The sequence below is a fragment of the Calliopsis andreniformis genome, unplaced genomic scaffold (genome assembly GCF_051401765.1).
Source record: "Calliopsis andreniformis isolate RMS-2024a unplaced genomic scaffold, iyCalAndr_principal scaffold0008, whole genome shotgun sequence".
Taxonomy (NCBI): Eukaryota; Metazoa; Arthropoda; class Insecta; order Hymenoptera; family Andrenidae; genus Calliopsis; species Calliopsis andreniformis.
Window position 1 is genome coordinate 16520200 of NW_027480426.1, and position 288358 is coordinate 16808557.

Consider the following 288358-nt stretch of genomic DNA (forward strand, 5'->3'; position numbering starts at 1 on the left):
CTAAGAAGTGATCGCCAGAAGCATAAAATACAATATAAATTCAACAGTTTTTCCATCGCATAAAACGAATAATTGCAACCACTATGAAACTTATTGTCATTTCTACTTTCCGGGCAACCTAGGCTTCACCCTAGGGCGTTGCTCCAACAGATTGAATAGTTAGGGCCTTAGAAGTCATGCCCGAAGCATAAAATGCAATAAAAATACAACAGTTTTTCCATTATATAACAGGAATAATTGCAACCAATTTGAAAGTGATGGTCATTTCTACGTACCGGGCAACCTAGGCTTCACTCGAGGGCGTTGCTCCACCAGATCGAATAGTTAGGGCCTTAGAAGTCAACGCCCGAAGCATAAAATACAGAATAAATAGAACACATTTCCATCGTATAAAACGAATAATTGCTACCAGTGTGAAAGTTATGGTCATTTCTACTTTCCGGGCAACCTAGGCTTCACCCTCGGGCGTTGCTCCAACAGATTGAATAGTTAGGGCCTTAGAAGTCAATGCCCGAAGCATAAAATACAATATAAATACAACAGTTTTTCCATCATATAAGAAGAATAATTGCAACCAGTATGAAAGTTATGGTCATTTCTACTTTCCGGGCAACCTAGGCTTCACCCTAGGGCGTTGCTCCACCAGATCAAACAGTTCGGGCCTTAAAAGCCAACGCCCGAAGCATTAAATACAAAATAAATAGAACAGTTTTTCCATCATATAAAACGAATAACTGCAACCAGTAAGAAAGTTATGGTCATTTCTACTTTCCGGGCAACCTAGGCTTCACGAGAGGGCGTTGCTCGACCAGATCGAATAGTTAGGGTCTTAGAATTCAACGCCCGAAGCATAAAATACAAAATAAAAAGAACAGTTTTTCCATCGTATAAAACGCATAATTGCTGCCAGTGTGAAAGTTATGGTCATTTCTACTTTCCGGGCAACCTAGGCTTCACCCTAGGGCGTTGCTCCACCAGATCAAACAGTTAGGGCATTAGAAGCCAACGCCCGAAGCATAAAATACAATATAAATATAACAGTTTTTCCATCGTATAAAACGAATAATAGCAACCAGTGTGAAATTTATGGTCATTTCTACGTCCCGGGCAACCTAGGTTTCACTCTAGGGCGTTGCTCCACCAGATCAAACAGTTCGGGGCTTAAAAGCCAACGCCCGAAGCATTAAATACAAAATAAATAGAACAGTTTTTCCATCATATAAATCGAATAACTGCAACTAGTATGAAAGTTATGGTCATTTCTACTTTCCGGGCAACCTAGGCTTCACCCTAGGGCGTTGCTCCAACAGATTGAATAGTTAGGGCCTTAGAAGTCAATGCCCGAAGCATAAAATGCAATAAAAATACAACAGTTTTTCCATCATATAACAGGAATAATTGCAACCAATTTGAAAGTGATGGTCATTTCTACGTACCGGGCAACCTAGGCTTCACTCGATTTCGTTGCTCCACCAGATCGACTAGTTAGGGCCTTAGAAGTCAACACCAGACGAATAAAATACAAAATAAATACAACAGCCTTTACACCGTATAAAACGAATAATTGCAACCTGTGTGAAGGTTATGGTCATTTCTACGTTCCGGGCAACCTAGGTTTCACTCTAGGGCGTTGCTCCACCAGATCAGACAGTTAGGGCCTTACAAGTCAACGCCCGAAGCATAAAATACAAAATAAATAGAACAGTTTTTCCATTGTATAAAACGAATAATTGCAACCAGTTTGAAAGTGATGGTCATTTCTACGTACCGGGCAACCTAGGCTTCACCCTAGGGCGTTCTTCCACCAGATCGAATAGTTCGGGCCTAAGAAGTGATCGCCAGAAGCATAAAATACAACATAAATACAACAGTTTTTCCATCGTATAAAACGAATAATTGCAACCACTATGAAACTTATGGTCATTTCTACGTTCCGGGCAACCTAGGCTTCACTCTATGGGGATCTTCCACCACATCGGACAGCTACGGCCTCAGAAGTCAACACCTGAAGTCTAAACTACAATAAAAATACAACAGTCTTTCCATCCTATAACAGGAATAATTGCAACCAGTTTGAAAGTGATGGTCATTTCTACGTTCCGGGCAACCTAGGCTTCGCTCTAGGGCATTGCTCCACCAGATCGAAATGTTAGGGCCTAAGAAGTCAACGCCCGAAGCATAAAATACGATATAAATACAACAGCTTTACCATCATATAACAGGAATAATTGCAACCAATTTGAAAGTGATGGTCATTTCTACGTACCGGGCAACCTAGGCTTCACTCGATGTCGTTGCTCCACCAGATCGACTAGTTAGGGCCTTAGAAGTCAACGCCCGAAGCATAAAAGAAAGAATAAATAGAACAGTTTTTCCATCGTATAAAACGAATAATTGCTACCAGTGTGAAAGTTATGGTCATTTCTACTTTCCGGGCAACCTAGGCTTCACCCTAGGGCGTTGCTCCAACAGATTGAATAGTTAGGGCCTTAGAAGTCAATGCCCGAAGCATAAAATACAATATAAATACAACAGTTTTTCCATCATATAAAACGAATAATTGCAACCAGTATGAAAGTTATGGTCATTTCTACTTTCCGGGCAACCTAGGCTTCACCCTAGGGCGTTGCTCCACCAGATCAAACAGTTCGGGCCTTAGAATTCAACCCCCGAAGCATAAAATACAAAATAAATAGAACAGTTTTTCCATCGTATAAAACGAATAATTGCTGCCAGTGTGAAAGTTATGGTCATTTCTACTTTCCGGGCAACCTAGGCTTCACCCTAGGGCGTTGCTCCACCAGATCAAACAGTTAGGGCATTAGAAGCCAACGCCCGAAGCATAAAATACAATATAAATATAACAGTTTTTCCATCGTATAAAACGAATAATAGCAACCAGTGTGAAAGTTATGGTCATTTCTACGTCCCGGGCAACCTAGGTTTCACTCTAGGGCGTTGCTCCACCAGATCAAACAGTTAGGGCCTTAAAAGCCAACGCCCGAAGCATTTAATACAAAATAAATAGAACAGTTTTTCCATCATATAAAACGAATAACTGCAACCAGTATGAAAGTTATGGTCATTTCTACTTTCCGGGCAACCTAGGCTTCACCCTAGGGCGTTGCTCCAACAGATTGAATAGTTAGGGCCTTAGAAGTCAATGCCCGAAGCATAAAATGCAATAAAAATACAACAGTTTTTCCATCATATAACAGGAATAATTGCAACCAGTTTGAAAGTGATGGTCATTTCTACGTACCGGGCAACCTAGGCTTCACTCGAGGGCGTTGCTCGACCAGATCAAATAGTTAGGGCCTTAGAAGTCAACGCCCGAAGCATAAAATACAAAATAAATAGAACAGTTTTTCCATCGTATAAAACGAATAATTGCTGCCAGTGTGAAAGTTATGGTCATTTCTACTTACCGGGCAACCTAGGCTTCACCCCAGGGCGTTGCTCCACCAGATCAAACAGTTAGGGCATTAGAAGCCAACGCCCGAAGCATTAAATACAAAATAAATAGAACAGTTTTTCCATTGTATAAAACGAGTAATTGCTACCAGTGTAAAAGTTATGGTCATTTCTACGTTCCGGGCAACCTAGGCTTCACCCTAGGCCGTTGTTCCACCAGGTCGAATAGTTAGGGCCTAAGAAGTGAACGCCAGAAGCATAAAATACAATATAAATACAACAGTTTTTCCATCATATAAAACGAATAATTACAACCAGTATGAAAGTTATGGTCATTTCTACTTTCCGGGCAACCTAGGCTTCACCCTGGGGCGTTGCTCCAACAGATTGAATAGCTAGGGCCTTAGAAGTCAAGGCCGAAGCATAAAATCCAATAAAAATACACCAGTTTTTCCATCGTATAACAGGATTAATTGCAACCAGTTTGAAAGTGATGGTCATTTCTACGTTCCGGGCAACCGAGGCTTCGCTCTAGGGTGTTGTTCCACCAGATCGGATAGTTAGGGCCTAAGAAGTCAACACCAGAAGAATAAAATACAAAATAAATACAACAGCCTTTACACCGTATAAAACGAATAATTGCAACCTGTGTGAAAGTTATGGTCATTTCTACGTTCCGGGCAACCTAGGTTTCACTCTAGGGCGTTGCTCCACCAGATCAGACAGTTAGGGCCTTAGAAGTCAACGCCCGAAGCATAAAATACTAAATAAATAGAACAGTTTTTCCATTGTATAAAACGAATAATTGCAACCAGTTTGAAAGTTATGGTCATTTCTACGTTCCGGGCAAGCTAGGTTTTACCCTAGGGCGTTGTTCCACCAGATCAAACAGTTAGGGCCTTAGAAGTCAACGCCCGAACCATAAAATACAAAAAAAATGCAACAGTTTTTCCATCATATAACAGGAATAATTGCAACCAGTTTGAAAGTGATGGTCATTTCTCCTTTCCGGGCAACCTAGGCTTCACTCTAGGGCGTTGCTCCACTAGATCGAATAGCTAGGGCCTTAGAAGTTAACGCCAGAAGCATAAAATACAATATAAATACAACAGCTTTTCCATCGTATAAAACGAATAATTGCAACCAGTGTGAAAGTAATGGTCATTTCTACGTTCCGAGCACCCTGGGCGTCACTCTAGGGCGTTGCTCCACCACATCTGATAGCTACGGCCTTAGAAGTCAACGCCAGAGGCATAAAATACAATATAAATACAACAGCTTTTCCATCGTATAAAACGAATAATTGCAACCAATGTGAAAGTTATGGTCATCTCTACATTCCGAGCAGCCTAGGCTTCACTCCAGGGCGTTGCTCCACCAGATCGAATAGTTAGGTCCCTAGAAGGCAACGCCAGAAGCATAAAATACGATATAAATACAACAGCTTTTCCATCGTATAAAAGGAATAATTGCAAACAGTGTGAAAGTCATGGTCATTTCTACGTTCCGGGCAACCTAGGCTTCACTCTACGGCGTTGTTCCACCAGATCGGATAGTTAGGGCCTAAGAAGTCAACACCAGAAGAATAAAATACAAAATAAATACAACAGCCTTTACACCGTATAAAACGAATAATTGCAACCTGTGTGAAGGTTATGGTCATATCTACGTTCCGGGCAACCTAGGCTTCACTGTAGGGCGTTGCTCCACCAGATCGAAATGTTAGGGCCTAAGAAGTCAACGCCCGAAGCATAAAATACGATATAAATACAACAGCCTTTCCATCGTATTAAATGAATAATTGCAAACAGTGTGAAAGTAGTGGTCATTTCTACGTTCCGAGCATCCTAGGCTTCACGCTAGGGCGCTGCTGCACCAGATCGAATAGTTAGGTCCTTAGATGTCAAAGCCAGAAGCATAAAATACGATATAAACACAACAGCTTTTCCATTGTATAAAAGGAGTAATTGCAAACAGTGTGAAAGTAATGGTCATTTCTACGTTCCGTGCAACCTAGGTTTCACTCTAGGGCGTTGCTCCACTAGATCAGACAGTTAGGGCCTTAGAAGTCAACGCCCGAAGCATAAAATACAAAATAAATAGAACAGTTTTTCCATTGTATAAAACGAATAATTGCAACCAGTTTGAAAGTGATGGTCATTTCTACGTACCGGGCAACCTAGGCTTCACTCTAGGGCGTTGCTCCACCAGATCAAACAGTTAGGGCCTTAGAAGTCAACGCCCGAAGCATAAAATACAAAATAAATGGAACAGATTTTCCATTGTATAAAACGTATAATTGCTACCAGTGTAAAAGTTATGGTCATTTCAACGTTCCGGGCAACCTAGGCTTCACTCTAGGGCGTTGTTCCACCAGATCGAATAGTTCGAGCCTAAGAAGTGATCGCCAGAAGCATAAAATACAATATAAATACAACAGTTCTTCCATCATATAAAACGAATAATTGCAACCAGTATGAAAGTTATGGTCATTTCTACTTTCCGGGCAACCTAGGCTTCACCCTAGGGCGTTGTTCCACCAGATCGAATAGTTCGGGCCTAAGAAGTGATCGCCAGAAGAATAAAATACAATATAAATGCGACAGTTTTTCCATCGTATAAAACGAATAATTGCAACCAGTGTGAAAGTAATGGTCATTTCTACGTTCCGAGCACCCTAGGCGTCACTCTAGGGCGTTGCTCCACCACATCTAATAGCTACGGCCTTAGAAGTCAACGCCAGAGGCATAAAATACAGTATAAATACAACAGCTGTTCCATCTTATAAAACGAATGATTGCAACCAGTGTGAAGGTAATGGTCATTTCTACATTCCGAGCAACCTAGGCTTCACGCTAGGGCGCTGCTGCACCAGATCGAATAGTTAGGTCCTTAGATGTCAAAGCCAGAAGCATAAAATACGATATAAATACAACAGCTTTTCCATTGTATAAAAGGAGTAATTGCAAACAGTGTGAAAGTAATGGTCATTTCTACGTTCCGGGCAACCTAGGTTTCACTCTAGGGCGATGCTCCACCAGATCAAACAGTTAGGGCATTAGAAGCCAACGCCCGAAGCATTAAATACAAAATAAATAGAACAGTTTTTCCATCATATAAAACGAATAACTGCAACCAGTATGAAAGTTATGGTCATTTCTACTTTCCGGGCAGCCTAGGCTTCACCCTAGGGCGTTGCTCCAACAGATTGAATAGTTAGGGCCTAAGAAGTGATCGCCAGAAGCATAAAATACAATATAAATACAACAGTTTTTCCATCGTATAAAACGAATAATTACAACCACTATGAAACTTATGGTCATTTCTACGTTCCGGGCAACCTAGGCTTCACTCTAGGGCGTTGTGCCACCAGATCGATTAGTTAGGGCCTAAGAAGACAACGCTTGAAGCATAAAATACAATATAAATATAACAGTTTTTCCATCGTATAAAACGAATAATAGCAACCAGTGTGAAAGTTATGGTCATTTCTACGTTCCGGGCAACCTAGGTTTCACTCTAGGGCGTTGCTCCACCAGATCAAACAGTTAGGGCCTTAGAAGTCAACGCTCGAAGCATAAAATACATAATAAATAGAACAGATTTTCCATTGTATAAAACGAATAATTGCTACCAGTGTAAAAGTTATGGACATTTCTACGTTCCGAGCACCCTAGGCGTCACTCTAGGGCGTTGCTCCACCACATCTAATAGCTACGGCCTTAGAAGTCAACGCCAGAGGCATAAAATACAGTATAAATACAACAGCTCTTCCATCGTATAAAACGAATGATTGCAACCAGTGTGAAGGTAATGGTCATTTCTACATTCCGAGCAACCTAGGCTTCACGCTAGGGCGCTGCTGCACCAGATCGAATAGTTAGGTCCTTAGATGTCAAAGCCAGAAGCATAAAATACGATATAAATACAACAGCTTTTCCATTGTATAAAAGGAGTAATTGCAAACAGTGTGAAAGTAATGGTCATTTCTACGTTCCGTGCAACCTAGGCTTCACTCTACGGTGTTGTTCCACCAGATCGAATAGTTAGGGCCTAAGAAGTGAACGCCAGAAGCATAAAATACAATATAAATATAACAGTTTTTCCATCGTATAAAACGAATAATAGCAACCAGTGTTAATGTTATGGTCATATCTACGTTCCGGGCAAGCTAGGCTTCACTCTAGGGCGTTGCTCCACCAGATCGAATAGTTAGGGCCTAAGAAGTGGACGCCAGAAGCATAAAATACAATATAAATACAACAGTTTTTCCATCGTATAAAACGAATAATAGCAACCAGTGTGAAAGTTATGGTCATTTCTACATTCCGAGTAACCTAGGCTTCACCATAGGCCGTTGTTCCACCAGATCGAATAGTGAGGGCCTAAGAAGTGAACGCCAGAAGCATAAAATACAATATAAATACAACAGTTTTTCCATCACATAAAACGAATAATTGCAACCAGTATGAAAGTTATGGTCATTTCTACTTTCCGGGCAACCTAGGCTTCACCCTAGGGCGTTGCTCCAACAGATTGAATAGTTAGGGCCTTAGAAGTCAATGCCAGAAGCATAAAATGCAATAAAAATACAACAGTTTTTCCATCCTATAACAGGAATAATTGCAACCAATTTGAAAGTGACGGTCATTTCTACGTACCGGACAACCTAGGCTTCACTCGAGGTCGTTGCTCCACCAGATCGAATAGTTAGGGCCTTAGAAGTCAACGCCCGAAGCATAAAATACAAAATAAATAGAACAGTTTTTCCATTGTATAAAACGAATAATTGCTACCAGTGTAAAAGTTATGGTCAATTCTACGTTCCGGGCTACCTAGGCTTCACCCTAGGGCGTTCTTCCACCAGATCGAATAGTTCGGGCCTAAGAAGTGAACGCCAGAAGAATAAAATACAATATAAATATAACAGTTTTTCCATCGTATACAACGAATAATAGAAACCAGTGTGAAAGTTATGGTCATTTTTACGTTCCGGGCAACTTAGGTTTCACTCTAGGGCGTTGCTCCACCAGATAAGACAGTTAGGGCCTTAGAAGCCAACGCCCGAAGCATTAAATACAAAATAAATAGAACAGTTTTTCCATTGTATAAAACGAATAATTGCTACCAGTGTAAAAGTTATGGTCATTTCTACGTTCCGGGCAACCTAGGCTTCACCCTAGGCCGTTGTTCCACCAGATCGAATAGTTACGGACTTAGAAGTCAACGCCCCAACCATAAAATGCAAAAAAAATACGACAGTGTTTCCATCATATAACAGGAATAATTGCCACCAGTTTGAAAGTGATGGCCAATTCTACGTTCCGGGCAACCTAGGTTTCACTCCAGGGCGTTGCTCCACCAGATCGAATAGTTACGGCCTAAGAAGTCAACGCCAGAAGCATAAAATACGATATAAATACAACAGCTTTTCCATCGTATAAAACGAATAATTGCAACCAGTGTGAAAGTAATGGTCATTTCGACGTTCCGAGCACCCTAGGCGTCACTCTAGGGCGTTGCTCCACCACATCTAATAGCTACGGCCGTAGAAGTCAACGCCAGAGGCATAAAATACAATATAAGTACAACAGCTTTTCCATCGTATAAAACGAATGATTGCAACCAGTGTGAAGGTAATGGTCATTTCTACATTCCGAGCAACCTAGGCTTCACGCTAGGGCGCTGCTGCACCAGATCGAATAGTTAGGTCCTTAGATGTCAAAGCCAGAAGCATAAAATACGATATAAATACAACAGCTTTTCCATTGTATAAAAGGAGTAATTGCAAACAGTGTGAAAGTAATGGTCATTTCTACGTTCCGGGCAACCTAGGTTTCACTCTAGGGCGATGCTCCACCAGATCAGACAGTTAGGGCCTTAGAAGTCAACGCCCGGAGCATAAAATACAAAATAAATTGAACAGTTTTTCCATTGTATAAAACGAATAATTGCAACCAGTTTGAAAGTGATGGTCATTTCTACGTATCGGGCAACCTAGGCTTCACTCTAGGGCGTTGCTCCACCAGATCAAACAGTTAGGGCCTTAGAAGTCAACGCCCGAAGCATAAAATACAAAATAAATAGAACAGATTTTCCATTGTATAAAACGAATAATTGCTACCAGAGTAATAGTTATGGTCATTTCAACGTTCCGGGCAACCTAGGCTTCACCCTAGGGCGTTGTTCCACCAGATCGTATAGTTCGGGCCTAAGAAGTGATCGCCAGAAGCATAAAATACAATATAAATACAACAGTTTTTCCATCATATAACAGGAATAATTGCAACCAGTTTGAAAGTGATGGTCATTTCTACGTACCGTGCAACGTAGGCTTCACCCTAGGGCGTCGCTCCAACGGATTGAATAGTTAGGGCCTTAGAAGTCAGTGCCCGAAGCATAAAATACAATATAAATACAACAGTTTTTCCATCATATAAAACGAATAATTGCAACCAGTATGAAAGTTATGGTCATTTCTACTTTCCGGGCAACCTAGGCATCACCCTAGGGCGTTGCTCAGACAGATTGAATAGTTAGGGCCTTAGAAGTCAATGCCCGAAGCATAAAATGCAATAAAAATACAACAGTTTTTCCATCATATAACAGGAATAATTGCAACCAGTTTGAAAGTGATGGTCATTTCTACGTACCGTGCAACGTAGGCTTCACTCGAGGGAGTTGCTCGACTAGATCGAATAGTTAGGGACTTAGAAGTCAACGCCCGAAGCATAAAATACAAAATAAATAGAACAGTTTTTCCATCGTATAAAACGAATAATTGCTGCCAGTGTGAAAGTTATGGTCATTTCTACTTTCCGGGCAACCTAGGCTTCACCCTAGGGCGTTGCTCCACCAGATCAAACAGTTAGGGCATTAGAAGCCGACGCCCGAAGCATTAAATACAAAATAAATAGAACAGTTTTTCCATCATATAAAACGAATAACTGCAACCAGTATGAAAGTTATGGTCATTTCTACTTTCCGGGCAGCCTAGGCTTCACCCTAGGGCGTTGCTCCAACAGATTGAATAGTTAGGGCCTAAGAAGTGATCGCCAGAAGCATAAAATACAATATAAATACAACAGTTTTTCCATCGTATAAAACGAATAATTACAACCACTATGAAACTTATGGTCATTTCTACGTTCCGGGCAACCTAGGCTTCACTCTAGGGCGTTGTGCCACCAGATCGATTAGTTAGGGCCTAAGAAGACAACGCTTGAAGCATAAAATACAATATAAATATAACAGTTTTTCCATCGTATAAAACGAATAATAGCAACCAGTGTGAAAGTTATGGTCATTTCTACGTTCCGGGCAACCTAGGTTTCACTCTAGGGCGTTGCTCCACCAGATCAAACAGTTAGGGCCTTAGAAGTCAACGCCCGAAGCATAAAATACATAATAAATAGAACAGATTTTCCATTGTATAAAACGAATAATTGCTACCAGTGTAAAAGTTATGGACATTTCTACGTTCCGAGCACCCTAGGCGTCACTCTAGGGCGTTGCTCCACCACATCTAATAGCTACGGCCTTAGAAGTCAACGCCAGAGGCATAAAATACAGTATAAATACAACAGCTCTTCCATCGTATAAAACGAATGATTGCAACCAGTGTGAAGGTAATGGTCATTTCTACATTCCGAGCAACCTAGGCTTCACGCTAGGGCGCTGCTGCACCAGATCGAATAGTTAGGTCCTTAGATGTCAAAGCCAGAAGCATAAAATACGATATAAATACAACAGCTTTTCCATTGTATAAAAGGAGTAATTGCAAACAGTGTGAAAGTAATGGTCATTTCTACGTTCCGTGCAACCTAGGCTTCACTCTACGGTGTTGTTCCACCAGATCGAATAGTTAGGGCCTAAGAAGTGAACGCCAGAAGCATAAAATACAATATAAATATAACAGTTTTTCCATCGTATAAAACGAATAATAGCAACCAGTGTTAATGTTATGGTCATATCTACGTTCCGGGCAAGCTAGGCTTCACTCTAGGGCGTTGCTCCACCAGATCGAATAGTTAGGGCCTAAGAAGTGGACGCCAGAAGCATAAAATACAATATAAATACAACAGTTTTTCCATCGTATAAAACGAATAATAGCAACCAGTGTGAAAGTTATGGTCATTTCTACATTCCGAGTAACCTAGGCTTCACCCTAGGCCGTTGTTCCACCAGATCGAATAGTGAGGGCCTAAGAAGTGAACGCCAGAAGCATAAAATACAATATAAATACAACAGTTTTTCCATCACATAAAACGAATAATTGCAACCAGTATGAAAGTTATGGTCATTTCTACTTTCCGGGCAACCTAGGCTTCACCCTAGGGCGTTGCTCCAACAGATTGAATAGTTAGGGCCTTAGAAGTCAATGCCAGAAGCATAAAATGCAATAAAAATACAACAGTTTTTCCATCCTATAACAGGAATAATTGCAACCAATTTGAAAGTGACGGTCATTTCTACGTACCGGACAACCTAGGCTTCACTCGAGGGCGTTGCTCCACCAGATCGAATAGTTAGGGCCTTAGAAGTCAACGCCCGAAGCATAAAATACAAAATAAATAGAACAGTTTTTCCATTGTATAAAACGAATAATTGCTACCAGTGTAAAAGTTATGGTCAATTCTACGTTCCGGGCTACCTAGGCTTCACCCTAGGGCGTTCTTCCACCAGATCGAATAGTTCGGGCCTAAGAAGTGAACGCCAGAAGAATAAAATACAATATAAATATAACAGTTTTTCCATCGTATACAACGAATAATAGAAACCAGTGTGAAAGTTATGGTCATTTTTACGTTCCGGGCAACTTAGGTTTCACTCTAGGGCGTTGCTCCACCAGATAAGACAGTTAGGGCCTTAGAAGCCAACGCCCGAAGCATTAAATACAAAATAAATAGAACAGTTTTTCCATTGTATAAAACGAATAATTGCTACCAGTGTAAAAGTTATGGTCATCTCTACGTTCCGGGCAACCTAGGCTTCACCCTAGGCCGTTGTTCCACCAGATCGAATAGTTAGGTCCTTAGATGTCAACGCCAGAAGCATAAAATACGATATAAATACAACAGCTTTTCCATCGTATAAAAGGAATAGTTGCAAACAGTGTGAAAGTAATGGTCATTTCTACGATCCGGGCAACCGAGGCTTCACTCTACGGCGTTGTTCCACCAGATCGATTAGTTAGGGCCTAAGAAGACAACGCTTGAAGCATAAAATACAATATAAATATAACAGTTTTTCCATCGTATAAAACGAATAATAGCAACCAGTGTGAAAGTTATGGTCATTTCTACGTTCCGGGCAACCTAGGTTTCACTCTAGGGCGTTGCTCCACCAGATCAAACAGTTAGGGCCTTAGAAGTCAACGCCCGAAGCATAAAATACATAATAAATAGAACAGATTTTCCATTGTATAAAACGAATAATTGCTACCAGTGTAAAAGTTATGGACATTTCTACGTTCCGAGCACCCTAGGCGTCACTCTAGGGCGTTGCTCCACCACATCTAATAGCTACGGCCTTAGAAGTCAACGCCAGAGGCATAAAATACAGTATAAATACAACAGCTCTTCCATCGTATAAAACGAATGATTGCAACCAGTGTGAAGGTAATGGTCATTTCTACATTCCGAGCAACCTAGGCTTCACGCTAGGGCGCTGCTGCACCAGATCGAATAGTTAGGTCCTTAGATGTCAAAGCCAGAAGCATAAAATACGATATAAATACAACAGCTTTTCCATTGTATAAAAGGAGTAATTGCAAACAGTGTGAAAGTAATGGTCATTTCTACGTTCCGTGCAACCTAGGCTTCACTCTACGGTGTTGTTCCACCAGATCGAATAGTTAGGGCCTAAGAAGTGAACGCCAGAAGCATAAAATACAATATAAATATAACAGTTTTTCCATCGTATAAAACGAATAATAGCAACCAGTGTTAATGTTATGGTCATATCTACGTTCCGGGCAAGCTAGGCTTCACTCTAGGGCGTTGCTCCACCAGATCGAATAGTTAGGGCCTAAGAAGTGGACGCCAGAAGCATAAAATACAATATAAATACAACAGTTTTTCCATCGTATAAAACGAATAATAGCAACCAGTGTGAAAGTTATGGTCATTTCTACATTCCGAGTAACCTAGGCTTCACCCTAGGCCGTTGTTCCACCAGATCGAATAGTGAGGGCCTAAGAAGTGAACGCCAGAAGCATAAAATACAATATAAATACAACAGTTTTTCCATCACATAAAACGAATAATTGCAACCAGTATGAAAGTTATGGTCATTTCTACTTTCCGGGCAACCTAGGCTTCACCCTAGGGCGTTGCTCCAACAGATTGAATAGTTAGGGCCTTAGAAGTCAATGCCAGAAGCATAAAATGCAATAAAAATACAACAGTTTTTCCATCCTATAACAGGAATAATTGCAACCAATTTGAAAGTGACGGTCATTTCTACGTACCGGACAACCTAGGCTTCACTCGAGGGCGTTGCTCCACCAGATCGAATAGTTAGGGCCTTAGAAGTCAACGCCCGAAGCATAAAATACAAAATAAATAGAACAGTTTTTCCATTGTATAAAACGAATAATTGCTACCAGTGTAAAAGTTATGGTCAATTCTACGTTCCGGGCTACCTAGGCTTCACCCTAGGGCGTTCTTCCACCAGATCGAATAGTTCGGGCCTAAGAAGTGAACGCCAGAAGAATAAAATACAATATAAATATAACAGTTTTTCCATCGTATACAACGAATAATAGAAACCAGTGTGAAAGTTATGGTCATTTTTACGTTCCGGGCAACTTAGGTTTCACTCTAGGGCGTTGCTCCACCAGATAAGACAGTTAGGGCCTTAGAAGCCAACGCCCGAAGCATTAAATACAAAATAAATAGAACAGTTTTTCCATTGTATAAAACGAATAATTGCTACCAGTGTAAAAGTTATGGTCATCTCTACGTTCCGGGCAACCTAGGCTTCACCCTAGGCCGTTGTTCCACCAGATCGAATAGTTAGGTCCTTAGATGTCAACGCCAGAAGCATAAAATACGATATAAATACAACAGCTTTTCCATCGTATAAAAGGAATAGTTGCAAACAGTGTGAAAGTAATGGTCATTTCTACGATCCGGGCAACCGAGGCTTCACTCTACGGCGTTGTTCCACCAGATTGAATAGTTAGCGCCTTAGAAGTCAACGCCCGAACCATAAAATGAAAAAAATATTCAATAGTGTTTCCATTATGTAACAGGAATAATAGCAACCAGTGTGAAAGTTATGGTCATTTCTACGTTCCGGGCAACCTAGGCTTCACTCTAGGGCGTTGCTCCACCAGATCAAACAGTTAGGGCCTTAGAAGTCAACGCCCGAAGCATAAAATACATAATAAATAGAACAGATTTTCCATTGTATAAAACGAATAATTGCTACCAGTGTAAAAGTTATGGACATTTCTACGTTCCGAGCACCCTAGGCGTCACTCTAGGGCGTTGCTCCACCACATCTAATAGCTACGGCCTTAGAAGTCAACGCCAGAGGCATAAAATACAGTATAAATACAACAGCTCTTCCATCGTATAAAACGAATGATTGCAACCAGTGTGAAGGTAATGGTCATTTCTACATTCCGAGCAACCTAGGCTTCACGCTAGGGCGCTGCTGCACCAGATCGAATAGTTAGGTCCTTAGATGTCAAAGCCAGAAGCATAAAATACGATATAAATACAACAGCTTTTCCATTGTATAAAAGGAGTAATTGCAAACAGTGTGAAAGTAATGGTCATTTCTACGTTCCGTGCAACCTAGGCTTCACTCTACGGTGTTGTTCCACCAGATCGAATAGTTAGGGCCTAAGAAGTGAACGCCAGAAGCATAAAATACAATATAAATATAACAGTTTTTCCATCGTATAAAACGAATAATAGCAACCAGTGTTAATGTTATGGTCATATCTACGTTCCGGGCAAGCTAGGCTTCACTCTAGGGCGTTGCTCCACCAGATCGAATAGTTAGGGCCTAAGAAGTGGACGCCAGAAGCATAAAATACAATATAAATACAACAGTTTTTCCATCGTATAAAACGAATAATAGCAACCAGTGTGAAAGTTATGGTCATTTCTACATTCCGAGTAACCTAGGCTTCACCCTAGGCCGTTGTTCCACCAGATCGAATAGTGAGGGCCTAAGAAGTGAACGCCAGAAGCATAAAATACAATATAAATACAACAGTTTTTCCATCACATAAAACGAATAATTGCAACCAGTATGAAAGTTATGGTCATTTCTACTTTCCGGGCAACCTAGGCTTCACCCTAGGGCGTTGCTCCAACAGATTGAATAGTTAGGGCCTTAGAAGTCAATGCCAGAAGCATAAAATGCAATAAAAATACAACAGTTTTTCCATCCTATAACAGGAATAATTGCAACCAATTTGAAAGTGACGGTCATTTCTACGTACCGGACAACCTAGGCTTCACTCGAGGGCGTTGCTCCACCAGATCGAATAGTTAGGGCCTTAGAAGTCAACGCCCGAAGCATAAAATACAAAATAAATAGAACAGTTTTTCCATTGTATAAAACGAATAATTGCTACCAGTGTAAAAGTTATGGTCAATTCTACGTTCCGGGCTACCTAGGCTTCACCCTAGGGCGTTCTTCCACCAGATCGAATAGTTCGGGCCTAAGAAGTGAACGCCAGAAGAATAAAATACAATATAAATATAACAGTTTTTCCATCGTATACAACGAATAATAGAAACCAGTGTGAAAGTTATGGTCATTTTTACGTTCCGGGCAACTTAGGTTTCACTCTAGGGCGTTGCTCCACCAGATAAGACAGTTAGGGCCTTAGAAGCCAACGCCCGAAGCATTAAATACAAAATAAATAGAACAGTTTTTCCATTGTATAAAACGAATAATTGCTACCAGTGTAAAAGTTATGGTCATCTCTACGTTCCGGGCAACCTAGGCTTCACCCTAGGCCGTTGTTCCACCAGATCGAATAGTTAGGTCCTTAGATGTCAACGCCAGAAGCATAAAATACGATATAAATACAACAGCTTTGCCATCGTATAAAAGGAATAGTTGCAAACAGTGTGAAAGTAATGGTCATTTCTACGATCCGGGCAACCGAGGCTTCACTCTACGGCGTTGTTCCACCAGATTGAATAGTTAGCGCCTTAGAAGTCAACGCCCGAACCATAAAATGAAAAAAATATTCAATAGTGTTTCCATTATGTAACAGGAATAATAGCAACCAGTGTGAAAGTTATGGTCATTTCTACGTTCCGGGCAACCTAGGCTTCACTCTAGGGCGTTGCTCCACCAGATCAAAGAGTTAGGGCTTTAGAAGTCAACGCCCGAAGCATAAAATACAAAATAAATAGAACAGTTTTTCCATTGTATAAAACGAATAATTGGTACCAGCGTAAAAGTTATGGTCATTTCTACGTTCCGAGCAACCTAGGCATCACCCCAGGGCGTTGCTCCAACAGATTGAATAGTTACGGACTTAGAAGTCAACGCCCCAACCATAAAATGCAAAAAAAATACGACAGTGTTTCCATCATATAACAGGAATAATTGCCACCAGTTTGAAAGTGATGGCCAATTCTACGTTCCGGGCAACCTAGGTTTCACTCCAGGGCGTTGCTCCACCAGATCGAATAGTTACGGCCTAAGAAGTCAACGCCAGAAGCATAAAATACGATATAAATACAACAGCTTTTCCATCGTATAAAACGAATAATTGCAACCAGTGTGAAAGTAATGGTCATTTCGACGTTCCGAGCACCCTAGGCGTCACTCTAGGGCGTTGCTCCACCACATCTAATAGCTACGGCCGTAGAAGTCAACGCCAGAGGCATAAAATACAATATAAGTACAACAGCTTTTCCATCGTATAAAACGAATGATTGCAACCAGTGTGAAAGTAATGGTCATTTCTACATTCCGAGCAACCTAGGCTTCACTCTAGGGCGCTGCTCCACCAGATCGAATGGTTAGGTCCTTAGATGTCAACGCCAGAGCATAAAATACGATATAAATACAACAGCTTTTCCATCGTATAAAAGGAATAATAGCAAGCAGTGTGAAAGTTATGGTCATTTCTACGTTCCGGGCAACCTAGGCATCACTCTAGGGCGTTGCTCCACTAGATCAAACGGTTAGGGCCTTAGAAGTCAACTCCCGAAGCATAAAATACAAAATAAATAGATCAGTTTTTCCATCGTATAGAACGAATAATAGCAACCAGTGTGAAAGTTATGGTCATTTCTACGTTCCGGCAACCTAGGCTTCGCTCCAGGCCGTTGTTCCACCAGATCGAATAGTTAGGGCCTTAGAAGTCAACGCCCGAAGCATAAAATACAAAATAAATAGAACAGTTTTTCTATCGTATAAAACGAGTAATAGCAACCAGTGTGATAGTTATGGTCATTTCTACGTTCCGGCAACCTAGGCTTCACCACAGGGCGTTGTTCCACCAGATCGAATAGTTAGGGCCTAAGAAGTGAACGCCAGCAGGATAAAATACAATATAAATACAACAGATCTTCCATCATATAAAACGAATAATTGCAACCAGTATGAAAGTTATGGTCATTTCTACGTTCCGGGCAACCTAGGCTTCACTCTATGGCGTTCTTCCACCACATCGAATAGCTGCTGCCTCAGAAGTCAACGCCTGAAGCATAAAATACAATAAAAATACAACAGTCTTAACGTCCTATAACAGGAATAATTGCAACCCGTGTGAAAGTGATGGTCATTTGTACGTTCCAGGCAACCTAGGCTTCACTCTAGGGCGTTGTTCCACCAGATCGAATTGTTAGGGCCTAAGAAGTCAACGCCAGAAGCATAAAATACAATAAAGATGCAACAGCTTTTCCATCGTATAAAGCGAATAATTGCACCCAGTGTGAAAGTTATTGTCATTTCTACTTTCCGCGCTACCTAGGCTTCACCCAAGGGCGTTGCTCCAACAGATTGAATAGCTAGGACCTTAGAAGTCAATGCCCGAAGCATAAAATGCAATAAAAATACAACAGTTTTTCCATCATATAACAGGAATAATTGCAACCAGTTTGAAAGTGATGGTCATTTCTACGTTCCGGGCAACCTAGGCTTCACTCTAGGGCGTTGCTCCAACAGATCGAATAGTTAGAGCCTTAGAAGTCAACGCCAGAAGCATAAAATACAATATAAATAAAACAGTTTTTCCATAGTATAAGACGAATAATTGCTACCAGTATGGAAGTGATGGTCATTTCTACGTTCCGGGCTACCTAGGCCTCACTCTAGGTCCTTGTTCCACCAGATCGAAATGTTAGGGCCTAAGAAGTCAACGCCAGAAGCATAAGGTACAATATAAATATAACAGTTTTTCCATCGTATAGAACGAATAATAGCAACCAGTGTGAAAGTTATGGTCATTTCTACTTTCCGCGCAACCTAGGCTTCACCGTAGGGCGCTGCTCCAACAGATTGAATAGCTAGGACCTTAGAAGTCAATGCCCGAAGCATAAAATGCAATAAAAATACAACAGTTTTTCCATCATATAACAGGAATAATTGCAACCAGTTTGAAAGTGATGGTCATTTCTACGTTCCGGGCAACCTAGGCTTCACTCTAGGGCGTTGCTCCAACAGATCGAATAGTTAGAGCCTTAGAAGTCAACGCCCGAAGCATAAAATACAAAATAAATAGAACAGTTTTTCCATTGTATAAAACGAATAATTGCTACCAGTATGGAAGTGATGGTCATTTCTACGTTCCGAGCTACCTAGGCCTCACTCTAGGTCGTTGTTCCACCAGATCGAATTGTTAGGGCCTAGCAAGTCAACGCCAGAAGCATAAGATACAATATAAATATAACAGCTTTTCCATCGTATAGAACGAATAATAGCAACCAGTGCGTAAGTTATGGTCATTTCTACGTTCCGGGCAACCTAGGCTTCACTCTAGGGCGTTGCTCCACCAGATCAAACAGCTAGGGCCTTAGAAGTAAACGCCCGAAGCATAAAATACAAAATAAATAGAACAGTTTTTCCATTGTATAAAACGAATAATTGCTACCAGTGTAAAAGTTATGGTCAGTTCTACGTTCCGGGCAACCTAGGCCTCACTCTAGGTCGTTTTTCCACCAGATCGAATTGTTAGGGCCTAAGAAGTCAACGCCAGAAGCATAAGATACAATATAAATATAACAGTTTTTCCATCGTATAGAACGAATAATACCAACCAGTGTGAAAGTTAACGTCATTTCTACTTTCCGGGCAACCTTGGCTTCACCCTCGGGCATTGCTCCAACAGATTGAATAGTTAGGGACTTAGAAGTCAACGCTCGATGCATAAAATACAAAATAAATAGAACAGTTTTTCCATCGTATAGAACGAATAATAGCATCCAGTGTGAAAGTTATGGACATTTCTACGTCCCGGCAACCTAGGCTTCACTCTAGGGCGTTGCTCCACCAGATCAAACAGCTAGGGCATAAGAAGTCAGCGCCAGAAGCATAAAATACAATATAAATGTAACAGTTTTTCCATCGTATAAAACGAATAATAGCAACCAGTGTAAAAGTTATGGTCATTCCTACGTTCCGGGCAACCTAGGCTTCACCCTAGGGCGTTGCTCCAACAGATTGAATAGTTAGGGCCTTAGAAGTCAACGCCGGAAGCATAAAATGCAATAAAAATACAACAGATTTTCCATCGTATAAAAGGATTAATTGCAACCAGTTTGAAAGTGATGGTCATTTCTACGTTCCGGGCAACCTAGGCATCACTCTAGGGCGTTGCTCCACCAGATCGAATAACTAGGGCCTTAGAAGTCAACGCCAGAAGCATAAAATACAATATAAATACAACAGTTTTTCCATCGTATAAAACAAATAATTGCAACCAGTATGAAAGTTACGGTCATTTCTACTTTCCGGGCTACCTAGGCTTCACTGCTGGGTGTTGCTCCACCAGATCGAATAGGTAGGGCCATAGAAGTCTACGCCCGAAGCATAAAATACAATAAATATACAAGAGTTTTTCCATCGTATATCAGGAATAATTGCAACCAGTGTGAAAGTGATGGTCATTTCTACGTTCCAGGCAACGTAGGCTTCACTCTAGGGCGTTGTTCCAACAGATCGAATAGTTAGTGCCTAAGAAGGCACCGCCAGAAGCATACAATACAATATAATTATAACAGTTTTTCCATCGGATAGAACGAATAATAGCAACCAGTGCGTAAGTTATGGTCATTTCTACGTTCCGGGCAACCTAGGCTTCACTCTAGGGCGTTGCTCCACCAGATCAAACAGCTAGGGCCTTAGAAGTAAACGCCCGAAGCATAAAATACAAAATAAATAGAACAGTTTTTCCATTGTATAAAACGAACAATTGCTACCAGTGTAAAAGTTATGGTCAGTTCTACGTTCCGGGCAACCTAGGCCTCACTCTAGGTCGTTTTTCCACCAGATCGAATTGTTAGGGCCTAAGAAGTCAACGCCAGAAGCATAAGATACAATATAAATATAACAGTTTTTCCATTGTATAGAACGAATAATACCAACCAGTGTGAAAGTTAACGTCATTTCTACTTTCCGGCAACCTAGGCTTCACCCTCGGGCGTTGCTCCAACAGATTGAATAGTTAGGGACTTAGAAGTCAACGCTCGATGCATAAAATACAAAATAAATAGAACAGTTTTTCCATCGTATAGAACGAATAATAGCATCCAGTGTGAAAGTTATGGACATTTCTACGTCCCGGCAACCTAGGCTTCACTCTAGAGCGTTGCTCCACCAGATCAAACAGCTAGGGTCTAAGAAGTCAGCGCCAGAAGCATAAAATACAATATAAATATAACAGTTTTTCCATCGTATAAAACGAATAATAGCAACCAGTGTAAAAGTTATGGTCATTCCTACGTTCCGGGCAACCTAGGCTTCACCCTAGGGCGTTGCTCCAACAGATTAAATAGTTAGGGCCTTAGAAGTCAACGCCAGAAGCATAAAATACAATATAAATACAACAGTTTTTCCATCGTATAAAAGGATTAATTGCAACCAGTTTGAAAGTGATGGTCATTTCTACGTTCCGGGCAACCTAGGGTTCACCCTAGGGCGTGGTTCCACCAGATGGAATAGTTAGGGCATAAGAAGTCAACGCCAGAAGCATAAAATACGGTATAAATACAACAGCTTTTCCATCGCATAAAACGAATAATTGCAACCAGTATGAAAGTTATGGTCATTTCTACTTACGGGCAACCTAGGCTACACCCTAGGGCGTTGCTCCAACAGATTGAATAGTTAGGGCCTTAGAAGTCAATGCCCGAAGCATAAAATGCAATAAAAATACAACAGTTTTTCCATCATATAACAGGAATAATTGCAACCAGTTTGAAAGTGATGGTCATTTCTACGTTCCGGGAAACCTCGGCTTCACTCTAGGGCGTTGCTCCGCCAGATCGAATAGTTAGTGCATTAGAAGTCAACGCCAGAAGCATAAAATACAATAAAGATGCAACAGCTTTTCCATCGTTTAAAACGAATAATTTCAACCAGTGTGAATGTTATGGTCATTTTTACATTCTGAGCAACCTAGGCTTCACGCTAGGGCGTTGCTCCAACAGATTGAATAGCTAGGACCTTAGAAGTCAATGCCCGAAGCATAAAATGCAATAAAAATACAACAGTTTTTCCATCATATAACAGGAATAATTGCAACCAGTTTGACAGTGATGGTCATTTCTACGTTCCGGGCAACCTAGGCTTCACTCTAGGGCGTTGCTCCACCAGATCAAACAGTTAGGGCCTTAGAAGTCAACGCCCGAACCATAAAATACAAAATAAACAGAACAGTTTTTCCATTGTATAAAACGAATAATTGGTACCAGTGTAAAAGTTATGGTCATTTCTACGTTCAGAGCAACCTAGTCTTCACCCTAGGTCGTTGTTCCACCAGGTCGAATAGTTAGGGCCTAAGAAGTGAACGCCAGAAGCATAAAATACAATATAAATACAACAGTTTTTCCATCATATAAAACGAGTAATTGCAACCAGTATGAAAGTTGTGGTCATTTCTACATTCCGGGCAACCTAGGCTTCACCCTAGGGCGTTGCTCCAAAGATTGAATCGTTAGGGCCTTAGAAGTCAACGCCGGAAGCATAAAATGCAATAAAAATACAACAGTTTTTCCATCGTATAAAAGGATTAATTGCAACCAGTTTGAAAGTGATGGTCATTTCTACGTTCCGGGCTACCTAGGCCTCACTCTAGGTCGTTGTTCCACCAGGTCGAATTGTTAGGGCCTAACAAGTCAACGCCAGAAGCATAAAATACAATATAAATACAACAGATTTTCCATCGTGTAAAACGTATAATTGCAACCAGTATGAAAGTTAACGTCATTTCTACTTTCCGGGCAATCTAGGCTTCACCCTAGGGCGCTGCTCCAACAGATTGAATAGTTAGGGCCTTAGAAGTCAACACCCGAAGCATAAAATACAAAATAAATAGAACAGCTTTTGCATCGTATAAAACGAATAATTGCTACCGGTGTGAAAGTTATGGTCATTTCTACGTTCCGGGCAACCTAGGCTTCACCATAGGGCGTTGTTCCACCAGATGGAATAGTTAGGGCATAAGAAAGTCAACGCCAGAAGCATAAAATACAATATAAATACAACAGTTTTTCAATCGTATAAAACGAGTAATTGCAACCAGTATGAAAGTTAACGTCATTTCTACTTTCCGGGCAACCTAGGCTTCACCCTAGGGCGTTGCTCCACCAGATCAAACAGTTAGGGCATTAGAAGCCAACGCCCGAAGCATAAAATACAATATATATATAACAGTTTTTCCATCGTATAAAACGAATAATAGCAACCAGTGTGAAAGTTATGGTCATTTTTACGTCCCGGGCAACCTAGGTTTCACTCTAGGGCGTTGCTCCACCAGATCAAACAGTTAGGGCCTTAAAAGCCAACGCCCGAAGCATTAAATACAAAATAAATAGAACAGTTTTTCCATCATATAAAACGAATAACTGCAACCAGTATGAAAGTTATGGTCATTTCTAGTTTCCGGGCAACCTAGGCTTCACCCTAGGGCGTTGCTCCAACAGATTGAATATTTAGGGCCTTAGAAGTCAATGCCCGAAGCATAAAATGCAATAAAAATACAACAGTTTTTCCATCATATAACAGGAATAATTGCAACCAGTTTGAAAGTGATGGTCATTTCTACGTACCGGGCAACCTAGGCTTCACTCGAGGGCGTTGCTCGACCAGATCGAATAGTTAGGGCCTAAGAAGTGAACGCCAGAAGCATAAAATACAATATAAATGCAACAGTTTTTCCATCGTATAAAACGAATAATAGCAACCAGTGTGAAAGTTATGGTCATTTCTACATTCCGAGCAACCTGGGCTCCACTCTAGGGCGCTGCTCCACCAGATCGCATAGTTAGGTCCTTAGATGTAAACGCCAGAGGCATAAAATACGATATAAATACAACAGCTTTTCCATCGTATAAAGGGAATAATTGCAAACAGTGTGAAAGTAATGGTCATTTCTACGATACGGGCAACCGAGGCTTCACTCTACGGCGTTGTTCCACCAGATCGAATAGTTAGGGCCTAAGAAGTGAACGCCAGACGCATAAAATACAATATAAATATAACAGTTTTTCCATCGTATAAAACGAATAATAGCAACCAGTGTGAAAGTTATGGTCATTTCTACGTTCCGGGCAACCTAGGCTTCACTCTAGGGCGTTGCTCCACCAGATCAGACAGTTAGGGCCTTAGAAGTCAACGCCCGAAGCATAAAATACAAAATAAATAGAACAGTTCTTCCATCGTATAAAACGAATAATTGGTGCCAGTGTGAAAGTTATGGGCATTTCTACTTTCCGTGCAACCTAGCCTTCACCCTAGGGCGTTGCTCCACCAGATCAAACAGTTAGGGCATTAGAAGCCAACGCCCGAAGCATTAAATACAAAATAAATAGAACAGTTTTTCCATTGTATAAAACGAACAATTGCTACCAGTGTAAAAGTTATGGTCATTTCTACGTTCCGGGCAACCTAGGCTTCACCCTAGGCCGTTGTTCCACCAGATCGAATAGTTAGGGCCTAAGAAGTGAACGCCAGAAGCATAAAATACAATATAAATACAACAGTTTTTCCATCATATAAAACGAATAATTGCAACCAGTATGAAAGTTATGGTCATTAACTACTTTCCGGGCAACCTAGGCTTCACCCTAGGGCGTTGCTCCAACAGATTGAATAGTTTGGGCCTTAGAAGTCAAGGCCCGAAGCATAAAATGCAATAAAAATACAACAGTTTTTCCATCGTATAACAGGATTAATTGCAACCAGTTTGAAAGTGATGGTCATTTCTACGTTCCGAGCACCCTAGGCGTCACTCTAGGGCGTTGCTCCACCACATCTAATAGCTACGGCCTTAGAAGTCAACGCCAGAGGCATAAAATACTATATAAATACAGCAGCTTCTCCATCGTATAAAACGAATGATTGCAACCAGTGTGAAAGTAATGGTCATTTCTACATTCCGAGAAACCTAGGCTTCACTCTAGGGCGCTGCTCCACCGGATCGAATAGTTAGGGCCTAAGAAGTGAACGCCAGAAGCATAAAATACAATATAAATATAACAGTTTTTCAATCGTATAAAACGAATAATAGAAACCAGTGTAAAAGTTATGGTCGTTTCTACGTTCCGGGCAAGCTAGGCTTCACTCTAGGGCGTTGCTCCACCAGATCAAACAGTTAGGGCCTTAGAAGTCAACGCCCGAACCATAAAATACAAAAAAAATGCAACAGTTTTTCCATCATATAACAGGAATAATTGCAACCAGTTTGAAAGTGATGGCCATTTCTCCTTTCCGGGCAACCTAGGCTTCACTCTAGGGCGTTGCTCCACTAGATCGAATAGCTAGGGCCTTAGAAGTTAACGCCAGAAGCATAAAATACAATATAAATACAACAGCTTTTCCATCGTATAAACTAATAATTGCAACCAGTGTGAAAGTAATGGTCATTTCTACGTTCCGAGCACCCTACGCGTCACTCTAGGGCGTTGCTCCACCACATCTAATAGCTACGGCCTTAGAAGTCAACGCCAGAGGCATAAAATACAATATAAATACAACAGCTTTTCCATCGTATAAAACGAATAATTGCAACCAATGTGAAGGTTATGGTCATTTCTACATTCCGAGCAGCCTAGGCTTCACTCCAGGGCGTTGCTCCACCAGATCGAATAGTTAGGTCCTTAGAAGGCAACGCCAGAAGCATAAAATACGATATAAATACAACAGCCTTTCCATCGTATTAAATGTATAATTGCAAACAGTGTGAAAGTAGTGGTTATTTCTACGTTCCGGGCAACCTAGGCTTCACTCTACGGCGTTGTTCCACCAGATCGGATAGCTAGGGCCTAAGAAGTCAACACCAGAAGAATAAAATACAAAATAAATACAACAGCCTTTACACCGTATAAAACGAGTAATTGCAACCTGTGTGAAGGTTATGGTCATATCTACGTTCCGGGCAACCTAGGCTTCACTGTAGGGCGTTGCTCCGCCAGATCGAAATGTTAGGGCCTAAGAAGTCAACGCCCGAAGCATAAAATACGATATAAATACAACAGCCTTTCCATCGTATTAAATGAATAATTGCAAACAGTGTGAAAGTAGTGGTCATTTCTACGTTCCGAGCATCCTAGGCTTCACTCTATGGCGGTGCTCCACCATATCGAATAGTTAGGGCCTCAGAAGTGAACGCCAGACGCATAAAATACAATATAAATATAACAGTTTTTCCATCGTATAAAACGAATAATAGCAACCAGTGTGAAAGTTATGGTCATTTCTACGTTCCGGGCAACCTAGGTTTCACTCTAGGGCGTTGCTCCACCAGATCAGACAGTTAGGGCCTTAGAAGTCAACGCCCGAAGCATAAAATACAAAATAAATAGAACAGTTTTTCCATTGTATAAAACGAATAATTGCAACCAGTTTGAAAGTGATGGTCATTTCTACGTTCCGGGCAAGCTAGGCTTCACTCTAGGGCGTTGCTCCACCAGATCAAACAGTTAGGGCCTTAGAAGTCAACGCCCGAACCATAAAATACAAAAAAAATGCAACAGTTTTTCCATCATATAACAGGAATAATTGCAACCAGTTTGAAAGTAATGGTCATTTCTCCTTTCCGGGCAACCTAGGCTTCACTCTAGGGCGTTGCTCCACTAGATCGAATAGCTAGGGCCTTAGAAGTTAACGCCAGAAGCATAAAATACAATATAAATACAACAGCTTTTCCATCGCATAAAACGAATAATTGCAACCAGTGTGAAAGTAATGGTCATTTCTACGTTCCGAGCACCCTAGGCGTCACTCTAGGGCGTTGCTCCACCACATCTAATAGCTACGGCCTTCGAAGTCAACGCCAGAGGCATAAAATACAATATAAATACAACAGCTTTTCCATCGTATAAAACGAATAATTGCAACCAATGTGAAAGTTATGGTCATTTCTACATTCCGAGCAGCCTAGGCTTCACTCCAGGGCGTTGCTCCACCAGATCGAATAGTTAGGTCCTTAGAAGGCAACGCCAGAAGCATAAAATACGATATAAATACGACAGCTTTTCCATCGTATAAAAGGAATAATTGCAAACAGTGTGAAAGTCGTGGTCATTTCTACGTTCCGGGCAACCTAGGCTTCACTCTACGGCGTTGTTCCACCAGATCGGATAGTTAGGGCCTAAGAAGTCAACACCAGAAGAATAAAATACAAAATAAATACAACAGCCTTTACAGCGTATAAAACGAATAATTGCAACCTGTGTGAAGGTTATGGTCATATCTACGTTCCGGGCAGCCTAGGCTTCACTGTAGGGCGTTGCTCCACCAGATCGAAATGTTAGGGCCTTAGAAGTCAACGCCCGAAGCATAAAATACGATGTAAATACAACAGCCTTTCCATCGTATTAAATGAATAATTGCAAACAGTGTGAAAGTAGTGGTCATTTCTACGTTCCGAGCATCCTAGGCTTCACTCTATGGCGGTGCTCCACCATATCGAATAGTTAGGGCCTAAGAAGTGAACGCCAGACGCATAAAATACAATATAAATATAACAATTTTTCCATCGTATAAAACGAATGATTGCAACCAGTGTGAAAGTAATGGTCATTTCTACATTCCGAGAAACCTAGGCTTCACTCTAGGGCGCTGCTCCACCGGATCGAATAGTTAGGGCCTAAGAAGTGAACGCCAGAAGCATAAAATACAATATAAATATAACAGTTTTTCAATCGTATAAAACGAATAATAGAAACCAGTGTAAAAGTTATGGTCGTTTCTACGTTCCGGGCAAGCTAGGCTTCACTCTAGGGCGTTGCTCCACCAGATCAAACAGTTAGGGCCTTAGAAGTCAACGCCCGAACCATAAAATACAAAAAAAATGCAACAGTTTTTCCATCATATAACAATAATAATTGCAACCAGTTTGAAAGTGATGGCCATTTCTCCTTTCCGGGCAACCTAGGCTTCACTCTAGGGCGTTGCTCCACTAGATCGAATAGCTAGGGCCTTAGAAGTTAACGCCAGAAGCATAAAATACAATATAAATACAACAGCTTTTCCATCGTATAAACTAATAATTGCAACCAGTGTGAAAGTAATGGTCATTTCTACGTTCCGAGCACCCTAGGCGTCACTCTAGGGCGTTGCTCCACCACATCTAATAGCTACGGCCTTAGAAGTCAACGCCAGAGGCATAAAATACAATATAAATACAACAGCTTTTCCATCGTATAAAACGAATAATTGCAACCAATGTGAAGGTTATGGTCATTTCTACATTCCGAGCAGCCTAGGCTTCACTCCAGGGCGTTGCTCCACCAGATCGAATAGTTAGGTCCTTAGAAGGCAACGCCAGAAGCATAAAATACGATATAAATACAACAGCCTTTCCATCGTATTAAATGAATAATTGCAAACAGTGTGAAAGTAGTGGTTATTTCTACGTTCCGGGCAACCTAGGCTTCACTCTACGGCGTTGTTCCACCAGATCGGATAGTTAGGGCCTAAGAAGTCAACACCAGAAGAATAAAATACAAAATAAATACAACAGCCTTTACACCGTATAAAACGAGTAATTGCAACCTGTGTGAAGGTTATGGTCATATCTACGTTCCGGGCAACCTAGGCTTCACTGTAGGGCGTTGCTCCGCCAGATCGAAATGTTAGGGCCTAAGAAGTCAACGCCCGAAGCATAAAATACGATATAAATACAACAGCCTTTCCATCGTATTAAATGAATAATTGCAAACAGTGTGAAAGTAGTGGTCATTTCTACGTTCCGAGCATCCTAGGCTTCACTCTATGGCGGTGCTCCACCATATCGAATAGTTAGGGCCTCAGAAGTGAACGCCAGACGCATAAAATACAATATAAATATAACAGTTTTTCCATCGTATAAAACGAATAATAGCAACCAGTGTGAAAGTTATGGTCATTTCTACGTTCCGGGCAACCTAGGTTTCACTCTAGGGCGTTGCTCCACCAGATCAGACAGTTAGGGCCTTAGAAGTCAACGCCCGAAGCATAAAATACAAAATAAATAGAACAGTTTTTCCATTGTATAAAACGAATAATTGCAACCAGTTTGAAAGTGATGGTCATTTCTACGTTCCGGGCAAGCTAGGCTTCACTCTAGGGCGTTGCTCCACCAGATCAAACAGTTAGGGCCTTAGAAGTCAACGCCCGAACCATAAAATACAAAAAAAATGCAACAGTTTTTCCATCATATAACAGGAATAATTGCAACCAGTTTGAAAGTGATGGTCATTTCTCCTTTCCGGGCAACCTAGGCTTCACTCTAGGGCGTTGCTCCACTAGATCGAATAGCTAGGGCCTTAGAAGTTAACGCCAGAAGCATAAAATACAATATAAATACAACAGCTTTTCCATCGCATAAAACGAATAATTGCAACCAGTGTGAAAGTAATGGTCATTTCTACGTTCCGAGCACCCTAGGCGTCACTCTAGGGCGTTGCTCCACCACATCTAATAGCTACGGCCTTCGAAGTCATCGCCAGAGGCATAAAATACAATATAAATACAACAGCTTTTCCATCGTATAAAACGAATAATTGCAACCAATGTGAAAGTTATGGTCATTTCTACATTCCGAGCAGCCTAGGCTTCACTCCAGGGCGTTGCTCCACCAGATCGAATAGTTAGGTCCTTAGAAGGCAACGCCAGAAGCATAAAATACGATATAAATACAACAGCTTTTCCATCGTATAAAAGGAATAATTGCAAACAGTGTGAAAGTCATGGTCATTTCTACGTTCCGGGCAACCTAGGCTTCACTCTACGGCGTTGTTCCACCAGATCGGATAGTTAGGGCCTAAGAAGTCAACACCAGAAGAATAAAATACAAAATAAATACAACAGCCTTTACAGCGTATAAAACGAATAATTGCAACCTGTGTGAAGGTTATGGTCATATCTACGTTCCGGGCAACCTAGGCTTCACTGTAGGGCGTTGCTCCACCAGATCGAAATGTTAGGGCCTAAGAAGTCAACGCCCGAAGCATAAAATACGATATAAATACAACAGCCTTTCCATCGTATTAAATGAATAATTGCAAACAGTGTGAAAGTAGTGGTCATTTCTACGTTCCGAGCATCCTAGGCTTCACTCTATGGCGGTGCTCCACCATATCGAATAGTTAGGGCCTAAGAAGTGAACGCCAGACGCATAAAATACAATATAAATATAACAATTTTTCCATCGTATAAAACGAATAATAGCAACCAGTGTGAAAGTTATGGTCATTTCTACGTTCCGGGCAACCTAGGTTTCACTCTAGGGCGTTGCTCCACCAGATCAAACAGCTAGGGCCTTAGAAGTAAACGCCCGAAGCATAAAATACGATATAAATACAACAGCCTTTCCATCGTATTAAATGAATAATTGCAAACAGTGTGAAAGTAGTGGTTATTTCTACGTTCCGGGCAACCTAGGCTTCACTCTACGGCGTTGTTCCACCAGATCGGATAGTTAGGGCCTAAGAAGTCAACACCAGAAGAATAAAATACAAAATAAATACAACAGCCTTTACACCGTATAAAACGAGTAATTGCAACCAGTTTGAAAGTGATGGTCATATCTACGTTCCGGGCAACCTAGGCTTCACTGTAGGGCGTTGCTCCGCCAGATCGAAATGTTAGGGCCTAAGAAGTCAACGCCCGAAGCATAAAATACGATATAAATACAACAGCCTTTCCATCGTATTAAATGAATAATTGCAAACAGTGTGAAAGTAGTGGTCATTTCTACGTTCCGAGCATCCTAGGCTTCACTCTATGGCGGTGCTCCACCATATCGAATAGTTAGGGCCTCAGAAGTGAACGCCAGACGCATAAAATACAATATAAATATAACAGTTTTTCCATCGTATAAAACGAATAATAGCAACCAGTGTGAAAGTTATGGTCATTTCTACGTTCCGGGCAACCTAGGTTTCACTCTAGGGCGTTGCTCCACCAGATCAGACAGTTAGGGCCTTAGAAGTCAACGCCCGAAGCATAAAATACAAAATAAATAGAACAGTTTTTCCATTGTATAAAACGAATAATTGCAACCAGTTTGAAAGTGATGGTCATTTCTACGTTCCGGGCAAGCTAGGCTTCACTCTAGGGCGTTGCTCCACCAGATCAAACAGTTAGGGCCTTAGAAGTCAACGCCCGAACCATAAAATACAAAAAAAATGCAACAGTTTTTCCATCATATAACAGGAATAATTGCAACCAGTTTGAAAGTGATGGCCATTTCTCCTTTCCGGGCAACCTAGGCTTCACTCTAGGGCGTTGCTCCACTAGATCGAATAGCTAGGGCCTTAGAAGTTAACGCCAGAAGCATAAAATACAATATAAATACAACAGCTTTTCCATCGCATAAAACGAATAATTGCAACCAGTGTGAAAGTAATGGTCATTTCTACGTTCCGAGCACCCTAGGCGTCACTCTAGGGCGTTGCTCCACCACATCTAATAGCTACGGCCTTCGAAGTCAACGCCAGAGGCATAAAATACAATATAAATACAACAGCTTTTCCATCGTATAAAACGAATAATTGCAACCAATGTGAAAGTTATGGTCATTTCTACATTCCGAGCAGCCTAGGCTTCACTCCAGGGCGTTGCTCCACCAGATCGAATAGTTAGGTCCTTAGAAGGCAACGCCAGAAGCATAAAATACGATATAAATACAACAGCTTTTCCATCGTATAAAAGGAATAATTGCAAACAGTGTGAAAGTCATGGTCATTTCTACGTTCCGGGCAACCTAGGCTTCACTCTACGGCGTTGTTCCACCAGATCGGATAGTTAGGGACTAAGAAGTCAACACCAGAAGAATAAAATACAAAATAAATACAACAGCCTTTACAGCGTATAAAACGAATAATTGCAACCTGTGTGAAGGTTATGGTCATATCTACGTTCCGGGCAACCTAGGCTTCACTGTAGGGCGTTGCTCCACCAGATCGAAATGTTAGGGCCTAAGAAGTCAACGCCCGAAGCATAAAATACGATATAAATACAACAGCCTTTCCATCGTATTAAATGAATAATTGCAAACAGTGTGAAAGTAGTGGTCATTTCTACGTTCCGAGCATCCTAGGCTTCACTCTATGGCGGTGCTCCACCATATCGAATAGTTAGGGCCTAAGAAGTGAACGCCAGACGCATAAAATACAATATAAATATAACAATTTTTCCATCGTATAAAACGAATAATAGCAACCAGTGTGAAAGTTATGGTCATTTCTACGTTCCGGGCAACCTAGGTTTCACTCTAGGGCGTTGCTCCACCAGATCAAACAGCTAGGGCCTTAGAAGTAAACGCCCGAAGCATAAAATACAAAATAAATAGAACAGTTTTTCCATTGTATAAAACGAATAATTGCAACCAATGTGAAGGTTATGGTCATTTCTACATTCCGAGCAGCCTAGGCTTCACTCGAGGGCGTTGCTCCACCAGATCGAATAGTTAGGTCCTTAGAAGGCAACGCCAGAAGCATAAAATACGATATAAATAGAACAGTTCTTCCATCGTATAAAACGAATAATTGGTGCCAGTGTGAAAGTTATGGGCATTTCTACTTTCCGTGCAACCTAGGCTTCACCCTAGGGCGTTGCTCCACCAGATCAAACAGTTAGGGCATTAGAAGCCAACGCCCGAAGCATTAAACACAAAATAAATAGAACAGTTTTTCCATTGTATAAAACGGATAATTGCTACCAGTGTAAAAGTTATGGTCATTTCTACTTTCCGGGCAACCTAGGCTTCACCCTAGGGCGTTGCTCCAACAGATTGAATAGTTAGGGCCTTAGGAGTCAATGCCCAAAGCATAAAATGCAATAAAAATACAACAGTTTTTCCATCATATAACAGGAATAATTGCAACCAATTTGAAAGTTATGGTCATTTCTACTTTGCGGGCAACCTAGGCTTCACCCTAGGGCGTTGCTCCAACAGATTGAATAGTTAGGGCCTTAGAAGTCAAGGCCCGAAGCATAAAATACAGAATAAATAGAACAGTTTTTCCATCGTATAAAACGAATAATTGCTACCAGTGCGAAAGTTATGGTCATTTCTACTTTCCGGGCAACCTAGGTTTCACCCTAGGGCGTCGCTCCAACAGATTGAATAGTTAGGGCCTTAGAAGTCAATGTCCGAAGCATAAAATACAATCTAAATACAACAGTTTTTCCATCCTATAAAACGAATAATTGCAACCAGTATGAAAGTTATGGTCATTTCTACATTCCGGGCAACCTAGGCATCACCCTAGGGCGTTGCTCCGACAGATTGAATAGTTAGGGCCTTAGAAGTCAATGCCCGAAGCATAAAATGCAATAAAAATACAACAGTTTTTCCATCATATAGCAGGAATAATTGCAACCAGTTTGAAAGTGATGGTCATTTCTACCTACCGGGCAACGAAGGCTTCACTCGAGGGAGTTGCTCGACTAGATCGAATAGTTAGGGACTTAGAAGTCAACGCCCGAAGCATAAAATACAAAATAAATAGAACAGTTTTTCCATCGTATAAAACTAATAATTGCTGCCAGTGTGAAAGTTATGGTCATTTCTACTTTCTGGGCAACCTAGGCTTCACCCTAGGGCGTTGCTCCACCAGATCAAACAGTTAGGGCATTAGAAGCCAACGCCCGAAGCATTAAATACAAAATAAATAGAACAGTTTTTCCATTGTATAAAACGAATAATTGCTACCAGTGTAAAAGTTATGGTCATTTCTACGTTCCGGGCAACCTAGGTTTCACTCCAGGGCGTTGCTCCACCAGATCAAACAGTTAGGGCCTTAAAAGCCAACGCCCGAAGCATTAAATACAAAATAAATAGAACAGTTTTTCCATCATATAAAACGAATAACTTTAACCAGTATGAAAGTTATGGTCATTTCTACTTTCCGAGCAGCCGAGGCTTCACCCTAGGGCGTTGCTCCAACAGATTGAATAGTTAGGGCCTTAGAAGTCAATGCCCGAAGCATAAAATGCAATAAAAATACAACAGTTTTTCCATCATATAACAGGAATAATTGCAACCAATTTGAAAGTGATGGTCATTTCTACGTACCGGGCAACCTAGGCTTCACTCGAGGGCGTTGCTCCACCAGATCGAATAGTTAGGGCCTTAGAAGTCAACGCCCGAAGCATAAAATACAGAATAAATAGAACAGTTTTTCTATCGTATAAAACGAATAATTGCTACCAGTGTGAAAGTTATGGTCATTTCTACTTTCCGGGCAACCTAGGCTTCACCCTAGGGCGTCGCTCCAACGGATTGAATAGTAAGGGCCTTAGAAGTCAATGCCCGAAGCATAAAATACAATATAAATACAACAGTTTTTCCATCATATAAAACGAATAATTGCAACCAGTATGAAAGTTATGGTCATTTCTACTTTCCGGGCAACCTAGGCATCACCCTAGGGCGTTGCTCCGACAGATTGAATAGTTAGGTCCTTAGAAGTCAATGCCCGAAGCATAAAATACAAAATAAATAGAACAGTTTTTCCATCGTATAAAACGAATAATTGCTGCCAGTGTGACAGTTATGGTCATTTCTACTTTCCGGGCAACCTAGGCTTCACCCTAGGGCGTTGCTCCACCAGATCAAACAGTTAGGGCATTAGAAGCCAGCGCCCGAAGCATTAAATACAAAATAAATAGAACAGTTTTTCCATTGTATAAAACGAATAATTGCTACCAGTGTAAAAGTTATGGTCATTTCTACGTTCCGGGCAACCTAGGCTTCACCCTAGGCCGTTGTTCCACCAGATCGAATAGTTAGGGCCTAAGAAGTCAACGCCAGAAGCATAAAATACGATATAAATACAACAGCTTTTCCATCGTATAAAACGAATAATTGCAACCAGTTTGAAGGTGATGGTCATTTCTACGTACCGGGCAACCTAGGCTTCACTCTAGGGCGTTGCTCCACCAGATCGAATAGTTAGGGCCTTAGAAGAGAACGACAGAAGCATAAAATACAATATAAATACAACAGTTTTTCCATCGTATAAAACGAATAATAGCAACCAGTGTGAAAGTTATGGTCATTTCTACATTCCGAGCAACCTAGGCTTCACTCTAGGGCGCTGCTCCACCAGATCGAATAGTTAGGTCCTTAGATGTCAACGCCAGAAGCATAAAATACGATATAAACACAACAGCTTTTCCATCGTATAAAAGGAATAATTGCAAACAGTGTGAAAGTAATGGTCATTTCTACGATCCGGGCAACCTAGGCTTCACTCTAGGGCGCTGCTCCACCAGATCGAATAGTTAGGTCCTTAGATGTCAACGCCAGAAGCATAAAATACGATATAAATACAACAGCTTTTCCATCGTATAAAAGGAATAATTGCAAACAGTGTGAAAGTAATGGTCATTTCTACGATCCGGGCAACCGAGGCTTCACTCTACGGCGTTGTTCCACCAGATCGAATAGTTAGGGCCTAAGAAGTGAACGCCAGACGCACAAACTACAATATAAATATAACAGTTTTTCCATCGTATAAAACGAATAATAGCAACCAGTGTGAAAGTTATGGTCATTTCTACGTTCCGGGCAACCTAGGCTTCACTCTAGGGCGTTATTCCACCAGATCAGACAGTTAGGCCCTTAGAAGCCAACGCCCGAAGCATTAAATACAAAGTGAATAGAACAGTTTTTCCATCGTATAAAAAGAATAATTGCAACCAGTATGAAACTTATGGTCATATCTACTTTCCGAGCAACCTAGGCTTCACCCTAGGGCGTTGCTCCAACAGATTGAATAGTTAGGGCCTTAGAAGTCAACGCCCGAAGCATAAAATGCAATAAAAATACAGCAGTGTTTCAATCGTATAAATCGAATAATTGCTACCTGTGTGCAAGTGATGGTCATTTCTACGTAGCGGGCAACCTAGGCTTCACTCTAGGGCGTTGCTCCACCAGATCAAACAGTTAGGGCCTAGGAAGTGAACGCCAGAAGCATAAAATACAATATAAATACAACAGTTCTTCCATCGTATAAAACGAATAATAGCAACCAGTGTGAAAGTTATGGTCATTTCTACATTCCGAGCAACCTAGGCTTCACCCTAGGGCGTTGCTCCGACAGATTGAACAGTTAGGGCCTTAGAAGTCAATGCCCGAAGCATAAAATACAAAATAAATAGAACAGTTTTTCCATCGTATAAAACGAATAATTGCTGCCAGTGTGAAAGTTATGGTCATTTCTACTTTCCGGGCAACCTAGGCTTCACCCTAGGGCGTTGCTCCACCAGACCAAACAGTTAGGGCATTAGAAGCCAGCGCCCGAAGCATTAAATACAAAATAAATAGAACAGTTTTTCCATTGTATAAAACGAATAATTGCTACCAGTGTAAAAGTTATGGTCATTTCTACGTTCCGGGCAACCTAGGCTTCACCCTAGGCCGTTGTTCCACCAGATCGAATAGTTAGGGCCTAAGAAGTCAACGCCAGAAGCATAAAATACGATATAAATACAACAGCTTTTCCATCGTATAAAACGAATAATTGCAACCAGTTTGAAGGTGATGGTCATTTCTACGTACCGGGCAACCTAGGCTTCACTCTAGGGCGTTGCTCCACCAGATCGAATAGTTAGGGCCTTAGAAGTGAACGACAGAAGCATAAAATACAATATAAATACAACAGTTTTTCCATCGTATAAAACGAATAATAGCAACCAGTGTGAAGGTTATGGTCATTTCTACATTCCGAGCAACCTAGGCTTCACTCTAGGGCGCTGCTCCACCAGATCGAATAGTTAGGTCCTTAGATGTCAACGCCAGAAGCATAAAATACGATATAAACACAACAGCTTTTCCATCGTATAAAAGGAATAATTGCAAACAGTGTGAAAGTAATGGTCATTTCTACGATCCGGGCAACCTAGGCTTCACTCTAGGGCGCTGCTCCACCAGATCGAATAGTTAGGTCCTTAGATGTCAACGCCAGAAGCATAAAATACGATATAAATACAACAGCTTTTCCATCGTATAAAAGGAATAATTCCAAACAGTGTGAAAGTAATGGTCATTTCTACGATCCGGGCAACCGAGGCTTCACTCTACGGCGTTGTTCCACCAGATCGAATAGTTAGGGCCTAAGAAGTGAACGCCAGACGCATAAACTACAATATAAATATAACAGTTTTTCCATCGTATAAAACGAATAATAGCAACCAGTGTGAAAGTTATGGTCATTTCTACGTTCCGGGCAACCTAGGCTTCACTCTAGGGCGTTATTCCACCAGATCAGACAGTTAGGCCCTTAGAAGCCAACGCCCGAAGCATTAAATACAAAGTGAATAGAACAGTTTTTCCATCGTATAAAAAGAATAATTGCAACCAGTATGAAACTTATGGTCATATCTACTTTCCGAGCAACCTAGGCTTCACCCTAGGGCGTTGCTCCAACAGATTGAATAGTTAGGGCCTTAGAAGTCAACGCCCGAAGCATAAAATGCAATAAAAATACAGCAGTGTTTCAATCGTATAAATCGAATAATTGCTACCAGTGTGCAAGTGATGGTCATTTCTACGTAGCGGGCAACCTAGGCTTCACTCTAGGGCGTTGCTCCACCAGATCAAACAGTTAGGGCCTAGGAAGTGAACGCCAGAAGCATAAAATACAATATAAATACAACAGTTTTTCCATCGTATAAAACGAATAATAGCAACCAGTGTGAAAGTTATGGTCATTTCTACATTCCGAGCAACCTAGGCTTCACTCTAGGGCGCTGCTCCACAAGATCGAATAGTTAGGTCCTTAGATGTCAACGCCAGAAGCATAAAATACGATATAAATACAACAGCTTTTCCATCGTATAAAACGAATAATTGCAACCAGTGTGAAAGTAATGGACGTTTCTACGTTCCGAGCGCCCTAGGCGTCACTCTATGGCGTTGCTCCACCACATCTAATAGCTACGGCCTTAGAAGTCAACGCCAGAGGCATAAAATACAATATAAATATAACAGTTTTTCCATCGTATAAAACGAATAATAGCAACCAGTGTGAAAGTTATGGTCATTTCTTCGTTCCGGGCAACCAAGGCTTCACTCTAGGGCATGGCTCCACCAGATCAAACAGTTAGGGCCTTAGACGTCAGCGCCCGAAGCATAAAATACAAAATAAATAAAACAGTTTTTCCATTGTATAAAACGAATAATTGCTACTAGTGTAAAAGTTATAGTCATTTCTACGTTCCGGGCCACCTAGGCTTCACCCTAGGGCGTTGTTCCACCTGATGGAATAGTTAGGGCCTAAGAAGTCGACGCCAGAAGCATAAAATACGATATAAATACAACAGCTTTTCCATCGTATCAGACGAATAATTGCAACCAGTTTGAAGGTGATGGTCATTTCTACGTACCGGGCAACCTAGGCTTCACTCTAGGGCGTTGCTCCACCAGATCAAACAGTTAGGGCCTTAGAAGTCAACGCCCGAAGCATAAAACACAAAATAAATACAACAGTTTTTCCATCATATAAAACGAATAATTGCAACCGGTATGAAAGTTAAGGTCATTTCTACTTTTCGTGCAACCTAGGCTTCACCCTAGGGCATTGCTCCAACAGATTGAATAGTTAGGGCCTTAGAAGTCAATGCCAGAAGCATAACATGCAATAAAAATACAACAGTTTTTCCATCCTATAACAGGAATAATTGCAACCAATTTGAAAGTGACGGTCATTTCTACGTACCGGGCAACCTATGCTTCACTCGAGGGCGTTGCTCCACCAGATCGAATAGTTAGGGCCTTAGAAGTCAACGCCCGAAGCATAAAATACAAAATAAATAGAACAGTTTTTCCATTGTATAAAACGAATAATTGCTACCAGTGTAAAAGTTATGGTCAATTCTACGTTCCGGGCTACCTAGGCTTCACCCTAGGGCGTTGTTCCACCAGATCGAATAGTTCGGGCCTAAGAAGTGAACGCCAGAAGAATAAAATACAATATAAATATAACAGTTTTTCCATCGTATAAAACGAATAATAGCAACCAGTGTGAAAGTTATGGTCATTTTTACGTCCCGGGCAACTTAGGTTTCACTCTAGGGCGTTGCTCCACCAGATAAGACAGTTAGGGCCTTAGAAGCCAACGCCCGAAGCATAAAATACAAAATAAATAGAACAGTTTTTCCATTGTATAAAACGAATAATTGGTACCAGCGTAAAAGTTATGGTCATTTCTACGTTCCAAGCAACCTAGGCATCACCCCAGGGCGTTGCTCCAACAGATTGAATAGTTAGGGACTTAGAAGTCAACGCCCCAACCATAAAATGCAAAAAAAATACGACAGTGTTTCCATCATATACCAGGAATAATTGCAACCAGTTTGAAAGTGATGGCCAATTCTACGTTCCGGGCAACCTAGGTTTCACTCCAGGGCGTTGCTCCACCAGATCGAATAGTTACGGCCTAAGAAGTCAACGCCAGAAGCATAAAATACGATATAAATACAACAGCTTTTCCATCGTATAAAACGAATAATTGCAACCAGTGTGAAAGCAATGGTCATTTCGACGTTCCGAGCACCCTAGGCGTCACTTTAGGGCGTTGCTCCACCACATCTAATAGCTACGGCCGTAGAAGTCAACGCCAGAGGCATAAAATACAATATAAATACAACAGCTTTTCCATCGTATAAAACGAATGATTGCAACCAGTGTGAAAGTAATGGTCATTTCTACATTCCGAGCAACCTAGGCTTCACTCTAGGGCGCTGCTCCACCAGATCGAATGGTTAGGTCCTTAGATGTCAACGCCAGAGCATAAAATACGATATAAATACAACAGCTTTTCCATCGTATAAAAGGAATAATTGCAAACAGTGTGAAAGTAATGGTCATTTCTACGATCCGGGCAACCTAGGCTTCACTCTACGGCGTTGTTCCACCAGATCGAATAGTGAGGGCCTAAGAAGTCAACGCCAGAAGCATAAAATACAATATAAATATAACAGTTTTTCCATCGTATAAAACGAATAATAGCAAGCAGTGTGAAAGTTATGGTCATTTCTACGTTCCGGGCAACCTAGGCATCACTCTAGGGCGTTGCTCCACCAGATCAAACGGTTAGGGCCTTAGAAGTCAACGCCCGAAGCATAAAATACAAAATAAATAGATCAGTTTTTCCATCGTATAGAACGAATAATAGCAACCAGTGTGAGAGTTATGGTCATTTCTACGTTCCGGCAACCTAGGCTTCGCTCCAGGCCGTTGTTCCACCAGATCGAATAGTTAGGGCCTTAGAAGTCAACGCCCGAAGCATAAAATACAAAATAAATAGAACAGTTTTTCTATCGTATAAAACGAATAATAGCAACCAGTGTGATAGTTATGGTCATTTCTACGTTCCGGCAACCTAGGCTTCACCACAGGGCGTTGTTCCACCAGATCGAATAGTTAGGGCCTAAGAAGTGAACGCCAGCAGCATAAAATACAATATAAATACAACAGATCTTCCTTCATATAAAACGAATAATTGCAACCAGTATGAAAGTTATGGTCATTTCTACGTTCCGGGCAACCTAGGCTTCACTCTATGGCGTTCTTCCACCACATCGAATAGCTGCTGCCTCAGAAGTCAACGCCTGAAGCATAAAATACAATAAAAATACAACAGTCTTTCCGTCCTATAACAGGAATAATTGCAACCCGTGTGAAAGTGATGGTCATTTGTACGTTCCAGGCAACCTAGGCTTCACTCTGGGGCGTTGTTCCACCAGATCGAATTGTTAGGGCCTAAGAAGTCAACGCCAGAAGCATAAAATACAATAAAGATGCAACAGCTTTTCCATCGTATAAAGCGAATAATTGCACCCAGTGTGAAAGTTATTGTCATTTCTACTTCCCGCGCTACCTAGGCTTCACCCAAGGGCGTTGCTCCAACAGATTGAATAGCTAGGACCTTAGAAGTCAATGCCCGAAGCATAAAATGCAATAAAAATACAACAGTTTTTCCATCATATAACAGGAATAATTGCAACCAGTTTGAAAGTGATGGTCATTTCTACGTTCCGGGCAACCTAGGCTTCACTCTAGGGCGTTGCTCCAACAGATCGAATAGTTAGAGCCTTAGAAGTCAACGCCAGAAGCATAAAATACAATATAAATAAAACAGTTTTTCCATAGTATAAGACGAATAATTGCTACCAGTATGGAAGTGATGGTCATTTCTACGTTCCGGGCTACCTAGGCCTCACTCTAGGTCCTTGTTCCACCAGATCGAAATGTTAGGGCCTAAGAAGTCAACGCCAGAAGCATAAGGTACAATATAAATATAACAGTTTTTCCATCGTATAGAACGAATAATAGCAACCAGTGTGAAAGTTATGGTCATTTCTACTTTCCGCGCAACCTAGGCTTCACACTAGGGCGTTGCTCCAACAGACTGAATAGCTAGGACCTTAGAAGTCAATGCCCGAAGCATAAAATGCAATAAAAATATAACAGTTTTTCCATCATATAACAGGAATAATTGCAACCAGTTTGAAAGTGACGGTCATTTCTACGTTCCGGGCAACCTAGGCTTCACTCTAGGGCGTTGCTCCAACAGATCGAATAGTTAGAGCCTTAGAAGTCAACGCCCGAAGCATAAAATACAAAATAAATAGAACAGTTTTTCCATTGTATAAAACGAATAATTGCTACCAGTGTAAAAGTTATGGACAGTTCTACGTTCCGGGCAACCTAGGCCTCACTCTAGGTCGTTTTTCCACCAGATCGAATTGTTAGGGCCTAAGAAGTCAACGCCAGAAGCATAAGATACAATATAAATATAACAGTTTTTCCATCGTATAAAACGAATAATAGCAACCAGTGTAAAAGTTATGGTCATTCCTACGTTCCGGGCAACCTAGGCTTCACCCTAGGGCGTTGCTCCAACAGATTGAATAGTTAGGGCCTTAGAAGTCAACGCCGGAAGCATAAAATGCAATAAAAATACAACAGATTTTCCATCGTATAAAAGGATTAATTGCAACCAGTTTGAAAGTGATGGTCATTTCTACGTTCCGGGCAACCTAGGCATCACTCTAGGGCGTTGCTCCACCAGATCGAATAACTAGGACCTTAGAAGTCAACGCCAGAAGCATAAAATAAAATATAAATACAACAGTTTTTCCATCGTATAAAACGAATAATTGCAACCAGTATGAATGATATGGTCATTTCTACTTTCCGGGCAACCTGGGCTTCACTGCAGGGTGTTGCTCCACCAGATCGAATAGGTAGGGCCATAGAAGTCTACGCCCGAAGCATAAAATACAATAAATATACAAGAGTTTTTCCATCGTATATCAGGAATAATTGCAACCAGTGTGAAAGTGATGGTCATTTCTACGTTCCAGGCAACGTAGGCTTCACTCTAGGGCGTTGTTCCAACAGATCGAATAGTTAGTGCCTAAGAAGTCAACGCCAGAAGCATAAAATACAATATAAATATAACAGTTTTTCCATCGTATAAAACGAATAATAGCAAGCAGTGTGAAAGTTATGGTCATTTCAACGTTCCGGGCAACCTAGGCATCACTCTAGGGCGTTGCTCCACCAGATCAAACGGTTAGGGCCTTAGAAGTCAACGCCCGAAGCATAAAATACAAAATAAATAGATCAGTTTTTCCATCGTATAGAACGAATAATAGCAACCAGTGAGAGAGTTATGGTCATTTCTACGTTCCGGCAACCTAGGCTTCGCTCCAGGCCGTTGTTCCACCAGATCGAATAGTTAGGGCCTTAGAAGTCAACGCCCGAAGCATAAAATACAAAATAAATAGAACAGTTTTTCTATCGTATAAAACGAATAATAGCAACCAGTGTGATAGTTATGGTCATTTCTACGTTCCGGCAACCTAGGCTTCACCACAGGGCGTTGTTCCACCAGATCGAATAGTTAGGGCCTAAGAAGTGAACGCCAGCAGCATAAAATACAATATAAATACAACAGACCTTCCATCATATAAAACGAATAATTGCAACCAGTATGAAAGTTATGGTCATTTCTACGTTCCGGGCAACCTAGGCTTCACTCTATGGCGTTCTTCCACCACATCGAATAGCTGCTGCCTCAGAAGTCAACGCCTGAAGCATAAAATACAATAAAAATACTACAGTCTTTCCGTCCTATAACAGGAATAATTGCAACCCGTGTGAAAGTAATGGTCATTTGTACGTTCCAGGCAACCTAGGCTTCACTCTAGGGCGTTGTTCCACCAGATCGAATTGTTAGGGCCTAAGAAGTCAACGCAAGAAGCATAAAATACAATATAAATAAAACAGTTTTTCCATAGTATAAGACGAATAATTGCTACCAGTATGGAAGTGATTGTCATTTCTACGTTCCGGGCTACCTAGGCCTCACTCTAGGTCCTTGTTCCACCAGATCGAAATGTTAGGGCCTAAGAAGTCAACGCCAGAAGCATAAGGTACAACATAAATATAACAGTTTTTCCATCGTATAGAACGAATAATAGCAACCAGTGTGAAAGTTATGGTCATTTCTACTTTCCGCGCAACCTAGGCTTCACCCTAGGGCGTTGCTCCAACAGACTGAATAGCTAGGACCTTAGAAGTCAATGCCCGAAGCATAAAATGCAATAAAGATACAACAGTTTTTCCATCATATAACAGGAATAATTGCAACCAGTTTGAAAGTGACGGTCATTTCTACGTTCCGGGCAACCTAGGCTTCACTCTAGGGCGTTGCTCCAACAGATCGAATAGTTAGAGCCTTAGAAGTCAACGCCCGAAGCATAAAATACAAAATAAATAGAACAGTTTTTCCATTGTATAAAACGAATAATTGCTAGCAGTGTAAAAGTTATGGTCAGTTCTACGTTCCGGGCAACCTAGGCCTCACTCTAGGTCGTTTTTCCACCAGATCGAATTGTTAGGGCCTAAGAAGTCAACGCCAGAAGCATAAGATACAATATAAATATAACAGTTTTTCCATCGTATAAAACGAATAATAGCAACCAGTGTAAAAGTTATGGTCATTTTTACGTCCCGGGCAACTTAGGTTTCACTCTAGGGCGTTGCTCCACCAGATAAGACAGTTAGGGCCTTAGAAGCCAGCGCCCGAAGCATTAAATACAAAATAAATAGAACAGTTTTTCCATTGTATAAAACGAATAATTGCTACCAGTGTAAAAGTTATGGTCATTTCTACGTTCCGGGCAACCTAGGCTTCACCCTAGGCCGTTGTTCCACCAGATCGAATAGTTAGGGCCTAAGAAGTCAACGCCAGAAGCATAAAATACGATATAAATACAACAGCTTTTCCATCGTATAAAACGAATAATTGCAACCAGTTTGAAGGTGATGGTCATTTCTACGTACCGGGCAACCTAGGCTTCACTCTAGGGCGTTGCTCCACCAGATCGAATAGTTAGGGCCTTAGAAGTGAACGACAGAAGCATAAAATACAATATAAATACAACAGTTTTTCCATCGTATAAAACGAATAATAGCAACCAGTGTGAAAGTTATGGTCATTTCTACATTCCGAGCAACCTAGGCTTCACTCTAGGGCGCTGCTCCACCAGATCGAATAGTTAGGTCCTTAGATGTCAACGCCAGAAGCATAAAATACGATATAAACACAACAGCTTTTCCATCGTATAAAAGGAATAATTGCAAACAGTGTGAAAGTAATGGTCATTTCTACGATCCGGGCAACCGAGGCTTCACTCTACGGCGTTGTTCCACCAGATCGAATAGTTAGGGCCTAAGAAGTGAACGCCAGGCGCATAAAATATAATATAAATATAACAGTTTTTCCATCGTATAAAACGAATAATAGCAACCAGTGTGAAAGTGATGGTCATTTCTACGTTCCGGGCAACCTAGGCTTCACTCTGACGCGTTACTCCACCAGATCACACAGTTAGGGCTTTAGAAGTCAACGCCCGAAGAATAAAATACGAAATAAATAGAACAGTTTTCCCATTGTATAAAACGAATAATTGCTACCAGTGTAAAAGTTATGGTCATTTCTACGTTCCGGGCTACCTAGGCTTCACCCTAGGGCGTTGTTCCACCAGATCGAATAGCTCGGGCCTAAGAAGTGAACGCCAGAAGAATAAAATACAATATAAATATAACAGTTTTTCCATCCTATAAAACGAATAATAGCAACCAGTGTGAAAGTTATGGTAATTTTTACGTTCCGGGCAACTTAGGTTTCACTCTAGGGCGTTGCTCCACCAGATAAGACAGTTAGGGCCTTAGAAGCCAACGCCCGAAGCATAAAATACAAAATAAATAGAACAGTTTTTCCATTGTATAAAACGAATAATTGGTACCAGCGTAAAAGTTATGGTCATTTCTACGTTCCGGCAACCTAGGCTTCGCTCCAGGCCGTTGTTCCACCAGATCGAATAGTTAGGGCCTTAGAAGTCAACGCCCGAAGCATAAAATACAAAATAAATAGAACAGTTTTTCTATCGTATAAAACGAATAATAGCAACCAGTGTGATAGTTATGGTCATTTCTACGTTCCGGCAACCTAGGCTTCACCACAGGGCGTTGTTCCACCAGATCGAATAGTTAGGGCCTAAGAAGTGAACGCCAGCAGCATAAAATACAATATAAATACAACAGATCTTCCATCATATAAAACGAATAATTGCAACCAGTATGAAAGTTATGGTCATTTCTACGTTCCGGCAACCTAGGCTTCACTCTATGGCGTTCTTCCACCACATCGAATAGCTGCTGCCTCAGAAGTCAACGCCTGAAGCATAAAATACATTAAAAATACAACAGTCTTTCCATCCTATAACAGGAATAATTGCAACCCGTGTGAAAGTGATGGTCATTTGTACGTTCCAGGCAACCTAGGCTTCACTCTAGGGCGTTGTTCCACCAGATCGAATTGTTAGGGCCTAAGAAGTCAACGCCAGAAGCATAAGATACATAATAAATATAACAGTTTTTCCATCGTATAGAACGAATAATAGCATCCAGTGTGAAAGTTATGGTCATTTCTACGTTCCGGGCAACCTAGGCTTCACTCTAGGGCGTTGCTCCGCCAGATCAAACAGTTAGGGCCTTAGAAGTAAACGCCCGAAGCATAAAATACAAAATAAACAGAACAGTTTTTCCATTGTATAAAACGAATAATTGCTACCAGTGTAAAAGTTATGGTCATTTCTACGTTCCTGCCAACCTAGGCTTCACCCTAGGGCGTTGTTCCACCAGATCGAATAGTTAGTGCCTTAGAAGTCAACGGCCGAAGCATAAAATACAAAATAAATAAAACAGTTTTTCCATCATATAAAACGTGTAATTGCAACCAGTATGAAAGTTGTGGTCATTTCTACTTTCCGGGCAACCTAGGCTTCACCCTAGGGCGTTGCTCCAACAGATTGAAAGTTAGGCCCTTAGAAGTCTACGCCGGAAGCATAAAATGCAATAAAAATACAACAGTTTTTCCGTCCTATAAAAGGATTAATTGCAACCAGTTTGAAAGTGATGGTCATTTCTACGTTCCGGGCAACCTAGGCTTCATTCTAGGGCGTTGCTCCACCAGATCGAATAGTTAGGGCCTTAGAAGTCAATGCCAGAAGCATAAAATACAATAAAGATGCAACAGCTTTTCCATCGTTTAAAACGAATAATTTCAACCAGTGTGAATGTTATGGTCATTTTTACATTCTGAGCAACCTAGGCTTCACGCTAGGGCGTTGCTCCAACAGATTGAATAGCTAGGACCTTAGAAGTCAATGCCCGAAGCATAAAATGCAATAAAAATACAACAGTTTTTCCATCATATAACAGGAATAATTGCAACCAGTTTGAAAGTGATGGTCATTTCTACGTTCCAGGCAACCTAGGCTTCACTCTAGGGCGTTGCTCCACCAGATCAAACAGTTAGGGCCTTAGAAGTCAACGCCCGAACCATAAAATACAAAATAAACAGAACAGTTTTTCCATTGTATAAAACGAATAATTGCTGCCAGTGTGAAAGTTATGGTCATTTCTTCTTTCCGGGCAACCTAGGCTTCACCCTAAGGCGTTGCTCCACAAGATCAAACAGTTAGGGCATTAGAAGCCATTGCCCGAAGCATTAAACACAAAACAAATAGAACAGTTTTTCCATTGTATAAAACGAATAATTGCTACCAGTGTAAAAGTTATGGTCATTTCTACGTTCTGGGCAACCTAGGCTTCACCATACGCCGTTGTTCCACCAGATCGAATAGTTAGGGCCTAAGAAGTGAACGCCAGAAGCATAAAATACAATATAAATACAACAGTTTTTCCATCATATAAAACGAATAATCGCAACCAGTATGAAAGTTATGGTCATTTCTACGTTCCGGGCAACCTAGGCTTCACTCTAGGGCGTTGTTCCACCAGATCGAATAGTTAGGTCCTTAGATGTCAACGCCAGAAGCATAAAATACGATATAAATACAACAGCTTTTCCATCGTATAAAAGGAATAATTGCAAACAGTGTGAAAGTAATGGTCATTTCTACGATCCGGGCAACCGAGGCTTCACTCTACGGCGTTGTTCCACCAGATCGAATAGTTAGGGCCTAAGAAGTGAACGCCAGACGCATAAACTACAATATAAATATAACAGTTTTTCCATCGTATAAAACGAATAATTGCAACCAGTATGAAAGTTAACGTCATTTCTACTTTCCGGGCAACCTAGGCTTCACCCTAGGGCGTTGCTCCAACAGATTGAATAGTTGGGGCCTTAGAAGTCAACACCCGAAGCATAAAATACAAAATAAATAGAACAGCTTTCCCATCGTATAAAACGAAAAATTGCTACCGGTGTGAAAGTTATGGTCATTTCTACGTTCCGGGCAGCCTAGGCTTCACCATAGGGCATTGTTCCACCAGATGGAATAGTTAGGGCATAAGAAGTCAACGCCAGCAGCATAAAATACAATATAAATACAACAGTTTTTCAATCGTATAAAACGTGTAATTGCAACCAGTATGAAAGTTAACGTCATTTCTACTTTCCGGGCAACCTAGGCTTCACCCTAGGGCGTTGCTCCAACAGATTGAATAGTTAGGGCCTTAGAAGTCAACGCCCGGAGCATAAAATATAAAATAAATGGTACAGTTTTTCCATTGTATAACACGTATAATTGCTACCGGTGTGAAAGTTATGGTCATATCTACGTTCCGGGCAACCTTGGCTTCACTGTACGGAGTTGCCCCACCAGATCGAATAGGTAGGGCCTTAGAAGTCAACGCCCGAAGCATAAAATACAAAATAAACATAACAGTTTTTCCATTGTATAAAACGAATAATTGCTACCAGTGTATAAGTTATGGTCATTTCTACGTTCCGGCCAACCTAGGCTTCACCCTAGGGCGTTGTTCCACCAGATCGAATACTTAGTGCCTTAGAAGTCAACGGCCGAAGCATAAAATACAAAATAAATACAACAGTTTTTCCATCATATAAAACGTGTATTTGCAACCAGTATGAAAGTTGTGGTCATTTCTACTTTCCGGGCAACCTAGACTTCACCCTAGGGCGTTGCTCCAACAGATTGAATAGTTAGGGCCTTAGAAGTCTACGCTGGAAGCATAAAATGCAATAAAAATACAACAGTTTTTCCGTCGTATAAAAGGATTAATTGCAACCAGTTTGAAAGTGATGGTCATTTCTACGTTCCGGGCAACCTAGGCTTCACTCTAGGGCGTTGCTCCACCAGATCGAATAGTTAGGGCCTTAGAAGTCAACGCCAGAAGCATAAAATACAATAAAGATGCAACAGCTTTTCCATCGTATAAAACGAATAATTTCAACCAGTGTGAATGTTACGGTCATTTTTACATTCCGAGCAACCTAGGCTTCACTCTAGGGCGTTGATCCACCAGATAGAATAGTTAGGGCCTTAGAAGTCAACGCCAGAAGCATAAAATACAATATAAATATAACAGTTTTTCCATCGTATAAAAGGATTAATTTCAACCAGTTTGAAAGTGATGGTCATTTCTACGTTCCGGGCAACCTAGGCTTCACCCTAGGGCGTTGTTCCACCAGATGGAATAGTTAGGGCATAAGAAGTCAACGCCAGAAGCATAAAATACTGTATAAATACAACAGATTTTCCATCGCATAAAACGAATAATAGCAACCAGTGTGAAAGTTATGGGCATTTCTACCTTCCGGGCTACCTAGGCTTCACTCTACGGCGTTGTTCCACCAGATCGAATAGTTAGGGCCTAAGAAGTCAGCGCCAGAAGCATAAAATACAATATAAATATAACAGTTTTTCCATCGTATAAAACGAATAATAGCAACCAGTGTGAAAGTTATGGTCATTCCTACGTTCCGGGCAACCTAGGCTTCACCCTAGGGCGTTGCCGCAACAGATCGAATAGTTAGTGCCTTAGAAGTCAACGGCCGAAGCATAAAATACAAAATAAATAGAACTGTTTTTCCATCGTATAAAGCGAATAATTGCTACCGGTGTGAAAGTTATTTCCATTTCTACGTTCCGGGCAACCTAGGCTTCACCCTAGGGCGTGGTTCCACCAGATGGAATAGTTAGGGCCTAAGAAGTCAACGCCAGAAGCATAAAATACGATATAAGTACAACGGTTTTTCCATCTTATAAAATGTATAATTGCAAACATTGCGAAAGTAATGGTCATTTCTACGTTCCGGGCAACCTAGGCGTCACTCTAGTGCGTTGCTCCACCACATCTAATAGCAACGGCCTTAGACGTCAACGACAGAAGCATAAAACACAATATAAATACAACAGTTTTTCCATCATATAAAACGAATAATTGCAACCAGTATGAAAGCTATGGTCATTTCTACTTTACGGGCAACCTAGGCTACACCCTAGGGCGTTGTTCCAGCAGATTGAATAGTTAGGGCCTTAGAAGTCAATGCCCGAAGCATAAAATGCAATAAAAATACAACAGCTTTTCCATCATATAACAGGAATAATTGCAACCAGTTTGAAAGTGATGGTCATTTCTACGTTCCGGGAAACCTCGGCTTCACTCTAGGGCGTTGCTCCGCCAGATCGAATAGTTAGTGCATTAGAAGTCAACGCCAGAAGCATAAAATACAATATAAATACAACAGTTCTTCCATCGTATAAAACGAGTAATTGCAAACATTGCGAAAGTAATGGTCATCTCTACGTTCCGAGCATCCTAGGCTTCACTCTAGAGCGTTCTTGCACCACAACGAATAGCTACGGCCTCAGAAGTCAACGCCTGAAGCATAAAATACATTAAAAATACAACAGTCTTTCCATCCTATAACAGGAATAATTGCAACCCGTGTGAAAGTGATGGTCATTTGTACGTTCCAGGCAACCTAGGCTTCACTCTAGGGCGTTGTTCCACCAGATCGAATTGTTAGGGCCTAAGAAGTCAACGCCAGAAGCATAAGATACATAATAAATATAACAGTTTTTCCATCGTATAGAACGAATAATAGCATCCAGTGTGAAAGTTATGGTCATTTCTACGTTCCGGGCAACCCAGGCTTCACTCTAGGGCGTTGCTCCGCCAGATCAAACAGTTAGGGCCTTAGAAGTAAACGCCCGAAGCATAAAATACAAAATAAACAGAACAGTTTTTCCATTGTATAAAACGAATAATTGCTACCAGTGTAAAAGTTATGGTCATTTCTACGTTCCTGCCAACCTAGGCTTCACCCTAGGGCGTTGTTCCACCAGATCGAATAGTTAGTGCCTTAGAAGTCAACGGCCGAAGCATAAAATACAAAATAAATACAACAGTTTTTCCATCATATAAAACGTGTAATTGCAACCAGTATGAAAGTTGTGGTCATTTCTACTTTCCGGGCAACCTAGGCTTCACCCTAGGGCGTTGCTCCAACAGATTGAAAGTTAGGCCCTTAGAAGTCTACGCCGGAAGCATAAAATGCAATAAAAATACAACAGTTTTTCCGTCCTATAAAAGGATTAATTGCAACCAGTTTGAAAGTGATGGTCATTTCTACGTTCCGGGCAACCTAGGCTTCACTCTAGGGCGTTGCTCCACCAGATCGAATAGTTAGGGCCTTAGAAGTCAACGCCAGAAGCATAAAATACAATAAAGATGCAACAGCTTTTCCATCGTTTAAAACGAATAATTTCAACCAGTGTGAATGTTATGGTCATTTTTACATTCTGAGCAACCTAGGCTTCACGCTAGGGCGTTGCTCCAACAGATTGAATAGCTAGGACCTTAGAAGTCAATGCCCGAAGCATAAAATGCAATAAAAATACAACAGTTTTTCCATCATATAACAGGAATAATTGCAACCAGTTTGAAAGTGATCGTCATTTCTACGTTCCAGGCAACCTAGGCTTCACTCTAGGGCGTTGCTCCACCAGATCAAACAGTTAGGGCCTTAGAAGTCAACGCCCGAACCATAAAATACAAAATAAACAGAACAGTTTTTCCATTGTATAAAACGAATAATTGCTGCCAGTGTGAAAGTTATGGTCATTTCTTCTTTCCGGGCAACCTAGGCTTCACCCTAAGGCGTTGCTCCACAAGATCAAACAGTTAGGGCATTAGAAGCCATTGCCCGAAGCATTAAACACAAAACAAATAGAACAGTTTTTCCATTGTATAAAACGAATAATTGCTACCAGTGTAAAAGTTATGGTCATTTCTACGTTCTGGGCAACCTAGGCTTCACCATACGCCGTTGTTCCACCAGATCGAATAGTTAGGGCCTAAGAAGTGAACGCCAGAAGCATAAAATACAATATAAATACAACAGTTTTTCCATCATATAAAACGAATAATCGCAACCAGTATGAAAGTTATGGTCATTTCTACGTTCCGGGCAACCTAGGCTTCACTCTAGGGCCTTGTTCCACCAGATCGAATAGTTAGGTCCTTAGATGTCAACGCCAGAAGCATAAAATACGATATAAATACAACAGCTTTTCCATCGTATAAAAGGAATAATTGCAAACAGTGTGAAAGTAATGGTCATTTCTACGATCCGGGCAACCGAGGCTTCACTCTACGGCGTTGTTCCACCAGATCGAATAGTTAGGGCCTAAGAAGTGAACGCCAGACGCATAAACTACAATATAAATATAACAGTTTTTCCATCGTATAAAACGAATAATTGCAACCAGTATGAAAGTTAACGTCATTTCTACTTTCCGGGCAACCTAGGCTTCACCCTAGGGCGTTGCTCCAACAGATTGAATAGTTGGGGCCTTAGAAGTCAACACCCGAAGCATAAAATACAAAATAAATAGAACAGCTTTCCCATCGTATAAAACGAAAAATTGCTACCGGTGTGAAAGTTATGGTCATTTCTACGTTCCGGGCAGCCTAGGCTTCACCATAGGGCATTGTTCCACCAGATGGAATAGTTAGGGCATAAGAAGTCAACGCCAGAAGCATAAAATACAATATAAATACAACAGTTTTTCAATCGTATAAAACGTGTAATTGCAACCAGTATGAAAGTTAACGTCATTTCTACTTTCCGGGCAACCTAGGCTTCACCCTAGGGCGTTGCTCCAACAGATTGAATAGTTAGGGCCTTAGAAGTCAACGCCCGAAGCATAAAATATAAAATAAATGGTACAGTTTTTCCATTGTATAACACGTATAATTGCTACCGGTGTGAAAGTTATGGTCATATCTACGTTCCGGGCAACCTTGGCTTCACTGTAGGGAGTTGCCCCACCAGATCGAATAGGTAGGGCCTTAGAAGTCAACGCCCGAAGCATAAAATACAAAATAAACATAACAGTTTTTCCATTGTATAAAACGAATAATTGCTACCAGTGTATAAGTTATGGTCATTTCTACGTTCCGGCCAACCTAGGCTTCACCCTAGGGCGTTGTTCCACCAGATCGAATACTTAGTGCCTTAGAAGTCAACGGCCGAAGCATAAAATACAAAATAAATACAACAGTTTTTCCATCATATAAAACGTGTATTTGCAACCAGTATGAAAGTTGTGGTCATTTCTACTTTCCGGGCAACCTAGACTTCACCCTAGGGCGTTGCTCCAACAGATTGAATAGTTAGGGCCTTAGAAGTCTACGCTGGAAGCATAAAATGCAATAAAAATACACCAGTTTTTCCGTCGTATAAAAGGATTAATTGCAACCAGTTTGAAAGTGATGGTCATTTCTACGTTCCGGGCAACCTAGGCTTCACTCTAGGGCGTTGCTCCTCCAGATCGAATAGTTAGGGCCTTAGAAGTCAACGCCAGAAGCATAAAATACAATAAAGATGCAACAGCTTTTCCATCGTATAATACGAATAATTTCAACCAGTGTGAATGTTACGGTCATTTTTACATTCCGAGCAACCTAGGCTTCACTCTAGGGCGTTGATCCACCAGATAGAATAGTTAGGGCCTTAGAAGTCAACGCCAGAAGCATAAAATTCAATAAAGGTGCAACAGCTTTTCCATCGTATAACAGGAGTAACTGAAAACAGTGTGAAAGTACTGGTCATTTCTACGTTCCGGGTAACCTAGGCTTCACTCTAGGGCGTTGTTCCACCAGATCGAACAGTTAGGTCCTAAGAAGGCAACTCCAGAAGCATAAAATACAATATAAATATAACAGTTTTTCCATCGTATAAAAGGATTAATTTCAACCAGTTTGAAAGTGATGGTCATTTCTACGTTCCGGGCAACCTAGGCTTCACCCTAGGGCGTTGTTCCACCAGATGGAATAGTTAGGGCATAAGAAGTCAACGCCAGAAGCATAAAATACTGTATAAATACAACAGATTTTCCATCGCATAAAACGAATAATAGCAACCAGTGTGAAAGTTATGGGCATTTCTACCTTCCGGGCTACCTAGGCTTCACTCTACGGCGTTGTTCCACCAGATCGAATAGTTAGGGCCTAAGAAGTCAGCGCCAGAAGCATAAAATACAATATAAATATAACAGTTTTTCCATCGTATAAAACGAATAATAGCAACCAGTGTGAAAGTTATGGTCATTCCTACGTTCCGGGCAACCTAGGCTTCACCCTAGGGCGTTGCCGCAACAGATCGAATAGTTAGTGCCTTAGAAGTCAACGGCCGAAGCATAAAATACAAAATAAATAGAACTGTTTTTCCATCGTATAAAACGAATAATTGCTACCGGTGTGAAAGTTATTTCCATTTCTACGTTCCGGGCAACCTAGGCTTCACCCTAGGGCGTGGTTCCACCAGATGGAATAGTTAGGGCCTAAGAAGTCAACGCCAGAAGCATAAAATACGATATAAGTACAACGGTTTTTCCATCTTATAAAATGTATAATTGCAAACATTGCGAAAGTAATGGTCATTTCTACGTTCCGGGCAACCTAGGCGTCACTCTAGTGCGTTGCTCCACCACATCTAATAGCAACGGCCTTAGACGTCAACGACAGAAGCATAAAACACAATATAAATACAACAGTTTTTCCATCATATAGAACGAATAATTGCAACCAGTATGAAAGCTATGGTCATTTCTACTTTACGGGCAACCTAGGCTACACCCTAGGACGTTGCTCCTACAGATTGAATAGTTAGGGCCTTAGAAGTCAATGCCCGACGCATAAAATGCAATAAAAATACAACAGTTTTTCCATCATATAACAGGAATATTTGCAACCAGTTTGAAAGTGATGGTCACTTCTACGTTCCGGGCAACCTAGGCTTCACTCTAGGGCGTTGCTCCACCTGATCGAATAGTTAGTGCCTTAGAAGTCAACGCCAGAAGCATAAAATACAATATAAATACAACAGTTTTTCCATCATATAACAGGAATATTTGCAACCATTTTGAAAGTGATGGTAATTGCTACGGTCCGGGCAACTTAGGCTTCACTCTAGGGCGTTGCTCCACCAGATCGAATAGTTAGTGCCTTAGAAGTCAACGCCAGGAGCATAAAATACAATATAAATACAACAGTTTTTCAATCGTATAAAACGAATAATTGCAACCAGTATGAAAGTTAACGTCATTTCTACTTTCCGGGCAACCTAGGCTTCACCCTAGGGCGTTGCTCCAACAGATTGAATAGTTGGGGCCTTAGAAGTCAACACCCGAAGCATAAAATACAAAAAAAAATAGAACAGCTTTCCCATCGTATAAAACGAAAAATTGCTACCGGTGTGAAAGTTATGGTCATTTCTACGTTCCGGGCAACCTAGGCTTCACCATAGGGCGTTGTTCCACCAGATGGAATAGTTAGGGCATAAGAAGTCAACGCCAGAAGCATAAAATACAATATAAATACAACAGTTTTTCAATCGTATAAAACGAGTAATTGCAACCAGTATGAAAGTTACCGTCATTTCTACTTTCCGGGCAACCTAGGCTTCACCCTAGGGCGTTGCTCCAACAGATTGAATAGTTAGGGCGTTAGAAGTCAACGCCCGAAGCATAAAATATAAAATAAATGGTACAGTTTTTCCATTGTATAACACGTATAATTGCTACCGGTGTGAAAGTTATGGTCATATCTACGTTCCGGGCAACCTTGGCTTCACTGTAGGGAGTTGCCCCACCAGATCGAATAGGTAGGGCCTTAGAAGTCAACGCCCGAAGCATAAAATACAAAATAAACAGAACAGTTTTTCCATTGTATAAAACGAATAATTGCTACCAGTGTAAAGGTTATGGTCACTTCTACGTTCTGGGCAATCTAGGCTTCACCCTAGGGCGTTGTTCCACCAGATCGAATAGTTAGGGCCTAAGAAGTCAATGCCCGAAGCATAAAAAGCAATAAAAATACAACAGTTTTTCCATCATATAACAGGAATAATTGCAACCAGTTTGAAAGTGATGGTCACTTCTACGTTCCGGGAAACCTCGGCTTCACTCTAGGGCGTTGCTCCGCCAGATCGAATAGTTAGTGCATTAGAAGTCAACGCCAGAATCATAAAATACAATATAAATACAACAGTTTTTCCATCGTATAAAACGAATAATTGCAATCATTGCGAAAGTAATGGTCATCTCTACGTTCCGAGCATCCTGGGCTTCACTCTAGGGCGTTGCTCCGCCAGATCAAACAGTTAGGGCCTTAGAAGTCAACGCCCGAAGCATAAAATACAAAATAAACAGAACAGTTTTTCCATTGTATAAAACGAATAATTGCTACCAGTGTATAAGTTATGGTCATTTCTACGTTCCGGCCAACCTAGGCTTCACCCTAGGGCGTTGTTCCACCAGATCGAATAGTTAGTGCCTTAGAAGTCAACGGCCGAAGCATAAAATACAAAATAAATACAACAGTTTTTCCATCATATAAAACGTGTAATTGCAACCAGTATGAAAGTTGTGGTCATTTCTACTTTCCGGGCAACCTAGACTTCACCCTAGGGCGTTGCTCCAACAGATTGAATAGATAGGGCCTTAGAAGTCTACGCCGGAAGCATAAAATGCAATAAAAATACAACAGTTTTTCCGTCGTATAAAAGGATTAATTGCAACCAGTTTGAAAGTGATGGTCATTTCTACGTTCCGGGCAACCTAGGCTTCACTCTAGGGCGTTGCTCCACCAGATCGAATAGTTAGGGCCTTAGAAGTCAACGCCAGAAGCATAAAATACAATAAAGATGCAACAGCTTTTCCATCGTATAAAACGAATAATTTCAACCAGTGTGAATGTTATGGTCATTTTTACATTCCGAGCAACCTAGGCTTCACTCTAGGGCGTTGATCCACCAGATAGATTAGTTAGGGCCTTAGAAGTCAACGCCAGAAGCATAAAATTCAATAAAGGTGCAACAGCTTTTCCATCGTATAACAGGAGTAACTGAAAACAGTGTGAAAGTACTGGTCATTTCTACGTTCCGGGTAACCTAGGCTTCACTCTAGGGCGTTGTTCCACCAGATCGAACAGTTAGGTCCTAAGAAGGCAACTCCAGAAGCATAAAATACAATATAAATATAACAGTTTTTTCATCGTATAAAAGGATTAATTTCAACCAGTTTGAAAGTGATGGTCATTTCTACGTTCCGGGCAACCTAGGCTTCACCCTAGGGCGTTGTTCCACCAGATGGAATAGTTAGGGCATATGAAGTCAACGCCAGAAGCATAAAATACTGTATAAATACAACAGCTTTTCCATCGCATAAAACGAATAATAGCAACCAGTGTGAAAGCTATGGGCATTTCTACGTACCGGGCTACCTAGGCTTCACTCTACGGCGTTGTTCCACCAGATCGAATAGTTAGGGCCTAAGAAGTCAGCGCCAGAAGCATAAAATACAATATAAATATAACAGTTTTTCCACCGTATAAAACGAATAATAGCAACCAGTGTGAAAGTTATGGTCATTCCTACGTTCCGGGCAACCTAGGCTTCACCCTAGGGCGTTGCTCCAACAGATCGAATAGTTAGTACCTTAGAAGTCAACGGCCGAAGCATAAAATACAAAATAAATAGAACTGTTTTTCCATCGTATAAAACGAATAATTGCTACCGGTGTGAAAGTTATTTCCATTTCTACGTTCCGGGCAACCTAGGCATCACCCTAGGGCGTTGTTCCACCAGATGGAATAGTTAGTGCCTAAGAAGACAACGCCAGAAGCATAAAATACGATATAAGTACAACGGCTTTTTCATCTTATAAAATGTATAATTGCAAACATTGCGAAAGTAATGGTCATTTCTACGTTCCGGGCAACCTAGGCGTTTCTCTAGTGCGTTGCTCCACCACATCTAATAGCTACGGCCTTAGACGTCAACGACAGAAGCATAAAATACAATATAAATACAACAGTTTTTCCATCATATAAAACGAATAATTGCAACCAGTATGAAAGCTATGGTCATTTCTACTTTACGGGCTACCTAGGCTACACCCTAGGACGTTGCTCCTACAGATTGAATAGTTAGGGCCTTAGAATTTAATGCCCGACGCATAAAATGCAATAAAAATACAACAGTTTTTCTATCATATAACAGGAATATTTGCAACCAGTTTGAAAGTGATGGTCACTTCTACGTTCCGGGCAACCTAGGCTTCACTCTAGGGCGTTGCTCCACCAGATCGAATAGTTAGGGCCTTAGAAGTCAACGCCAGAAGCATAAAATACAATAAAGATGCAACAGCTTTTCCATCGTATAAAACGAATAATTTCAACCAGTGTGAATGTTACGGTCATTTTTACATTCCGAGCAACCTAGGCTTCACTCTAGGGCGTTGATCCACCAGATAGAATAGTTAGGGCCTTAGAAGTCAACGCCAGAAGCATAAAATTCAATAAAGGTGCAACAGCTTTTCCATCGTATAACAGGAGTAACTGAAAACAGTGTGAAAGTACTGGTCATTTCTACGTTCCGGGTAACCTAGGCTTCACTCTAGGGCGTTGTTCCACCAGATCGAACAGTTAGGTCCTAAGAAGGCAACTCCAGAAGCATAAAATACAATATAAATATAACAGTTTTTCCATCGTATAAAAGGATTAATTTCAACCAGTTTGAAAGTGATGGTCATTTCTACGTTCCGGGCAACCTAGGCTTCACCCTAGGGCGTTGTTCCACCAGATGGAATAGTTAGGGCATAAGAAGTCAACGCCAGAAGCATAAAATACTGTATAAATACAACAGATTTTCCATCGCATAAAACGAATAATAGCAACCAGTGTGAAAGTTATGGGCATTTCTACCTTCCGGGCTACCTAGGCTTCACTCTACGGCGTTGTTCCACCAGATCGAATAGTTAGGGCCTAAGAAGTCAGCGCCAGAAGCATAAAATACAATATAAATATAACAGTATTTCCATCGTATAAAACGAATAATAGCAACCAGTGTGAAAGTTATGGTCATTCCTACGTTCCGGGCAACCTAGGCTTCACCCTAGGGCGTTGCCGCAACAGATCGAATAGTTAGTGCCTTAGAAGTCAACGGCCGAAGCATAAAATACAAAATAAATAGAACTGTTTTTCCATCGTATAAAACGAATAATTGCTACCGGTGTGAAAGTTATTTCCATTTCTACGTTCCGGGCAACCTAGGCTTCACCCTAGGGCGTGGTTCCACCAGATGGAATAGTTAGGGCCTAAGAAGTCAACGCCAGAAGCATAAAATACGATATAAGTACAACGGTTTTTCCATCTTATAAAATGTATAATTGCAAACATTGCGAAAGTAATGGTCATTTCTACGTTCCGGGCAACCTAGGCGTCACTCTAGTGCGTTGCTCCACCACATCTAATAGCAACGGCCTTAGACGTCAACGACAGAAGCATAAAACACAATATAAATACAACAGTTTTTCCATCATATAAAACGAATAATTGCAACCAGTATGAAAGCTATGGTCATTTCTACTTTACGGGCAACCTAGGCTACACCCTAGGGCGTTGTTCCAGCAGATTGAATAGTTAGGGCCTTAGAAGTCAATGCCCGAAGCATAAAATGCAATAAAAATACAACAGCTTTTCCATCATATAACAGGAATAATTGCAACCAGTTTGAAAGTGATGGTCATTTCTACGTTCCGGGAAACCTCGGCTTCACTCTAGGGCGTTGCTCCGCCAGATCGAATAGTTAGTGCATTAGAAGTCAACGCCAGAAGCATAAAATACAATATAAATACAACAGTTCTTCCATCGTATAAAACGAGTAATTGCAAACATTGCGAAAGTAATGGTCATCTCTACGTTCCGAGCATCCTAGGCTTCACTCTAGAGCGTTCTTGCACCACAACGAATAGCTACGGCCTCAGAAGTCAACGCCTGAAGCATAAAATACATTAAAAATACAACAGTCTTTCCATCCTATAACAGGAATAATAGCAACCCGTGTGAAAGTGATGGTCATTTGTACGTTCCAGGCAACCTAGGCTTCACTCTAGGGCGTTGTTCCACCAGATCGAATTGTTAGGGCCTAAGAAGTCAACGCCAGAAGCATAAGATACATAATAAATATAACAGTTTTTCCATCGTATAGAACGAATAATAGCATCCAGTGTGAAAGTTATGGTCATTTCTACGTTCCGGGCAACCTAGGCTTCACTCTAGGGCGTTGCTCCGCCAGATCAAACAGTTAGGGCCTTAGAAGTAAACGCCCGAAGCATAAAATACAAAATAAACAGAACAGTTTTTCCATTGTATAAAACGAATAATTGCTACCAGTGTAAAAGTTATGGTCATTTCTACGTTCCTGCCAACCTAGGCTTCACCCTAGGGCGTTGTTCCACCAGATCGAATAGTTAGTGCCTTAGAAGTCAACGGCCGAAGCATAAAATACAAAATAAATACAACAGTTTTTCCATCATATAAAACGTGTAATTGCAACCAGTATGAAAGTTGTGGTCATTTCTACTTTCCGGGCAACCTAGGCTTCACCCTAGGGCGTTGCTCCAACAGATTGAAAGTTAGGCCCTTAGAAGTCTACGCCGGAAGCATAAAATGCAATAAAAATACAACAGTTTTTCCGTCCTATAAAAGGATTAATTGCAACCAGTTTGAAAGTGATGGTCATTTCTACGTTCCGGGCAACCTAGGCTTCACTCTAGGGCGTTGCTCCACCAGATCGAATAGTTAGGGCCTTAGAAGTCAACGCCAGAAGCATAAAATACAATAAAGATGCAACAGCTTTTCCATCGTTTAAAACGAATAATTTCAACCAGTGTGAATGTTATGGTCATTTTTACATTCTGAGCAACCTAGGCTTCACGCTAGGGCGTTGCTCCAACAGATTGAATAGCTAGGACCTTAGAAGTCAATGCCCGAAGCATAAAATGCAATAAAAATACAACAGTTTTTCCATCATATAACAGGAATAATTGCAACCAGTTTGAAAGTGATGGTCATTTCTACGTTCCAGGCAACCTAGGCTTCACTCTAGGGCGTTGCTCCACCAGATCAAACAGTTAGGGCCTTAGAAGTCAACGCCCGAACCATAAAATACAAAATAAACAGAACAGTTTTTCCATTGTATAAAACGAATAATTGCTGCCAGTGTGAAAGTTATGGTCATTTCTTCTTTCCGGGCAACCTAGGCTTCACCCTAAGGCGTTGCTCCACAAGATCAAACAGTTAGGGCATTAGAAGCCATTGCCCGAAGCATTAAACACAAAACAAATAGAACAGTTTTTCCATTGTATAAAACGAATAATTGCTACCAGTGTAAAAGTTATGGTCATTTCTACGTTCTGGGCAACCTAGGCTTCACCATAGGCCGTTGTTCCACCAGATCGAATAGTTAGGGCCTAAGAAGTCAGCGCCAGAAGCATAAAATACAATATAAATATAACAGTTTTTCCATCGTATAAAACGAATAATAGCAACCAGTGTGAAAGTTATGGTCATTCCTACGTTCCGGGCAACCTAGGCTTCACCCTAGGGCGTTGCCGCAACAGATCGAATAGTTAGTGCCTTAGAAGTCAACGGCCGAAGCATAAAATACAAAATAAATAGAACTGTTTTTCCATCGTATAAAACGAATAATTGCTACCGGTGTGAAAGTTATTTCCATTTCTACGTTCCGGGCAACCTAGGCTTCACCCTAGGGCGTGGTTCCACCAGATGGAATAGTTAGGGCCTAAGAAGTCAACGCCAGAAGCTTAAAATACGATATAAGTACAACGGTTTTTCCATCTTATAAAATGTATAATTGCAAACATTGCGAAAGTAATGGTCATTTCTACGTTCCGGGCAACCTAGGCGTCACTCTAGTGCGTTGCTCCACCACATCTAATAGCAACGGCCTTAGACGTCAACGACAGAAGCATAAAACACAATATAAATACAACAGTTTTTCCATAATATAAAACGAATAATTGCAAACAGTATGAAAGCTATGGTCATTTCTACTTTACGGGCAACCTAGGCTACACCCTAGGACGTTGCTCCTACAGATTGAATAGTTAGGGCCTTAGAAGTCAATGCCCGACGCATAAAATGCAATAAAAATACAACAGTTTTTCCATCATATAACAGGAATATTTGCAACCAGTTTGAAAGTGATGGTCACTTCTACGTTCCGGGCAACCTAGGCTTCACTCTAGGGCGTTGCTCCACCTGATCGAATAGTTAGTGCCTTAGAAGTCAACGCCAGAAGCATAAAATACAATATAAATACAACAGTTTTTCCATCATATAACAGGAATATTTGCAACCATTTTGAAAGTGATGGTAATTGCTACGGTCCGGGCAACTTAGGCTTCACTCTAGGGCGTTGCTCCACCAGATCGAATAGTTAGTGCCTTAGAAGTCAACGCCAGGAGCATAAAATACAATATAAATACAACAGTTTTTCAATCGTATAAAACGAATAATTGCAACCAGTATGAAAGTTAACGTCATTTCTACTTTTCGGGCAACCTAGGCTTCACCCTAGGGCGTTGCTCCAACAGATTGAATAGTTGGGGCCTTAGAAGTCAACACCCGAAGCATAAAATACAAAAAAAAAATAGAACAGCTTTCCCATCGTATAAAACGAAAAATTGCTACCGGTGTGAAAGTTATGGTCATTTCTACGTTCCGGGCAACCTAGGCTTCACCATAGGGCGTTGTTCCACCAGATGGAATAGTTAGGGCATAAGAAGTCAACGCCAGAAGCATAAAATACAATATAAATACAACAGTTTTTCAATCGTATAAAACGAGTAATTGCAACCAGTATGAAAGTTAACGTCATTTCTACTTTCCGGGCAACCTAGGCTTCACCCTAGGGCGTTGCTCCAACAGATTGAATAGTTAGGGCGTTAGAAGTCAACGCCCGAAGCATAAAATTTAAAATAAATGGTACAGTTTTTCCATTGTATAACACGTATAATTGCTACCGGTGTGAAAGTTATGGTCATATCTACGTTCCGGGCAACCTTGGCTTCACTGTAGGGAGTTGCCCCACCAGATCGAATAGGTAGGGCCTTAGAAGTCAACGCCCGAAGCATAAAATACAAAATAAACAGAACAGTTTTTCCATTGTATAAAACGAATAATTGCTACCAGTGTAAAGGTTATGGTCACTTCTACGTTCTGGGCAATCTAGGCTTCACCCTAGGGCGTTGTTCCACCAGATCGAATAGTTAGGGCCTAAGAAGTCAATGCCCGAAGCATAAAAAGCAATAAAAATACAACAGTTTTTCCATCATATAACAGGAATAATTGCAACCAGTTTGAAAGTGATGGTCACTTCTACGTTCCGGGAAACCTCGGCTTCACTCTAGGGCGTTGCTCCGCCAGATCGAATAGTTAGTGCATTAGAAGTCAACGCCAGAATCATAAAATACAATATAAATACAACAGTTTTTCCATCGTATAAAACGAATAATTGCAATCATTGCGAAAGTAATGGTCATCTCTACGTTCCGAGCATCCTGGGCTTCACTCTAGGGCGTTGCTCCGCCAGATCAAACAGTTAGGGCCTTAGAAGTCAACGCCCGAAGCATAAAATACAAAATAAACAGAACAGTTTTTCCATTGTATAAAACGAATAATTGCTACCAGTGTATAAGTTATGGTCATTTCTACGTTCCGGCCAACCTAGGCTTCACCCTAGGGCGTTGTTCCACCAGATCGAATAGTTAGTGCCTTAGAAGTCAACGGCCGAAGCATAAAATACAAAATAAATACAACAGTTTTTCCATCATATAAAACGTGTAATTGCAACCAGTATGAAAGTTGTGGTCATTTCTACTTTCCGGGCAACCTAGACTTCACCCTAGGGCGTTGCTCCAACAGATTGAATAGATAGGGCCTTAGAAGTCTACGCCGGAAGCATAAAATGCAATAAAAATACAACAGTTTTTCCGTCGTATAAAAGGATTAATTGCAACCAGTTTGAAAGTGATGGTCATTTCTACGTTCCGGGCAACCTAGGCTTCACTCTAGGGCGTTGCTCCACCAGATCGAATAGTTAGGTCCTTAGAAGTCAACGCCAGAAGCATAAAATACAATAAAGATGCAACAGCTTTTCCATCGTATAAAACGAATAATTTCAACCAGTGTGAATGTTATGGTCATTTTTACATTCCGAGCAACCTAGGCTTCACTCTAGGGCGTTGATCCACCAGATAGATTAGTTAGGGCCTTAGAAGTCAACGCCAGAAGCATAAAATTCAATAAAGGTGCAACAGCTTTTCCATCGTATAACAGGAGTAACTGAAAACAGTGTGAAAGTACTGGTCATTTCTACGTTCCGGGTAACCTAGGCTTCACTCTAGGGCGTTGTTCCACCAGATCGAACAGTTAGGTCCTAAGAAGGCAACTCCAGAAGCATAAAATACAATATAAATATAACAGTTTTTTCATCGTATAAAAGGATTAATTTCAACCAGTGTGAAAGTTATGGGCATTTCTACGTACCGGGCTACCTAGGCTTCACTCTACGGCGTTGTTCCACCAGATCGAATAGTTAGGGCCTAAGAAGTCAGCGCCAGAAGCATAAAATACAATATAAATATAACAGTTTTTCCACCGTATAAAACGAATAATAGCAACCAGTGTGAAAGTTATGGTCATTCCTACGTTCCGGGCAACCTAGGCTTCACCCTAGGGCGTTGCTCCAACAGATCGAATAGTTAGTACCTTAGAAGTCAACGGCCGAAGCATAAAATACAAAATAAATAGAACTGTTTTTCCATCGTATAAAACGAATCATTGCTACCGGTGTGAAAGTTATTTCCATTTCTACGTTCCGGGCAACCTAGGCATCACCCTAGGGCGTTGTTCCACCAGATGGAATAGTTAGTGCCTAAGAAGACAACGCCAGAAGCATAAAATACGATATAAGTACAACGGCTTTTCCATCTTATAAAATGTATAATTGCAAACATTGCGAAAGTAATGGTCATTTCTACGTTCCGGGCAACCTAGGCGTTTCTCTAGTGCGTTGCTCCACCACATCTAATAGCTACGGCCTTAGACGTCAACGACAGAAGCATAAAATACAATATAAATACAACAGTTTTTCCATCATATAAAACGAATAATTGCAACCAGTATGAAAGCTATGGTCATTTCTACTTTACGGGCTACCTAGGCTACACCCTAGGACGTTGCTCCTACAGATTGAATAGTTAGGGCCTTAGAATTTAATGCCCGACGCATAAAATGCAATAAAAATACAACAGTTTTTCCATCATATAACAGGAATATTTGCATCCAGTTTGAAAGTGATGGTCACTTCTACGTTCCGGGCAACCTAGGCTTCACTCTAGGGCGTTGCTCCACCAGATCGAATAGTTAGTGCCTTAGAAGTCAACGCCAGAAGCATAAAATACAATATAAATACAACAGTTTTTCCATCATATAACAGGAATATTTGCAACCATTTTGAAAGTGATGGTAATTGCTACAGTCCGGGCAACTTAGGCTTCACTCTAGGGCGTTGCTCCACCAGATCGAATAGTTAGTGCCTTAGAAGTCAACGCCAGGGGCATAAAATACAATATAAATACAACAGTTTTTCCATCACATAAAACGTGTAATTGCAACCTGTATGAAAGTTGTGGTCATTTCTACTTTCCGGGCAACCTAGACTTCACCCTAGGGCGTTGCTCCAACAGATTGAATAGTTAGGGCCTTAGAAGTCTACGCCGGAAGCATAAAATGCAATAAAAATACAACAGTTTTTCCATCGTATAAAACGAATAATTGCAAGCATTGCGAAAGTAATGGTCATCTCTACGTTCCGAGCATCCTAGGCTTCACTCTAGGGCGTTGCTCCGCCAGATCAAACAGTTAGGGCCTTAGAAGTCAACGCCCGAAGCATAAAATACAAAATAAACAGAACAGTTTTTCCATTGTATAAAACGAATAATTGCTACCAGTGTATAAGTTATGGTCATTTCTACGTTCCGGCCAACCTAGGCTTCACCCTAGGGCGTTGTTCCACCAGATCGAATACTTAGTGCCTTAGAAGTCAACGGCCGAAGCATAAAATACAAAATAAATACAACAGTTTTTCCATCACATAAAACGTGTAATTGCAACCAGTATGAAAGTTGTGGTCATTTCTACTTTCCGGGCAACCTAGACTTCACCCTAGGGCGTTGCTCCAACAGATTGAATAGTTAGGGCCTTAGAAGTCTACGCCGGAAGCATAAAATGCAATGAAAATACAACAGTTTTTCCGTCGTATAAAAGGATTAATTGCAACCAGTTTGAAAGTGATGGTCATTTCTACGTTCCGGGCAACCTAGGCTTCACTCTAGGGCGTTGCTCCACCAGATCGAATAGTTAGGGCCTTAGAAGTCAACGCCAGAAGCATAAAATACAATAAAGATGCAACAGCTTTTCCATCGTATAAAACGAATAATTTGAACCAGTGTGAATGTTATGGTCATTTTTACATTCCGAGCAACCTAGGCTTCACTCTAGGGCGTGGTTCCACCAGATGGAATAGTTAGGGCATAAGAACTCAACGCCAGAAGCATAAAATACGGTATAAATACAACAGCTTTTCCATCGCATAAAACGAATAATAGCAACCAGTGTGAACGTTATGGGCATTTCTACGTTCCGGGCAACCTAGGCTTCACCACAGGGCGTTGTTCCACCAGATCGAATAGTTAGGGCCTAAGAAGTGAACGCCAGCAGCATAAAATACAATATAAATACAACAGTTTTTCCATCATATAAAACGAATAATTGCAACCAGTATGAAAGTTATGGTCATTTCTACGTTCCGGGCAACCTAGGCTTCACTCTAGGGCGTTGCTCCACCAGATCGAATAGTTAGGGCCTTAGAAGTCAACGCCAGAAGCATAAAATACAATAAAGATGCAACAGCTTTTCCATCGTATAAAACGAATAATTTCAACCAGTGTGAATGTTACGGTCATTTTTACATTCCGAGCAACCTAGGCTTCACTCTAGGGCGTTGATCCACCAGATAGAATAGTTAGGGCCTTAGAAGTCAACGCCAGAAGCATAAAATACAATATAAATATAACAGTTTTTCCATCGTATAAAAGGATTAATTTCAACCAGTTTGAAAGTGATGGTCATTTCTACGTTCCGGGCAACCTAGGCTTCACCCTAGGGCGTTGTTCCACCAGATGGAATAGTTAGGGCATAAGAAGTCAACGCCAGAAGCATAAAATACTGTATAAATACAACAGATTTTCCATCGCATAAAACGAATAATAGCAACCAGTGTGAAAGTTATGGGCATTTCTACCTTCCGGGCTACCTAGGCTTCACTCTACGGCGTTGTTCCACCAGATCGAATAGTTAGGGCCTAAGAAGTCAGCGCCAGAAGCATAAAATACAATATAAATATAACAGTTTTTCCATCGTATAAAACGAATAATAGCAACCAGTGTGAAAGTTATGGTCATTCCTACGTTCCGGGCAACCTAGGCTTCACCCTAGGGCGTTGCCGCAACAGATCGAATAGTTAGTGCCTTAGAAGTCAACGGCCGAAGCATAAAATACAAAATAAATAGAACTGTTTTTCCATCGTATAAAGCGAATAATTGCTACCGGTGTGAAAGTTATTTCCATTTCTACGTTCCGGGCAACCTAGGCTTCACCCTAGGGCGTGGTTCCACCAGATGGAATAGTTAGGGCCTAAGAAGTCAACGCCAGAAGCATAAAATACGATATAAGTACAACGGTTTTTCCATCTTATAAAATGTATAATTGCAAACATTGCGAAAGTAATGGTCATTTCTACGTTCCGGGCAACCTAGGCGTCACTCTAGTGCGTTGCTCCACCACATCTAATAGCAACGGCCTTAGACGTCAACGACAGAAGCATAAAACACAATATAAATACAACAGTTTTTCCATCATATAAAACGAATAATTGCAACCAGTATGAAAGCTATGGTCATTTCTACTTTACGGGCAACCTAGGCTACACCCTAGGGCGTTGTTCCAGCAGATTGAATTGTTAGGGCCTTAGAAGTCAATGCCCGAAGCATAAAATGCAATAAAAATACAACAGCTTTTCCATCATATAACAGGAATAATTGCAACCAGTTTGAAAGTGATGGTCATTTCTACGTTCCGGGAAACCTCGGCTTCACTCTAGGGCGTTGCTCCGCCAGATCGAATAGTTAGTGCATTAGAAGTCAACGCCAGAAGCATAAAATACAATATAAATACAACAGTTCTTCCATCGTATAAAACGAGTAATTGCAAACATTGCGAAAGTAATGGTCATCTCTACGTTCCGAGCATCCTAGGCTTCACTCTAGAGCGTTCTTGCACCACAACGAATAGCTACGGCCTCAGAAGTCAACGCCTGAAGCATAAAATACATTAAAAATACAACAGTCTTTCCATCCTATAACAGGAATAATTGCAACCCGTGTGAAAGTGATGGTCATTTGTACGTTCCAGGCAACCTAGGCTTCACTCTAGGGCGTTGTTCCACCAGATCGAATTGTTAGGGCCTAAGAAGTCAACGCCAGAAGCATAAGATACATAATAAATATAACAGTTTTTCCATCGTATAGAACGAATAATAGCATCCAGTGTGAAAGTTATGGTCATTTCTACGTTCCGGGCAACCCAGGCTTCACTCTAGGGCGTTGCTCCGCCAGATCAAACAGTTAGGGCCTTAGAAGTAAACGCCCGAAGCATAAAATACAAAATAAACAGAACAGTTTTTCCATTGTATAAAACGAATAATTGCTACCAGTGTAAAAGTTATGGTCATTTCTACGTTCCTGCCAACCTAGGCTTCACCCTAGGGCGTTGTTCCACCAGATCGAATAGTTAGTGCCTTAGAAGTCAACGGCCGAAGCATAAAATACAAAATAAATACAACAGTTTTTCCATCATATAAAACGTGTAATTGCAACCAGTATGAAAGTTGTGGTCATTTCTACTTTCCGGGCAACCTAGGCTTCACCCTAGGGCGTTGCTCCAACAGATTGAAAGTTAGGCCCTTAGAAGTCTACGCCGGAAGCATAAAATGCAATAAAAATACAACAGTTTTTCCGTCCTATAAAAGGATTAATTGCAACCAGTTTGAAAGTGATGGTCATTTCTACGTTCTGGGCAACCTAGGCTTCACTCTAGGGCGTTGCTCCACCAGATCGAATAGTTAGGGCCTTAGAAGTCAACGCCAGAAGCATAAAATACAATAAAGATGCAACAGCTTTTCCATCGTTTAAAACGAATAATTTCAACCAGTGTGAATGTTATGGTCATTTTTACATTCTGAGCAACCTAGGCTTCACGCTAGGGCGTTGCTCCAACAGATTGAATAGCTAGGACCTTAGAAGTCAATGCCCGAAGCATAAAATGCAATAAAAATACAACAGTTTTTCCATCATATAACAGGAATAATTGCAACCAGTTTGAAAGTGATCGTCATTTCTACGTTCCAGGCAACCTAGGCTTCACTCTAGGGCGTTGCTCCACCAGATCAAACAGTTAGGGCCTTAGAAGTCAACGCCCGAACCATAAAATACAAAATAAACAGAACAGTTTTTCCATTGTATAAAACGAATAATTGCTGCCAGTGTGAAAGTTATGGTCATTTCTTCTTTCCGGGCAACCTAGGCTTCACCCTAAGGCGTTGCTCCACAAGATCAAACAGTTAGGGCATTAGAAGCCATTGCCCGAAGCATTAAACACAAAACAAATAGAACAGTTTTTCCATTGTATAAAACGAATAATTGCTACCAGTGTAAAAGTTATGGTCATTTCTACGTTCTGGGCAACCTAGGCTTCACCATACGCCGTTGTTCCACCAGATCGAATAGTTAGGGCCTAAGAAGTGAACGCCAGAAGCATAAAATACAATATAAATACAACAGTTTTTCCATCATATAAAACGAATAATCGCAACCAGTATGAAAGTTATGGTCATTTCTACGTTCCGGGCAACCTAGGCTTCACTCTAGGGCCTTGTTCCACCAGATCGAATAGTTAGGTCCTTAGATGTCAACGCCAGAAGCATAAAATACGATATAAATACAACAGCTTTTCCATCGTATAAAAGGAATAATTGCAAACAGTGTGAAAGTAATGGTCATTTCTACGATCCGGGCAACCGAGGCTTCACTCTACGGCGTTGTTCCACCAGATCGAATAGTTAGGGCCTAAGAAGTGAACGCCAGACGCATAAACTACAATATAAATATAACAGTTTTTCCATCGTATAAAACGAATAATTGCAACCAGTATGAAAGTTAACGTCATTTCTACTTTCCGGGCAACCTAGGCTTCACCCTAGGGCGTTGCTCCAACAGATTGAATAGTTGGGGCCTTAGAAGTCAACACCCGAAGCATAAAATACAAAATAAATAGAACAGCTTTCCCATCGTATAAAACGAAAAATTGCTACCGGTGTGAAAGTTATGGTCATTTCTACGTTCCGGGCAGCCTAGGCTTCACCATAGGGCATTGTCCCACCAGATGGAATAGTTAGGGCATAAGAAGTCAACGCCAGAAGCATAAAATACAATATAAATACAACAGTTTTTCAATCGTATAAAACGTGTAATTGCAACCAGTATGAAAGTTAACGTCATTTCTACTTTCCGGGCAACCTAGGCTTCACCCTAGGGCGTTGCTCCAACAGATTGAATAGTTAGGGCCTTAGAAGTCAACGCCCGAAGCATAAAATATAAAATAAATGGTACAGTTTTTCCATTGTATAACACGTATAATTGCTACCGGTGTGAAAGTTATGGTCATATCTACGTTCCGGGCAACCTTGGCTTCACTGTAGGGAGTTGCCCCACCAGATCGAATAGGTAGGGCCTTAGAAGTCAACGCCCGAAGCATAAAATACAAAATAAACATAACAGTTTTTCCATTGTATAAAACGAATAATTGCTACCAGTGTATAAGTTATGGTCATTTCTACGTTCCGGCCAACCTAGGCTTCACCCTAGGGCGTTGTTCCACCAGATCGAATACTTAGTGCCTTAGAAGTCAACGGCCGAAGCATAAAATACAAAATAAATACAACAGTTTTTCCATCATATAAAACGTGTATTTGCAACCAGTATGAAAGTTGTGGTCATTTCTACTTTCCGGGCAACCTAGACTTCACCCTAGGGCGTTGCTCCAACAGATTGAATAGTTAGGGCCTTAGAAGTCTACGCTGGAAGCATAAAATGCAATAAAAATACACCAGTTTTTCCGTCGTATAAAAGGATTAATTGCAACCAGTTTGAAAGTGATGGTCATTTCTACGTTCCGGGCAACCTAGGCTTCACTCTAGGGCGTTGCTCCTCCAGATCGAATAGTTAGGGCCTTAGAAGTCAACGCCAGAAGCATAAAATACAATAAAGATGCAACAGCTTTTCCATCGTATAATACGAATAATTTCAACCAGTGTGAATGTTACGGTCATTTTTACATTCCGAGCAACCTAGGCTTCACTCTAGGGCGTTGATCCACCAGATAGAATAGTTAGGGCCTTAGAAGTCAACGCCAGAAGCATAAAATTCAATAAAGGTGCAACAGCTTTTCCATCGTATAACAGGAGTAACTGAAAACAGTGTGAAAGTACTGGTCATTTCTACGTTCCGGGTAACCTAGGCTTCACTCTAGGGCGTTGTTCCACCAGATCGAACAGTTAGGTCCTAAGAAGGCAACTCCAGAAGCATAAAATACAATATAAATATAACAGTTTTTCCATCGTATAAAAGGATTAATTTCAACCAGTTTGAAAGTGATGGTCATTTCTACGTTCCGGGCAACCTAGGCTTCACCCTAGGGCGTTGTTCCACCAGATGGAATAGTTAGGGCATAAGAAGTCAACGCCAGAAGCATAAAATACTGTATAAATACAACAGATTTTCCATCGCATAAAACGAATAATAGCAACCAGTGTGAAAGTTATGGGCATTTCTACCTTCCGGGCTACCTAGGCTTCACTCTACGGCGTTGTTCCACCAGATCGAATAGTTAGGGCCTAAGAAGTCAGCGCCAGAAGCATAAAATACAATATAAATATAACAGTTTTTCCATCGTATAAAACGAATAATAGCAACCAGTGTGAAAGTTATGGTCATTCCTACGTTCCGGGCAACCTAGGCTTCACCCTAGGGCGTTGCCGCAACAGATCGAATAGTTAGTGCCTTAGAAGTCAACGGCCGAAGCATAAAATACAAAATAAATAGAACTGTTTTTCCATCGTATAAAACGAATAATTGCTACCGGTGTGAAAGTTATTTCCATTTCTACGTTCCGGGCAACCTAGGCATCACCCTAGGGCGTTGTTCCACCAGATGGAATAGTTAGTGCCTAAGAAGACAACGCCAGAAGCATAAAATACGATATAAGTACAACGGCTTTTTCATCTTATAAAATGTATAATTGCAAACATTGCGAAAGTAATGGTCATTTCTACGTTCCGGGCAACCTAGGCGTTTCTCTAGTGCGTTGCTCCACCACATCTAATAGCTACGGCCTTAGACGTCAACGACAGAAGCATAAAATACAATATAAATACAACAGTTTTTCCATCATATAAAACGAATAATTGCAACCAGTATGAAAGCTATGGTCATTTCTACTTTACGGGCTACCTAGGCTACACCCTAGGACGTTGCTCCTACAGATTGAATAGTTAGGGCCTTAGAATTTAATGCCCGACGCATAAAATGCAATAAAAATACAACAGTTTTTCCATCATATAACAGGAATATTTGCAACCAGTTTGAAAGTGATGGTCACTTCTACGTTCCGGGCAACCTAGGCTTCACTCTAGGGCGTTGCTCCACCAGATCGAATAGTTAGGGCCTTAGAAGTCAACGCCAGAAGCATAAAATACAATAAAGATGCAACAGCTTTTCCATCGTATAAAACGAATAATTTCAACCAGTGTGAATGTTACGGTCATTTTTACATTCCGAGCAACCTAGGCTTCACTCTAGGGCGTTGATCCACCAGATAGAATAGTTAGGGCCTTAGAAGTCAACGCCAGAAGCATAAAATTCAATAAAGGTGCAACAGCTTTTCCATCGTATAACAGGAGTAACTGAAAACAGTGTGAAAGTACTGGTCATTTCTACGTTCCGGGTAACCTAGGCTTCACTCTAGGGCGTTGTTCCACCAGATCGAACAGTTAGGTCCTAAGAAGGCAACTCCAGAAGCATAAAATACAATATAAATATAACAGTTTTTCCATCGTATAAAAGGATTAATTTCAACCAGTTTGAAAGTGATGGTCATTTCTACGTTCCGGGCAACCTAGGCTTCACCCTAGGGCGTTGTTCCACCAGATGGAATAGTTAGGGCATAAGAAGTCAACGCCAGAAGCATAAAATACTGTATAAATACAACAGATTTTCCATCGCATAAAACGAATAATAGCAACCAGTGTGAAAGTTATGGGCATTTCTACCTTCCGGGCTACCTAGGCTTCACTCTACGGCGTTGTTCCACCAGATCGAATAGTTAGGGCCTAAGAAGTCAGCGCCAGAAGCATAAAATACAATATAAATATAACAGTATTTCCATCGTATAAAACGAATAATAGCAACCAGTGTGAAAGTTATGGTCATTCCTACGTTCCGGGCAACCTAGGCTTCACCCTAGGGCGTTGCCGCAACAGATCGAATAGTTAGTGCCTTAGAAGTCAACGGCCGAAGCATAAAATACAAAATAAATAGAACTGTTTTTCCATCGTATAAAACGAATAATTGCTACCGGTGTGAAAGTTATTTCCATTTCTACGTTCCGGGCAACCTAGGCTTCACCCTAGGGCGTGGTTCCACCAGATGGAATAGTTAGGGCCTAAGAAGTCAACGCCAGAAGCATAAAATACGATATAAGTACAACGGTTTTTCCATCTTATAAAATGTATAATTGCAAACATTGCGAAAGTAATGGTCATTTCTACGTTCCGGGCAACCTAGGCGTCACTCTAGTGCGTTGCTCCACCACATCTAATAGCAACGGCCTTAGACGTCAACGACAGAAGCATAAAACACAATATAAATACAACAGTTTTTCCATCATATAAAACGAATAATTGCAACCAGTATGAAAGCTATGGTCATTTCTACTTTACGGGCAACCTAGGCTACACCCTAGGGCGTTGTTCCAGCAGATTGAATAGTTAGGGCCTTAGAAGTCAATGCCCGAAGCATAAAATGCAATAAAAATACAACAGCTTTTCCATCATATAACAGGAATAATTGCAACCAGTTTGAAAGTGATGGTCATTTCTACGTTCCGGGAAACCTCGGCTTCACTCTAGGGCGTTGCTCCGCCAGATCGAATAGTTAGTGCATTAGAAGTCATCGCCAGAAGCATAAAATACAATATAAATACAACAGTTCTTCCATCGTATAAAACGAGTAATTGCAAACATTGCGAAAGTAATGGTCATCTCTACGTTCCGAGCATCCTAGGCTTCACTCTAGAGCGTTCTTGCACCACAACGAATAGCTACGGCCTCAGAAGTCAACGCCTGAAGCATAAAATACATTAAAAATACAACAGTCTTTCCATCCTATAACAGGAATAATAGCAACCCGTGTGAAAGTGATGGTCATTTGTACGTTCCAGGCAACCTAGGCTTCACTCTAGGGCGTTGTTCCACCAGATCGAATTGTTAGGGCCTAAGAAGTCAACGCCAGAAGCATAAGATACATAATAAATATAACAGTTTTTCCATCATATAGAACGAATAATAGCATCCAGTGTGAAAGTTATGGTCATTTCTACGTTCCGGGCAACCTAGGCTTCACTCTAGGGCGTTGCTCCGCCAGATCAAACAGTTAGGGCCTTAGAAGTAAACGCCCGAAGCATAAAATACAAAATAAACAGAACAGTTTTTCCATTGTATAAAACGAATAATTGCTACCAGTGTAAAAGTTATGGTCATTTCTACGTTCCTGCCAACCTAGGCTTCACCCTAGGGCGTTGTTCCACCAGATCGAATAGTTAGTGCCTTAGAAGTCAACGGCCGAAGCATAAAATACAAAATAAATACAACAGTTTTTCCATCATATAAAACGTGTAATTGCAACCAGTATGAAAGTTGTGGTCATTTCTACTTTCCGGGCAACCTAGGCTTCACCCTAGGGCGTTGCTCCAACAGATTGAAAGTTAGGCCCTTAGAAGTCTACGCCGGAAGCATAAAATGCAATAAAAATACAACAGTTTTTCCGTCCTATAAAAGGATTAATTGCAACCAGTTTGAAAGTGATGGTCATTTCTACGTTCCGGGCAACCTAGGCTTCACTCTAGGGCGTTGCTCCACCAGATCGAATAGTTAGGGCCTTAGAAGTCAACGCCAGAAGCATAAAATACAATAAAGATGCAACAGCTTTTCCATCGTTTAAAACGAATAATTTCAACCAGTGTGAATGTTATGGTCATTTTTACATTCTGAGCAACCTAGGCTTCACGCTAGGGCGTTGCTCCAACAGATTGAATAGCTAGGACCTTAGAAGTCAATGCCCGAAGCATAAAATGCAATAAAAATACAACAGTTTTTCCATCATATAACAGGAATAATTGCAACCAGTTTGAAAGTGATGGTCATTTCTACGTTCCAGGCAACCTAGGCTTCACTCTAGGGCGTTGCTCCACCAGATCAAACAGTTAGGGCCTTAGAAGTCAACGCCCGAACCATAAAATACAAAATAAACAGAACAGTTTTTCCATTGTATAAAACGAATAATTGCTGCCAGTGTGAAAGTTATGGTCATTTCTTCTTTCCGGGCAACCTAGGCTTCACCCTAAGGCGTTGCTCCACAAGATCAAACAGTTAGGGCATTAGAAGCCATTGCCCGAAGCATTAAACACAAAACAAATAGAACAGTTTTTCCATTGTATAAAACGAATAATTGCTACCAGTGTAAAAGTTATGGTCATTTCTACGTTCTGGGCAACCTAGGCTTCACCATACGCCGTTGTTCCACCAGATCGAATAGTTAGGGCCTAAGAAGTCAGCGCCAGAAGCATAAAATACAATATAAATATAACAGTTTTTCCATCGTATAAAACGAATAATAGCAACCAGTGTGAAAGTTATGGTCATTCCTACGTTCCGGGCAACCTAGGCTTCACCCTAGGGCGTTGCCGCAACAGATCGAATAGTTAGTGCCTTAGAAGTCAACGGCCGAAGCATAAAATACAAAATAAATAGAACTGTTTTTCCATCGTATAAAACGAATAATTGCTACCGGTGTGAAAGTTATTTCCATTTCTACGTTCCGGGCAACCTAGGCTTCACCCTAGGGCGTGGTTCCACCAGATGGAATAGTTAGGGCCTAAGAAGTCAACGCCAGAGGCATAAAATACGATATAAGTACAACGGTTTTTCCATCTTATAAAATGTATAATTGCAAACATTGCGAAAGTAATGGTCATTTCTACGTTCCGGGCAACCTAGGCGTCACTCTAGTGCGTTGCTCCACCACATCTAATAGCAACGGCCTTAGACGTCAACGACAGAAGCATAAAACACAATATAAATACAACAGTTTTTCCATAATATAAAACGAATAATTGCAAACAGTATGAAAGCTATGGTCATTTCTACTTTACGGGCAACCTAGGCTACACCCTAGGACGTTGCTCCTACAGATTGAATAGTTAGGGCCTTAGAAGTCAATGCCCGACGCATAAAATGCAATAAAAATACAACAGTTTTTCCATCATATAACAGGAATATTTGCAACCAGTTTGAAAGTGATGGTCACTTCTACGTTCCGGGCAACCTAGGCTTCACTCTAGGGCGTTGCTCCACCTGATCGAATAGTTAGTGCCTTAGAAGTCAACGCCAGAAGCATAAAATACAATATAAATACAACAGTTTTTCCATCATATAACAGGAATATTTGCAACCATTTTGAAAGTGATGGTAATTGCTACGGTCCGGGCAACTTAGGCTTCACTCTAGGGCGTTGCTCCACCAGATCGAATAGTTAGTGCCTTAGAAGTCAACGCCAGGAGCATAAAATACAATATAAATACAACAGTTTTTCAATCGTATAAAACGAATAATTGCAACCAGTATGAAAGTTAACGTCATTTCTACTTTTCGGGCAACCTAGGCTTCACCCTAGGGCGTTGCTCCAACAGATTGAATAGTTGGGGCCTTAGAAGTCAACACCCGAAGCATAAAATACAAAAAAAAATAGAACAGCTTTCCCATCGTATAAAACGAAAAATTGCTACCGGTGTGAAAGTTATGGTCATTTCTACGTTCCGGGCAACCTAGGCTTCACCATAGGGCGTTGTTCCACCAGATGGAATAGTTAGGGCATAAGAAGTCAACGCCAGAAGCATAAAATACAATATAAATACAACAGTTTTTCAATCGTATAAAACGAGTAATTGCAACCAGTATGAAAGTTAACGTCATTTCTACTTTCCGGGCAACCTAGGCTTCACCCTAGGGCGTTGCTCCAACAGATTGAATAGTTAGGGCGTTAGAAGTCAACGCCCGAAGCATAAAATTTAAAATAAATGGTACAGTTTTTCCATTGTATAACACGTATAATTGCTACCGGTGTGAAAGTTATGGTCATATCTACGTTCCGGGCAACCTTGGCTTCACTGTAGGGAGTTGCCCCACCAGATCGAATAGGTAGGGCCTTAGAAGTCAACGCCCGAAGCATAAAATACAAAATAAACAGAACAGTTTTTCCATTGTATAAAACGAATAATTGCTACCAGTGTAAAGGTTATGGTCACTTCTACGTTCTGGGCAATCTAGGCTTCACCCTAGGGCGTTGTTCCACCAGATCGAATAGTTAGGGCCTAAGAAGTCAATGCCCGAAGCATAAAAAGCAATAAAAATACAACAGTTTTTCCATCATATAACAGGAATAATTGCAACCAGTTTGAAAGTGATGGTCACTTCTACGTTCCGGGAAACCTTGGCTTCACTCTAGGGCGTTGCTCCGCCAGATCGAATAGTTAGTGCATTAGAAGTCAACGCCAGAATCATAAAATACAATATAAATACAACAGTTTTTCCATCGTATAAAACGAATAATTGCAATCATTGCGAAAGTAATGGTCATCTCTACGTTCCGAGCATCCTGGGCTTCACTCTAGGGCGTTGCTCCGCCAGATCAAACAGTTAGGGCCTTAGAAGTCAACGCCCGAAGCATAAAATACAAAATAAACAGAACAGTTTTTCCATTGTATAAAACGAATAATTGCTACCAGTGTATAAGTTATGGTCATTTCTACGTTCCGGCCAACCTAGGCTTCACCCTAGGGCGTTGTTCCACCAGATCGAATAGTTAGTGCCTTAGAAGTCAACGGCCGAAGCATAAAATACAAAATAAATACAACAGTTTTTCCATCATATAAAACGTGTAATTGCAACCAGTATGAAAGTTGTGGTCATTTCTACTTTCCGGGCAACCTAGACTTCACCCTAGGGCGTTGCTCCAACAGATTGAATAGATAGGGCCTTAGAAGTCTACGCCGGAAGCATAAAATGCAATAAAAATACAACAGTTTTTCCGTCGTATAAAAGGATTAATTGCAACCAGTTTGAAAGTGATGGTCATTTCTACGTTCCGGGCAACCTAGGCTTCACTCTAGGGCGTTGCTCCACCAGATCGAATAGTTAGGTCCTTAGAAGTCAACGCCAGAAGCATAAAATACAATAAAGATGCAACAGCTTTTCCATCGTATAAAACGAATAATTTCAACCAGTGTGAATGTTATGGTCATTTTTACATTCCGAGCAACCTAGGCTTCACTCTAGGGCGTTGATCCACCAGATAGATTAGTTAGGGCCTTAGAAGTCAACGCCAGAAGCATAAAATTCAATAAAGGTGCAACAGCTTTTCCATCGTATAACAGGAGTAACTGAAAACAGTGTGAAAGTACTGGTCATTTCTACGTTCCGGGTAACCTAGGCTTCACTCTAGGGCGTTGTTCCACCAGATCGAACAGTTAGGTCCTAAGAAGGCAACTCCAGAAGCATAAAATACAATATAAATATAACAGTTTTTTCATCGTATAAAAGGATTAATTTCAACCAGTTTGAAAGTGATGGTCATTTCTACGTTCCGGGCAACCTAGGCTTCACCCTAGGGCGTTGTTCCACCAGATGGAATAGTTAGGGCATATGAAGTCAACGCCAGAAGCATAAAATACTGTATAAATACAACAGCTTTTCCATCGCATAAAACGAATAATAGCAACCAGTGTGAAAGTTATGGGCATTTCTACGTACCGGGCTACCTAGGCTTCACTCTACGGCGTTGTTCCACCAGATCGAATAGTTAGGGCCTAAGAAGTCAGCGCCAGAAGCATAAAATACAATATAAATATAACAGTTTTTCCACCGTATAAAACGAATAATAGCAACCAGTGTGAAAGTTATGGTCATTCCTACGTTCCGGGCAACCTAGGCTTCACCCTAGGGCGTTGCTCCAACAGATCGAATAGTTAGTACCTTAGAAGTCAACGGCCGAAGCATAAAATACAAAATAAATAGAACTGTTTTTCCATCGTATAAAACGAATCATTGCTACCGGTGTGAAAGTTATTTCCATTTCTACGTTCCGGGCAACCTAGGCATCACCCTAGGGCGTTGTTCCACCAGATGGAATAGTTAGTGCCTAAGAAGACAACGCCAGAAGCATAAAATACGATATAAGTACAACGGCTTTTCCATCTTATAAAATGTATAATTGCAAACATTGCGAAAGTAATGGTCATTTCTACGTTCCGGGCAACCTAGGCGTTTGTCTAGTGCGTTGCTCCACCACATCTAATAGCTACGGCCTTAGACGTCAACGACAGAAGCATAAAATACAATATAAATACAACAGTTTTTCCATCATATAAAACGAATAATTGCAACCAGTATGAAAGCTATGGTCATTTCTACTTTACGGGCTACCTAGGCTACACCCTAGGACGTTGCTCCTACAGATTGAATAGTTAGGGCCTTAGAATTTAATGCCCGACGCATAAAATGCAATAAAAATACAACAGTTTTTCCATCATATAACAGGAATATTTGCATCCAGTTTGAAAGTGATGGTCACTTCTACGTTCCGGGCAACCTAGGCTTCACTCTAGGGCGTTGCTCCACCAGATCGAATAGTTAGTGCCTTAGAAGTCAACGCCAGAAGCATAAAATACAATATAAATACAACAGTTTTTCCATCATATAACAGGAATATTTGCAACCATTTTGAAAGTGATGGTAATTGCTACAGTCCGGGCAACTTAGGCTTCACTCTAGGGCGTTGCTCCACCAGATCGAATAGTTAGTGCCTTAGAAGTCAACGCCAGGGGCATAAAATACAATATAAATACAACAGTTTTTCCATCACATAAAACGTGTAATTGCAACCTGTATGAAAGTTGTGGTCATTTCTACTTTCCGGGCAACCTAGACTTCACCCTAGGGCGTTGCTCCAACAGATTGAATAGTTAGGGCCTTAGAAGTCTACGCCGGAAGCATAAAATGCAATAAAAATACAACAGTTTTTCCATCGTATAAAACGAATAATTGCAAGCATTGCGAAAGTAATGGTCATCTCTACGTTCCGAGCATCCTAGGCTTCACTCTAGGGCGTTGCTCCGCCAGATCAAACACTTAGGGCCTTAGAAGTCAACGCCCGAAGCATAAAATACAAAATAAACAGAACAGTTTTTCCATTGTATAAAACGAATAATTGCTACCAGTGTATAAGTTATGGTCATTTCTACGTTCCGGCCAACCTAGGCTTCACCCTAGGGCGTTGTTCCACCAGATCGAATACTTAGTGCCTTAGAAGTCAACGGCCGAAGCATAAAATACAAAATAAATACAACAGTTTTTCCATCACATAAAACGTGTAATTGCAACCAGTATGAAAGTTGTGGTCATTTCTACTTTCCGGGCAACCTAGACTTCACCCTAGGGCGTTGCTCCAACAGATTGAATAGTTAGGGCCTTAGAAGTCTACGCCGGAAGCATAAAATGCAATGAAAATACAACAGTTTTTCCGTCGTATAAAAGGATTAATTGCAACCAGTTTGAAAGTGATGGTCATTTCTACGTTCCGGGCAACCTAGGCTTCACTCTAGGGCGTTGCTCCACCAGATCGAATAGTTAGGGCCTTAGAAGTCAACGCCAGAAGCATAAAATACAATAAAGATGCAACAGCTTTTCCATCGTATAAAACGAATAATTTGAACCAGTGTGAATGTTATGGTCATTTTTACATTCCGAGCAACCTAGGCTTCACTCTAGGGCGTGGTTCCACCAGATGGAATAGTTAGGGCATAAGAACTCAACGCCAGAAGCATAAAATACGGTATAAATACAACAGCTTTTCCATCGCATAAAACGAATAATAGCAACCAGTGTGAACGTTATGGGCATTTCTACGTTCCGGGCAACCTAGGCTTCACCACAGGGCGTTGTTCCACCAGATCGAATAGTTAGGGCCTAAGAAGTGAACGCCAGCAGCATAAAATACAATATAAATACAACAGTTTTTCCATCATATAAAACGAATAATTGCAACCAGTATGAAAGTTATGGTCATTTCTACTTTCCGGGCAACCTAGGCTACACCCTAGGGCGTTGCTCCAACAGATTGAATAGTTAGGGCCTTGGAAGTCAATGCGCGAAGCATAAAAAGCAATAAAAATACAACAGTTTTTCCATCATATAACAGGAATAATTGCAACCAGTTTGAAAGTGATGGTCATTTCTACGTTCCGGGAAACCTCGGCTTCACTCTAGGGCGTTGCTCCGCCAGATTGACTAGTTAGTGCCTTAGAAGTCAACACCCGAAGCATAAAATACAAAATAAATAGAACAGCATTTCCATCGTATAAAACGAATAATTGCTACCGGTGTGAAAGTTATGGTCATTTCTACGTTCCGGGCAACCTAGGCTTCACCATAGGGCGTTGTTCCACCAGATGGAATAGTTAGGGCATAAGAAGTCAACGCCCGACGCATAGAATGCAATAAAAATGCAACAGTTTTTCCTTCGTATAAATGGATTAATTGCAACCAGTTTGAAAGTGATGGTCATTTCTACGTTCCGGGCAACCTAGGCTTCACCCTAGGGCGTGGTTCCACAAGATGGAATAGTTCTGGCATAAGAATTCAACGCCAGAAGCATAAAATACGGTATAAATACTACAGCTTTTCCATCGCATAAAACGAATAATAGCAACCAGTGTGAACGTTATGGGCATTTCTACGTTCCGGGCAACCTAGGCTTCACTCTACGGCGTTGTTCCACCAGATCGAATAGTTAGGGCCTAAGAAGTCAGCGCCAGAAGCATAAAATACAATATAAATATAACAGTTTTTCCATCGTATAAAACGAATAATAGCAACCAGTGTGAAAGTTATGGTCATTCCTACGTTCCGGGCAACCTAGGCTTCACCCTAGGGCGTTGCCCCAACAGATCGAATAGTTAGTGCCTTAGAAGTCAACGGCCGAAGCATAAAATACAAAATAAATAGAACTGTTTTTCCATCGTATAAAACGAATAATTGCTACCGGTGTGAAAGTTATTTCCATTTCTACGTTCCGGGCAACCTAGGCTTCACCCTAGGGCGTTGTTCCACCAGATGGAATAGTTAGTGCCTAAGAAGACAACGCCAGAAGCATAAAATACGATATAAGTACAACGGCTTTTCCATCTTATAAAATGTATAATTGCAAACATTGCGAAAGTAATGGTCATTTCTACGTTCCGGGCAACCTAGGCGTTTCTCTAGTGCGTTGCTCCACCACATCTAATAGCTACGGCCTTAGACGTCAACGACAGAAGCATAAAATACAATATAAATACAACAGTTTTTCCATCATATAAAACGAATAATTGCAACCAGTATGAAAGCTATGGTCATTTCTACTTTACGGGCTACCTAGGCTACACCCTAGGACGTTGCTCCTACAGATTGAATAGTTAGGGCCTTAGAATTTAATGCCCGACGCATAAAATGCAATAAAAATACAACAGTTTTTCCATCATATAACAGGAATATTTGCATCCAGTTTGAAAGTGATGGTCACTTCTACGTTCCGGGCAACCTAGGCTTCACTCTAGGGCGTTGCTCCACCAGATCGAATAGTTAGTGCCTTAGAAGTCAACGCCAGAAGCATAAAATACAATATAAATACAACAGTTTTTCCATCATATAACAGGAATATTTGCAACCATTTTGAAAGTGATGGTAATTGCTACAGTCCGGGCAACTTAGGCTTCACTCTAGGGCGTTGCTCCACCAGATCGAATAGTTAGTGCCTTAGAAGTCAACGCCAGGGGCATAAAATACAATATAAATACAACAGTTTTTCCATCACATAAAACGTGTAATTGCAACCTGTATGAAAGTTGTGGTCATTTCTACTTTCCGGGCAACCTAGACTTCACCCTAGGGCGTTGCTCCAACAGATTGAATAGTTAGGGCCTTAGAAGTCTACGCCGGAAGCATAAAATGCAATAAAAATACAACAGTTTTTCCATCGTATAAAACGAATAATTGCAAGCATTGCGAAAGTAATGGTCATCTCTACGTTCCGAGCATCCTAGGCTTCACTCTAGGGCGTTGCTCCGCCAGATCAAACAGTTAGGGCCTTAGAAGTCAACGCCCGAAGCATAAAATACAAAATAAACAGAACAGTTTTTCCATTGTATAAAACGAATAATTGCTACCAGTGTATAAGTTATGGTCATTTCTACGTTCCGGCCAACCTAGGCTTCACCCTAGGGCGTTGTTCCACCAGATCGAATACTTAGTGCCTTAGAAGTCAACGGCCGAAGCATAAAATACAAAATAAATACAACAGTTTTTCCATCACATAAAACGTGTAATTGCAACCAGTATGAAAGTTGTGGTCATTTCTACTTTCCGGGCAACCTAGACTTCACCCTAGGGCGTTGCTCCAACAGATTGAATAGTTAGGGCCTTAGAAGTCTACGCCGGAAGCATAAAATGCAATGAAAATACAACAGTTTTTCCGTCGTATAAAAGGATTAATTGCAACCAGTTTGAAAGTGATGGTCATTTCTACGTTCCGGGCAACCTAGGCTTCACTCTAGGGCGTTGCTCCACCAGATCGAATAGTTAGGGCCTTAGAAGTCAACGCCAGAAGCATAAAATACAATAAAGATGCAACAGCTTTTCCATCGTATAAAACGAATAATTTGAACCAGTGTGAATGTTATGGTCATTTTTACATTCCGAGCAACCTAGGCTTCACTCTAGGGCGTGGTTCCACCAGATGGAATAGTTAGGGCATAAGAACTCAACGCCAGAAGCATAAAATACGGTATAAATACAACAGCTTTTCCATCGCATAAAACGAATAATAGCAACCAGTGTGAACGTTATGGGCATTTCTACGTTCCGGGCAACCTAGGCTTCACCACAGGGCGTTGTTCCACCAGATCGAATAGTTAGGGCCTAAGAAGTGAACGCCAGCAGCATAAAATACAATATAAATACAACAGTTTTTCCATCATATAAAACGAATAATTGCAACCAGTATGAAAGTTATGGTCATTTCTACTTTCCGGGCAACCTAGGCTACACCCTAGGGCGTTGCTCCAACAGATTGAATAGTTAGGGCCTTGGAAGTCAATGCGCGAAGCATAAAAAGCAATAAAAATACAACAGTTTTTCCATCATATAACAGGAATAATTGCAACCAGTTTGAAAGTGATGGTCATTTCTACGTTCCGGGAAACCTCGGCTTCACTCTAGGGCGTTGCTCCGCCAGATTGACTAGTTAGTGCCTTAGAAGTCAACACCCGAAGCATAAAATACAAAATAAATAGAACAGCATTTCCATCGTATAAAACGAATAATTGCTACCGGTGTGAAAGTTATGGTCATTTCTACGTTCCGGGCAACCTAGGCTTCACCATAGGGCGTTGTTCCACCAGATGGAATAGTTAGGGCATAAGAAGTCAACGCCCGACGCATAGAATGCAATAAAAATGCAACAGTTTTTCCTTCGTATAAATGGATTAATTGCAACCAGTTTGAAAGTGATGGTCATTTCTACGTTCCGGGCAACCTAGGCTTCACCCTAGGGCGTGGTTCCACAAGATGGAATAGTTCTGGCATAAGAATTCAACGCCAGAAGCATAAAATACGGTATAAATACTACAGCTTTTCCATCGCATAAAACGAATAATAGCAACCAGTGTGAACGTTATGGGCATTTCTACGTTCCGGGCAACCTAGGCTTCACTCTACGGCGTTGTTCCACCAGATCGAATAGTTAGGGCCTAAGAAGTCAGCGCCAGAAGCATAAAATACAATATAAATATAACAGTTTTTCCATCGTATAAAACGAATAATAGCAACCAGTGTGAAAGTTATGGTCATTCCTACGTTCCGGGCAACCTAGGCTTCACCCTAGGGCGTTGCCCCAACAGATCGAATAGTTAGTGCCTTAGAAGTCAACGGCCGAAGCATAAAATACAAAATAAATAGAACTGTTTTTCCATCGTATAAAACGAATAATTGCTACCGGTGTGAAAGTTATTTCCATTTCTACGTTCCGGGCAACCTAGGCTTCACCCTAGGGCGTTGTTCCACCAGATGGAATAGTTAGGGCCTAAGAAGTCAACGCCAGAAGCATAAAATACAATATAAATATAACAGTTTTTCCATCGTATAAAACGAATAATAGCAACCATTGAGAAAGTTATGGGCATTTCTACGTTCCGGGCAACCTAGGCTTCACTCTACGGCGTTGTTCCACCAGATCGAATAGTTAGGGCCTAAGAAGTCAGCGCCAGAATCATAAAATTCGGTATATATACAACAGCTTTTCCATCGTATAAAACGAATAATAGCAACCAGTGTGAAAGTTATGGTCATTCCTACGTTCCGGGCAACCTAGGCTACACACTAGGGCGTTGCTCCACCAGATCAAATAGGTAGGTCCTTAGAAGTCAACGCCCGAAGCATAAAATACAAAATAAATAGAACAGTTTTTCCATTGTATAAAACGTATAATTTCTACCGGTGTGAAAGTTATGGTCATTTTTACATTCCGAGCAACCTAGGCTTCACTCTAGGGCGTGGTTCCACCAGATGGAATAGTTAGGGCATAAGAACTCAACGCCAGAAGCATAAAATACGGTATAAATACAACAGCTTTTCCATCGCATAAAACGAATAATAGCAACCAGTGTGAACGTTATGGGCATTTCTACGTTCCGGGCAACCTAGGCTTCACCACAGGGCGTTGTTCCACCAGATCGAATAGTTAGGGCCTAAGAAGTGAACGCCAGCAGCATAAAATACAATATAAATACAACAGTTTTTCCATCATATAAAACGAATAATTGCAACCAGTATGAAAGTTATGGTCATTTCTACTTTCCGGGCAACCTAGGCTACACCCTAGGGCGTTGCTCCAACAGATTGAATAGTTAGGGCCTTGGAAGTCAATGCGCGAAGCATAAAAAGCAATAAAAATACAACAGTTTTTCCATCATATAACAGGAATAATTGCAACCAGTTTGAAAGTGATGGTCATTTCTACGTTCCGGGAAACCTCGGCTTCACTCTAGGGCGTTGCTCCGCCAGATTGACTAGTTAGTGCCTTAGAAGTCAACACCCGAAGCATAAAATACAAAATAAATAGAACAGCATTTCCATCGTATAAAACGAATAATTGCTACCGGTGTGAAAGTTATGGTCATTTCTACGTTCCGGGCAACCTAGGCTTCACCATAGGGCGTTGTTCCACCAGATGGAATAGTTAGGGCATAAGAAGTCAACGCCCGACGCATAGAATGCAATAAAAATGCAACAGTTTTTCCTTCGTATAAATGGATTAATTGCAACCAGTTTGAAAGTGATGGTCATTTCTACGTTCCGGGCAACCTAGGCTTCACCCTAGGGCGTGGTTCCACAAGATGGAATAGTTCTGGCATAAGAATTCAACGCCAGAAGCATAAAATACGGTATAAATACTACAGCTTTTCCATCGCATAAAACGAATAATAGCAACCAGTGTGAACGTTATGGGCATTTCTACGTTCCGGGCAACCTAGGCTTCACTCTACGGCGTTGTTCCACCAGATCGAATAGTTAGGGCCTAAGAAGTCAGCGCCAGAAGCATAAAATACAATATAAATATAACAGTTTTTCCATCGTATAAAACGAATAATAGCAACCAGTGTGAAAGTTATGGTCATTCCTACGTTCCGGGCAACCTAGGCTTCACCCTAGGGCGTTGCCCCAACAGATCGAATAGTTAGTGCCTTAGAAGTCAACGGCCGAAGCATAAAATACAAAATAAATAGAACTGTTTTTCCATCGTATAAAACGAATAATTGCTACCGGTGTGAAAGTTATTTCCATTTCTACGTTCCGGGCAACCTAGGCTTCACCCTAGGGCGTTGTTCCACCAGATGGAATAGTTAGGGCCTAAGAAGTCAACGCCAGAAGCATAAAATACAATATAAATATAACAGTTTTTCCATCGTATAAAACGAATAATAGCAACCATTGAGAAAGTTATGGGCATTTCTACGTTCCGGGCAACCTAGGCTTCACTCTACGGCGTTGTTCCACCAGATCGAATAGTTAGGGCCTAAGAAGTCAGCGCCAGAATCATAAAATTCGGTATATATACAACAGCTTTTCCATCGTATAAAACGAATAATAGCAACCAGTGTGAAAGTTATGGTCATTCCTACGTTCCGGGCAACCTAGGCTACACACTAGGGCGTTGCTCCACCAGATCAAATAGGTAGGTCCTTAGAAGTCAACGCCCGAAGCATAAAATACAAAATAAATAGAACAGTTTTTCCATTGTATAAAACGTATAATTTCTACCGGTGTGAAAGTTATGGTCATTTTTACATTCCGAGCAACCTAGGCTTCACTCTAGGGCGTGGTTCCACCAGATGGAATAGTTAGGGCATAAGAACTCAACGCCAGAAGCATAAAATACGGTATAAATACAACAGCTTTTCCATCGCATAAAACGAATAATAGCAACCAGTGTGAACGTTATGGGCATTTCTACGTTCCGGGCAACCTAGGCTTCACCACAGGGCGTTGTTCCACCAGATCGAATAGTTAGGGCCTAAGAAGTGAACGCCAGCAGCATAAAATACAATATAAATACAACAGTTTTTCCATCATATAAAACGAATAATTGCAACCAGTATGAAAGTTATGGTCATTTCTACTTTCCGGGCAACCTAGGCTACACCCTAGGGCGTTGCTCCAACAGATTGAATAGTTAGGGCCTTGGAAGTCAATGCGCGAAGCATAAAAAGCAATAAAAATACAACAGTTTTTCCATCATATAACAGGAATAATTGCAACCAGTTTGAAAGTGATGGTCATTTCTACGTTCCGGGAAACCTCGGCTTCACTCTAGGGCGTTGCTCCGCCAGATTGACTAGTTAGTGCCTTAGAAGTCAACACCCGAAGCATAAAATACAAAATAAATAGAACAGCATTTCCATCGTATAAAACGAATAATTGCTACCGGTGTGAAAGTTATGGTCATTTCTACGTTCCGGGCAACCTAGGCTTCACCATAGGGCGTTGTTCCACCAGATGGAATAGTTAGGGCATAAGAAGTCAACGCCCGCCGCATAGAATGCAATAAAAATGCAACAGTTTTTCCTTCGTATAAATGGATTAATTGCAACCAGTTTGAAAGTGATGGTCATTTCTACGTTCCGGGCAACCTAGGCTTCACCCTAGGGCGTGGTTCCACAAGATGGAATAGTTCTGGCATAAGAATTCAACGCCAGAAGCATAAAATACGGTATAAATACTACAGCTTTTCCATCGCATAAAACGAATAATAGCAACCAGTGTGAACGTTATGGGCATTTCTACGTTCCGGGCAACCTAGGCTTCACTCTACGGCGTTGTTCCACCAGATCGAATAGTTAGGGCCTAAGAAGTCAGCGCCAGAAGCATAAAATACAATATAAATATAACAGTTTTTCCATCGTATAAAACGAATAATAGCAACCAGTGTGAAAGTTATGGTCATTCCTACGTTCCGGGCAACCTAGGCTTCACCCTAGGGCGTTGCCCCAACAGATCGAATAGTTAGTGCCTTAGAAGTCAACGGCCGAAGCATAAAATACAAAATAAATAGAACTGTTTTTCCATCGTATAAAACGAATAATTGCTACCGGTGTGAAAGTTATTTCCATTTCTACGTTCCGGGCAACCTAGGCTTCACCCTAGGGCGTTGTTCCACCAGATGGAATAGTTAGGGCCTAAGAAGTCAACGCCAGAAGCATAAAATACAATATAAATATAACAGTTTTTCCATCGTATAAAACGAATAATAGCAACCATTGAGAAAGTTATGGGCATTTCTACGTTCCGGGCAACCTAGGCTTCACTCTACGGCGTTGTTCCACCAGATCGAATAGTTAGGGCCTAAGAAGTCAGCGCCAGAATCATAAAATTCGGTATATATACAACAGCTTTTCCATCGTATAAAACGAATAATAGCAACCAGTGTGAAAGTTATGGTCATTCCTACGTTCCGGGCAACCTAGGCTACACACTAGGGCGTTGCTCCACCAGATCAAATAGGTAGGTCCTTAGAAGTCAACGCCCGAAGCATAAAATACAAAATAAATAGAACAGTTTTTCCATTGTATAAAACGTATAATTTCTACCGGTGTGAAAGTTGTGGTCATTTCTACGTTCCGGGCAACCTAGGCTTCACCCTAGGGCGTTGCTGCACCACGTCGAATAGCTACGGCCTTAGAAGTCAACGCCAGAAGCATAAAATACAGTATAAATACAACAGTTTTTCCATTGTATAGCATGACCAATTGCAACCAGTGCGAAAGTAACAATCATTTCGACGTTTCGGGCATCCTAGACTTAACTCTGAGGCGTTATTCCACCAGATCGAAGAGTTAGGGTCTAAGAAGTCAACACCGGAAGCATAAAATACAATATAAAAACAACAGCTTTTCCATCGTAGAAATCGAATAATTGCAACCTGTGTGAAGGTTATGGTCATATCCACGTTCCGGGCAACCTTGGCTTCACTGTAGGGTGTTACCCCACCAGATCGAATAGGTATGGCCTTAGAAGTCAACGCCGGAAGCATAAAATACAAAATAAACAGAACAGTTTTTCCATTGTATAAAACGAATAATTGTTACCAGTGTAAAGGTTATGGTCATTTCTACGTTCTGGGCAACCTAGGCTTCACCCTAGGGCGTTGTTCCACCAGATCGAATAGTTAGGGCCTAAGAAGTCTACGCGCGAAGCATAAAACACAATAAATATACAAGAGTTTTTCCATCGTATATCAGGAATAATTGCAACCAGTGAGAAAGTGATGGTCATTTCTACGTTTCGGGCAACGTAGGCTTCACTCTAGGGCGTGGTTCCACCAGATGGAATAGTTAGGGCATAAGAACTCAACGCCAGAAGCATAAAATACGGTATAAATACAACAGCTTTTCCATCGCATAAAACGAATAATAGCAACCAGTGTGAACGTTATGGGCATTTCTACGTTCCGGGCAACCTAGGCTTCACCACAGGGCGTTGTTCCACCAGATCGAATAGTTAGGGCCTAAGAAGTGAACGCCAGCAGCATAAAATACAATATAAATACAACAGTTTTTCCATCATATAAAACGAATAATTGCAACCAGTATGAAAGTTATGGTCATTTCTACTTTCCGGGCAACCTAGGCTACACCCTAGGGCGTTGCTCCAACAGATTGAATAGTTAGGGCCTTGGAAGTCAATGCCCGAAGCATAAAAAGCAATAAAAATACAACAGTTTTTCCATCATATAACAGGAATAATTGCAACCAGTTTGAAAGTGATGGTCATTTCTACGTTCCGGGAAACCTCGGCTTCACTCTAGGGCGTTGCTCCGCCAGATTGACTAGTTAGTGCCTTAGAAGTCAACACCCGAAGCATGAAATACAAAATAAATAGAACAGCATTTCCATCGTATAAAACGAATAATTGCTACCGGTGTGAAAGTTATGGTCATTTCTACGTTCCGGGCAACCTAGGCTTCACCATAGGTCGTTGTTCCACCAGATGGAATAGTTAGGGCATAAGAAGTCAACGCCCGACGCATAGAATGCAATAAAAATGCAACAGTTTTTCCTTCGTATAAATGGATTAATTGCAACCAGTTTGAAAGTGATGGTCACTTCTACGTTCCGGGCATCCTAGGCTTTACTCTAGGGCGTTGCTCCACCAGATCAAATAGGTAGGTCCTTAGAAGTCAACGTCCGAAGCATAAAATACAAAATAAATAGAATAGTTTTTCCGTTGTATGAAACGTATAATTTCTACCGGTGTGAAAGTTATGGTCATTTCTACGTTCCGGGCAACCTAGGCTTCACCCTAGGGCGTGGTTCCACAAGATGGAATAGTTCTGGCATAAGAAGTCAACGCCAGAAGCATAAAATACGGTATAAATACTACAGCTTTTCCATCGCATAAAACGAATAATAGCAACCAGTGTGAACGTTATGGGCATTTCTACGTTCCGGGCAACCTAGGCTTCACCACAGGGCGTTGTTCGACAAGATCGAATAGTTAGGGCCTAAGAAGTGAACGCCAGCAGCATAAAATACAATATAAATACAACAGTTTTTCCATCATATAAATCGAATAATTGCAATCAGTATGAAAGCTATGGTCATTTCTACTTTACGGGCAACCTAGGCTACACCCGAGGGCGTTGTTCCACCAGATGGAATAGTCAGGGCATAAGAAGTCAACGCCAGAAGCATAAAATACGGTATAAATACAACAGCTTTTCAATCGTATAAAACGAGTAATTGCAACCAGTACGAAAGTTAACGTCATTTCTATGTTCCGGGCAACCTAGGCTTCACCCTAGGGCGTTGCTCCAACAGATTGAATAGTTAGGGCCTTAGAAGTCAACGCCGGAAGCATAAAATGCAATAAAAATACATCAGCTTTTCCATCGTATAAAAGGATTAATTGCAACCAGTTTGAAAGTGATGGTCACTTCTACGTTCCGGGCATCCTAGGCTTTACTCTAGGGCGTTGCTCCACCAGATCAAATAGGTAGGTCCTTAGAAGTCAACGTCCGAAGCATAAAATACAAAATAAATAGAATAGTTTTTCCGTTGTATGAAACGTATAATTTCTACCGGTGTGAAAGTTATGGTCATTTCTACGTTCCGGGCAACCTAGGCTTCACCCTAGGGCGTTGCTGCACCACGTCGAATAGCTACGGCCTTAGAAGTCAACGCCAGAAGCATAAAATACAGTATAAATACAACAGTTTTTCCATTGTATAGCATGACCAATTGCAACCAGTGCGAAAGTAACGATCATTTCGACGTTTCGGGCATCCTAGACTTAACTCTGAGCCGTTGTTCCACCAGATCGAAGAGTTAGGGTCTAAGAAGTCAACACCGGAAGCATAAAATACAATATAAAAACAACAGCTTTTCCATCGTAGAAATCGAATAATTGCAACCTGTGTGAAGGTTATGGTCATATCTACGTTCCGGGCAACCTTGGCTTCACTGTAGGGTGTTGCCCCACCAGATCGAATAGGTATGGCCTTAGAAGTCAACGCCCGAAGCATAAAATACAAAATAAACAGAACAGTTTTTCCATTGTATAAAACGAATAATTGTTACCAGTGTAAAGGTTATGGTCATTTCTACGTTCTGGGCAACCTAGGCTTCACCCTAGGGCGTGGTTCCACCAGATCGAATAGTTAGGGCCTAAGAAGTCTACGCCCGAAGCATAAAATACAATAAATATACAAGAGTTTTTCCATCGTATATCAGGAATAATTGCAACCAGTGTGAAAGTGATGGTCATTTCTACGTTCCGGGCAACGTAGGCTTCACTCTAGGGCGTTGTTCCACCAGATCGAACACTTAGGGCCTAAGAAGGCACCGCCAGAAGCATAAAATACAACATAAATATAACAGCTTTTCCATCGTATAAAACGAATAATAGCAATGAGTGTGAAAGTTATGGTCATTTCAAAGTTCCGGGCAACCTAGGCTTCACCCTAGGGCGTCGCTCCAACAGATTGAATAGATAGGGCCTTAGAAGTCAACGCCCGACGCATAGGATGCAATAAAAATGCAACACTTTTTCCATCGTATAAAAGGATTAATTGCAACCAATTTGAAAGTGATGGTCATTTCTACGTTCCGGTCAACCTAGGCTTCACCCTAGGGCGTGGTTCCACCAGATGGAATAGTTAGGGCATAAGAAGTCAACGCCAGAAGCATAAAATACGGTATAAATACAACAGCTTTTCCATCGCATAAAACGAATAATAGCAACCAGTGTGAACGTTATGGGCATTTCTACGTTCCGGGCAACCTAGGCTTCACCACAGGGCGTTGTTCCACCAGATCGAATAGTTAGTGCCTTAGAAGTCAACGGCCGAAGCATAAAATACAAAATAAATACAACAGTTTTTCCATCATATAAAACGTGTAATTGCAACCAGTATGAAAGTTGTGGTCATTTCTACGTTCCGGGCAACCTAGGCTTCACTCTAGGGCGTTGCTCCACCAGATCGAATAGGTAGGGCCTTAGAAGTCAACGCCAGAAGCATAAAATACAATAAAGCTGCAACAGCTTTTCCATCGTATAAAACGAATAATTTCAACCAGTGTGAATGTTATGGTCATTTTTACATTCCGAGCAACCTAGGCTTCACTCTAGGGCGTTGATCCACCAGATAGAATAGTTAGGTCCTTAGAAGTCAACGCCAGAAGCATAAAATTCAATAAAGGTGCAACAGCTTTTCCATCGTATAACAGGAGTAACTGAAAACAGTGTGAAAGTACTGGTCATTTCTACGTTCCGGGTAACCTAGGCTTCACTCTAGGTCGTTGTTCCACCAGATCGAACAGTTAGGGCCTAAGAAGGCAACTCCAGAAGCATTAAATACAATATAAATATAACAGTTTTTCCATCGTATAGAAGTATTAATTTCAACCAGTTTGAAAGTGATGGTCCTTTCTACGTTCCGGGCAACCTAGGCTTCACCCTAGGGCGTTGTTCCACCAGATGGAATAGTTAGTGCATAAGAAGTCAACGCCAGAAGCATAAAATACTGTATAAATACAACAGTTTTTCCATCGTATAAAACGAATAATTGCAACCAGTATGAAAGTTAACGTCATTTCTACTTTCCGGGCAACCTAGGCTTCACCCTAGGGCGTTGCTCCAACAGATAGAATAGTTAGGGCCTTAGAAGTCAACACCCGAAGCATAAAAAGCAATAAAAATACAACAGTTTTTCCATCATATAACAGGAATAATAGCAACCAGTTTGAAAGTGATGGTCATTTCTACGTTCCGGGAAACCTCGGCTTCACTCTAGGGCGTTGCTCCGCCAGATCGAATAGTTAGTGCATTAGAAGTCAACGCCAGAAGCATAAAATACAATATAAATACAACAGTTTTTTCATCGTATAAAACGAATAATTGCAAACATTGCGAAAGTAATGGTCATCTCTACGTTCCGAGCATCCTAGGCTTCACTCTAGGGCGGTGCTCCACCATATCGAATAGCTACGGCCTTAGAAGCCTACGCCTGAAGCATAAAATACAATACAAATACAACAGCCTTTTCATCGTATAACAGGAATAATTTCAACAAGCGTTAAAGTAATGACCATCTCGGCGTTTCGGGCATCCTAGGCTTAACTCTGTGGCATTGCTCCACCAGATCGAATAGTTAGGGCCTAAGAAGTCAACGCCCGAAGCATAAAATACAAAATAAACAGAACAGTTTTTCCATTGTATAAAACGAATAATTGCTACCAGTGTATAAGCTATGGTCATTTCTACGTTCCGGCCAACCTAGGCTTCACCCCAGGGCGTTGTTCCACCAGATCGAATAGTTAGTGCCTTAGAAGTCAACGGCCGAAGCATAAAATACAAAATAAATACAACAGTTTTTCCATCATATAAAACGTGTAAATGCAACAAGTATGAAAGTTGTGGTCATTTCTACTTTCCGGGCAACCTAGGCTTCACCCTAGGGCGTTGCTCCAACAGATTGAATAGTTAGGGCCTTAGAAGTCTACGCCGGAAGCATAAAATGCAATAAAAATACAACAGATTTTCCATCGCATAAAACGAATAATAGCAACCAGTGTGAAAGTTATGGGCATTTCTACGTTCCGGGCTACCTAGGCTTCACTCTACGGCGTTGTTCCACCAGATCGAATAGTCAGGGCCTAAGAAGTCAGCGCCAGAAGCATACAATACGATATAAATATAACAGTATTTCCATCGTATAAAACGAATAATAGCAACCAGTGTGAAAGTTATGGTCATTCCTACGTTCCGGGCAACCTAGGCTTCACCCTAGGGCGTTGCTTCAACAGATCGAATAGTTAGTGCCTTAGTAGTCGACGGCCGAAGCATAAAATACAAAATAAATAGAACTGTTTTTCCATCGTATAAAACGAATAATTGCTACCGGTGTGAAAGTTATTTCCATTTCTACGTTCCGCGCAACCTAGGCATCACCCTAGGGCGTTGTTCCACCAGATGGAATAGTTAGGGCCTAAGAAGTCAACGCCAGAAGCATAAAATACGATATAAGTACAACGGTTTTTCCATCTTATAAAATGTATAATTGCAAACATTGCGAAAGTAATGGTCATTTCTACGTTCCGGGCAACCTAGGCGTCAGTCTAGTGCGTTGCTCCACCACATCTAATAGCTGCGGCCTTAGACGTCAACGACAGAAGCATAAAATACAATATAAATACAACAGTTTTTCCATCATATAAAACGAATAATTGCAACCAGTATGAAAGCTATGGTCATTTCTACTTCACGGGCAACCTAGGCTACACCCTAGGGCGTTGCTCCTACAGATTGAATAGTTAGGGCCTTACAAGTCAATGCCCGAAGCATAAAATGCTATAAAAATACAACAGTTTCTCCATCATATAACAGGAATATTTGCAACCAGTTTGAAAGTGATGGTAATTGCTGCGTTCCGGGCAACTTAGGCTTCACTCTAGGGCGTTGCTCCACCAGGTCGAATAGTTAGTGCCTTAGAAGTCAACGCCAGAAGCATAAAATACCATATAAATACAACAGTTTTTCCATCGTATAAAACGAATAATTGCAACCAGTATGAAAGATAACGTCATTTCTACTTTCCGGGCAACCTAGGCTTCACCCTAGGGCGTTCCTCCAACAGATTGAATAGTTAGGGCCTTAGAAGTCAACGCCGGAAGCATAAAATGCAATAAAAATACAACAGATTTTCCATCGTATAAAAGGATTAATTGCAACCAGTTTGAAAGTGATGGTCATTTCTACGTTCCGGGCAACCTAGGCATCACTCTAGGGCGTTGCTCCACCAGATCGAATAACTAGGGCCTTAGAAGTCAACGCCAGAAGCATAAAATACAGTATAAATACAACAGTTTTTCCATCGTATAAAAGGAATAATTGCAACCAGTATGAAAGTTATGGTCATTTCTACTTTCCGGGCAACCTAGGCTTCACTGTAGGGTGTTGCTCCACCAGATCGAATAGGTAGGGCCATAGAAGTCTACGCCCGAAGCATAAAATACAATAAATATACAAGAGTTTTTCCATCGTATATCAGGAATAATTGCAACCAGTGTGAAAGTGATGGTCATTTCTACGTTCCAGGCAACGTAGGCTTCACTCTAGGGCGTTGTTCCAACAGATCGAATAGTTAGTGCCTAAGAAGGCACCGCCAGAAGCATAGAATACAATATAAATATAACAGTTTTTCCATGTTATAAAACGAAAAATAGCAATGAGTGTGAAAGTTATGGTCATTTCTATGTTCCGGGCAACCTAGGCTTCACCCTAGGGCGTCGCTCCAACAGATTGAATAGTTTGGGCCTTAGAAGTCAACGCCCGACACATAGAATGCAATAAAAATGCAACAGTTTTTCCATCGTATAAAAGGATTAATTGCAACCAGTTTGAAAGTGATGGTCATTTCTACGTTCCGGGCAACCTAGGCTTCACCCTAGGGCGTTGTTCCACCAGATGGAATAGTCAGGGCATAAGAAGTCAACGCCAGAAGCATAAAATACGGTATAAATACAACAGCTTTTCCATCGCATAAAACGAATAATAGCAACCAGTGTGAAAGTTATGGGCATTTCTGCGTTCCGGGCAACCTAGGCTTCACTCTACGGCGTTGTTCCACCAGATCGAATAGTTAGGGCCTAAGAAGTCAGCGCCAGAAGCATAAAATACAATATAAATATAACAGTTTTTCCATCGTATAAAACGAATAATTGCTACCGATGTGAAAGGTGTGGTCATTTCTACGTTCCGGGCAACCTGGGCTTCACCATATGGCGCTGTTCCACCGGATGGAATAGTTAGGGCATAAGAAGTCAACGCCAGAAGCATAAAATACAATATAAATACAACAGTTTTTCAATCGTATAAAACGAGTAATTGCAACCAGTACGAAAGTTAACGTCATTTCTATGTTCCGGGCAACCTAGGCTTCACCCTAGGGCGTTGCTCCAACAGATTGAATAGTTAGGGCCTTAGAAGTCAACGCCGGAAGCATAAAATGCAATAAAAATACATCAGTTTTTCCATCGTATAAAAGGATTAATTGCAACCAGTTTGAAAGTGATGGTCACTTCTACGTTCCGGGCATCCTAGGCTTTACTCTAGGGCGTTGCTCCACCAGATCAAATAGGTAGGTCCTTAGAAGTCAACGCCCGAAGCATAAAATACAAAATAAATAGAACAGTTTTTCCATTGTATAAAACGTATAATTTCTACCGGTGTGAAAGTTATGGTCATTTCTACGTTCCGGGCAACCTAGGCTTCACCCTAGGGCGTTGCTGCACCACGTCGAATAGCTACTGCCTTAGAAGTCAACGCCAGAAGCATAAAATACAGTATTAATACAACAGTTTTTCCATTGTATAGCATGACCAATTGCAACCAGTGCGAAAGTAACGATCATTTCGACGTTTCGGGCATCCTAGACTTAACTCTGAGGCGTTGCTCCACCAGATCGAAGAGTTAGGGTCTAAGAAGTCAACACCGGAAGCATAAAATACAATATAAAAACAACAGCTTTTCCATCGTAGAAAACGGATAATAGCAACCAGTGTGAAAGTTATGGTCATTCCTACGTTCCGGGCAACCTAGGCTTCACCCTAGGGCGTTGCTCCAACAGATCGAATAGTTAGGGCCTTAGAAGTCAACGCCCGAAGCATAAAATACAATATAAATATAACAGTTTTTCCATCGTATAGAACGAATAATAGCAACCAGTGTGAAAGTTATGGTCATTCCTACGTTCCGGGCAACCTAGGCTTCACCCTAGGGCGTTGCTCCAACAGATCGAATAGTTAGGGCCTTAGAAGTCAACGCCAGAAGCATAAAATACAGTATAAATACAACAGTTTTTCCATCGTATAAAAGGAATAATTGCATCCAGTATGAAAGTTATGGTCATTTCTACTTTCCGGGCAACCTAGGCTTCACTGTAGGGTGTTGCTCCACCAGATCGAATAGGTAGGGCCATAGAAGTCTACGCCCGAAACATAAAATACAATAAATATACAAGAGTTTTTCCATCGTATATCAGGAATAATTGCAACCAGTGTGAAAGTGATGGTCATTTCTACGTTCCAGGCAACGTAGGCTTCACTCTAGGGCGTTGTTCCAACAGATCGAATAGTTAGTGCCTAAGAAGGCACCGCCAGAAGCATAGAATACAATATAAATATAACAGTTTTTCCATGTTATAAAACGAATAATAGCAATGAGTGTGAAAGTTATGGTCATTTCTAAGTTCCGGGCAACCTAGGCTTCACCCTAGGGAGTCGCTCCAACAGATTGAATAGTTAGGGCCTTAGAAGTCAACGCCCGACACATAGAATGCAATAAAAATGCAACAGTTTTTCCATCGTATAAAAGGATTAATTGCAACCAGTTTGAAAGTGATGGTCATTTCTACGTTCCGGGCAACCTAGGCTTCACCCTATGGCGTTGTTCCACCAGATGGAATAGTCAGGGCATAAGAAGTCAACGCCAGAAGCATAAAATACGGTATAAATACAACAGCTTTTCCATCGCATAAAACGAATAATAGCAACCAGTGTGAAAGTTATGGGCATTTCTGCGTTCCGGGCAACCTAGGCTTCAGTCTACAGCGTTGTTCCACCAGATCGAATAGTTAGGGCCTAAGAAGTCAGCGCCAGAAGCATAAAATACAATATAAATATAACAGCTTTTCCATCGTATAAAACGAATAATTGCTACCGATCTGAAAGTTGTGGTCATTTCTACGTTCCGGGCAACCTAGGCTTCACCATATGGCGCTGTTCCACCGGATGGAATAGTTGGGGCATAAGAAGTCAACGCCAGAAGCATAAAATACTATATAAATACAACAGTTTTTCAATCGTATAAAACGAGTAATTGCAACCAGTACGAAAGTTAACGTCATTTCTATGTTCCGGGCAACCTAGGCTTCACCCTAGGGCGTTGCTCCGACAGATTGAATAGTTAGGGCCTTAGAAGTCAACGCCGGAAGCATAAAATGCAATAAAGATGCAACAGCTTTTCCATCGTATAAAACGAATAATTTCAACCAGTGTGAATGTTATGGTCATTTTTACATTCCGAGCAACCTAGGCTTCACTCTAGGGCGTTGATCCACCAGATAGAATAGTTAGGGCCTTAGAAGTCAACGCCAGAAGCATAAAATTCAATAAAGGTGCAACAGCTTTTCCATCGTATAACAGGAGTAACTGAAAACAGTTTCAAAGTGATGGTCATTTCTACGTTCCGGGCAACCTAGGCTTCACCCTAGGGCGTTGTTCCACCAGATGGAATAGCTAGGGCAGAAGAAGTCAACGCCAGAAGCATAAAATACTGTATAAATACAACAGTTTTTCTATCGTTTAAAACGAATAATTGCAACCAGTATGAGAGTTAACGTCATTTCTACTTTCCGGGCAACCTAGGCTTCACCCTAGGGCGTTGCGCAAACAGATTGAATAGTTAGGGCCTTAGAAGTCAACACCCGAAGCATAAAATACAAAATAAATAGAACAGCTTTTCCATCGTATAAAACGAATAATTGCTACCGTTGTGAAAGTTATGGTCAGTTCTACGTTCCGGGCAACCTAGGCTTCACGATAGGGCGTTGTTCCACCAGATGGAATAGTTAGGGCATAAGAAGTCAACGCCCGACGCATAGAATGCAATAAAAATGCAACAGTTTTTCCATCGTATAAAAGGATTAATTGCAACCAGTTTGAAAGTGATGGTCATTTCTACGTTCCGGGCAGCCCATTCTTCACCCTAGGGCGTGGTTCCACCAGATGGAATAGTTAGGGCATAAGAAGTCAACGCCAGAAGCATAAAATACGGTATAAATACAACAGCTTTTCCATCGCATAAAACGAATAATAGCAACCAGTGTGAACGTTATGGGCATTTCTACGTTCCGGGCAACCTAAGCTTCACCACAGGGCGTTGTTCGACCAGATAGAATAGTTAGGGCCTAAGAAGTGAATGCCAGCAGCATAAAATACAATATAAATACAACAGTTTTTCCATCATATAAAACGAATAATTGCAACCAGTATGAAAGTTATGGTCATTTCTACTTTCCGGGCTACCTAGGCTACACCCTAGGGCGTTGCTCCAACAGATTGAATAGTTAGGGCCTTAGAAGTCAATGCCCGAAGCACAAAAAGCAATAAAAATACAACAGTTTTTCCATCATATAACAGGAATAATTGCAACCAGTTTGAAAGTGATGGTCATTTCTACATTCCGGGAAACCTCGGCTTCACTCTAGGGCGTTGTTCCGCCAGATCGAATAGTTAGTGCATTAGAAGCCAACGCCGGAAGCATAAAATACAATATAAATACAACAGTTTTCCCATCGTATAAAACGAATTATTGCAAACATTGCGAAAGTAATGGTCATCTCTACGTTCCGAGCATCCTAGGCTTCACTCTAGGGCGGTGCTCCACCAAATCGAATAGCTACGGCCTTCGAAGCCTACGCCTGAAGCATAAAATACAATACAAATTCAACAGCCTTTTCATCGTATAACAGGAATAATTTCAACAAGCGTTAAAGTAATGATCATCTCGGCGTTTCGGGAATCCTAGGCTTAACTCTGAGGCATTGCTCAACCAGATCGAATAGTTAGGGCCTAAGAAGTCAACGCCAGAAGCATAAAATACAGTATAAATACAACAGCTTTCCATCGTATAAAACAAATAATTGCAACCAGTATGAAACTTATGGTCATTTCTACGTTCCGGGCAACCTAGGCTTCACTCTATGGCGTTCTTCCACCACATCGAATAGCTACGGCCTCAGAAGTCAACGCCTGAAGCATAAAATACATTAAAAATACAACAGTCTTTCCATCCTATAACAGGAATAATTGCAACCCGTGTGAAAGAGATGGTCATTTGTACGTTCCAGGCAACCTAGGCTTCACTCTAGGGCGTTGTTCCGCCAGATCGAATTGTTAGGGCCTAAGAAGTCAACGCCAGAAGCATAAGATACATAATAAATATAACAGTTTTTCCATCGTATAGAACGAATAATAGCATCCAGTGTGAAAGTTATGGTCATTTCTACGTTCCGGGCAACCTAGGCTTCACTCTAGGGCGTTGCTCCTCCAGACCAAACAGTTAGGGCCTTAGAAGTCAACGCCCGAAGCATAAAATACAAAATAAACAGAACAGTTTTTCCATTGTATAAAACGAATAATTGCTACCAGTGTAAAAGTTATGGTCATTTCTACGTTCCGGCCAACCCAGGCTTCACCCTAGGGCGTTGTTCCACCAGATCGAATAGTTAGTGCCTTAGAAGTCAACGGCCGAAGCATAAAATACAAAATAAATACAATAGTTTTTCCATCATATAAATCGTGTAATTGCAACCAGTATGAAAGTTGTGGTCATTTCTACGTTCCGGGCAACCTAGGCTTCACCCTAGGGCGTTGCTCCAACAGATTGAATAGTTAGGGCCTTAGAAGTCTACGCCAGAAGCATAAAATACTGTATAAATACAACAGTTTTTCTATCGTTTAAAACGAATAATTGCAACCAGTATGAGAGTTAACGTCATTTCTACTTTCCGGGCAACCTAGGCTTCACCCTAGGGCGTTGCTCCAACAGACTGAATAGTTAGGGCCTTAGAAGTCAACACCCGAAGCATAAAATACAAAATAAATAGAACAGCTTTTCCATCGTATAAAACGAATAATTGCTACCGGTGTGAAAGTTATGGTCAGTTCTACGTTCCGGGCAACCTAGGCTTCACCATAGGGCGTTGTTCCACCAGATGGAATAGTTAGGGCATAAGAAGTCAACGCCCGACGCATAGAATGCAATAAAAATGCAACAGTTTTTCCATCGTATAAAAGGATTAATTGCAACCAGTTTGAAAGTGATGGTCATTTCTACGTTCCGGGCAACCCATTCTTCACCCTAGGACGTGGTTCCACCAGATGGAATAGTTAGGTCATAAGAAGTCAACGCCAGAAGCATAAAATACGGTATAAATACAACAGCTTTTCCATCGCATAAAACGAATAATAGCAACCAGTGTGAACGTTATGGGCATTTCTACGTTCCGGGCAACCTAAGCTTCACCACAGGGCGTTGTTCGACCAGATAGAATAGTTAGGGCCTAAGAAGTGAATGCCAGCAGCATAAAAAGCAATAAAAATACAACAGTTTTTCCATCATATAACAGGAATAATTGCAACCAGTTTGAAAGTGATGGTCATTTCTACATTCCGGGAAACCTCGGCTTCACTCTAGGGCGTTGCTCCGCCAGATCGAATAGTTAGTGCATTAGAAGTCAACGCCAGAAGCATAAAATACAATATAAATACAACAGTTTTTCCATCGTATAAAACGAATAATTGCAAACATTGCGAAAGTAATGGTCATCTCTACGTTCCGAGCATCCTAGGCTTCACGCTAGGGCGGTGCTCCACCATATCGAATAGCTACGGCCTTCGAAGCCTACGCCTGAAGCATAAAATACAATACAAATTCAACAGCCTTTTCATCGTATAACAGGAATAATTTCAACAAGCGTTAAAGTAATGATCATCTCGGCGTTTCGGGAATCCTAGGCTTAACTCTGAGGCATTGCTCAACCAGATCGAATAGTTCGGGCCTAAGAAGTCAACGCCAGAAGCATAAAATACAATATAAATACAACAGTTTTTCCATCGTATAAAACAAATAATTGCAACCAGTATGAAACTTATGGTCATTTCTACGTTCCGGGCAACCTAGGCTTCACTCTATGGCGTTCTTCCACCACATCGAATAGCTACGGCCTCAGAAGTCAACGCCTGAAGCATAAAATACATTAAAAATACAACAGTCTTTCCATCCTATAACAGGAATAATTGCAACCCGTGTGAAAGTGATGGTCATTTGTACGTTCCAGGCAAAATAGGCTTCACTCTAGGGCGTTGTTCCGCCAGATCGAATTGTTAGGGCCTAAGAAGTCAACGCCAGAAGCATAAGATACATAATAAATATAACAGTTTTTCCATCGTATAGAACGAATAATAGCATTCAGTGTGAAAGTTATGGTCATTTCTACGTTCCGGGCAACCTAGGCTTCACTCTAGGGCGTTGCTCCACCAGATCGAATAGTTAGGGCCTTAGAAGTCAACGCCAGAAGCATAAAATACAATAAAGATGCAACAGCTTTTCCATCGTATAAAACGAATAATTTCAACCAGTGTGAATGTTATGGTCATTTTTACATTCCGAACAACCTAGGCTTCACTCTAGGGCGTTGATCCACCAGATAGAATAGTTAGGGCCTTAGAAGTCAACGCCAGAAGCATAAAATTCAATAAAGGTGCAACAGCTTTTCCATCGTATAACAGGAGTAACTAAAAACAGTTTGAAAGTGATGGTCATTTCTACGTTCCGGGCAACATAGGCTTCACCCTAGGGCGTTGTTCCACCAGATGGAATAGCTAGGGCATAAGAAGTCAACGCCAGAAGCATAAAATACTGTATAAATACAACAGTTTTTCTATCGTTTAAAACGAATAATTGCAACCAGTATGAGAGTTAACGTCATTTCTACTTTCCGGGCAACCTAGGCTTCACCCTAGGGCGTTGCTCCAACAGACTGAATAGTTAGGGCCTTAGAAGTCAACACCCGAAGCATAAAATACAAAATAAATAGAACAGCTTTTCCATCGTATAAAACGAATAATTGCTACCGGTGTGAAAGTTATGGTCAGTTCTACGTTCCGGGCAACCTAGGCTTCACCATAGGGCGTTGTTCCACCAGATGGAATAGTTAGGGCATAAGAAGTCAACGCCCGACGCATAGAATGCAATAAAAATGCAACAGTTTTTCCATCGTATAAAAGGATTAATTGCAACCAGTTTGAAAGTGATGGTCATTTCTACGTTCCGGGCAACCCATTCTTCACCCTAGGACGTGGTTCCACCAGATGGAATAGTTAGGTCATAAGAAGTCAACGCCAGAAGCATAAAATACGGTATAAATACAACAGCTTTTCCATCGCATAAAACGAATAATAGCAACCAGTGTGAACGTTATGGGCATTTCTACGTTCCGGGCAACCTAAGCTTCACCACAGGGCGTTGTTCGACCAGATAGAATAGTTAGGGCCTAAGAAGTGAATGCCAGCAGCATAAAAAGCAATAAAAATACAACAGTTTTTCCATCATATAACAGGAATAATTGCAACCAGTTTGAAAGTGATGGTCATTTCTACATTCCGGGAAACCTCGGCTTCACTCTAGGGCGTTGCTCCGCCAGATCGAATAGTTAGTGCATTAGAAGTCAACGCCAGAAGCATAAAATACAATATAAATACAACAGTTTTTCCATCGTATAAAACGAATAATTGCAAACATTGCGAAAGTAATGGTCATCTCTACGTTCCGAGCATCCTAGGCTTCACGCTAGGGCGGTGCTCCACCATATCGAATAGCTACGGCCTTCGAAGCCTACGCCTGAAGCATAAAATACAATACAAATTCAACAGCCTTTTCATCGTATAACAGGAATAATTTCAACAAGCGTTAAAGTAATGATCATCTCGGCGTTTCGGGAATCCTAGGCTTAACTCTGAGGCATTGCTCAACCAGATCGAATAGTTAGGGCCTAAGAAGTCAACGCCAGAAGCATAAAATACAATATAAATACAACAGTTTTTCCATCGTATAAAACAAATAATTGCAACCAGTATGAAACTTATGGTCATTTCTACGTTCCGGGCAACCTAGGCTTCACTCTATGGCGTTCTTCCACCACATCGAATAGCTACGGCCTCAGAAGTCAACGCCTGAAGCATAAAATACATTAAAAATACAACAGTCTTTCCATCCTATAACAGGAATAATTGCAACCCGTGTGAAAGTGATGGTCATTTGTACGTTCCAGGCAACCTAGGCTTCACTCTAGGGCGTTGTTCCGCCAGATCGAATTGTTAGGGCCTAAGAAGTCAACGCCAGAAGCATAAGATACATAATAAATATAACAGTTTTTCCATCGTATAGAACGAATAATAGCATCCAGTGTGAAAGTTATGGTCATTTCTACGTTCCGGGTAACCTAGGCTTCACTCTAGGGCGTTGCTCCTCCAGACCAAACAGTTAGGGCCTTAGAAGTCAACGCCCGAAGCATAAAATACAAAATAAACAGAACAGTTTTTCCATTGTATAAAACGAATAATTGCTACCAGTGTTAAAGATATGGTCATTTCTACGTTCCGGCCAACCCAGGCTTCACCCTAGGGCGTTGTTCCACCGGATCGAATAGTTAGTGCCTTAGAAGTCAACGGCCGAAGCATAAAATACAAAATAAATACAACAGTTTTTCCATCATATAAAACGTGTAATTGCAACCAGTATGAAAGTTGTGGTCATTTCTACGTTCCGGGCAACCTAGGCTTCACTCTAGGGCGTTGCTCCACCAGATCGAATAGGTAGGGCCTTAGAAGTCAACGCCAGAAGCATAAAATGCAATAAAAATGCAACAGTTTTTCCGTCGTATAAAAGGATTAATTGCAACCAGTTTGAAAGTGATGGTCATTTCTACGTTCCGGGCAACCTAGGCTTCACTCTAGGGCGTTGCTCCACCAGATCGAATAGTTAGGGCCTTAGAAGTCAACGCCAGAAGCATAAAATACAATAAAGATGCAACAGCTTTTCCATCGTATAAAACGAATAATTTCAACCAGTGTGAATGTTATGGTCATTTTTACATTCCGAACAACCTAGGCTTCACTCTAGGGCGTTGATCCACCAGATAGAATAGTTAGGGCCTTAGAAGTCAACGCCAGAAGCATAAAATTCAATAAAGGTGCAACAGCTTTTCCATCGTATAACAGGAGTAACTAAAAACAGTTTGAAAGTGATGGTCATTTCTACGTTCCGGGCAACCTAGGCTTCACCCTAGGGCGTTGTTCCACCAGATGGAATAGCTAGGGCATAAGAAGTCAACGCCAGAGGCATAAAATACTGTATAAATACAACAGTTTTTCTATCGTTTAAAACGAATAATTGCAACCAGTATGAGAGTTAACGTCATTTCTACTTTCCGGGCAACCTAGGCTTCACCCTAGGGCGTTGCTCCAACAGACTGAATAGTTAGGGCCTTAGAAGTCAACACCCGAAGCATAAAATACAAAATAAATAGAACAGCTTTTCCATCGTATAAAACGAATAATTGCTACCGGTGTGAAAGTTATGGTCAGTTCTACGTTCCGGGCAACCTAGGCTTCACCATAGGCCGTTGTTCCACCAGATGGAATAGTTAGGGCATAAGAAGTCAACGCCCGACGCATAGAATGCAATAAAAATGCAACAGTTTTTCCATCGTATAAAAGGATTAATTGCAACCAGTTTGAAAGTGATGGTCATTTCTACGTTCCGGGCAACCCATTCTTCACCCTAGGACGTGGTTCCACCAGATGGAATAGTTAGGTCATAAGAAGTCAACGCCAGAAGCATAAAATACGGTATAAATACAACAGCTTTTCCATCGCATAAAACGAATAATAGCAACCAGTGTGAACGTTATGGGCATTTCTACGTTCCGGGCAACCTAAGCTTCACCACAGGGCGTTGTTCGACCAGATAGAATAGTTGGGGCCTAAGAAGTGAATGCCAGCAGCATAAAAAGCAATAAAAATACAACAGTTTTTCCATCATATAACAGGAATAATTGCAACCAGTTTGAAAGTGATGGTCATTTCTACATTCCGGGAAACCTCGGCTTCACTCTAGGGCGTTGCTCCGCCAGATCGAATAGTTAGTGCATTAGAAGTCAACGCCAGAAGCATAAAATACAATATAAATACAACAGTTTTTCCATCGTATAAAACGAATAATTGCAAACATTGCGAAAGTAATGGTCATCTCTACGTTCCGAGCATCCTAGGCTTCACGCTAGAGCGGTGCTCCACCATATCGAATAGCTACGGCCTTCGAAGCCTACGCCTGAAGCATAAAATACAATACAAATTCAACAGCCTTTTCATCGTATAACAGGAATAATTTCAACAAGCGTTAAAGTAATGATCATCTCGGCGTTTCGGGAATCCTAGGCTTAACTCTGAGGCCTTGCTCAACCAGATCGAATAGTTAGGGCCTAAGAAGTCAACGCCAGAAGCATAAAATACAATATAAATACAACAGTTTTTCCATCGTATAAAACAAATAATTGCAACCAGTATGAAACTTATGGTCATTTCTACGTTCCGGGCAACCTAGGCTTCACTCTATGGCGTTCTTCCACCACATCGAATAGCTACGGCCTCAGAAGTCAACGCCTGAAGCATAAAATACATTAAAAATACAACAGTCTTTCCATCCTATAACAGGAATAATTGCAACCCGTGTGAAAGTGATGGTCATTTGTACGTTCCAGGCAACCTAGGCTTCACTCTAGGGCGTTGTTCCGCCAGATCGAATTGTTAGGGCCTAAGAAGTCAACGCCAGAAGCATAAGATACATAATAAATATAACAGTTTTTCCATCGTATAGAACGAATAATAGCATCCAGTGTGAAAGTTATGGTCATTTCTACGTTCCGGGTAACCTAGGCTTCACTCTAGGGCGTTGCTCCTCCAGACCAAACAGTTAGGGCCTTAGAAGTCAACGCCCGAAGCATAAAATACAAAATAAACAGAACAGTTTTTCCATTGTATAAAACGAATAATTGCTACCAGTGTTAAAGATATGGTCATTTCTACGTTCCGGCCAACCCAGGCTTCACCCTAGGGCGTTGTTCCACCGGATCGAATAGTTAGTGCCTTAGAAGTCAACGGCCGAAGCATAAAATACAAAATAAATACAACAGTTTTTCCATCATATAAAACGTGTAATTGCAACCAGTATGAAAGTTGTGGTCATTTCTACGTTCCGGGCAACCTAGGCTTCACTCTAGGGCGTTGCTCCACCAGATCGAATAGGTAGGGCCTTAGAAGTCAACGCCAGAAGCATAAAATACAATAAAGCTGCAACAGCTTTTCCATCGTATAAAACGAATAATTTCAACCAGTGTGAATGTTATGGTCATTTTTACATTCCGAGCAACCTAGGCTTCACTCTAGGGCGTTGATCCACCAGATAGAATAGTTAGGTCCTTAGAAGTCAACGCCAGAAGCATAAAATTCAATAAAGGTGCAACAGCTTTTCCATCGTATAACAGGAGTAACTGAAAACAGTGTGAAAGTACTGGTCATTTCTACGTTCCGGGTAACCTAGGCTTCACTCTAGGGCGTTGTTCCACCAGATCGAACAGTTAGGGCCTAAGAAGGCAACTCCAGAAGCATTAAATACAATATAAATATAACAGTTTTTCCATCGTATAGAAGTATTAATTTCAACCAGTTTGAAAGTGATGGTCCTTTCTACGTTCCGGGCAACCTAGGCTTCACCCTAGGGCGTTGTTCCACCAGATCGAATAGTTAGTGCATAAGAAGTCAACGCCAGAAGCATAAAATACTGTATAAATACAACAGTTTTTCCATCGTATAAAACGAATAATTGCAACCAGTATGAAAGTTAACGTCATTTCTACTTTCCGGGCAACCTAGGCTTCACCCTAGGGCGTTGCTCCAACAGATAGAATAGCTAGGGCCTTAGAAGTCAACACCCGAAGCATAAAAAGCAATAAAAATACAACAGTTTTTCCATCATATAACAGGAATAATTGCAACCAGTTTGAAAGTGATGGTCATTTCTACATTCCGGGAAACCTCGGCTTCACTCTAGGGCGTTGTTCCGCCAGATCGAATAGTTAGTGCATTAGAAGCCAACGCCGGAAGCATAAAATACAATATAAATACAACAGTTTTCCCATCGTATAAAACGAATTATTGCAAACATTGCGAAAGTAATGGTCATCTCTACGTTCCGAGCATCCTAGGCTTCACTCTAGGGCGGTGCTCCACCAATTCGAATAGCTACGGCCTTCGAAGCCTACGCCTGAAGCATAAAATACAATACAAATTCAACAGCCTTTTCATCGTATAACAGGAATAATTTCAACAAGCGTTAAAGTAATTATCATCTCGGCGTTTCGGGAATCCTAGGCTTAACTCTGAGGCATTGCTCAACCAGATCGAATAGTTAGGGCCTAAGAAGTCAACGCCAGAAGCATAAAATACAGTATAAATACAACAGCTTTCCATCGTATAAAACAAATAATTGCAACCAGTATGAAACTTATGGTCATTTCTACGTTCCGGGCAACCTAGGCTTCACTCTATGGCGTTCTTCCACCACATCGAATAGCTACGGCCTCAGAAGTCAACGCCTGAAGCATAAAATACATTAAAAATACAACAGTCTTTCCATCCTATAACAGGAATAATTGCAACCCATGTGAAAGAGATGGTCATTTGTACGTTCCAGGCAACCTAGGCTTCACTCTAGGGCGTTGTTCCGCCAGATCGAATTGTTAGGGCCTAAGAAGTCAACGCCAGAAGCATAAGATACATAATAAATATAACAGTTTTTCCATCGTATAGAACGAATAATAGCATCCAGTGTGAAAGTTATGGTCATTTCTACGTTCCGGGCAACCTAGGCTTCACTCTAGGGCGTTGCTCCTCCAGACCAAACAGTTAGGGCCTTAGAAGTCAACGCCCGAAGCATAAAATACAAAATAAACAGAACAGTTTTTCCATTGTATAAAACGAATAATTGCTACCAGTGTAAAAGTTATGGTCATTTCTACGTTCCGGCCAACCCAGGCTTCACCCTAGGGCGTTGTTCCACCAGATCGAATAGTTAGTGCCTTAGAAGTCAACGGCCGAAGCATAAAATACAAAATAAATACAATAGTTTTTCCATCATATAAATCGTGTAATTGCAACCAGTATGAAAGTTGTGGTCATTTCTACGTTCCGGGCAACCTAGGCTTCACCCTAGGGCGTTGCTCCAACAGATTGAATAGTTAGGGCCTTAGAAGTCTACGCCAGAAGCATAAAATACTGTATAAATACAACAGTTTTTCTATCGTTTAAAACGAATAATTGCAACCAGTATGAGAGTTAACGTCATTTCTACTTTCCGGGCAACCTAGGCTTCACCCTAGGGCGTTGCTCCAACAGACTGAATAGTTAGGGCCTTAGAAGTCAACACCCGAAGCATAAAATACAAAATAAATAGAACAGCTTTTCCATCGTATAAAACGAATAATTGCTACCGGTGTGAAAGTTATGGTCAGTTCTACGTTCCGGGCAACCTAGGCTTCACCATAGGGCGTTGTTCCACCAGATGGAATAGTTAGGGCATAAGAAGTCAACGCCCGACGCATAGAATGCAATAAAAATGCAACAGTTTTTCCATCGTATAAAAGGATTAATTGCAACCAGTTTGAAAGTGATGGTCATTTCTACGTTCCGGGCAACCCATTCTTCACCCTAGGACGTGGTTCCACCAGATGGAATAGTTAGGTCATAAGAAGTCAACGCCAGAAGCATAAAATACGGTATAAATACAACAGCTTTTCCATCGCATAAAACGAATAATAGCAACCAGTGTGAACGTTATGGGCATTTCTACGTTCCGGGCAACCTAAGCTTCACCACAGGGCGTTGTTCGACCAGATAGAATAGTTAGGGCCTAAGAAGTGAATGCCAGCAGCATAAAAAGCAATAAAAATACAACAGTTTTTCCATCATATAACAGGAATAATTGCAACCAGTTTGAAAGTGATGGTCATTTCTACATTCCGGGAAACCTCGGCTTCACTCTAGGGCGTTGCTCCGCCAGATCGAATAGTTAGTGCATTAGAAGTCAACGCCAGAAGCATAAAATACAATATAAATACAACAGTTTTTCCATCGTATAAAACGAATAATTGCAAACATTGCGAAAGTAATGGTCATCTCTACGTTCCGAGCATCCTAGGCTTCACGCTAGGGCGGTGCTCCACCATATCGAATAGCTACGGCCTTCGAAGCCTACGCCTGAAGCATAAAATACAATACAAATTCAACAGCCTTTTCATCGTATAACAGGAATAATTTCAACAAGCGTTAAAGTAATGATCATCTCGGCGTTTCGGGAATCCTAGGCTTAACTCTGAGGCATTGCTCAACCAGATCGAATAGTTCGGGCCTAAGAAGTCAACGCCAGAAGCATAAAATACAATATAAATACAACAGTTTTTCCATCGTATAAAACAAATAATTGCAACCAGTATGAAACTTATGGTCATTTCTACGTTCCGGGCAACCTAGGCTTCACTCTATGGCGTTCTTCCACCACATCGAATAGCTACGGCCTCAGAAGTCAACGCCTGAAGCATAAAATACATTAAAAATACAACAGTCTTTCCATCCTATAACAGGAATAATTGCAACCCGTGTGAAAGTGATGGTCATTTGTACGTTCCAGGCAAAATAGGCTTCACTCTAGGGCGTTGTTCCGCCAGATCGAATTGTTAGGGCCTAAGAAGTCAACGCCAGAAGCATAAGATACATAATAAATATAACAGTTTTTCCATCGTATAGAACGAATAATAGCATTCAGTGTGAAAGTTATGGTCATTTCTACGTTCCGGGCAACCTAGGCTTCACTCTAGGGCGTTGCTCCACCAGATCGAATAGTTAGGGCCTTAGAAGTCAACGCCAGAAGCATAAAATACAATAAAGATGCAACAGCTTTTCCATCGTATAAAACGAATAATTTCAACCAGTGTGAATGTTATGGTCATTTTTACATTCCGAACAACCTAGGCTTCACTCTAGGGCGTTGATCCACCAGATAGAATAGTTAGGGCCTTAGAAGTCAACGCCAGAAGCATAAAATTCAATAAAGGTGCAACAGCTTTTCCATCGTATAACAGGAGTAACTAAAAACAGTTTGAAAGTGATGGTCATTTCTACGTTCCGGGCAACATAGGCTTCACCCTAGGGCGTTGTTCCACCAGATGGAATAGCTAGGGCATAAGAAGTCAACGCCAGAAGCATAAAATACTGTATAAATACAACAGTTTTTCTATCGTTTAAAACGAATAATTGCAACCAGTATGAGAGTTAACGTCATTTCTACTTTCCGGGCAACCTAGGCTTCACCCTAGGGCGTTGCACCAACAGACTGAATAGTTAGGGCCTTAGAAGTCAACACCCGAAGCATAAAATACAAAATAAATAGAACAGCTTTTCCATCGTATAAAACGAATAATTGCTACCGGTGTGAAAGTTATGGTCAGTTCTACGTTCCGGGCAACCTAGGCTTCACCATAGGGCGTTGTTCCACCAGATGGAATAGTTAGGGCATAAGAAGTCAACGCCCGACGCATAGAATGCAATAAAAATGCAACAGTTTTTCCATCGTATAAAAGGATTAATTGCAACCAGTTTGAAAGTGATGGTCATTTCTACGTTCCGGGCAACCCATTCTTCACCCTAGGACGTGGTTCCACCAGATGGAATAGTTAGGTCATAAGAAGTCAACGCCAGAAGCATAAAATACGGTATAAATACAACAGCTTTTCCATCGCATAAAACGAATAATAGCAACCAGTGTGAACGTTATGGGCATTTCTACGTTCCGGGCAACCTAAGCTTCACCACAGGGCGTTGTTCGACCAGATAGAATAGTTAGGGCCTAAGAAGTGAATGCCAGCAGCATAAAAAGCAATAAAAATACAACAGTTTTTCCATCATATAACAGGAATAATTGCAACCAGTTTGAAAGTGATGGTCATTTCTACATTCCGGGAAACCTCGGCTTCACTCTAGGGCGTTGCTCCGCCAGATCGAATAGTTAGTGCATTAGAAGTCAACGCCAGAAGCATAAAATACAATATAAATACAACAGTTTTTCCATCGTATAAAACGAATAATTGCAAACATTGCGAAAGTAATGGTCATCTCTACGTTCCGAGCATCCTAGGCTTCACGCTAGGGCGGTGCTCCACCATATCGAATAGCTACGGCCTTCGAAGCCTACGCCTGAAGCATAAAATACAATACAAATTCAACAGCCTTTTCATCGTATAACAGGAATAATTTCAACAAGCGTTAAAGTAATGATCATCTCGGCGTTTCGGGAATCCTAGGCTTAACTCTGAGGCATTGCTCAACCAGATCGAATAGTTAGGGCCTAAGAAGTCAACGCCAGAAGCATAAAATACAATATAAATACAACAGTTTTTCCATCGTATAAAACAAATAATTGCAACCAGTATGAAACTTATGGTCATTTCTACGTTCCGGGCAACCTAGGCTTCACTCTATGGCGTTCTTCCACCACATCGAATAGCTACGGCCTCAGAAGTCAACGCCTGAAGCATAAAATACATTAAAAATACAACAGTCTTTCCATCCTATAACAGGAATAATTGCAACCCGTGTGAAAGTGATGGTCATTTGTACGTTCCAGGCAACCTAGGCTTCACTCTAGGGCGTTGTTCCGCCAGATCGAATTGTTAGGGCCTAAGAAGTCAACGCCAGAAGCATAAGATACATAATAAATATAACAGTTTTTCCATCGTATAGAACGAATAATAGCATCCAGTGTGAAAGTTATGGTCATTTCTACGTTCCGGGTAACCTAGGCTTCACTCTAGGGCGTTGCTCCTCCAGACCAAACAGTTAGGGCCTTAGAAGTCAACGCCCGAAGCATAAAATACAAAATAAACAGAACAGTTTTTCCATTGTATAAAACGAATAATTGCTACCAGTGTTAAAGATATGGTCATTTCTACGTTCCGGCCAACCCAGGCTTCACCCTAGGGCGTTGTTCCACCGGATCGAATAGTTAGTGCCTTAGAAGTCAACGGCCGAAGCATAAAATACAAAATAAATACAACAGTTTTTCCATCATATAAAACGTGTAATTGCAACCAGTATGAAAGTTGTGGTCATTTCTACGTTCCGGGCAACCTAGGCTTCACTCTAGGGCGTTGCTCCACCAGATCGAATAGGTAGGGCCTTAGAAGTCAACGCCAGAAGCATAAAATGCAATAAAAATGCAACAGTTTTTCCGTCGTATAAAAGGATTAATTGCAACCAGTTTGAAAGTGATGGTCATTTCTACGTTCCGGGCAACCTAGGCTTCACTCTAGGGCGTTGCTCCACCAGATCGAATCGTTAGGGCCTTAGAAGTCAACGCCAGAAGCATAAAATACAATAAAGATGCAACAGCTTTTCCATCGTATAAAACGAATAATTTCAACCAGTGTGAATGTTATGGTCATTTTTACATTCCGAACAACCTAGGCTTCACTCTAGGGCGTTGATCCACCAGATAGAATAGTTAGGGCCTTAGAAGTCAACGCCAGAAGCATAAAATTCAATAAAGGTGCAACAGCTTTTCCATCGTATAACAGGAGTAACTAAAAACAGTTTGAAAGTGATGGTCATTTCTACGTTCCGGGCAACCTAGGCTTCACCCTAGGGCGTTGTTCCACCAGATGGAATAGCTAGGGCATAAGAAGTCAACGCCAGAGGCATAAAATACTGTATAAATACAACAGTTTTTCTATCGTTTAAAACGAATAATTGCAACCAGTATGAGAGTTAACGTCATTTCTACTTTCCGGGCAACCTAGGCTTCACCCTAGGGCGTTGCTCCAACAGACTGAATAGTTAGGGCCTTAGAAGTCAACACCCGAAGCATAAAATACAAAATAAATAGAACAGCTTTTCCATCGTATAAAACGAATAATTGCTACCGGTGTGAAAGTTATGGTCAGTTCTACGTTCCGGGCAACCTAGGCTTCACCATAGGCCGTTGTTCCACCAGATGGAATAGTTAGGGCATAAGAAGTCAACGCCCGACGCATAGAATGCAATAAAAATGCAACAGTTTTTCCATCGTATAAAAGGATTAATTGCAACCAGTTTGAAAGTGATGGTCATTTCTACGTTCCGGGCAACCCATTCTTCACCCTAGGACGTGGTTCCACCAGATGGAATAGTTAGGTCATAAGAAGTCAACGCCAGAAGCATAAAATACGGTATAAATACAACAGCTTTTCCATCGCATAAAACGAATAATAGCAACCAGTGTGAACGTTATGGGCATTTCTACGTTCCGGGCAACCTAAGCTTCACCACAGGGCGTTGTTCGACCAGATAGAATAGTTGGGGCCTAAGAAGTGAATGCCAGCAGCATAAAAAGCAATAAAAATACAACAGTTTTTCCATCATATAACAGGAATAATTGCAACCAGTTTGAAAGTGATGGTCATTTCTACATTCCGGGAAACCTCGGCTTCACTCTAGGGCGTTGCTCCGCCAGATCGAATAGTTAGTGCATTAGAAGTCAACGCCAGAAGCATAAAATACAATATAAATACAACAGTTTTTCCATCGTATAAAACGAATAATTGCAAACATTGCGAAAGTAATGGTCATCTCTACGTTCCGAGCATCCTAGGCTTCACGCTAGAGCGGTGCTCCACCATATCGAATAGCTACGGCCTTCGAAGCCTACGCCTGAAGCATAAAATACAATACAAATTCAACAGCCTTTTCATCGTATAACAGGAATAATTTCAACAAGCGTTAAAGTAATGATCATCTCGGCGTTTCGGGAATCCTAGGCTTAACTCTGAGGCCTTGCTCAACCAGATCGAATAGTTAGGGCCTAAGAAGTCAACGCCAGAAGCATAAAATACAATATAAATACAACAGTTTTTCCATCGTATAAAACAAATAATTGCAACCAGTATGAAACTTATGGTCATTTCTACGTTCCGGGCAACCTAGGCTTCACTCTATGGCGTTCTTCCACCACATCGAATAGCTACGGCCTCAGAAGTCAACGCCTGAAGCATAAAATACATTAAAAATACAACAGTCTTTCCATCCTATAACAGGAATAATTGCAACCCGTGTGAAAGTGATGGTCATTTGTACGTTCCAGGCAACCTAGGCTTCACTCTAGGGCGTTGTTCCGCCAGATCGAATTGTTAGGGCCTAAGAAGTCAACGCCAGAAGCATAAGATACATAATAAATATAACAGTTTTTCCATCGTATAGAACGAATAATAGCATCCAGTGTGAAAGTTATGGTCATTTCTACGTTCCGGGTAACCTAGGCTTCACTCTAGGGCGTTGCTCCTCCAGACCAAACAGTTAGGGCCTTAGAAGTCAACGCCCGAAGCATAAAATACAAAATAAACAGAACAGTTTTTCCATTGTATAAAACGAATAATTGCTACCAGTGTTAAAGATATGGTCATTTCTACGTTCCGGCCAACCCAGGCTTCACCCTAGGGCGTTGTTCCACCGGATCGAATAGTTAGTGCCTTAGAAGTCAACGGCCGAAGCATAAAATACAAAATAAATACAACAGTTTTTCCATCATATAAAACGTGTAATTGCAACCAGTATGAAAGTTGTGGTCATTTCTACGTTCCGGGCAACCTAGGCTTCACTCTAGGGCGTTGCTCCACCAGATCGAATAGGTAGGGCCTTAGAAGTCAACGCCAGAAGCATAAAATACAATAAAGCTGCAACAGCTTTTCCATCGTATAAAACGAATAATTTCAACCAGTGTGAATGTTATGGTCATTTTTACATTCCGAGCAACCTAGGCTTCACTCTAGGGCGTTGATCCACCAGATAGAATAGTTAGGTCCTTAGAAGTCAACGCCAGAAGCATAAAATTCAATAAAGGTGCAACAGCTTTTCCATCGTATAACAGGAGTAACTGAAAACAGTGTGAAAGTACTGGTCATTTCTACGTTCCGGGTAACCTAGGCTTCACTCTAGGGCGTTGTTCCACCAGATCGAACAGTTAGGGCCTAAGAAGGCAACTCCAGAAGCATTAAATACAATATAAATATAACAGTTTTTCCATCGTATAGAAGTATTAATTTCAACCAGTTTGAAAGTGATGGTCCTTTCTACGTTCCGGGCAACCTAGGCTTCACCCTAGGGCGTTGTTCCACCAGATCGAATAGTTAGTGCATAAGAAGTCAACGCCAGAAGCATAAAATACTGTATAAATACAACAGTTTTTCCATCGTATAAAACGAATAATTGCAACCAGTATGAAAGTTAACGTCATTTCTACTTTCCGGGCAACCTAGGCTTCACCCTAGGGCGTTGCTCCAACAGATAGAATAGCTAGGGCCTTAGAAGTCAACACCCGAAGCATACAAAGCAATAAAAATACAACAGTTTTTCCATCATATAACAGGAATAATTGCAACCAGTTTGAAAGTGATGGTCATTTCTACATTCCGGGAAACCTCGGCTTCACTCTAGGGCGTTGCTCCGCCAGATCGAATAGTTAGTGCATTAGAAGTCAACGCCAGAAGCATAAAATACAAAATAAACAGAACAGTTTTTCCATTGTATAAAACGAATAATTGCTACCAGTGTATAAGCTATGGTCAGTTCTACGTTCCGGCCAACCTAGGCTTCACCCCAGGGCGTTGTTCCACCAGATCGAATAGTTAGTGCCTTAGAAGTCAACGGCCGAAGCATAAAATACAAAATAAATACAACAGTTTTTCCATCATATAAAACGTGTAAATGCAACAAGTATGAAAGTTGTGGTCATTTCTACTTTCCGGGCAACCTAGGCTTCACCCTAGGGCGTTGCTCCAACAGATTGAATAGTTAGGGCCTTAGAAGTCAACGCCAGAAGCATAAAATACAATAAAGATGCAACAGCTTTTCCATCGTATAAAACGAATAATTTCAACCACTGTGAATGTTATGGTCATTTTTACATTCCGAGCAACCTAGGCTTCACTCTAGGGCGTTGATCCACCAGGTAGAATAGTTAGGGCCTTAGAAGTCAACGCCAGAAGCATAAAATTCAATAAAGGTGCAACAACATTTCCATCGTATAACAGGAGTAACTGATAACAGTGTGAAAGTACTGGTCATTTCTACGTTACGGGTAACCTAGGCATCACTCTAGGGTGTTGTTCCACCAGATCGAACAGTTAGGGCCTAAGAAGGCAACTCCAGAAGCATAAAATACAATATAAATATAACAGTTTTTCCATCGTATAAAAGGATTAATTTCAACCAGTTTGAAAGTGATGGTCATTTCTACGTTCCGGTCAACCTAGGCTTCACCCTAGGGCGTTGTTCCACCAGATGGAATAGTTAGGGCATAAGAAGTCAACGCCAGAAGCATAAAATACTGTATAAATACAACAGATTTTCCATCGTATAAAACGAATAATTGCAAACATTGCGAAAGTAATGGTCATCTCTACGTTCCGAGCATCCTAGGCTTCACTCTAGGGCGGTGCTCCACCATATCGAATAGCTACGGCCTTCGAAGCCTACGCCTGAAGCATAAAATACAATACAAATTCAACAGCCTTTTCATCGTATAACAGGAATAATTTCAACAAGCGTTAAAGTAATGATCATCTCGGCGTTTCGGGAATCCTAGGCTTAACTCTGAGGCATTGCTCAACCAGATCGAATAGTTAGGGCCTAAGAAGTCAACGCCAGAAGCATAAAATACAATATAAATACAACAGTTTTTCCATCGTATAAAACAAATAATTGCAACCAGTATGAAACTTATGGTCATTTCTACGTTCCGGGCAACCTAGGCTTCACTCTATGGCGTTCTTCCACCACATCTAATAGCTACGGCCTCAGAAGTCAACGCCTGAAGCATAAAATACATTAAAAATACAACAGTCTTTCCATCCTATAACAGGAATAATTGCAACCCGTGTGAAAGTGATGGTCATTTGTACGTTCCAGGCAACCTAGGCTTCACTCTAGGGCGTTGTTCCGCCAGATCGAATTGTTAGGGCCTAAGAAGTCAACGCCAGAAGCATAAGATACATAATAAATATAACAGTTTTTCCATCGTATTGAACGAATAATAGCATCCAGTGTGAAAGTTATGGTCATTTCTACGTTCCGGGCAACCTAGGCTTCACTCTAGGGCGTTGCTCCTCCAGACCAAACAGTTAGGGCCTTAGAAGTCAACGCCCGAAGCATAAAATACAAAATAAACAGAACAGTTTTTCCATTGTATAAAACGAATAATTGCTACCAGTGTTAAAGTTATGGTCATTTCTACGTTCCGGCCAACCCAGGCTTCACCCTAGGGCGTTGTTCCACCAGATCGAATAGTTAGTGCCTTAGAAGTCAACGGCCGAAGCATAAAATACAAAATAAATACAACAGTTTTTCCATCATATAAAACGTGTAATTGCAACCAGTATGAAAGTTGTGGTCATTTCTACGTTCCGGGCAACCTAGGCTTCACTCTAGGGCGTTGCTCCACCAGATCGAATAGGTAGGGCCTTAGAAGTCAACGCCAGAAGCATAAAATACAATAAAGCTGCAACAGCTTTTCCATCGTATGAAAGGAATAATTTCAACCAGTGTGAATGTTATGGTCATTTTTACATTCCGAGCAACCTAGGCTTCACTCTAGGGCGTTGATCCACCAGATAGAATAGTTAGGTCCATAGAAGTCAACGCCAGAAGCATAAAATTCAATAAAGGTGCAACAGCTTTTCCATCGTATAACAGGAGTAACTGAAAACAGTGTGAAAGTACTGGTCATTTCTACGTTCCGGGTAACCTAGGCTTCACTCTAGGTCGTTGTTCCACCAGATCGAACAGTTAGGGCCTAAGAAGGAAACTCCAGAAGCATTAAATACAATATAAATATAACAGTTTTTCCATCGTATAGAAGTATTAATTTCAACCAGTTTGAAAGTGATGGCCCTTTCTACGTTCCGGGCAACCTAGGCTTCACACTAGGGCGTTGTTCCACCAGATGGAATAGTTAGTGCATAAGAAGTCAACGCCAGAAGCATAAAATACTGTATAAATACAACAGTTTTTCCATCCTATAAAACGAATAATTGCAACCAGTATGAAAGTTAACGTCATTTCTACTTTCCGGGCAACCTAGGCTTCACCCTAGGGCGTTGCTCCAACAGATAGAATAGTTAGGGCCTTAGAAGTCAACACGCGAAGCATAAAAAGCAATAAAAATACAACAGTTTTTCCATCATATAACAGGAATAATTGCAACCAGTTTGAAAGTGATGGTCATCTCTACGTTCCGAGCATCCTAGGCTTCACTCTAGGGCGGTGCTCCACCATATCGAATAGCTACGGCCTTAGAAGCCTACGCCTGAAGCATAAAATACAATACAAATACAACAGCCTTTTCATCGTATAACAGGAATAATTTCAACAAGCGTTAAAGTAATGACCACCTCGGCGTTTCGGGCATCCTAGGCTTAACTCTGTGGCATTGCTCCACCAGATCGAATAGTTAGGGCCTAACAAGTCAACGCCAGAAGCATAAAATACAATATAAATACAACAGTTTTTCCATCGTATAAAACAAATAATTGCAACCAGTATGAGACTTATGGTCATTTCTACGTCCCGGGCAACCTAGGCTTCACTCTATGGCGTTCTTCCACCACATCGAATAGCTACGGCCTCAGAAGTCAACGCCTGAAGCATAAAATACATTAAAAATACAACAGTCTTTCCATCCTATAACAGGAATAATTGCAACCCGTGTGAAAGTGATGGTCATTTGTACGTTCCAGGCAACCTAGGATTCACTCTAGGGCGTTGTTCCACCAGATCGAATTGTTAGGGCCTAAGAAGTCAACGCCAGAAGCATAAGATACACAATAAATATAACAGTTTTTCCATCGTATAGAACGAATAATAGCATCCAGTGTGAAAGTTATGGTCATTTCTACGTTCCGGGCAACCTAGGCTTCACTCTAGGGCGTTGCTCCGCCAGATCAAACAGTTAGGGCCTTAGAAGTCAACGCCCGAAGCATAAAATACAAAATAAACAGAACAGTTTTTCCATTGTATAAAACGAATAATTGCTACCAGTGTATAAGTTATGGTCATTTCTACGTTCCGGCCAACCTAGGCTTCACCCCAGGGCGTTGTTCCACCAGATCGAATAGTTAGTGCCTTAGAAGTCAACGGCCGAAGCATAAAATACAAAATAAATACAACAGTTTTTCCATCATATAAAACGTGTAAATGCAACAAGTATGAAAGTTGTGGTCATTTCTACTTTCCGGGCAACCTAGGCTTCACCCTAGGGCGTTGCTCCAACAGATTGAATAGTTAGGGCCTTAGAAGTCTACGCCGGAAGCATAAAATGCAATAAAAATGCAACAGTTTTTCCGTCTTATAAAAGGATTAATTGCAACCAGTTTGAAAGTGATGGTCATTTATACGTTCCGGGCAACCTAGGCTTCACTCTAGGGCGTTGCTCCACCAGATCGAATCGTTAGGGCCTTAGAAGTCAACGCCAGAAGCATAAAATACAATAAAGATGCAACAGCTTTTCCATCGTATAAAACGAATAATTTCAACCACTGTGAATGTTATGGTCATTTTTACATTCCGAGCAACCTAGGCTTCACTCTAGGGCGTTGATCCACCAGGTAGAATAGTTAGGGCCTTAGAAGTCAACGCCAGAAGCATAAAATTCAATAAAGGTGCAACAACATTTCCATCGTATAACAGGAGTAACTGATAACAGTGTGAAAGTACTGGTCATTTCTACGTTACGGGTAACCTAGGCATCACTCTAGGGTGTTGTTCCACCAGATCGAACAGTTAGGGCCTAAGAAGGCAACTCCAGAAGCATAAAATACAATATAAATATAACAGTTTTTCCATCGTATAAAAGGATTAATTTCAACCAGTTTGAAAGTGATGGTCATTTCTACGTTCCGGTCAACCTAGGCTTCACCCTAGGGCGTTGTTCCACCAGATGGAATAGTTAGGGCATAAGAAGTCAACGCCAGAAGCATAAAATACTGTATAAATACAACAGATTTTCCATCGCATAAAACGAATAATAGCAACCAGTGTGAAAGTTATGGGCATTTCTACGTTCCGGGCTACCTAGGCTTCACTCTACGGCGTTGTTCCACCAGATCGAATAGTCAGGGCCTAAGAAGTCAGCGCCAGAAGCATACAATACGATATAAATATAACAGTTTTTCCATGGTATAAAACGAATAATAGCAACCAGTGTGAAAGTTATGGTCATTCCTACGTTCCGGGCAACCTAGGCTTCACCCTAGGGCGTTGCTTCAACAGATCGAATAGTTAGTGCCTTAGCAGTCGACGGCCGAAGCATAAAATACAAAATAAATAGAACTGTTTTTCCATCGTATAAAACGAATAATTGCTACCGGTGTGAAAGTTATTTCCATTTCTACGTTCCGCGCAACCTAGGCATCACCCTAGGGCGTTGTTCCACCAGATGGAATAGTTAGGGCCTAAGAAGTCAACGCCAGAAGCATAAAATACGATATAAGTACAACGGTTTTTCCATCTTATAAAATGTATAATTGCAAACATTGCGAAAGTAATGGTCATTTCTACGTTCCGGGCAACCTAGGCGTCAGTCTAGTGCGTTGCTCCACCACATCTAATAGCTGCGGCCTTAGACGTCAACGACAGAAGCATAAAATACAATATAAATACAACAGTTTTTCCATCATATAAAACGAATAATTGCAACCAGTATGAAAGCTATGGTCATTTCTACTTCACGGGCAACCTAGGCTACACCCTAGGGCGTTGCTCCTACAGATTGAATAGTTAGGGCCTTACAAGTCAATGCCCGAAGCATAAAATGCTATAAAAATACAACAGTTTCTCCATCATATAACAGGAATATTTGCAACCAGTTTGAAAGTGATGGTAATTGCTGCGTTCCGGGCAACTTAGGCTTCACTCTAGGGCGTTGCTCCACCAGGTCGAATAGTTAGTGCCTTAGAAGTCAACGCCAGAAGCATAAAATACCATATAAATACAACAGTTTTTCCATCGTATAAAACGAATAATTGCAACCAGTATGAAAGATAACGTCATTTCGAAGTTCCGGGCAACCTAGGCTTCACCCTAGGGCGTCGCTCCAACAGATTGAATAGTCAGGGCCTTAGAAGTCAACGCCCGACACATAGAATGCAATAAAAATGCAACAGTTTTTCCATCGTATAAAAGGATTAATTGCAACCAGTTTGAAAGTGATGGTCATTTCTACGTTCCGGGCAACCTAGGCTTCACCCTAGGGCGTTGTTCCACCAGATGGAATAGTCAGGGCATAAGAAGTCAACGCCAGAAGCATAAAATACGGTATAAATACAACAGCTTTTCCATCGCATAAAACGAATAATAGCAACCAGTGTGAAAGTTATGGGCATTTCTGCGTTCCGGGCAACCTAGGCTTCACTCCACGGCGTTGTTCCACCAGATCGAATAGTTAGGGCCTAAGAAGTCAGCGCCAGAAGCATAAAATACAATATAAATATAACAGTTTTTCCATCGTATAAAACGAATAATTGGTACCGATGTGAAAGTTGTGGTCATTTCTACGTTCCGGGCAACCTGGGCTTCACCATATGGCGCTGTTCCACCGGATGGAATAGTTAGGGCATAAGAAGTCAACGCCAGAAGCATAAAATACAATATAAATACAACAGTTTTTCAATCGTATAAAACGAGTAATTGCAACCAGTACGAAAGTTAACGTCATTTCTATGTTCCGGGCAACCTAGGCTTCACCCTAGGGCGTTGCTCCAACAGATTGAATAGTTAGGGCCTTAGAAGTCAACGCCGGAAGCATAAAATGCAATAAAAATACATCAGTTTTTCCATCGTATAAAAGGATTAATTGCAACCAGTTTGAAAGTGATGGTCACTTCTACGTTCCGGGCATCCTAGGCTTTACTCTAGGGCGTTGCTCCACCAGATCAAATAGGTAGGTCCTTAGAAGTCAACGCCCGAAGCATAAAATACAAAATAAATAGAACAGTTTTTCCATTGTATAAAACGTATAATTTCTACCGGTGTGAAAGTTATGGTCATTTCTACGTTCCGGGCAACCTAGGCTTCACCCTAGGGCGTTGCTCCACCAGATCGAAGAGTTAGGGTCTAAGAAGTCAACACCGGGAGCATAAAATACAATATAAAAACAACAGCTTTTCCATCGTAGAAAACGGATAATTGCAACCTGTGTGAAAGTTATGGTCATTCCTACGTTCCGGGCAACCTAGGCTTCACCCTAGGGCGTTGCTCCAACAGATCGAGTAGTTAGTGCCTTAGAAGTCAACGGCCGAAGCATAAAATACAAAATAAATAGAACTGTTTTTCCATCGTATAAAACGAATAATTGCTACCGGTGTGTAAGTTATTTCCATTTCTACGTTCCGGGCAACCTAGGCATCACCATAGGGCGTTGTTCGACCAGATGGAATAGTTAGGGCCTACGAAGTCAACGCCAGAAGCATAAAATACGATATAAGTACAACGGTTTTTCCACCTTATAAAATGTATAATTGCAAACATTGCGAAAGTAATGGTCATTTCTACGTTCCGGGCAACCTAGGCGTCACTCTAGTGCGTTGCTCCACCACATCTAATAGCTGCGGCCTTAGACGTCAAACGACAGAAGCATAAAATACAATATAAATACAACAGTTTTTCCATCATATAAAACGAATAATTGCAACCAGTATGAAAGCTATGGTCATTTCTACTTCACGGGCAACCTAGGCTACACCCTAGGGCGTTGCTCCTACAGATTGAATAGTTAGGGCCTTAGAAGTCAACGCCCGAAGCATAAAATGCTATAAAAATACAACAGTTTCTCCATCATATAACAGGAATATTTGCAACCAGTTTGAAAGTGATGGTAATTGCTGCGTTCCGGGCAACTTAGGCTTCACTCTAGGGCGTTGCTCCACCAGGTCGAATAGTTAGTGCCTTAGAAGTCAACGCCAGAAGCATAAAATACCATATAAATACAACAGTTTTTCCATCGTATAAAACGAATAATTGCAACCAGTATGAAAGATAACGTCATTTCTACTTTCCGGGCAACCTAGGCTTCACCCTAGGGCGTTGCTCCAACAGATTGAATAGTTAGGGCCTTAGAAGTCAACGCCGGAAGCATAAAATGCAATAAAAATACAACAGTTTTTCCATCGTATAAAACGAATAATTGCTACCGATCTGAAAGTTGTGGTCATTTCTACGTTCCGGGCAACCTAGGCTTCACCATATGGCGCTGTTCCACCGGATGGAATAGTTAGGGCATAAGAAGTCAACGCCAGAAGCATAAAATACTATATAAATACAACAGTTTTTCAATCGTATAAAACGAGTAATTGCAACCAGTACGAAAGTTAACGTCATTTCTATGTTCCGGGCAACCTAGGCTTCACCCAAGGGCGTTGCTCCGACAGATTGGATAGTTAGGGACTTAGAAGTCAACGCCGGAAGCATAAAATGCAATAAAAATACATCAGTTTTTCCATCGTATAAAAGGATTAATTGCAACCAGTTTGAAAGTGATGGTCACTTCTACGTTCCGGGCATCCTAGGCTTTACTCTAGGGCGTTGCTCCACCAGATCAAATAGGTAGGTCCTTAGAACTCAACGCCCGAAGCATAAAATACAAAATAAATAGAACAGTTTTTCCATTGTATAAAACGTATAATTTCTACCGGTGTGAAAGTTATGGTCATTTCTACGTTCCGGGCAACCTAGGCTTCACCCTAGGGCGTTGCTGCACCACGTCGAATAGCTACTGCCTTAGAAGTCAACGCCAGAAGCATAAAATACAGTATAAATACAACAGTTTTTCCATTGTATAGCATGACAAATTGCAACCAGTGCGAAAGTAACGATCATTTCGACGTTTCGGGCATCCTAGACTTAACTCTGAGGCGTTGCTCCACCAGATCGAAGAGTTAGGGTCTAAGAAGTCAACACCGCAAGCATAAAGTACAATATAAAAACAACAGCTTTTCCATCGTAGAAAACGGATAATTGCAACCTGTGTGAAAGTTATGGTCATTCCTACGTTCCGGGCAACCTAGGCTTCACCCTAGGGCGTTGCTCCAACAGATCGAGTAGTTAGTGCCTTAGAAGTCAACGGCCGAAGCATAAAATACAAAATAAATAGAACTGTTTTTCCATCGTATAAAACGAATAATTGCTACCGGTGTGAAAGTTATTTCCATTTCTACGTTCCGGGCAACCTAGGCATCACCATAGGGCGTTGTTCGACCAGATGGAATAGTTAGGGCCTACGAAGTCAATGCCAGAAGCATAAAATACGATATAAGTACAACGGTTTTTCCACCTTATAAAATGTATAATTGCAAACATTGCGAAAGTAATGGTCATTTCTACGTTCCGGGCAACCTAGGCGTCACTCTAGTGCGTTGCTCCACCACATCTAATAGCTGCGGCCTTAGACGTCAAACGACAGAAGCATAAAATACAATATAAATACAACAGTTTTTCCATCATATAAAACGAATAATTGCAACCAGTATGAAAGCTATGGTCATTTCTACTTTACGGGCAACCTAGGCTACACCCTAGGGCGTTGCTCCTACAGATTGAATAGTTAGGGCCTTAGAAGTCAATGCCCGAAGCATAAAATGCAATAAAAATACAACAGTTTTTCCATCATATAACAGGAATATTTGCAACCATTTTGAAAGTGATGGTCACTTCTACGTTCCGGGCAACCTAGGCTTCACTCTAGGGCGTTGGTCTACCAGATCGAATAGCTAGGGCCTTAGAAGTCAACGCCCGAAGCATAAAATACAATATAAATATAACAGTTTTTCCATCGTATAAAACGAATAATAGCAACCAGTGTGAAAGTTATGGTCATTCCTACGTTCCGGGCAACCTAGGCTTCACCCTAGGGCGTTGCTCCAACAGATCGAATAGTTAGTGCCTTAGAAGTCAACGGCCGAAGCATAAAATACAAAATAAATAGAACTGTTTTTCCATCGTATAAAAGGATTAATTGCAACCAGTTTGAAAGTGATGGTCATTTCAACGTTCCGGGCAACCTAGGCATCACTCTAGGGCGTTGCTCCACCAGATCGAATAACTAGGGCCTTAGAAGTCAACGCCAGAAGCATAAAATACAATATAAATACAACAGTTTTTCCATCGTATAAAACGAATAATTGCAACCAGTATGAAAGTTATGGGCATTTCTACGTTCCGGGCAACCTAGGCTTCACTCTACGGCGTTGTTCCACCAGATCGAATAGTTAGGACCTAAGAAGTCAGCGCCAGAAGCATAAAATACGATATAAATATAACAGTTTTTCCATCGTAGAAAACGAATAATAGCAACCAGTGTGAAAGTTATGGTCATTCCTACGTTCCGGGCAACCTAGGCTTCACCCTAGGGCGTTGCTTCAACAGATCGAATAGTTAGTGCCTTAGAAGTCGACGGCCGAAGCATAATATACAAAATAAATAGAAGAGTTTTTCCATTGTATAAAACGTATAATTTCTACCGGTGTGAAAGTTATGGTCATTTCTACGTTCCGGGCAACCTAGGCTTCACCCTAGGGCGTTGCTGCACCACGTCGAATAGCTACTGCCTTAGAAGTCAACGCCAGAAGCATAAAATACAGTATAAATACAACAGTTTTTCCATTGTATAGCATGACAAATTGCAACCAGTGCGAAAGTAACGATCATTTCGACGTTTCGGGCATCCTAGACTTAACTCTGAGGCGTTGCTCCACCAGATCGAAGAGTTAGGGTCTAAGAAGTCAACACCGGAAGCATAAAGTACAATATAAAAACAACAGCTTTTCCATCGTAGAAAACGGATAATTGCAACCTGTGTGAAAGTTATGGTCATTCCTACGTTCCGGGCAACCTAGGCTTCACCCTAGGGCGTTGCTCCAACAGATCGAGTAGTTAGTGCCTTAGAAGTCAACGGCCGAAGCATAAAATACAAAATAAATAGAACTGTTTTTCCATCGTATAAAACGAATAATTGCTACCGGTGTGAAAGTTATTTCCATTTCTACGTTCCGGGCAACCTAGGCATCACCATAGGGCGTTGTTCGACCAGATGGAATAGTTAGGGCCTACGAAGTCAATGCCAGAAGCATAAAATACGATATAAGTACAACGGTCTTTCCACCTTATAAAATGTATAATTGCAAACATTGCGAAAGTAATGGTCATTTCTACGTTCCGGGCAACCTAGGCGTCACTCTAGTCCGTTGCTCCACCACATCTAATAGCTGCGGCCTTAGACGTCAAACGACAGAAGCATAAAATACAATATAAATACAACAGTTTTTCCATCATATAAAACGAATAATTGCAACCAGTATGAAAGCTATGGTCATTTCTACTTTACGGGCAACCTAGGCTACACCCTAGGGCGTTGCTCCTACAGATTGAATAGTTAGGGCCTTAGAAGTCAATGCCCGAAGCATAAAATGCAATAAAAATACAACAGCTTTTCCATCATATAACAGGAATATTTGCAACCATTTTGAAAGTGATGGTCACTTCTACGTTCCGGGCAACCTAGGCTTCACTCTATGGCGTTGCTCTACCAGATCGAATAGCTAGGGCCTTAGAAGTCAACGCCCGAAGCATAAAATGCAATATAAATATAACAGTTTTTCCATCGTATAAAACGAATAATAGCAACCAGTGTGAAAGTTATGGTCATTCCTACGTTCCGGGCAACCTAGGCTTCACCCTAGGGCGTTGCTCCAACAGATCGAATAGTTAGTGCCTTAGAAGTCAACGGCCGAAGCATAAAATACAAAATAAATAGAACTGTTTTTCCATCGTATAAAAGGATTAATTGCAACCAGTTTGAAAGTGATGGTCATTTCAACGTTCCGGGCAACCTAGGCATCACTCTAGGGCGTTGCTCCACCAGATCGAATAACTAGGGCCTTAGAAGTCAACGCCAGAAGCATAAAATACAATATAAATACAACAGTTTTTCCATCGTATAAAACGAATAATTGCAACCAGTATGAAAGCTATGGTCATTTCTACTTCACGGGCAACCTAGGCTACACCCTAGGGCGTTGCTCCTACAGATTGAATAGTTAGGGCCTTAGAAGTCAATGCCCGAAGCATAAAATGCTATAAAAATACAACAGTTTCTCCATCATATAACAGGAATATTTGCAACCAGTTTGAAAGTGATGGTAATTGCTGCGTTCCGGGCAACTTAGGCTTCACTCTAGGGCGTTGCTCCACCAGGTCGAATAGTTAGTGCCTTAGAAGTCAACGCCAGAAGCATAAAATACCATATAAATACAACAGTTTTTCCATCGTATAAAACGAATAATTGCAACCAGTATGAAAGATAACGTCATTTCTACTTTCCGGGCAACCTAGGCTTCACCCTAGGGCGTTGCTCCAACAGATTGAATAGTTAGGGCCTTAGAAGTCAACGCCGGAGGCATAAAATGCAATAAAAATACAACAGATTTTCCATCGTATAAAAGGATTAATTGCAACCAGTTTGAAAGTGATGGTCATTTCTACGTTCCGGGCAACCTAGGCATCACTCTAGGGCGTTGCTCCACCAGATCGAATAACTAGGGCCTTAGAAGTCAACGCCAGAAGCATAAAATACAGTATAAATACAACAGTTTTTCCATCGTATAAAAGGAATAATTGCAACCAGTATGAAAGTTATGGTCATTTCTACTTTCCGGGCAACCTAGGCCTCACCCTATGGCGTTGCTCCACCGCATCTAATAGCTACGGCCTTAGACGTCAACGACAGAAGCATAAAATACAAAATAAATAGAACAGTTTTTCCATCATATAAAACGAATAATTGCTACCGGTGTGAAAGTTGTGGTCATTTCTACGTTCCGGGCAACCTAGGCTTCACCATATGGCGTTGTTCCACCGGATGGAATAGTTAGGGCATAAGAAGTCAACGCCAGAAGCATAAAATACAATATAAATACAACAGTTTTTCAATCGTATAAAACGAGTAATTGCAACCAGTACGAAAGTTAACGTCATTTCTATGTTCCGGGCAACCTAGGCTTCACCCTAGGGCGTTGCTCCAACAGATTGAGTAGTTAGAGCCTTAGAAATCAACGCCGGAAGCATAAAATGCAATAAAAATACATCAGTTTTTCCATCGTATAAAAGGATTAATTGCAACCAGTTTGAAAGTGATGGTCACTTCTACGTTCCGGGCATCCTAGGCTTTACTCTAGGGCGTTGGTCCACCAGATCAAATAGGTAGGTCCTTAGAAGTCAACGCCCGAAGCATAAAATACAAAATAAATAGAACAGTTTTTCCATTGTATAAAACGTATAATTTCTACCGGTGTGAAAGTTATGGTCATTTCTACGTTCCGGGCAACCTAGGCTTCACCCTAGGGCGTTGCTGCACCACGTCGAATAGCTACGGCCTTAGAAGTCAACGCCAGAAGCATAAAATACAATATAAATACAACAGTTTTTCCATCATATAAAACCAATAATTGTAACCAGTATGAAAGCTATGGTCATTTCTACTTTACGGGCAACCTAGGCTACACCCTAGGGCGTTGCTCCTACAGATTGAATAGTTAGCGCCTTAGAAGTCAATGCCCGAAGCATAAAATGCAATAAAAATACAACAGTTTTTCCATCGTATAACAGGAATATTTGCAACCAGTTTGAAAGTGATGGTAATTGCTACGTTCCGGGCAACTTAGGCTTCACTCTAGGGCGTTGCTTCAACAGATTGAATAGTTAGGGCCTAAGAAGTGAACGCCAACAGCATAAAATACAATATAAATACAACAGTTCTTCCATCATATAAAACGAATAATTGCAACCAGTATGAAAGTTATGGTCATTTCTACGTTCCGGGCAACCTAGGCTTCACTCTATGGCGTTCTTCTACCACATCGAATAGCTACGGCCTCAGAAGTCAACGCCTGAAGCATAAAATTCAATAAAAATACAACAGTCTTTCCATCCTATAACAGGAGTAATTGCAACCCGTGTGAAAGTGATGGACATTTGTACGTTCCAGGCAACCTAGGCTTCACTCTAAGGCGTTGTTCCACCAGATCGAATTGTTAGGGCCTAAGAAGTCAACGCCAGAAGCATAAGATACAATATATATATAACAGTTTTTCCATCGTATAGAACGAATAATAGCATCCAGTGTGAAAGTTATGGTCATTTCTACGTTCCGGGCAACCTAGGCTTCACTCTAGGGCGTTGCTCCACCAGATCAAACAGTTAGTTCCTTAGAAGTTAACGCCCGAAGCATAAAATACAAAATAAATAGAACAGTTTTTCCATCGTATCAACCGAATAATTGCAACCAGTATGAAGGTTATGGTCATTTCTACTTTCCGGGCAACCTAGCCTACACCATAGGGCGTTGCTCCAGCAGATTGAATAGTTAGGGCCATAGAAGTCAATGCCCGAAGCATAAAATGCAATAAAAATACAACAGTCTTTCCATCATATAACAGGAATAATTGCAACCAGTTTGAAAGTGATGGTCATTTCTACGTGCCGGGAAACCTCGGCTTCACTCTAGGGCGTTGCTCCTCCAAATCGAATTGTTAGTGCATTAGAAGTCAACGCCAGAAGCATAAAATGCAATAAAAATACAGCAGTTTTTCCATCGTATAAAAGGATTAATTGCAACCAGCTTGAAAGTGATGGTCATTTCTACGTTCCGGGCAACCTAGGCTTCACTCTAGGGCGTTGCTCCACCAGATCGAATAGTTAGGGCCTTAAAAGTCAACGCCAGAATCATAAAATACAATGAAGATGCATCAGCTTTTCTATCGTATTAAACGAATAATTTCAACCAGTGTGAATGTTATGGTCATTTCTACATTCCGAGCAACCTAGGCTTCACTCTAGGGCGCTGATCCAACAGATTGAATCGTTAGGGCCTTAGCAGTCAACGCCCGAAGCGTAAAATACAATATATATACAACAGTTTTTCCATCATATAACAGGAATAATTGCAACCAGTTTGAAAGTGATGGTCATTTCTACGTTCCGGGCAACCTAGGCTTCACTCTAGGGCGGTGCTCCACCAGATCGAATAGCTAGGGCCTTAGAAGTCAACGCCCGAAGCATAAAATGCAATAAAAATACGACAGTGTTTCCATCATATAACAGGAATAATTGCAACCAGTTTGAAAGTGATGTCCAATTCTACGTTCCGCGCAACCTAGGCTTTACTCCAGGGCGTTGCTCCACCAGATCGAAAAGTTACGGCCCAAGAAGTCAACACCAGAAGCATAAAATACGATATAACTACAACAGCTTTTCCATCGTATAAAACGAATAATTGCAACCAGTGTGAAAGTTATGGTCATTTCTACGTTCTGGGCAACCTAGGCTTCACCCCAGGTCGTTCTTCCACTACATCGAATAGCAACGGCCTCAGAAGTCAACGCCTGAAGCATAAAATACAATAAAAATACAACAGTCTTTCCGTCCTATAACAGGAATAATTGCATCCCGTGTGAAAGTGATGGTTATTTGGACGTACCAGGCAACCTAGGCTTCACTCTAGGGCGTTGTGCCACCAGGTCGAATTGCTAGGGCCTAAGAAGTCAACGCCAGAAGCATAAGATACAATATAAATATAACAGTTTTTCCATCGTATAGAACGAATAATAGCAACCAGTGTGAAAGTTATGGTCACATCTACGTTCCGGGCAACCTAGGCTTCACTCTAGGGCGTTGCTCCACCAGATCAAACAGTTAGGGCCTTAGAAGTCAACGCCCGAAGCATAAAATACAAAATAAATAGAACAGTTTTTCCATTGTATAAAACGAATAATAGCAACCAGTGTGAAAGTTATGGTCATTTCAACGTTCCGGGCAACCTAGGCTTCACGCTAGGGCGTTGCTCCAACAGATTGAATAGTTAGGGCCTTAGAAGTCAACGCCAGAAGCATAAGATACAATATAAATATAACAGTTTTTCCATCATATAACCGGAATAATTGCAACCAGTTTGAAAGTGATGGTCATTTCTACGTTCCGGGCAACCTAGGCTACACCCTAGGGCGTTGCTCCAACAGATTGAATAGTTAGGGCCTTAGAAGTCAATGGCCGAAGCATAAAATGCAATAAAAATGCAACAGTTTTTCCATCGTATAAAAGTATTAATTGCAACCAGTGTGAAAGTTAACGTCATTTCTACTTTCCGGGCAACCTAGGCTTTACCATAGGGCGTTGTTCCACCAGATGGAATAGTTAGGGCCTTAGACGTCAACGCTCGATGCATAAAATACAAAATAAATAGAACTGTTTTTCCATCGTGTAAAACGAATAATTGCTGCCGGTGTGAAAATTATGGTCATTCTACATTCCGAGCAACCTAGGCTACACTCTAGGGCGTTGATCCACCAGATAGAATAGTTAGGGCCTTAGAAGTCAACGCCAGAAGCATAAAATTCAATAAAGATGCAACAGTTTTTCCATCGTATAGCAGGAATAATTGCAAACAGTGTGAAAGTACTGGTCATTTCTACGTTCCGGGTAACCCAGGCTTCACTCTAGGGCGTTGTTCCACCAGATCGAACAGTTAGGGCATAAGAAGGCAACGCCAGAAGCATAAAATACAATATAAATATAACAGTTTTTCCATCGTATAAAACGAATAATAGCAACCAGTGTGAAAGTTATGGTCATTTCTACGCTCCGGGCAACCTAGGCTTCACCCCAGGTCGTTGTTCCCCAGATCGAATAGTTAGGGCCTAAGAAGTGAACGCCAACAGCATGAAATACAAAATAAATAGAACAGTTTTTCCATCGTATCAACCGAATAATTGCAACCAGTATGAAGGTTATGGTCATTTCTACTTTCCGGGCAACCTAGCCTACACCATAGGGCGTTGCTCCAGCAGATTGAATAGTTAGGGCCATTGAAGTCAATGCCCGAAGCATAAAATGCAATAAAAATACAACAGTTTTTCCATCATATAACAGGAATAATTGCAACCAGTTTGAAAGTGATGGTCATTTCTACGTGCCGGGAAACCTCGGCTTCACTCTAGGGCGTTGCTCCGCCAAATCGAATAGTTAGTGCATTAGAAGTCAACGCCAGAAGCATAAAATGCAATAAAAATACAACAGTTTTTCCATCGTATAAAAGGATTAATTGCAACCAGCTTGAAAGTGATGGTCATTTCTACGTTCCGGGCAACCTAGGCTTCACTCTAGGGCGTTGCTCCACCAGATCGAATAGTTAGGGCCTTAAAAGTCAACGCCAGAATCATAAAATACAATGAAGATGCATCAGCTTTTCTATCGTATTAAACGAATAATTTCAACCAGTGTGAATGTTATGGTCATTTCTACATTCCGAGCAACCTAGGCTTCACTCTAGGGCGGTGCTCCACCAGATCGAATAGCTAGGGCCTTAGAAGTCAACGCCCGAAGCATAAAATGCAATAAAAATACAACAGTTTTTCCATCATATAACAGGAATAATTGCAACCAGTTTGAAAGTGATGGTCATTTCTACGTTCCGGGCAACCTAGGCTTCACTCTAGGGCGGTGCTCCACCAGATCGAATAGCTAGGGCCTTAGAAGTCAACGCCCGAAGCATAAAATGCAATAAAAATACAACAGTGTTTCCATCATATAACAGGAATAATTGCAACCAGTTTGAAAGTGATGTCCAATTCTACGTTCCGCGCAACCTAGGCTTTACTCCAGGGCGTTGCTCCACCAGATCGAAAAGTTACCGCCCAAGAAGTCAACACCAGAAGCATAAAATACGATATAACTACAACAGCTTTTCCATCGTATAAAACGAATAATTGCAACCAGTGTGAAAGTTATTGTCATTTCTACGTTCCGGGCAACCTAGGCTTCACCCCAGGTCGTTCTTCCACTACATCGAATAGCAACGGCCTCAGAAGTCAACGCCTGAAGCATAAAATACAATAAAAATACAACAGTCTTTCCGTCCTATAACAGGAATAATTGCATCCCGTGTGAAAGTGATGGTTATTTGGACGTACCAGGCAACCTAGGCTTCACTCTAGGGCGTTGTTCCACCAGGTCGAATTGCTAGGGCCTAAGAAGTCAACGCCAGAAGCATAAGATACAATATAAATATAACAGTTTTTCCATCGTATAGAACGAATAATAGCAACCAGTGTGAAAGTTATGGTCACATCTACGTTCCGGGCAACCTAGGCTTCACTCTAGGGCGTTGCTCCACCAGATCAAACAGTTAGGGCCTTAGAAGTCAACGCCCGAAGCATAAAATACAAAATAAATAGAACAGTTTTTCCATTGTATAAAACGAATAATAGCAACCAGTGTGAAAGTTATGGTCATTTCTACGTTCCGGGCAACCTAGGCTTCACGCTAGGGCGTTGCTCCAACAGATTGAATAGTTAGGGCCTTAGAAGTCAACGCCAGAAGCATAAGATACAATATAAATATAACAGTTTTTCCATCATATAACCGGAATAATTGCAACCAGTTTGAAAGTGATGGTCATTTCTACGTTCCGGGCAACCTGGGCTACACCCTAGGGCGTTGCTCCAACAGATTGAATAGTTAGGGCCTTAGAAGTCAATGGCCGAAGCATAAAATGCAATAAAAATGCAACAGTTTTTCCATCGTATAAAAGTATTAATTGCAACCAGTGTGAAAGTTAACGTCATTTCTACTTTCCGGGCAACCTAGGCTTTACCATAGGGCGTTGTTCCACCAGATGGAATAGTTAGGGCCTTAGACGTCAACGCTCGATGCATAAAATACAAAATAAATAGAACTGTTTTTCCATCGTGTAAAACGAATAATTGCTGCCGGTGTGAAAATTATGGTCATTTCTACATTCCGAGCAACCTAGGCTACACTCTAGGGCGTTGATCCACCAGATAGAATAGTTAGGGCCTTAGAAGTCAACGCCAGAAGCATAAAATTCAATAAAGATGCAACAGTTTTTCCATCTTATAGCAGGAATAATTGCAAACAGTGTGAAAGTACTGGTCATTTCTACGTTCCGGGTAACCTAGGCTTCACTCTAGGGCGTTGTTCCACCAGATCGAACAGTTAGGGCATAAGAAGGCAACGCCAGAAGCATAAAATACAATATAAATATAACAGTTTTTCCATCGTATAAAACGAATAATAGCAACCAGTGTGAAAGTTATGGTCATTTCTACGCTCCGGGCAACCTAGGCTTCACACCAGGTCGTTGTTCCCCAGATCGAATAGTTAGGGCCTAAGAAGTGAACGCCAACAGCATAAAATACAAAATAAATAGAACAGTTTTTCCATCGTATCAACCGAATAATTGCAACCAGTATGAAGGTTATGGTCATTTCTACTTTCCGGGCAACCTAGCCTACACCATAAGGCGTTGCTCCAGCAGATTGAATAGTTAGGGCCATTGAAGTCAATGCCCGAAGCATAAAATGCAATAAAAATACAACAGTTTTTCCATCATATAACAGGAATAATTGCAACCAGTTTGAAAGTGATGGTCATTTCTACGTGCCGGGAAACCTCGGCTTCACTCTAGGGCGTTGCTCCGCCAAATCGAATAGTTAGTGCATTAGAAGTCAACGCCAGAAGCATAAAATGCAATAAAAATACAACAGTTTTTCCATCGTATAAAAGGATTAATTGCAACCAGCTTGAAAGTGATGGTCATTTCTACGTTCCGGGCAACCTAGGCTTCACTCTAGGGCGTTGCTCCACCAGATCGAATAGTTAGGGCCTTAAAAGTCAACGCCAGAATCATAAAATACAATGAAGATGCATCAGCTTTTCTATCGTATTAAACGAATAATTTCAACCAGTGTGAATGTTATGGTCATTTCTACATTCCGAGCAACCTAGGCTTCACTCTAGGTCGCTGATCCAACAGATTGAATCGTTAGGGCCTTAGCAGTCAACGCCCGAAGCGTAAAATACAATATATATACAACAGTTTTTCCATCATATAACAGGAATAATTGCAACCAGTTTGAAAGTGATGGTCATTTCTACGTTCCGGGCAACCTAGGCTTCACTCTAGGGCGGTGCTCCACCAGATCCAATAGCTAGGGCCTTAGAAGTCAACGCCCGAAGCATAAAATGCAATAAAAATACAACAGTGTTTCCATCATATAACAGGAATAATTGCAACCAGTTTGAAAGTGATGTCCAATTCTACGTTCCGCGCAACCTAGGCTTTACTCCAGGGCGTTGCTCCACCAGATCGAAAAGTTACGGCCCAAGAAGTCAACGCCAGAAGCATAAAATACGATATAACTACAACAGCTTTTCCATCGTATAAAACGAATAATTGCAACCAGTGTGAAAGTTATGGTCATTTCTACGTTCCGGGCAACCTAGGCTTCACCCCAGGTCGTTGTTCCACCAGATCGAATAGTTAGGGCCTAAGAAGTGAACGCCAGCAGCATAAAATACAATAAGAATACAATAGCCTTTCCATCCTATAACAGGAATAATTGCAACCCGTGTTGAAGTGATGGTCATTTGTACGTTCCAGGCAACCTAGGCTTCACTCTAGGGCGTTGTTCCACAAGATCGAATTGTTACGGCCTAAGAAGTCAACGCCAGAAGCATAAGATACAATATAAATATAACAGTTTTTCCATCGTATAGAACGAATAATAGCATTCAGTGTGAAAGTTATGGTCATTTCTACGTTCCGGGCAACCTAGGCTTCACTCTAGGGCGTTGCTCCACCAGATCAAACAGTTAGTTCCCTGGAAGTCAACGCCCGAAGCATAAAATACAAAATAAATACAACAGCTTTTCCATCGTATAAAACGAATAATTGCAACCAGTGTGAAAGTTATGGTCACTTCTACGTTCCGGGCAACCTAGGCTTCACCCCAGGGCGTTGCTCCACCAGATCAAACAGTTAGGGCCTTAGAAGTCAACGCCCGAAGCATAAAATACAAAATAAATAGAACAGTTTTTCCATTGTATAAAATGAATAATAGCAACCAGTGTGAAAGTTATGGTCATTTCTACGTTCCGGGCAACCTAGGTTTCACTCTAGGGCGTTGCTCCAACAGATTGAATAGTTAGGGCCTTAGAAGTCAACGGCGGAAGCATAAAATGCAATAAAAATACAACAGCTTTTCCATCGTACAAAAGGATTAATTGCAACCAGTTTGAAAGTGATGGTCATTTCTACGTTCCGGGCAACCTAGGCTTTACTCTAGGGCGTTGCTCCACCAGATCGAATAGTTAGTGCCTTAGAAGTCAACGCCAGAAGCATAAAATACAATATAAACACAACAGTTTTTCCATCGTATAAAACGAATAATTGCTACCAGTATGGAAGTGATGGTCATTTCTAAGTTCCGGGCAACCTAGGCTTCACTCTAGGGCGTTGGTCCACCAGATAGAATAGTTAGGGCCTTAGAAGTCAACGCCAGAAGCATAAAATTCAATAAAGATGCAACAGTTTTTCCATCGTATAGCAGGAATAACTGCAAACAGTGTGAAAGTACTGGTCATTTCTACGTTCCGGGCAACCTAGGCTTCACTCTATGGCGTTCTTCCACCACATCGATTAGCTACGGCCTCAGAAGTCAACGCCTGAAGTATAAAATACAATAAAAATACAACAGTCTTTCCGTCCTATAACAGGAATAATTGCAACCCTTGTGAAAGTGATGGTCATTTGTACGTTCCAGGCAACCTAGGCTTCACTCTAGGGCGTTGTTCCACCAGATCGAATTGTTAGGGCCTAAGAAGTCAACGCCAGAAGCATAAGATACAATATAAATATAACAGTTTTTCCATCGTATAGAACGAATAATAGCAACCAGTGTGAAAGTAATGGTCACTTCTACGTTCCGGGCAACCTAGGCTTCACCATAGGGCGTTACTCCACCAGATCGAATAGTTAGGGCCTAAGAAGTGAACGCCAGAAGCATAAAATACAATATAAATACAACAGTTTTTCCATCATACAAAACGAATAATTGCAACCAGTATGAAAGCTAGGGTCATTTCTACTTTACGGGCAACATGGGCTACACCCTAGGGCGTTGCTCTTACAGATTGAATAGTTAGGGCCTTCGAAGTCAATGGCCGAAGCATAAAATGCAATAAAAATACAACAGTTTTTCCATCGTATAAAAGGATTAATTGCAACCAGCTTGAAAGTGATGGTCATTTCTACGTTCCGGGCAACCTAGGCTTTACCATAGGGCGTTGTTCCACCAGATGGAATAGTTAGGGCATAAGAAGTCAACGCCGGAAGCATAAAATACAATATAAATACAACAGTTTTTCCATCGTATAGAATGACTAATAGCAACCAGTGTGAAAGTTATGGTCACTTCTACGTTCCGGGCAACCTAGGCTTCACTCTAGGGCGTTGCTCCACCAGATAAAACAGTTAGGGCCTTGGAAGTCAACGCCCGAAGCATAAAATACAAAATAAATAGAACAGTATTTGCATTGTATAAAACGAATAATTGCTACCAGTATGGAAGTGATGGTCATTTCTACGTTCCGGGCAACCTAGGCCTCACTCTACGGCGTTGTTCCACCAGATTGAATAGTTAGGGCCTAAGAAATCAACGCCAGAAGCATAAAATACAATATAAATATAACAGTTTTTCCATTGTATAAAACGAATAATTTCAACCAGTGTGAATGTTATGGTCATTTCTACATTCCGAGCAACCTAGGCTAGACTCTAGGGCGTTGATCCACCAGATAGAATAGTTAGGGCCTTAGAAGTCAACGCCAGAAGCATAAAATTCAATAAAGATGCAACAGTTTTTCAACCGTATAGCAGGAATAATTGCAAACAGTGTGAAAGTACTGGTCATTTCTACGTTCCGGGCAACCTAGGCTTCACCCTAGGGCGTCGCTCCAACAGATTGAATAGTTAGGGCCTTAGAAGTCAACGCCCGACGCATAAAATGCAAAAAAATGCAACAGTTTTTCCATCGTATAAAAGGATTAATTGCAACCAGTTTGAAAGTGATGGTCACTTCTACGTTCCGGGCAACCTAGGCTTCACTCTAGGGCGTTGCTCCACCAGATCGAATAGCAAGGGCCTTAGAAGTCAACGCCCGAAGCATAAAATACAAAGTAAATAGTACAGTTTTTCCATTGTATAAAACGTATAATTGCTACCGGTGTGAAAGTTATGGTCATTTCTACGATCCGGGCAACCTAGGCTTCACCCTAGGTCGTTGTTCCACCAGATGGAATAGTTAGGGCCTTAGAAGTCAACGCCCGAAGTATAAAATACAGTATAAATACAACAGTTTTTCCATTGTATAGCATAACCAATTGCAACCAGTGCGAAAGTAACGATCATTTCGACGTTTCGGGCGTCCTAGACTCAACTCTGAGGCGTTGCTCCACCAGATCGAAGAGTTAGGGTCTAAGATGTCAACACCGGAAGCATAAAATACAATATAAAAACAACAGCTTTTCCATCGTATAAAACGAATAATAGCAGCCAGTGTGAAAGTTATGCTCATTTCTACGTTCCGGGCAACCTAGGCTTCACTGTAGGGCGTTGCTCCACCAGATCAAACAGTTAGGGCCTTAGAAGCCAACGCCCGAAGCATTAAATACAAAATAAATAGAACAGTTTTTCCATCGTATAAAACGAATAATTGCAACCAGTGTGAAAGTTATGGTTATTTCTACGTTCCGGGCAACCTAGGCTTCACCCCAGGTCGTTGCTCCACCAGGTCGAATAGTTAGGGCCCAAGATGTGAACGCCAGCAGCATAAAATACAATATATATACAACAGTTCTTCCATCCTATAACAGGAATAATTGCAACCAGTTTGAAAGTGATGGTCATTTCTACGTTCCGGGCAAGCTTTGCTTCACTCTAGGGCGTTGCTCCACCACATCGAATAGCTACGGCCTCAGAAGTCAGCGCCAGAAGCATAAAATACAGTATAAACACAACTGTTTTTCCATCGTATAAAACGAATAATTGCTACCAGTATGGAAGTGATGGTCATTTCTACGTTCCGGGCAACCTAGGCCTCACTCTAGGGCGTTGTTCCACCAGATTGAGAAGTTAGGGCCTAAGAAATCAACGCCAGAAGCATAAAATACAATATAAATATAACAGTTTTTGCATCGTATAAAACGAGTAATTTCAACCAGTGTGAATGTTATGGTCATTTCTACATTCCGAGCAACCTAGGCTTCACTCCAGGGCGTTGATCCACCAGATAGAATAGTTAGGGCCTTAGAAGTCAACGCCAGAAGCATAAAATTCAATAAAGATGCAACAGTTTTTCCATCGTATAGCAGGAATAACTGCAAACAGTGTGAAAGTACTGGTCATTTCTACGTTCCGGGTAACCTAGGCTTCACCCCAGGTCGTTGTTCCACCAGATCGAATAGTTAGTGCCTTAGAAGTCAACGGCCGAAGCATAAAATACAAAATAAATAGAACTGTTTTTCCATCGTATGAAAAGTATAATTGCAACCAGTATGAAAGTTAACGTCATTTCTACGTTTCGGGCAACCTAGGCTTCACTCTAGGGCGTTGTGCCACCAGATCGAATGGCTAGGGCCTAAGAAGTCAACGCCAGAAGCATAAGATACAATATAAATATAACAGTTTTTCCATCGTATAGAACGAATAATAGCAAACAGTGTGAAAGTTATGGTCACTTCTACGTTCCGGGCAACCTAGGCTTCACACTAGGGCGTTGATCCACCTGATAGAATAGTTAGGGCCTTAGTAGTCAACGCCAGAAGCATAAAATTCAATAAAGATGCAACAGTTTTTCCATCGTATAGCAGGACTAACTGCAAACAGTGAGAAAGTACTGGACATCTCTACGTTCCGGGTAACCTAGGCTTCACTCTAGGGCGTTGTTCCACCAGATCGAACAGTTAGGGCCTAAGAAGGCAACGCCAGAAGCACAAAATACGATATAAATACTACAGTTTTTCAATCGTATAAAACGAGTAATTGCAACCAGTACGAAAGTTAACGTCATTTCTACGTTCCGGACAACCTAGGCTTCACCCTAGGGCGTTGCTCCAACAGATTGAATAGCTAGGGCCTTAGAAGTCAACGCCGGAAGCATAAAATGCAATAAAAATACATCAGTTTTTCCATCGTATAAAACGAATAATTGCAACCAGTTTGAAAGTGATGGTCACTTCTACGTTCCGGGCAACCTAGGCTTTACTCTAGGGCGTTGCTCCACCAGATCGAATCGTTAGGGCCTTAGAAGTAAACGCCAGAATCATAAAATACAATGAAGATGCAACAGCTTTTCTATCGTATTAAACGAATAATTTCAACCAGTGTGAATGTTATGGTCATTTCTACATTCCGAGCAACCTAGGCTTCACTCTAGGGCGTTGATCCAACAGATTGAATCGTTAGGGCCTTAGCAGTCAACGCCAGAAGCATAAAATTCTATAAAGATGCAACAGTTTTTCCATCGTATAGCAGGAATAACTGCAAACAGTGTGAAAGTACTGGTCATTTCTACGTTCCGGGCAACCTAGGCTTCACCCCAGGTCGTTGTTCCACCAGATCGAATAGTTCGGGCCAAAGAAGTGAACGCCAGCAGCATAAAATACAATATAAATACAACAGTTCTTCCATCATATAAAACGAATAATTGCAACCAGTCTGATAGTAATGGTCATTTCTACGTTCCGGGCAAAATAGGCTACACTCTATGGCGTTGTTCCACCAGATCGAATTGTTAGGGCCTAAGAAGTCAACGCCAGAAGCATAAGATACAATATAAATATAATAGTTTTTCCATCATATAACCGGAATAATTGCAACCAGTTTGAATGTGATGGTCATTTCTACGTTCCGGGCAACCTTGGCTTCACTCTATGGCGTTGCTCCACCAGATCGAATAGTTAGTGCCTTAGAAGTCAACGCCAGAAGCATAACATACAATATAAATACAACAGTTTTTCCAACGTATAAAACGAATAATTGCAACCAGTATGATAGTTATGGTCATTTCTACGTTCCGGGCAACCTAGGCTTCACTCTATGGCGTTCTTCCACTACATCGAATAGCAACGGCCTCAGAAGTCAACGCCTGAAGCATAAAATACAATAAAAATACAACAGTCTTTCCGTCCTATAATAGGAATAATTGCAACCCTTGTGAAAGTGATGGTCATTTGTACGTTCCAGGCAACCTAGGCTTCACTCTAGGGCGTTGTTCCACCAGATCGAATTGTTAGGGCCTAAGAAGTCTACGCCCGAAGCATAAAATACAATATAAAAACAACAGCTTTTCCATCGTATAAAACGAATAATAGCAGCCAGTGTGAAAGTTATGCTCATTTCAACGTTCCGGGCAACCTAGGCTTCACTGTAGGGCGTTGCTCCACCAGATCAAACAGTTAGGGCCTTTCAAGCCAACGCCCAAAGCATTAAATACAAAATAAATAGAACAGTTTTTCCATCGTATAAAACGAATAATTGCAACCAGTGTGAAAGTTATGGTTATTTCTACGTTCCGGGCAACCTAGGCTTCACCCCAGGTCGTTGCTCCACCAGGTCGAATAGTTAGGGCCCAAGAAGTGAACGCCAGCAGCATAAAATACAATATAAATACACCAGTTCTTCCATCCTATAACAGGAATAATTGCAACCAGTTTGAAAGTGATGGTCATTTCTACGTTCCGGGCAACCTTTGCTTCACTCTAGGGCGTTGCTCCACCACATCGAATAGTTAGTGCCTTAGAAGTCAACGCCAGAAGCATAAAATACAATATAAACACAACAGTTTTTCCATCGTATAAAACCAATAATTGCTACCAGTAAGGAAGTGATGGTCATTTCTACGTTCCGGGCAACCTAGGCCTCACTCTAGGGCGTCGTTCCACCAGATTGAATAGTTAGGGCCTAAGAAATCAACGCCAGAAGCATAAAATACAATATAAATATAACAGTTTTTCCATCGTATAAAACGAATAATTTCAACCAGTGTGAATGTTATGGTCATTTCTACATTCCGAGCAACCTAGGCTACACTCTAGAGCGTTGATCCACCACATCGAATGGCTACGGCCTCAGAAGTCAACGCCTGAAGCATAAAATACAATAAAAATACAACAGTCTTTCCATCCTATAACAGGAATAATTGCAACCCGTGTGGAAGTGATGGTCATTTGTACGTTCCAGGCAACCTAGGCTTCACTCTAGGGCGTTGTTCCACCAGATCGAGTTGCTAGGGCCTAAGAAATCAACGCCAGAAGCATAAGATACAATATAAATATAACAGTTTTTCCTCCGTATAGAACGAATAATAGCAACCAGTGTGGAAGTTAACGTCATTTCTACTTTCCGGGCAACCTAGGCTTCACGCTAGGGCGTTGCTCCAGCAGATTGAGTAGTTAGTGCCTTAGAAGTCAACGCCCGAAGCATAAAATACAAAATAAATAGAACAGTTTTTCCATCGTATAAAACGAATAATTGCTACCGGTGTGAAAGTTATGGACATTTATACGTTCCGGGCAACCTAGGCTTTACCATAGGGCGTTGTTCCACCAGATCAAACAGTTAGGGCCTTACAAGCCAACGCCCGAAGCATTAAATACAAAATAAATAGAACAGTTTTTCCATCGTATAAAACGAATAATTGCAACCAGTGTGAAAGTTATGGTTATTTCTACGTTCCGGGCAACCTAGGCTTCACCCCAGGTCGTTGCTCCACCAGGTCGAATAGTTAGGGCCCAAGAAGTGAACGCCAGCAGCATAAAATACAATATAAATACACCAGTTCTTCCATCCTATAACAGGAATAATTGCAACCAGTTTGAAAGTGATGGTCATTTCTACGTTCCGGGCAACCTTTGCTTCACTCTAGGGCGTTGCTCCACCACATCGAATAGTTAGTGCCTTAGAAGTCAACGCCAGAAGCATAAAATACAATATAAATATAACAGTTTTTCCATCGTATAAAACGAATAATTTCAACCAGTGTGAATGTTATGGTCATTTCTACATTCCGAGCAACCTAGGCTACACTCTAGAGCGTTGATCCACCACATCGAATGGCTACGGCCTCAGAAGTCAACGCCTGAAGCATAAAATTCAATAAAGATGCAACAGTTTTTCCATCGTATAGCAGGAATAACTGCAAACAGTGTGAAAGTACTGGTCATTTCTACGTTCCGGGTAACCTAGGCTTCACCCCAGGTCGTTGTTCCACCAGATCGAATAGTTAGTGCCTTAGAAGTCAACGGCCGAAGCATAAAATACAAAATAAATAGAACTGTTTTTCCATCGTATGAAAAGTATAACTGCAACCAGTATGAAAGTTAACGTCATTTCTACGTTTCGGGCAACCTAGGCTTCACTCTAGGGCGTTGTTCCACCAGATCGAATGGCTAGGGCCTAAGAAGTCAACGCCAGAAGCATAAGATACAATATAAATATAACAGTTTTTCCATCGTATAGAACGAATAATAGCAAACAGTGTGAAAGTTATGGTCACTTCTACGTTCCGGGCAACCTAGGCTTCACACTAGGGCGTTGATCCACCTGATAGAATAGTTAGGGCCTTAGTAGTCAACGCCAGAAGCATAAAATTCAATAAAGATGCAACAGTTTTTCCATCGTATAGCAGGACTAACTGCAAACAGTGAGAAAGTACTGGACATCTCTACGTTCCGGGTAACCTAGGCTTCACTCTAGGGCGTTGTTCCACCAGATCGAACAGTTAGGGCCTAAGAAGGCAACGCCAGAAGCACAAAATACGATATAAATACTACAGTTTTTCAATCGTATAAAACGAGTAATTGCAACCAGTACGAAAGTTAACGTCATTTCTACGTTCCGGACAACCTAGGCTTCACCCTAGGGCGTTGCTCCAACAGATTGAATAGCTAGGGCCTTAGAAGTCAACGCCGGAAGCATAAAATGCAATAAAAATACATCAGTTTTTCCATCGTATAAAACGAATAATTGCAACCAGTTTGAAAGTGATGGTCACTTCTACGTTCCGGGCAACCTAGGCTTTACTCTAGGGCGTTGCTCCACCAGATCGAATCGTTAGGGCCTTAGAAGTAAACGCCAGAATCATAAAATACAATGAAGATGCAACAGCTTTTCTATCGTATTAAACGAATAATTTCAACCAGTGTGAATGTTATGGTCATTTCTACATTCCGAGCAACCTAGGCTTCACTCTAGGGCGTTGATCCAACAGATTGAATCGTTAGGGCCTTAGCAGTCAACGCCAGAAGCATAAAATTCTATAAAGATGCAACAGTTTTTCCATCGTATAGCAGGAATAACTGCAAACAGTGTGAAAGTACTGGTCATTTCTACGTTCCGGGCAACCTAGGCTTCACCCCAGGTCGTTGTTCCACCAGATCGAATAGTTCGGGCCAAAGAAGTGAACGCCAGCAGCATAAAATACAATATAAATACAACAGTTCTTCCATCATATAAAACGAATAATTGCAACCAGTCTGATAGTAATGGTCATTTCTACGTTCCGGGCAAAATAGGCTACACTCTATGGCGTTGTTCCACCAGATCGAATTGTTAGGGCCTAAGAAGTCAACGCCAGAAGCATAAGATACAATATAAATATAACAGTTTTTCCATCATATAACCGGAATAATTGCAACCAGTTTGAATGTGATGGTCATTTCTACGTTCCGGGCAACCTTGGCTTCACTCTATGGCGTTGCTCCACCAGATCGAATAGTTAGTGCCTTAGAAGTCAACGCCAGAAGCATAACATACAATATAAATACAACAGTTTTTCCAACGTATAAAACGAATAATTGCAACCAGTATGATAGTTATGGTCATTTCTACGTTCCGGGCAACCTAGGCTTCACTCTATGGCGTTCTTCCACTACATCGAATAGCAACGGCCTCAGAAGTCAACGCCTGAAGCATAAAATACAATAAAAATACAACAGTCTTTCCGTCCTATAATAGGAATAATTGCAACCCTTGTGAAAGTGATGGTCATTTGTACGTTCCAGGCAACCTAGGCTTCACTCTAGGGCGTTGTTCCACCAGATCGAATTGTTAGGGCCTAAGAAGTCTACGCCCGAAGCATAAAATACAATATAAAAACAACAGCTTTTCCATCGTATAAAACGAATAATAGCAGCCAGTGTGAAAGTTATGCTCATTTCAACGTTCCGGGCAACCTAGGCTTCACTGTAGGGCGTTGCTCCACCAGATCAAACAGTTAGGGCCTTTCAAGCCAACGCCCGAAGCATTAAATACAAAATAAATAGAACAGTTTTTCCATCGTATAAAACGAATAATTGCAACCAGTGTGAAAGTTATGGTTATTTCTACGTTCCGGGCAACCTAGGCTTCACCCCAGGTCGTTGCTCCACCAGGTCGAATAGTTAGGGCCCAAGAAGTGAACGCCAGCAGCATAAAATACAATATAAATACACCAGTTCTTCCATCCTATAACAGGAATAATTGCAACCAGTTTGAAAGTGATGGTCATTTCTACGTTCCGGGCAACCTTTGCTTCACTCTAGGGCGTTGCTCCACCACATCGAATAGTTAGTGCCTTAGAAGTCAACGCCAGAAGCATAAAATACAATATAAACACAACAGTTTTTCCATCGTATAAAACCAATAATTGCTACCAGTAAGGAAGTGATGGTCATTTCTACGTTCCGGGCAACCTAGGCCTCACTCTAGGGCGTCGTTCCACCAGATTGAATAGTTAGGGCCTAAGAAATCAACGCCAGAAGCATAAAATACAATATAAATATAACAGTTTTTCCATCGTATAAAACGAATAATTTCAACCAGTGTGAATGTTATGGTCATTTCTACATTCCGAGCAACCTAGGCTACACTCTAGAGCGTTGATCCACCACATCGAATGGCTACGGCCTCAGAAGTCAACGCCTGAAGCATAAAATACAATAAAAATACAACAGTCTTTCCATCCTATAACAGGAATAATTGCAACCCGTGTGGAAGTGATGGTCATTTGTACGTTCCAGGCAACCTAGGCTTCACTCTAGGGCGTTGTTCCACCAGATCGAGTTGCTAGGGCCTAAGAAATCAACGCCAGAAGCATAAGATACAATATAAATATAACAGTTTTTCCTCCGTATAGAACGAATAATAGCAACCAGTGTGGAAGTTAACGTCATTTCTACTTTCCGGGCAACCTAGGCTTCACGCTAGGGCGTTGCTCCAACAGATTGAGTAGTTAGTGCCTTAGAAGTCAACGCCCGAAGCATAAAATACAAAATAAATAGAACAGTTTTTCCATCGTATAAAACGAATAATTGCTACCGGTGTGAAAGTTATGGACATTTATACGTTCCGGGCAACCTAGGCTTTACCATAGGGCGTTGTTCCACCAGATCAAACAGTTAGGGCCTTACAAGCCAACGCCCGAAGCATTAAATACAAAATAAATAGAACAGTTTTTCCATCGTATAAAACGAATAATTGCAACCAGTGTGAAAGTTATGGTTATTTCTACGTTCCGGGCAACATAGGCTTCACCCCAGGTCGTTGCTCCACCAGGTCGAATAGTTAGGGCCCAAGAAGTGAACGCCAGCAGCATAAAATACAATATAAATACACCAGTTCTTCCATCCTATAACAGGAATAATTGCAACCAGTTTGAAAGTGATGGTCATTTCTACGTTCCGGGCAACCTTTGCTTCACTCTAGGGCGTTGCTCCACCACATCGAATAGTTAGTGCCTTAGAAGTCAACGCCAGAAGCATAAAATACAATATAAATATAACAGTTTTTCCATCGTATAAAACGAATAATTTCAACCAGTGTGAATGTTATGGTCATTTCTACATTCCGAGCAACCTAGGCTACACTCTAGAGCGTTGATCCACCACATCGAATGGCTACGGCCTCAGAAGTCAACGCCTGAAGCATAAAATACAATAAAAATACAACAGTCTTTCCATCCTATAACAGGAATAATTGCAACCCGTGTGGAAGTGATGGTCATTTGTACGTTCCAGGCAACCTAGGCTTCACTCTAGGGCGTTGTTCCACCAGATCGAGTTGCTAGGGCCTAAGAAATCAACGCCAGAAGCATAAGATACAATATAAATATAACAGTTTTTCCTCCGTATAGAACGAATAATAGCAACCAGTGTGGAAGTTAACGTCATTTCTACTTTCCGGGCAACCTAGGCTTCACCCTAGGGCGTTGCTCCAACAGATTGAGTAGTTAGGGCCTTAGAAGTCAACGCCCGATGCATAAAATACAAAATAAATAGAACAGTTTTTCCATCGTGTAAAACGAATAATTGCTACCGGTGTGAAAATTATGGTCATTTCTACTTTCCGGGCAACCTAGGCTTCACCCAGGGCGTTGCTTCAACAGATTGAATATTTAGGGCCGTAGAAGTCAACGCCCGAAGCATAAAATACAAAATAAACAGAACATTTTTCCATCGTATAAAACGAATAATTGCTACCGGTGTGAAAGTTATGGACATTTCTATGTTCCGGGCAACGTAGGCTTTACCATAGGGCGTTGTTCCACCAGATGGGATAGTTAGGGCATAAGAAGTCAACGCCAGAAGCATAAAATACAATATAAATACAACAGTTTTTCAATCGTATAAAACGAGTAATTGCAATCAGTACGTAAGTTAACGTCATGTCTACGTTCCGGACAACCTAGGCTTCACCCTAGGGCATTGCTCCAACAGATTGAATAGTTAGGGCCTTAGAAGTCAACGCCGGAAGCATAAAATGCAATAAAAATAAATCAGTTTTTCCATCGTATAAAAGGATTAATTGCAACCAGTTTGAAAGTGATGGTCACTTCTTCGTTCCGGGCAACCTAGGCTTTACTCTAGGGCGTTGCTCCACCAGATCGAATAGTTAGTGCCTTAGAAGTCAACGCCCGAAGCATAAAATACAAAATAAATAGAACAGTTTTTCCATCGTATAAAACGAATAATTGCTACCGGTGTGAAAGTTATGGACATTTATACGTTCCGGGCAACCTAGGCTTTACCATAGGGCGTTGTTCCACCAGATGGAATAGTTAGGGCATAAGAAGTCAACGCCAGAAGCATAAAATACAATATAAATACAACAGTTTTTCAATCGTATAAAACGAGTAATTGTAACCAGCACGAAAGTTAACGTCATTTCTACGTTCCGGACAACCTGGGTTTGACTCTAGGGCGTTGCTCCACCAGATCGAATAGTTAGTGCCTTAGTAGTCAACGCCAGAAGCATAAAATACAATATAAATACAACAGTTTTTCCAACGTATAAAACGAATAATTGCAACCAGTATGAAGGTTATGGTCATTTCGACGTTCCGGGCAACCTAGGCTTCACTCTATGGCGTTCTTCCACCACATCGAATAGCTACGGCCTCAGAAGTCAACGCCTGAAGCATAAAATACAATAAAAATACAACAGTCTTTCCATCCTGTAACAGGAATAATTGCAACCCGTGTGAAAGTGATGGTCATTTGTACGTTCCAGGCAACCTAGGCATCACTCTAGGGCGTTGTTCCACCAGATCGAATTGTTAGGGCCTAAGAAGTCAACGCCAGCAGCATAAGATACAATATAAATATAACAGTTTTTCCATCGTATAGAACGAATAATAGCATCCAGTGTGAAAGTTATGGTCATTTCTACGTTCCGGGCAACCTAGGCTTCACTCTAGGGCGTTGCTCCACCAGATCAAACAGATAGTTCCTTAGAAGTCAACGCCCGAAGCATAAAATACAAAATAAATAGAACAGTTTTTCCATCGTATAAAACGAATAATAGCAACCAGTGTGAAAGTTATGGCCATTTCTACGTTCCGGCAACATAGGCTTCACCCCAGGGCGTTGTTCCACCAGATCGAATAGTTAGGGCCTAAGAAGTGAACGCCAGAAGCATAAAATACAATATAAATACAGCAGTTTTTCTATCATATAAAACGAGTAATTGCAACCAGTATGAAAGTTGTGGTCATTTCTACTTTCCGGGCACCCTAGGCTACACCCTAGGGCGATGCTCCAACAGATTGAATAGTTAGGGCCTTAGAAGCCAATGCCCGAAGCATAAAATGCAATAAAAATACAACAGTTTTTCCATCGTATAAAAGGATTAATTGCAACCAGTTTGAAAGTGATGCTCACTTCTACGTTCCGGGCAACCTAGGCTTTACTCTAGGGCGTTGCTCCACCAGATCGAATAGTTAGTGCCTTAGAAGTCAAGGCCAGAAGCATAAAATACAATATAAACACAACAGTTTTTCCATGGTGTAAAACGAATAATTGCTACAAGTATGGAAGTGATGGTCATTTCTACGTTCCGGGCAACCTAGGCCTCACTCTAGGGCGTTGTTCCACCAGATTGAATAGTTAGGGCCTAAGAAGTCAACGCCATAAGAATAAAATACAATATAAATACAACAGTTCTTCCATCATATAAAACGAATAATTGCAACCAGTCTGATAGTAATGGTCATTTCTACGTTCCGGGCAAAATAGGCTACACTCTATGGCGTTGTTCCACCAGATCGAATTGTTAGGGCCTAAGAAGTCAACGCCAGAAGCATAAGATACAATATAAATATAACAGTTTTTCCATCATATAACCGGAATAATTGCAACCAGTTTGAATGTGATGGTCATTTCTACGTTCCGGGCAACCTTGGCTTCACTCTATGGCGTTGCTCCACCAGATCGAATAGTTAGTGCCTTAGAAGTCAACGCCAGAAGCATAACATACAATATAAATACAACAGTTTTTCCAACGTATAAAACGAATAATTGCAACCAGTATGATAGTTATGGTCATTTCTACGTTCCGGGCAACCTAGGCTTCACTCTATGGCGTTCTTCCACTACATCGAATAGCAACGGCCTCAGAAGTCAACGCCTGAAGCATAAAATACAATAAAAATACAACAGTCTTTCCGTCCTATAACAGGAATAATTGCAACCCTTGTGAAAGTGATGGTCATTTGTACGTTCCAGGCAACCTAGGCTTCACTCTAGGGCGTTGTTCCACCAGATCGAATTGTTAGGGCCTAAGAAGTCTACGCCCGAAGCATAAAATACAGTATAAATACAACAGTTTTTCCATTGTATAGCATAACCAATTGCAACCAGTGCGAAAGTAACGATCATTTCGACGTTTCGGGCGTCCTAGACTCAACTCTGAGGCGTTGCTCCACCAGATCGAAGAGTTAGGGTCTAAGAAGTCAACACCGGAAGCATAAAATACAATATAAAAACAACAGCTTTTCCATCGTATAAAACGAATAATAGCAGCCAGTGTGAAAGTTATGCTCATTTCAACGTTCCGGGCAACCTAGGCTTCACTGTAGGGCGTTGCTCCACCAGATCAAACAGTTAGGGCCTTACAAGCCAACGCCCGAAGCATTAAATACAAAATAAATAGAACAGTTTTTCCATCGTATAAAACGAATAATTGCAACCAGTGTGAAAGTTATGGTTATTTCTACGTTCCGGGCAACCTAGGCTTCACCCCAGGTCGTTGCTGCACCAGGTCGAATAGTTAGGGCCCAAGAAGTGAACGCCAGCAGCATAAAATACAATATAAATACACCAGTTCTTCCATCCTATAACAGGAATAATTGCAACCAGTTTGAAAGTGATGGTCATTTCTACGTTCCGGGCAACCTTTGCTTCACTCTAGGGCGTTGCTCCACCACATCGAATAGTTAGTGCCTTAGAAGTCAACGCCAGAAGCATAAAATACAATATAAATATAACAGTTTTTCCATCGTATAAAACGAATAATTTCAACCAGTGTGAATGTTATGGTCATTTCTACATTCCGAGCAACCTAGGCTACACTCTAGAGCGTTGATCCACCACATCGAATGGCTACGGCCTCAGAAGTCAACGCCTGAAGCATAAAATACAATAAAAATACAACAGTCTTTCCATCCTATAACAGGAATAATTGCAACCCGTGTGGAAGTGATGGTCATTTGTACGTTCCAGGCAACCTAGGCTTCACTCTAGGGCGTTGTTCCACCAGATCGAGTTGCTAGGGCCTAAGAAATCAACGCCAGAAGCATAAGATACAATATAAATATAACAGTTTTTCCTCCGTATAGAACGAATAATAGCAACCAGTGTGGAAGTTAACGTCATTTCTACTTTCCGGGCAACCTAGGCTTCACCCTAGGGCGTTGCTCCAACAGATTGAGTAGTTAGGGCCTTAGAAGTCAACGCCCGATGCATAAAATACAAAATAAATAGAACAGTTTTTCCATCGTGTAAAACGAATAATTGCTAACGGTGTGAAAATTATGGTCATTTCTACTTTCCGGGCAACCTAGGCTTCACCCAGGGCGTTGCTTCAACAGATTGAATATTTAGGGCCGTAGAAGTCAACCCCCGAAGCATAAAATACAAAATAAACAGAACAGTTTTTCCATCGTATAAAACGAATAATTGCTACCGGTGTGAAAGTTATGGACATTTCTATGTTCCGGGCAACCTAGGCTTTACCATAGGGCGTTGTTCCACCAGATGGGATAGTTAGGGCATAAGAAGTCAACGCCAGAAGCATAAAATACAATATAAATACAACAGATTTTCAATCGTATAAAACGAGTAATTGCAATCAGTACGTAAGTTAACGTCATGTCTACGTTCCGGACAACCTAGGCTTCACCCTAGGGCATTGCTCCAACAGATTGAATAGTTAGGGCCTTAGAAGTCAACGCCGGAAGCATAAAATGCAATAAAAATAAATCAGTTTTTCCATCGTATAAAAGGATTAATTGCAACCAGTTTGAAAGTGATGGTCACTTCTTCGTTCCGGGCAACCTAGGCTTTACTCTAGGGCGTTGCTCCACCAGATCGAATAGTTAGTGCCTTAGAAGTCAACGCCCGAAGCATAAAATACAAAATAAATAGAACAGTTTTTCCACCGTATAAAACGAATAATTGCTACCGGTGTGAAAGTTATGGACATTTATACGTTCCGGGCAACCTAGGCTTTACCATAGGGCGTTGTTCCACCAGATGGAATAGTTAGGGCATAAGAAGTCAACGCCAGAAGCATAAAATACAATATAAATACAACAGTTTTTCAATCGTATAAAACGAGTAATTGCAACCAGTACGAAAGTTAACGTCATTTCTACGTTCCGGACAACCTGGGTTTGACTCTAGGGCGTTGCTCCACCAGATCGAATAGTTAGTGCCTTAGTAGTCAACGCCAGAAGCATAAAATACAATATAAATACAACAGTTTTTCCAACGTATAAAACGAATAATTGCAACCAGTATGAAGGTTATGGTCATTTCGACGTACCGGGCAACCTAGGCTTCACTCTATGGCGTTCTTCCACCACATCGAATATCTACGGCCTCAGAAGTCAACGCCTGAAGCATAAAATACAATAAAAATACAACAGTCTTTCCATCCTGTAACAGGAATAATTGCAACCCGTGTGAAAGTGATGGTCATTTGTACGTTCCAGGCAACCTAGGCATCACTCTAGGGCGTTGTTCCACCAGATCGAATTGTTAGGGCCTAAGAAGTCAACGCCAGCAGCATAAGATACAATATAAATATAACAGTTTTTCCATCGTATAGAACGAATAATAGCATCCAGTGTGAAAGTTATGGTCATTTCTACGTTCCGGGCAACCTAGGCTTCACTCTAGGGCGTTGCTCCACCAGATCAAACAGATAGTTCCTTAGAAGTCAACGCCCGAAGCATAAAATACAAAATAAATAGAACAGTTTTTCCATCGTATAAAACGAATAATAGCAACCAGTGTGAAAGTTATGGCCATTTCTACGTTCCGGCAACATAGGCTTCACCCCAGGCCGTTGTTCCACCAGATCGAATAGTTAGGGCCTAAGAAGTGAACGCCAGAAGCATAAAATACAATATAAATACAGCAGTTTTTCTATCATATAAAACGAGTAATTGCAACCAGTATGAAAGTTGTGGTCATTTCTACTTTCCGGGCAACCTAGGCTACACCCTAGGGCGATGCTCCAACAGATTGAATAGTTAGGGCCTTAGAAGCCAATGCCCGAAGCATAAAATGCAATAAAAATACAACAGTTTTTCCATCGTATAAAAGGATTAATTGCAACCAGTTTGAAAGTGATGCTCACTTCTACGTTCCGGGCAACCTAGGCTTTACTCTAGGGCGTTGCTCCACCAGATCGAATAGTTAGTGCCTTAGAAGTCAAGGCCAGAAGCATAAAATACAATATAAACACAACAGTTTTTCCATGGTGTAAAACGAATAATTGCTACAAGTATGGAAGTGATGGTCATTTCTACGTTCCGGGCAACCTAGGCCTCACTCTAGGGCGTTGTTCCACCAGATTGAATAGTTAGGGCCTAAGAAATCAACGCCAGAAACATAAAATACAATATAAATGTAACAGTCTTTCCATCGTATAAAACGAATGATTTCAACCAGTGTGAATGTTATGGTCATTTCTACATTCCGAGGAACCTAGGCTTCACTCTAGGGCGTTGATCCAACAGATTGAATAGTTAGGGCCTTAGCAGTCAACGCCCGAAGCATAAAATACAATATAAATACAACAGTTTTTCCATCATATAACAGGAATAATTGCAACCAGTTTGAAAGGGATGGTCATTTCTACGTTCCGGGTAACCTATGCTTCACTCTAGGGCGTTGCTCCACCAGATCGAATAGTTAGTGCCTCAGAAGTCAACGCCAGAAGCATAAAATACAATATAAATACAACAGTTTTTCCATTGTATAAAACGAATAATAGCAACCAGTGTGAAAGTTATGGTCATTTCTATGTTCGGGCAACCTGGGCTTCACCCTAGGGCGTTGCTCCACCAGATCAAACAGCTAGGGCCTTAGAAGTCAACGCCCGAAGCATAAAATACAATATAAATATAACAGTTTTTCCATCGTATAGAACGAATAATAGCAACCAGTGTGAAAGTTATGGTCACTTCTACGTTCCGGGCTACCTAGGCTTCACTCTAGGGCGTTGCTCCACCAGATAAAACAGTTAGGGCCTTGGAAGTCAATGCCCGAAGCATAAAATACAAAATAAATAGAACAGTTTTTCCATTGTATAAAACGAATAATAGCAACCAGTGTGAGAGTTATGGTCATTTCTACGTTCCGGGCAACCTAGGCTTCACTCTAGGGCGTTGCTGCGACAGATCAAACAGCTAGGGCCTTAGAAGTCAATGCCCGAAGCATAAAATACAATATAAATATAACAGTTTTTCCATCGTATAGAACGAATAATAGCAACCAGTGTGAAAGTTAACGTCATTTCTACGTTCCGGGCAACCTAGGCTTCACCCTAGGGCGTTGCTCCAACAGATTGAGTAGTTAGAGCCTTAGAGGTCAACGCCCGATGCATAAAATACAAAATAAAAAGAACAGATTTTCCATCGCGTAAAACGAATAATTGCTACCGGTGTGAAAATTATGGTCATTTCTACGTTCCGGTCAACCTAGGCTTCACCATAGGGCGTTACTCCACCAGATCGAATAGTTAGGGCCTAAGAAGTGAACGCCAGAAGCAAAAAATACAATATAAATACAACAGTTTTTCCATCATACAAAACGAATAATTGCAACCAGTATGAAAGCTAGGGTCATTTCTACTTTACGGGTAACCTGGGCTACACCATATGGCGTTGCTCTTACAGATTAAATAGTTGGGGCCTTAGAAGTTAATGCCCGAAGCATAAAATGCAATAAAAATACAACAGTTTTTCCATCATATAACAGGAATATTTGCAACCAGTTTGAAAGTGATGGTAATTGCTACGTTCCGGGCAACTTAGGCTTCACTCTAGGGCGTTGCTCCACCAGATCGAATAGTTAGTGCATTAGAAGTCAACGCCAGAAGCATAAAATACAAAATAAATAGAACAGTTTTTCCATCGTATAAAACGAATAATAGCAACCAGTGTGAAAGTTATGGTCACTTCTACGTTCCGGGCAACCTAGGCTTCACTCTAGGGCGTTGCTCCACCAGATAAAACAGTTAGGGCCTTGGAAGTCAACGCCCGAAGCATAAAATACAAAATAAATACAACAGTTTTTGCATTGTATAAAACGAATAATAGCAACCAGTGTGAGAGATATGGTCATTTCTACGTTCCGGGCAACCTAGGCTTCACTCTAGGGCGTTGCTCCAACAGATCAAACAGCTAGGGCCTTAGAAGTCAATGCCCGAAGCATAAAACACAATATAAGTATAACAGTTTTTCCATCGTATAGAACGAATAATAGCAACCAGTGTGAAAGTTAACGTCATTTCTACTTTCCGGGCAACCTAGGCTTCACCCTAGGGCGTTGCTCCAACAGATTGAGTAGTTAGAGCCTTAGAGGTCAACGCCCGATGCATAAAATACAAAATAAAAAGAACAGATTTTCCATCGTGTAAAACGAATAATTGCTACCGGTGTGAAAATTATGGTCATTTCTACGTTCCGGTCAACCTAGGCTTCACCATAGGGCGTTACTCCACCAGATCGAATAGTTAGGGCCTAAGAAGTGAACGCCAGAAGCAAAAAATACAATATAAATACAACAGTTTTTCCATCATACAAAACGAATAATTGCAACCAGTATGAAAGCTAGGGTCATTTCTACTTTACGGGCAACCTGGGCTACACCATAGGGCGTTGCTCTTACAGATTAAATAGTTGGGGCCTTAGAAGTTAATGCCCGAAGCATAAAATGCAATAAAAATACAACAGTTTTTCCATCGTATAAAAAGATTAATTGCAACCAGCTTGAATGTGATGGTCATTTCTACGTTCCGGGCAACCTAGGCTTCACTCTAGGGCGTTGCTACACCAGATCGAATAGTTAGGGCCTTAGAAGTCAACGCCAGAATCATAAAATACAATGAAGATGCAACAGCTTTTCTATCGTATTAAACGAATAATTTCAACCAGTGTGAATGTTATGGTCATTTCTACATTCCGAGCAACCTAGGCTTCACTCTAGGGCGTTGATCCAACAGATTGAATCGTTAGGGCCTTAGCAGTCAACGCCAGAAGCATAAAATTCTATAAAGATGCAACAGTTTTTCCATCGTATAGCAGGAATAACTGCAAACAGTGTGAAAGTACTGGTCATTTCTACGTTCCGGGTAACCTAGGCTTCACTCTAGGGCGATCTTCCACCAGATCGAACAGTTAGGGCCTAAGAAGGCAACGCCAGAAGCATAAAATACAATATAAATATAACAGTTTTTCCACCGTGTAAAACGAATAATAGCAACCAGTGTGAATGTTATGGTCATTTCTACATTCCGAGCAACCTAGGCTTCACTCTAGGGCGTTGATCCACCAGATTGAATCGTTAGGGCCTAAGAAGTCAACGCCAGAAGCATAAGATACAATATAAATATAACAGTTTTTCCATCATATAACCGGAATAATTGCAACCAGTTTGAAAGTGATGGTCATTTCTACGTTCCGGGCAACCTTGGCTTCACTCTATGGCGTTGCTCCACCTGATCGAATAGTTAGTGCCTAAGAAGTGAACGCCAGAAGCATAAAATACAATATAAATACAACAGTTTTTCTATCATATAAAACGAGTAATTGCAACCAGTATGAAAGTTGTGGTCATTTCTACTTTCCGGGCAAACTAGGCTACACCCTAGGGCGTTCCTCCAACAGATTGAATAGTTAGGGCCTTAGAAGTCAACGCCGGAAGCATAAAATGCAATAAAAATACAACAGCTTTTCCATCGTACAAAAGGATTAATTGCAACCAGTTTGAAAGTGATGGTCATTTCTACGTTCCGGGCAACCTAGGCTTTACTCTAGGGCGTTGCTCCACCAGATCGAATAGTTAGTGCCTTAGAAGTCAACGTCAGAAGCATAAAACACAATATAAACACAACAGTTTTTCCATCGTATAAAACGAATAATTGCTACCAGTATGGAAGTGATGGTCATTTCTATGTTCCGGGCAACCTAGGCCTCACGCTAGGGCGTTGTTCCACCAGACTGAATAGTTAGGGCCTAAGAAATCAACGCCAGAAGCATAAAATACAATATAAATACAACAGTTTTTCCATCGTATAAAACGAATAATTTCAACCAGTGTGAATGTTATGGTCATTTCTACATTCCGAGCAGCCTAGGCTTCACTCTAGGGCGTTGGTCCACCAGATAGAATAGTTAGGGCCTTAGAAGTCAACGCCAGAAGCATAAAATTCAATAAAGATGCAACAGTTTTTCCATCGTATAGCAGGAATAACTGCAAACAGTGTGAAAGTACTGGTCATTTCTACGTTCCGGGTAACCTAGGCTTCACTCTAGGGCGATGTTCCACCAGATCGAACAGTTAGGGCCTAAGAAGTCAACGCCAGAAGCATAAAATACAATATAAATACAACAGTTTTTCAATCGTATAAAACGAGTAATTGCAACCAGTATGAAAGTTAACGTCATTTCTACGTTCCGAGCAACCTAGGCTTCACCCTAGGGCGTCGCTCCAACAGATTGAATAGTTAGGGCCTTAGAAGTCAACGCCCGACGCATAAAATGCAAAAAAATGCAACAGCTTTTCCATCGTATAAAAGGATTAATTGCAACCAGTTTGAAAGTGATGGTCACTTCTACGTTCCGGGCAATCTAGGCTTCACTCTAGGGCGTTGCTCCACCAGATCGAATAGCTAGGGCCTTAGAAGTCAACGCCCGAAGCATAAAATACAAAGTAAATAGTACAGTTTTTCCATTGTATAAAACGTATAATAGCTACCGGTGTGAAAGTTATGGTCATTTCTACGTTCCGGGCAACCTAGGCTTCACCCTAGGTCGTTGTTCCACCAGATGGAATAGTTAGGGCCTTAGAAGTCAACGCCCGAAGTATAAAATACAGTATAAATACAACAGTTTTTCCATTGTATAGCATAACCAATTGCAACCAGTGCGAAAGTAACGATCATTTCGACGTTTCGGGCGTCCTAGACTCAACTCTGAGGCGTTGCTCCACCAGATCGAAGAGTTAGGGTCTAAGAAGTCAACACCGGATGCATAAAATACAATATAAAAACAACAGCTTTTCCATCGTATAAAACGAATAATAGCAGCCAGTGTGAAAGTTATGCTCATTTCTACGTTCCGGGCAACCTAGGCCTCACTCTAGGGCGTTGTTCCACCAGATTGAGTAGTTAGGGCCTAAGAAATCAACGCCAGAAGCATAAAATACAATATAAATATAACAGTTTTTGCATCGTAAAAAACGAATAATTTCAACCAGTGTGAATGTTATGGTCATTTCTACATTCCGAGCAACCTAGGCTTCACTCCAGGGCGTTGATCCACCAGATAGAATGGTTAGGGCCTTAGAAGTCAACGCCAGAAGCATAAAATTCAATAAAGATGCAACAGTTTTTCCATCGTATAGCAGGAATAACTGCAAACAGTGTGAAAGTACTGGTCATTTCTACGTTCCGGGTAACCTAGGCTTCACCCCAGGTCGTTGTTCCACCAGATCGAATAGTTAGTGCCTTAGAAGTCAACGGCCGAAGCATAAAATACAAAATAAATAGAACTGTTTTTCCATCGTATAAAAAGAATAATTGCAACCAGTATGAAAGTTAACGTCATTTCTACGTTTCGGGCAACCTAGGATTCACTCTAGGGCGTTGTTCCACCAGATCGAATTGTTAGGGCCTAAGAAGTCAACGCCAGAAGCATAAGATACAATATAAATATAACAGTTTTTCCATCGTATAGAACGGATAATAGCAACCAGTGTGAAAGTTATGGTCACTTCTACGTTCCGGGCAACCTAGGCTTCACACTAGGGCGTTGATCCACCTGATAGAATAGTTAGGGCCTTAGAAGTCAACGCCAGAAGCATAAAATTCAATAAAGATGCAACAGTTTTTCCATCGTATAGCAGGACTAACTGCAAACAGTGAGAAAGTACTGGACATCTCTACGTTCCGGGTAACCTAGGCTTCACTCTAGGGCGTTGTTCCACCAGATCGAACAGTTAGGGCCTAAGAAGGCAACGCCAGAAGCATAAAATACGATATAAATACAACAGTTTTTCAATCGTATAAAACGAGTAATTGCAACCAGTACGAAAGTTAACGTCATTTCTACGTTCCGGACAACCTAGGCTTCACCCTAGGGCGTTGCTCCAACAGATTGAATAGTTAGGGCCTTAGAAGTCAACGCCGGAAGCATAAAATGCAATAAAAATACATCAGTTTTTCCATCGTATAAAAGGATTAATTGCAACCAGTTTGAAAGTGATGGTCACTTCTACGTTCCGGGCCACCTAGGCTTTACTCTAGGGCGTTGCTCCACCAGATCGAATAGTTAGTGCCTTAGAAGTCAACGCCAGAAGCATAAAATACAATATAAACACAACAGTTTTTCCGTCGTATAAAACGAATAATTGCTACCAGTAAGGAAGTGATGGTCATTCCTACGTTCCGGGCAACCTAGGCCTCACTCTAGGGCGTCGTTCCACCAGATTGAATAGTTAGGGTCTATGAAATCAACGCCAGAAGCATAAAATACAATATAAATATAACAGTTTTTCCATCGTATAAAACGAATAATTTCAACCAGTGTGGAAGTTGTGGTCATTTCTACTTTCCGGGCAACCTAGGCTACACCCTAGGGCGTTGCTCCAACAGATTGAATAGTTAGGGCCTTAGAAGTCAATGGCCGAAGCATAAAATGCAATAAAAATACAACAGTTTTTCCATCGTATAAAAGGATTAATTGCAACCAGCTTGAATGCGATGGTCATTTCTACGTTCCGGGCAACCTAGGCTTCACTCTAGGGCGTTGCTCCACCAGATTGAATCGTTAGGGCCTTAGCAGTCAACGTCAGAAGCATAAAATTCTATAAAGATGCAACAGTTTTTCCATCGTATAGCAGGAATAACTGCAAACAGTGTGAAAGTACTGGTCATTTCTACGTTCCGGGGAACCTAGGCTTCACTCTAGGGCGATGCTCCACCAGATCGAACAGTTAGGGCCTAAGCAGGCAACGCCAGAAGCATAAAATACAATATAAATATAACAGTTTTTCCACCGTATAAAACGAATAATAGCAACCAGTGTGAATGTTATGGTCATTTCTACATTCCGAGCAACCTAGGCTTCACTCTAGGGCGTTGATCCAACAGACTGAATCGTTAGGGCCTAAGAAGTCAACGCCAGAAGCATAAGATACAATATAAATATAACAGTTTTTCCATCATATAACCGGAATAATTGCAACCAGTTTGAAAGTGATGGTCATTTCTACGTTCCGGGCAACCTTGGCTTCACTCTATGGCGTTGCTCCACCAGATCGAATAGTTAGTGCCTTAGAAGTCAACGCCAGAAGCATAACATACAATATAAATACAACAGTTTTTCCAACGTATAAAACGAATAATTGCAACCAGTATGTTAGTTATGGTCATTTCTACGTTCCGGGCAACCTAGGCTTCACACTATGGCGTTCTTCCACTACATCGAATAGCAACGGCCTCAGAAGTCAACGCCTGAAGCATAAAAGACAATAAAAATACAACAGTCTTTCCGTCCTATAACAGGAATAATTGCAACCCTTGTGAAAGTGATGGTCATTTGTACGTTCCAGGCAACCTAGGCTTCACTCTAGGGCGTTGTTCCACCAGATCGAATTGTTAGGGCCTAAGAAGTCAACGCCAGAAGCATAAGATACAATATAAATATAACAGTTTTTCCATCGTATAGAACGAATAATAGCAACCAGTGTGAAAGTTATGGTCACTTCTACGTTCCGGGCAACCTAGGCTTCACTCCACGGCGTTGCTCCACCAGATCAAACAGTTAGGGCCTTAGAAGTCAACGCCCGAAGCATAAAATACAAAATAAATAGAACAGTTTTTCCATGGTATAAAACGAATAATAGCAACCAGTTTGAAAGTGGTGGTCACTTCTACGTTCCGGGCAACCTAGGCTTCACTGTGGGGCGTTGCTCCACCAGATCGAATAGTTAGGGCCCAAGAAGTGAACGCCAGCAGCATAAAATACACTATAAATACAACAGTTCTTCCATCCTATAACAGGAATAATTGCACCCAGTTTGAAAGTGATGGTCATTTCTACTTTCCGAGCAACCTATGCTTCACTCTAGGGCGTTGCTCCACCACATCGAATAGCTACGGCCTCAGAAGTCAGCGCCAGAAGCATAAAATACAGTATAAACACAACTGTTTTTCCATCGTATAAAACGAATAATTGCTACCAGTATGGAAGTGATGGTCATTTCTACGTTCCGGGCAACCTAGGCCTCACTCTAGGGCGTTGTTCCACCAGATTGAGTAGTTAGGGCCTAAGAAATCAACGCCAGAAGCATAAAATTCAATAAAGATGCAACAGTTTTTACATCGTATAGCAGGAATAACTGCAAACAGTGTGAAAGTACTGGTCATTTCTACGTTCCGGGTAACCTAGGCTTCACCCCAGGTCGTTGTTCCACCAGATCGAATAGTTAGTGCCTTAGAAGTCAACGGCCGAAGCATAAAATACAAAATAAATAGAACTGTTTTTCCATCGTATAAAACGAATAATTGCAACCAGTATGAAAGTTAACTTCATTTCTACGTGTCGGGCAACCTAGGCTTCACTCTAGGGCGTTGTTCCACCAGATCGAATTGTTAGGGCCTAAGAAGTCAACGCCAGAAGCATAAGATACAATATAAATATAACAGTTTTTCCATCGTATAGAACGAATAATAGCAACCAGAGTGAAAGTTATGGTCACTTCTACGTTCCGGGCAACCTAGGCTTCACACTAGGGCGTTGATCCACCTGATAGAATAGTTAGGGCCTTAGAAGTCAACGCCAGAAGCATAAAATTCAATAAAGATGCAACAGTTTTTCCATCGTATAGCAGGACTAACTGCAAACAGTGTGAAAGTACTGGACATCTCTACGTTCCGGGTAACCTAGGCTTCACTCTAGGGCGTTGTTCCACGAGATCGAACAGTTAGGGCCTAAGAAGGCAACGCCAGAAGCATAAAATACGATATAAATACAACAGTTTTTCAATCCTATAAAACGAGTAATTGCAACCAGTACGAAAGTTAACGTCATTTCTACGTTCCGGACAACCTAGGCTTCACCCTAGGGCGTTGCTCCAACAGATTGAATAGTTAGGGCCTTAGAAGTCAACGCCGGAAGCATAAAATGCAATAAAAATACATCAGTTTTTCCATCGTATAAAAGGATTAATTGCAACCAGTTTGAAAGTGATGGTCACTTCTACGTTCCGGGCCACCTAGGCTTTACTCTAGGGCGTTGCTCCACCAGATCGAATAGTTAGTGCCTTAGAAGTCAACGCCAGAAGCATAAAATACAATATAAACACAACAGTTTTTCCGTCGTATAAAACGAATAATTGCTACCAGTAAGGAAGTGATGGTCATTCCTACGTTCCGGGCAACCTAGGCCTCACTCTAGGGCGTCGTTCCACCAGATTGAATAGTTAGGGTCTATGAAATCAACGCCAGAAGCATAAAATACAATATAAATATAACAGTTTTTCCATCGTATAAAACGAATAATTTCAACCAGTGTGGAAGTTGTGGTCATTTCTACTTTCCGGGCAACCTAGGCTACACCCTAGGGCGTTGCTCCAACAGATTGAATAGTTAGGGCCTTAGAAGTCAATGGCCGAAGCATAAAATGCAATAAAAATACAACAGTTTTTCCATCGTATAAAAGGATTAATTGCAACCAGCTTGAATGTGATGGTCATTTCTACGTTCCGGGCAACCTAGGCTTCACTCTAGGGCGTTGCTCCACCAGATTGAATCGTTAGGGCCTTAGCAGTCAACGCCAGAAGCATAAAATTCTATAAAGATGCAACAGTTTTTCCATCGTATAGCAGGAATAACTGCAAACAGTGTGAAAGTACTGGTCATTTCTACGTTCCGGGGAACCTAGGCTTCACTCTAGGGCGATGCTCCACCAGATCGAACAGTTAGGGCCTAAGCAGGCAACGCCAGAAGCATAAAATACAATATAAATATAACAGTTTTTCCACCGTATAAAACGAATAATAGCAACCAGTGTGAATGTTATGGTCATTTCTACATTCCGAGCAACCTAGGCTTCACTCTAGGGCGTTGATCCAACAGACTGAATCGTTAGGGCCTAAGAAGTCAACGCCAGAAGCATAAGATACAATATAAATATAACAGTTTTTCCATCATATAACCGGAATAATTGCAACCAGTTTGAAAGTGATGGTCATTTCTACGTTCCGGGCAACCTTGGCTTCACTCTATGGCGTTGCTCCACCAGATCGAATAGTTAGTGCCTTAGAAGTCAACGCCAGAAGCATAACATACAATATAAATACAACAGTTTTTCCAACGTATAAAACGAATAATTGCAACCAGTATGTTAGTTATGGTCATTTCTACGTTCCGGGCAACCTAGGCTTCACACTATGGCGTTCTTCCACTACATCGAATAGCAACGGCCTCAGAAGTCAACGCCTGAAGCATAAAAGACAATAAAAATACAACAGTCTTTCCGTCCTATAACAGGAATAATTGCAACCCTTGTGAAAGTGATGGTCATTTGTACGTTCCAGGCAACCTAGGCTTCACTCTAGGGCGTTGTTCCACCAGATCGAATTGTTAGGGCCTAAGAAGTCAACGCCAGAAGCATAAGATACAATATAAATATAACAGTTTTTCCATCGTATAGAACGAATAATAGCAACCAGTGTGAAAGTTATGGTCACTTCTACGTTCCGGGCAACCTAGGCTTCACTCCACGGCGTTGCTCCACCAGATCAAACAGTTAGGGCCTTAGAAGTCAACGCCCGAAGCATAAAATACAAAATAAATAGAACAGTTTTTCCATGGTATAAAACGAATAATAGCAACCAGTTTGAAAGTGGTGGTCACTTCTACGTTCCGGGCAACCTAGGCTTCACTGTGGGGCGTTGCTCCACCAGATCGAATAGTTAGGGCCCAAGAAGTGAACGCCAGCAGCATAAAATACACTATAAATACAACAGTTCTTCCATCCTATAACAGGAATAATTGCAACCAGTTTGAAAGTGATGGTCATTTCTACTTTCCGAGCAACCTATGCTTCACTCTAGGGCGTTGCTCCACCACATCGAATAGCTACGGCCTCAGAAGTCAGCGCCAGAAGCATAAAATACAGTATAAACACAACTGTTTTTCCATCGTATAAAACGAATAATTGCTACCAGTATGGAAGTGATGGCCATTTCTACGTTCCGGGCAACCTAGGCCTCACTCTAGGGCGTTGTTCCACCAGATTGAGTAGTTAGGGCCTAAGAAATCAACGCCAGAAGCATAAAATTCAATAAAGATGCAACAGTTTTTACATCGTATAGCAGGAATAACTGCAAACAGTGTGAAAGTACTGGTCATTTCTACGTTCCGGGTAACCTAGGCTTCACCCCAGGTCGTTGTTCCACCAGATCGAATAGTTAGTGCCTTAGAAGTCAACGGCCGAAGCATAAAATACAAAATAAATAGAACTGTTTTTCCATCGTATAAAACGAATAATTGCAACCAGTATGAAAGTTAACTTCATTTCTACGTTTCGGGCAACCTAGGCTTCACTCTAGGGCGTTGTTCCACCAGATTGAATAGTTAGGGCCTTAGAAGTCAACGCCGGAGGCATAAAATGCAATAAAAATAAATCAGTTTTTCCATCGTATAAAAGGATTAATTGCAACCAGTTTGAAAGTGATGGTCACTTCTACGTTCCGGGCAACCTAGGCTTTACTCTAGGGCGTTGCTCCACCAGATCGAATAGTTAGTGCCTTAGAAGTCAACGCCGGAAGCATAAAATACAAAATAAATAGAACAGTTTTACCATCGTATAAAACGAATAATTGCTACCGGTGTGAAAGTTATGGACATTTCTACGTTCCGGGCAACCTAGGCTTCACACTAGGGCGTTGATCCACCTGATAGAATAGTTAGGGCCTTAGAAGTCAACGCCAGAAGCATAAAATTCAATAAAGATGCAACAGTTTTTCCATCGTATAGCAGGACTAACTGCAAACAGTGTGAAAGTACTGGACATCTCTACGTTCCGGGTAACCTAGGCTTCACTCTAGGGCGTTGTTCCACGAGATCGAACAGTTAGGGCCTAAGAAGGCAACGCCAGAAGCATAAAATACGATATAAATACAACAGTTTTTCAATCCTATAAAACGAGTAATTGCAACCAGTACGAAAGTTAACGTCATTTCTACGTTCCGGACAACCTAGGCTTCACCCTAGGGCGTTGCTCCAACAGATTGAATAGTTAGGGCCTTAGAAGTCAACGCCGGAAGCATAAAATGCAATAAAAATACATCAGTTTTTCCATCGTATAAAAGGATTAATTGCAACCAGTTTGAAAGTGATGGTCACTTCTACGTTCCGGGCAACCTAGGCTTTACTCTAGGGCGTTGCTCCACCAGATCGAATAGTTAGTGCCTTAGAAGTCAACGCCAGAAGCATAAAATACAATATAAACACAACAGTCTTTCCATCGTATAAAACGAATAATTGCTACCAGTAAGGAAGTGATGGTCATTTCTACGTTCCGGGCAACCTAGGCCTCACTCTAGGGCGTCGTTCCACCAGATTGAATAGTTAGGGCCTAAGAAATCAACGCCAGAAGCATAAAATACAATATAAATATAACAGTTTTTCCATCGTATAAAACGAATAATTTCAACCAGTGTGAAAGTTGTGGTCATTTCTACTTACCGGGCAACCTAGGCTACACCCTAGGGCGTTGCTCCAACAGATTGAATAGTTAGGGCCTTAGAAGTCAATGGCCGAAGCATAAAATGCAATAAAAATACAACAGTTTTTCCATCGTATAAAAGGATTAATTGCAACCAGCTTGAAAGTGATGGTCATTTCTACGTTCCGGGCAACCTAGGCTTCACTCTAGGGCGTTGCTCCACCAGATCGAATAGTTAGGGCCTTAGAAGTCAACGCCAGAATCATAAAATACAATGAAGATGCAACAGCTTTCCTATCGTATTAAACGAATAATTTCAACCAGTGTGAATGTTATGGTCATTTCTACATTCCGAGCAACCTAGGCTTCACACTAGGGCGTTGATCCAACAGATTGAATCGTTAGGGCCTTAGCAGTCAACGCCCGAAGCATAAAATACAATATATATACAACAGTTTTTCCATCATATAACAGGAATAATTGCAACCAGTTTGAAAGTGATGGTCATTTCTACGTTCCGGGCAACCTAGGCTTCACTCTAGGGCGGTGCTCCACCAGATCGAATAGTTAGGGCCTTAGAAGTCAACGCCCGAAGCATAAAATGCAATAAAAATACAACAGTGTTTCCATCATATAACAGGAACAATTGCAACCAGTTTGAAAGTGATGGTCATTTCCACGTTCCGGGCAACCTAGGCTTCACTCTAGGGCGGTGCTCCACCAGATCGAATAGTTAGGGCCTTAGAAGTCAATGCCCGAAGCATAAAATGCAATAAAAATACAACAGTGTTTCCATCATATAACAGGAATAATTGCAACCAGTTTGAAAGTGATGTCCAATTCTACGTTCCGCGCAACCTAGGCTTTACTCCAGGGCGTTGCTCACCAGATCGAAAAGTTACGGCCTAAGAAGTCAACGCCCGAAGCATAAAATATAAAATAAATAGAACAGTTTTTCCATCGTATAAAACAAATAATTGCTACCGGTGTGAAAGTTATGGACATTTCTACGTTCCGGGCAACCTAGGCTTTACCATAGGGCGTTCTTCCACCAGATGGAATAGTTAGGGCATAAGAAGTCAACGCCAGAAGCATAAAATACGATATAAATACAACAGTTTTTCAATCGTATAAAACGAGTAATTGCAACCAGTACGAAAGTTAACGACATTTCTACGTTCCGGACAACCTAGGCTTCACCCTAGGGCGTTGCTCCAACAGATTGAATATTTAGGGCCTTAGAAGTCAACGCCGGAAGCATAAAATGCAATAAAAATAAATCAGTTTTTCCATCGTATAAAAGGATTAATTGCAACCAGTTTGAAAGTGATGGTCACTTCTACGTTCCGGGCAACCTAGGCTTTACTCTAGGGCGTTGCTCCACCAGATCGAATAGTTAGTGCCTTAGAAGTCAACGCCCGAAGCATAAAATACAAAATAAATAGAACAGTTTTTCCATCGTATAAAACGAATAATTGCTACCGGTGTGAAAGTTATGGACATTTCTACGTTCCGGGCAACCTAGGCTTTACCATAGGGCGTTGTTCCACCAGATGGAATAGTTAGGGCATAAGAAGTCAACGCCAGAAGCATAAAATACAATATAAATACAACAGTTTTTCAATCGTATAAAACGAGTAATTGCAACCAGTACGAAAGTTAACGTCATTTCTACGTTCCGGACAACCTAGGTTTGACTCTAGGACGTTGCTCCACCAGATCGAATAGTTAGTGCCTTAGAAGTTAACGCCAGAAGCATAAAATACAATATAAATACAACAGTTTTTCCAACGTATAAAACGAATAATTGCAACCAGTATGAAGGTTATGGTCATTTCGACGTTCCGGGCAACCTAGGCTTCACTCTATGGCGTTCTTCCACCACATCGAATAGCTACGGCCTCAGAAGTCAACGCCTGAAGCATAAAATACAATAAAAATACAACAGTCTTTCCATCCTGTAACAGGAATAATTGCAACCCGTGTGAAAGTGATGGTCATTTGTACGTTCCAGGCAACCTAGGCATCACTCTAGGGCGTTGTTCCACCAGATCGAATTGTTAGGGCCTAAGAAGTCAACGCCAGCAGCATAAGATACAATATAAATATAACAGTTTTTCCATCGTATAGAACGAATAATAGCATCCAGTGTGAAAGTTATGGTCATTTCTACGTTCCGTGCAACCTAGGCTTCACTCTAGGGCGTTGCTCCACCAGATCAAACAGATAGTTCCTTAGAAGTCAACGCCCGAAGCATAAAATACAAAATAAATAGAACAGTTTTTCCATCGTATAAAACGAATAATAGCAACCAGTGTGAAAGTTATGGCCATTTATACGTTCCGTCAACCTAGGCTGCACCCCAGGGCGTTGTTCCACCAGATCGAATAGTTAGGGCCTAAGAAGTGAACGCCAGAAGCATAAAATACAATATAAATACAGCAGTTTTTCTATCATATAAAACGAGTAATTGCAACCAGTATGAAAGTTGTGGTCATTTCTACTTTCCGGGCAACCTAGGCTACACCCTAGGGCGATGCTCCAACAGATTGAATAGTTAGGGCCTTAGAAGCCAATGCCCGAAGCATAAAATGCAATAAAAATACAACAGTTTTTCCATCGTATAAAAGGATTAATTGCAACGAGTTAGAAAGTGATGGTCATTTCTACGTTCCGGGCAACCTCGGCTTCACTTTAGGGCGTTGCTCCACCAGATCGAATAGTTAGGGCCTTAGCAGTCAACGCCAGAATCATAAAATACAATGAAGGTGCAACAGCTTTTCCATCGTATTAAACGAATAATTTCAACCAGTGTGGATGTTATGGTCATTTCTGCATTCCGAGCAACCTAGGCTTCAGTCTAGGGCGTTGATCCAACAGATTGAATAGTTAGGGCCTTAGCAGTCAACGCCCAAAGTTTAAAATGCAATATAAATACAACAGTTTTTCCATCATATAACAGGAATAATGGCAACCAGTTTGAAAGTGATGGTCATTTCTTCGTTCCGGGCAACCGAGGCTTCACTCTAGGGCGTTGTTCCACCAGATGGAATTGTTAGGGCCTAAGAAGTCAGCGCCAGAAGCATAAGACACAATATAAATATAACAGTTTTTCCATCGTATAGAACGAATAATAGCAACCAGTGTGAAGGTTATGGTCACTTCTACGTTCCGGGCAACCTAGGCTTCACTCTAGGGCGTTGCTCCACCAGATAAAACAGTTAGGGCCTTAGAAGTCAACGCCAGAATCATAAAATACAATGAAGATGCAACAGCTTTTTCTCGTATTAAAGGAATAATTTCAACCAGTGTGAATGTTATGGTCATTTCTACATTCCGAGCAACCTAGGCTTCACTCTAGGGCGTTGATCCAACAGATTGAATAGTTAGGGCCTTAGCAGTCAACGCCCGAAGTTTAAAATGCAATATAAATACAACAGTTTTTCCATCATATAACAAAAATAATTGCTACCGGTGTGAAAATTATGGTTATTTCTACGTTCCGGTCAACCTAGGCTTCACCATAGGGCGTTACTCCACCAGATCGAATAGTTAGGGCCTAATAAGTGAACGCCAGAAGCATAAAATACAATATAAATACAACAGTTTTTCCATCATACAAAACGAATAATTGCAACCAGTATGAAAGCTAGGGTCATTTCTACTTTACGGGCAACCTACGCTACACCCTAGGGCGTTGCTCTCACAGATTGAATAGTTAGGGCCTTAGAAGTCAACGCCCGAAGCATAAAATGCAATAAAAATACAACAGTGTTTCCATCATATAACAGGAATAATTGCAACCAGTTTGAAAGTGATGTCCAATTCTACGTTCCGCGCAACCTAGGCTTTACTCCAGGGCGTTGCTCCACCAGATCGAATAACTAGGGCCTTAGAAGTCAACGCCAGAAGCATAAAATACAATATAAATACAACAGCTTTTCCATCGCATAAAACGAATAATTGCAACCAGTATGAAAGTTATGGTCATTTCTACTTTCCGGGCAACCTAGGCTTCACCCTAGGGCGTTGCTTCAACAGATTGAATATTTAGGGCCTTAGAAGTCAACGCCAGAAGCATAAAATACAATATAAATACAACAGTTTTTCAATCGTATAAAACGAGTAATTGCAATCAGTACGAAAGTTAACGTCATTTCTACGTTCCGGACAACCTAGGCTTCACCCTAGGGCGTTGCTCCAACAGATTGAATAGTTAGGGCCTTAGAAGTCAACGCCGGAGGCATAAAATGCAATAAAAATAAATCAGTTTTTCCATCGTATAAAAGGATTAATTGCAACCAGTTTGAAAGTGATGGTCACTTCTACGTTCCGGGCAACCTAGGCTTTACTCTAGGGCGTTGCTCCACCAGATCGAATAGTTAGTGCCTTAGAAGTCAACGCCGGAAGCATAAAATACAAAATAAATAGAACAGTTTTACCATCGTATAAAACGAATAATTGCTACCGGTGTGAAAGTTATGGACATTTCTACGTTCCGGGCAACCTAGGCTTTACCATAGGGCGTTGTTCCACCAGACGGAATAGTTAGGGCATAAGAAGTCAACGCCAGAAGCATAAAATACGATATAAATACAACAGTTTTTCAATCGTATAAAACGAGTAATTGCAACCAGTACGAAAGTTAACGTCATTTCTACGTTCCGGACAACCTAGGTTTGACTCTAGGGCGTTGCTCCACCAGATCGAATAGTTAGTGCCTTAGAAGTCAACGCCAGAAGCATAAAATACAATATAAATACAACAGTTTTTCCAACGTATAAAACGAATAATTGCAACCAGTATGAAGGTTATGGTCATTTCTACGTTCCGGGCAACCTAGGCTTCACTCTATGGCGTTCTTCCACCACATCGAATAGCTGCGGCCTCAGAAGTCAACGCCTGAAGCATAAAATACAATAAAAATACAACAGTCTTTCCATCCTGTAACAGGAATAATTGCAACCCGTGTGAAAGTGATGGTCATTTGTACGTTCCAGGCAACCTAGGCATCACTCTAGGGCGTTGTTCCTCCAGATCGAATTGTTAGGGCCTAAGAAGTCAACGCCAGCAGCATAAGATACAATATAAATATGACAGTTTTTCCATCGTATAGAACGAATAATAGCATCCAGTGTGAAAGTGATGGTCATTTCTACGTTACGGGCAACCTAGGCTTCACTCTAGGGCGTTGCTCCACCAGATCGAATAGTTAGTGCCTTAGAAGTCAACGCCAGAAGCATAAAATACAATATAAATACAACAGTTTTTCCAACTTATAAAACGAATAATTGCAACCAGTATGAATGTTATGGTCATTTCTACGTTCCGGGCAACCTAGGCTTCACTCTATGGCGTTCTTCCACTACATCGAATAGCAACGGCCTCAGAAGTCAACGCCTGAAGCATAAAATACAATAAAAATACAACAGTCTTTCCGTCCTATAACAGGAATAATTGCAACCCGTGTGAAAGTGATGGTCATTTGGACGTTCCAGGCAACCTAGGCTTCACTCTAGGGCGTTGTTCCACCAGATCGAATTGTTAGGGCCTAAGAAGTCAACGCCAGAAGCATAAGATACAATATAAATATAACAGTTTTTCCATCGTATAGAACGAATAATAGTAACCAGTGTGAAAGCTATGGTCACTTCTACGTTCCGAGCAACCTAGGCTTCACTCTAGGGCGTTGCTCCACCAGATAAAACAGTTAGGGCCTTAGAAGTCAACGCCCGAAGCATAAAATACAAAATAAATATAACAGTTTTTCCATTGTGTAAAACGAATAATAGCAACCAGTGTGAGAGTTATGGTCATTTCTACGTTCCGGGCAACCTAGGCTTCACTCTAGGGCGTTGCTCCACCAGATCAAACAGCTAGGGCCTTAGAAGTCAACGCCCGAAGCATAAAATACAATATAAATATAACAGTTTTTCCATCGTATAGAACGAATAATAGCAACCAGTGTGAAAGTTAACGTCATTTCTACTTTCCGGGCAACCTAGGCTTCACCCTAGGGCGTTGCTCCAACAGATTGAGTAGTTAGGGCCTTAGAAGTCAACGCCCGATGCATAAAATACAAAATACATAGAACAGTTTTTCCATCGTGTAAAACGAATAATTGCAACCGGTGCGAAAATTATGGTCATTTCTACGTTCCGGTCAACCTAGGCTTCACCATAGGGCGTTACTCCACCAGATCGAATAGTTAGGGCCTAAGAAGTGAACGCCAGAAGCATAAAATACAATATAAATACAACAGTTTTTCCATCATACAAAACGAATAATTGCAACCAGTATGAAAGCTACGGTCATTTCTACTTTACGGGCAACCTAGGCTACACCCTAGGGCGTTGCTCTTACAGATTGAATAGTTAGGGCCTTATAAGTTAATGCCCGAAGCATAAAATGCAATAAAAATACAACAGTTTTTCCATCGTATAAAAGGATTAATTGCAACCAGTTTGAAAGTGACGGTCATTTCTACGTTCCGGGCAACCTAGGCTTCACTCTAGGGCGTTGCTCCACCAGGTCGAATAGTTAGGGCCTTAGAAGTCAACGCCAGAAGCATAAAATACAATATAAGTACAACAATTTTTCCATCGTATAAAATGAATAATTGCAAACATTGCGAAAGTAATGGTCATTCCACGTTCCGGGCAACCTAGGCGTCACTCTAGTGCGTTGCTCCACCACATCTAATAGCAACGGCCTTAGACGTCAACGACAGAAGCATAAAATACAATAAAGATGCAACATCTTTTCCATCGTATAAAACGAATAATTGCACCCAGTGTGAAAGTTATTGTCATTTCTACTTTCCGCGCAACCTAGGCTTCACCCTAGGGCGTTGCTCCAACAGATTGAATAGTTAGGACCTTAGAAGTTAATGCCCGAAGCATAAAATGCAATAAAAATACAACAGTGTTTCCATCATATAACAGGAATAATTGCAACCAGTTTGAAAGTGATGTCCGATTCTACGTTCCGCGCAACCAAGGCTTTACTCCAGGGCGTTGCTCCACCAGATCGAAAAGTTACGGCCTAAGAAGTCAACGCCAGAAGCATAAAATACAATATAAATATAACAGTTTTTCCATCGTGAAAAACGAATAATTGCAACCAGTATGAAAGTTATGGTCATTTCAACTTTCCGGGCAACCTAGGCTTCACCCTAGGGCGTTGTTCCAGCAGATTGAATAGTTAGGGCCGTAGAAGTCAACGCCCGATGCATAAAATACAAAATACATAGAACAGTTTTTCCATCGTGTAAATCGAATAATTGCAACCGGTGCGAAAATTATGGTCATTTCTACGTTCCGGTCAACCTAGGCTTCACCATAGGGCGTTACTCCACCAGATCGAATAGTTAGGGCCTAAGAAGTGAACGCCAGAAGCATAAAATACAATATAAATACAACAGTTTTTCCATCATACAAAACGAATAATTGCAACCAGTATGAAAGCTACGGTCATTTCTACTTTACGGGCAACCTAGGCTACACCCTAGGGCGTTGCTCTTACAGATTGAATAGTTAGGGCCTTATAAGTTAATGCCCGAAGCATAAAATGCAATAAAAATACAACAGTTTTTCCATCGTATAAAAGGATTAATTGCAACCAGTTTGAAAGTGACGGTCATTTCTACGTTCCGGGCAACCTAGGCTTCACTCTAGGGCGTTGCTCCACCAGGTCGAATAGTTAGGGCCTTAGAAGTCAACGCCAGAAGCATAAAATACAATATAAGTACAACAATTTTTCCATCGTATAAAATGAATAATTGCAAACATTGCGAAAGTAATGGTCATTCCACGTTCCGGGCAACCTAGGCGTCACTCTAGTGCGTTGCTCCACCACATCTAATAGCTACGGCCTTAGACGTCAACGACAGAAGCATAAAATACAATAAAGATGCAACATCTTTTCCATCGTATAAAACGAATAATTGCACACAGTGTGAAAGTTATTGTCATTTCTACTTTCCGCGCAACCTAGGCTTCACCCTAGGGCGTTGCTCCAACAGATTGAATAGTTAGGACCTTAGAAGTTAATGCCCGAAGCATAAAATGCAATAAAAATACAACAGTGTTTCCATCATATAACAGGAATAATTGCAACCAGTTTGAAAGTGATGTCCGATTCTACGTTCCGCGCAACCAAGGCTTTACTCCAGGGCGTTGCTCCACCAGATCGAAAAGTTACGGCCTAAGAAGTCAACGCCAGAAGCATAAAATACAATATAAATATAACAGTTTTTCCATCGTGAAAAACGAATAATTGCAACCAGTATGAAAGTTATGGTCATTTCAACTTTCCGGGCAACCTAGGCTTCACCCTAGGGCGTTGTTCCAGCAGATTGAATAGTTAGGGCCGTAGAAGTCAACGCCCGAAGCATGAAATACAAAATAAATAGAACAGTTCTTCCATCATATAAAAAGAATAATTGCAACCAGTTTGAAAGTTATGGTCATTTCTACGTTCCGGGCAACCTAGGCTTCACTCTATGGCGTTCTTCCACCACATCGAATAGCTACGGCCTCAGAAGTCAATGCGTGAAGCATAAAATACAATAAAAATACAACAGTCTTTCCATCCTATAACAGGAATAATTGCAACCCGTGTGAAAGTGATGGTCATTTGTACGATCCGGGCAACGTAGGCTTCACTCCAGGGCGTTGTTCCACCAGATCGAACAGTTAGGGTCTAAGAAGTGAACGCCAGAATCATAAAATACAATATAAATACAACAGTTTTTCCATCATATAAAACGAGTAATTGCAACCAGTATGAAAGTGATGGTCACTTCTACGTTCCGGGCAACCTAGGCTTTACTCTAGGGCGTTGCTCCACCAGATCGAATAGTTAGTGCCTTAGAAGTCAACGCCCGAAGCATAAAATACAAAATAAATAGAACAGTTTTTCCATCGTATAAAACGAATAATTGCTACCGATGTGAAAGTTATGGACATTTCTACGTTCCGGGCAACCTAGGCTTCACTTTAGGGCGTTGCTCCACCAGATCAAACAGTTAGGGCCTTAGAAGTCAACGCCCGAAGCATAAAATACAAAATAAATAGAACAGTTTTTCCAGCATAAAATGAAAAATTGCAAACAGTGTGAAAGTTATGTTCATTTCTACGTTCCGGTCAACCTAGGCTTCACTGTAGGGCGTTGCTCCACCAGATCGAATAGTGAGGGCCTTAGAAGTCAACGCCAGAAGCATAAAATACAATAAAGATGCAACAGTTTTTCCATCGTATATCAGGAATAATTGCAACCAGTGTGAAAGTAATGGCATATCATTGTTCCGGGCAACCTAGGCTTCACTCTACTGCGTTGCTCCACCAGATCAAACTCTTAGGGCCTTACAAGTCAACGCCAGAAGCATAAAATACAATATAAATACAACAGTTTTTCCATCCTATAAAACGAATAATTGCGACCAGTGTGAAAGTAATGGTCAGTTCTACGTTCCGGGCAAACTAGGTTTCACTCTAGGGCGTTGCTCCACCCGATCGAATAGTTAGGGCCTAAGAAGTCAACGCCAGAAACATAAAATACGATATAAATACCACAGCTTTTCCGTCGTATAAAACGAATAATTGCAACCAGTGTGAAATTTATGGACATTTCTACGTTCCGGGCAACCTAGGCTCCACTCTGAGGCGTTGCTCCACCAGATTGAAAAGATAGGGCCTTAGAAGACAACGCCAGAAGCATAAAATACAATAAAGATGCAACAGTTTTTCCGTCGTATAACAGGAATAATTGCAACCAGTGTGAAGGTAATGGTATGTCCTACGTTCCGAGCAAGCTTGGCTACACCCTAGGGTGTTGCTAAACCAGATCGAATAGTTAGGGACTTAGAAGTCAACGCCAGAGGCATAAAATAAAATAAAGATGCAACAGTTTTTCCATCGTATAAAACGAATAATTGAAACCAGTGTGAAAGTTATGGTCATTTCTACGTGCCGGGCAACCCAGGCTTCACTCTAGGGCGTTGCTCCACCAGATCGAATAGTTAGGGACTTACAAGTCAACGCCCGAAGCATAAACTACAAAATAAATAGAACAGTTTTTCCATTGTATAAAACGAATAATTGCTACCAGTGTGAAAGTTATAGTCATTTCTACGTGCCGTGCAACCCAGGCTTCACTCTAGGGCGTTGCTCCACCAGATCGAATAGTTAGGGACTTAGAAGTCAACGCCAGAGGCATAAAATAAAATAAAGATGCAACAGTTTTTCCATCGTATAAAACGAATAATTGAAACCAGTGGAAAAGTAATGGTCATTTCTACGTTCCGGGCAACCTAGGCTTCACCCTAGGGCGCTGCTCCACCAGATCGAATAGTTAGTGCCCTAGAAGTCAGCGCCGGAAGCATAAAATACAATATAAGTACAACAGTTTTTCCATCGTATAAAACGAATAATTGCAACCAGTTGAAAGTTATGGTCATTTCTACGTTCCGGGCAACCTAGGCTTCACCCAAGGGCGTTGCTCCAACAGATTGAATAGTTAGGGCCTTAGAAGTCAATGCCCGAAGCATAAAATGCAATAAATATACAACAGTTTTTCCATCGTATAGCAGGAATAATTTGCAACCAGTGTGATAGTAGTGGTCATTTCTACGTTCCGGGCAACCTAGGCTTCACTCTAGGGCGTTGCTCTACCAGTTCGAAAAGTTAGGGCCTTAGAAGTCAACGCCCTAAGCAAAAAATACAAAATAAATAGAACCGTATTTCCATTGTATAAAACGTATAATTGCTACCAGTGTGAAAGTTATGTTCATTTCTACGTTCCTGACAACGTAGGCTTGACTGTAGGGTGTTGCTCCACCAAATCGAATAGGTAGGGCCATAGAAGTCAACGCCATAAGAATAAAATACAATATAAGTACAACAGTTTTTCCATCGTATCAAATGAATAATTGGAAACATTGTGAAAGTAATGGTCATTTCTACGTTCCAGGCAACCTAGGCGTCACTCTAGGGCGTTGCTCCACCACATCGAATAGCTACGGACATAGAAGTCAACGCCCGAAGCATAAAATACAATAAATATACAAGAGTTTTTCCATCGTATAACAGCAATAATTGCAACCAGTGTGAAAGTGATGGTCATTTCAACGTTCTCGGCAACCTAGGCTTCACCCTAGGGCGTTGATCCACCAGATCGAATAGTTAGGACCTAAGAAGTGAACGCCAGAAGCATAAAATACAATATAAATACAACAGTTTATCCATCATATAAAACGAATAATTGCAAACAGTATGAACGTTATGATCATTTCTACTTTCTGGGCTACCTAGGCTTCACTCTAGGTTAGTGCTCCACCAGATTAAATAGTTAGGGTCTAAGAAGTCAACGCCCGAAGCATAAAATACAACATAAATACAACAGACTTTCCATCGTATATAATGTATATTTGCAAACAGTGTGAAAGTAATGGTCATTTCTACGTACCGGGCAACCTAGATTCCACTCTAGGGCGTTGCTCCACCAAATCGAATAGCTAGGGCCTTAGAAGTCAACGCCAGAAGCATAAAATACAAGAAAGATGCAAAAGTTTTTCCATCGTATAACAGGAATAACTGCAAACAGTTTGAAAGTACTGGTCATTTCTACGTTCCGGGTAACCTAGGCTTCACTCTAGGGCGTTGTTCCACCAGATCGAACAGTTAGGGCCTAAGATAGCAACGCCAGAAGCATAAAATACAATATAAATATAACAGTTTTTCCATCGTATAAAACGAATAATAGCAACCAGCGTGAAAGTTATGGTCGTATCTACGTTCCGGGCAACCTAGGCTTCACCCCAGGGCGTTGTTCCACCAGATCGAATAGTTAGGGCCTAAGAAGTGAACGCCAGCAGCATAAAATACAATATAAATACAACAGTTCTTCCATCATATAAAACGAATAATTGCAACCAGTTTGAAAGTTATGGTCATTTCTACGTTCCGGGCAACCTAGGCTTCACCCTAGGGCGTTGTTCCACCAGATCGAATAGTTGGGGACTAAGAAGTGAACGCCAGCAGCATAAAATACAATATAAATACAACAGTTCTTCCATCATATAAAACGAATAATTGCAACCAGTTTGAAAGTTATGGTCATTTCTACGTTCCGGGCAACCTAGGCTTCACCCTAGGGCGTTGTTCCACCAGATCGAATAGTTGGGGACTAAGAAGTGAACGCCAGAAGCATAAAATACAATATAAGTACAACAGTGTTTCCAACGTATAAAATGAATAATTGCAAACATTGCGAAAGTAATGGTCATTTCTACGATCCGGGCAACCTAGGCTTCACTCTAGGGCATTGCTCCACCATATCGAATTGCTAGGGACTTAGAATTAAACGCCAGAAGCAAAAAATACAATAAAAATACAACAGTTTTTCCATTGTATAACAGGAATAATCGCAACCAGTATGAAAGTAATGGTTATTTCTACGTTCCGGGCAACCTAGGCTTCACCCTAGGGCGTTGCTCCAACAGATTGAATAGTTAGGACCTTAGAAGTCAATGCCCGAAGCATAAAATACAATTTAAATATAACAGTTTTTCCATCGTATAAAACGAATAATTTCAACCAGTGTGAATGTTATGGTCATTTTTACATTCCGAGCAACCTAGGCTTCACTCTAGGGCGTTGATACACCAGATAGAATAGTTAGGGCCTTAGAAGTCAACGCCAGAAGCATAAAATTCAATAAAGATGCAACAGTTTTTCCATCGTATAAAAGGATTAATTGCAACCAGTTTGAAAGTGATGGCAATTTCTACGTTCCGGGCAACCTTGGCTTCACCCTAGGGCGTTGTTCCACAAGATGGAATAGTTAGGGCATAAGAAGTCAACGCCAGAAGCATAAAATACGGTATAAATACAACAGCATTTCCATCGTATAAAACGAATAATTGCGACCAGTGTGAAACTTATGGCCATTTCTACTTTCCGGGCAAACTAGGCTTCACTCTAGGGCGTTGCTCCACCAGATCGAATAGTGAGGGTCTTAGGAGTCAACGCCAGAAGCATGAAATACAATAAAGATGCAACAGTTTTTCCATCGTATATCAGGAATAATTGCAACCAGTGTGAAAGTAATGGCATATCATTGTTCCGGGCAACCTAGGCTTCACTCTACTGCGTTGCTCCACCAGATCAAACTGTTAGGGCCTTAGAAGTCAACGCCAGAAGCATAAAATACAATATAAATACAACAGTCTTTCCATCGTATAAAACGAATAATTGCAACCAGTATGAAAGTAAACGTCATTTCTACGTTCCGGGCAACCTAGGCTTCACCCAAGCGCGTTGTTCCACCAGATCGAATAGTTAGGGCCTAAGAAGTGACCGCCAGAAGCATAAAATACAATATAAATACAACAGTTTTTCCATCATATAAAACGAATAATTGCAAGCAGTATGAAAGCTATGGTCATCTCTACTTTACGGGCAGCCTAGGCCACACCCTAGGGCGTTGCTACAACAGATTCAATAGTTAGGGCCTTATAAGTCAATGCCCGAAGCATAAAATGCAATAAAAATACAACAGCTTTTCCATAATATAACAGCAATAATTGCAACCAGTTTGAAAGTGATGGTCATTTCTACGTTCCGGGCAACCTAGGCTTCACTCTAGGGCGTTGTTCCACCAGATGGAATAGTTAGGGCCTAAGAAGTCAAGGCCAGAAGCATAAAATACAATAAAGATGCAACAGTTATTCCATTGTATAGCATGGACAGTTGCAACCAGTGTGAAAGTTATGGTCATTTCTACGTTCCGGGCAACCTAGGCTTCACCCTAGGGCGTTGTTCCACCAGATGGAAAAGTTAGGGCCTAAGAAGTCAACGCCAGAAACATAAAACACGATATAAATACAACAGCTTTCCATCGTATAAAACGAATTATTGCAACCAGTGTGAAAGTTATGGTCATTTCTCCGTTCCGGGCATCCTAGACTTAACTCTGAGGCATTGCTCCACCAGATGGAATAGCTACGACCTTAGAAGTCAAAGCCAGAAGCAGAAAATACAACAAAAATGCAACAGTTTTTCCATCGTATAGCATGACAAATTGCAACCAGTATGAAAGTAATGATCATTTCGACGTTTCGGGCATCCTAGACTTAACTCTGATGCGTTGCTCCACCAGATCGAAGAGCTAGGGCCGTAGAAGTCAGCGCCACAAGCATAAACTACAAAATAAATGGAACAGCCTTTCCATCGTATAAAACGAATAATTGCAACCTGTGTGTAGGTTATGGTCATATATACGTTCCGCGCAACCTAGGCTTCACTGTAGGGTGTTGCTCCACCAGATCGTGTAGCTAGGGACTTAGAATTAAACGCCTGAAGCATAAAATACAATAAAAATACAACAGATTTTCCATCGTATAACAGGAGTAATTGCAGCCAGTGTGAAAGTAATGGTCAGTTCTACGTTCCGGGCAAACTAGGTTTCACTCTAGGGCGTTGCTCCACCAGATCGAATAGTCAGGGCCTAAGAATTTAACGCCAGAAGCATAAAATACAATATAAATACAACAGTTCTTCCATCATATAAAACGAATAATTGCAACCAGTTTGAAAGTTATGGTCATTTCTACGTTCCGGGCAACCTAGGCTTCACCCTAGGGCGTTGTTCCACCAGATCGAATAGTTGGGGTCTAAGAAGTGAACGCCAGAAGCATAAAATACAATATAAGTACAACAGTTTTTCCAACGTATAAAATGAATAATTGCAAACATTGCGAAAGTAATGGTCATTTCTACGATCCGGGCAACCTAGGCTTCACTCTAGGGCATTGCTCCACCATATCGAATTGCTAGGGACTTAGAATTAAACGCCAGAAGCAAAAAATACAATAAAAATACAACAGTTTTTCCATTGTATAACAGGAATAATCGCAATCAGTGTGAAAGTAATGGTTATTTCTACGTTCCGGGCAACCTAGGCTTCACCCTAGGGCGTTGCTCCAACAGATTGAATAGTTAGGACCTTAGGAGTCAATGCCCGAAGCATAAAATACAATTTAAATATAACAGTTTTTCCATCGTATAAAACGAATAATTTGAACCAGTGTGAATGTTATGGTCATTTTTACATTCCGAGCAACCTAGGCTTCACTCTAGGGCGTTGATACACCAGATAGAATAGTCAGGGCCTAAGAAGTCTACGCCAGAAGCATAAAATTCAATAAAGATGCAACAGTTTTTCCATCGTATAAAAGGATTAATTGCAACCAGTTTGAAAGTGATGGTAATTTCTACGTTCCGGGCAACCTTGGCTTCACCCTAGGGCGTTGTTCCACCAGATGGAATAGTTAGGGCATAAGAAGTCAACGCCAGAAGCATAAAATACGGTATAAATACAACAGCATTTCCATCGTATAAAACGAATAATTGCGACCAGTGTGAAACTTATGGCCATTTCTACTTTCCGGGAAAACCAGGCTACACTCTAGGGCGTTGCTCCACCAGATCGAATAGTGAGGGCCTTAGGAGTCAACGCCAGAAGCATAAAATACAATAAAGATGCAACAGTTTTTCCATCGTATATCAGGAATAATTGCAACCAGTGTGAAACTAATGGCATATCATTGTTCCGGGCAACCTAGGCTTCACTCTACTGCGTTGCTCCACCAGATCAAACTGTTAGGGCCTTAGAAGTCAACGCCAGAAGCATAAAATACAATATAAATACAACAGTCTTTCCATCGTATAAAACGAATAATTGCAACCAGTATGAAAGTAAACGTCATTTCTACGTTCCGGGCAACCTAGGCTTCACCCAAGCGCGTTGTTCCACCAGATCGAATAGTTAGGGCCTAAGAAGTGACCGCCAGAAGCATAAAATACAATATAAATACAACAGTTTTTCCATCATATAAAACGAATAATTGCAACCAGTATGAAAGCTATGGTCATTTCTACTTTACGGGCAGCCTAGGCTACACCCTAGGGCGTTGCTACAACAGATTGAATAGTTAGGGCCTTATAAGTCAATGCCCGAAGCATAAAATGCAATAAAAATACAACAGCTTTTCCATAATATAACAGCAATAATTGCAACCAGTTTGAAAGTGATGGTCATTTCTACGTTCCGGGCAACCTAGGCTTCACTCTAGGGCGTTGTTCCACCAGATGGAATAGTTAGGGCCTAAGAAGTCAAGGCCAGAAGCATAAAATACAATAAAGATGCAACAGTTATTCCATTGTATAGCATGGACAGTTGCAACCAGTGTGAAAGTTATGGTCATTTCTACGTTCCGGGCAACCTAGGCTTCACCCTAGGGCGTTGTTCCACCAGATGGAAAAGTTAGGGCCTAAGAAGTCAACGCCAGAAACATAAAACACGATATAAATACAATAGCTTTCCATCGTATAAAACGAATTATTGCAACCAGTGTGAAAGTTATGGTCATTTCTCCGTTCCGGGCATCCTAGACTTAACTCTGAGGCATTGCTCCACCAGATGGAATAGCTGCGACCTTAGAAGTCAAAGCCAGAAGCAGAAAATACAACAAAAATGCAACAGTTTTTCCATCGTATAGCATGACAAATTGCAACCAGTATGAAAGTAATGATCATTTCGACGTTTCGGGCATCCTAGACTTAACTCTGATGCGTTGCTCCACCAGATCGAAGAGCTAGGGCAGTAGAAGTCAGCGCCAGAAGCATAAACAACAAAATAAATGGAACAGCCTTTCCATCGTATAAAACGAATAATTGCAACCTGTGTGTAGGTTATGGTCATATATACGTTCCGGGCAACCTAGGCTTAACTGTAGGGTGTTGCTCCACCAGATCGTATAGCTAGGGACTTAGAATTAAACGCCTGAAGCATAAAATACAATAAAAATACAACAGATTTTCCATCGTATAACAGGAGTAATTGCAGCCAGTGTGAAAGTAATGGTCAGTTCTACGTTCCGGGCAAACTAGGTTTCACTCTAGGGCGTTGCTCCACCAGATCGAATAGTCAGGGCCTAAGAAGTTAACGCCAGAAGCATAAAATACAATATAAATACAACAGCCTTTCCATCCTATAAAACGAATAATTGCGGCCAGTACGAAAGTTATGGTCATTTCTACTTTCCGGGCAGCCTAGGCTACACCCTAGGGCGTTGCTACAACAGATTGAATAGTTAGGGCCTTATAAGTCAATGCCCGAAGCATAAAATGCAATAAAAATACAACAGCTTTTCCATAATATAACAGCAATAATTGCAACCAGTTTGAAAGTGATGGTCATTTCTACGTTCCGGGCAACGTAGGCTTCACTCTAGGGCGTTGTTCCAGCAGATGGAATAGTTACGGCATAAGAAGTCAACGCCAGAAGAATAAAATACGGTATAAATACAACAGTTTCTCCATCGTATAAAACGAATAATTGCAACTAGTATGAAAGTTATGGTCTTTTCTACTTTCCGTGCAACCTAGGTTTCACCCTAGGCCGTTGCTCCAACAGATTGAATAGTTAGGGCCTTAGAAGTCAACGCCCCTAGCATAAAATACAAAATAAATACAACAGTTTTTCCATCGTAGAAAACGAATAATTGCAACCTGTGTGAAGGTTGTGGTCATGTCTGCGTTCCGGGCAACCTAGGCTTCACTCTAGGGCGTTGTTCCACCAGATCGAACACTTAGGGCCTAAGAAGGCACCGCCAGAAGCATAAAATACTATATAAATACAACAGTTTTTCTATCGTATAAAACGAATAATTGCAACCAGTATGAAAGTTATGGTCATTTCTACTTTCCGGGCAACCTACACTTCACCCTAGGGCGTTGCTCCACCAGATGGAATAGTTAGGGCCTAAGAAGTCAAGGCCAGAAGCATAAAATACAATAAAGATGCAACAGTTATTCCATTGTATAGCATGGACAGTTGCAACCAGTGTGAAAGTTATGGTCATTTCTACGTTCCGAGCAACCTAGGCTTCACCCTAGGGCGTTGTTCCACCTGATGGAAAAGTTAGGGCCTAAGAAGTCAACGCCAGAAACATAAAACACGATATAAATACAACAGCTTTCCATCGTATAAAACGAATTATTGCAACCAGTGTGAAAGTTATGGTCATTTCTCCGTTCCGGGCATCCTAGACTTAACTCTGAGGCATTGCTCCACCAGATGGAATAGCTACGACCTTAGAAGTCAAAGCCAGAAGCAGAAAGTACAACAAAAATGCAACAGTTCTTCCATCGTATAGCATGACAAATTGCAACCAGTATGAAAGTAATGATCATTTCGACGTTTCGGGCATCCTAGACTTAACTCTGATGCGTTGCTCCACCAGATCGAAGAGCTAGGGCCGTAGAAGTCAGCGCCAGAAGCATAAACTACAAAATAAATGGAACAGCCTTTCCATCGTATAAAACGAATAATTGCAACCTGTGTGTAGGTTATGGTCATATATACGTTCCGGGCAACCTAGGCTTCACTGTAGGGTGTTGCTCCACCAGATCGTATAGCTAGGGACTTAGAATTAAACGCCTGAAGCATAAAATACAATAAAAATACAACAGATTTTCCATCGTATAACAGGAGTAATGGCAGCCAGTGTGAAAGTAATGGTCAGTTCTACGTTCCGGGCAAACTAGGTTTCACTCTAGGGCGTTGCTCCACCAGATCGAATAGTCAGGGCCTAAGAAGTTAACACCAGAAGCATAAAATACAATATAAATACAACAGCTTTGCCAGCATAAAATGAAAAATTGCAAACAGTGTGAAAGTTATGTTCATTTCTACGTTCCGGTCAACCTAGGCTTCACTGTAGGGCGTTGCTCCACCAGATCGAATAGTGAGGGCCTTAGAAGTCAACGCCAGAAGCATAAAATACAATAAAGATGCAACAGTTTTTCCATCGTATAACAGGAACAATTGCAACCATTGTGAAAGGGATGGTCATTTCTACGTTCCGGGCATCCTGGGCGTCACCCTACGGCGTTGCTCCACCACATCCAATAACTACGGCCTTAGAAGTCAACGCCAGAAGCATAAAATACAGTAAAGATGCAACAGTTTTTCCATCGAATAACAGGAATAACTGCAAACGGGTGTGAAAGTACTGGTCATTTCTACGTTCCGGGTAACCTAGGTTTCATTGTAGGGCGTAGCTCCACCAGGTCGAATAGCTAGGGACATAGAATTCAACGCCAGAAGAATAAAATACAATATAAGTACAACAGTTTTTCCATCGTATAAAATGAATAATTGCAGACATTGTGAAAGTAACGGTCATTTCTAAGTTCCGGCAACCAAGGCGTCACTCTAGGGCGTTGCTCCACCGCAATTAATTGCTACGGCCTTAGAAGTCAACGACAGAAGCATAAAATACAATATAAATACAACAGCTTTTCCATCGTATAACAGGAATAATTGCAACCAGTGTGAAAGTAAAGGTCATTTCTACGTTCCGGGCAACCTATGCTTCACTCTAGGGCGTTGTTCCACCAGATCGAATAGTTAGGGCCTAAGAAGTGAACGCCAGAAGCATAAAATACAATATAAATACAACAGTTTATCCATCATATAAAACGAATAATTGCAGACAGTGTGAAAGCAATGGTCATTTGTACGTTCCGGGCAACCTAGGCTTCACTCCAGGGCGTTGCTCCACCAGATCGAATAATTCAGGGCCTTAGAAGTCAACGCCAGAAGCATAAAATACAGTAAAGATGCAACAGTTTTTCCATCGAATAACAGGAATAACTGCAAACGGGTGTGAAAGTACTGGTCATTTCTACGTTCCGCGTAACCTAGGTTTCGCTCTAGGGCGTTGCTCCACCAGATCGAATAGCTAGGGACTTAGAATTCAACGCCATAAGAATAAAGTACAATATAAATATAACAGTTGTTCCATCGTATAAAACGAATATTAGCAACTAGAGTGAAAGTTATGGTCATTTGAACGTTCCGGGCAATCTAGGCTTCACACTAGGGCGTTGCTCCTCCAGATCAATCAGTTAGGGCCTTAGAAGTCAACGCCCGAAGCATAAAATGCAAAATAAATAGAACAGTTTTTCCATTGTATAAAACGAATAATTGCTACCAGTGTAAAAGTTATGGTCATTTCTACGTTCCCGGCAACCTAGGCTTCACCCTAGGGCGTTGTTCCACCAGATCGAATAGTTAGGGCCTAAGAAGTGAACGCCAGAAGCATAAAATACAATATAAATACAACAGTTTATCCATCATATAAAACGAATAATTGCAGACAGTATGAACGTTATGATCATTTCTACTTTCTAGGCAACCTAGGCTTCACTCTATGGCGTTCTTCCACCACATCGAATAGCTACGGCCTCGGAAGTCAACGCGTGAAGCATAAAATACAATAAAAATACAACAGTCTTTCCATGCTATAACAGGAATAATTGCAACCCGTGTGAAAGTGATGGTCATTTGTACGTTCCAGGCAACCTAGGCTTCACTCTGGGGCGTTCTTCCACCAGATCGAATTGTTAGGGCCTAAGAAGTGAACGCCAGAAGCATAATATACAATATAAATCCAACAGTTTTTCCATCATATAAAACGAATAATTGCAACCAGTATGAAAGCTATGGTCATTTCTACTTTACGGGCAACCTAGGCTACACCCTAGGGCGTTGCTACAACAGATTGAATAGTTAGGGCCTTATAAGTCAATGCCCGAAGCATAAAATGCAATAAGAATACAACAGCTTTTCCATCATATAACAGCAATAATTGCAACCAGTTTGAAAGTGATGGTCATTTCTACGTTCCGGGCAACCTAGGCTTCATTCTAGGGCGTTGTTCCAGCAGATGGAATAGTTACGGCATTAGAAGTCAACGCCAGAAGCATAAAATACAAAATAAATACAACAGTTTTTCCATCGTATAACAGGAGTATTTGCAGCCAGTGTGAATGTAATGGTATGTCCTACGTTCCGGGCAACCTAGGCTTCACTCTAGGGCGTTGTTCCACCAGATCGAATAGTCAGGGCCTAAGCAGTTAACGCCAGAAGCATAAAATACAATATAAATACAACAGTTTTTCCATCGTATAGAACGAATAATTGCAACCAGTATGGAAGTCAACGTCATTTCTACTTTCCGGGCAACCTAGGCTTCACCCTAGGGCGTTGCTCCAACAGATTGAATAGTTAGGGCCTTAGAAGTCAACGCCGGAAGCATAAAATGCAATAAAAATACAACAGTTTTTCCATCGTATAAAAGGATTAATTGCAACCAGTTTGAAAGTGATGGTAATTTCTACGTTCCGGGCAACTTAGGCTTCACTCTAGGGCGTTGCTCCACTAGATCGAATAGTTAGTGCATTAGAAGTCAACGCCAGAAGCATAAAATACAAAATAAATACAACAGTTTTTCCATCGTATAAAACGAATAATTGCAACCAGTATGGAAGTCAACGTCATTTCTACTTTCCGGGCAACCTAGGCTTCACCCTAGGGCGTTGCTCCAACAGATTGAATAGTTAGGGCCTTAGAAGTCAACGCCGGAAGCATAAAATGCAATAAAAATACAACAGTTTTTCCATCGTATAAAAGGATTAATTGCAACCAGTTTGAAAGTGATGGTCATTTCTACGTTCCGGGCAACCTAGGCTTCAACCTAGGGCGTTGCTCCACCAGATCGAATAGTTAGTGTCTTAGAAGTCAACGCCAGAAGCATAAAAAACAATATAAATACAACAGTTTTTCCATCGTATAAAACGAATAATTGCAACCAGTATGAAGATTAACCTCATTTCTACTTTCCGGGCACCCTAGGCTTCACCCTAGGGCGTTGCTCCAACCGATTGAATAGTTAGGGCCTTAGAAGTCAACGCCGGAAGCATAAAATGCAATAAAAATACAACAGTTTTTCCATCGTATAAAAGGATTAATTGCAACCAGTTTGAAAGTGATGGTAATTTCTACGTTCCGGGCAACCTAGGCTTCACCCTAGGGCGTTGTTCCACCAGATGGAATAGTTAGGGCATAAGAAGTCAACGCCAGAAGCATAAAATACGTTATAAATACAACAGCTTTTCCATCGTATAAAACGAATAATTGCGACCAGTGTGAAAGTTATGGTCATTTCTACTTTCCGGGCAACCTAGGCTTCACTCTACTGCGTTGCTCCACCAGATCAAACAGTTAGGGCCTTAGAAGTCAACGCCAGAAGCATAAAATACAATATAAATACAACAGTCTTTCCATCGTATAAAACGAATAATTGCAACCAGTATGAAAGTAAACGCCATTTCTACGTTCCGGGTAACCTACGCTTCACTCTAGGGCGTTGTTCCACCAGATCGAACAGTTAGGGCCTAAGATGGCATCGCCAGAAGCATAAAATGCAATAAAAATACAACAGTTTTTCCATCGTATAAAAGGATTAATTGCAACCAGTTTGAAAGTGATGGTCATTTAATACGTTCCGGGCAACCTAGGCTTCACCCTAGGGCGCTGTTCGACCAGATCGAATAGTTAGGGCCTAAGAAGTGAACGCCAGTAGCATAAAATACAATATAAATACAACAGTTTTTCCATCATATAAAACGAGTAATTGCAACCACTATGAAAGTTGTGGTCATTTCCACTTTCCGGGCAACCTAGGCTACACCCTAGGGCGTTGCTCCAACAGGTTGAATAGTTAGGGCCTTAGAAGTCAATGCCCGAAGCATAAAATGCAATAAAAATACAACAGTTCTTCCATCATATAACCGGAATAATTGCAACCAATTTGAAAGTGATGGTCATTTCTACGTTCCGGGCAACCTCGGCTTCACTCTAGGGCGTTGCTCCACCAGATCGAATAGTTAGTGTCTTAGAAGTCAACGCCAGAAGCATAAAAAACAATATAAATACAACAGTTTTTCCATCGTATAAAACGAATAATTGCAACCAGTATGAAGATTAACCTCATTTCTACTTTCCGGGCAACCTAGGCTTCACCCTAGGGCGTTGCTCCAACCGATTGAATAGTTAGGGCCTTAGAAGTCAACGCCGGAAGCATAAAATGCAATAAAAATACAACAGTTTTTCCATCGTATAAAAGGATTAATTACAACCAGTTTGAAAGTGATGGTAATTTCTACGTTCCGGGCAACCTAGGCTTCACCCTAGGGCGTTGTTCCACCAGATGGAATAGTTAGGGCATAAGAAGTCAACGCCAGAAGCATAAAATACGTTATAAATACAACAGCTTTTCCATCGTATAAAACGAATAATTGCGACCAGTGTGAAAGTTATGGTCATTTCTACTTTCCGGGCAACCTAGGCTTCACTCTAGGGCGTTGCTCCACCAGATCGAATAGTTAGGGCCTTAGAAGACAACGCCAGAAGCATAAAATACAATAAAGATGCAACAGTTTTTCCATCGTATATCAGGAATAATTGCAACCAGTGTGAAAGTAATGGCATATCATTGTTCCGGGCAACCTAGGCTTCACTCTACTGCGTTGCTCCACCAGATCAAACAGTTAGGGCCTTAGAAGTCAACGCCAGAAGCATAAAATACAATATAAATACAACAGTCTTTCCATCGTATAAAACGAATAATTGCAACCAGTATGAAAGTAAACGCCATTTCTACGTTCCGGGTAACCTACGCTTCACTCTAGGGCCTTGTTCCACCAGATCGAACAGTTAGGGCCTAAGATGGCATCGCCGGAAGCATAAAATGCAATAAAAATACAACAGTTTTTCCATCGTATAAAAGGATTAATTGCAACCAGTTTGAAAGTGATGGTCATTTCTACGTTTCGGGCAACCTAGGCTTCACCCTAGGGCGTTGTTCGACCAGATCGAATAGTGAGGGCCTTAGAAGTCAACGCCAGAAGCATAAAATACAATAAAGATGCAACAGTTTTTCCATCGTATATCAGGAATAATTGCAACCAGTGTGAAAGTAATGGCATATCATTGTTCCGGGCAACCTAGGCTTCACTCTACTGCGTTGCTCCACCAGATCAAACTGTTAGGGCCTTAGAAGTCAACGCCAGAAGCATAAAATACAAAATAAATACAACAGTTTTTCCATCGTAGAAAACGAATAATTGCTACCTGTGTGAAGGTTGTGGTCATGTCTGCGTTCCGGGCAACCTAGGCTTCACTGTAGGGTGTTGCTCCACCAGATCGAATAGGTAGGGCAATAGAAGTCTACGCCCGAAGCATAAAATACAATAAATGTAAAAGAGTTTTTCCATCGTATATCAGGAATAATTGCAACCAATGTGAAAGTGATGGTCATTTCTACGTTCCGGGCAACCTAGGCTTCACTCTAGGGCGTTGTTCCACCAGATCGAACACTTAGGGCCTAAGAAGGCACCGCCAGAAGCATAAAATACAATATAAATACAACAGTTTTTCTATCGTATAAAACGAATAATTGCAACCAGTATGAAAGTTATGGTCATTTCTACTTTCCGGGCAACCTACACTTCACCCTAGGGCGTTGCTCCACCAGATGGAATAGTTAGGGCCTAAGAAGTCAAGGCCAGACGCATAAAATACAATAAAGATGCAACAGTTATTCCATTGTATAGCATGGACAGTTGCAACCAGTGTGAAAGTTATGGTCATTTCTACGTTCCGGGCAACCTAGGCTTCACCCTAGGGTGTTGTTCCACCAGATGGAAAAGTTAGGGCCTAAGAAGTCAACGCCAGAAACATAAAACACGATATAAATACAACAGCTTTCCATCGTATAAAACGAATTATTGCAACCAGTGTGAAAGTTATGGTCATTTCTCCGTTCCGGGCATCCTAGACTTAACTCTGAGGCATTGCTCCACCAGATGGCATAGCTACGACCTTAGAAGTCAAAGCCAGAAGCAGAAAATACAACAAAAATGCAACAGTTCTTCCATCGTATAGCATGACAAATTGCAACCAGTATGAAAGTAATGATCATTTCGACGTTTCGGGCATCCTAGACTTAACTCTGATGCGTTGCTCCACCAGATCGAAGAGCTAGGGCCGTAGAAGTCAGCGCCAGAAGCATAAACTACAAAATAAATGGAACAGCCTTTCCATCGTATAAAACGAATAATTGCAACCTGTGTGTAGGTTATGGTCATATATACGTTCCGGGCAACCTAGGCTTCACTGTAGGGTGTTGCTCCACCAGATCGTATAGCTAGGGACTTAGAACTAAACGCCTGAAGCATAAAATACAATAAAAATACAACAGATTTTCCATCGTATAACAGGAGTAATTGCAGCCAGTGTGAAAGTAATGGTCAGTTCTACGTTCCGGGCAAACTAGGTTTCACTCTAGGGCGTTGCTCCTCCAGATCGAATAGTCAGGGCCTAAGAAGTTAACGCCAGAAGCATAAAATACAATATAAATACAACAGCTTTGCCAGCATAAAATGAAAAGTTGCAAACAGTGTGATAGTTATGTTCATTTCTACGTTCCGGTCAACCTAGGCTTCACTGTAGGGCGTTGCTCCACCAGATCGAATAGTGAGGGCCTTAGAAGTCAACGCCACAAGCATAAAATACAATATAAATATAACAGTTTTTCCATCGTATAAAACGAATAATAGCAAACAGTGTGAATGTTCTGGTCATTTCTACGTTCCAGGCAACCTAGGCTTCACTCTAGGGCGTTGCTCCACCAGATCGAATAGTTAGGGCCTTAGAAGACAACGCCAGAAGCATAAAATACAATAAAGATGCAACAGTTTTTCCATCGTATATCAGGAATAATTGCAACCAGTGTGAAAGTAATGGCATATCATTGTTCCGGGCAACCTAGGCTTCACTCTACTGCGTTGCTCCACCAGATCAAACAGTTAGGGCCTTAGAAGTCAACGCCAGAAGCATAAAATACAATATAAATACAACAGTCTTTCCATCGTATAAAACGAATAATTGCAACCAGTATGAAAGTAAACGCCATTTCTACGTTCCGGGTAACCTACGCTTCACTCTAGGGCGTTGTTCCACCAGATCGAACAGTTAGGGCCTAAGATGGCATCGCCAGAAGCATAAAATACAATATAAATATAACAGTTTTTCCATCGTATAAAACGAATAATAGCAACCAGCGTGAAAGTTATGGTCATTTCTACGTTCCAGGCAACCTAGGCTTCACCCCAGGGCGTTGTTCCACCAGATCGGATAGTTAGGGGCTAAGAAGTGAACGCCAGCAGCATAAAATACAATATAAATACAACAGTTCTTCCATCATATAAAACGAATAATTGCAACCAGTTTGAAAGTTATGGTCATTTCTACGTTCCGGGCAACCTAGGCTTCACTCTATGGCGTTCTTCCGCCACATCGAATAGCTACGGCCTCGGAAGTCAACGCGTGAAGCATAAAATACAATAAAAATACCACAGTCTTTCCATCCTATAACAGGAATAATTGCAACCCGTGTGAAAGTGATGGTCATTTGTACGTTCCAGGCAACCTAGGCTTCACTCTGGGGCGTTCTTCCACCAGATCTTATTTTTAGGGCCTAAGAAGTCAACGCCAGAAGCATAAGATACAATATAAATACAACAGCTTTTCCATCATATAAAACGAATAATTTCAACCAGTGTGAATGTTATGGTCATTTCTACATTCCGAGCAACCTTGGCTTCACTCTAGCGCGTTGCTCCAACAGATTGAATAGTTAGGGCCTTAGAAGTCAACGCCGGAAGCATAAAATGCAATAAAAATACAACAGTTTTTCCATCGTATAAAACGAATAATTGCAACCAGTATGAAACTTATGGTCATTTCTACGTTCCGAGCAGCCTAGGCTTCACTGTATGGCGTTCTTCCACCACATCGAATAGATACGGCCTCAGAACTGAACGCCTGAAGTATAAAATACAATAAAAATACAACAGTCTTTCCATCCTATAACAGGAATAATTGCAACCCGTGTGAAAGTGATGGTCATTTCTACGTTCCAGGCAACCTATGCTTCACTCTAGGGCGTTGTGCCACCAGATCGAATAGTTAGGGCCTAAGAAGTGAACGCCAGAAGCATAAAATGAAATATAAATACAACAGTTTTTCCATCGTATAACAGGATTAATTGCAACCAGTGTGAGAGTTCTGGTCATTTCTACGTTCCGGGCAACCTAGGCTTCACTCTAGGGCGTTGCTCTACCAGATCGAAAAGTTAGGGCCTTAGAAGTCAACGCCCTAAGCAAAAAATACAAAATAAATAGAACAGTATTTCCATTGTATAAAACGAATAATTGCTACCAGTGTGAAAGTTATGTTCATTTCTACGTTCCTGACAACCTAGGCTTGACTGTAGGGTGTTGCTCCACCAAATCGAATAGGTAGGGCCATAGAAGTCAACGCCATAAGAATAAAATACAATATAAGTACAACAGTTTTTCCATCGTATAAAATGAATAATTGGAAACATTGTGAAAGTAATGGTCATTTCTACGTTCCAGGCAACCTAGGCGTCACTCTAGGGCGTTGCTCCACCACATCGAATAGCTACGGCCATAGAAGTCAACGCCCGAAGCATAAAATACAATAAATATACAAGAGTTTTTCCATCGTATAACAGCAATAATTGCAACCAGTGTGAAAGTGATGGTCATTTCAACGTTCTCGGCAACCTAGGCTTCACTCTAGGGCGTCGTTCCACCAGATGGAATAGCTAGGGCCTAAGAAGTCAACGCCAGAAGCATAAAATACAATAAAGATGCAACAGTTATTCCATTGTATAGCATGGATAGTTGCAACCAGTGTGAAAGTTATTGTCACTTCTACGTTCCGGGCAACCTAGGCGTCACCCTAGGGCGTTGTTCCACCAGATGGAAATGTTAGGGCCTAAGAAGTCAACGCCAGAAACATAAAACACGATAAAAATACAACAGCTTTCCATCGTATAAAACGAATTATTGCAACCAGTGTGAAAGTTTTGGTCATTTCTCCGTTCCGGGCATCCTAGACTTAACTCTGAGGCATTGCTCCACCAGGTGGAATAGCTACGACCTTAGAAGTGAAAGCCAGAAGCATAAAATACAATAAAGTTGCAACAGTTTTTCCATCGAATAACAGGAATAACTGCAAACAGCGTGAAACTACTGGTCATTTCTACGTTCCGGGTAACCGAGGTTTCACTCTAGGGCGTAGCTCCACCAGATCTAATAGCTAGGGACTTAGAATTCAACGCCAGATGGATAAAATACAATATAAGTACAACAGTTTTTCCATCGTATAAAATGAATGATTGCAAACATTCTGAAAGTAATGGTCATTCCTACGTTCCCGGCAACCTAGCCGTCACTCTAGGACGTTGCTCCACCACATCTAATAGCTACGGCCTTAGAAGTCAACGCCAGAAGCATAAAGTACAATATAAATACAACTGCTTTTCCATCGTATAAAATGAATAATTGCAACCAGTGTGAAAGTAATGGTCATTTCTACGATCCGGGCAACCTAGGCTTCACTCTAGGGCATTGCACCACCATATCGAATAGCTAGGGACTTAGAATTAAACGCCAGAAGCATAAAATACGGTATAAATACAACAGCTTTTCCATCGTATAAAACGAATAATTGCGACCAGTGTGAAAGTTATGGTCATTTCTACTTTCCGGGCAACCTAGGCTTCACTCTAGGGCGTTGCTCCAACAGATTGAATAGTTAGGGCCTTAGAAGTCAACGCCGGAAGCATAAAGTGCAATAAAAATGCAACAGTTTTTCCATCGTATAAAAGGATTAATTGCAACCAGTTTGAAAGTGATGGTCATTTCTACGTTCCGGGCAACCTAGGCTTCACCCTAGGGCGTTGTTCGACCAGATCGAATAGTTAGGGCCTAAGAAGTGCACGCCAGAAGCATAAAATACAATATAAATGCAACAGTTTTTCCATCATATAAAACGAGTAATTGCAACCAGTATGAAAGTTGTGGTCATTTCTACTTTCCGGGCAACCTAGGCTACACCCTAGCGCGTTGCTCCAACAGGTTGAATAGTTAGGGAGTTAGAAGTCAATGCCCGAAGCATAAAATGCAATAAAAATACAACAGTTTTCCCATCATATAACCGGAATAATTGCAACCAGTTTGAAAGTGATGGTCATTTCTACGTTCCGGGCAACCTCGGCTTCACTCTAGGGCCTTGCTCCACCACATCGAATAGTTAGTGTCTTAGAAGTCAACGCCAGAAGCATAAAAAACAATATAAATACAACAGTTTTTCCATCGTATAAAACGAATAATTGCAACCAGTATGAAGATTAACCTCATTTCTACTTTCCGGGCAACCTAGGCTTCACTCTAGGGCGTTGCTCCACCAGATCGAATAGTTAGGGCCTTAGAAGACAACGCCAGAAGCATAAAATACAATAAAGATGCAACAGTTTTTCCATCGTATATCAGGAATAATTGCAACCAGTGTGAAAGTAATGGCATATCATTGTTCCGGGCAACCTAGGCTTCACTCTACTGCGTTGCTCCACCAGATCAAACAGTTAGGGCCTTAGAAGTCAACGCCAGAAGCATAAAATACAATATAAATACTACAGTCTTTCCATCGTATAAAACGAATAATTGCAACCAGTATTAAAGTAAACGCCATTTCTACGTTCCGGGTAACCTACGCTTCACTCTAGGGCGTTGTTCCACCAGATCGAACAGTTAGGGCCTAAGATGGCATCGCCAGAAGCATAAAATACAATATAAATATAACAGTTTTTCCATCGTATAAAACGAATAATAGCAACCAGCGTGAAAGTTATGGTCATTTCTACGTTCCAGGCAACCTAGGCTTCACCCCAGGGCGTTGTTCCACCAGATCAGATAGTTAGGGCCTAAGAAGTGAACGCCAGCAGCATAAAATACAATATAAATACAACAGTTCTTCCATCATATAAAACGAATAATTGCAACCAGTTTGAAAGTTATGGTCATTTCTACGTTCCGGGCAACCTAGGCTTCACTCTATGGCGTTCTTCCGCCACATCGAATAGCTACGGCCTCGGAAGTCAACGCGTGAAGCATAAAATACAATAAAAATACAACAGTCTTTCCATCCTATAACAGGAATAATTGCAACCCGTGTGAAAGTGATGGTCATTTGTACGTTCCAGGCAACCTAGGCTTCACTCTGGGGCGTTCTTCCACCAGATCTTATTTTTAGGGCCTAAGAAGTCAACGCCAGAAGCATAAGATACAATATAAATACAACAGCTTTTCCATCATATAAAACGAATAATTTCAACCAGTGTGAATGTTATGGTCATTTCTACATTCCGAGCAACCTTGGCTTCACTCTAGCGCGTTGCTCCAACAGATTGAATAGTTAGGGCCTTAGAAGTCAACGCCGGAAGCATAAAATGCAATAAAAATACAACAGTTTTTCCATCGTATAAAACGAATAATTGCAACCAGTATGAAACTTATGGTCATTTCTACGTTCCGAGCAGCCTAGGCTTCACTGTATGGCGTTCTGCCACCACATCGAATAGATACGGCCTCAGAACTGAACGCCTGAAGTATAAAATACAATAAAAATACAACAGTCTTTCCATCCTATAACAGGAATAATTGCAACCCGTGTGAAAGTGATGGTCATTTCTACGTTCCAGGCAACCTAGGCTTCACTCTAGGGCGTTGGTCCACAAGATCGAATAGTTAGGTCCTAAGAAGTCAACGCCAGAAGCATAAAATACAATATAAATATAACAGTTTTTCCATCGTCTAAAACGAATAATAGCAACCAGTGTGAAAGTTATGGTCATTTCTACGTTCCGGGCAACATAGGCTTCACTCTAGTGCGTTGCGCCACCAGATCAAACAGTTAGGGCCTTAGAAGTCAACGCCCGAAGCATTAAATACAAAATAAATAGAACAGTTTTTGCATTGTATAAAACGAATAATTGCTACCAGTGTAAAAGTCATGGTCATTTCTACGTCCCGGGCAACCTAGGTGTCACTCCAGGGCGTTGCTCCACCTGATCGAATAGTTACGGCCTAAGAAGTCAACGCCAGAAGCATAAAATACAATATAAATACAACAGCTTTTCATCGTATAAAAAGAATAATTGCAACCAGTATGAAACTTATGGTCATTTCTACTTTCCGAGCAACCTAGGCTGCACCCTAAGGCGTTGCTCCAACAGATTGAATAGTTCGGGCCCTAGAAGTCTACGCCCGAGCCATAAAATGCAAAAAAAATACAACAGTGTTTCCATCATATAACAGGAATAATTGCAACCAGTTTGAAAGTGATAGCCAATTCTACGTTCCGGGCAACCTAGGTTTCACTCCAGGGCGTTGCTCCACCAGACCGAATAGTTACGGCCTAAGATCTCAACGCCAGAAGCATAAAATACGATATAAATACAACAGCTTTTCCATCGCATAAAACGAATAATTGCAACCAGTGTGAAAGTAATGGTCATTTCTACGTTCCGAGCACCCTAGGCGTCACTCTAGTGCGTTGATCCACCACATCTAATAGCTACGGCCTTAGAAGTCAACGCCAGAGGCTTAAAGTACAATATAAATACAACAGCGTTTCCATTGTATAAAACGAATAATTGCAGCCAGTGTGAAAGTTATGGCCATTTCTACGTTCCGGGCAACCTAGGCTTCACCCTAGGGCGTTGTTCCACCAGATCGAATAGTTGGGGCCTAAGAAGTCAACGCCAGAAGCATAAAATACAATATAAATGTAACAGTTTTTCCATCGTATAAAACGAATAATAGCAACCAGTGTGAAAGTTATGGTCATTTCTACTTTCCGGGCAACCTAGGCTTCTCCCTAGGGCGTTGCTCCAACAGATTGAATAGTTCGGGCCTTAGAAGTCTACGCCCGAGCCATAAAATGCAAAAAAAATACAACAGTGTTTCCATCATATAACAGGAATAATTGCAACCAGTTTGAAAGTGATAGCCAATTCTACGTTCCGGGCAACCTAGGCTTCACTCTCGGGCGTTGCTCCACCGGATCGAATAGTTAGTACCTTAGAAGTCAATGCCAGAAGCATAAAATACAATATAAATACAACAGCTTTTCCATCGTATATAATGTATATTTGCAAACAGTGTGAAAGTAATGGTCATTTCCATGTTCCGTGCAACCTAGGCTTCACACTAGGGCGTTGTTCCACCAGACCGAATAGTTAGGGCCTAAGAAGTCAACGCCAGAAGCATACAATACGATATAAATGCAAAAGCTTTTCCATCGTATAAAACGAATAATTGCAACCAGTGTGAATGTAATGGTCGTTTCTACGTTCCGGGCAAACTAGGCTTCACTCTAGGGCGTTGCTCCATCAGACCGAATAGTTAGGACCTTAGAAATCAACGCCAGAAGCATAAAATACAATAAAGATGCAACAGTTTTTCCATCGTAAAACAGGAATAATTGCAACCAGGGTGAAGGTAATGGTCATTTCTACGTTCCGGGCAACGTAGGTTTCACTCTAAGGCGTTGTTCCACCAGATCAAATAGTTAGGGCCTAAGAAGTCAACGCCAGAAGCATAAAATACAATATAAATGTAACAGTTTTTCCATCGTATAAAACGAATATTAGCAACCAGTGTGAAAGTTATGGTCATTTCTACGTTCCAGGCAACCTAGGTTTCACTCTAGGGCGTTGCACCACCATATCGAATAGCTACGGCCTTAGAAGTCAACGCCAGAAGCATAAAGTACAATATAAATACAACTGCTTTTCCATCGTATAAAATGAATAATTGCAACCAGTGTGAAAGTAATGGTCATTTCTACGATCCGGGCAACCTAGGCTTCACTCTAGGGCATTGCACCACCATATCGAATAGCTAGGGACTTAGAATTAAACGCCAGAAGCATAAAATACGGTATAAATACAACAGCTTTTCCATCGTATAAAACGAATAATTGCGACCAGTGTGAAAGTTATGGTCATTTCTACTTTCCGGGCAACCTAGGCTTCACTCTAGGGCGTTGCTCCAACAGATTGAATAGTTAGGGCCTTAGAAGTCAACGCCGGAAGCATAAAGTGCAATAAAAATGCAACAGTTTTTCCATCGTATAAAAGGATTAATTGCAACCAGTTTGAAAGTGATGGTCATTTCTACGTTCCGGGCAACCTAGGCTTCACCCTAGGGCGTTGTTCGACCAGATCGAATAGTTAGGGCCTAAGAAGTGCACGCCAGAAGCATAAAATACAATATAAATGCAACAGTTTTTCCATCATATAAAACGAGTAATTGCAACCAGTATGAAAGTTGTGGTCATTTCTACTTTCCGGGCAACCTAGGCTACACCCTAGCGCGTTGCTCCAACAGGTTGAATAGTTAGGGAGTTAGAAGTCAATGCCCGAAGCATAAAATGCAATAAAAATATAACAGTTTTCCCATCATATAACCGGAATAATTGCAACCAGTTTGAAAGTGATTGTCATTTCTACGTTCCGGGCAACCTCGGCTTCACTCTAGGGCCTTGCTCCACCACAACGAATAGTTAGTGTCTTAGAAGTCAACGCCAGAAGCATAAAAAACAATATAAATACAACAGTTTTTCCATCGTATAAAACGAATAATTGCAACCAGTATGAAGATTAACCTCATTTCTACTTTCCGGGCAACCTAGGCTTCACTCTAGGGCGTTGCTCCACCAGATCGAATAGTTAGGGCCTTAGAAGACAACGCCAGAAGCATAAAATACAATAAAGATGCAACAGTTTTTCCATCGTATATCAGGAATAATTGCAACCAGTGTGAAAGTAATGGCATATCATTGTTCCGGGCAACCTAGGCTTCACTCTACTGCGTTGCTCCACCAGATCAAACAGTTAGGGCCTTAGAAGTCAACGCCAGAAGCATAAAATACAATATAAATACTACAGTCTTTCCATCGTATAAAACGAATAATTGCAACCAGTATGAAAGTAAACGTCATTTCTACGTTCCGGGCAACCTAGGCTTCACCCAAGGGTGTTGTTCCACCAGATCGAATAGTTAGGGCCTAAGAAGTGAACGCCAGAAGCATAATATACAATATAAATCCAACAGTTTTTCCATCATATAAAACGAATAATTGCAACCAGTATGAAAGCTATGGTCATTTCTACTTTACGGGCAACCTGGGCTACACCCTAGGGCGTTGCTACAACAGATTGAATAGTTAGGGCCTTATAAGTCAATGCCCGAAGCATAAAATGCAATAAGAATACAACAGCTTTTCCATCATATAACAGCAATAATTGCAACCAGTTTGAAAGTGATGGTCATTTCTACGGTCCGGGCAACCTAGGCTTCACTCTAGGGCGTTGTTCCAGCAGATGGAATAGTTACGGCATAAGAAGTCAACGACAGAAGTTTAAAATACGGTATAAATACAACAGTTTTTCCATCGTATAAAACGAATAATTACAACCAGTATGAAAGTTATGGTCATTTCTACTTTCCGTGCAACCTAGGTTTCACCCTAGGGCGTTGCTCCAACAGATTGAATAGTTAGGGCCTTAGAAGTCAACGCCCGTAGCATAAAATACAAAATAAATACAACAGTTTTTCCATCGTAGAAAACGAATAATTGCAACCTGTGTGAAAGTTGTGGTTATATCTGCGTTCCGGGCAACCTAGGCTTCACTGCAGGGTGTTGCTCCACCAGATCGAATAGCTAGGGACTTAGAATTAAACGCCAGAAGCATAAAATACAATAAAAATACAACAGTTTTTCCATCGTATAACAGGAGTAATTGCAGCCAGTGTGAATGTAATGGTATGTCCTACGTTCCGGGCAACCTAGGCTTCACTCTAGGGCGTTGTTCCACCAGATCGAATAGTCAGGGCCTAAGCAGTTAACGCCAGAAGCATAAAATACAATATATATACCTCAGCTTTGCCATCGCATAAAATGAAAAATTGCAAACAGTGTGAAAGTTATGTTCATTTCCACGTTCCGGTCAACCTAGGCTTCACTCTAGGGCGTTGCTCCACCAGATCGAATAGCTATGGACTTAGAATTCAACGCCGGAAGCATAAAATACAATAAAAATACAACAGCTTTTCCATCGTATAAGAGGAATAATTGCAACCAGTGTGAAAGTAATGGTCATTTCTACGTTCTGGGCAACCTACGTCGCACTCTATGGCACTGCTCCACCACATCGAATAGCTACGGCCTTAGAAGTCAACGCCCGAAGCATAAAATACATTAAATATACAAGAGCTTTTCCATCGCATAACAGGAATAATTGCAACCAGTGTGAAAGTGATGGTCATTTCTACGTTCCGGGCAACCTAGGCTTCACTCTAGGGCGTTGTTCCACCAGATCGAAAAGTTAGGGCCTAAGAAATCAACGCCACAAGCATAAAATACAATATAAATATAACAGTTTTTCCATCGTATAAAACGAATAATAGCAAACAGTGTGAATGTTCTGGTCATTTCTACGTTCCAGGCAACCTAGGCTTCACTCTAGGGCGTTGCTCCACCAGATCGAATAGATAGGGCCTTAGAAGACAACGCCAGAAGCATAAAATACAATAAAGATGCAACAGTTTTTCCATCGTATATCAGGAATAATTGCAACCAGTGTGAAAGTAATGGCATATCATTGTTCCGGGCAACCTAGGCTTCACTCTACTGCGTTGCTCCACCAGAGCAAACAGTTAGGGCCTTAGAAGTCAACGCCAGAAGCATAAAATACAATATAAATACAACAGTCTTTCCATCGTATAAAACGAATAATTGCAACCAGTATGAAAGTAAACGCCATTTCTACGTTCCGGGTAACCTACGCTTCACTCTAGGGCGTTGTTCCACCAGATCGAACAGTTAGGGCCTAAGATGGCATCGCCAGAAGCATAAAATACAATATAAATATAACAGTTTTTCCATCGTATAAAACGAATAATAGCAACCAGCGTGAAAGTTATGGTCATTTCTACGTTCCAGGCAACCTAGGCTTCACCCCAGGGCGTTGTTCCACCAGATCGGATAGTTAGGGCCTAAGAAGTGAACGCCAGCAGCATAAAATACAATATAAATACAACAGTTCTTCCATCATATAAAACGAATAATTGCAACCAGTTTGAAAGTTATGGTCATTTCTACGTTCCGGGCAACCTAGGCTTCACTCCATGGCGTTCTTCCGCCACATCGAATAGCTACGGCCTCGGAAGTCAACGCGTGAAGCATAAAATACAATAAAAATACAACAGTCTTTCCATCCTATAACAGGAATAATTGCAACCCGTGTGAAAGTGATGGTCATTTGTACGTTCCAGGCAACCTAGGCTTCACTCTGGGGCGTTCGTCCACCAGATCTTATTTTTAGGGCCTAAGAAGTCAACGCCAGAAGCATAAGATACAATATAAATACAACAGCTTTTCCATCATATAAAACGAATAATTTCAACCAGTGTGAATGTTATGGTCATTTCTACATTCCGAGCAACCTTGGCTTCACTCTAGCGCGTTGCTCCAACAGATTGAATAGTTAGGGCCTTAGAAGTCAACGCCGGAAGCATAAAATGCAATAAAAATACAACAGTTTTTCCATCGTATAAAACGAATAATTGCAACCAGTATGAAACTTATGGTCATTTCTACGTTCCGAGCAGCCTAGGCTTCACTGTATGGCGTTCTTCCACCACATCGAATAGATACGGCCTCAGAACTGAACGCCTGAAGTATAAAATACAATAAAAATACAACAGTCTTTCCATCCTATAACAGGAATAATTGCAACCCGTGTGAAAGTGATGGTCATTTCTACGTTCCAGGCAACCTAGGCTTCACTCTAGGGCGTTGGTCCACAAGATAGAATAGTTAGGTCCTAAGAAGTCAACGCCAGAAGCATAAAATACAATATAAATATAAAAGTTTTTCCATCGTCTAAAACGAATAATAGCAACCAGTGTGAAAGTTATGGTCATTTCTACGTTCCGGGCAACATAGGCTTCACTCTAGTGCGTTGCGCCACCAGATCAAACAGTTAGGGCCTTAGAAGTCAACGCCCGAAGCATTAAATACAAAATAAATAGAACAGTTTTTGCATTGTGTAAAACGAATAATTGCTACCAGTGTAAAAGTCATGGTCATTTCTACGTCCCGGGCAACCTAGGTGTCACTCCAGGGCGTTGCTCCACCTGATCGAATAGTTACGGCCTAAGAAGTCAACGCCAGAAGCATAAAATACAATATAAATACAACAGCTTTTCATCGTATAAAACGAATAATTGCAACCAGTATGAAACTTATGGTCATTTCTACTTTCCGAGCAACCTAGGCTGCACCCTAAGGCGTTGCTCCAACAGATTGAATAGTTCGGGCCTTAGAAGTCTACGCCCGAGCCATAAAATGCAAAAAAAATACAACAGTGTTTCCATCATATAACAGGAATAATTGCAACCAGTTTGAAAGTGATAGCCAATTCTACGTTCCGGGCAACCTAGGTTTCACTCCAGGGCGTTGCTCCACCAGACCGAATAGTTACGGCCTAAGATCTCAACGCCAGAAGCATAAAATACGATATAAATACAACAGCTTTTCCATCGCATAAAACGAATAATTGCAACCAGTGTGAAAGTAATGGTCATTTCTACGTTCCGAGCACCCTAGGCGTCACTCTAGTGCGTTGATCCACCACATCTAATAGCTACGGCCTTAGAAGTCAACGCCAGAGGCTTAAAGTACAATATAAATACAACAGCGTTTCCATTGTATAAAACGAATAATTGCAGCCAGTGTGAAAGTTATGGCCATTTCTACGTTCCGGGCAACCTAGGCTTCACCCTAGGGCGTTGTTCCACCAGATCGAATAGTTGGGGCCTAAGAAGTCAACGCCAGAAGCATAAAATACAATATAAATGTAACAGTTTTTCCATCGTATAAAACGAATAATAGCAACCAGTGTGAAAGTTATGGTCATTTCTACTTTCCGGGCAACCTAGGCTTCTCCCTAGGGCGTTGCTCCAACAGATTGAATAGTTCGGGCCTTAGAAGTCTACGCCCGAGCCATAAAATGCAAAAAAAATACAACAGTGTTTCCATCATATAACAGGAATAATTGCAACCAGTTTGAAAGTGATAGCCAATTCTACGTTCCGGGCAACCTAGGCTTCACTCTCGGGCGTTGCTCCACCGGATCGAATAGTTAGTACCTTAGAAGTCAATGCCAGAAGCATAAAATACAATATAAATACAACAGCTTTTCCATCGTATATAATGTATATTTGCAAACAGTGTGAAAGTAATGGTCATTTCCATGCTCCGTGCAACCTAGGCTTCACACTAGGGCGTTGTTCCACCAGACCGAATAGTTAGGGCCTAAGAAGTCAACGCCAGAAGCATACAATACGATATAAATGCAAAAGCTTTTCCATCGTATAAAACGAATAATTGCAACCAGTGTGAATGTAATGGTCGTTTCTACGTTCCGGGCAAACTAGGCTTCACTCTAGGGCGTTGCTCCATCAGACCGAATAGTTAGGACCTTAGAAATCAACGCCAGAAGCATAAAATACAATAAAGATGCAACAGTTTTTCCATCGTAAAACAGGAATAATTGCAACCAGGGTGAAGGTAATGGTCATTTCTACGTTCCGGGCTACGTAGGTTTCACTCTAAGGCGTTGTTCCACCAGATCAAATAGTTAGGGCCTAAGAAGTCAACGCCAGAAGCATAAAATACAATATAAATGTAACAGTTTTTCCATCGTATAAAACGAATATTAGCAACCAGTGTGAAAGTTATGGTCATTTCTACGTTCCAGGCAACCTAGGTTTCACTCTAGGGCGTTGCTCTACCAGATCGAATAGCTAGGGACTTAGAATTCAACGCCAGAAGCATAAAATACAGTATAAGTGCAACAGTTATTCCATCGTATAAAATGAGTAGTTGCAAACATTGTGAAAGTAATGGTCATTTCTACGTTCCGGGCAACCTAGGCGTCACTCTAGGGCGTTGCTCCACCACATCTAATAGCTACGGCCTTAGAAGTCAACGCCAGATGCATACAATACAATATAAATACAACAGCTTTTCCATCGTACAAAATGGATAATAGCAATCAGTGTGAAAGTAATGGTCATTTCTACGTTTCGGTCAACCTAGGCTTCACTCTAGGTCGTTGCTCCACCAGATCAAATAGCTAGCGACTTAGAATTAAACGCCAGAAGCATATAATACAATAAAAATACAACATTTTTTCCATCGTATAACAGGAATAATTGCAACCAGTGTGAATGGAATTGTCATTTCTACGTTTCGGGCAACCTAGGCTTCACTCTAGGGCGGTGCTCCACCAGATCAAATAGTTAGGGCCTAAGAAGTCAACGCCAGAATCATAAAATACAACATAAATACAACAGATTTTCCATCGTAAATAATGTATATTTGCAAACAGTGTGAAAGTAATGGTCATTTCTATGTACCGGGCAACCTAGGCCCCACTCTCGGGCGTTGCTCCACCAAATCAAATAGCTAGGGCCTTAGAGGTCAACGCCAGAAGCATAAAATACAATAAAGATGCAAAAGTTTTTCCATCGTATAACAGGAATAACTGCAAACAGTGCGAAAGTAATGGTCATTTCCATGTTCCGGGCAACCTAGTCTTCACTCTAGGGCGTTGTTCCACCAGATCGAATAATTAGGGTCTAAGAAGTCAACACCAGAAGAATAAAATACAATATAAGTACAAAAGCTTTTCCATCGTATAAAATGTGTAATTGCAAACATTGTGAAAGTAATGGTCATTTCTACGTTCCGGGCAACCTAGGCGTCACTCTAGGGCGTTGCTCAACCACATCAAATAGCTACGGCCTTAGAAGTCAACCCCAGATGAATAAAGTACAATAAATATGCCACAGCGTTTCCATCGTATAAAACGAATAATTGCAACCAGTATGAAACTTATGGTCATGTCTACTTTCCGAGCAACATAGGCTTCACCCTAGGGCGTTGCTCCAACAGATTGAATAGTTAGGGCCTTAGAAGTCAACGCCCGAAGCATAAAATGCAATAAAAATACAACAGTGTTTCCATAATATAACAGGAATAATTGCATCCAGTTTGAAAGTGGTGGCCAATTATACGTCCCGGGCAACCTAGGCTTCACTCTAGGGCGTTGCTCCACCAGATCGAATAGTCAGTGCCTCAGAAGTCAACGCCAGAAGCATAAAATACAATATAAATACAACAGCTTTTAATCGTATAAAACGAATAATTGCAACCAGTATGAAACTTATGGTCATTTCTACTTTCCGAGCAACCTAGGCTGCACCCTAGGGCGTTGCTCCAACAGATTGAATAGTTCGGGCCTTAGAAGTCTACGTCCGAACCATAAAATGCAAAAAAAATACAACAGTGTTTCCATCATATAACAGGAATAATTGCAACCAGTTTGAACGTGATAGCCAATTCTACGTTCCGGGCAACCTAGGTTTCACTCCAGGGCGTTGCTCCACCAGACCGAATAGTTACGGCCTAAGATCTCACCGCCAGAAGCATAAAATACGATATAAATACAACAGCTTTTCCATCGCATAAAACGAATAATTGCAACCAGTGTGAAAGTAATGGACATTTCTACGTTCCGAGCACCCTAGGCGTCACTCTAGGGCGTTGCTCCACCTCATCTAATAGCTACGGCCTTAGAAGTTAACGCCACAGGCTTAAAGTACAATATAAATACAACAGCGTTTCCATTGTATAAAACGAATAATTGCAACCAGTGTGAAAGTTATGGTCATTTCTATATTCCGAGCAACCTAGGATTCACTCTATGGCGTTGCTCCACCAGATCGAATAGTTAGGTCCTTAGAAGTAAACGCCAGAAGCATAAAATACGGTATAAAATGAGTAATTGCAAACATTGTGAAAGTAATGGTCATTTCTACGTTCCGGGCAACCTAGGCGTCACTCTAGGGCGTTGCTCCACCACACCAAATAGCTACGGCCTTAGAAGTCAACCCCAGATGAATAAAATACAATAAAGATGCCACAGCTTTTCCATCGTATAAAACGAATAATTGCAACCAGTGTGAAAGTTATGGTCATTTCTACGTTCCGGGCAACCTAGGCTTCACTCTAGGGCGTTGCGCCACCAGATCGAATAGTTAGGGCCTTAGAAGTCAACGCCCGAAGCATGAAATACAAAATAAATAAAACAGTTTTTCCATCGTATAAAACGAATAAATGCAACCAGTATGAAAGTTAACGTCATTTCTACTTTCCGGGCAACATAGGCTTCACCCTTGGTCGTTGCACCAACAGATTGAATAGTTAGGGCCTTAGAAGACAACGCCCGAAGCATAAAATACAAATAAATAGAACAGTGTTTCCATCGTATTAAACGAATAATTGCTGCCAGTATGAAACTTATGGTCATTTCTACTTTCCGAGCAAGCTAGGCTTCACCCTAGGGCGTTGCTCCAACAGATTCAATAGTTAGGACCTTAGAAGTGAACGCCCGAACCATAAAATGCAAAAAAAATACAGCAGTGTTTCCATCATATAACAGGAATAATTGCAACCAGTTTGAAAGTGATGGCCAATTCTACGTTCCGTGCAACCTAGGCTTCTCTCTAGGGCGTTGCTTCACCAGATCGAATAGATAGTGCCTTAGAAGTCAACGCCAGAGGCATAAAATGCAATATAAATACAACAGCGTTTCCATCGTATAAAACGAATAATTGCAACCAGTGTGAAAGTTATGGTCATTTCCACATTCCGAGCAACCTAGGTTTCACTCTAGGACGTTGCTCCACCAGATCGAATAGTTAGGTCCTTAGAAGTAAACGTCAGAAGCATAAAATACAATATGAATACAACAGTTTTTCCATCGTATAAAACGAATAATTGCAACCAGTATGAAACTTATGGTCATTTCTACTTTCCGAGCAACCTAGGCTTCACCCTAGGGCGTTGCTCCAACAGATTGAATAGTTAGGGCCTTAGAAGTCAACGCCCGAAGCATAAAATGCAATAAAAATACAACAGCGTTTCCATAATATAACAGGTATAATTGCAAACAGTTTGAAAGCGATGGCCAATTCTACGTTCCGGGCAACCTAGGCTTCACTCTAGGGCGTTGCTCCAACAGATTGAATAGTTTGGGCCTTAGAAGTGAATGCCCGAAGCATAAAATGCAATAAAAATACAACAGTTTTTCCATCATATAACCGGAATAATTGCAACCAGTTTGAAAGTGATGGTCATTTGTACGTTCCAGGCAGCCTAGGATTCAGCCTAGGGCGTTGCTCCAACAGATTGAATAGTTAGGGCCTTAGAAGTCAACGCCGGAAGCATAAAATGCAATAAAAATGCAACAGTTTTTCCATCGTATAAAAGGATTAATTGCAACCAGTTTGAAAGTGATGGTCATTTCAACGTTCCGGGCAACCTAGGCTTCACTCTAGGGCGTTGCTCCACCAGATCGAATAGTTAGGGCCTTAGAAGTCAACGCCAGAAGCATAAAATGCAATAAAGATGCAACAGCTTTTCCATCGTATAAAACGAATAATTTCAACCAGTGTGAATGGTATGGTAATTTTTACATTCCGAGCAACCTAGGCTTCACTCTAGGGCGTTGATCCACCAGATAGAATAGTTAGGACCTTAGAAGTCAATGCCAGAAGCATAAAATTCAATAAAGATGCAACAGCTTTTCCATCGTATAACAGGAATAACTGCAAACAGTGTGAAAGTACTGGTCATTCCTACGTTCCGGGTAACCTTGGCTTCACTCTAGGGCGTTGTTCCACCAGATCGAACAGCTAGGGCCTAAGAAGGCAACTCCAGAAGCATAAAATACAATATAAATGTAACAGTTTTTCGATCGTATAGAACGAATAATAGCAACCAGTGTGAAAGTTAACGTCATTTCTACTTTCCGGTCAACCTAGGCTTCAGCCTAGGGCGTTGCTCCAACAGATTGAATAGTTAGGGCCTTAGAAGTCAACGCCGGAAGCATAAAATGCAATAAAAATAGAACAGTTTTTCCATCGTATAAAAGGATTAATTGCAACCGGTGTGAAAGTTATTTCCATTTCTACGTTCCGGGCAACCTAGGCTTCACCCGAGGGCGTTGTTCCACCAGATGGAATAGTTAGGGCATAAGAAGTCAACGCCAGAAGCATAAAATACGATATAAGTACAACAGTTTTTCCATCGTATAAAATGTATAATTGCAAACATTGCGAAAGTAATGGTCATTTCTACGTTCCGGGCAAGATAGGCGTCACTCTAATGCGTTGCTCCACCACATCTAATAGCTACGGCCTTAGACGTCAACGACAGAAGCATAAAATACAATATAAATACAACAGTTTTTCCATCATATAAATCGAATAATTGCAATCAGTATGAAAGTTATGGTCATTTCTACTTTCCGGGCAACCTAGGCTTCACCCTAGGGCGTTGCTCCAACAGATTGAATAGTTAGGACCTTAGAAGTCAATACCCGAAGCAAAAAATGCAATAAAAATAAAACAGTTTTTCCATCATATAACAGGAATAATTGCAACCAGTTTGAAAGTGATGGTCATGTCTACGTTCCGGGCAACCTAGGCTTCAATCTAGGGCGTTGCTCCACCAGATCGAATAGTTAGTGCCTTAGAAGTCAACGCCAGAAGCATAAAGAACAATATAAATACAACAGTTTTTCCATCGTATAAAACGAATAATTGCAACCAGTATGATAGTTAACGTCATTTCTACTTTCCGGGCAACCTAGGCTTCACCCTAGGGCGTTGCTCCAACAGATTGAATTGTTAGGGCCTTAGAAGTCAACGCCGGAAGCATAAAATGCAATAAAAATACAACAGTTTTTCCATCGTATAAAAGGATTAATTGCAACCAGTTTGAAAGTGATGGTCATTTCTACTTTCCGGGCAACCTAGGCTACACACTAGGGCGTTGCTCCAACAGATTCAATAGTTAGGGCCTAAGAAGTGAACGCCCGAAGCATAAAATACAATATAAATACAACAGTTTTTCCATCATATAAAACGAGTAATTGCAACCAGTATGAAAGTTGTGGTCATTTCTACTTAACCGGGCAACCTAGGCTACACCCTAGGGCGTTGCTCCAACAGATTGAATAGTAAGGACCTTAGAAGTCAATGCCCGAAGCATAAAGTGCAATAAAAATACTACAGTTTTTCCATCATATAAACGGAATAATTGCAACCAGTTTGAAAGTGATGGTCATTTCTACGTTCCGGGCAACATCGGCTTCACGCTAGGGCGTTGCTCCAACAGATTGAATAGTTAGGGCCTTAGAAGTCAACGCGGGAAACATAAAATGCAATAAAAATACAACAGTTTTTCCATCGTATAAAAGGATTAATTGCAACCAGTTTGAAAGTGATGGTCATTTCAACGTTCCGGGCAACCTAGGCTTCACTCTAGGGCGTTGCTCCACCAGATCGAATAGTTAGGGCCTTAGAAGTCAACGCCAGAAGCATAAAATACAATAAAGATGCAACAGCTTTTCCATCGTATAAGACGAATAATTTCAACCAGTGTGAATGTAATGGTAATTTTTACATTCCGAGCAACCTAGGCTTCACTCTAGGGCGTTGATCCACCAGATAGAGGAGTTAGGACCTTAGAAGTCAACGCCAGAAGCATAAAATTCAATAAAGATGCAACAGCTTTTCCATCGTATAACAGGAATAACTGCAAACAGTGTGAAAGTACTGGTCATTTCTACGTTCCGGGTAACCTAGGCTCCACTCTAGGGCGTTGTTCCACCAGATCGAACAGCTAGGGCCTAAGAAGGCAACGCCAGAAGCATAAAATACAATATAAATGTAACAGTTTTTCGATCGTATAGAACGAATAATAGCAACAAGTGTGAAAGTTAACGTCATTTCTACTTTCCGGGCAACCTAGGCTTCACCCTAGGGCGTTGGATCAACAGATAGAATAGTTAGGGCCTTGGAAGTCAATGCCCGAAGCATAAAATGCAATAAAAGTACAACAGCTTTTCCATCATATAACAGGAATATTTGCAACCAGTTTGAAAGTGATGGTAATTGCTACGTCACGGGCAACTTAGGCTTCACTCTAGGGCGTTGCTCCACCAGATCGAATAGTTAGTGCCTTAGAAGTCAACGCCAGAAGCATAAAATACAATATAAATACATCAGTTTTTCCATCGTATAAAACGAATAATTGCAACCAGTATGAAAGTTAACGTCATTTCTACTTTCCGGGCAACCTAGGCTTCACCCTAGGGCGTTGCTCCAACAGATTGAATAGTTAGGGCCTTAGAAGTCAACGCCGGAAGCATAAAATGCAATAAAAATACAACAGTTTTTCCATCGTATAAAAGGATTAATTGCAACCAGTTTGAAAGTGATGGTCATTTCAACGTTCCGGGCAACCTAGGCTTCACTCTAGGGCGTTGCTCCACCAGATCGAATAGTTAGGTCCTTAGAAGTCAACGCCAGAAGCATAAAGTACAATGAAGATGCAACAGCTTTTCCATCGTATAAAACGAATAATTTCAACCAGTGTGAATGGTATGATAATTTTTACATTCCGAGCAACCTAGGCTTCACTCTAGGGCGTTGATCCACCAGATCGAATAGTTAGGTCCTTAGAAGTCAACGCCAGAAGCATAAAATACAATGAAGATGCAACAGCTTTTCCATCGTATAAAACGAATAATTTCAACCAGTGTGAATGGTATGGTAATTTTTACATTCCGAGCAACCTAGGCTTCACTCTAGGGCGTTGATCCACCAGATAGAATAGTTAGGACCTTAGAAGTCAATGCCAGAAGCATAAAATTCAATAAAGATGCAACAGCTTTTCCATCGTATAACAGGAATATCTGCAAACAGTGTGAAAGTACTGGTCATTTCTACGTCCGGGTAACCTAGGCTCCACTCTAGGGCGTTGTTCCACCAGATCGAACAGCTAGGGCCTAAGAACGCAACGCCAGATGCATAAAATACAATATAAATATAACAGTTTTTCGATCGTATATAACGAATAGTAGCAACCAGTGTGAAAGTTAACGTCATTTCTACTTTCCGGGCAACCTAGGCTTCACCCTAGGGCGTTGCATCAACAGACTGAATAGTTACGGCCTTGGAAGTCAATGCCCGAAGCATAAAATGCAATAAAAATACAACAGTTTTTCCATCATATAACAGGAATATTTGCAACCAGTTTGAAAGTGATGGTAATTGCTACGTCCCGGGCAACTTAGGCTTCACTCTAGGGCGTTGCTCCACCAGATCGAATAGTTAGGGCCTTAGAAGTCAACGCCCGAAGCACAAAATACAAAATAAATAGTACAGTTTTTCCATTGTATAAAACGTATAACTGCTACCGGCGTGAAAGTTATTTCCATTTCTACGTTCCGGGCAACCTAGGCTTCACCCGAGGGCGTTGTTCCACCAGATGGTATAGTTAGGGCATAAGAAGTCAACGCCAGAAGCATAAAATACGATATAAGTACAACAGTTTTTCCATCGTATAAAATGTATAATTGCAAACATTGCGAAAGTAATGGTCATTTCTACGTTACGGGCTACATAGGCGTCACTCTAACGTGTTGCTCCACCACATCTAATAGCTACGGCCTTAGACGTCAACGACAGAAGCATAAAATACAATATAAATACAACAGTTTTTCCATCATATAAAACGAATAATTGCATCAGTATGAAAGCTATGGTCATTTCTCCTTTACGGGCAACCTAGGCTACACCCTAGGGCGTTGCTCCTACAGATTGAATAGTTAGGGCCTTACAAGTCAATGCCCGAAGCATAAAATGCAATAAACATACAACAGTTTTTCCATCATATAACAGGAATATTTGCAACCAGTTTGAAAGTGATGGTAATTGCTACGTTCCGGGCAACTTAGGCTTCACTCTAGGGCGTTGCTTCACCAGATCGAATAGTTAGTGCCTTAGAAGTCAACGCCAGAAGCATAAAATACAATATAAATACAACAGTTTTTCCATCGTATAAAAGGATTAATTGCAACCAGTTTGAAAGTGATGGTCATTTCTACGTTCCGTGCAACCTAGGCTTCACTCTAGGGCGTTGCTCCACCAGATCGAACAGTTAGTGCCTTAGAAGTCAACCCCAGAAGCATGAAATACAATATAAATACAACAGTTTTTCCATCGTATAAAACGAATAATTGCTACCGGTGTGAAAGTTATGGACATTTCTACGTTCCGGGCAACCCAGGCTTCACCATAGGGTGTTGGTCCTCCAGATGGCATAGTTAGGGCATAAGAAGTCAACGCCAGACGCATAAAATACGGTATAAATACAACAGTCTTTCCATCGTATAAAACGAATAATTGCAACCCGTATGAAAGTAAACGTCATTTCTACGTTCCGGGCAACCTAGGCTTCACCCTAGGGCGTTGTTCCACCAGATCGAATAGTTAGGGCCTAAGAAGTGAACGCCAGAAGCATAAAATACAATATAAATACAACAGTTTTTCCATCATATAAAACGAATAATTGCAACCAGTATGAAAGTTATGTTCATTTCTACGTTCTGGGCAACCTAGGTTTCACTCTAGGGCGTTGCTCCACCAGATCGAATAGTGAGGGTCTTAGAAGTCAACGCCCGAAGCATAAAATACGATACAAAATACAACAGCTTTTCCATCGTACAAAACGAGTAATTGGGACCAGTGTGAAAGTTATGGTCATTTCTGCATTACGAGCAACCTAGGCTTCACCCTAGGGCGTTGTTCCACCAGATCGAATAGTTAGTGCCTTAGAAGTCAACACCAGAAGCATGAAATACAATATAAATACAACAGTTTTTCCATCGTATAAAACGAATAATTGCTACCAGTGTAAAGCTATGGTCATTTCTGCGTTCCGGGCAACCTAGGCTTCACCCTAGGCCGTCGTTCCACCAGATCGAATAGTTAGGGCCTAAGAAGTCAACGCCAGAAGCATAAAATGCAATAAAAATACAACAGTTTTTCCATTGTATAAAACGAATAATTGCAACCAGTATGAAACTTATGGTCATTTCTACTTTCCGAGCAACCTAGGCTTCACCCTAGGCCGTTGCTCCAACAGATGGAATAGCTAGGGCCTTAGAAGTCAACGCCTGAAGCATCAAATGCAATAAAAATACAACAGTGTTTCCATCATATAACAGGAATAATTGCAACCAGTTTGAAAGTGATGGCCAATTCTACGTTCCGGGCAACCTAGGCTTCACTCTATTGCGTTGCTCCACCAGAACGAATAGTTAGAGCCTTAGAAGTCAACGCCAGAAGCATAAAATACAATATAAATACAACTGTTTTTCCATCGTATAAAACGAATAATTGCAACCGGTGTGAAAGTTATTTCCATTTCTACGTTCCGGGCAACCTAGGCTTCACTCGAGGGCGTTGTTCCACCAGATGGAATAGTTAGGGCATAAGAAGTCAACGCCAGAAGCATAAAATACGATATAAGTACAACAGTTTTTCCATCGTATTAAATGTATAATTGCAAACATTGCGAAAGTAATGGTCATTTCTACGTTCCGGGCAACATTGGCGTCACTCTAATGCGTTGCTCCACCACATCTAATAGATTCGGCCTTAGACGTCAACGACAGAAGCATAAAATACAATATAAATACAACAGTTTTTCCATCATATAAAACGAATAATTGCAACCAGTATGAAAGGTATGGTCATTTCTCCTTTACGGGCAACCTAGGCTACACCCTAGGGCCTTGCTCCTACAGATTGAATAGTTAGGGCCTTAGAAGTCAATGCCCGAAGCATAAAATGCAATAAAAATACAACAGTTTTTCCATCATATAACAGGAATATTTGCATCCAGTTTGAAAGTGATGGTAATTGCTACGTTCCGGGCAACTTAGGCTTCACTCTAGGGCGTTGCTCCACCAGATCGAATAGTTAGTGCCTCAGAAGTCAACGCCAGAAGCATAAAATACAATATAAATACAACAGTTTTTCCATCATATAAAAGGATTAATTGCAACCAGTTTGAAAGTGATGGTCATTTCTACGTTCCGGGCAACCTAGGCTTCACTCTAGGGCGTTGCTCCACCAGATCGAATAACTAGGGCCTTAGAAGTCAACGCCAGAAGCATAAAATACAATATAAATACAACAGTTTTTCCATGGTATAAAACGAATAATTGCAACCAGTATGAAAGTTATGGTCACTTCTACGTTCCGGGCAACCTAGGCTTCACTCTAGGGCGTTGCTTCACCAGATCGAATAGTTAGGGACTTAGAAGTCAACGCCCGAAGCATAAAATGCAATAAAAATAGAACAGTGTTTCCATCATATAACAGGAATAATTGCAAACAGTTTGAAAGTGGCGGCCAATTCTACGTTCCGCGCCACCTAGGCTTCACTCCAGGGCTTTGCTCCACCAGATCGAATAGTTACGGCCTAAGATGTCAACGCCAGAAGCATAAAACACGATATAAATACAACAGCTTTTCCATCGTATAAAACGAACAATTGCAACCATTGTGAAAGTTATGGTCATTTCTACGTTCCGGGCAACCTAGGCTTCACCCCAGGTCGTTGTTCCACCAGATCGAACAGTTAGGGCCTAAGAAGTCAACGCCAGCAGCATAAAATACAATATAAATACAACAGTTCTTCCATCATTTAAAACAGATAACTGCAACCAGTATGAAAGTTATGGTTATTTCTACGTTCCGGGCAACCCAGGCTTCACACTATGGCGTTCTTCCATCACATCGAATAGCTACGGCCTCAGAAGTCAACGCCGGAAGCATAAAATGCAATAAAAATACAACAGTTTTTCCATCGTATAAAAGGATTAATTGCAACCAGTTTGAAAGTGATGGTCATTTCTACTTTCCGGGCAACCTAGGCTACACTCTAGGGCGTTGCTCCAACAGATTCAATAGTTAGGGCCTAAGAAGTTAACGCCAGAAGCATAAAATACAATATAAATACAACAGTTTTTCCATCATATAAAACGAGTAATTGCAACCAGTATGAAAGTTGTGGTCATTTCTACTTAACCGGGCAACCTACGCTACACCCTAGGGCGTTGCTCCAACAGATTGAATAGTAAGGGCCTTAGAAGTCAATGCCCGAAGCATAAAGTGCAATAAAAATACTACAGTTTTTCCATCATATAAACGGAATAATTGCAACCAGTTTGAAAGTGATGGTCATTTCTACGTTCCGGGCAACATCGGCTTCACGCTAGGGCGTTGCTCCATCAGATCGAATAGTTAGTGCCTTAGAAGTCAACGCCAGAAGCATAAAATTCAATAAAGATGCAACAGCTTTTCCATCGTATAACAGGAATAATTGCAACCAGTTTGAAAGTGATGGCCAATTCTACGTTCCGGGCAACCTAGGCTTCACTCTATTGCGTTGCTCCACCAGATCGAATAGTTAGAGCCTTAGAAGTCAACGCCAGAAGCATAAAATACAATATAAATACAACTGTTTTTCCATCGTATAAAACGAATAATTGCAACCGGTGTGAAAGTTATTTCCATTTCTACGTTCCGGGCAACCTAGGCTTCACTCGAGGGCGTTGTTCCACCAGATGGAATATTTAGGGCATAAGAAGTCAACGCCAGAAGCATAAAATACGATATAAGTACAACAGTTTTTCCATCGTATTAAATGTATAATTGCAAACATTGCGAAAGTAATGGTCATTTCTACGTTCCGGGCAACATTGGCGTCACTCTAATGCGTTGCTCCACCACATCTAATAGATTCGGCCTTAGACGTCAACGACAGAAGCATAAAATACAATATAAATACAACAGTTTTTCCATCATATAAAACGAATAATTGCAACCAGTATGAAAGGTATGGTCATTTCTCCTTTACGGGCAACCTAGGCTACACCCTAGGGCCTTGCTCCTACAGATTGAATAGTTAGGGCCTTAGAAGTCAATGCCCGAAGCATAAAATGCAATAAAAATACAACAGTTTTTCCATCATATAACAGGAATATTTGCATCCAGTTTGAAAGTGATGGTAATTGCTACGTTCCGGGCAACTTAGGCTTCACTCTAGGGCGTTGCTCCACCAGATCGAATAGTTAGTGCCTCAGAAGTCAACGCCAGAAGCATAAAATACAATATAAATACAACAGTTTTTCCATCGTATAAAAGGATTAATTGCAACCAGTTTGAAAGTGATGGTCATTTCTACGTTCCGGGCAACCTAGGCTTCACTCTAGGGCGTTGCTCCACCAGATCGAATAACTAGGGCCTTAGAAGTCAACGCCAGAAGCATAAAATACAATATAAATACAACAGTTTTTCCATGGTATAAAACGAATAATTGCAACCAGTATGAAAGTTATGGTCACTTCTACGTTCCGGGCAACCTAGGCTTCACTCTAGGGCGTTGCTTCACCAGATCGAATAGTTAGGGACTTAGAAGTCAACGCCCGAAGCATAAAATGCAATAAAAATACAACAGTGTTTCCATCATATAACAGGAATAATTGCAAACAGTTTGAAAGTGGTGGCCAATTCTACGTTCCGCGCCACCTAGGCTTCACTCCAGGGCTTTGCTCCACCAGATCGAATAGTTACGGCCTAAGATGTCAACGCCAGAAGCATAAAACACGATATAAATACAACAGCTTTTCCATCGTATAAAACGAACAATTGCAACCATTGTGAAAGTTATGGTCATTTCTACGTTCCGGGCAACCTAGGCTTCACCCCAGGTCGTTGTTCCACCAGATCGAACAGTTAGGGCCTAAGAAGTCAACGCCAGCAGCATAAAATACAATATAAATACAACAGTTCTTCCATCATTTAAAACAGATAACTGCAACCAGTATGAAAGTTATGGTTATTTCTACGTTCCGGGCAACCCAGGCTTCACACTATGGCGTTCTTCCATCACATCGAATAGCTACGGCCTCAGAAGTCAACGCCGGAAGCATAAAATGCAATAAAAATACAACAGTTTTTCCATCGTATAAAAGGATTAATTGCAACCAGTTTGAAAGTGATGGTCATTTCTACTTTCCGGGCAACCTAGGCTACACTCTAGGGCGTTGCTCCAACAGATTCAATAGTTAGGGCCTAAGAAGTGAACGCCAGAAGCATAAAATACAATATAAATACAACAGTTTTTCCATCATATAAAACGAGTAATTGCAACCAGTATGAAAGTTGTGGTCATTTCTACTTAACCGGGCAACCTACGCTACACCCTAGGGCGTTGCTCCAACAGATTGAATAGTAAGGGCCTTAGAAGTCAATGCCCGAAGCATAAAGTGCAATAAAAATACTACAGTTTTTCCATCATATAAACGGAATAATTGCAACCAGTTTGAAAGTGATGGTCATTTCTACGTTCCGGGCAACATCGGCTTCACGCTAGGGCGTTGCTCCATCAGATCGAATAGTTTGTGCCTTAGAAGTCAACGCCAGAAGCATAAAATACACTATAAATACAACAGTTTTTCCATCGTATAAAACGAATAATTGCAACCAGTATGAAAGTTAACCTCATTTCTACTTTCCGGGCAACCTCGGCTTCACCCTAGGGCGTTGCTCCAACAGATTGAATAGTTAGGGCCTTAGAAGTCAACGCCGGAAGCATAAAATGCAATAAAAATACAACAGTTTTTCCATCGTATAAAAGGATTAATTGCAACCAGTTTGAAAGTGATGGTCATTTCAACGTTCCGGGCAACCTAGGCTTCACTCTAGGGCGTTGCTCCACCAGATCGAATAGTTAGGGCCTTAGAAGTCAACGCCAGAAGCATAAAATACAATAAAGATGCAACGGCTTTTCCATCGTATAAAACGAATAATTTCAACCAGTGTGAATGTTATGGTAATTTTTACATTCCGAGCAACCTAGGCTTCACTCTAGGGCGTTGATCCACCAGATAGAAGAGTTAGGACCTTAGAAGTCAACGCCAGAAGCATAAAATTCAATAAAGATGCAACAGCTTTTCCATCGTATAACAGGAATAACTGCAAACAGTGTGAAAGTACTGGTCATTTCTACGTTCCGGGTAACCTAGGCTCCACTCTAGGGCGTTGGATCAACAGATTGAATAGTTAGGGCCTTAGAAGTCAATGCCCGAAGCATAAAATGCAATAAAAGTACAACAGTTTTTCCATCATATAACAGGAATAATTGCAACCAGTTTGAAAGTGATGGTAATTGCTACGTCCCGGGCAACTTAGGCTTCACTCTAGGGCGTTGCTCCACCAGATCGAATAGTTAGTGCCTTAGAAGTCAACGCCAGAAGCATAAAATACAATATAAATACAACAGTTTTTCCATCGTATAAAACGAATAATTGCAACGAGGATGAAAGTTAACGTCATTTCTACTTTCCGGGCAACCTAGGCTTCAGCCTAGGGCGTTGCTCCAACAGATTGAATAGTTAGGGCCTTAGAAGTCAACGCCGGAAGCATAAAATGCAATAAAAATACAACAGTTTTTCCATCGTATAAAAGGATTAATTGCAACCAGTTTGAAAGTGATGGTCATTTCAACGTTCCGGGCAACCTAGGCTTCACTCTAGGGCGTTGCTCCACCAGATCGAATAGTTAGGGCCTTAGAAGTCAACGCCAGAAGCATAAAATACAATAAAGATGCAACAGCTTTTCCATCGTATAAAACGAATAATTTCAACCAGTGTGAATGGTATGGTAATTTTTACATTCCGAGCAACCTAGGCTTCACTCTAGGGCGTTGATCCACCAGATAGAATAGTTAGGACCTTAGAAGTCAATGCCAGAAGCATAAAATTCAATAAAGATGCAACAGCTTTTCCATCGTATAACAGGAATAACTGCAAACAGTGTGAAAGTACTGGACATTTCTACGTTCCGGGTAACCTAGGCTCCACTCTAGGGCGTTGTTCCACCAGATCGAACAGCTAGGGCATAAGAAGGCAACGCCAGAAGCATAAAATGCAATATAAGTACAACAGTTTTTCCATCGTATAAAACGAATAATTGCTACCGGTGTGAAAGTTATGGTCATTTCTACGTTCCGGGCTACCTAGGCGTCACTCTAGTGCGTTGCTCCACCACATCTAATAGCTACGGTCTTAGACGTCAACGACAAAAGCATAAAATTCAATAAAGATGCAACAGCTTTTCCTACGTATAAAACGAATAATTGCAACCAGTGTGAAAGTTATTGTCATTTCTACTTCCCGGGCAACCTAGGCTTCACCCTAGGGCGTTGCTCCAACAGATTGAATAGTTAGGACCTTAGAAGTCAATGCCCAAAGCATAAAATGCAATAAAAATACAACAGCTTTTCCATCATATAAAACGAATAATTGCAACCAGTATGAAAGTTATGGTCATTTCTATGTTCCGGGCAACCTAGGCTTCACCCTATGGCGTTCTTCCACCACATCGAATAGCTACGGCCTCAGAAGTCAACGCCTGAAGCATAAAATACAATAAAATTACAACAGTCTTTCCATCCTATAACAGGAATAATTGCAACCCGTGTGAAGGTGATGGTCATTTGTACGTTCCAGGCAACGTAGGCTTCACTCTAGGGCGTTGTTCCACCAGATCGAATTGTTAGGGCCTAAGAAGTCAACTCCAGAAGCATAAGATACAATATAAATATAACAGTTTTTCCATCGTATAGAACGAATAATAGCAACCAGTGTGAAAGTTATGGTCATTTCTACGTTCCGGGCAACCTAGGCTCCACTCTAGGGCGTTGCTCCACCAGATCAAACAGCTAGGGCCTTGGAAGTCCACGCCCGAAGCATAAAATACAAAATAAATAGAACAGTTTCTCCATTGTATAAAGCGAATAATTGCTACCAGTGTAAAAGTTATGGTCAGTTCTACGTTCCAGGCAACCTAGGCTTCACCCTAGGGCGTTGTTCCACCAGATCGAATAGTTACTGCCTTAGAAGTCAACCCCAGAAGCATGAAATACTATATAAATACAACAGTTTTTCCATCGTATAAAACGAATAATTGCTACCGGTGTGAAAGTTACGGACATTTCTACGTTCCGGGCAACCCAGGCTTCACCCTAGGGCGTTGGTCCTCCAGATGGAATAGTTAGGGCATAAGAAGTGAACGCCAGAAGCATAAAATACAATATAAATACAACAGTTTTTCCATCATATAAAACGAGTAATTGCAACCAGGATGAAAGTTATGGTCATTTCTACTTTCCGGGCAACCTCGGCTTCACGCTAGGGCGTTGCTCCACCAGATCGAATCGTTAGTGCCCTAGGAGTCAGCGCCAGAAGCATAAAATACAATTTAATACAACAGTTTTTCCATTGTACAAAACGAATAATTGCAACCAGTATGAAAGTTATGGTCATTTCTACTTTCCGGGCAACCTAGGCTTCACCCTAGGGCGTTGTTCCAACAGATTGAATAGTTTGGGCCTTAGAAGCCAATGCCCGAAGCGTGAAATACAACATAAATAGAACAGTTGTTCCATCGTATAAATCGAATAATTGCTACCAGTTTGAAAGTTATGGTAATTTCTACGTTCCGGGAAACCTTGGTTTCACTCTATGGCGTTGCTCCACCAGATCGCATAGCTAGGGACTTAGAATTCAACGCCATAAGAATAAAATACAATATAAGTGCAACAGTTTTTCCATCGTATAAAATGAATAATTGGAAAAATTTGAAAGTAATGATCATTTCTACGTTCCAGGCATCCTAGGCGTCACTCTAGGGCGTTACTCCACCACATCTAATAGCTACGGCCTTAGAAGTCAACGCTAGAAGCATAAAATACAATAAAAATGCAACAGTTTTTCCATCGTATAGCACGAATAATTGCAACGGGCGTGAATGTTATGGTCATTTCTACGTTCCGGGCAACCTAGGCTTCACTCTAGGGCGTCGTACCACCACATCGAATAGCTGCGGCCTTAGAAGTCAACGCCAGAAGCATAAAATACAAAATAAATAGAACAGCTTTTCCATTGTATAAAACGAATAATTGCTACCAGTGTGAAAGTTATGTTCATTTCTACGTTCCGGGCAACCTAGGCTTCACTCTAGGGCTTTGCTCCACCAGATCGAATAGTTAGGGCCTTAGAAGTCAATGCCCGAAGCATAAAATACAAAATAAATAGAACAGTTTTTCCATTGTATTAAACGAATAATTGCTACCAGTGTGAAAGTGATGGTCATTTCTGCGTTCCGGGCGACCTAGGCTTCACTCTAGGGCGTTGTACCACCAGATCGAAAAGTTAGGGCCTAAGAAGTCAACGCCAGAAGCATAAAATACAATATAAATATAACAGTTTTTCCATCGTATAAAACGAATAATAGCAACCAGTGTGAAGGTTCTGGTCATTTCTACGTTCCGGGCAACCTAGGCTTCACTCTATGGCGTTGCTCCACCAGATCGAATAGTTAGGGCCTTAGAAGTCAACGCCCGAAGCATAAAATACAAAAAAAGTAGAACAGTTTTTCCATTGTATAAAACGAATAATTGCTACCAGTGTGAAAGTTATGTTCATTTCTACGTTTCTGACAACCCAGGCTTCACTGTAGGGTGTTGCTCCACCAAATCGAACAGGTAGGGCCATGGAAGTCAACGCCCGAAGCATAAAATACAATAAATATACAAGAGTTTTTCCATCGTATAACAGGAATAATTGCAACCAGTGTGAAAGTGATGGTCATTTCTACGTTCTGGGCAACCTAGGCTTCACTCTAGGGCTTCGTTCCGCCAGATCGAATAGTTAGGGCCTTAGAAGTCAACGCCCGAAGCATAAAATACAAAAAAAGTAGAACAGTTTTTCCATTGTATAAAACGAATAATTGCTACCAGTGTGAAAGTTATGTTCATTTCTACGTTTCTGACAACCCAGGCTTCACTGTAGGGTGTTGCTCCACCAAATCGAACAGGTAGGGCCATGGAAGTCAACGCCCGAAGCATAAAATACAATAAATATACAAGAGTTTTTCCATCGTATAACAGGAATAATTGCAACCAGTGTGAAAGTGATGGTCATTTCTACGTTCTGGGCAACCTAGGCTTCACTCTAGGGCTTCGTTCCGCCAGATCGAATAGTTAGGGCCTAAGAAGTCAACGCCCGAAGCATAAAATACAAAATAAATAGAACAGTTTTTCCATCGTATAAAACTAATAATTGCAACCAGTGTGAAAGTAATGGGCATTTCTACGTTCCGGGCAACCTAGGCATCACTCTAGGGCGTTGCTCCACCACATCGAATAGCTGCGGCCTTAGAAGTCAACGCCAGAAGCATAAAATACAGTATAAATACAACAGTTTTTCCATTGTATAGCATGACTAATTGCAACCAGTGCGAAAGTAACGATCATTTCGACGTTTCGGGCATCCTAGTCTTAACTCTGAGGCGTTGCTCCACCAGATCGAAGAGTTAGGGTCTAAGAAGTCAACAACGGAAGCATAAAGTACAATATAAATACAACAGCTTTTCCATCGTAGAAAACGAATAATTGCAACCTGTGTGAAGCTTATGGTCATATCTACGTTCCGGGCAACCTAGGCTTCACTGTACGTTGTTGGTCCACCAGATCGAATAGGTAGGGCCATAGAAGTCTACGCCCGAAGCATAAAATGCAATATAAATACAACAGTTTTTCCATCGTATAAAAGGATTAATTGCAATCAGTTTGAAAGTGATGATCATTTCTACGTTCCGGGCAAACTAGGCTTCACTCTAGGGCGTTGCTCCACCAGATCGAACACTTAGGGCCTAAGAAGGCACCGCCAGAAGCATAAAATGCAATATAAATATAAAAGCTTTTCCATCGTATAAAACGAATAATAGCAACCAGTGTGAAAGTTATGGTCATTTCTACGTTCCGGGCAACCTAGGCATCACCCTTGGTTGTTGTTCCACCAGATGGAATAGTTAGGGCATAGGAAGTCAACGCCAGAAGCATAAAATACGGTATAAATGCAACAGCTTTTCCATCGTATAAAACGAATAATTGCAACCAGTGTGAAAGTTATGGTCATTTCTACTTTCCGGGCAACCTAGGCTTCACCCTAGGGCGTTGCTCCACCAGATCGAATAGTTAGGGCCTTAGAAGTCAACGCCAGAAGCATAAAATACAATAAAGATGCAACAGTTTTTCCATCGTTTATCAGGAATTATTGCAACCAGTGTGAAAGTAATGGCATATCATTGTTCCGGGCAACCTAGGTTTCACTTTAGGGCGTTGCTCCACCAGATGGAATAGTTAGGGCCTTAGAAGTCAACGCCCGAAGCATAAAATACAATAAAGATGCAACAGTTTTTCCATCGTATAGAACGAATAATTGAAACCAGTGTAAAAGTAATGGTCATTTCTACGTTCCCGGCAACCTAGGCTTCACCCTAGGGCGCTGCTCCACCAGATCGAATAGTTAGTGCCCTAGAAGTCAGCGCCAGAAGAATAAAATACAATATAAGTACAACAGTTTTTCCATCGTATAAAATGAATAATTGAAAACATTGTGAAAGTAATGGTCATTTCTACGTTCCAGGCAACGTGGGCGTCACTCTAGGGCGTTACTCCGCCACATCTAGTAGCTACGGCCTTAGCAGTCAACGCTAGAAGCATAAAATACAATATAAATACAACACCTTTTCAATCGTATATAATGAATAATAGCAAACAGTGTGAAAGTAATGGTCATTTCGACGTTTCTGACAACCTAGGCTTCACTGTAGGGTGTTGCTCCACCAAATCGAATAGGTAGGGCCATGGAAGTCAACGCCAGAAGCATAAAATACAATATGAATATAACAGTCTTTCCATCGTATAAAACGAATTATAGCAACCAGTGTGAAAGTTCTGGTCATTTCAACGTTCCGGGCAACCTAGGCTTCACTCTAGGGCGTTGCTCCACCAGATCGAATAGTTAAGGCCTTAGAAGTCAACGCCCGAAGCATAAAATACAAAATAAATAGAACAGTTTTTCCATTGTATAAAACGAGTAATTGCTACCAGTGTGAAAGTTATGTTCATTTCTACGTTTCTGACAAACTAGGCTTCACTGTAGTGTGTTGCTCCACCAAATCGAATAGGTAGGGCCATGGAAGTCAGCGCCCGAAGCATAAAATACAATAAATATACAAGAGTTTTTCCATCGTATAACAGGAATAATTGCAACAAGTATGAAAGTTGTGGTTATTTCTATTTTCCGGGCAACCTAGGCTTCACCCTAGGGCGTTGCTCCAACAGATTGAATAGTTAGGGCCATGGAAGTCAACGCCCGAAGCATAAAATACAATAAATATACAAGGGTTTTTCCATCGTATAACAGGAATAATTGCAACCAGTGTGAAAGTGATGGTCATTTCTACGTTCTGGGCAACCTAGGCTTCACTCTAGGGCTTCGTTCCGCCAGATCGAATAGTTAGGGCCTAAGAAGTCAACGCCCGAAGCATAAAATACAATATAAATATAACAGTTTTTCCATCGTATAAAACGAATAATTGCAACAAGTATGAAAGTTGTGGTTATTTCTACTTTCCGGGCAACCTAGGCATCACCCTAGGGCGTTGCTCCAACAGATTGAATAGTTAGGGCCTTAGAAGTCAACGCCCGAAGCATAACATACAAAATAAATAGAACAGTTTTTCCATCGTATAAAACTAATAATTGCTACCGGTGTGAATGTTATGGTCATTTCTACGTTCCGGGAAACACAGGCTTCACCCTAGGGCGTTGTTCCACCTGATGGAATAGTTAGGGCATAAGAAGTCAACGCCAGAAGCATAAAATACGGTATAAATGCAACAGCTTTTCCGTCGTATAAAACAAATAATTGCAACCAGTATGAAAGGTATGGTCATTTCTACTTTCCGGGCAACCTAGGCTTCACCCTAGGGCGTTGATACAACAGATTGAATAGTTAGGGCCTTAGAAGTCAACGCCCGAAGCATAAAATACAAAATAAATAGAACAGTTTTTCCATCGTATAAAACTAATAATTGCAACCAGTGTGAAAGTAATGGGTATTTCTACGTTCCGGGCAACCTAGGCTTCACTCTGAGGCGTTGCTCCACCAGGTCGAAGAGTTAGGGTCTAAGAAGTCAACACCGGAAGCATAAAATACAATTTAAATACAACAGCTTTTCCATCGTAGAAAACGAATAATTGCAACCTGTGTGAAGGTTATGGTCATATCTACGTTCCGGGCAACCTACGCTTCACTGTAAGGTGTTGCTCCACCAGATCGAATAGGTAGGGCCATAGAAGTCTACGCCCGAAGCATAAAATGCAATATAAATACAACAGTTTTTCCATCGTATAAAAGGATTAATTGCAACCAGTTTGAAAGTGATGATCATTTCTACGTTCCGGGCAACCTAGGCTTCACTCTAGGGCGTTGCTCCACCAGATCCAACACTTAGGGCCTAAGAAGTCAACGCCCGAAGCATAAAATACAAAATAAATAGAACAGTTTTTCCATCGTATAAAACGAGTAATTGCTACCAGTGTGAAAGTTATGTTCATTTCTACGTTTCTGACAAACTAGGCTTCACTGTAGTGTGTTGCTCCACCAAATCGAATAGGTAGGGCCATGGAAGTCAGCGCCCGAAGCATAAAATACAATAAATATACAAGAGTTTTTCCATCGTATAACAGGAATAATTGCAACAAGTATGAAGGTTGTGGTTATTTCTATTTTCCGGGCAACCTAGGCTTCACCCTAGGGCGTTGCTCCAACAGATTGAATAGTTAGGGCCATGGAAGTCAACGCCCGAAGCATAAAATACAATAAATATACAAGGGTTTTTCCATCGTATAACAGGAATAATTGCAACCAGTGTGAAAGTGATGGTCATTTCTACGTTCTGGGCAACCTAGGCTTCACTCTAGGGCTTCATTCCGCCAGATCGAATAGTTAGGGCCTAAGAAGTCAACGCCCGAAGCATAAAATACAATATAAATATAACAGTTTTTCCATCGTATAAAACGAATAATTGCAACAAGTATGAAAGTTGTGGTTATTTCTACTTTCCGGGCAACCTAGGCATCACCCTAGGGCGTTGCTCCAACAGATTGAATAGTTAGGGCCTTAGAAGTCAACGCCCGAAGCATAACATACAAAATAAATAGAACAGTTTTTCCATCGTATAAAACGAATAATTGCTACCGGTGTGAATGTTATGGTCATTTCTACGTTCCGGGAAACACAGGCTTCACCCTAGGGCGTTGTTCCACCAGATGGAATAGTTAGGGCATAAGAAGTCAACGCCAGAAGCATAAAATACGGTATAAATGCAACAGCGTTTCCGTCGTATAAAACAAATAATTGCAACCAGTATGAAAGGTATGGTCATTTCTACTTTCCGGGCAACCTAGGCTTCACCCTAGGGCGTTGATCCAACAGATTGAATAGTTAGGGCCTTAGAAGTCAACGCCCGAAGCATAAAATACAAAATAAATAGAACAGTTTTTCCATCGTATAAAACTAATAATTGCAACCAGTGTGAAAGTAATGGGTATTTCTACGTTCCGGGCAACCTAGGCTTCACTCTGAGGCGTTGCTCCACCAGGTCGAAGAGTTAGGGTCTAAGAAGTCAACACCGGAAGCATAAAATACAATTTAAATACAACAGCTTTTCCATCGTAGAAAACGAATAATTGCAACCTGTGTGAAGGTTATGGTCATATCTACGTTCCGGGCAACCTAGGCTTCACTGTAGGGTGTTGCTCCACCAGATCGAATAGGTAGGGCCATAGAAGTCTACGCCCGAAGCATAAGATGCAATATAAATACAACAATTTTTCCATCGTATAAAAGGATTAATTGCAACCAGTTTGAAAGTGATGATCATTTCTACGTTCCGGGCAACCTAGGCTTCACTCTAGGGCGTTGCTCCACCAGATCGAACACTTAGGGCCTAAGAAGTCAACGCCAGAAGCATAAAGTACAATATAAATATAACAGTTTTTCCATCGTATAAAACGAATAATAGCAACCAGTGTGAAAGTTCTGGTCATTTCTACGTTCCGGGCAACCTAGGCTTCACTCTAGGGCGTTGCTCCACCAGATCGAATAGTTAGGGCCTTAGAAGTCAACGCCCGAAGCATAAAATACAAAATAAATAGGTCAGTTTTTTCATTGTATAAAACGAATAATTGCTACTAGTGTGAAAGTTATGTTCATTTCTACGTTTCTGACAGCCTAGGCTTCACTGTAGGGTGTTGCTCCACCAAATCGAATAAGTAGGGCCATGGAAGTCAACGCCCGAAGCATAAAAGACAATAAATATACAAGAGTTTTTCCATCGTATAACAGGAATAATTGCAACCAGTGTGAAAGTGATGGTCATTTCTACGTTCTGGGCAACCTAGGCTTCACTCTAGGGCGTTGCTCCACCAGATCGAGTAGTTAGGGCCTAAGAAGTCAACGCCAGAAGCATAAAATACAATATAAGTATAACAGCTTTTCCATCGTATAAAACGAATTATTGCAACAAGTATGAAAGTTGTGGTTATTTCCACTTTCCGGGCAGCCTAGGATTCACTCTAGGGCGTTGCTCCAACAGATCGAATAGTTAGGGCCTTAGAAGTAACGCCCGAAGCAGAAAATACAAAATAAATAGAACAGTTTTTCCATTGTATAAAACGAATAATTGCTACCAGTGTGAAAGTTATGTTCATTTCTACGTTTCTGACAGCCTAGGCTTCACTGTGGGGTGTTGCTCCACCAAATCGAATAGGTAGGGCCATAGAAGTCAACGCCAGAAGCATAAAATACAAAATAAAAAGAACAGTTTTTCCATTGTATAAAACGAATAATTGCTACCAGTGTGAAAGTTATGTTCATTTCTACGATTCTGACAGCCTAGGCTTCACTGTAGGGTGTTGCTCCACCAAATCGAATAGGTAGGGCCATAGAAGTCAACGCCAGAAGCATAAAATACAATATAAATATAACAGTTTCTCCATCGTATAAAACGAATAATAGCAACCAGTGTGAAAGTTCTGGTCATCTCTACGTTCCCGGCAACCTAGGCTTCACCCTAGGGCGCTGCTCCACCAGATCGAATAGTTAGTGCCCTAGAAGTCAGCGCCAGAAGCATAAAATACAATATAAATACAACAGTTTTTCCATCGTATAAAACGAATAATTGCAACCAGTATGAAAGTTACAGTCATTTCTACTTTCCGGGCAACCTACGCTTCACCATAGGGCGTTGTTACAGCAGATTGAATAGTTAGGGCCTTAGAAGTCAACGCCCGAAGCATGAAATACAAAATAAATAGAACAGTTGTTCCATCGTATAAAACGAATAATTCCTACCAGTGTGAAAGTTATGGTAATTTCTACGTTCCGGGCAACCTAGGTTTCACTCTAGGGCGTTGCTCCACTAGATCGCATAGCTAGGAACTTAGAATTCAACGCCATAAGAATAAAATACAATATAAGTACAACAGTTTTTCCATCGTATAAAATGAATAATTGGAAACATTGTGAAAGTAATGGTCATTTCTACGTTCCAGGCAACGTAGGCGTCACTCTAGGGCGTTACTCCACCACATCCAATAGCTACGGCCTTAGCAGTCAACGCTAGAAGCATAAAATACAATATAAATACATCACCTTTTCCATCGTATAAAATGAATAATAGCAAACAGTGTGAAAGTAATGGTCATTTCTACGTTTCTGACAACCTAGGCTTCACTGTAGGGTGTTGCTCCACCAAATCGAATAGGTAGGGCCATAGAAGTCAACGCCAGAAGCATAAAATACAATATGAATATAACAGTTTTTCCATCGTATAAAACGAATAATAGCAACCAGTGTGAAAGTTCTGGTCATTTCTACGTTCCGGGGACCCTAGGCTTCACTCTAGGGCGTTGCTCCACCAGTTCGAATAGTTAGGGCCTTAGAAGTCAACGCCCGAAGCATAAAATACAAAATAAATAGAACAGTTTTTCCATTGTATAAAACGAGTAATTGCTACCAGTGTGAAAGTTATGTTCATTTCTACGTTTCTGACAACCTAGGCTTCACTGTAGTGTGTTGCTCCACCAAATCGAATAGGTAGGGCCATGGAAGTCAACGCCCGAAGCATAAAATACAATAAATATACAAGAGTTTTTCCGTCGTATAACAGGAATAATTGCAACCAGTGTGAAAGTGATGGTCATTTCTACGTTCTGGGCAACCTAGGCTTCACTCTAGGGCTTCGTTCCGCCAGATCGAATAGTTAGGGCTTAAGAAGTCAACGCCCGAAGCATAAAATACAATATAAATATAACAGTTTTTCCATCGTATAAAACGAATAATTGCAACAAGTATGAAAGTTGTGGTTATTTCTACTTTCCGTGCAACATAGGCTTCACCCTAGGGCGTTGCTCCAACAGATTGAATAGTTAGGGCATAAGAAGTCAACGCCAGAAGCATAAAATACGGTATAAATGCAACAGCTTTTCCGTCGCATAAAACAAATAATTGCAACCAGTATGAAAGGTATTGTCATTTCTACTTTCCGGGCAACCTAGGCTTCACCCTAGGGCGTTGATCCAACAGATTGAATAGTTAGGGCCTTAGAAGTCAACGCCCGAAGCATAAAATACAAAATAAATAGAACAGTTTTTCCATCGTATAAAACTAATAATTGCAACCAGCGTGAAAGTAATGGGTATTTCTACGTTCCGGGCAACCTAGGCTTCACTCTAGGGCGTTGCTCCACCACATCGAAATGCTACGGCCTTAGAAGTCAACGCCAGAAGCATAAAATACAGTATAAATACAACAATCTTTCCATTGTATAGCATGACTAATTGCAACCAGTGCGAAAGTAACGATCATTTCGACGTTTCGGGCATCCTAGACTTAACTCTGAGGCGTTGCTCCACCAGGTCGAAGAGTTAGGGTCTAAGAAGTAAACACCGGAAGCATAAAATACAATTTAAATACAACAGCTTTTCCATCGTAGAAAACGAATAATTGCAACCTGTGTGAAGGTTATGGTCATATCTACGTTCCGGGCAACCTAGGCTTCACTGTAGGGTGGTGCTCCACCAGATCGAATAGGTAGGGCCATAGAAGTCTACGCCAGAAGCATAAAATGCAATATAAATACAACTGTTTTTCCATCGTATAAAAGGATTAATTGCAACCAGTTTGAAAGTGATGATCATTTCTACGTTCCGGGCACCCTAGGCTTCACTCTAGGGCGTTGCTCCACCAGATCGAACACTTAGGGCCTAAGAAGTCAACGTCAGAAGCATAAAATACAGTATAAATATAACAGTTTTTCCATCGTATAAAACGAATAATAGCAACCAGTGTGAAAGTTCTGGTCATTTCTACGTTCCGGGCAACCTAGGCTTCACTCTAGGGCGTTGCTCCACCAGATCGAATAGTTAGGGCCTTAGAAGTCAACGCCCGAAGCATAAAATACAAAATAAATAGAACAGTTTTTCCATTGTATAAGACGAATAATTGCTACCAGTGTGAAAGTTATGTTCATTTCTACGTTTCTGACAACCTAGGCTTCACTGTAGGGTGTTGCTCCACCAAATCGAATAGGTAGGGCCATGGAAGTCAACGCCCGAAGCATAAAATACAATAAATATACAAGAGTTTTTCCATCGTATAACAGGAATAATTGCAACCAGTGTGAAAGTGATGGTCATTTCTACGTTCTGGGCAACCTAGGCTTCACTCTAGGGCGTCGTTCCACCAGATGGAATAGTTAGGGCCTAAGAAGACAACGCCAGACGCATAAAATACAATATAAATATAACGGTCTTTCCATCGTATAAAACGAATAATTGCAACAAGTATGAAAGTTGTGGTTATTTCTACTTTCCGGGCAACCTAGGCTTCACCCTAGGGCGTTGCTCCAACAGATTGAATAGTTAGGGCCTTAGAAGTCAACGCCCGAAGCATAAAATACAAAATAAATAGAACAGTTTTTCCATCGTATAAAACGAATAATTCTCACCAGTGTGATATTTATGGTCATTTCTACTTTCCGGGCAACCTAGGCTTCACCCTAGGGCGTTGCTCCAACAGATTGAATAGTTAGGGCCTTAGAAGTCAACACCGGAAGCATAAAATACAATATAAATACATCCGCTTTTCCATCGTAGAAAACGAATAATTGCAACCTGTGTGAAGGTTATGGCCATATCTACGTTCCGGGCATCCTAGGCTTCACTGTAGGGTGTTGCTCCACCAGATCGAATAGGTAGGGCCATAGAAGTCTACGCCCGAAGCATAAAATGCAATATAAATACAACAGTTTTTCCTTCGTATAAAAGGATTAATTGCAACCAGTTTGAAAGTGATGATCATTTCTACGTTCCGGGCAACCTAGGCTTCACTCTAGTGCGTTGCTCCACCAGATCGAACACTTAGGGCCTTAGAAGTCAACACCGGAAGCATAAAATACAATATAAATACATCAGCTTTTCCATCGTAGAAAACGAATAATTGCAACCTGTGTGAAGGTTATGGTCATATCTACGTTCCGGGCAACCTAGGCTTCACTGTAGGGTGTTGCTCCACCAGATCGAATAGGTAGGGCCATAGAAGTCAACGCCCGAAGCATAAAATACAATAAAGATCAACAGTTTTTCCATCGTATAAAACGAATAATTGAAACCAGTGTAAAAGTAATGGTCATTTCTTCGTTCCGGGCAACCTAGGCTTCCCCCTGGGGCGCTGCTCCACCAGATCGAATAGTTACTGCCCTAGAAGTCAGCGACAGAAGCATAAAATTCACTATAAATACAACAGTTTTTCCATCGTACAAAACGAATTATTCCTGCCAGTGTGAAAGTTATGGTAATTTCTACGTTCCGGGCAACCTAGGTTTCACTCTAGGACGTTGCTCCACAGATCGCATAGCTAGGGACTTAGAATTCAACGCCATAAGAATAAAATACAATATAAGTACAACAGTTTTCCATCGCCTAAAATGAATAATTGGAAACATTGTGAAAGTAATGGTCATTTCTACGTTCCAGGCAACGTAGGTGTCACTCTAGGGCGTTACTCCACCACATCTAATAGCTACGGCCTTAGCAGTCAACGCTACAAGCATAAATTACAATAAAAATGCAATAGTTTTTCCAACGTATAGCATGAATAATTGCAACCGGTGTGAATGTTATGGTCATTTCTACGTTCCGGGCAACCTAGGCTTCACTGTAGGGTGTTGCTCCACCAAATCGAATAGGTAGGGCCATGGAAGTCAACGCCCGAAGCATAAAATACAAAATAAATGGAACAGTTTTTCCATCGTATAAAACGAATAATTGCTACCGGTGTGAAAGTTATGGTCATTTCTACGTTCCGGGCAAACCAGGCTTCACCCTAGGGCGTTGTTCCACCAGATGGAATAGTTAGGTCATAAGAAGTCAACGCCAGAAGCATAAAATACGGTATAAATACAACAGCTTTTCCATCGTATAAAACAAATAAATGCAACCAGTATGAAAGGTATGGTCATTTCTACTTTCCGGGCAACCTAGGCTTCACCCTAGGGCGTTGTTCCAACAGATTGAATAGTTAGGGCCTTAGAAGTCAACGCCCGACGCATGAAATACATAATCAATAGAACAGTTGTTCCATCGTACAAAACGAATAATTCCTACCAGTGTGATAGTTATGGTAATTTCTACGTTCCGGGCAACCTAGGTTTCACTCTAGGGCGTTGCTCCACCAGATCGCATAGCTAGGGACTTAGAATTCAACGCCATAAGAATAAAATACAATATAAGTACAACAGTTTTTCCATCGTATAAAATGAATAATTGGAAACATTGTGAAAGTAATGGTCATTTCTACGTTCCAGGCAACGTAGGCGTCTCTCTAGGGCGTTACTCCGCCACATCTAATAGCTACGACCTTAGCAGTCAACGCTAGAAGCATAAAATACAATATAAATACAACACCTTTTCCATCGTATAAAATGAATAAAAGCAAACAGTGTGAAAGTAATGGTCATTCATACGTTCCGGACAACCTAGGCTTCACTCTAGGGCGTTGCTCCACCACATCGAATAGCTACGGCCTTTGAAGTCAACGCTAGAAGCATAAATTACAATAAAAATGAAACAGTTTTTCCAACGTATAGCATGAATAATTGCAACCTGTGTGAATGTTATGGTCATTTCTACGTTCCGGGCAACCTAGGCTTGACTGTAGGGTGTTGCACCACCAGATCGAATAGGTCGGGCCATAGAAGTCAACGCCCGAAGCATAAAATACAAAATAAATAGAACAGTTTTTCCATTGTATAAAACGAATTATTGCTACCAGTGTGAAAGTTATGTTCATTTCTACGTTCCGGGCAACCTAGGCTTGACTGTAGGGCGTTGCTCCACCAGATCGAATAGGTAGGGCCGTAGAAGTCAACGCCCGAAGCATAAAATACATTAAATATTCAAGAGCTTTTCCATCGTAAAACAGGAATAATTGCAACCAGTGTGAAAGTGATGGTCATTTCTACGTTCCGGGCAACCTAGGCTTGACTGTAGGGTGTTGCTCCACCAGATCGAATAGGTAGGGCCAAAGAAGTCAACGCCCGAAGCATAAAATACAAAATAAATAGAACAGCTTTTCCATTGTATAAAACGAATAATTGCCACCAGTGTGAAAGTTATGTTCATTTCTACGTTCCGGGCAACCTAGGCTTCACTCTAGGGCGTTGCTCCACCACATCGAACAGTTACGGCCTTAGAAGTCAACGCCCGAAGCATAAAATACAAAATAAATAGAACAGTTTTTCCATTGTATTAAACGAATAATTGCTACCAGTGTGAAAGTGATGGTCATTTCTACGTTCGGGGCGACCTAGGCTTCACTCTAGGGCGTTGTACCACCAGATCGAAAAGTTAGGGCCTAAGAAGACAACGCCAGAAGCATAAAATACAATATAAATATAACAGTTTTTCCATCGTATAAGACGAATAATAGCAACCAGTGTGAAAGTTCTGGTCATTTCTACGTTCCGGGCAACCTAGGCTTCACTCTAGGACGTTGCTCCAACAGATCGAATAGTTAGGGCCTTAGAAGTCAACGCCCGAAGCATAAAATACAAAAAAAGTAGAACAGTTTTTCCATTGTATAAAACGAATAAATGCTACCAGTGTGAAAGTTATGTTCATTTCTACGTTTCTGACAACCTAGGCTTCACTGTAGGGTGTTGCTCCACCAAATCGAATAGGTAGGGCCATGGAGGTCAACGCCCGGAGCATAAAATACAATAAATATACAAGAGTTTTTCCATTGTATAACAGGAATAATTGCAACCAGTGTGAAAGTGATGGTCATTTCTACGTTCTGGGCAACCTAGGCTTCACTCTAGGACGTCGTTCCACCAGATCGAATAGTTAGGGCCTAAGAAGGCAACGCCAGAAGCCTAAAATGCAATATAAAAATAACAGTTTTTCCATCGTATAAAACGAATAATTGCAACAAGTATGAAAGTTGTGGTTATTTCTACTTTCCGGGCAACCTAGGCTTCACCCTAGGGCGTTGCTCCAACAGATTGAATAGTTAGGGCCTTAGAAGACAACGTCAGAAGCATAAAATACAATATTAATATAACAGTTTTTCCATCGTATAAAACGAATAATTGCAACAAGTATGAAAGTTGTGGTTATTTCTACTTTCCGGGCAACCTAGGCTTCACCCTAGGGCGTTGCTCCAACAGATTGAATAGTTAGGGCCTTAGAAGTCAACGCCCGAAGCATAAAATACAAAATAAATAGAACAGTTTTTCCATCGTATAAAACGAATAATTGCAACCGGTGTGAATGTTATGGTCATTTCTACGTTCCGGGCAACCCAGGCTTCTCCCTAGGGCGTTGTTCCACCAGATGGAATAGGTAGGGCATAAGAAGTCAACGCCAGAAGCATAAAATACGGTTTAAATACAACAGCTTTTCCATCGTATAAAACAAATAATTGCAACCAGAATGAAAGGTATGGTTATTTCTACTTTCCGGGCAACCTAGGCTTCACCCTGGGGCGTTGCTCCAACAGATTGAATAGTTAGGGCCTTAGAAGTCAACGCCCGAAGCATAAAATACAAAATAAATAGACCAGTTTTTCCATCGTATAAAACTAATAATTGCAACCAGTGTGAAAGTAATGGGCATTTCTACGTTCCGGGCAACCTAGGCATCACTCTAGGGCGTTGCTCCACCACATCGAATAGCTGCGGCCTTAGAAGTCAACGCCAGAAGCATAAAATACAGTATAAATACAACAGTTTTTCCATTGTATAGCATGACTAATTGCAACCAGTGCGAAAGTAACGATCATTTCGACGTTTCGGGCATCCTAGACTTAACTCTGAGGCGTTGCTCCACCAGATCGAAGAGTTAGGGTCTAAGAAGTCAACACCGGAAGCATAAAATACAATATAAATACAACAGCTTTTCCATCGTAGAAAACGAATAATTGCAACCTGTGTGAAGCTTATGGTCATATCTACGTTCCGGGCAACCTAGGCTTCACTGTAGGTTGTTGCTCCACCAGATCGAATAGGTAGGGCCATAGAAGTCTACGCCCGAAGCATAAAATGCAATATAAATACAACAGTTTTTCCATCGTATAAGACGAATAATAGCAACCAGTGTGAAAGTTCTGGTCATTTCTACGTTCCGGGCAACCTAGGCTTCACTCTAGGACGTTGCTCCACCAGATCGAATAGTTAGGGCCTTAGAAGTCAACGCCCGAAGCATAAAATACAAAAAAAGTAGAACAGTTTTTCCATTGTATAAAACGAATAATTGCTACCAGTGTGAAAGTTATGTTCATTTCTACGTTTCTGAAAACCTAGGCTTCACTGTAGGGTGTTGCTCCACCAAATCGAATAGGTAGGGCCATGGAAGTCAACGCCCGGAGCATAAAATACAATAAATATACAAGAGTTTTTCCATTGTATAACAGGAATAATTGCAACCAGTGTGAAAGTGATGGTCATTTCTACGTTCTGGGCAACCTAGGCTTCACTCTAGGACGTCGTTCCACCAGATCGAATAGTTAGGGCCTAAGAAGGCAACGCCAGAAGCCTAAAATACAATATAAAAATAACAGTTTTTCCATCGTATAAAACGAATAATTCCAACAAGTATGAAAGTTGTGGTTATTTCTACTTTCCGGGCAACCTAGGCTTCACCCTAGGGCGTTGGTCCACCAGATTGAATAGTTAGGGCCTTAGAAGACAACGTCAGAAGCATAAAATACAATATTAATATAACAGTTTTTCCATCGTATAAAACGAATAATTGCATCAAGTATGAAAGATGTGGTTATTTCTACTTTCCGGGCAACCTGGGCTTCACCCTAGGGCGTTGCTCCAACAGATTGAATAGTTAGGGCCTTAGAAGTCAACGCCCGAAGCATAAAATACAAAATAAATAGAACAGTTTTTCCATCGTATAAAATGAATAATTGGAAACATTGTGAAAGTAATGGTCATTTCTACGTTCCAGGCAACGTAGGCGTCACTCTAGGGCGTTACTCCACCACATCTAATAGCTACGGCCTTAGCAGTCAACGCTACAAGCATAAATTACAATAAAAATGCAATAGTTTTTCCAACGTATAGCATGAATAATTGCAACCGGTGTGAATGTTATGGTCATTTCTACGTTCCGGGCAACCTAGGCTTCACCCTAGGGCGTTGTTCCACCAGATCGAATAGTTAGGGCCTAAGAAGTGAACGCCAGAAGCATAAAATACAATATAAATACAACAGTTTTTCCATCATATAAAACGAGTAATTGCAACCAGTATGAAAGTGATGGTCATTTCTACTTTCCGGGCAACCTAGGCTACACCCTAGGGCGTTGCTCGAACAGATTGAATAGTTAGGGCCTCAGAAGTCAACGCCTGAAGCATAAAATACAATAAAAATACAACAGTCTTTCCATCCTATAACAGGAATAATTGCAACCCGTGTGAAAGTGATGGTCATTTGTACGTTCCAGGCAACCTAGGCTTTACTCTAGGGCGTTGTTCCACCAGATAGAATTGTTAGGGCCTAGGAAGTCAACGCCAGAAGCATAAGATACAGTATAAATATAACAGTTTTTCCATCGTATAGAACGAATAATAGCAACCAGTGTGAAAGTGATGGTCATTTGTACGTTCCAGGCAACGTAGGCTTCACTCTAGGTCGTTGTTCCTCCAGATCGAATTGTTAGGGCCTAAGAAGTCAACGCTAGAAGCATAAAATACAATATAAATACAACAGTTTTTCCATCATATAAAACGAGTAATTACAACCAGTATGAAAGTGATGCTCATTTCTACTTTCCGGGCAACCTAGGCCTCACTCTAGGGTGTTGTTGCACCAGATTGAATAGTTAGGGCCTAAGAAATCAACGCCAGAAGCATAAAATACAATTTAAATATAACAGTTTTTCCACCGTATAAAACGAATAATTTCAACCAGTGTGAATGTTATGGTCATTTTTACATTCCGAGCAACCTAGGCTTCACTCTAGGTCGTTGATACACCAGATAGAATAGTTAGGGCCTTAGAAGTCAACGCCAGAAGCATAAAATTCAATAAAGATGCAACAGTTTTTCCATCGTATAACAGGAGTCACTGCGAACAGTGTGAAAGTACTGGTCATTTCTACGTTCCGGGTAACCTAGGCTTCACCCTAGGGCGTTGCTAGAACAGATCGAATAGTTAGGGCCTTAGAAGTCAACCGCCGAAGCATAAAATACAAAATAAATAGAACTGTTTTTCCATCGTATAAAACGAATAATTGCTACCGGTGTGAAAGTTATTTCCATTTCTACGTTCCGGTCAACCTAGGCTTCACCCTAGGGCGTTGTTCCACCAGATGGGATAGTTGTGGCATAAGAAGTCAACGCCAGAAGCATAAAATACAATATAAGGACAACAGTTTTTCCATCGTATAAAATGAATAATTGCAAACATTGCGAAAGTAATGGTCATTTCTACGTTCCAGGCAACCTAGGCGTCACTCTAGTGCGTTGCTCCACCACATCTAATAGCTACGGCCGTAGACGTCAACGACAGAAGCATAAAATACAATAAAGATGCAACAGTTTTTCAATCGTATAAAACGAATAATTTCAACCAGTGTGAATGTTATGGTCATTTTTACATTCCGCGCAACCTAGGCTTCACTCTAGGGCGTTGATACACCAGATAGAATAGTTAGGGCCTTAGAAGTCAACGCCAGAAGCATAAAATTCAATAAAGATGCAACAGTTTTTCCATCGTATAACAGGAGTCACTGCAAACAATGTGAAAGTACTGGTCGTTCCTACGTGCCGGGTAACCTAGGCTTCACTCTAGGGCGTTGTTCCACCAGATCGAACAGTTAGGGCCTTAGAAGTCAACGACCGAGGCATAAAATACAAAATTAATAGAACAGTTTTTCCATCGTATAAAACGAATAATAGCAACCAGTGACAAAGTTATGGTCATTTCTACGTTCCGGGCAACCTAGGCTTCACCCCAGGGCGATGTTCCACCAGATCGAAGAGTTAGGGCCTAAGAAGTCAACGCCAGAAGCATAAGATACAATATAAATATAACAGTTTTTCCATCGTATAGAACGAATAATAGCAACCAGTGTGAAAGTTATGGTCATTTCTACGTTCCGGACAACCTAGGCTTCACTCTAGGGCGTTGCTCCACCACATCGAATAGCTACGGCCTTTGAAGTCAACGCTAGAAGCATAAATTACAATAAAAATGCAACAGTTTTTCCAACGTATAGCATGAATAATTGCAACCTGTGTGAATGTTATGGTCATTTCTACGTTCCGGGCAACCTAGGCTTCACTCTAGGGCGTTGTTCCACCAGATCGAAAAGTTAGGGCCTAAGAAGTGAACGCCCGAAGCATAAAATACAAAATAAATAGAACAGTTTTTCCGTCGTATAAAACGAATAATTGCTACCAGTGTAAAAGTTATGGTCATTTCTACGTTCCGGGCAACCTAGGCTTCACCCTAGGGCGTTGTTCCACCAGATCGAATAGTTAGGGCCTAAGAAGTGAACGCCAGAAGCATAAAATACAATATAAATACAACAGTTTTTCCATCATATAAAACGAGTAATTGCAACCAGTATGAAAGTGATGGCCATTTCTACTTTCCGGGCAACCTAGGCTACACCCTAGGGCGTTGCTCGAACAGATTGAATAGTTAGGGCCTCAGAAGTCAACGCCTGAAGCATAAAATACAATAAAAATACAACAGTCTTTCCATCCTATAACAGGAATAATTGCAACCCGTGTGAAAGTGATGGTCATTTGTACGTTCCAGGCAACCTAGGCTTTACTCTAGGGCGTTGTTCCACCAGATCGAATTGTTAGGGCCTAGGAAGTCAACGCCAGAAGCATAAGATACAGTATAAATATAACAGTTTTTCCATCGTATAGAACGAATAATAGCAACCAGTGTGAAAGTGATGGTCATTTGTACGTTCCAGGCAACCTAGGCTTCACTCTAGGTCGTTGTTCCTCCAGATCGAATTGTTAGGGCCTAAGAAGTCAACGCCAGAAGCATAAAATACAATATAAATACAACAGTTTTTCCATCATATAAAACGAGTAATTGCAACCAGTATGAAAGTGATGCTCATTTCTACTTTCCGGGCAGCCTAGGCCTCACTCTAGGGTGTTGTTCCACCAGATTGAATAGTTAGGGCCTAAGAAATCAACGCCAGAAGCATAAAATACAATTTAAATATAACAGTTTTTCCACAGTATAAAACGAATAATTTCAACCAGTGTGAATGTTATGGTCATTTTTACATTCCGAGCAACCTAGGCTTCACTCTAGGTCGTTGATACACCAGATAGAATAGTTACGGCCTTAGAAGTCAACGCCAGAAGCATAAAATGCAATAAAGATGCAACAGTTTTTCCATCGTATAACAGGAGTCACTGCGAACAGTGTGAAAGTACTGGTCATTTCTACGTTCCGGGTAACCTAGGCTTCACCCTAGGGCGTTGCTAGAACAGATCGAATAGTTAGGGCCTTAGAAGTCAACGGCCGAAGCATAAAATACAGAATAAATAGAACTGTTTTTCCATCGTATAAAACGAATAATTGCTACCGGTGTGAAAGTTATTTCCATTTCTACGTTCCGGTCAACCTAGGCTTCACCCTAGGGCGTTGTTCCACCAGATGGGATAGTTGTGGCATAAGAAGTCAACGCCAGAAGCATAAAATACAATATAAGGACAACAGTTTTTCCATCGTATAAAATGAATAATTGCAAACATTGCGAAAGTAATGGTCATTTCTACGTTCCAGGCAACCTAGGCGTCACTCTAGTGCGTTGCTCCACCACATCTAATAGCTACGGCCGTAGACGTCAACGACAGAAGCATAAAATACAATAAAGATGCAACAGCTTTTCCATCGTATAAAACGAATAATTGCAACCAGTGTGAAAGTTATTGTCATTTCTACTTTCCGGGCAACCTAGGCTTCACCCTAGGGCGTTGCTCCAACAGATTGAATAGTTAGGACCTTAGAAGTCAATGCCCGAAGCATAAAATGCAATAAAAATACAACAGTTTTTCCATCATATAACAGGAATAATTGCAACCAGTTTGAAAGTGATGGTCATTTCTACGTTCCGGGCAACCTAGGCTTCACACTAGAGCATTGCTCCACCAGATCGAATAGTTTGTGCCTTTGAAGTCAACGCCAGAAGCATAAAATACAATATAAATACAATAGTTTTTCCATCGTATAAAACGAATGATTGCTACCAGTGTGGAAGTTATGGTCATTTCTACGTTCCGGGCAACCTAGGCCTCACTCTAGGGTGTTGTTCCACCAGATTGAATAGTCAGGGCCTAAGAAATCAACGCCAGAAGCATAAAATACAATTTAAATACAACAGTTTTTCAATCGTATAAAACGAATAATTTCAACCAGTGTGAATGTTATGGTCATTTTTACATTCCGCGCAACCTAGGCTTCACTCTAGGGCGTTGATACACCAGATAGAATAGTTAGGGCCTTAGAAGTCAACGCCAGAAGCATAAAATTCAATAAAGATGCAACAGTTTTTCCATCGTATAACAGGAGTCACTGCGAACAGTGTGAAAGTACTGGTCATTTCTACGTTCCGGGTAACCTAGGCTTCACCCTAGGGCGTTGCTAGAACAGATCGAATAGTTAGGGCCTTAGAAGTCAACGGCCGAAGCATAAAATACAAAATAAATAGAACTGTTTTTCCATCGTATAAAACGAATAATTGCTACCGGTGTGAAAGTTATTTCCATTTCTACGTTCCGGTCAACCTAGGCTTTACCCTAGGGCGTTGTTCCACCAGATGGGATAGTTGTGGCATAAGAAGTCAACGCCAGAAGCATAAAATACAATAAAGATTCAACAGCTTTTCCATCGTATAAAACGAATAATTGCAACCAGTGTGAAAGTTATTGTCATTTCTACTTTCCGGGCAACCTAGGCTTCACCCTAGGGCGTTGCTCCAACAGATTGAATAGTTAGGACCTTAGAAGTCAATGCCCGAAGCATAAAATGCAATAAAAATACAACAGTTTTTCCATCATATAACAGGAATAATTGCAACCAGTTTGAAAGTGATGGTCATTTCTACGTTCCGGGCAACCTAGGCTTCACACTAGGGCATTGCTCCACCAGATCGAATAGTTTGTGCCTTTGAAGTCAACGCCAGAAGCATAAAATACAATATAAATACAATAGTTTTTCCATCGTATAAAACGAATGACTGCTACCAGTGTGGAAGTTATGGTCATTTCTACGTTCCGGGCAACCTAGGCCTCACTCTAGGGTGTTGTTCCACCAGATTGAATAGCTAGGGCCTAAGAAATCAACGCCAGAAGCATAAAATACAATTTAAATACAACAGTTTTTCAATCGTATAAAACGAATAATTTCAACCAGTGTGAATGTTATGGTCATTTTTACATTCCGAGCAACCTAGGCTTCACTCTAGGGCGTTGATACACCAGATAGAATAGTTAGGGCCTTAGAAGTCAACGCCAGAAGCATATAATTCAATAAAGATGCAACAGTTTTTCCATCGTATAACAAGAGTCACTGCAAACAATGTGAAAGTACTGGTCGTTCCTACGTGCCGGGTAACCTAGGCTTCACTCTAGGGCGTTGTTCCACCAGATCGAACAGTTAGGGCCTTAGAAGTCAACGACCGAGGCATAAAATACAAAATTAATAGAACAGTTTTTCCATCGTATAAAACGAATAATAGCAACCAGTGACAAAGTTATGGTCATTTCTACGTTCCGGGCAACCTAGGCTTCACCCCAGGGCGATGTTCCACCAGATCGAAGAGTTAGGGCCTAAGAAGTCAACGCCAGAAGCATAAGATACAATATAAATATAACAGTTTTTCCCTCGTATAGAACGAATAATAGCAACCATTGTGAAAGTTATGGTCATTTCTACGTTCCGGGCAACCTAGGCTTCACTCTAGGGCGTTGCTCCAACAGATTGAATAGTTAGGGCCTTAGAAGTCAATGCCCGAAGCATAAAATGCAATAAAAATACAACAGTCTTTCCATCCTATGACAGGAATAATTGCAACCCGTGTGAAAGTGATGGTCATTTGTACGTTCCAGGCAACCTAGGCTTCACTCTAGGGCGTTGTTCCACCAGATCGAGTTGTTAGGGCATAAGAAGTGAACGCCAGAAGCATAAAATACAATATAAATACAACAGTTTTTCCATCATATAAAACGAGTAATTGCAACCAGTATGAAAGTTGTGGTCATTTCTACTTTCCGGGCAACCTAGGCTACACCCTAGGGCGTTGCTCCAACAGATTGAATAGTTAGGGCCTTAGAAGTCAATGCCCGAAGCATAAAATGCAATAAAAATACAACGGGCTTTCCATCATATAACCGGAATAATTGCAACCAGTTTGAAAGTGATGGTCATTTCTACGTTCTGGTCAACCTCGGCTTCACTCTGGGGCGTTGCTCCACCAGATCGCATAGCTAGGGACTTAGAATTCAACGCCATAAGAATAAAATGCAGTATAAGTACAACAGTTTTGCCATTGTATAAAACGAATAATTGCAACCAGTATGAAAGTTATGGTCATTTCTACTTTCCGGGCAACCTAGGATCCACCCTAGGGCGTTGTTCCACCAGATCGAATAGTTAGGGCCTAAGAAGTGAACGCCAGAAGTTTAAAATACAATATAAATACAACAGTTTTTCCATCATAGAAAACGAGTAATTGCAACCAGTATGAAAGTTGTGGTCATTTCTACTTTCCGGGCAACCTAGGCTACACCCTAGAGCGTTGCTCCAACAGACTGAATAGTTAGGGCCTTAGAAGTCAACGCCCGAAGCATAAAATGCAATAAAAATACAACAGTTTTTCCATCGTATAAAAGGATTAATTGCAACCAGTTTGAAAGTGACGGTCATTTCTACGTTCCGGGCAATCTAGGCTTCACTCTAGGGCGTTGCTCCACCAGATCGAATAGTTAGGGCCTTAGAAGTCGACGCCAGAAGCATAAAATACAATACAGATGCAACAGCTTTTCCATCGTATAAAACGAATAATTTCAACCAGTGTGAATGTTATGGTCATTTCTACATTCCGAGCAACCTAGGCTTCACTCTAGGGCGTTGACCCAACAGATTGAATAGTTAGGGCCTTAGAAGTCAACGCCCGAAGCATAAAATGCAGTAAAAATACAACAGTTTTTCCATCGTATAAAAGGATTAATTGCAACCAGTTTGAAAGTGATGGTCATTTCTACGTTCCGGGCAACCTAGGCTTCACTCTAGGGCGTTGCTCCACCAGATCGAATAGTTAGGGCCTTAGAAGTCAACGCCAGAAGCATAAAATACAATAAAGATGCTACAGCTTTTCCATCGTATAAAACGAATAATTTCAACCAGTGTGAATGTTATGGTCATTTCTACACTCCGAGCAACCTAGGCTTCGCTCTGGGGCGTTGACCCAACAGATTGAATAGTTTGTGCCTTAGAAGTCAACGCCAGAAGCATAAAATACAATATAAATACAACAGTTTTTCCATCGTACAAAACGAATGATTGCTACCAGTATGGAAGAGATAGTCATTTCTACGTTCCGGGCAACCTAGGCCTCACTCTAGGGTGTTGTTCCACCAGATTGAATACTTAGGGCCTAAGAAATCAACGGCAGAAGCATAAAATACAATTTAAATACAACAGTTTTTCAATCGTATAAAACGAATAATTTCAACCAGTGTGAATGTTATGGTTATTTTTACATACCGAGCAACCTAGGCTTCACTCTAGGGCGTTGATACACCAGATAGAATAGTTAGGGCCTTAGAAGTCAACGCCAGAAGCATATAATTCAATAAAGATGCAACAGTTTTTCCATCGTATAACAAGAGTCACTGCAAACAATGTGAAAGTACTGGTCGTTCCTACGTGCCGGGTAACCTAGGCTTCACTCTAGGGCGTTGTTCCACCAGATCGAACAGTTAGGGCCTTAGAAGTCAACGACCGAGGCATAAAATACAAAATTAATAGAACAGTTTTTCCATCGTATAAAACGAATAATAGCAACCAGTGACAAAGTTATGGTCATTTCTACGTTCCGGGCAACCTAGGCTTCACCCCAGGGCGATGTTCCACCAGATCGAAGAGTTAGGGCCTAAGAAGTCAACGCCAGAAGCATAAGATACAATATAAATATAACAGTTTTTCCATCGTATAGAACGAATAATAGCAACCATTGTGAAAGTTATGGTCATTTCTACGTTCCGGGCAACCTAGGCTTCACTCTAGGGCGTTGCTCCAACAGATTGAATAGTTAGGGCCTTAGAAGTCAATGCCCGAAGCATAAAATGCAATAAAAATACAACAGTCTTTCCATCCTATAACAGGAATAATTGCAACCCGTGTGAAAGTGATGGTCATTTGTACGTTCCAGGCAACCTAGGCTTCACTCTAGGGCGTTGTTCCACCAGATCGAGTTGTTAGGGCATAAGAAGTGAACGCCAGAAGCATAAAATACAATATAAATACAACAGTTTTTCCATCATATAAAACGAGTAATTGCAACCAGTATGAAAGTTGTGGTCATTTCTACTTTCCGGGCAACCTAGGCTACACCCTAGGGCGTTGCTCCAACAGATTGAATAGTTAGGGCCTTAGAAGTCAATGCCCGAAGCATAAAATGCAATAAAAATACAACAGGCTTTCCATCTTATAACCGGAATAATTGCAACCAGTTTGAAAGTGATGGTCATTTCTACGTTCTGGTCAACCTCGGCTTCACTCTGGGGCGTTGCTCCACCAGATCGCATAGCTAGGGACTTAGAATTCAACGCCATAAGAATAAAATGCAGTATAAGTACAACAGTTTTGCCATTGTATAAAACGAATAATTGCAACCAGTATGAAAGTTATGGTCATTTCTACTTTCCGGGCAACCTAGGATCCACCCTAGGGCGTTGTTCCACCAGATCGAATAGTTAGGGCCTAAGAAGTGAACGCCAGAAGTTTAAAATACAATATAAATACAACAGTTTTTCCATCATAGAAAACGAGTAATTGCAACCAGTATGAAAGTTGTGGTCATTTCTACTTTCCGGGCAACCTAGGCTACACCCTAGAGCGTTGCTCCAACAGACTGAATAGTTAGAGCCTTAGAAGTCAACGCCCGAAGCATAAAATGCAGTAAAAATACAACAGTTTTTCCATCGTATAAAAGGATTAATTGCAACCAGTTTGAAAGTGATGGTCATTTCTACGTTCCGGGCAACCTAGGCTTCACTCTAGGGCGTTGCTCCACCAGATCGAATAGTTAGGGCCTTAGAAGTCAACGCCAGAAGCATAAAATACAATAAAGATGCTACAGCTTTTCCATCGTATAAAACGAATAATTTCAACCAGTGTGAATGTTATGGTCATTTCTACACTCCGAGCAACCTAGGCTTCGCTCTAGGGCGTTGACCCAACAGATTGAATAGTTTGTGCCTTAGAAGTCAACGCCAGAAGCATAAAATACAATATAAATACAACAGTTTTTCCATCGTACAAAACGAATGATTGCTACCAGTATGGAAGTGATGGTCATTTCTACGTTCCGGGCAACCTAGGCCTCACTCTAGGGTGTTGTTCCACCAGATTGAATAGCTAGGGCCTAAGAAATCAACGCCAGAAGCATAAAATACAATTTAAATATAACAGTTTTTCCATCGTATAAAACGAATAATTTCAACCAGTGTGAATGTTATGGTCATTTTTACATTCCGAGCAACCTAGGCTTCACTCTAGGGCGTTGATACACCAGATAGAATAGTTAGGGCCTTAGAAGTCAACGACAGAAGCATAAAATTCAATAAAGATGCAACAGTTTTTCCATCGTATAACAGGAGTCACTGCAAACAATGTGAAAGTACTGGTCGTTCCTACGTTCCGGGTAACCTAGGCTTCACTCTAGGGCGTTGTTCCACCAGATCGAACAGTTAGAGCCTTAGAAGTCAACGACCGAAGCATAAAATACAAAATTAATAGAACAGTTTTTCCATCGTATAATACGAATAATAGCAACCAGTGACAAAGTTATGGTCATTTCTACGTTCCGGGCAACCTAGGCTTCACCCCAGGGCGTTGTTCCACCAGATCGAATAGTTAGGGCCTAAGAAGTGAACGCCAGCAGCATAAAATACAATATAAATACAACAGTTCTTCCATCATATAAAACGAATAATTGCAACCCGTATGAAAGTTATTGTCATTTCTACGTTCCGGGCAACCTAGTCTTCACTCTATGGCGTTCTTCCACCACATCGAATAGCTACGGCCTCAGAAGTCAACGCCTGAAGCATAAAATACAATAAGAATACAACAGTCTTTGCATCCTGTTACAGAAATAATTGCAACCCGTGTGAAAGTGATGGTCATTTGTACGTTCCAGGCAACCTAGGCTTCACTCTAGGGCGTTGTTCCACCAGATCGAATTGTTAGGGCCTAAGAAGTGAACGCCAGAAGCATAAAATACAAAATAAATAGAACAGTTTTTCCATTGGATAAAACGAATAATTACTACCAGTGTAAAAGTTAGGGTCATTTCTACGTTCCGGGCAACCTAGGCTTCACTCTAGGGCGTTGCTCCACCAGATCGAATAGTTAGGGCCTTAGAAGTCACCGCCAGAAGCATAAAATACAATAAAGATGCTACAGCTTTTCCATCGTATAAAACGAATAATTTCAACCAGTGTGAATGTTATGGTCATTTCTACATCCCGAGCAACCTAGTCTTCACTCTAGGGCGTTGATACATCAGACAGAATAGTTAGGGCCTTAGAAGTCAACGCCAGAAGCATAAAATTCAATAAAGGTGCAACAGTTTTTCCATCGTATAACAGGAGTCACTGCAAACAATGTGAAAGTACTGGTCGTTCCTACGTTCCGGGCAACCTAGGCTTCACTCTAGGGCGTTGCTCCACCAGATCGAATAGTTAGGGCCTTAGAAGTCAACGCCAGAAGCATAAAATACAATAAAGATGCTACAGCTTTTCCATCGTATAAAACGAATTATTGCAACCAGTGTGAAAGTTATTGTCATTTCTACTTTCCGGGCAACCTAGGCTTCACCCTAGGGCGTTGCTCCAACAGATTGAGTAGTTAGGACCTTAGAAGTCAATGCCCGAAGCATAAAATGCAATAAAAATACAACAGTTTTTCCATCGTATAACAGGAGTCACTGCAAACAATGTGAAAGTACTGGTCGTTCCTACGTTCCGGGTAACCTAGGCTTCACTCTAGGGCGTTGTTCCACCAGATCGAACAGTTAGGGCCTTAGAAGTCAACGACCGAAGCATAAAATACAAAATTAATAGAACAGTTTTTCCATCGTATAAAACGAATAAAAGCAACCAGTGACAAAGTTATGGTCATTTCTACGTTCCGGGCAACCTAGGCTTCACCCCAGGGCGTTGTTCCACCAGACCGAATAGTTAGGGCCTAAGAAGTGAACGCCAGCAACATAAAATACAATATAAATACAACAGTTCTTCCATCATATAAAACGAATAATTGCAACCAGTATGAAAGTTATTGTCATTTCTACGTTCCGGGCAACCTAGGCTTCACTCTAGGGCGTTGACCCAATAGATTGAATAGTTTGTGCCTTAGAAGTCAACGCCAGAAGCATAAAATTCAATAAAGGTGCAACAGTTTTTCCATCGTATAACAGGAGTCACTGCAAACAATGTGAAAGTACTGGTCGTTCCTACGTTCCGGGCAACCTAGGCTTCACTCTAGGGCGTTGCTCCACCAGATCGAATAGTTAGGGCCTTAGAAGTCAACGCCAGAAGCATAAAATACAATAAAGATGCTACAGCTTTTCCATCGTATAAAACGAATTATTGCAACCAGTGTGAAAGTTATTGTCATTTCTACTTTCCGGGCAACCTAGGCTTCACCCTAGGGCGTTGCTCCAACAGATTGAGTAGTTAGGACCTTAGAAGTCAATGCCCGAAGCATAAAATGCAATAAAAATACAACAGTTTTTCCATCGTATAACAGGAGTCACTGCAAACAATGTGAAAGTACTGGTCGTTCCTACGTTCCGGGTAACCTAGGCTTCACTCTAGGGCGTTGTTCCACCAGATCGAACAGTTAGGGCCTTAGAAGTCAACGACCGAAGCATAAAATACAAAATTAATAGAACAGTTTTTCCATCGTATAAAACGAATAAAAGCAACCAGTGACAAAGTTATGGTCATTTCTACGTTCCGGGCAACCTAGGCTTCACCCCAGGGCGTTGTTCCACCAGACCGAATAGTTAGGGCCTAAGAAGTGAACGCCAGCAACATAAAATACAATATAAATACAACAGTTCTTCCATCATATAAAACGAATAATTGCAACCAGTATGAAAGTTATTGTCATTTCTACGTTCCGGGCAACCTAGGCTTCACTCTAGGGCGTTGACCCAATAGATTGAATAGTTTGTGCCTTAGAAGTCAACGCCAGAAGCATAAAATACAATATAAATGCAACAGTCTTTCCATCGTATAAAACGAATGATTGCTACCAGTATGGAAGTGATGGTCATTTCTACGTTCCGGGCAACCTAGGCCTCACTCTAGGGTGTTGTTCCACCAGATTGAATAGTTAGGGCCTAAGAAATCAACGCCAGAAGCATAAAATACAATTTAAATATAACAGTTTTTCCATCGTATAAAACGAATATTTTCAACCAGTGTGAATGTTATGGTCATTTTTACATTCCGAGCAACCTAGGCTTCACTGTAGGTCGTTGATACACCAGATAGCATAGTTAGGGCCTTAGAAGTCAACGCCAGAAGCATAAAATTCAATAAAGGTGCAACAGTTTATCCATCGTATAACAGGAGTCACTGCGAACAGTGCGAAAGTACTGGTCATTTCTACGTTCCGGGTAACCTAGGCTTCACCCTAGGGCGTTGCTAGAACAGATCGAATAGTTTGTGCCTTAGAAGTCAACGCCAGAAGCATAAAATACAATATAAATACAACAGTTTTTCCATCGTATAAAACCAATAATTTCAACCAGTGTGAATGTTATGGTCATTTCTACATTCCGAGCAACCTAGGCTTCACTCTAGGGCATTGATTCAACAGAATGAATAGTTAGGGCCTTAGAAGTCAACGCCCGAAGTATAAAATACAGTATAAATACAACAGTTTTGCCATCGTATAAAACGAATAATTGCAAGCTGTATGAAAGTTATGGTCATTTCTACTTTCCGGGCAACCTAGGCTTCACCCTAGGGCGTTGCTCAAACAGATTGAATAGTTAGGGCCTTAGAAATCAACGGCCGAAGCATAAAATACATAAATAAATAGAACTGTTTTTCTATCGTATAAAACGAATAATTGCTACCGGTGTGAAAGTTATTTCCATTTCTATGTTGCGGGCAGCCTAGGCTGCACCCTAGGGCGTTGTTCCACCAGATGGAATAGTTAGGACATAAGAAGTCAACGCCAGAAGCATAAAATACAATTTAAGTACAACAGTTTTTCCATCGTATAAAATGAATAATTGCAAACATTGCGACAGTAATGGTCATTCCACGTTCCGGGCAACCTAGGCGTCACTCTAGTGCGTTGCTCCACCACATCTAATAGCTACGGCCTTAGACGTCAACGACAGAAGCATAAAATACAATAAAGATGCAACAGCTTTTCCATCGTATAAAACGAATAATTGCAACCAGTGTGAAAGTTATTGTCATTTCTACTTCCCGCGCAACCTAGGCTTCACCCTAGGGCGTTGCTCCAACAGATTGAATAGTTAGGACCTTAGAAGTCAGTGCCCGAAGCATAAAATGCAATAAAAATGCAACAGTTTTTCCATCGTATAAAACGAATAATAGCAACCAGTGTGAAAGTGATGGTCATTTCTACGTTCCGGGCAACCTAGGCTTCACTCTAGGGCGTTGCTCCACCAGATCGAATAGTTAGGGTCTTAGAAGTCAACGCCCGAAGCATAAAATACAATATAAATACAACAGTTTTTCCATTGTATAAAACGATTAATTGCTACCAGTGTAAAAGTTATGATCAGTTCTACGTTCCGGGCAACCTAGGCCTCACTCTAGGTCGTTGTTCCATCAGATCGAATTGTTAGGGCCTAAGAAGTCAACGCCAGATGCATAAGATACAATGTAAATATAACAGTTTTTCCATCGTATAGAACGAATAATAGCGACCAGTGTGAAAGTTATGGTCATTTCTACGTTCCGGGCAACGTAGGCTTCACTCTAGGGCGTTGCTCCACCAGATCAAACAGTTAGGGACTTAGAAGTCAACGCCCGAAGCATAAAATACAAAATAAATACAACAGTTTTTCCATTGTATAAAACGAATAATTGCTACCAGTGTAAAAGTTATAGTCATTTCTACGTTCCGGGCAACCTAGGCTTCACCCTAGGGCGTTGTTCCACCAGATCGAATAGTTAGGGCCTAAGAAGTGAACGCCAGAAGCATAAAATACAGTATAAATACAACAGTTTTTCCATCATATAAAAGGATTAATTGCAACCAGTTTGAAAGTGATGGTCATTTCTACGTTCCGGGCAACCTAGGCTTCACTCTAGGGCGTTGCTCCACCAGATCGAATAGTTAGGCCCTTAGAAGTCAACGCCCGAAGCATAAAATACAATATAAATACAACAGTTTTTCCATTGTATAAAACGATTAATTGCTACCAGTGTAAAAGCTATGATCAGTTCTACGTTCGGGGCAACCTACGCCTCACTCTAGGTCGTTGTACCATCAGATCGAATTGTTAGGGCCTAAGAAGTCAACGCCAGAAGCATAAGATACTATATAAACACAACAGTTTTTCCATCGTGTAAAACGAATAATTGCTACCGGTGTGAATCTTAACGTCATTTCTACTTTCCGGGCAACCTAGGCTTCACCCTAGGGCGTTGCTCCAACAGATTGAATAGTTAGGGCCTTAGAAGTCAACGCCCGATGCATGAAATGCAAAACAAATAGAACAGTTTTTCCATCGTGTAAAACGAATAATTGCTACCGGTGTGAATGTTATGGTCATTTCTACGTTCCGGTCAACCTAGGCTTCACCATAGGGCGTTGTTCCAACAGATCGAATAGTTAGGGCCTAAGAAGTGAACGCCAGAAGCATAAAATACAATTTAAATATAACAGTTTTTCCATCGTATAAAACGAATAATTTCAACCAGTGTGAATGTTATGGTCATTTTTACATTCCGAGCAACCTAGGCTTCACTCTAGGGCGTTGATACACCAGATAGAATAGTTAGGGCCTTAGAAGTCAACGCCAGAAGCATAAAATTCAATAAAGATGCAACAGTTTTTCCATCGTATAAAACGAATAATTTCAACCAGTGTGAATGTTATGGTCATTTCTACATTCCGAGCAACCTAGGCTTCACTCTAGGGCGTTGGCCCAACAGATTGAATAGTTTGTGCCTTAGAAGTCAACGCCAGAAGCATAAAATACAATATAAATACAATAGCTTTTCCATCGTATAAAACCAATAATTTCAACCAGTGTGAATGTTATGGTCATTTCTACATTCCGAGCAACCTAGGCTTCACTCTAGGGCATTGATCCAACAGAATGAATAGTTAGGGCCTTAGAAGTCAACGCCCGAAGTATAAAATACAGTATAAATACAACAGTTTTGCCATCGTATAAAACGAATAATTGCAAGCTGTATGAAAGTTATGGTCATTTCTACTTTCCGGGCAACCTAGGCTTCACCCTAGGGCGTTGCTCAAACAGATTGAATAGTTAGGGCCTTAGAAATCAACGGCCGAAGCATAAAATACATAAATAAATAGAACTGTTTTTCTATCGTATAAAACGAATAATTGCTACCGGTGTGAAAGTTATTTCCATTTCTATGTTGCGGGCAGCCTAGGCTTCACCCTAGGGCGTTGTTCCACCAGATGGAATAGTTAGGACATAAGAAGTCAACGCCAGAAGCATAAAATACAATTTAAGTACAACAGTTTTTCCATCGTATAAAATGAATAATTGCAAACATTGCGAAAGTAATGGTCATTCCACGTTCCGGGCAACCTAGGCGTCACTCTAGTGCGTTGCTCCACCACATCTAATAGCTACGGCCTTAGACGTCAACGACAGAAGCATAAAATACAATAAAGATGCAACAGCTTTTCCATCGTATAAAACGAATAATTGCAACCAGTGTGAAAGTTATTGTCATTTCTACTTCCCGCGCAACCTAGGCTTCACCCTAGGGCGTTGCTCCAACAGATTGAATAGTTAGGACCTTAGAAGTCAGTGCCCGAAGCATAAAATGCAATAAAAATGCAACAGTTTTTCCATCGTATAAAACGAATAATAGCAACCAGTGTGAAAGTGATGGTCATTTCTACGTTCCGGGCAACCTAGGCTTCACTCTAGGGCGTTGCTCCACCAGATCGAATAGTTAGGGCCTTAGAAGTCAACGCCCGAAGCATAAAATACAATATAAATACAACAGTTTTTCCATTGTATAAAACGATTAATTGCTACCAGTGTAAAAGTTATGATCAGTTCTACGTTCCGGGCAACCTAGGCCTCACTCTAGGTCGTTGTTCCATCAGATCGAATTGTTAGGGCCTAAGAAGTCAACGCCAGAAGCATAAGATACAATGTAAATATAACAGTTTTTCCATCGTATAGAACGAATAATAGCAACCAGTGTGAAAGTTATGGTCATTTCTACGTTCCGGGCAACGTAGGCTTCACTCTAGGGCGTTGCTCCACCAGATCAAACAGTTAGGGCCTTAGAAGTCAACGCCCGAAGCATAAAATACAAAGTAAATACAACAGTTTTTCCATTGTATAAAACGAATAATTGCTACCAGTGTAAAAGTTATGGTCATTTCTACGTTCCGGGCAACCTAGGCTTCACCCTAGGGCGTTGTTCCACCAGATCGAATAGTTAGGGCCTAAGAAGTGAACGCCAGAAGCATAAAATACAGTATAAATACAACAGTTTTTCCATCGTATAAAAGGATTAATTGCAACCAGTTTGAAAGTGATGGTCATTTCTACGTTCCGGGCAACCTAGGCTTCACTCTAGGGCGTTGCTCCACCAGATCGAATAGTTAGGGCCTTAGAAGTCAACGCCCGAAGCATAAAATACAATATAAATACAACAGTTTTTCCATTGTATAAAACGATTAATTGCTACCAGTGTAAAAGCTATGATCAGTTCTACGTTCGGGGCAACCTACGCCTCACTCTAGGTCGTTGTACCATCAGATCGAATTGTTAGGGCCTAAGAAGTCAACGCCAGATGCATAAGATACTATATAAACATAACAGTTTTTCCATCGTGTAAAACGATTAATTGCTACCGGTGTGAATCTTAACGTCATTTCTACTTTCCGGGCAACCTAGGCTTCACCCTAGGGCGTTGCTCCAACAGATTGAATAGTTAGGGCCTTAGAAGTCAACGCCCGATGCATGAAATGCAAAACAAATAGAACAGTTTTTCCATCGTGTAAAACGAATAATTGCTACCGGTGTGAATGTTATGGTCATTTCTACGTTCCGGTCAACCTAGGCTTCACCATAGGGCGTTGTTCCAACAGATCGAATAGTTAGGGCCTAAGAAGTGAACGCCAGAAGCATAAAATACAATTTAAATATAACAGTTTTTCCATCGTATAAAACGAATAATTTCAACCAGTGTGAATGTTATGGTCATTTTTACATTCCGAGCAACCTAGGCTTCACTCTAGGGCGTTGATACACCAGATAGAATAGTTAGGGCCTTAGAAGTCAACGCCAGAAGCATAAAATTCAATAAAGATGCAACAGTTTTTCCATCGTATAAAACGAATAATTTCAACCAGTGTGAATGTTATGGTCATTTCTACATTCCGAGCAACCTAGGCTTCACTCTAGGGCGTTGGCCCAACAGATGGAATAGTTTGTGCCTTAGAAGTCAACGCCAGAAGCATAAAATACAATATAAATACAACAGTTATTCCATCGTATAAAACGAATGATTGCTACCAGTATGGAAGTGATGGTCATTTCTACGTTCCGGGCAGCCTAGGCCTCACTCTAGGGTGTTGTTCCACCAGATTGAATAGTTAGGGCCTTAGAAGTCAACGCCAGAAGCATAAAATTCAATAAAGATGCAACAGTTTTTCCATCGTATAAAACGAATAATTTCAACCAGTGTGAATGTTTTGGTCATTTCTACATTCCGAGCAACCTAGGCTTCACTCTAGGGCGTTGGCCCAACAGATTGAATAGTTTGTGCCTTAGAAGTCAACGCCAGAAGCATAAAATACAATATAAATACAATAGCTTTTCCATCGTATAAAACCAATAATTTCAACCAGTGTGAATGTTATGGTCATTTCTACATTCCGAGCAACCTAGGCTTCACTCTAGGGCATTGATCCAACAGAATGAATAGTTAGGGCCTTAGAAGTCAACGCCCGAAGTATAAAATACAGTATAAATACAACAGTTTTGCCATCGTATAAAACGAATAATTGCAAGCTGTATGAAAGTTATGGTCATTTCTACTTTCCGGGCAACCTAGGCTTCACCCTAGGGCGTTGCTCAAACAGATTGAATAGTTAGGGCCTTAGAAATCAACGGCCGAAGCATAAAATACATAAATAAATAGAACTGTTTTTCTATCGTATAAAACGAATAATTGCTACCGGTGTGAAAGTTATTTCCATTTCTATGTTGCGGGCAGCCTAGGCTTCACCCTAGGGCGTTGTTCCACCAGATGGAATAGTTAGGACATAAGAAGTCAACGCCAGAAGCATAAAATACAATTTAAGTACAACAGTTTTTCCATCGTATAAAATGAATAATTGCAAACATTGCGAAAGTAATGGTCATTCCACGTTCCGGGCAACCTAGGCGTCACTCTAGTGCGTTGCTCCACCACATCTAATAGCTACGGCCTTAGACGTCAACGACAGAAGCATAAAATACAATAAAGATGCAACAGCTTTTCCATCGTATAAAACGAATAATTGCAACCAGTGTGAAAGTTATTGTCATTTCTACTTCCCGCGCAACCTAGGCTTCACCCTAGGGCGTTGCTCCAACAGATTGAATAGTTAGGACCTTAGAAGTCAGTGCCCGAAGCATAAAATGCAATAAAAATGCAACAGTTTTTCCATCGTATAAAACGAATAATAGCAACCAGTGTGAAAGTGATGGTCATTTCTACGTTCCGGGCAACCTAGGCTTCACTCTAGGGCGTTGCTCCACCAGATCGAATAGTTAGGGCCTTAGAAGTCAACGCCCGAAGCATAAAATACAATATAAATACAACAGTTTTTCCATTGTATAAAACGATTAATTGCTACCAGTGTAAAAGTTATGATCAGTTCTACGTTCCGGGCAACCTAGGCCTCACTCTAGGTCGTTGTTCCATCAGATCGAATTGTTAGGGCCTAAGAAGTCAACGCCAGAAGCATAAGATACAATGTAAATATAACAGTTTTTCCATCGTATAGAACGAATAATAGCAACCAGTGTGAAAGTTATGGTCATTTCTACGTTCCGGGCAACCTAGTCTTCACTCTATGGCGTTCTTCCACCACATCGAATAGCTACGGCCTCAGAAGTCAACGCCTGAAGCATAAAATACAATAAGAATACAACAGTCTTTGCATCCTGTTACAGAAATAATTGCAACCCGTGTGAAAGTGATGGTCATTTGTACGTTCCAGGCAACCTAGGCTTCACTCTAGGGCGTTGTTCCACCAGATCGAATTGTTAGGGCCTAAGAAGTGAACGCCAGAAGCATAAAATACAAAATAAATAGAACAGTTTTTCCATTGGATAAAACGAATAATTACTACCAGTGTAAAAGTTAGGGTCATTTCTACGTTCCGGGCAACCTAGGCTTCACTCTAGGGCGTTGCTCCACCAGATCGAATAGTTAGGGCCTTAGAAGTCACCGCCAGAAGCATAAAATACAATAAAGATGCTACAGCTTTTCCATCGTATAAAACGAATAATTTCAACCAGTGTGAATGTTATGGTCATTTCTACATCCCGAGCAACCTAGTCTTCACTCTAGGGCGTTGATACATCAGACAGAATAGTTAGGGCCTTAGAAGTCAACGCCAGAAGCATAAAATTCAATAAAGGTGCAACAGTTTTTCCATCGTATAACAGGAGTCACTGCAAACAATGTGAAAGTACTGGTCGTTCCTACGTTCCGGGCAACCTAGGCTTCACTCTAGGGCGTTGCTCCACCAGATCGAATAGTTAGGGCCTTAGAAGTCAACGCCAGAAGCATAAAATACAATAAAGATGCTACAGCTTTTCCATCGTATAAAACGAATTATTGCAACCAGTGTGAAAGTTATTGTCATTTCTACTTTCCGGGCAACCTAGGCTTCACCCTAGGGCGTTGCTCCAACAGATTGAGTAGTTAGGACCTTAGAAGTCAATGCCCGAAGCATAAAATGCAATAAAAATACAACAGTTTTTCCATCGTATAACAGGAGTCACTGCAAACAATGTGAAAGTACTGGTCGTTCCTACGTTCCGGGTAACCTAGGCTTCACTCTAGGGCGTTGTTCCACCAGATCGAACAGTTAGGGCCTTAGAAGTCAACGACCGAAGCATAAAATACAAAATTAATAGAACAGTTTTTCCATCGTATAAAACGAATAAAAGCAACCAGTGACAAAGTTATGGTCATTTCTACGTTCCGGGCAACCTAGGCTTCACCCCAGGGCGTTGTTCCACCAGACCGAATAGTTAGGGCCTAAGAAGTGAACGCCAGCAACATAAAATACAATATAAATACAACAGTTCTTCCATCATATAAAACGAATAATTGCAACCAGTATGAAAGTTATTGTCATTTCTACGTTCCGGGCAACCTAGGCTTCACTCTAGGGCGTTGACCCAATAGATTGAATAGTTTGTGCCTTAGAAGTCAACGCCAGAAGCATAAAATTCAATAAAGGTGCAACAGTTTTTCCATCGTATAACAGGAGTCACTGCAAACAATGTGAAAGTACTGGTCGTTCCTACGTTCCGGGCAACCTAGGCTTCACTCTAGGGCGTTGCTCCACCAGATCGAATAGTTAGGGCCTTAGAAGTCAACGCCAGAAGCATAAAATACAATAAAGATGCTACAGCTTTTCCATCGTATAAAACGAATTATTGCAACCAGTGTGAAAGTTATTGTCATTTCTACTTTCCGGGCAACCTAGGCTTCACCCTAGGGCGTTGCTCCAACAGATTGAGTAGTTAGGACCTTAGAAGTCAATGCCCGAAGCATAAAATGCAATAAAAATACAACAGTTTTTCCATCGTATAACAGGAGTCACTGCAAACAATGTGAAAGTACTGGTCGTTCCTACGTTCCGGGTAACCTAGGCTTCACTCTAGGGCGTTGTTCCACCAGATCGAACAGTTAGGGCCTTAGAAGTCAACGACCGAAGCATAAAATACAAAATTAATAGAACAGTTTTTCCATCGTATAAAACGAATAAAAGCAACCAGTGACAAAGTTATGGTCATTTCTACGTTCCGGGCAACCTAGGCTTCACCCCAGGGCGTTGTTCCACCAGACCGAATAGTTAGGGCCTAAGAAGTGAACGCCAGCAACATAAAATACAATATAAATACAACAGTTCTTCCATCATATAAAACGAATAATTGCAACCAGTATGAAAGTTATTGTCATTTCTACGTTCCGGGCAACCTAGGCTTCACTCTAGGGCGTTGACCCAATAGATTGAATAGTTTGTGCCTTAGAAGTCAACGCCAGAAGCATAAAATACAATATAAATGCAACAGTCTTTCCATCGTATAAAACGAATGATTGCTACCAGTATGGAAGTGATGGTCATTTCTACGTTCCGGGCAACCTAGGCCTCACTCTAGGGTGTTGTTCCACCAGATTGAATAGTTAGGGCCTAAGAAATCAACGCCAGAAGCATAAAATACAATTTAAATATAACAGTTTTTCCATCGTATAAAACGAATATTTTCAACCAGTGTGAATGTTATGGTCATTTTTACATTCCGAGCAACCTAGGCTTCACTGTAGGTCGTTGATACACCAGATAGCATAGTTAGGGCCTTAGAAGTCAACGCCAGAAGCATAAAATTCAATAAAGGTGCAACAGTTTATCCATCGTATAACAGGAGTCACTGCGAACAGTGCGAAAGTACTGGTCATTTCTACGTTCCGGGTAACCTAGGCTTCACCCTAGGGCGTTGCTAGAACAGATCGAATAGTTTGTGCCTTAGAAGTCAACGCCAGAAGCATAAAATACAATATAAATACAACAGTTTTTCCATCGTATAAAACGAATGATTGCTACCAGTATGGAAGTGATGTCATTTCTACGTTGCGGGCAACCTAGGCCTCACTCTAGGGTGTTGTTCCACCAGATTGAATAGTTAGGGCCTAAGAAGTGAACGCCAGCAGCATAAAATACAATATAAATACAATAGCTTTTCCATCGTATAAAACCAATAATTTCAACCAGTGTGAATGTTATGGTCATTTCTACATTCCGAGCAACCTAGGCTTCACTCTAGGGCATTGATTCAACAGAATGAATAGTTAGGGCCTTAGAAGTCAACGCCCGAAGTATAAAATACAGTATAAATACAACAGTTTTGCCATCGTATAAAACGAATAATTGCAAGCTGTATGAAAGTTATGGTCATTTCTACTTTCCGGGCAACCTAGGCTTCACCCTAGGGCGTTGCTCAAACAGATTGAATAGTTAGGGCCTTAGAAATCAACGGCCGAAGCATAAAATACATAAATAAATAGAACTGTTTTTCTATCGTATAAAACGAATAATTGCTACCGGTGTGAAAGTTATTTCCATTTCTATGTTGCGGGCAGCCTAGGCTGCACCCTAGGGCGTTGTTCCACCAGATGGAATAGTTAGGACATAAGAAGTCAACGCCAGAAGCATAAAATACAATTTAAGTACAACAGTTTTTCCATCGTATAAAATGAATAATTGCAAACATTGCGACAGTAATGGTCATTCCACGTTCCGGGCAACCTAGGCGTCACTCTAGTGCGTTGCTCCACCACATCTAATAGCTACGGCCTTAGACGTCAACGACAGAAGCATAAAATACAATAAAGATGCAACAGCTTTTCCATCGTATAAAACGAATAATTGCAACCAGTGTGAAAGTTATTGTCATTTCTACTTCCCGCGCAACCTAGGCTTCACCCTAGGGCGTTGCTCCAACAGATTGAATAGTTAGGACCTTAGAAGTCAGTGCCCGAAGCATAAAATGCAATAAAAATGCAACAGTTTTTCCATCGTATAAAACGAATAATAGCAACCAGTGTGAAAGTGATGGTCATTTCTACGTTCCGGGCAACCTAGGCTTCACTCTAGGGCGTTGCTCCACCAGATCGAATAGTTAGGGTCTTAGAAGTCAACGCCCGAAGCATAAAATACAATATAAATACAACAGTTTTTCCATTGTATAAAACGATTAATTGCTACCAGTGTAAAAGTTATGATCAGTTCTACGTTCCGGGCAACCTAGGCCTCACTCTAGGTCGTTGTTCCATCAGATCGAATTGTTAGGGCCTAAGAAGTCAACGCCAGATGCATAAGATACAATGTAAATATAACAGTTTTTCCATCGTATAGAACGAATAATAGCGACCAGTGTGAAAGTTATGGTCATTTCTACGTTCCGGGCAACGTAGGCTTCACTCTAGGGCGTTGCTCCACCAGATCAAACAGTTAGGGACTTAGAAGTCAACGCCCGAAGCATAAAATACAAAATAAATACAACAGTTTTTCCATTGTATAAAACGAATAATTGCTACCAGTGTAAAAGTTATAGTCATTTCTACGTTCCGGGCAACCTAGGCTTCACCCTAGGGCGTTGTTCCACCAGATCGAATAGTTAGGGCCTAAGAAGTGAACGCCAGAAGCATAAAATACAGTATAAATACAACAGTTTTTCCATCATATAAAAGGATTAATTGCAACCAGTTTGAAAGTGATGGTCATTTCTACGTTCCGGGCAACCTAGGCTTCACTCTAGGGCGTTGCTCCACCAGATCGAATAGTTAGGCCCTTAGAAGTCAACGCCCGAAGCATAAAATACAATATAAATACAACAGTTTTTCCATTGTATAAAACGATTAATTGCTACCAGTGTAAAAGCTATGATCAGTTCTACGTTCGGGGCAACCTACGCCTCACTCTAGGTCGTTGTACCATCAGATCGAATTGTTAGGGCCTAAGAAGTCAACGCCAGAAGCATAAGATACTATATAAACACAACAGTTTTTCCATCGTGTAAAACGAATAATTGCTACCGGTGTGAATCTTAACGTCATTTCTACTTTCCGGGCAACCTAGGCTTCACCCTAGGGCGTTGCTCCAACAGATTGAATAGTTAGGGCCTTAGAAGTCAACGCCCGATGCATGAAATGCAAAACAAATAGAACAGTTTTTCCATCGTGTAAAACGAATAATTGCTACCGGTGTGAATGTTATGGTCATTTCTACGTTCCGGTCAACCTAGGCTTCACCATAGGGCGTTGTTCCAACAGATCGAATAGTTAGGGCCTAAGAAGTGAACGCCAGAAGCATAAAATACAATTTAAATATAACAGTTTTTCCATCGTATAAAACGAATAATTTCAACCAGTGTGAATGTTATGGTCATTTTTACATTCCGAGCAACCTAGGCTTCACTCTAGGGCGTTGATACACCAGATAGAATAGTTAGGGCCTTAGAAGTCAACGCCAGAAGCATAAAATTCAATAAAGATGCAACAGTTTTTCCATCGTATAAAACGAATAATTTCAACCAGTGTGAATGTTATGGTCATTTCTACATTCCGAGCAACCTAGGCTTCACTCTAGGGCGTTGGCCCAACAGATTGAATAGTTTGTGCCTTAGAAGTCAACGCCAGAAGCATAAAATACAATATAAATACAATAGCTTTTCCATCGTATAAAACCAATAATTTCAACCAGTGTGAATGTTATGGTCATTTCTACATTCCGAGCAACCTAGGCTTCACTCTAGGGCATTGATCCAACAGAATGAATAGTTAGGGCCTTAGAAGTCAACGCCCGAAGTATAAAATACAGTATAAATACAACAGTTTTGCCATCGTATAAAACGAATAATTGCAAGCTGTATGAAAGTTATGGTCATTTCTACTTTCCGGGCAACCTAGGCTTCACCCTAGGGCGTTGCTCAAACAGATTGAATAGTTAGGGCCTTAGAAATCAACGGCCGAAGCATAAAATACATAAATAAATAGAACTGTTTTTCTATCGTATAAAACGAATAATTGCTACCGGTGTGAAAGTTATTTCCATTTCTATGTTGCGGGCAGCCTAGGCTTCACCCTAGGGCGTTGTTCCACCAGATGGAATAGTTAGGACATAAGAAGTCAACGCCAGAAGCATAAAATACAATTTAAGTACAACAGTTTTTCCATCGTATAAAATGAATAATTGCAAACATTGCGAAAGTAATGGTCATTCCACGTTCCGGGCAACCTAGGCGTCACTCTAGTGCGTTGCTCCACCACATCTAATAGCTACGGCCTTAGACGTCAACGACAGAAGCATAAAATACAATAAAGATGCAACAGCTTTTCCATCGTATAAAACGAATAATTGCAACCAGTGTGAAAGTTATTGTCATTTCTACTTCCCGCGCAACCTAGGCTTCACCCTAGGGCGTTGCTCCAACAGATTGAATAGTTAGGACCTTAGAAGTCAGTGCCCGAAGCATAAAATGCAATAAAAATGCAACAGTTTTTCCATCGTATAAAACGAATAATAGCAACCAGTGTGAAAGTGATGGTCATTTCTACGTTCCGGGCAACCTAGGCTTCACTCTAGGGCGTTGCTCCACCAGATCGAATAGTTAGGGCCTTAGAAGTCAACGCCCGAAGCATAAAATACAATATAAATACAACAGTTTTTCCATTGTATAAAACGATTAATTGCTACCAGTGTAAAAGTTATGATCAGTTCTACGTTCCGGGCAACCTAGGCCTCACTCTAGGTCGTTGTTCCATCAGATCGAATTGTTAGGGCCTAAGAAGTCAACGCCAGAAGCATAAGATACAATGTAAATATAACAGTTTTTCCATCGTATAGAACGAATAATAGCAACCAGTGTGAAAGTTATGGTCATTTCTACGTTCCGGGCAACGTAGGCTTCACTCTAGGGCGTTGCTCCACCAGATCAAACAGTTAGGGCCTTAGAAGTCAACGCCCGAAGCATAAAATACAAAGTAAATACAACAGTTTTTCCATTGTATAAAACGAATAATTGCTACCAGTGTAAAAGTTATGGTCATTTCTACGTTCCGGGCAACCTAGGCTTCACCCTAGGGCGTTGTTCCACCAGATCGAATAGTTAGGGCCTAAGAAGTGAACGCCAGAAGCATAAAATACAGTATAAATACAACAGTTTTTCCATCGTATAAAAGGATTAATTGCAACCAGTTTGAAAGTGATGGTCATTTCTACGTTCCGGGCAACCTAGGCTTCACTCTAGGGCGTTGCTCCACCAGATCGAATAGTTAGGGCCTTAGAAGTCAACGCCCGAAGCATAAAATACAATATAAATACAACAGTTTTTCCATTGTATAAAACGATTAATTGCTACCAGTGTAAAAGCTATGATCAGTTCTACGTTCGGGGCAACCTACGCCTCACTCTAGGTCGTTGTACCATCAGATCGAATTGTTAGGGCCTAAGAAGTCAACGCCAGATGCATAAGATACTATATAAACATAACAGTTTTTCCATCGTGTAAAACGATTAATTGCTACCGGTGTGAATCTTAACGTCATTTCTACTTTCCGGGCAACCTAGGCTTCACCCTAGGGCGTTGCTCCAACAGATTGAATAGTTAGGGCCTTAGAAGTCAACGCCCGATGCATGAAATGCAAAACAAATAGAACAGTTTTTCCATCGTGTAAAACGAATAATTGCTACCGGTGTGAATGTTATGGTCATTTCTACGTTCCGGTCAACCTAGGCTTCACCATAGGGCGTTGTTCCAACAGATCGAATAGTTAGGGCCTAAGAAGTGAACGCCAGAAGCATAAAATACAATTTAAATATAACAGTTTTTCCATCGTATAAAACGAATAATTTCAACCAGTGTGAATGTTATGGTCATTTTTACATTCCGAGCAACCTAGGCTTCACTCTAGGGCGTTGATACACCAGATAGAATAGTTAGGGCCTTAGAAGTCAACGCCAGAAGCATAAAATTCAATAAAGATGCAACAGTTTTTCCATCGTATAAAACGAATAATTTCAACCAGTGTGAATGTTATGGTCATTTCTACATTCCGAGCAACCTAGGCTTCACTCTAGGGCGTTGGCCCAACAGATGGAATAGTTTGTGCCTTAGAAGTCAACGCCAGAAGCATAAAATACAATATAAATACAACAGTTATTCCATCGTATAAAACGAATGATTGCTACCAGTATGGAAGTGATGGTCATTTCTACGTTCCGGGCAGCCTAGGCCTCACTCTAGGGTGTTGTTCCACCAGATTGAATAGTTAGGGCCTTAGAAGTCAACGCCAGAAGCATAAAATTCAATAAAGATGCAACAGTTTTTCCATCGTATAAAACGAATAATTTCAACCAGTGTGAATGTTTTGGTCATTTCTACATTCCGAGCAACCTAGGCTTCACTCTAGGGCGTTGGCCCAACAGATTGAATAGTTTGTGCCTTAGAAGTCAACGCCAGAAGCATAAAATACAATATAAATACAATAGCTTTTCCATCGTATAAAACCAATAATTTCAACCAGTGTGAATGTTATGGTCATTTCTACATTCCGAGCAACCTAGGCTTCACTCTAGGGCATTGATCCAACAGAATGAATAGTTAGGGCCTTAGAAGTCAACGCCCGAAGTATAAAATACAGTATAAATACAACAGTTTTGCCATCGTATAAAACGAATAATTGCAAGCTGTATGAAAGTTATGGTCATTTCTACTTTCCGGGCAACCTAGGCTTCACCCTAGGGCGTTGCTCAAACAGATTGAATAGTTAGGGCCTTAGAAATCAACGGCCGAAGCATAAAATACATAAATAAATAGAACTGTTTTTCTATCGTATAAAACGAATAATTGCTACCGGTGTGAAAGTTATTTCCATTTCTATGTTGCGGGCAGCCTAGGCTTCACCCTAGGGCGTTGTTCCACCAGATGGAATAGTTAGGACATAAGAAGTCAACGCCAGAAGCATAAAATACAATTTAAGTACAACAGTTTTTCCATCGTATAAAATGAATAATTGCAAACATTGCGAAAGTAATGGTCATTCCACGTTCCGGGCAACCTAGGCGTCACTCTAGTGCGTTGCTCCACCACATCTAATAGCTACGGCCTTAGACGTCAACGACAGAAGCATAAAATACAATAAAGATGCAACAGCTTTTCCATCGTATAAAACGAATAATTGCAACCAGTGTGAAAGTTATTGTCATTTCTACTTCCCGCGCAACCTAGGCTTCACCCTAGGGCGTTGCTCCAACAGATTGAATAGTTAGGACCTTAGAAGTCAGTGCCCGAAGCATAAAATGCAATAAAAATGCAACAGTTTTTCCATCGTATAAAACGAATAATAGCAACCAGTGTGAAAGTGATGGTCATTTCTACGTTCCGGGCAACCTAGGCTTCACTCTAGGGCGTTGCTCCACCAGATCGAATAGTTAGGGCCTTAGAAGTCAACGCCCGAAGCATAAAATACAATATAAATACAACAGTTTTTCCATTGTATAAAACGATTAATTGCTACCAGTGTAAAAGTTATGATCAGTTCTACGTTCCGGGCAACCTAGGCCTCACTCTAGGTCGTTGTTCCATCAGATCGAATTGTTAGGGCCTAAGAAGTCAACGCCAGAAGCATAAGATACAATGTAAATATAACAGTTTTTCCATCGTATAGAACGAATAATAGCAACCAGTGTGAAAGTTATGGTCATTTCTACGTTCCGGGCAACGTAGGCTTCACTCTAGGGCGTTGCTCCACCAGATCAAACAGTTAGGGCCTTAGAAGTCAACGCCCGAAGCATAAAATACAAAGTAAATACAACAGTTTTTCCATTGTATAAAACGAATAATTGCTACCAGTGTAAAAGTTATGGTCATTTCTACGTTCCGGGCAACCTAGGCTTCACCCTAGGGCGTTGTTCCACCAGATCGAATAGTTAGGGCCTAAGAAGTGAACGCCAGAAGCATAAAATACAGTATAAATACAACAGTTTTTCCATCGTATAAAAGGATTAATTGCAACCAGTTTGAAAGTGATGGTCATTTCTACGTTCCGGGCAACCTAGGCTTCACTCTAGGGCGTTGCTCCACCAGATCGAATAGTTAGGGCCTTAGAAGTCAACGCCCGAAGCATAAAATACAATATAAATACAACAGTTTTTCCATTGTATAAAACGATTAATTGCTACCAGTGTAAAAGCTATGATCAGTTCTACGTTCGGGGCAACCTACGCCTCACTCTAGGTCGTTGTACCATCAGATCGAATTGTTAGGGCCTAAGAAGTCAACGCCAGATGCATAAGATACTATATAAACATAACAGTTTTTCCATCGTGTAAAACGATTAATTGCTACCGGTGTGAATCTTAACGTCATTTCTACTTTCCGGGCAACCTAGGCTTCACCCTAGGGCGTTGCTCCAACAGATTGAATAGTTAGGGCCTTAGAAGTCAACGCCCGATGCATGAAATGCAAAACAAATAGAACAGTTTTTCCATCGTGTAAAACGAATAATTGCTACCGGTGTGAATGTTATGGTCATTTCTACGTTCCGGTCAACCTAGGCTTCACCATAGGGCGTTGTTCCAACAGATCGAATAGTTAGGGCCTAAGAAGTGAACGCCAGAAGCATAAAATACAATTTAAATATAACAGTTTTTCCATCGTATAAAACGAATAATTTCAACCAGTGTGAATGTTATGGTCATTTTTACAATCCGAGCAACCTAGGCTTCACTCTAGGGCGTTGATACACCAGATAGAATAGTTAGGGCCTTAGAAGTCAACGCCAGAAGCATAAAATTCAATAAAGATGCAACAGTTTTTCCATCGTATAAAACGAATAATTTCAACCAGTGTGAATGTTATGGTCATTTCTACATTCCGAGCAACCTAGGCTTCACTCTAGGGCGTTGGCCCAACAGATGGAATAGTTTGTGCCTTAGAAGTCAACGCCAGAAGCATAAAATACAATATAAATACAACAGTTATTCCATCGTATAAAACGAATGATTGCTACCAGTATGGAAGTGATGGTCATTTCTACGTTCCGGGCAGCCTAGGCCTCACTCTAGGGTGTTGTTCCACCAGATTGAATAGTTAGGGCCTAAGAACTCAACGCCAGAAGCATAAAATACAATTTAAATATAACAGTTTTTCCATCGTATAAAACGAATAATTTCAACTAGTGTGAATGTTATGGTCATTTTTAAATTCCCAGCAACCTAGGCTTCACTCTAGGGCGTTGATACACCAGATAGAATAGTTAGGGCCTTAGAAGTCAACGCCAGAAGCATAAAATTCAATAAAGATGCAACAGTTTTTCCATCGTATAACAGGAGTCACTGCGAACAGTGTGAAAGTACTGGTCATCTCTACGTTCCGGGTAACCTAGGCTTCACCCTAGGGCGTTGCTAGAACAGATCGAATAGTTAGGGCCTTAGAAGTCAACGGCCGAAGCATAAAATACAAAATAAATAGAACTGTTTTTCCATCGTATAAAACGAATAATTGCTACCGGTGTGAAAGTTATTTCCATTTCTGCGTTCCGGTCAGCCTAGGCTTCACCCTAGGGCGTTGTTCCACCAGATGGGATAGTTGTGGCATAAGAAGTCAACGCCAGAAGCATAAAATACTATATAAGGACAACAGTTTTTCCATCGTATAAAATGAATAATTGCAAGCATTGCGAAAGTAATGGTCATTTCTACGTTCCAGGCAACCTAGGCGTCACTCTAGTGCGTTGCTCCACCACATCTAATAGCTACGGCCTTAGACGTCAACGACAGAAGCATAAAATACAATAAAGATGCAACAGCTTTTCCATCGTATAAAACGAATAATTGCAACCAGTGTGAAAGTTATTGTCATTTCTACTTTCCGGGCAACCTAGGCTTCACCCCAGGGCGTTGCTCCAACAGATTGAATAGTTAGGACCTTAGAAGTCAATGCCCGAAGCATAAAATGCAATAAAAATACAACAGTTTTTCCATCATATAACAGGAATAATTGCAACCAGTTTGAAAGTGATGGTCATTTCTACGTTCCGGGCAACCTAGGCTTCACACTAGCGCGCTGTTCCACCAGATCGAATTGTTAGGGCCTAAGAAGTCAACGCCAGAAGCATAAGATACAATATAAATATAACAGTTTTTCCATCGTATAAAATGTATAATTGCAAACATTGCGAAAGTAATGGTCACTCCACGTTCCGGGCAACCTAGGCTTCACTCTAGGGCGTTGCACCACCAGATCGAATAGTTAGTGCCTTAGAAGTCAACGCCAGAAGCATAAAATACAATATAAATACAACAGTTTTTCCATCGTATAAAACGAATAATTGCTACCAGTATGGAACTGATGGTCATTTCTACGTTCCGGGCTACCTAGGCCTCACCCTAGGTCGTTGTTCCACCAGATCGAATTGTTAGGGCCTAAGATGTCAACGCCAGAAGCATAAGATACAGTATAAATATAACAGTTTTTCCATCGTAAAGAACGAATAATAGCAACCAGTGTGAAAGTTATGGTCATTTCTACGTTCCGGGCAACCTAGGCTTCACTCTAGGACGTAGCTCCACCAGATCGAATTGTTAGGGCCTAAGAAGTCAACGCCAGAAGCATAAGATACAATATAAATATAACAGCTTTTCCGTCGTGTAAAACGAATAATTGCAACCAGTATGAAGGTTAACGTCATTTCTACTTTTCGGGCAACCTAGGCTTCACCCTAGGGCGTTGCTCCAACAGATTGAATAGTTAGGGCCTTAGAAGTCAACGCCGGAAGCATAAAATGCAATAAAAATACAACAGTTTTTCCATCGTATAAAAGGATTAATTGCAACCAGTATGAAAGTTGTGGTCATTTCTACATTCCGGGCAACCTAGGCTACACCCTAGGGCGTTGCTCCACCAGGTCGAATAGTTAGGGCCTTAGACGTCATCGCCAGAAGCATAAAATACAATAAAGATGCAACAGCTTTTCCATCGTATAAAACGATTAATTTCAACCAGTGTGAATGTTTTGGTCACTTCTACATTCCGAGCAACCTAGGCTTCACCCTAGGGCGTTGACCCAACAGATTGAATAGTTAGGGCCTTAGAAGTCAACGCCCGAAGCATAAAATACAATATAAATACAACAGTTTTTCCATCGTATAAAACGAATAATTGCAACCAGTATGAAAGTTATGGTCATTTCTACTTGCCCGCAACCTAGGCTTCACTCTAGGGCGTTGCTCCAGCAGATCGAATAGTTAGGGCCTTAGAAGACAACGCCAGAAGCATAAAATACATAAATATGCAACAGCTTTTCCATCGTATAAAACGAATAATTTCAACCAGTGTGAAGGTTAACGTCATTTCTACTTTCCGGGCAACCTAGGCTTCACCCTAGGGCGTTGCTCCAACAGATTGAATAGTTAGGGCCTTAGAAGTCAACGCCGGAAGCATAAAATGCAATAAAAGTACAACAGTTTTTCCATCGTATAAAAGGATTAATTGCAACCAGTTTGAAAGTGATGGTCATTTCTACGTTCCGGGCAACCTAGGCTTCACTCTAGGGCGTTGCTCCACCCGATCGAATAGTTAGGGCCTTAGAAGTCAACGCCAGAAGCATAAAATACAATAAAGATGCAACAGCTTTTCCATCGTATCAAACGAGTAATTTCAACCGGTGTGAATGTTATGGTCATTTCTACATTCCGAGCAACCTAGGCTTCACACTAGGGCGTTGATACACCAAATAGAATAGTTAGGGCCTTAGAAGTCAACGCCAGAAGAATAAAATTCAATAAAGATGCAACAGTTTTTCCATCGTATAAAAGGAGTCACTGCAAACAGTGTGAAAGTACTGGTCGTTTCTACGTTCCGGGTAACCTCGGCTTCACTCTAGGGCGTTGCTCCATCAGATCGAATAGTTAGTGCCTTTGAAGTCAACGCCAGAAGCATAAAAAACAATATAAATACAACAGTTTTTCATCGTATAAAACGAATAATTGCAACCAGTACGAAAGTTAACGTCATTTCTACTTTCCGGGCAACCTAGGCTTCACCCTAGGACGTTGCTCCAACAGATTGAATGGTTAGGGCCTTAGAAGTCAACGCCGGAAGCATAAAATTCAATAAAAATACAACAGCTTTTCCATCGTATAAAACGAATAATTTCAACCAGTGTGAATGTTATGGTCATTTCTACATTCCGAGCAACCAAGGCTTCACTTTAGGGCGTTGTTCCAACAGATTGAATAGTTAGGGCCTTAGAAGTCAACGCCCGAAGCACGAAATACAAAATAAATAGAACAGTTTTTCCATTGTATATAACGAATAATTGCTACCAGTGTGAAACTTATGGTCATTTCTACGTTCTGGCAACCTAGGCTTCACCCTAGGGCGTTGTGCCACCAGATCGAATAGTTAGGGCCTAAGAAGTTAACGCCAGAAGCATAAAATACAATATAAATATAACAGTTTTTCCATCGTATAAAACGAATAATTGCAGCAAGGATGAAAGTTGTGGTTATTTCTACGTTCCGGGCAACCTAGGTTTCACTCTAGGACGTTGCTCCACCAGATCGAATAGTTAGGTCCTTAGAAGTCAACGCCAGAAGCATAAAATACGATATAAATACAACAGCTTTTCCATCGTATAAAACGAATAATTGGGACCAGTGTGAAAGTTATGGTCATTTCTACATTCCGAGCAACCTAGGTTTCACCCTAGGGCGTTGTTCCAACAGATTGAATAGTTAGGGCCTTAGAAGTCAATGCCCGAAGCATAAAATGCAATAAAAATAAAACAGCTTTTCCATCGTATAAAACGAATAATTGCAAACAGTGTGAAAGTTAACGTCATTTCTACTTTCCGGGCAACCTAGGCTTGACCCTAGGGCGTTGCTCCAACAGATTGAATAGTTAGGGCCTTAGAAGTCATCGCCCGAAGCATGAAATACGAAATAAATAGAACAGCTTTTCCATCGTATAAAACGAATAATAGCAACCAGTGACAAAGTTATGGTCATTTCTACGTTCCGGGCAACCTAGGCTTCACCCCAGGGCGTTGTTCCACCAGATCGAATAGTTAGTGCCTAAGAAGTGAACGCCAGCAGCATAAAATACAATATAAATACAACAGTTCTTCCATCATATAAAACGAATAATTGCAACCAGTATGAAAGTTATTGTCATTTCTACGTTCCGGGCAACCTAGGCTTCACTCTATGGCGTTCTTCCACCACATCGAATAGCTGCGGCATGAGAAGTCAACGCCTGAAGCATAAAATACAATAAAAATACAACAGTCTTTCCATCCTATAACAGGAATAATTGCAACCCGTGTGAAAGTGATGGTCATTTGTACGTTCCAGGCAACCTAGGCTTCACTCTAGGGCGTTGTTCCACCAGATCGAATTGTTACGGCCTAAGAAGTCAACGCCAGATGCATAAGATACAATATAAATATAACAATTTTTCCATCGTATAGAACGAGTAATAGCAACCAGTGTGAAAGTTATGGTCATTTCTACGTTCCGGGCAACCTAGGCTTCACTCTAGGGCGTTGCTCCACCAGATCAAACATTTAGGGCCTTAGAAGTCAACGCCCGATGCATAAAATACAAAATAAATACAACAGTTTTTCCATTGTATAAAACGAATAATTGCTACCAGTGTAAAAGTTATGGTCTTTTCTACGTTCCGGGCAACCTAGGCTTCACCCTAGGGCGTTGTTCCACCAGATGGAATAGTTAGGGCCTAAGAAGTGAACGCCAGAAGCATAAAATACAATATAAATACAACAGTTTTTCCATCGTATAAAAGGATTAATTGCAACCAGTTTGAAAGTGATGGTATTCCTACGTTCCGGGCAACCTAGGCTTCACTCTAGGGCGTTGCTCCACCAGATCGAATAGTTAGGGCCTTAGAAGTCAACGCCAGAAGCATAAAATACAATATAAATACAACATTTTTTCGATCGTATAAAACGCATAATTGCAACCAGTATGAATGTTATGGTCATTTCTACGTTCCGAGCAACCTAGGCCTCACTCTAGGGCGTTGCACCACTAGGTCGAATAGTTAGGGCATTAGAAGTCACCGCCCGAAGCATAAACTACAAAATAAATAGAACAGTTTTTTCCATTGTGTAAAACGAATAATTGCTACCAGTTTGAAAGTTATGGTCATTTCAACGTTCCGGGCAACCTTGGCTTCACCCTAGGGCGTTGTTCCACCAGATCGAATAGTTAGGTCATAAGAAGTCAACGCCAGAAGCATTAAATACGGTATAAATACAACAGCTTTTCCATCGTATAAAACGTATAATTGCAACCTGTATGAAAGTTATGGTCATTTCTACTTTCCGGGCAACCTAGGCTACACCCTAGGGCGTTGCACCAACAGATTGAATAGTTAGGGCCTTAGAAGTCAATGCCCGAAGCATAAAATGCAATAAAAATAAAACAGCTTTTCCATCGTATAAAACGAATAATTGCAACCAGTGTGAAAGTTAACGTCATTTCTACTTTCCGGGCAACCTAGGCTTGACCCTAGGGCGTTGCTCCAACAGATTGAATAGTTAGGGCCTTAGAAGTCAACGCCCGAAGCATGAAATACAAAATAAATAGAACAGTTGTTCCATCGTATAAAACGAATAATTGCTACCAGTCTGAAAGTTATGGTACTTTCTGCATTCCGGGCAACCTAGGTTTGACTCCAGGACGTTGCTCCACCAGATCAAACAGTTAGGGCCTTAGATGTCAACGCCAGAAGCATAAAATACAATAAAGGTGCAACAGTTTTTCCATCGTATAACAGGAATAACTGCAACCAGTGTGAAAGTACTGGTCATTTCTACATTCCGGGTAAGCTAGGCTTCACTCTAGGGCGTTGTTCCACGAGTTCGAAAAGCTAGGGCCTTAGAAGTCAACGCCAAAAGCACAAAATACAATATAAATACAACAGTTTTTCCACCATATAAAACGAATAATTGCAACCAGCATGAAAGTTATGGTCATTTCTGCTTTCCGGGCAACCTAGGCTTCACCCTAGGCCGTTGCTCCACCAGATCGAATAGTTAGGGCCTAAGAAGTCAACGCCAGAAGCATAAAATACAATATAAATACAACAGCTTTGCCATCGTATAAAATGAATAATTGCAAACAGTGTGAAAGATATGGACATTTCTACGTTCCGGGCAACCTAGGGTTCACTGTATGGCGTTCTTCCACGACATCGAATTGCTACGGCCTCAGAAGTCAACGCCCGAAGTATAAAATACGATATAAATACAACAGCTTTTCCATCGTATAAAACGAATAATTGCAACCAGTGTGAAAGATATGGTCATTTCTACATTTCGAGCAACATAGGCTTCACTCTAGGGCGTTGCTCCACCTGATCGAATAGTTAGGGCCTAAGAAGTCAACGCCAGAAGCATAAAATACGATATAAATACAACAGCTTTTCCATCGTATAAAACGAATAATTGCAACCAGTGTGAAAGTTATGGTCATTTCTACATTTCGAGCAACATAGGCTTCACTCTAGGGCGTTGCTCCACCTGATCGAATAGTTAGGGCCTTAGAAGTCAACGCCAGAAGCATAAAATACAAAATAAATAGAACAGTTTTTCCATTGTATAAAACGAATAATTGCAAACAGTGTGAAAGATATGGACATTTCTACGATCCGGGCTACCTAGGCTTCACTCTATGGCGTTCTTCCACCACATCGAATAGCAACGGCCTCAGAAGTCAACGCCAGAAGCTTAAATACAATATAAATATAACAGTTTTTCCATCGTATAAAACGAATAATTGCTACCAGTGTAAAAGTTATGGTCATTTCTACGTTCCGGGCAACCTAGGCTTCACCCTAGGCCGTTGTTCCACCAGATCGAATAGTTAGGGCCTAAGAAGTGAACGCCAGAAGCATAAAATACAATATAAATACAACAGTGTTTTGATCATATAAAACGAGTGATAGCAATCAGTGTGAAAGTTATGGCCATTTCTACGTTCCGGGCAACCTAGGCTTCACCGTAGGCCGTTGTTCCACCAGATCGAATAGTTAGGGCCTAAGAAGTGAACGCCAGAAGCATAAAATACAATATAAATACAACAGTGTTTTGATCATATAAAACGAGTGATAGCAATCAGTGTGAAAGTTATGGCCATTTCTACGTTCCGGGCAACCTAGGCTACACTCTAGGGCGTTGCTCCACTAGATCGAATAGTTAGGGCCTTAGAAGTCAACGCCCGAAGCATAAAATACAAAATAAATAAAACAGTTTTTCCATCGTATAAAACGAAAAATTGCAAACAGTGTGAAAGATATGGACATTTCTACGATCCGGGCTACCTAGGCTTCACTCTATGGCGTTCTTCCACCACATCGAATAGCAACGGCCTCAGAAGTCAACGCCAGAAGCTTAAATACAATATAAATATAACAGTATTTGCATCGTATAAAACGAATAATTGCTACCAGTGTAAAAGTTATGGTCTTTTCTACGTTCCGGGCAACCTAGGCTTGACCCTAGGCCGTTGTTCCACCAGATCGAATAGTTAGTGCCTAAGAAGTGAACGCCAGAAGCATAAAATACAATATAAATACAACAGTTTTTTCATCATATAAAACGAATGATAGCAACCAGTGTGCAAGTTATGGCCATTTCTACGTTCCGGGCAACCTGGGCTTCACTCTAGGGCGATTCTCCACCAGACCGAATAGTTAGGTCCTTAGAAGTCAACGCCAGAAGCATAAAATACGATATAAATACAACAGATTTTCCATCGTATAAAAGGGATAATTGCAAACAGTGTGAAAGAAATGATCATTTCGGCGTTTCGGGCATCCTAGACTTAACTCTGAGGCGTCGCTCCACCTGATCGAATAGTTAGGGCCTAAGAAGTCAACGCCAGAAGCATAAAATACAATATAAATACAACAGCTTTGCCATCGTATAAAATGAATAATTGCAAACAGTGTGAAAGATATGGACATTTCTACGTTCCGGGCAACCTAGGGTTCACTGTATGGCGTTCTTCCACCACATCGAATAGCTACGGCCTCAGAAGTCAACGCCTGAAGTATAAAATACGATATAAATACAACAGCTTTTCCATCGTATAAAACGAATAATTGCAGCCAGTGTGAAAGTTATGGTCATTTCTACATTTCGAGCAATCTTGGCTTTACCCTAGGGCGGTGTTCCACCAGATATAATAGTTAGGGCCTAAGAAGTCAACGCCAGAAGCATAAAATACGATATAAATACAACTGCCTTTCCATCGTATAAAACGAATAATTGCAACCAGGGTGAAAGTTATGGTCATATCTACATTTCGAGCAACATAGGCTTCACTCTAGGGCGTTGCTCCACCTGATCGAATAGTTAGGGCCTTAGAAGTCAGCGCCAGAAGCATAAAATACAATATAAATACAACAGTTTTTCCACCATATAAAACGAATAATTGCAACCAGTATGAAAGTTATGGTCATTTCTACTTTCCGAGGAACCTAGGCTTCACCATAGGGAGTTGCACCACCAGATCGAATAGTTAGGGCCTTAGAAGTCAACGCCCGAAACATAAAATACAAAATAAATCGAACAGGCTTTCCATTGTATAAAACGAATAATTGCTACCAGTGTGAAAGTTATGGTCGTTTCTACGTTCCGGGCAACCTACGCTTCACCCTAGGGCGTTGCTCCAACAGATCGAATAGTTAGGGCCTAAGAAGTCGACGCCAGAAGCATAAAATACAATATAAATACAACAGCTTTGCCATCGTATAAAATGAATAATTGCAAACAGTGTGAAAGATATGGACATTTCTACGTTCCGGGCAACCTAGGGTTCACTGTATGGCGTCCCTCAACGACATCGAATAGCTACGGCCTCAGAAGTCAACGCCTGATGTATAAAATACGATATAAATACAACAGCTTTTCCATCGTATAAAACGAATAATTGCAACCAGTTTGTAAGATATGGTCATTTCTACATTTCGAGCAATCGTGGCTTTACCCTAGGGCGTTGTTCCACCAGATAGAATAGTTAGGGCCTAAGAAGTCAACGCCATGAGCATAAAATACGATATAAATACAACAGCTTTTCCATCGTATAAAACGAATAATTGCAACCAGTGTGAAAGTTATGGCCATTTCTACATTTCGAGCAACATAGGCTTCACTCTAGGGCGTTGCTCCACCTGATCCAATAGTTAGGGCCTTAGAAGTCAACGCCAAAAGCACAAAATACAATATAAATACAACAGTTTTTCCACCATATAAAACGAATAATTGCAACCAGTATGAAAGTTATGGTCATTTCTGCTTTCCGGGCAACCTAGGCTTCACCCTAGGCCGTTGCTCCACCAGATCGAATAGTTAGGGCCTAAGAAGTCAACGCCAGAAGCATAAAATACAATATAAATACAACAGCTTTGCCATCGTATAAAATGAATAATTGCAAACAGTGTGAAAGATATGGACATTTCTACGTTCCGAGCAACCTAGGGTTCACTGTATGGCGCTCTTCCACGACTTCGAATTGCTACGGCCTCAGAAGTCAACGCCCGAAGTATAAAATACGATATAAATACAACAGCTTTTCCATCGTATAAAACGAATAATTGCAACCAGTGTGAAAGATATGGTCATTTCTACATTTCGAGCAACATAGGCTTCACTCTAGGGCGTTGCTCCACCTGATCGAATAGTTAGGCCCTAAGAAGTCAACGCCAGAAGCATAAAATACGATATAAATACAACAGCTTTTCCATCGTATAAAACGAATAATTGCAACCAGTGTGAAAGTTATGGTCATTTCTACATTTCGAGCAACATAGGCTTCACTCTAGGGCGTTGCTCCACCTGATCGAATAGTTAGGGCCTTAGAAGTCAACGCCAGAAGCATAAAATACAAAATAAATAGAACAGTTTTTCCATTGTATAAAACGAATAATTGCAAACAGTGTGAAAGATATGGACATTTCTACGATCCGGGCTACCTAGGCTTCACTCTATGGCGTTCTTCCACCACATCGAATAGCAACGGCCTCAGAAGTCAACGCCAGAAGCTTAAATACAATATAAATATAACAGTTTTTCCATCGTATAAAACGAATAATTGCTACCAGTGTAAAAGTTATGGTCATTTCTACGTTCCGGGCAACCTAGGCTTCACCCTAGGCCGTTGTTCCACCAGATCGAATAGTTAGAGCCTAAGAAGTGAACGCCAGAAGCATAAAATACAATATAAATACAACAGTGTTTTGATCATATAAAACGAGTGATAGCAATCAGTGTGAAAGTTATGGCTATTTCTACGTTCCGGGCAACCTAGGCTACACTCTAGGGCGTTGCTCCACTAGATCGAATAGTTAGGGCCTTAGAAGTCAACGCCCGAAGCATAAAATACAAAATAAATAAAACAGTTTTTCCATCGTATAAAACGAAAAATTGCAAACAGTGTGAAAGATGTGGACATTTCTACGATCCGGGCTACCTAGGCTTCACTCTATGGCGTTCTTCCACCACATCGAATAGCAACGGCCTCAGAAGTCAACGCCAGAAGCTTAAATACAATATAAATATAACAGTATTTGCATCGTATAAAACGAATAATTGCTACCAGTGTAAAAGTTATGGTCTTTTCTACGTTCCGGGCAACCTAGGCTTGACCCTAGGCCGTTGTTCCACCAGATCGAATAGTTAGTGCCTAAGAAGTGAACGCCAGAAGCATAAAATACAATATAAATACAACAGTTTTTTCATCATATAAAACGAATGATAGCAACCAGTGTGCAAGTTATGGCCATTTCTACGTTCCGGGCAACCTAGGCTTCACTCTAGGGCGATTCTCCACCTGATCGAATAGTTAGGGCCTTAGAAGTCAGCGCCAGAAGCATAAAATACAATATAAATACAACAGTTTTTCCACCATATAAAACGAATAATTGCAACCAGTATGAAAGTTATGGTCATTTCTACTTTCCGAGGAACCTAGGCTTCACCATAGGGAGTTGCACCACCAGATCGAATAGTTAGGGCCTTAGAAGTCAACGCCCGAAACATAAAATACAAAATAAATCGAACAGGCTTTCCATTGTATAAAACGAATAATTGCTACCAGTGTGAAAGTTATGGTCGTTTCTACGTTCCGGGCAACCTACGCTTCACCCTAGGGCGTTGCTCCAACAGATCGAATAGTTAGGGCCTAAGAAGTCGACGCCAGAAGCATAAAATACAATATAAATACAACAGCTTTGCCATCGTATAAAATGAATAATTGCAAACAGTGTGAAAGATATGGACATTTCTACGTTCCGGGCAACCTAGGGTTCACTGTATGGCGTCCCTCAACGACATCGAATAGCTACGGCCTCAGAAGTCAACGCCTGATGTATAAAATACGATATAAATACAACAGCTTTTCCATCGTATAAAACGAATAATTGCAACCAGTTTGTAAGATATGGTCATTTCTACATTTCGAGCAATCGTGGCTTTACCCTAGGGCGTTGTTCCACCAGATAGAATAGTTAGGGCCTAAGAAGTCAACGCCATGAGCATAAAATACGATATAAATACAACAGCTTTTCCATCGTATAAAACGAATAATTGCAACCAGTGTGAAAGTTATGGCCATTTCTACATTTCGAGCAACATAGGCTTCACTCTAGGGCGTTGCTCCACCTGATCGAATAGTTAGGGCCTTAGAAGTCAACGCCAAAAGCACAAAATACAATATAAATACAACAGTTTTTCCACCATATAAAACGAATAATTGCAACCAGTATGAAAGTTATGGTCATTTCTGCTTTCCGGGCAACCTAGGCTTCACCCTAGGCCGTTGCTCCACCAGATCGAATAGTTAGGGCCTAAGAAGTCAACGCCAGAAGCATAAAATACAATATAAATACAACAGCTTTGCCATCGTATAAAATGAATAATTGCAAACAGTGTGAAAGATATGGACATTTCTACGTTCCGAGCAACCTAGGGTTCACTGTATGGCGCTCTTCCACGACTTCGAATTGCTACGGCCTCAGAAGTCAACGCCCGAAGTATAAAATACGATATAAATACAACAGCTTTTCCATCGTATAAAACGAATAATTGCAACCAGTGTGAAAGTTATGGTCATTTCTACATTTCGAGCAACATAGGCTTCACTCTAGGGCGTTGCTCCACCTGATCGAATAGTTAGGGCCTTAGAAGTCAACGCCAGAAGCATAAAATACAAAATAAATAGAACAGTTTTTCCATTGCATAAAACGAATAATTGCAAACAGTGTGAAAGATATGGACATTTCTACGATCCGGGCTACCTAGGCTTCACACTATGGCGTTCTTCCACCACATCGAATAGCAACGGCCTCAGAAGTCAACGCCAGAAGCTTAAATACAATATAAATATAACAGTATTTGCATCGTATAAAACGAATAATTGCTACCAGTGTAAAAGTTATGGTCATTTCTACGTTCCGGGCAACCTAGGTTTGACCCTAGGCCGTTGTTCCACCAGATCGAATAGTTAGTGCCTAAGAAGTGAACGCCAGAAGCATAAAATACAATATAAATACAACAGTTTTTCCATCATATAAAACGAATGATAGCAACCAGTGTGCAAGTTATGGCCATTTCTACGTTCCGGGCAACCTAGGCTTCACTCTAGGGCGATTCTCCACCAGACCGAATAGTTAGGTCCTTAGAAGTCAACGCCAGAAGCATAAAATACGATATAAATACAACAGCTTTTCCATCGTATAAAAGGGATAATTGCAAACAGTGTGAAAGAAATGATCATTTCGGCGTTTCGGGCATCCTAGACTTAACTCTGAGGCGTCGCTCCACCTGATCGAATAGTTAGGGCCTAAGAAGTCAACGCCAGAAGCATAAAATACAAAATAAATAAAACAGTTTTTCCATCGTATAAAACGAAAAATTGCAAACAGTGTGAAAGATATGGACATTTCTACGATCCGGGCAACCTAGGCTTCACCCTAGGCCGTTGCTCCACCAGATCGAGTAGTTAGGGCCTAAGAAGTCAACGCCAGAAGCATAAAATACGACATAAATACAACAGCTTTTCCATCGCATAAAACAAATAATTGCAACCAGTGTGAAAGTTATGGTCATTTCTACGTTCCGGGCAACCTAGGCTTCACTGTATGGCGTTCTTCCACCACATCGGATAGCTACGGCCTCAGAAGTCAACGCCTGAAGTATAAAATACAATAAAAATACAACAGTCTTTCCATCCTATAACAGGAATAATTGCAACCCGTGTGAAAGTGATGGTCATTTCTACGTTCCAGGCAACCTTTGCTTCACTCTAGGGCGTTGACCCAACAGATTGAATAGTTAAGGCCTTAGAAGTCAACGCCCGAAGCATAAAATGCAGTAAAAATACAACAGCTTTTCCATCGTATAAAAGGGATAATTGCAAACAGTGTGAAAGAAATGATCATTTCGGCGTTTCGGGCATCCTAGACTTAACTCTGAGGCGTCGCTCCACCTGATCGAATAGTTAGGGCCTAAGAAGTCAACGCCAGAAGCATAAAATACAAAATAAATAAAACAGTTTTTCCATCGAATAAAACGAAAAATTGCAAACAGTGTGAAAGATATGGACATTTCTACGATCCGGGCAACCTAGGCTTCACCCTAGGCCGTTGCTCCACCAGATCGAGTAGTTAGGGCCTAAGAAGTCAACGCCAGAAGCATAAAATACGACATAAATACAACAGCTTTTCCATCGCATAAAACAAATAATTGCAACCAGTGTGAAAGTTATGGTCATTTCTACGTTCCGGGCAACCTAGGCTTCACTGTATGGCGTTCTTCCACCACATCGGATAGCTACGGCCTCAGAAGTCAACGCCTGAAGTATAAAATACAATAAAAATACAACAGTCTTTCCATCCTATAACAGGAATAATTGCAACCCGTGTGAAAGTGATGGTCATTTCTACGTTCCAGGCAACCTTTGCTTCACTTTAGGGCGTTGCTCCACCAGACCAAACAGTTAGGGCCTTAGAAGTCAACGCCCGAAGCATTAAATACAAAATAAATAGAACAGTTTTTCCATTGTATAAAACGAATAATTGCTACCAGTGTAAAAGTCATGGTCATTTCTACGTTCCGGGCAACCTAGGCTTCACTCTAGGGCGTTGCTCCACCAGATCGAATAGTTAGGTCCTTAGAAGTCAACGCCAGAAGCATAAAATACGACATAAATACAACAGCTTTTCCATCGCATAAAACAAATAATTGCAACCAGTGTGAAAGTAATGGTCATTTCTACATTCCGAGCAACCAAGGCTTCACTTTAGGGCGTTGTTCCAACAGATTGAATAGTTAGGGCCTTAGAAGTCAACGCCCGAAGCACGAAATACAAAATAAATAGAACAGTTGTTCCATCGCATAAAACGAATAATTGCTATCAGTGTGAAACTTATGGTAATTTCTACGTTCCAGGCAACCTCGGTTTCACTCTAGGGCGTTGCTCCACCAGATCGCATAGCTAGAGACTTAGAATTCAACGCCATAAGAATAAAATACAATATGAGTACAACAGTTTTTCCATCGTATAAAACGAATAATTGCAGCAAGGATGAAAGTTGTGGTTATTTCTACGTTCCGGGCAACCTAGGTTTCACTCTAGGACGTTGCTCCACCAGATCGAATAGTTAGGGCCTAAGAAGTGAACGCCAGAAGCATAAAATACAATATAAATACAACAGTTTTTCCATCGTATAAAACGAGTAATTGCAACCAGAATGAAAGTTGTGGTCATTTCTACTTTCCGGGCAACCTAGTCTTCACTCTAGGGCGTTGCACCAACAGATTGAATAGTTAGGGCCTTAGAAGTCAATGCCCGAAGCATAAAATGCAATAAAAATAAAACAGCTTTTCCATCGTATAAAACGAATAATTGCAACCAGTGTGAAAGTTAACGTCATTTCTACTTTCCGGGCAACCTAGGCTTGACCCTAGGGCGTTGCTCCAACAGATTGAATAGTTAGGGCCTTAGAAGTCAACGCCCGAAGCATGAAATACAAAATAAATAGAACAGTTGTTCCATCGTATAAAACGAATAATTGCTACCAGTGTAAAAGTTATGGTCATTTCTACGTTCCGGGCAACCTAGGCTTCACCCTAGGGCGTTGTTCCACCAGATCGAATAGTTAGGGCCTAAGAAGTGAACGCCAGAAGCATAAAATACAATATAAATACAACAGTTTTTCCATCGTATAAAACGAGTAATTGCAACCAGAATGAAAGTTGTGGTCATTTCTACTTTCCGGGCAACCTAGGCTTCACTCTAGGGCGTTGCTCCACCAGATCGAATAGTTAGGGCCTTAAAAGTCGACGCCAGAAGCATAAAATACAACAAAGATGCAACAGCTTTTCCATCGTATAAAACGAATAATTTCAACCAGTGTGAATGTTATGGTCATTTCTACATTCCGAGCAACCTAGGCTTCACTCTAGGGCGTTGACCCAACAGATTGAATAGTTAAGGCCTTAGAAGTCAACGCCCGAAGCATAATATGCAGTAAAAATACAACAGCTTTTCCATCGTATAAAAGGATTAATTGCAACCAGTTTGAAAGTGATGGTATTCCTACGTTCCGGGCAACCTAGGCTTCACTCTAGGGCGTTGCTCCACCAGATCGAATAGTTAGGGCCTTAGAAGTCAACGCCAGAATCATAAAATACAATAAAGATGCAACAGCTTTTCCATCGTATTAAACGAATAATTGCAACCAGTGTGAAAGTTATTGTCATTTCTACTTTCTGCGCAACCTAGGCTTCACCCTAGCGCGTTGCTCCAACAGATTCAATAGTTAGGACCTTAGAAGTCAATGCCCGAAGCATAAAATGCAATAAAAATACAACAGTTTTTCCATCACATAACAGGAATAATTGCAACCAGTTTGAAAGAGATGGTCATTTCCACGTTCCGGGCAACCTAGGCTTCACTCTAGGGCGTTCCTCCACCAGATCGAATAGTTAGGGCCTTAGAAGTCAACGCCCGAAGCTTAAAATGCAAAATAAATAGAACAGTTTTTCCATTGTATAAAACGAATAACTGCAACCAGTGTGAAAGTACTGGTCATTTCTACGTTCCGGGCAACCTAGGTTTCACTCTAGGGCGTTGCTCCACCAGATCAAACAGTTAGGGCCTTAGATGTCAACGCCAGAAGCATAAAATACAATAAAGGTGCAACAGTTTTTCCATCGTATAACAGGAATAACTGCAACCAGTGTGAAAGTACTGGTCATTTCTACATTCCGGGTAACCGAGGTTTCACTCTAGGGCGTTGCTCCACGAGATCGAAAAGCTAGGTACTTAGAATTCAACGCCAGAAGAATGAAATACAATATAAGTACAACAGTTTTTCCATCGTATAAATTGAATATTTGCAAACATTGTGAAAGTAATGGTCATTTCTACTTTCCGGGCAACCTACGCTTCACCCTAGGGCGTTGTTCCACCAGATGGAATAGTTAGGGCTTAAGAAGTCAACGCCAGAAGAATAAAATGCACTATAAATATAACAGCTTTTCCATCGTATAAAATGAATAATTGCAAACAGTGTGAAAGTAATGGCTATTTCTACGTTCCGGGCAACCTAGGCTTCAATCTAGGGCGTTTCTCCACCAGATCAAACAGTTAGGGCCTTAGAAGTCAACGCCCGAAGCATAAAATGTAAAATAAATAGAACAGTTTTTCCATTGTATAAAACGAATAACTGCTACCAGTGTAAAGGTTATGGTCATTTCTACGTTCCGGGCAACCTTGCCTTCACCCTAGGGCGTTGTTCCTCCAGATCGAATAGTAAGGGCCTAAGAAGTGAACGCCAGAAGCATAAAATACAATATAAATACAACAGTTTATCCATCATATAAAACGAATGATAGCAACCAGTGTGAAGGTTATGGTCATTTCTACGTTCCGGGCAACCTAGGCTTCACTCTAGGCCGTTGTTCCACCAGATCGAATAGTTAGGGCCTAAGAAGTGAACGCCAGAAGCATAAAACACAATATAAATACAACAGTTTTTCCATCATATAAAAGGAATGATAGCAACCAGTGTGAAAGTTATGGTCATTTCTACGTTCCGGGCAACCTAGGCTTCACTCTAGGGCCTTGCTCCACCAGCTTCGAATGGTTAGGTCCTAAGAAATCAGCGCCAGAAGCATAAAATACAATAAAGACGCAACAGTTTTTCCATCGTATAACAGGAATAATTGCAACCAGTGTGAAAGTACTGGTCATTTCTACGTTCCGGGTAACCTAGGTTTCACTCTAGGGCGTTGCTCCACCAGATCAAATAGATAGGGCCTATGAAGTCAACGCCAGGAGCATAAAATACAATAATGGTGCAACAGTTTTTCCATCGTATAACAGGAGTAATTGCAACCAGTGTGAAGGTAATCGTATGTTCTACGTTCCGGGCAACCTAGGCTTCACTCTAGGGCGTTGCTCCACCAGATCGAATAGTTGGGGCCTTAGAAGTCAACGCCCGAAGCATAAAATGCAAAATAAATAGAACAGTTTTTCCATTGTATAAAACGAATAATTGCTACCAGAGTGAAAGTTATGGATATTTCTACGTTCCGGGCAACCTAGGCTTCACCCTAGTGCGTTGTTCCACCAGATGGAACAGTTAGGGCCTAAGAAGTCAACGCCAGAAGCATAAAATACGATGTAAATGCGACAGCTTTTCCATCGTATAAAACGAATAATGGTAACCAGTGTGAAAGTTATGGTCATTTCTACGTTCCGGGCAACCTAGGCTTCACTCTAGGGCCTTGCTCCACCGGATTCGAATGGTTAGGTCCTAAGAAGTCAACGCCAGAAGCATAAAATACAATAATGGTGCAACAGTTTTTCCATCGTATAACAGGAATAATTGCAACCAGTGTGAAGGTAATCGTATGTTCTACGTTCCGGGCAACCTAGGCTTCACTCTAGGGCGTTGCTCCACCAGATCGAATAGTTGGGGCCTTAGAAGTCAACGCCCAAAGCATAAAATGCAAAATAAATAGAACAGTTTTTCCATTGTATAAAACGAATAATTGCTACCAGTGTGAAAGTTATGGACATTTCTACGTTCCGGGCAACCTAGGCTTCACCCTAGTGCGTTGTTCCACCAGATGGAACAGTTAGGGCCTAAGAAGTCAACGCCAGAAGCATAAAATACGATGTAAATACAACAGCTTTTCCATCGTATAAAACGAATAATGGTAACCAGTGTGAAAGTTATGGTCATTTCTACGTTCCGGGCAACCTAGGCTTCACTCTAGGGCCTTGCTCCACCAGCTTCGAATGGTTAGGTCCTAAGAAATCAGCGCCAGAAGCATAAAATACAATAAAGACGCAACAGTTTTTCCATCGTATAACAGGAATAATTGCAACCAGTGTGAAGGTAATGGTACGTTCGACGTTCCGGGCAACCTAGACGTCACTTTAGTGCGTTGCTCCACCAGACCAAACAGTTAGGGCCTAAGAAGTGAACGCCAGAAGCATAAAATACAATATAAATGCAACAGCGTTTCCATCGTATATAATGTATATTTGCAAACAGTGTGAAAGTAATGGTCATTTCTACGTTCCGGGCAACCTAGACTTCATTCTAGGGCGCTGTTCCACCAGATCGAACAGACAGGGCATAAGAAGTCAACGGCAGAAGAATAAAATAATATATAAGTACAACAGCTTTTCCATTGTATAAAGTGAATAATTGCAAACATTGTGAAAGTAATGGTCATTTCTACGTTCCG